Here is a 288,358-nt window from a genome sequence, read left to right as displayed (position 1 = left end):
TTGAGTGATATTGAGCATGTTTTCATGTGCTTCTTTGGCCATTTATTTATCTTTTTTTGGAAAAATGTCTTGAGACCCTTTGCCCAGTTTTTAATTGTCTTTTTATTATTTATCATAAAAGTTATTTACATATACCAGTTATGTCTCTTATTAGTTAAATGATTTGCAAATATTTTCTCCTGTTCTGTGAGTTGATTTTTCATTTTCTTGATGATGCCTTTTGAAGCACAAAAGATTTAAATTTTATCCAATTAAGCTATTATTTACTTGGTTTCCTGTGCTTTGGCATATTTACGAAATCATTGCTTATTCCAAGGTTATAAGGATTACTCCTATGTTTTCTTCTAAGAGTTATTTTACTTTTATTCATTTTGTTTGGGAGTTGGGAGCACCTGTTCTGAATTAAAAAGGACGAGGTCTGAGCCTTGACTTCTCATTGACTGATTGTCTGATCACATACAAATTGTAGTATAACTTTTCTGAACCTGTTTCTTCTTCTCTGAAGTGGAGTGAGTAAAAACACCTACATTATAGTAATGTTGTAATGCTCCAATGAGTTAGTGTTTGTCAAAGCTCTTAACTGACATCTGGCATGTGTAAATGCCCTATAAATGTTAGCTCCTACAAAGAACTAAGTCTAGTTTCCCAATATTTCTGTATTTCTAGCTTCAATATTTGTTTTCAACTTTCACTTCTATGTCAAAGCAGGAGTATACTTAACTTTGTTATTTATTACAAATAATATGTAATTACAATTGCATTGTTTAATGTACATTCTATTATCTAAAACTGTGAAGAATATTTTCTAAGCCATAACTTCAGGTATGCTCCTGTATTTGTGTTAAGCAGGATGTTACCTTATATTATTTAAGTATTACCATACTAAACACTAAGCTGTGTTTTTCATGCAATGTAATTATGGCAGTTTTACATTGCAATATATAAATCAGAATATATTACAACTATTAATTTGGATAATAGCGACAGCCTATTTATATAAAATAGATGAAAAAGGGAAAACTCACCAAAACATTGTGTTTATATGTAATTATATAGTCTATTTATTTTTAGAATAAATGACCAGCCAACAGTAAATCTACACTAAAGCTATGATAATTCTTTAGGAACAGGGTTGGGAGTTATCCAAAGCTTCTTGGGAGATATTCTGAATAATTTCTCCACTTTCTTCTGATAAATCAATACTGTGAACTGTCACCAAGGGGGTTTCTAAAATCTGGCTGATAACGTTTCTCTTCCATTCTTCTCCTGACTTCTGGGTCTGGGATTCTTGAACATTAGTTGCATCTAAATCATTCAGAGGGCTTGTTTCATCACAATGTTGAACTTTACCCCCAGAATTTCTACATCAGTAGTCTTAGGGTGGATACCTAGGAATTTAAGTTCAAGTTCTCAGACAAGGTTGTTGTGACTGATTGGTGTGCACAATTTAAGTGTTGGTGAGGATATGGGGGAAAAGGTACACTCATACATTGTGGGTGGGAATGCAAATTGGTGTAACCATTATGGAAAGCAGTATGGCGCTTCCTCAGAAAACTTGGAATGGAACCACAATTTCACCCAGTTATCCCAGTTCTTGGTTTATACCCAAAGGATTTAAAATCAACATACTCCAGTGACACAGCCTCATCAATATTTATAGCAGCTCAATTCATAATAGCTAAACTGTGGAACCAACCTAGGTGCCCTTCAACAGGTGAATGGATAAAAAAAAATGTGAAGAAAATAGTCTTCTTTAAAGAAGAATGAAATTCTGGCATTTGCTGGTAAATAGATGGAGTTGGAGAATATCATGCTAAGAGAAATAAGCCAAACCCAAAAAACCAAAGGCCAAATGTTTTCTCTGATATGCAGAAACTAATTCACAATAAGGATGGGGAGATAGGGAAGAATGAAGTTACTTTATATTAGGTAGAGAGGAGTAAAGGGGAGGGAAAGGGTATGGGGAAAGGAATGATAGTAGAGCAAAACAGACATTATTACCTCATGTACATGTATGACTACATGACCAATGTGGTCCTGCAATATGTATAATCAGAAAAATAAGACATTATACTCTATTTATGTATGATGTATCAAAATGTATAAATGCATTCTACTGTCATATACAACAAATTAAAATTTAAAAAAAAAATAACCACTGGTGTAGTGCATAGTTAATAAACATTAAGGACATCAGGTCTGCATTTTTAAGTTGACCAGCATCCAGGATATTCCACAGGTCTTCTAGACACCATCAGATATACTGAAGTTCCCTAGAGAAACTGTGGAACTCCCAAAGTCTCATGAGTTCTTTGAACTTTTAGATAAAGATGAGAATATCTGAAAAATTTGGGGGCTTGTACTTAAACTTCTGGGAAAGCTTAAGTTTTCTAGAGACTCTACTGACTCTTGAATACAGGCCATATGTTCTCCTGCAATCTAATTGCATACTCAGTCCAGTAGATTTTGTTTTGCCTTTCTGTCTCCAACAGAGCAGACCCTGTATCTGGTGTCTAGCACCCTTTTAGAAATTGATTCCCTTGTAATAGCAGGTTCGTTTTATGTACTCCTACATATACAGTCATTTTAATGAGTTTTGTGATAATTATAATTTGCTTTCTGGTCCCTCTCAGAATATTTTTGTCTGACTAGCAAGTTTTCCTTCCTTTCCTCTTCTGCAATTTTTGGTTTTATTTTTCCTGCCAACGAGGGTAGGCACATGACTAAGACTTGGCAGTTTCCTTCATCTTACTTTGGAGCTGGAGTACAATCCACCCCAAGTCAAAATCTGTAGGGCAAGTTCCTCTTTAAATGGGTTCACAATGCTAGAAAGATATAACTCTGAGGCCACCGTAAGCCATTATCTCTACTAGAAAGACTATCTTTTTATTATGATGTCAATATACCTAGAGCTAAGAAAAGAGAAGTTGCTGACATTGTTTGAACCTAGATTAAATCATGTCTGATAACAACAATACCCTGTTGTCCTGAATTACTTGAGCCAATAAATTCCTGCTTTACGTAAGCTGGTTCAATTTGGGTCACTGCCATGCATTATAGTTTGCAAACTTAATAGGCTACAGAATAGCATAGACCTAACATTCTTGTACACTGAGAAACCAAAAAAACTTGTGTGACTTGTTTTATTGCCATATTCACTTTATTATGGTCATCTGGAACCAAATGTGGCATCTCCCAGGTATACCTGTACTTGGTTTGTCAGTCTTTTTAACTTAACCATTCTAATAGTGTATAGTGATATATCATGGTAGCTTTAATTTGCACTTCCTTGTTGACTAATTAGGTTAAGCATCTTTTCATATGCTTATTGTTTGTTCTCTTTCTTTCTTTCTTTTTCTCTTTCTTTCTTTCTTTTTCTTTTTTTTTTTTCTAGTACTGAGGATTGAAGTCACTAGACTTCATTCTCAGCTTTTTTAATGTTTTATTTTGAGATAGAGTCTTCCTAAATTGCCCAGGCTGACCTCCAACTTGCCATCCTTCTAGTGGCTGGGATAATAGGTGTGCTATACCATGCCAGGCAGAAAAGATAATTTAAATACTATATACAGAAAATCCCAATTTGTGATGACTCAACTGACAATTTTCGACTTTATGATGGTGTGAAAGTGATACGCTTTCAGTAGAAAACTACTTGGAATTTTAAAATTGGATCTTTCCCAGGAGGGCTAGCAATATGCCCTCTGATCCTTTCTTGAAATGCTGGGCACTGGCGGTGAGCTGCAGCTCCCAGTCAGCTGGTGGATCATGAGGGTGACAACTGACACTCTGCAGTGTGCTGTGTTGCTGAGCTATGATATTTGGTGGGTTAGGCATACTAAATGTATTTCCAGGTTAGGATATCTTCAAATCATGTCAGCTTTATCTGGATGTAGCCTCACAGTTATCAAGGCAGAGCTGTAGATTCCATATCACATCACTCACTTAAAATACACCAACATTTTCTTCAGTAGTCAGAAATTTTACATTTTTTCTTTTTCTCTTTGAGCTCATATTTTCATTCTATTTCCACCATAGAATCGCCTATGGGAAATGTATTGTCATTGAAATAACTATTGGCATTTCATTGCCCAAAAGGATTTAATTGTAGGGGCTGAGGTTGTAGCCCAGTGGTAGAGTGCTTGCCCCGCATGCGTGGGGCACTGGATTTGATCCTTAACACTTAAATAAAGGTATTGAGTCTATCTACAACTATAAAAAAAAAAAATTAGCAGATAGAGACTGGGACTGGGTGAATCTCAAACAGCTACCCAGAAAATCGGGTGTAAAGCATTATGAAGATCTCACAAAATGACTCTTCAGTCAGGGATCCCACTGTAGGCTTCCAGGTTTGTTTGTTTAACATTTTCTTTTCTTTTCTTTTTTGTACCAGGGATTGAACCCATGGTCACTTAACAACTGAGCCATATTCCCAACCGCTGACCTTTTTAAAAATTTTTTATTTTGAGAAAGGGTCTTGCTAAGTTGCTTACAGCCTCACTAAGTTACTGATGATGGCTTTGAAATTGTGATCCTCCTGCCTCAGCCTCCTGAGTTGCTGGGATTACAGGTATGTACCACTGCACCTGGCTTGTTTAACATTTTTATTGCAATAAAATATACATAATACAACATTTGACACATTAACCATGTTAAGTGTACAGTTCAGTGGCCTTGATTTTATTTACACTGTGGTGTAGATGTCACCCCTATTCATTTCCAGAACTTTATCATCTTCAACTTCCCTCTATTCATTCAACAAAAACTTCCCATTCCCTTTTCCCCTACTCCTGGTAATCTTTATTCTACCTCCTTTTTCTGAATTTTGCCTGTTCTAGGTACTTCATACATGTGGAGTATTACAGTGTCTGTGCTTTTGTATCTGGTGTGATTCACTTAACACCATGCCCTCATGGTTCATCATGTTGTAGTATATGTCAGAACCTCATATCTTTTAAAGGTTGAATAGTTAAAAAAAAAAAAGAATCTAATAGTATAAATTTACAGAGATTATTTAAGTTTTCACTGGTTAATATTGCTGTTTCTTTCCACCCAGATTTCTGAGTGCCCCTTTGCATTGGGCATTGTGGGAGTGACTGTGGGCATTTTTTTTTTTTTTTTGGAACCAGCTAAAGGGTAGTTGAGTGGAGAACAAGTCTAGTGTGTCCTTAGAGTTATATATTTATGAGGTTGACATTCACTTCTGCAGTTATCTATTAGCAGCTGGCCATCTTGTAGGGATGACACCTACACCACTCTGTCCACTCAGCTGGAGTCTTGAGACTTAAATGTGGCACCAGAAGTTGAAGGATGATATGAATGCAGTCATTGGTGCCACAAGCTTGGAGGTGGCAGAGAAGATGCTGAGCTGAAGTTAATGGAGACGGAAGCTGGTATGGAAAACTGTCAGAAAAAAAGGTTTGGTTTTTATAAACACCTGGTCAAAATAGAAGTTCTCACCTATAAGGAATATTATTGATAGTGCAGCATGCAAAATTATAACTGCACCATAAAGTTTTTCTGCCTCTTTGAATGAAGTATACAAAATAGAATTTCTTTGCTAGTCATAAATCTTGAGCAATATTATAAGCAGTTTTTTATGTCTGAATCATGTCACATTTTATGCATCCAAACTATCATAATCCTATTGTTTTAGTCAGATTTTCTACTGCTGTGACTAAAAGACCTGATAAGAACAATTTTAGAGGAGAAAAAGCTTATTTTGGGGACTCACAGTTTCAGAGGTCTCAGTTTATGGAAGGTTGGTTCCATATCTTGGGGTCTGGGGCCATTCCAGGTTTTTCTGAGGAATCTTCACACTACTTTCCATAGTGGTTGCACCAATTTGCAGTTCCACTAGCAATGAATGAGTGTACATTTCTCCCCTCATCCTCACCAACATTTATTGTTGTTTATATTCTTGATAATTGCCATTCTGATTGGAGTGAGATGAAGTCTTAGTTTTGATTTGCATTTCTTTAATTGCTAAAGATGTTAAACTTTTTTTATATATTTGTTGATTGATTGTCTTCTTTTTCTGTGAAGTGTCTGTTCAGTTCCTTAGCCCATTTGTTGATTGGGTTATTTGTGTTTTTTTTTTTTTTTTTGGGTGGGGGTTAAGTTTTTGGAGTTCTTTATATATCCTGGAGATTAATGCTCTATCTTAGGTGCATATGGTAAAGATTTTTGCCCTGTAGGCTCTCTCTTCACATTATTGATTATTTCCTTTGCTGAGAAGAAGCTTTTTAGTTTGAATCTGTCCCACTTATTGATTCTTGATTTTAGTTCTTGTGCTTTAGGGATCTTGTTAAGGAAGTCAGATCCTAAGCCGACATGGTGAAGATTTGGGCCTACTTTTTTTTTTTCTATTAGGTACAGGGCCTCTGGTCTAGTACCTAAGTCTTTGATCCACTTTGAGTTGAGTTTCGTGCAGGGTGAGAGATAGGGAACCAACCTAGATGCCTTTCAACAGATGAATGAATAAAAAAGATGTGGTATATATATATGCATATACATATATATGTATGATGGAATATTACTCAACCTTGAAGAAGAATGAAATAATGGCATTTGCTGGTAAATGGATGGAGATGGAGAATATTAGGCTAAGTGAAATAAGTCAATCTCAAAAAACAAAAGCTGAATGTTTTCTCTAATATGCAGATGCTAATTCACAATGGGTGGGGGAGGGCTAGGGAAGAATAGAATTACTTTAAATTAGGTAGAGGTGAGTGAAGGGAGGAGAGGGGGAAGGGGGGATGGAAAGGATAGCAGAATGAATCAGACATTATTACCCTATGTACATATATAACTATACAACTGGTGGTATTGTACATCATGTATAGCCAGAAAAATGAGAAATTATACTCGATTACATATAATGTATCAAGTGCATTCTACTTGTATAACTAATTAAAACAAATAAAACATGTATAACTAATTAAAACAAATAAAAAAATTAAAAAAATACTAAAATTATATGACAAGGCTATGAAGGTATGCAGGCAAAATGGGTTAAAAAGGATAGTAGAGTTATATCAGGCACAATTAAAATGATACTCCTGGACTTAGGAAATTTGTGCTAGCATCATAAAATTTGTAAGTTTTTATAATTTCTTTTTTAAATTTTGAATAAGTATTCATGTTCATATTTAGACTTTCTTCTTTCTTCTAGAGCCCTCCTGCAAGCCCCGTGGAACCTGTGCACACTTTCTTTGCTTTGAATCTGTGGGCCTCTGCCTCCGTGGTGTAAAGGAGGCTCCTGTCCCATCAAAGCACAGCAAAACAGACTGTTTTCATGCTAGAATTTTTTTACTAAAGGATATTTGATTAAATCAAGGAATAAAGAATCCCAGAGCCTTGATGGGGGATGTTTCCAGATATCATGAGTTTTCCCTCCCAGTTTCTAATCTTGACAAATTTGAAATGTCTGGGGAAGTTAAAGTATAGCACGAAGAAGTGCCTATTTATCTCTGTCTGGATTTACCAACTGTCAACAGTTTTATTTTATTACATTTGCCTTTTCTTTTTTGTAAATAATATAATAATGATCATGATAGTAAGTGTATAGTAGTATTACTGCTGAAGCACTTGGGAGTAAGTTGTTGATCCTTTATCCCCACGTACTTCAGGATCTATTCCCTAAGAACAAGACTTCTCTTATGTGACCAGATCCCTCTTCAAGGAAGGGCTCGTAATACAGCTGTGGAGTGTACTCAGCTCCCAGTTGTGAGCTCATTTAGTTCGGCCAACCTTGGTCTCAGGGAGCTCCCCTTCAATCTTCCCTCAGGTAACTGGACCAGGTGACGGCAAAATTACGCCATTATGTGATGCGATTTGGGATAACTAATGAACAGTAGTCACTTCCATCCCGATTTCAAGTCTATCCTTTTCTAAATCTTCAGACTAGTGTTTTGTTTTCCCTTCTTTCCTTCCTCCCTTCCTTCCTTCCTTCTTTTTTTGTACTGGGGATTGAACCCAAGAATGCGCTACCACTGAGCTACATCCTCAAAGTCCTTTTTTAAATACTTTTAAAAAAATTTATTTTATTTATTATTTTTATGTGGTTATGAGGGTATAACCCAGAGCCTCACACGTGCTAGGCAAGGGCTCTGCCACTGAGCCATGACCCCAGCCCCCTCAGTCCTTTTTTATTTTTTATTTTACACAAAGGCTTGCTAAATTCCTGAGGCTGGTCTTGAACTTCCAATCCTCCTGCCTCAGCCTTCTGAGTTGTTATGATTACAGGCATGTGCCACTATGTCTGGCCAAACTATTTTTTTTTTAAGGAGACATGTGAAGCCCAATTCAAGGTATTTAAAAAATTAGGTATATATGTCCACATGCAAAAAAAAAAATGAATCTAGACATAGGCCTTTATAACTTTCAGATAAATTAACTCAAAATAGATTATACGCCTAAATGAAAAATGCAAAACTGTAAAACTCCTAGAAAATTATATGAGACAACCTAGGTGAACATGGGTATGGCAATGACCTTTTAGAAACAGTGAGGCATGACATATGAAAGAGATAATAGACTACATTAAAACTAGAAATTTTCTGTGAAAGACACTGTCAAGGAGATGAGAAGATAAGCTACAGATTGGGAAAAAATATTTGCAAAAGACCTGACCGCTATAGGAAGAAACTATATAGATGATAAATAATCAAATGAAAAGATGCTTAACATCACATGCCATTAAGGAATTGCAAATTAAAATATAAAAGGAGATACTACACCACTATACTTCTTAGGATGATCAAAATCCAAAACACTGACACCACCAAATGCTCGTGAGGATTGTGGAGCCAAGGAGTGCTTGTTCATTGGTAGTGGGAATGCAAAATGTTCAACCATGTTGGAAGACAGTTCCTTACAAAACTAAAAACCTTTACTGTATGATCCAATAATCCCCCTTGATATTTACCTAAGTGAATTATGATCACATAAAATCCCGTGCATGAGGGCTGGGGTTGTGGTTCAGCAGTAGAGGACTTGCTTAGCATGTGTGAGGCACTGGGTTTGAGCCTCAGCACCACATTAAAATAAATAAATAATAGAAAGGTATTGTGTCCATCTACAACTAAAAAAAAAAAATTTAGAAAAAATCCTGTGCTTGAATGTTTATAGCAGCTTTATTCATAATTGCCCCAATTCAGAAACAACCAAGGTATCCCTCAATAGTGGAATGGATAAACTGTGGTACATTCTGACAACGAAATATTATTCAGTACTAAAAATGAATGAGTTATCAAGCCATGAACAGACATGAAGGAGTCTTAAAAACATATTATTAAGTGAAAGAAGTCAATCTGAAAAGGCAAACTATGATTCCAACTACCTGACATTCTGGAAAAGACAAAACCATGGGAACAATAAAAGAAATCAGCAATTGCCAGGGACTGGGGAGAGGGAGGAATGAAGAGGTAGAGCAAAAAGGATTTTTAGGGCAGTGAAAAATCCATTCCACATGATACCATAATGGTGGATACTGTAATGCTATCATTATGTAGTTGTCAATAATACCTATAGAAGGTACAATGCCAAGAACAACTTCTAATATAAACTGCGGGCTTTAGGTGATGGTGTGACATTGTAGGTCCATCAATTCTATCAAATATACCTCTCTGGCAGGGATTCTGATAGTGGGGAGGCTGTGCGTGTGTGGGGGCAGGAGCTGTATGGGATACATCCAGACATTCTGCTCAATTTTGCTATGAACCTAAATTGCTCAAAAAATAAAGTCCATTTGGAACTAAGCACAGTCTTAAACTAATAAAAACAAAATTACTTAGAAACTTTTGTAACTTATCATTAGCTTTATGACCCTTATTTTTATTATTTAGTCAAGTTGTTTCAAATTCATAAGAATAGCCTGGTTTCCATGGCTCCATCAAGATGTGTCTGAGTTGTAAGCCAGGTGCCAGGAGCAGGCAGTTTCTTTCCTTCCTCTTTATGTCTTCTGGTTTATAAAAAGCTGACTTATAATTATGAGTTGTTGAGAATGGCAGTAAGTGTTGTTAGCTCTCTCAGGTAGTCCTGGACATTTGGGTCAAACTCGGATTCAGAAATGATGGAGCATTTCTCATCATAATTACTTTTACCATTTTCTCATTACCAGAAAGTCAATTCCAATTTGGGAAATAATCACAGTATAGTTCCCAATATACCTCTTAGGGATGCTTTTGTCTCTGAAACATGTATCTTTATGTTTTAGTAGTAGCCTTTGAATATGGTTTTAAAATAATGTTCCCCTAAATATATTGTTTATCCTCTGTACCTGGGGGAAAATTCCCAACATGTTAGAAAAGAATCACCTGTGGGGCTGAAACCATAAAACCACAACTTGGTTTTTCTAGAACCAAGTGAAAAATCTTATCTTTAACATTAAAATTAAAATATTCTAGACCTGAAGTCAAAATATTGAATGCATTTCAGAGATCTACCACTCAAACAACACCTTAAAATAACAGACGTGCTTTCCTGGCTATGCCATGTCATGAGGAAATGTTATGTCATTTCCTTCCAGAAGTCATCGTTCTTGAATGAGAAAAGCAGAACCTTGAGTTTGCTGCCCATTTCTTTGCCAAGCATGCTGAGAAGAGGCTAAACTTTAATCACATTCACAATTTTCATAGTGTACTGTAACTCCGAATTAAAATATGGAAATACATTTTCCCCTTCCAGATATTCTTTATGGAGAGAGCAGGCTGGAGATCAGTACTGGAGCAAAACTCCCATTTAGTAACGTACCAGTATCCTCTCTTGTTGCACATCTTAAGGTGCTATCAGTACGGATCCCATCAAACACTTTATTGTTCACATCATGGTTCAGAAAGAAATTGTCAACTAAATACACAAACAAAATATCTTCTCCAAGAGCATTAAATAATTCTGCTTTGCAATAACCATTTTACCTTCTCTCATCTGGAAAAAGATGAACTTGACAAACACACCAGGAAAAGATAGAAGAATAAGACTTGGAACATTCCCTACCAAGAGATCATTTATGTCAGTTATAATAGGATGCAATAAATGTATGTATTCTTCAGGCTTTATATCTTTTCTACGAGAAAATTTGTAAACCAATTTGCTCTGTTATATTTCTATTAAAAATGTAAGGAACCTATATCTCAGTGCCCCAGGCGTGAAGGTAAAAGTTGTGATTGGTTATCATCATTGTCAGTCAAGTCAGGTATAAAAGAGGAAGTAAGGTCACTAAATCCAGGGGAAGAAGACCTTAATGAGTCTGTGAGACCCTGACTCAGACAATTTTCTCTCCCTTCCTTCCTTGCTTCTTTCCTTCCTTCCTCCCACTCTCCCTCCCCTCCCCTTCCCCTTCCTTCCTTCCTTCCTCTTTCTGTCTTCTCCTCCTAAGAGAGGACAATTCTACTGACAGGGGCACTAACAATTCATCCAAAGAGACTTTGATAAATTAACAACTATATTTGGTCTTTTCCCCTGCCATCAACTCCTAAAATTCTTGGAATTTCCCGAGTGGTAGGAGTCTTTTGGTGTACATTGAAACCCTTTTGATCACAGCAGAGTTTATGTTAATGGAATAATTTAGGGAGTTGTCCCTTGATAGCCTCAGGATGGGGTTGGTCCCCACAAAGACCAAGTGATCAGAAGGTTGGATCTTTTATCCCCACCCCCCAATCTTTGATAAATGGAGAGGTGAGGGCTCTGTGAAAGATTACGCTCTATTCAAGTCTTGAACTATGAGATTTGGAATTTCTGGACTGGGGAATGTACCCACCTGCTGGCAGATGAGCATACCTCAACTTGAAGAGGACAGAAGTTCCCTGCTGGGGACCCTTGCCGACCTTGCCCTCTTACCTCTCCATCTGGCTAGTCATTTGTGTCTTTTATAATAAACTCATAAACATGAGGAACTTGGCTTCCCGAATTTTTTGTGTGAGTCATTCTAACAAATCATTGAATGTGAGGAGGCAACTGGTGAATCCCCAATTTATATAGCCAATCATCAGGAAGAATGGCATGGAGAGTGCTGTGGGTGATCTCCTCCTTGCTGCTGACCTCTGGGGTGGAGGCAGTGTGGTGGGACTGAGATCCTCAGCCTGTGGCGTCTGACACTAACCGATGGGATAATCTGGGTCAGAACTGAATCGAGTTGTTGGACACCCAGTTGGTGTGGTCATACACCAAGAGAATTCCTTGGTATAGAAAAAACAAACACATTTGGTGCCAGAAGCATTGTGCGAATACAGAAACAGAGTTTTCCTTTAGACACCATAACAGACAGTTGAGGAACCAGGGTGGATGTTATCTGATAATTTGGTGAAATTATATTGAGTGGGAACCAAAGAGCACTTTGAAAAACCCTTCTGACAAGGTCTGTTAAGCTCTGAACCTTACATTTAGCCATTTATTTATTAGGACTGGCAAGGAGAAGACTGACTAGACTAACCTTGGGTCAGAAGGTCTCCTAGAGAGAATACTAAGACTTTCAATGATCAACAACAAGAAAACATCATAAAGCACTTTTTCTTCATACGTACATCAGACACCTGCCAAGAAATGATTCACACTGTACAGTTTCAAAGCAAAGTATCTGCTAGTAGGCAGGTTGACACACATTTGTAGTCCAATATCATTGGCTTACAGTCAACTTCTGTTACAACTGGCTACAGTCCATGCTTGATCAGTTGTTATGTATTTTGAATACATTTGGGATATAGAACTGGTCACTTGACCAATTCACCAAAGGTCAGTGAAAGTTCTTCATCATGTAAGCTATTTGTTTCAGCCAATATCCAGTGGCATTCTTGGTTAAAGGATGTTTGTCAAAGCTTGTTTTGTTTTGTGGGCAAGTAAAATACATACTCTAATTTTTTTGTGGTTGGTTTCACTAGCTTCTTAGCAACAGTGTTACTTTTGCCTGTTTTTGCTTGAAGTATGAAATGTTGAAGGATGTCTCTATTGTTTGAGTTTAAGCGGCTCATTTATACTGAAAAAGAATACGTTAGCTTGTTCTAGAAAAACTACCTGGTTTACTCCAAGGAAATTATTTTCCATGAAAATGGAGCAAAAGCATAAATTTCATTCACTACTTGATTAAGTTTCACTATTTGGCAGAGGATTGGGTGAATGGACCCCCAAGTAAAATGCAAGTTCAGATATTTCTAATGGAATTCCTTGTATAAAACCTCTCCACTATAGATTTTACTGGAGGGCTATGTTATTTTTCTTTCTTTATTAAATTATTGTGTTGTAGTGTTTGTTGCCATCTTACTTTTACACAAGGGGCTGAGAGTGTAGCTCAGTGGTAGAGTGTGTGCTTAGCATTCTTGAAGCTCCGTGTTCAATCTTCAGCACAAAAACAAAACAAAACAAAGCTACCCCACAACATAAAACAAAGAAAAAACCAAAAAATCACTGATCCATGTTGGGCGTGGTGGTGCACACCTGTACTACCACACTCAGTCCCAGCGACTTGGGAGGCTGAGGCAGGAGGATCCCAAGTTGGCGGCTAGTCTCAGCAACTTAATGAGGACCACGCAACTTAGTAAGACCCTGTCTCAAAAAATAAAAAGACTGAGGATGTAGCTCAGTGGTAGAAAGCCCCTGGGTTCAATTCCTGGTGCCAAAATAAAAAATAAAAATCTCATTGATGGTTTCCAATTTCACCCATGGGTCTTAATTCCCAAATATCTATCTCAGCCATTCCTTTGATTCCAGGCAAACTATATTTTTATACATCTTTTCTTTTGGATGTTGTTAGTCAAAAATCTCGATATACTGTAAAGATGCTCACTCAGTTTGTGAAAACTATTCAGAAAGGTTGTGAATCATTAAAAATTCTTGTTTTTTTCATGTTTCATTTTCAATTAACCATCAACCTTGTCAATTGTATCTTCTAAATATATCCCCGTCCAACTGCAAGCTTGTGTAACTCCCTGTCTGTTTCACTGCAAGCCCTTTTGTAGTGCTCTGTCCTTTTTCAATTTATATTCCATTTTGATTTCAAAGTGATCTTTTAAAACTGCAAATTTTTGATGTCTTAGCTAAAATGTTATCCGCCCTATTTTTTGGGGTAGAATCTGAAGACTTTAGTATCACATGCAAGTTTCTTCGTGATCTGATTTTGACCCACTTCTGTTGCTTCCTCAGAACTAACATACGGAACTTTTGACATCTATGTAACTACATCTTGGTATTCTGTGCTGTTTTTTGCACATAGTGTTCATTCCCTCCACCACTCTCTGTGTTTCTCCCAAGTCAGCTCAGCTTTGACTGAATCTATTCTACAAGACACAAGCGACTTGGGAGGCTGAAGCAGGAGGCAGACACAAGAAGACACCTACAAATAGCCTTCCCAAAGGACCAGTATTCCCACCATTTTCGAGGTAGATGTTCTCCTTACAACTCAGTAACTCTCTACATTACTCCATCACTATCTGCTGTAGTAGCTAAGCACTCCCTACTCAATCTTGCTTTCTTTTATTTCTTGATTTTGTTTCTCCAATTAATTATGTTTAAAGTTTATAAGAGAAATAAGTTGATTCGTATTTTTTCTGTCTTAGGTATTTTGGTATTCAATAACTTCTCTGAAAAAAGGTTGAATAAGAGAACTTAAAATATTTTCTTCTAAACCCAGGAATCATATACCTAGGGTTTTTGTCTTTGTTAAAATATTTAAAGATTTTGATTTCTTTTTCTTTCTTTTTTTGCAGGGGAGAGGACTGGGGATTGAACCCAGGGGTGCTTAACCATTGAGTCATATCCCCAGCCCTTTTGAAAGATATATATTTTTAAAGACAGGGTCTCTCTGAGTTACTTAAGGTCTCACTATGTTGCTGAGCCTGGCTTTGAACTTGAGATCCTCCTGCCTCAGCCTCCTGAACTGCACCCAGATAAGATTTTGATTTCTTAAAAGGTAATTAAACACAAATTGTATTTGCCAAATTGTTCTTTGTTGCCCTAAATTACTTATCCTGAAATGCAATCAGTCTTTGAAATCTAAATTTTAAACATTCTGATATATAGTTTTAAGGTAGAAAATAATGAAAAATAAATTGCTCTTGTTATGAATTGAGGTTTCTCAAAAAGAGGGACAGTTTAATTTTGGGTGTTAGAAAGAATCATCAGATGAACCTGCAGCATATGTTTAACTTCTCTGTGTTTTTTTGAACATGGTTTGTCCTTTCCAAAGCTGATGAACTGCCAATGGGACTCTGCCAGCAAGAAGGCTATTACTAGGGGCTACCCCTTGACCTTGGATCAGAGACCAGAATCATGAGCCAGCTAACCTCCCCCCACCCCACCCTGGCCCCAGTAGAAACTGAATTCAGAGTAGATTTACCACTGAGGTTTTATATCCCTAGTCCTTTTCATTTTCAGACAGGGTCTTGCTAAATTGCTAAAATTGTCCTTGTGCTTGTGATCCTATCACCTCAGCCAACAGAATCACTGGGATTACTGGTGTGTCCCGCCATAGTTGCCTTTTTCTTTAAAAAAAAAAAAAATCAGACTACTCAGACTTTAACATCCTTATATAAATTGTAAATTTCATCGACTATAGCTTTCAGTATTCCCAAAATTTATTTAATTGCCAAACACTTAGGGAAATGTTATATATATTTGAATTGAATTCTTTTTAAAAAAGTTGTTTGGTATCTGGTTTAGTCAGTTTTTTTGTTGCTAAGACCAAAAGACCAAAAAAGAAAGTTTTAAGAGAAGGAAAATTTTATTTTGCCTCATGGCTTCAAGAAGTTCATTCCATGGTCAGCTGACTCCCCAGCTCTGGGCCTGAGATAAGGCAGAACATCATGACAGAAGGGTGTGGCAGAGGAAGGAAGCTCAGGACATGGCAACAAGGAAGCAGGTTGAGAGAGAACTCTGCTCACCAGGGCGAAATGTAAACCCCAAAGGCAAATGCCCAATGACCTACTTCCTCCTGCCACACCTTACCTGCTGATAGTTACTGTCAGGTTAATCCATCAGTGAATTAATTCTATGATGAGGTTACAACTCTCACAATCTAATCATTTCACTTCTGAGAATTCTTGCATTTTCTCACATATGAGATTTTTGGGGACACCTCATATCTGAACCATAATAGTACCACTCGTGTGTTCAGGCCGTATGTTAGATCTTGAAGCTTCTGGTGACTAAAATAGGCGTGGTCCTTGTTCTTATGGAGCAAATACATACTTTAAAAAATAGAATCTATTTCTTAAAAAAAAATTAGAGAATCGTTATTCAAAGCATTGACAGATTCATTGCCATAGAAATTAAAACACTTAAATACTTGTATAAAATGAATATAATAAAACAGTGGGGAAACACTGTATCAGATATAAGTACCAATATGTTAATAAAATATATAAAAAATTAATTTGAATTTTCTAGATGAGTAGCAAGCTCTGGGAGCAAATGAATAAAGGCTTCAAACAGTTAAGTCACATAAGCAAAATGTAGTAACAAAAATGTCATAAAAAATCTGTTGTCCTTAGTGAATTAATATTTTAGTACCATTTAACATCTATGAATTTACCATTATTAAAGAACATCCAACCCCAAAAATTAAATACAATATGGATAAAATTGTGATCAAATAAACTTTTTGGAAATCATTAAAGTAATACCTATCAATAGCCAAAACTAAGTCCATTGCTCACAGAGCAACATTACCACTGGGAATTTTTTCTAAGGAAATAATCTAATGGAACAATAGAAGTGCATTCTGGAACAAATGCAAGTTCAATGTAATTTCTTTTATAATAAAAAAATTGGAAATCAAGTTAATTATCACCATAGGCGATGATAAATTGTTTTGCTAATTTGTTGTTAGTCATGCAACTAACTTAGCCAGCTTAGAGTTTCTGAAAATAATGATAAAAATGAAGTTAATTAGGTGTGCTACAGTATATTTACAAAATCCCACGTTTATTAATACTTGATGCTTATGTGGAAAACACTGTTATTAGGTGATTAATTTGAATGGGCCATGTCCGGCCTCAGGGTTATTGGCCAGGTGAATTAACTGCCCTCATAATGTAACCTAAATATAATTTTAATAAATAAACATGGAAGGGTAGTGAGTGTAACTCAGTGGTACGATGATTGCCTAGCACATGTGAGGCCCTGGTTTTAATGCCTGGCATCACAAAGAAATAAATATAAGTAAAAAATAAATAAGCATGGAAACAATGTTTTCCTGTGCTGGAGTAGATATCTAAAGCAATTTATATGCATTTACATATATCTACAAAACCTACATGTAACCTAATATATAACTGTTAGTATGGCTATCAAATACTGTTCAAGGAGGAAGATGATGAATAAAATATGTACTCATAAAGGGTGTTATAACTGAAGGTAGTTAGCTGGATTCCATGTGGTTTGTGCAGATTTTCTTCAGTCTAAATCACACAACAAAAATTGAAAACAAAATTTGCAAAAAGTTGAAATTTGGAATATACTCAAAGGACATGTTTTAGAAGGTGTAAATGGCATGGAAGCTAAACACATGCTTTTGAGTTTCCCCCATTTTATGTGGTAAATGGTACTGGACAGGAAAAGGGTCACAGATCCTACATTTTATTTCCAAATTTAGACCAATTACCCATATCTGTCTTAGTTTGGAATCTTTACCCAAAGAATTTGGCTTTGCTGGAGGTAATATTCTTCACTCTTTAGGTGGAAAAGTGACTTTGCAAACCCATTCATTTGTAGAAATAATACAAAGATGAGGAACTAAAATATAAAAGACATTATGTGGACCAGATTTTAAATCACAGTGATAATTTATATTTCTTATAGTCATGTTTGAAATGCTCAAGAGATGACATGTTAGAGAATGTCTGACATGTATTTAATTATTTGTTTTGTATTATTAATTAGAAATGCTTGATTGATACTTGTGATTTAAAGCTGACATACATCAGGGAATATAATTAATTAAGTTTATAAACAGTTTTTGAATGCTTACTAAATTTATAAATTCAAATTGTTATATTTTAAAAAACTGATAAGAACTTACAAGAAGTGCTTTAGTTTGTAAGTTGGGCTTGTCAGGAATATGATGTGTTTAAGAAAATAAAATATAAACATGTATGTCAGTTAAAATGTTTAAGGGAATTTAGTGATGTAAATTTTTGAATAATTTTTAGCTCACCTAATGTATTAGACATATTAAAATTAATTAAAATATAAGTAAAAGTGGTTTAACCTATTTTTAATAAATTTTTTTGTTCATAATTAAATTAGCAAGAACTATAATTTGAATTCAGAGGTTTAGGAAAAATCGTCTTTTAATTAATTACAGTAACAAATTACATATTGAGAAAGCTCTGAGTGGTTCATTTTGCATGTGAAAACCCTCCCTTGGACATTAAAAATTCACTGACATGATAAGCTCAATGATATTATCAATAAACATGAGAGCATGACAAATTTATGACACTCTGAAAAACCTAGTTTATTTTACCGTTTGCATTTAAATAAGGACATTTCTTGTATTTTAAATAACTTTAATAAAGGTATCATATTTAGTATATAAAATTTGTAAGATTAATATAAGAAACAAACATTATCAGTAATGTGCCAAAGATAACCCCTGTAAACGGGGCACAGTGGCAGACACCTGTACTCCCAGCAGCTCTGGAGGCTGTGGCAGGAGGACCCCGAGTTCAAAGTCAGCCTCAGCAACTTAGCGATGCTCTAAGCAACTCAGCAAGACCCTGTCTCTAGATAAAAATATATTAAAAATAAAAAAAGAACTGGGGATGTGGCTCAGTGGGTAAGGACCCCTGGGTTCAGTCTTCGGTACCAAAAAAACAAACAAAACATTGCTAATTAGTTCTTAGTCTTTTAGTATATATTGAAAGCACTAAATGAATCAGTATCCTATATATATATATATGGCTTTAACAGTTTTAAATTTTTTACTTTTTTTTTTCTCATGGTAAAGAGTACAGATTTTACACGTTGAACACTAAAGTAATTCCAGCAACTCAGGAGGCTGAGGCAGGAGGATTTTAAGTTTGAGGCCAGGTTAGGCATTTAGTGAGACCCTACTGTATCCCCAAAAAATTAAAAAAAAAAAAAAAAAAGAATTGGGGATGTAGCTCAGTGTACAGTGCTTACATAGCACTTACAGGCCCTAGGATCAATCCCCAACACCATTGAAAAAAAAGGCATAAAATTACCTGCAGTTTACCTGTATAATATATATGTGAGAAAAATAAATTTCTTTTTATGTATATGGAAATATTCCCAAATCAAGCATTTTGAATAAGGAATAGTTAATCTGTACTATGATTTTCATGCTAAGAATCCTAGAGGATGGTTTCTGTAATATCTTTGGTTAAATCTGTCATCTGAGATAACTGTGAAGCTAAGGAAGCTCAGAGACCTGAACTCTGTTCTCCCAATTCCACCTACAACTAGCTGGAACTCTTAAGAATAGCAGCAGAGTTGGGAATGTACCTTAATGGCAACACCAGGAGTGTCCAGGTCATATTGCAGTAAGAAGTTAAAAACATCAAGAAAGGAGTCAAAGAAAAAACACTCAATCAGGGAAACAATGCATGAATTTACATAAAAGTATTTATTTAATCATTCTTATGCATAGTCAGAGATAATACTTATAATCACGAAACAGGTTCTCTAGGTCCTTAGTACCCTGAAGGTCATAATCATGAAGGAGAAATACAAACAGGGTGGCGTTTCATTTCAATGGCATTTCATTTCATTTCCAGGCTGTATTTGTGTGAGTCCCATTGATGTTGATAATAAAATTTTGTCAAATTGGAGAACTGTAAGTCAGATTTAGAAAATCAGTTATGCAAACCTAAACAGTGATCCATATCCCACTGTGGTTGGAAACAACCTTTTCCATGAACGCTTCTTCTCAGAAGAAAAGCATTTACTGTATGCATGGGACATCCTGTTGTTTTAAAAGAAAAATGAATCTCATAAAAGACCTCCTAGAAATGATCAGGAGAGCCTGTTTATTTTCTGCATAAACATTCTGATTTCCAAGTACTCACAGCCACCACCTTTGCTTAGAAACACCCCTGCACTTTTCCCCAGACTGCACTCAACGGCCAAACTTCCCTGACACGCTTTCTGCTCTTACTTATCATTGTGCTGATGTCCAGTGTCAGAACGTTGTAGATTGTGCCAGAAACACCGTGTAATTACAGGGGCCTTGTGTGTTCAAAGTTACCTCACCTATTTCATCACTATGCTCTTCTAACTGGGAAAAAGAAACCCAAGATATAAGACATCAGTGGGAAATTGGCACCATGGACGCTGGAGAGCCAATGACACGATATTAAACTTCAAGATGAAAGAAGGATCGTGATGGCAGAATTCACTCGCTTCCACTTTCAAAGGTCAAATAGGTAACGCTCCAGAAACTAGAGTGATTTTTCAAGTGGTCTGTACACACTTCAGGTGTTTAGAAATGAATGTTGTAACTTAATCATTTTGGTGACCATAAATTCTCAGTCATCATTGCTCTCTGTCTTCTCCCTTTTACCTGAGGACCTGCTCAACACGGAGGTTACAATAGGTTTATAGCGAAAGCATCTTCTCAAAGTGTGGCTTCTCTATTTTTATCTTAATAAATATTGTAACACAATTTCTCATGAATGCAAATTAAAATGTTTTAATGTAAATATATTCCTCTTTTCATTTGAACACAATATCTTTACAAATTCCAATAAGTTGGATTTTCCCCATATTTTTATTGGTGCATTATAATTACACATAATAGTGGGCTTTGTTGTTACATATTCATTCATATTCACAAAATGATATAATTTCTATCAATCACTGTTTTATTGGTAGGAGAATCAAGTGTTGAAAGAAAAAAACAATTGGGAGTGGCATTAAACATTTGAGCCATCTATTTTGTATCGAGTAAAATTGTTGAAATCTAATGTCTGTACTTTCGAAATTTCTAAAATCAATGTCTTCTTTCCCATGTTGACATGCAGATTCATTATAAAAATTAGGGAAAAGGAAAAACACTGATAACTATACAGATGTGAAAATCATACAATTTTAGTCTTTTAAGCAGATGATAATACTTATACTTTTAAAACACTGCATAATTACTAATAGATAAAAATAGACTTTTTCCTTAGTCAAAAATCTTTTTGAAATCAAGAACTTTGTTTTCTCAAATCAGTAAAAATAATTTGTATTTAATTATTTAAAGATACAGACTTTATTACTATGTGGCTCCATCACAGGTAGCTTACCTAAGGTCCTCTCTCAGGTCATCAATTTTGGTGCACGAGACTCCAGGAAATTAGGAATTCTAGTTTTTAAGAGGTCTTAATAGACTGGGCTGGTCCACTTAATAATTTTTTCCAATAATAATATTTTATCAAAATGTTCATTTTTAAATAGGCTCCCATTTCTGTTTGTCTGAGTTTCAATTTTGAGGAATCAGGTTTGCCCTGAAAGGATGAACACCTGAAAAGTTAAGCACACACAAAGTGTGTTGGAGAGATGATTGTTAGGTCAAGGTCAATTGACCTAATTGGTGAGAGAGGAGATATAGACGAGGGTAAGGGTTGAATCTGTGCAAGAGCCAACCACCTCTTCCTAGAGAAAATCTCTGTTGACAGTCACACTACATGCAGGTGTATCCTGGGGCCAGCATCCTAGTCTATGCTATGAGCTACTGGAAACAAGAGTGATGGTTTTGTAGATTCTACTGGAAATGGTGCAAACCAACCCAAGTCTGGCCCCAAAGTTTTGGGGTCATTATGGTCATTTTTGAAAGTACAAAACTGCATACTCTTTCATTTATAGTTCTAAATCTGTACCTACTGAAGCTATGACTTCAGGATGAACTACCTCTAGAAAGAAGTGTAGCCTCCAAGGAAGGCAAATAGTTTTTCCTCTGGACACAAAGCAATATTTTGGCTGCATGGCTTATTGAAGGAATGAAATGAAGAGCAGTGACAGAAATAGCAACAGGATGTGTGAGGCGAAGGAAGGAGTATAGTCATTAGGACAAAGCAGTTTAGATCAGGGTTCTGCTGATTGCCTGTTTTTACAAATCAAGTTTTAAAAATCACAGTTCAATATACAACACATAAAATTTGCCAATTTAACAATTTTATGCATATAATTCAGTGACATTAAGTACATTCACAGTACTGGTGTTATTTATTTCCAAATTCTCTCATCAGTCCAAACTCTAAACCTATTAAACAATAATTCTCCATGTCTGCCAATCATCATTCCACTTCCCAATTGTATGAATTTACAGATTCTAGATGCCTCATATAAATGGAATTATAACATTTGTCCTTTTGTGTCCAGCTTATTTAACTTAGCCTAATGTTGCAAGATTCATCTATGTTGAAGCATGGGTAAATAAAGTTTTATTGGAACAGAACTAGGCTCATTCATTTACAAATTACTAATAGCTACTTTTCATTACTAGGGTAGAGTTGAGTGGTTGTGATAGACTTTCAGGCTGGCAAAGTCTAGCATATATATTGTCTGACCCTTTATAGAAAAAGTCTAAATGCCTGGTTCAGATTAAAGAAGCATAAAACATCTCCTTGTTGTTTTAAAAAAGCTCCTTTAAATTTTTACATGTCTATGGCAATTTTGCTTATTTAATGGCCAGGTCAATAGGATTAATAAACTGTTTATCTCATGGTTGTCATTAATAAATAGTCCAAAATACCAAATTGAAAATTCTTTCTTCAGGCCTGTTTATAGTGAAAGAGGGCTCGTTTTCACATTTTACTGATACACACTTTACACAGTGAGTATGTGTGAAATCTGATGAGGAAACCTTGGTGCAGAAAGTTCTGTAGCATAATGGACAGTTGCAGATTCTGAAATATCTGATTTTTCCTTGTCTTTGTTATCTCTGTTGTGAATGTATGTGAAAGAGCACAAAGCTTATACAATATGTAATGATAAAAGCATATTTTTTAAGTCTAAAAAAACATAGTCTGGGGCTGGGGTTGTGCCTCGCACATGTGAGGCACTGGCTTCGATCCTCAGCACCACATATAAATAAATAAATAAATAAACAAATAAATAAATAAATAAAATGAAGATATTAAAAAAAACATAGTCTACTTAAACAATTTTGGTATAGTTCATTATTTTATTTTATTGTATTAAAGATGTTTAGGACTGTCCTAATTAGTGCCACTAAATTATATGTTGAGAAGTACAGCCTAGTCCGAGAACAATTTTTTCTCTGTTATCAAGCAACCAGGAAGGAAATTTATATTGTAGTTGTAAAGTGCAGATGGAATGTTGATAATGCTATTTCCCATGACATCAAGTTTCCATGATTTGGTTTGTGAATAAAATATCTTGTACTTGGGCAAACATTCCAGATAAGACAGCACCCAGTTTTATCATAGAGAATGAAAAAGAAAAGGTCTGAGGAACACTTTAAGGAAATTCTCAAAGTAATGATGACGAAACCATAACAGCAAACATTTATGTGGCTTAGACTTTGTGCCATGCACTGTTCCAAGGACATTGCCTACTTCAGCCCACTTGATACTTATGTCAAATTCATTAACTAGAAAGTATTATTATTATCCCTGTTTTACAGGTGAGATGTTTGAGGTATGGACATGGATATTCCTGATTTCATCGTTAGGTTGGGAGTGGGGATGGAAATTGACCAGCTTTGCTCTTCTTTCTGTTTCAGCATTACTTTCTCCATCTCAAGCCCACAGGACACAGTTCATCTAGAAAGGAGCACATAAAGGCAAAAGGCCCTGACTACAGAGGAATCAGTGACCCTCTCTCATGATCAGTGCCCCGATCCTGTGTGTTTGTCTTGGAGTGTCTTCAGGGGGATCTCTTTTCCCATCTTGCCTCAACTCTTGCCATGCATCCTCCTCCCCCACTCATCTGCACATATACTTAAATGCAGTCATATTAAACATCTTGGAGTGAAATGTATCCTTCCTAAGTAATTTCAAGTCCACCTTTTCCCAGTTGTGTGTGCATTCTTGAGCAAATTATTCAACTTTTTTCTTTTTTAAATCTTAAAACTATACTTAAAAGCACATAGCACAGAACCTGCGATGAGTAACATTTAGTACATTCACAATGTTGTGTACCCATAATCTCTATGTGGTTCCAGAACATTTAAAATCAATGTATCCATTAAGGAAACCTCATACTTATTAAACAGTCACTTTTTATTACCCTTCCTGCCAGTCCCTGGCAACCACTAATCTGCTTTTTGTCTCTATAAAATTTGTCAGTTCTGAATATTTCTTATGTATGGTTTATTAGTCAGTTTTCCATTACTATAATAAATACCTAAGCTAATCAACATAAAAAGAGGAAAGGTTAATTTTGGCTCACAGTTTTAGAGGCTTCTGACCACGGTCAGCTGGCCCTCATTGCTTTTGGGTTTATGATGAAGTGATGCATCATGGTGGGAGTGCCTGGAAGAGAAAGCTGCTTCCCTCATGGCCACCAGGAAGCAGAGAGAGAGAGAGCGGGGGGAAGAGGTAGGGCCAGGCTCCTAATATCTTTCAAGGGCACACTCCCAATAATCTAACTTCCTTCCACTAGACCTTGCTTCCTAAGAGGTTCTATACCACCAAATAGCACTATAGGCTGGGAACCAAGTCTTTCCTACATGGGTCTTAGGGGGATAGTTAAAATCCAAATTATAGTATATGGTGTCATATAACAGATAGTCTTCTGTATGTGGCTTCTTTCACTTAGAAAAATGTTCTCAAGATTCCTTCACGTTATATATAGCATGTATGAGCAATTCTTATGATAACATTCAATGTATGGACAGGCCATATTTTGTTTAGACATTCATTAGTTGATGGACATTTGGTATATTTCTACATTTTGGCTTTTGTAAATAGTGATGTTATTAATACTCTCTGCAAGTTTGATTTGAATGCCTGTTTTGAATTCTTTTGGGTGTACACCCAAGAGTGGAATTGATGAGTCATGTAGCAATTCTATGCTTAACTTATTGAGGAACTGCCAAACTCTTTTTTACAGTGCCTGCAGCATTTAACGTCCCTCCAACAATGTAAGAGGGTTCCAATTTCTCCATATCCTTCCCCAAACTTATCATTTTACATTAAAAAAAAATTACATCCATCCTAGAGCACGTGAAGTAGTGGCTTACTGTGTTTACTGAAACATTTTAAACCTTTGAATCTATACTTGTAAAGATTAGGCAAAAAATGACACTGAATTTATAGGACTATATCAGAATTAGTGAAATTGTGCATGCCAGGGATTTGCCAGAATGCTCAGTACATACAAGGTTTACTCTTCTTCCTCCCATTGACCCTGGCCTATGTTATCTCTGCTGGAAAAGACAATATTCAGGGATAAGATGCTTGGGCTTGGAATCTGACTCTGCATTTACCAGCTGTGTGACTTCAGGCAAAGTTATTTAATCTCTGTGTGTCCCAGTTTCCTTATCTATAGTAGGTTTTTAATAGTACCTACATCACAGGTCATTTTGAAGACATGCACAAGTCACTGTGTGTGAAGAGTAGTACCTGGTCCACAGGAGGCACCGCAGTGTTAACTACTATTACCTCCTCCTTCCACTTCCCAGGATACCAATCTTTGGATTTCAGCTTTGCTCTTTTCCCTCTAGGAATGTGCCCTTATTCAGCACCCTAACTCCCAGTCCTGATACAAGGTTGTGTTAGATGCCCTTCTATTTATTTCCTGAATTTATCACCTGTGGCACTTAACAGATTGCTGCCAGTGTCCTGACTTTTTGTACTTTTATTTACTTAATATCAAGCTGAGTGACAGGCCTATAGGACTCTCAATTATTATTCATTAAATAAATAGAAGGGTGAACATTAATAAATTAACTATGATGTTATATGGTGGATTTATTCATCCATGAGAAAAAACTACTCTCAGGTATAATGTTAGAATTAAACACGCATTCAGAATGGCTAGATAATATGCTTTGTTTTTGTAGTACTAGGGATTGAACCCAGACCTTGGGCATGTGAGGCAAACACTCTACCACTGAGCTACATTCTGAGCATGATACTGTGAGTGAAATACTGGTTGCAAGGTCCATTTGTGTGAAAAATGTTAGGAAAAAATTGTTAACAAATTGAACAGCAGAGGTAGATGGTGTATGTCTACAAAGAAGCTCATAAAATACTTATTTTAAAAGGACCCTTGAGATATTAACTCTAAAACTTCTGAGAATAGGAAAAATACAGAGATAATTCTCACATTATAATCATTATCATCTGCCAAGGGACAAAGTACAATAGAGGAAGGGAAAAGGAAGATTTTTGTTATGGGAAAAAATGCATACATAACATTATCTTTGCTTAGGTAGGTAAGGATATGTATGTCAGGATGTGAAGTATGGAAACTTTGCCATGATATGGGTGAGTATTCCTTATCCAAAATGCTTGGGAACAGAAGTGTTTCAGATTTTGTATTGTTCTGATTTGGAATATGTAATATACCTAATTAGGTATTTTGGGGATGGCATCCAAGTCAGAGCACAAGATTTATTTATGTCTCATATATACCTTATACACATAGCCTGAAGATAATTTTATCCACTACTTTTAATAATTTTGTATATGAAATAAATTATCATGGTGTGGAAGTTTCCACTTGTGCTATCATGTTAATGCTCAAAAAATTTGGGTTTGTGGAGCACTTGGATTTTCAAATTAGAGGCACATAACTTGTACTGACAAGTTAACAGCAGCTAGTGAAAATGAAGTTATAGATAGTACATTTGAAAAATTTAAGCCAGGCCTCGTGGCACATACCTGTAATCTTGGGAGGCTGAGGCAGGAGGATCTCGAGTTCAAAGCCATCCTCTGCAAGGCTCTAAGCAAGTCAAGGAGACCTTACTCTAAATAAAATACAAAAAATGTTTGGGGATGTGACTCAATGCCTAGTACCACAAAAAAAAAAAAAAAAAAAAAAAGTGTAAACTGAATCTAGATATTTAAGTTTATAGGTTTTAATGCTCTTGAAATTATATAGTTGAGTTGCCAAACATTTAGTGAGTAATTTATATTGAAATAACAACAGAGTTACTGTCTTTATTTTACTTAATATTTGTTATGCTTATTGCAGGCACATAAAATGTATATTTCATGAACTCTTTGGTGCTTATGTAGTTTTGGTCAGATATGACCTTAGTTTTCTAAGACTTAGTAATGGTACTTTTCAACTATTGTGACTACTGCTTGGGAAACCAACTAGGAAATTATTGAGTAAATATTAAGTGTCTGTTTGGCATGATCCTACAAGTGAACACACATTTTTGTTATCAGAGCAACATAACTATAACTTTAGTGACATGAGAATACTAGAAACTAAATATTACCAGGGTACCACTTCTGGTCCTCAAATCCTCAGGCAATCTTTATTTTTCTTTTCTTTAAAATAAATTTCATGGTCAGGCACGGGACACTGGCCTAATCTCAACTATTCAGGAGTCTAAGACAGGAGAATAGTAAGTTCAAGGCCAGCCTCAGCAACATAGTGAGTTCCTAAACAACTTAGTGAGACTGTGTCTTAAAATGAAGAGTAAAAAAGTCTGAGAATGTAGCTCAGGGGTGGAAAATTCCTAAGTTCCATACCGGTACCATGATTAGATAAATAAATAAATTCTATGGTATGAAGAGAGGCTTCTGGTTTGTGTAGAATCTGCTAGTCTTCAAATTACAAAAGTACCTAATGATGCTATGAATAGTTCAGAGCAAATTAAAATAAAATTAAAGAATAGTTTTTAAGTATCTTTGCTTATTGTTCTGAGTATTGTTGAGGACATAAAGATGATTGCTTCCCTGAAGAAGTCTTCGAACTAGTTGGGATAGAAAACTTATACATAAGAAGAGACCCACTCCACAACAGTAGAGTACATGCAGGTGTTTTGTGGATTTTACAGATTGTATATAATAGTAAGAGAAGGAGGGAGGAGGAAAGAATGTTTAAGATTGTTTAATCAAGGCCTGTTATTGGAATAAATCACCCTGATTAAGGGGTTGTTGGAAGAAGACATTTCCCCTGGAAGGTATATACAGAATGCTGCCCAGTCAGGGAACCAAATAGTGCCCAATGATCAGATTTAACATCACTGAATTTTCTAGGAAAGACTCTGGGCAAAACCAAAGTGTGTGTGGATTTAAAAGTACAGTTTGTGAATTTTTCATTGGGATAATTGGGAACATCTTCATGCTGATATTAATGAGGCAAATATTTCTCCCTTCAAGTCACACAGCATTAAAGGGACTTCTGTTTGCTAGAGGTAGGAGTCAAGCAGAGAATGGGGTAGTTTGAGAGCCTATATAGAGAAAGTCAAGGTGGTATAGGAGGACATGCATTATGAACTGCAGAGATCATGGGCGCCAGAACATTGAGTGTGAGTGATGGTTAAGGAGGACAGGATGTGGCCAAAAGTGTGTTCATCTGTCACCAGAGGCCAGATCAGAAAAGGAGAAAATCTAGGTCATAGTCTTTCAAAAGCAATTAATCCAGGCAGGCAGAAAGCTTCAAGGGGAGAGCCAGTATATTCTAAAACAAAACCATTTTGACTTGGATTATAGAATGGGTCTAGGCCCCTGAGAGGAATTTCCAAGGGTGCTCAAGTTTGAGGGTTGACAGAGTCAATAGTGGACCAGAGGAAGACAAAAAGAAGCACACTGTAGAGGAGTGAGAGGTGTGTGAAGCTGTAACAAAAAATCCAGGAAAGGAAATGTCCCCAAATCAGGCAAATGAGATTCATGTTCAGACATTATCCGAGTACAAGGTATATGTCTTCATGTAGCTAGATCCCAGCACGGGAGAATCTGTGGTATGTTGAGAAGCCCTAGGTCAAGGCTGGCAGAGAAACCAAGGGCAGCCTGAAAAGGAAAAGCTTGCATTCCATGGGATATTGTAATGGTAGGAGGTAGCCTGTTTGGCAATACCTATTTGTCAATTTTATTGGTTTGTAAATCAATTACCCTTTATAAACATTTCAGTGTGCTCATATCAGGGTGATTCTTAAACTCAGGACTCCATAGGAATCTGGAGACTGTGTCTAAACATTTCCTTCACATTCCATCTAGCTCTGTGCAGTGTAACTAAGATATCTAAAATTGTTTTGTGATGTTGGGTTGGGCACTGTGTTGGGAACTCCTGTAACCTGATGCAGAAAGCACAGGTTTTAGTATCTATAGATGAGTTTGAAGCCAGCACTACAAATTACTATCTGTGATGCCCTGGATTCATTTTGATCTTCATCAAGCAACGATTTCCTCTTCTATAAAATGAGAGTAGTAATTTAGCAATTCTTATATTATGCAATACAAAATATGCAACTGAAGTTATGTAACTGAAGTTACGTAACTTCAGTTAGTGGTATGTATCAATGATAATTTACACGAGTCCTCTAGGGTAGTGCCTGACACCTATTTCGTATTCAATAAGAGGTTCTGTTTTCAGAAGTCTTTTTTTTTATTTTTTCCCTGTGATACCAGGGATGAACCCAGAGGTACTTTATTGCTGAGCCACATCCTGAGCCCTTTTTATTTTTTTATTTTGAGACAGGGTCTCCCTTGACAGGGCCTTGAATTATGATCTTCTTGCCTCAGCTTCCTGAGTGGCTGGAATTATGGGTGTGTGCTATTGCATCTGTCCTATTTTCAGAAGCCTTTAAAAAGTCTTCTGTCTTAGTCTGTTTTCTGTTGCTGTAACAAAATACCTAAGACTAGGTGATTTATAAGGAAGGAAGTTTCTTCTAGCTCATGGTTCTAGAGTCTGGGAAGTCCAAAAGCATGGTGCCAGCATCAGATCAGGTCCTGATGAGAGCCTCCTGCTTCTTTGACTTGTGGCAGAAAGTAGAAGGGCAAGTGTGTGAAGCAAAAGAGACAAAGCACAAAGGGAGCAGCCCATTTAATAACGACTCACTCTCATGGTAACTAATCCAGTCCCTGAGAATAAGAGCTCACTCATGACTGTAAGAATTAAACCTGGTCTCCCAAAGAGGGCATTAACCCTTCTTCATGACCTAATCATCTCTCTGTTTCCCTCTCTCTCTCTCTCTCTCTCTCTCTCTCTCTCTCTCTCTCTCTCTCTCTCGGTAGTATTGGGGATTTAGCCCAGGGGGGCTTTACTACACACATTCCAGCACCTTTTTCTGTTTCTGAGACAGGGTCTCTCTAAGTTGCTTAGGACCTCAATAAATTGCTGAGCCTGGCCCGAATTTGTCGATCCTCTTGCTCTCAGCCTCGCGTGTTGCTGAGATTACAGGCATTTGCCACTACACCCAGCTCTCATCACCTCTTAAAGGTCCACTTCCAACACTGCCACAATGGTGATCAGATTCCAACAAGAATTTTGGAGGAGACAAACCACAATCAAATCATAGCTATTTCCATTCCTACAAAGTTCATTACCAGAGTCTGAATGTGCTCCTCTCTCTTCTTCTAGAAAACAATGGAGAAAAAATTCTGTCATTCTTTACATTTGTCACTCCCCTGGGTAATAGCTGTATTTGTCAAGATAGTTCGTCATGGACCTATTTTGCTGATTTCATAGTAACTCAATCTTTATCCTTACCACAGTGGCACTGAGGAAGTCTGAATTTTCTCATTTTTGATTACAGGAATGGTTGGGCTATTTCTACCAGGCTGGTACGAGCAAATATTTCTTATTCCACCTCACTAAGAACAACAGACAAGAAGCATTGCTCCACCAAGGAGCGGCTAAACCACTTCCTTTAGGTTCATCTTGAATATAAAGTATAGAGGTAGTAACAAAAAGTATCTAAAAATGACAACTTAAAATTTCTCTTTTTCTATTCAAGGAGACTTTCTGAGTATAAGAAATCTCATCCCAGCGATTCAGGAGGCTGAGGAAGAAGGATCATGAATTTGAGGTCGACCTAGGTAACTTAGCAAGACCCTACCTTAAGAGACCAAAGCGAGGGGGCAGAAAAGAAAAGAAGAAGAAAAAAATCTCAGCTATCTAATTCTATTACAACATTTCAGTCTACTGGTGAAAATAATCTAGGTCAAATGACCTTCATTTACTGTCTCTTCGTGATCAAAATTTCACTTCCTATATTGTGACTTATAGCAGAATTTATGATTATGTGACTCTCTCTTTTTTTTTAGCTTCAAGAAAAGGACTGCCTTTTACCCTGGTCATATTTTCTTGTCCTCTTCTTTGGTGATTGAACGACGGTGAGTGTTAGAGACGGTGGTTATTTTGAGCACCTCATGCAGATTGTAATAATTCACTTCCAAGTGTTAGAAAAGGCAGTCAATAAATCATAAAATTCTCTTCCCCCCCTGGGATTAGCTCCTGAAACTCATGAGGGAACAGAGAAGATTACTTTCTGAATATCTTTTGGAATTATGTGGCATCCTAAGGTGCTGCTCCCGAGGGGAGGAAAACAAACAAGCTCACCCTCTTTGGTGAGGAAAAGAGCAGACCTCAATCTAGGGAAGAAAGCTCCTTGATTTACAACAGCATGCACATCTATATATTTCTAATTTCATAACACACATACCCCGTTGCCTGACACTGAAGGAGTTTCCCTTGGAGTCAAATTTATGGTCCTTCACGGTCCCAATAACTTCACTTTGCTTCGAAGCCTTCCCACAGAAGTGCACAAAATGGATTTGACACTGATTAACCCAGATATTTTAGCCTTCTGGAAGAGCTGCTGAAGTGTTTCCACGTTGAGGCTGAGGCTTTTGTAATGGTGGTTAATGACTGTAAGCGGTAACTAAATGTGGCCAGGGGTTACTGCCTCTGAGATCAAGAAGGAAACCTAATTCATCTGATATGGTCTTGTGCTGAAGAGCACATTAGCATTGACAAATGGCAAAGAGTGCAGAATCCAGAGTAAGTTGCATGAAAATAGAGTGATCCACTTCCTCTGACACTTGAGTCCTCCTGCAATGTTGAACGTAGAGCTTGGCAAACACTGAAAATGAAGATCTGCTGATTAATTTCTTTTCCAAATGGAGAAATGTCCCTGTGCAAACCCCATAAAGTCAGTTTGTTTTTGCTAACTGCACGTGAGCATGGTCAATTTGATCACCTGCATTCAAATTCTAGGTACAATGACACTTTGTTCTAATGCTTTCTAATTCGTTCATGAACGTGGGTATGCACACAATTACCATGTATAAAATCCCCCGGGGCAATTTGCAGGGTGTATATATAAATCAGATACAGGGTCTGACCTCAGGGGTTGGGGAGAGATTTAAGTAAAAGTTTAAAAAATCTAGATACCCAAACTGTAATATAAAAGAACATGTGATAAGAGCTTCTGAGGTTGTCAGGTTGGAGAGCTTGCTCCTGGCCAGGGTGCTGGCAGGAAAGCTTAGAGAAGAAGCTGTGGCAGAGGTAGAGACTTTACAGAAAGCATATGACTCTGAGAATCAGAGATAATTTTGTTAGAGAAAGCAACATGAATACGCATATGGAGGTGGGCTCCTATAAAGCATTTGGGGGACAGGCAAGTCACCAGCTTGACCAGAATATGTAAAATCTGTATAAACTGAAAAGTTAGGTTGACCCAGAATGAGAGGGTCTCAACTGATAGAAGTTTGTTATTTTTTCAGACAATGGAGAGATGTTATATTTTAAACTAGAAATTGACATGATTAAAGAAATGCATTAGGAAGATTAACTTGGAAGGGTGAATTACATTTCTTTCTTTCTAAAATGAACATGTTTAAGGAGATCCTGAGAAATTGCTTGCTATTGCTTTTATTTTCCAATGCTTTTTTCTTTTTTCTTTTCTTTCTTTCTTTCTTTCTTTCTTTTTTTTTTTTTTTTGAAATGGCTTTGTTATGTTGCCTCAGGCTGTCTCGACGCATGGGCTCAAGTGATCCTCCTGCCTCAGTCTCTGGTGTAGCTGGGACCATAGGTATGCAGCACCATGCCTAGCTGCCTTAGTAGTCTTTTTTTTTTTTTTTTTTTTTTTTGCACTGTAATAAATTAGAGTTGACTACACTATTTGTAAATAGTAATTCACATATACATTCATATTTTCCATTCCTTAATGATTAACAAGGTTTTTCAAGGTTTTCTTTCATTTGTAGACTCTGCCCTCCTTTCTTATTCTTAAATATCAGTGAGTCTCCAAATCTTTCAAGTTGAGTACCAAATATACTATTGGTTGACTTTTTAGACTGCCTCCCAGGACTCAAAGGAGTACCAGAAATTAAATATCAAGTTATTTTCAAACTTCTGCAAGAGCCTCTGGAGACCTGGTGATACTGGTTATCATTGTTCTCCTTCTACCCCTAAAGGATAGTGAGTGAAGTGACTTTCCTGTCAAAGCTCAGTGACAAAGGTCAGTGACTATACTGAGATCAGAAGACCTGGTCCACCTTGTACTGGGTCACCTGTCTTCACCACTGCATGGACTATAACTTCTACTGTGACTGGGTGTATGTATGATAAGAACATCTATCTTCTCCGGAAGGTCAGTTTCTAAGAGTTGACATGTATCACAACTCCTAGAGATTGCCTAATCCAACACCTTTACACAACCCTTTCCATCTGATCTCCTGTACTAAAAAGACTAAAAAACTAAAAATCGTATTTTCCATATTCCATTGCTAGGTTCCTATTGTGATCTAGATTCTGTCAAGGAGAAACTTGAAAGTGACAAAGAGCAACATGAGCATAGAGCCACATATAGGGAACAGCCCTCCTGGCGGGCCTGATGGCAGAGGCTTTGGTTCTCCTGGGATAATTGCAGTGAAGAGTCTCCCCTCCAGTTCCTAGCCTCACAGATGCTAAGCATCTTGTGTTTTGCTAGACCAGACTGGTTAAATGATTAGATCATTTCTTCCGGAATCTCTTGCATTGTCACTGGCTCTAAGTATGGCATCCATACTTAATTTTCTTCTTACAAGTTTTGCTCATGACCTAATGGCCCGTAATGGATCCTTTTCTGCTTATAATAGCTAGAGTGCATCCTGTTGTCTGCAACTAAGAATGCTGATTGATACAGCATGAACTCCACCTGACCACAGAGCTTTTCCATGGGAGCAGAATGACCCAGCAAACTAGGGAATGGGTTGATGCCGTGTGGTATGCTTGCTGTTTTCCAAAAGTTAATTTGCTTTCCTTCTGCCTCATAGGTGAGAAGGAATGCATGCAGAATGGCCATTTTCTGAGACTCAGGATTACAAGAAACACCTATGGAAATTATCCTGGTAACCAAAACAGGAGGGGGAGGATATGGTAAGCATACGCATGTGACAATGGTACCTAGGATGTGAGGGGAACCCAAGAACAGGAAATGGAGCAAAGGACCTCGGAAGATTGGCACACTCTCCCCAGCACAGCCTAGCAGAAGGGTTGAAGAGTTTCACCCTGGAGCTCTGCTGTTAATGTGACCTAGGTACTCTCAGGTGTCAGCTTCCTGTCCTTTTCCTGTTGACTTGCATACTCATCCTCGATTGCTCATAATTTCTGCTTCCTCATAACTTGGGCATCTCATAATCATGCACGGCCATGACCCTACCTGAGGAAGTGTACTCCTGCTTTAGCACCTCTGCTATGTGCTAGGTTCTCTCGGAGGTTTTCAAATAAAATTCTTAGAATGAGAGTCTAAGTAACCAAACTCATTCTTTTATGCCAAGAATGAGGTCATTGCTTAGACTGTCACTTCAGCCAATGTTGAGAGGGATGTACAACAGAGATGGCAAACTCCCCAGTAAAACCCCTGTTCCCTTTCCATTCAAGAATTGCTACTGATAAGCCCCTGTATCTGTTCTTCCCTAGTAAGGCCATAGCACCAGTTTTGCTGATGGAATGTGAGCACAAATTTGTGTCACTTCTAAGTCAAGGCAATTAAAAGTGGGTATGTCTTTTAAACTCTGTGTCCCTTATGTAGACAATAAAAAGACACAGGTCATAAAGCCTGGGCTACTGAATCCCAATGTGAAGGACAGTTTACCAATATGCCTGGAATACCTACAATAGATTATCAATTCCAGATCTCAAATTTCTATTAGCCAGCTACTGGAAAATCTGGGCTTTCTTTGTTATAGCACCTACCATTATTTTGACCTCATGCAGTTTTTGGAAAGGTTATTGCATTTGTTCACAGGGTTGCTTTAACAAAGTACCAAAACTGGGTGACTTAAAACAAAGAAAGTTGTTCTTCACAGCTCTAGAGACCAGAGTGCCAAAATCAGGGTGTCCACAGGCCACACTCCATCTGAGGCTCTAGAGAAACCCTTTCTCACCTCTTCTACCCTTCAGGCGATGCAGGAGGTCCTCCGTGTTCCTTGGTTTTGAGGCTGTGTCATCCCATCTCTGCTGCTATTACCATGTGACCTTCTACCTTCATAGTCTCTTCTTTCTTTCTGTCTAAACATCGCTCTACTTTTTCTCCTGTAAAGACATCAGTCACTGGATCTGGGACCACTGTCTAGTATGACTTCATTTAACTGATCACATCAGCAAAAAACCTTATTTCTATAAGGTCACATTCTGAGGTTTGGGTGGATATGAATTTATGTGGGGGCACCAGTTTTCCATTCACTAGAGTCACCTAACATGTAGACTCTGTAGAGGGTCCTGTTAGCAGAGAGGCATGTTAAGTACCATGAGGAACACATTGAGCAAAATTGCAAAATAAAATGTTATTAATTTAATACATTACAGAAAAAAGGAATAAGCCAGGAGTTAGGTTTCAGGAAGTAATACATAATATTGCGGGTACTATATCTGTCCATGTTTCCTGGACAGGCACAGTGCACTTGTAAGTTACACTTGAAAGATCCTTGCTTTGAACTCACATAAACACAGCACTAATCTCATTCATTTATCCAAAGATATAAGCAGATGTGATTTCTCCCTTTACCTCAAACTTACAGTTTAGCAGGGAAGTCTAATACAAAGCATTGATTATCCAAATAACAAAGTAAGTTGGCCTATGCTAGATACTTGAAAGGAGAACACAGATGCAAGACAAGTGGAGGCCTAACCAGGCTCTCCAGGGGAAATAACACCTAAACCAAAACCTCAAGAGAGGTTTGCCATGTATGGCTGTGCGGGTTGGGCACTACACAACCCCAGGGGCATGTTTTACATTGTAATCCATGTGACTGTGCTCCCAGGACTTTTGCAGAGTACAATCTATAAAAGCTGAACATAAATCTAGAAAACCGCCACATAATGGGTAGTAATTAGATGAAGAACATTAAGCAGATGTGTAGGGGTGGTGGTAATAACATTGAGAAGAAGAGAGGCATTCCAGGTAGAGCGAACAGGGTATTACGAGACCCCGAGGTGGGATGCTGCTCTGCCCTCCTTGCTACCTGACACATGGGAAGTGATCTAAATGTTCAGAATCCCAGTGGTTTGCTGGCAAAACTGAGGATAACGCTTAATTGCAAAGTACAGTGAAGGCCTGAGACTATGAGAGAGAGGAAGGAAGCCCCAGGCCAGCACACAGTGGCTGTCCGTCTCTGTGTTCCCTTCTTCTTTGATTTCCAAGAAGCAAGGTGAAGTTGGAGGTCACTGTGTGACATTTAATAAAGGACAACTACTTAATTCACACCTCCACCACCAACGCTCGAGGTCCTAGCTCAACAACGGCAACACAGGGTTTGCTCTCCAGCAGCCCATGTGAGAAAGGGGCTCTGTCAAAACCAATCAAAGTTCCTTTGGGCTTGCCATGACCAAAACCAGAACTGAAGTGATAGCCCTGTCCTTCCTCCCCGGTCTCGGCCTGCTCCCCTCACCCTCCCCCGCTCATCTCACCTCCTGCCCCAGGACGCTTGACTCTTTCAAAAGGGAAGGCATGCTGTTCTTTCCCTCTGAGCTCACTCTGTTTTTTTGGAACATTTTGATTTTATGTCATTGTGGTAAAATGTATATAACATGAAGTTTACCACTCAAACCATTTTAAGTGTGCGATTCAGGGACCACTAATTACATCCACAATGCTGTGAAACCATGACTACTGTTCATTTCCAGAATGTTTTTTATCATCCCCAATGGAAACTCTGTATCCATTAAAAAATAATCCCCCGTTCCCCTTTCCTCTGCACCCATTAACCTCTATTCTACTTACCATGGCTATAAATTTCCCTGCACTAGGTACCCTCTAAGTGGGAGCTATAGACTTACATCCTCAGGATCCATCCATGCTGTGACATGTGCTAGAGTTTTTCTTCTTTTTTTATGGCTGGGTATATTCCCTTCATAGGTACGTATCACATTTTGTTTGTCTCTTCTGTGCAATTGTCTGATTGTATAGTTATTGTTTACCCCTCCCTGCTGGACCAGGCACACTGTGATGACAGATATTATAGGCAGCATTTCTAAAATGACCCGCACGAAAGTTCCACCCCAGGCCCTGGGATGTTGAGAATGTGATGATACCCTCCATTCTGAGAGTATGTACTGTTACACGGGGAGTTGACCTGGACTAGCCAGAAGGGCCTGCTAGGAGCACACAAACCCTTACAAACAGTTTTCTCTGGGGCCAGGAGAGGCATGAGGGGGATTTGCACACTGATGGAGGGGGCCATAGGAGGAAGAATGTGGGTAGCCTTCAGGAGGTAAGAGGGGCCTAGAAAACAGGTAGCACAGAGATGAGGCCTCAGTCCTGTAACTGCAAGGAACTGAATTCCATGACAACCTGTATGAGCCTGGGAATGGATTTGTGTTGAGTGTGGTGACGGAGAGTGAGAGAGCAGTTACTGAGATCAGGGGTCTCTGATGCCCTCATGGCTGTGGCATGCCTGGTGCCTGGGAATGTTTTCTGTGCAAGGGACACAGGATGCCTGACTGCTGTAGCAATGCCCTGCGTGAGGAGGCTCTGTGCAAGAGCCTATCAGTTTTTTTTTTTTTTTTGGGTGCTGGGGATTGAACCCAGGGCCTTGTACTTACAAGGGCAAGCCTCTGCCGACTGAGCTATCTCCCCAGCCCCTCAGCACATCAGTTATTTTTCAAAAATTATTTATTTTTTTATTTTTTACAGACTGCATTTTGATTCATTGTACATATATGGGGTACATCATTTCATTTCTATGGTTGTACATGATGTAGATTCATATCATTCATGTAATTAAACATGTACATAGATTTTTCATACTCTCCCCTCATTTCCTTCTACATAATCTGAAGTTCCTCCATTCTTCTCTTGCTCCCCACCCCTCCCCCACAGTTATCCCACTCCTTGGTTTATACCCAAAGGACTAAAATGAGCATACTACCTTAAACCAGCCGCATCAATGTTTATAGCAGCTCAGTTCACAATAACTACTTTGTGGAACCAACCTAGATGCCCTTCAACAGATGAATGGATAAAGAAACTGTGGTATATGTATACAATGAAATATTATTTAGCCACAAAGAAGAATAAATATTTGACATTTTCAAATAAATGGATGGAATTGGAGAATATCATGCTGAGTGAAATAAACCCAAAAAACCAAAGGTCGAATGTTTTCCCTGATAAGTGGATAATGAACACTATCAGTTCTAACCTTGACCTCAGGCACACAGCTCTTGGGAAGGAAGGAATTCTTATTCTAGACAACCACAATATTTCACCAGCTCTGTTCTCCAGTTCCTGCCCACCTTACAGTAACTTTTAACAATGGGCTTTCTTGAGAGCTACACAAAGCTCCTAACATTGCACTTTGCAACTGTGGATTGCAACTGTGGAAAAGTTATGTAGGATGTCCTAGTTTCTGTAACTTTCCTGAATCCAAAGAATTCATAGTCTTTAACCTGATAATAGGACATATATAAATAAAGATTGCTGGCATAATTCTTTAGACCTGCATCTCCATCAGAGAGCAGGCTCCACTTGATCCCAGCTTAATTTTCAAGATTTGTGTCTGTGAATCTTTATTTTCCAAACCCCATTCACCCCTCACCAGACTGGAGAGATTCATCAAGTTGGTAGAGACAGATTTGTTCTCAAAGCCTACATCTAAGTTCCCAGCCTAGCTGACACCTGGATTTGGACCACGTGAGATCCTGAGCTGAACTCCTGGCTTCGTTTGGCCAACTCCACCAGGCAGAATTGGGAGCTAATTAGTGGGCATTGGATGGTTAAATTTGTGGTGATTTGCTACTCAGCAGAGAACTTATGTTTCCATATTTCATCCCATGTGTTAAACCCAGCGTTTGAAACCCACAGCTCCCCAGTAAATACTAATTAAATAATTGATTGAAGGAGGAGGTGGGAAGAAAGGACAATGGAAGGCAGAGAAGAGATGAAAAAAAGAATGGAAAATACTGAAAGTCAAAGGAAAAAGCAAACCCAGGAGTAGGGAAGTCTTCCCTGAAAGGGCATGAGAGAACTCTATCCAGAAAATATCAGAATTATCCTTTACCTTCTTCAGAAATGCAACCCATCTGTGCGCTTTAAATGTTTTCTTGATGTTCTGAGTATTTGTGTAAATCAGTTATTGATTCAGTGTCCCATCAGCATGCCTTATGACTAGAAGAAATAGAAGTCATACAGGTGGCTTTATCTTGAGAACAGCTAAGATTGAAGCTTGCAGTTCATCTTCAGATCTCTAATGCACCCAGAGAGTAAGGAATGGCCGGCTGATGATGTCCCCCAGTGAAGAGAGTCAGGGGAACTGGGACAGAATGGGATGTGGATTTTGAAAAAAACTTGACAGAAGAAACTGTAAATTTAAAAAAAAATATATGCCTTGTTTCTCAAGCAAAAAACAAAGAGTTGACCCCTTGTATGTTCATATATCTGGATTTTGAATCATGTAAGAGATGTACAATAAAAAAAAGCAACAACAATTAAAAAGAGGGAGAGAGAGAGAGATGTCCAAGCTTCTGTTACCTAAATGCCACTTTCATAGCTCCTTGTGTAAATCGCAGGACGATTTCCTTGACTGGAAATATCTTCCTCAATCACACGCTACTATCCTTATAATTTCTCCACTGGAAATTCATTTCCTTAGATTATACTTTGACCTTAACCCTTATGAAATGCAACTATATTGTAAGAAGTAATAAAATGTTAAGTTAATTAACCTTTGAATATTAATAAAATATGTCAGCTGATTTCTCTCCTTTGTACAAGAGTGTTGAGAATTCATTGCTGGGGGAATCAGGAAAGAAGGTGGCTTCAAAGTCAGCTCTACTGTCTTAGAGATTCCCTGGAGCACATGCCTTGAGTGGAAGCTCATAGTTGGGTTCCAATTTGGATCCCTCAACCCAATCTCTTGGGTACTCAAAGCCACGTCCACATGTCCAGGGGAGGAAAGTTGTTGGGTTTAGTTGCTTTTTTTATTCGGTTAGGTATCTAGAGGGGTCATGTTCATTAATATGCTTATTTTTTAAAGTGACAGGATGACAACTTTAACCAAACAAATAGAAATAGGAATATTTTCAAGTCCATTACTGAAGAGTTTAGAAAATTTGCTGACTTCAAACAAAGACAATCAAATGCTGTTTTGAGAAGCCGTGGCCTCTCTTTCCACCTCTTGGTTTCTAATTTTCTGTCACCTTTCTCCCCAGTCTCCTTTCTCTGCATCTTAGTTCTACTTTTCTTTGGATTGACTTTTTTCTCTGGAAATTTCTTTCCTTTGGTGAGCCAGACGGAACCAGGCAGTGCCCCAGGGATACATTCTGCATTCTGTGAGAGGACACAGTGTTAAGTCCTGAGAGTGACCTTGCTTGGCCAAGGCTGCGTGACTTTCCATCCCTGAAGTGATCATTCTGGGAAGAGACCTTGCTTCCCTGTTATTCTTGTCTATGAATTATGAATCACTGTCCTTCAAATTATTAAAAAAATTCTTTTCAAAACTAGAAACACTCCTAATTTTGATGAAATTGGAGATCCAAATTCCAATCTGACTACTGCATCCTCAGATTTAGAAGAGAGTTACTTCTGGCCAAGGATTAAATACTGGAATGAGAATTTTAAAAAATAGAATATTAAGAATTTGAGGCCTGAATTCACCCCTTTAAGAGATCTTTGTTTCTCAATCTTCTTTTAAAAGAATGAATATATATATATATACATATATATGTATATATATGTATATAATACTATTAGTAGGTACTCATTAGTGAATAGTGATGATCAAAGGCTTCTACAGAAATAAGACCAACATCATAAACTTTTTAATGCAGAAAACAAATGGACCCAAGTCATCTTCTGCCATTTACAGGTGTTTCTTGTGGACTTGTTGAGTAATGAGTTTGGTACACTCTTGGTGTTGGCACAGGAGGGGAGAGGGCAGGCATTCCCAGGAAAGGTGAAGTAAAGTCAGACCTACCAGGGACACAGCCCAGCCTTTCTCGCTGCTTCCTTAGCTGTTCATATTTATTTATTTTATTATTAATTATTATTTTGCCATGCAGGGACTCAAACATAGAGCCTCACACATACTAGGTCAGTGCTCTAGCTTTGAGTTACATTCCCAGCCCCAATTGTTTTTATTTTTAAAAGAAGCCTCAATTAAATGTTTGAAAACCTTACAAGCAAAACTATTCCCCAAAACAGTTTCTTAATGTTTAGTTTCATGCACTTTGAGAAGTACTAAAAAAGAGTTCTCCCATCTCACTTTTAAAAATATGCTTATTTTGCAAGCAGTTTAAGCTCCCCGTATTTGCAAAGGCAATATGGATTGCTCACACACCTTTCACCCAGCCTCCCCTCATGTTAACCATGCCCAATACTCAACTAAGAAATTAACACAGGGGTAAGATCAGACTTGATTAGGGTTCCCCCAGGCTTTCATCCATCATGTCCTTTTCTGTCCCAGAATGCAACCTAGGATCTCATAGTGTCTTCTGGACTCACCTCTCCTTTCTCCTCCAGTCTGACAGTTCTTATGACCTGCCCACCTTTGAAGGCGGCTAGTCCTTGAGGTGTAGAATGTCCTTTGCTTTTGGCTTATGGGATCTTTTCTTATGATTAGGTGGGGGTTGGGAAAGTAGAAACAGAAGGCTGCCTTCTAGCACAGCCTAACTGGGAATGCAGGATGAAGACATGCTGTCTTCTCTGATGATCTTGTCCTTTGCTTCTTGGTGAAGGCAGTGTCTGTTGGGCTTCTTCACTTTGAAGTCAATATTTCCCCCTTATTACTTATATTTATACTTAGAGGAGATATTTTTAAAACTGAAGACATCCTGCTTCTCCTCAATTCTGCTCATTAATTTTGGCTTACATTGGTGGATCTTGTCTAGAACAATGATTACCTATTGTTAATTGGAATGCTTCTGTAAGCTGCACCTTTACTGTCCCAGCTATTTCTGGACCTGGGGGACAAACAAATACTATCACAAAAGATGCTCCGATGGCTATTATGACTATTTTTTTGTTGTTTGTTTTGATTTTTGTATTGAGGATAGAATCCATGGTTGCCCTATCACCGAGACAATACTCCTAACTCTTTTTATTTTTTATTTGAGACAGTCTCCCTAAGTCACCAAGGCTGTCTCGAACTTGCCATCCTCCTGCCCCAGTCTCCTGAGTAGCTGGGATTACAGGTGTGCACCACTGTGCTCAGCATACTATCTTATCGTTTAGGAAATTATGAGGATTTAAGGAAACTCTGGCTTGGAACCAGAGATGAAGACCAAAAATGTCTACCTTACTCTATCTCAGTATCACAGATGCTGTTCCATGCTGACCCTTTCTTTATTTCTTATGAGCAGGAGTGAAAGAACAGGAAGCCATATGTGTTTTGAACAGTAGGCCACATGATAAGCCCTGTGCATGAGTTTCTGATGTAACTCTCCCAACAGCCTTGCGAGGTAAGCGTCGGTATCTCTAGTCTACATGGATTGCAGATCTCAGGCCACAAAGCAAATTTGAGTACAAATGGAATTTGGATCTGGGTTTGTTTGGCTTCACAGAATCTTTCTGATACCCTCCCTGCCCCACATGTTTCTGGTAAATGGAAGCTTGGTATGCATGTTTCTGTATCTTTCCCCTCATTTTTGGATTCCTGTCCTTTATCTAAGTTTTTTTTTTTTTTTTTTAACTTTTTTTATTTTATTGTAAAAAAATGGGGTACAACTTGTTTCTCTGGTTTGTACATGAAATAGAGGCAAACCATATGTGTACATAGGGTTAATGTACATAGGGTAATGTACATACATGTACATAGGATAAGTTTTTTTTTTTTTTTTTTAATTTCTTTCTCCAAAAAGATTAGCGTCATAAAATCACTACCTCAAAGTGTCCTAGGAGATCTCAGGAAATTCTGTTCTGTATTCCTATCACACAAGTGAAAACAGGAGGTTCTACATGGGAGGGGAGGGTGGTATGTGGCTAGGCTTTGTGCTGAGGCCCTGGACCCCAGGACCCTGACTTCTAACCAGTGTACTCTCCCTTACATTATCAGAGTCCAGCTCTGTATAGGGAAGAGTTCATCTTCCTCTAAGTTTGGAGAAGGGCAGTCTGGAAGCTGAAGGTTTTCTAGAGCATATCAGAACTACAGAGAGGCTGTTCCTGCACTGGCAAAAAATAAGGACAGTACCACTCACTGAGTAACATCTAGGTCCCTGGGTACTAGGGCAGCAGCTTTACATGTATATTAAATGTGATCCACATGCCCAAAGTGCCTGACCATTGTCATTATATTCATTTTGCTGAAGAGGAAACTGAGGTTAGAGAGACGGAGTAATGTGGCTAAGGTCACACAGTAAGAGCAAGCACCATGTGGAGTGATTCAAGCCACACTCAGCATGGGAGGGGGTGGTTCCCGGAAAGGGTTGTGTAGTCTCAGCCAGGCAGGAAGACCTTGCTGGTTGGGGAGAAAGGAGGTAGTGTTCTGCCATATTTGGGGCTGCTGGTGTCATCAGGAAAGTCTGCTTCAGTTTGCATCAAGTCTTCTAAAAAGAGTGACAAGGGCAGGAAGCCATAGCATAGTAGATCAGGTAACTTGCGTGAGCCACATCTGGGCTAGATATGAGGATGACAGTTCTCGGAGTCCTTGTGCAAAGTAGCCAGCCCCTTTTGGAGGTGACCTTTCTTTTCTACCAAATTGGAATAATTGCCATATCTTTCTGATAGGATTGTGAAAATTAAGTGAGGCATTATATGGAAGTCCTGTAGCAGTGCACGTTTTGGATGCAATGCACTTGGCAATTGTCTCCCTGGCCTTGACCCTTCCAGCTGCAGACTACTACACAGCTGGTGCAGACCATCTCACCAAGCTGGCAGTAAAGAAACTTACATAGTTTGAATTTTGGGTTGGAAATTTTACCCACCAGTCCTTGAAACATTGCAAATCTTTAGTAAATGTCCAATAGGAATGATAGTAATAATAAAAGGAAAAAGAGGGGGAAAAGCAAATTTATCAGAGGTCCAGGCCCAAGTTGCTAATATGGACCTGCATTTAGGGGAAAGACCTTGACTATTTCTTGAAAACCGGAAGGATTTTAATTCAGGGAACCAGAGGAGCCCAGCAATCACTACTGAGATTCTGAGGCTGCTTAAGCCCTCTTTGCCTGCTGTCAATAATGACACAGGAAATGCAGTCGCTGACCCCTCAGGAAGGGAAGTCAGTGTAGCTGAGGGAGTTGAAAATAGCCCTTAGAGAAATGAGATGAAGATTGATAAGTCCACCAGTGCCAAAGACATTTTAAACCAGAGATATGTTAACAGGGTTAACACTACCCCATAGGTCACAGCATAAAACCCTCCTGGCATGTATTTTTGAAGCTCCTTGGCATTTGCCCAAATAGAATTGATACTCGTTTGTACATAATCTGCCTATAAAATTTATTTAACAGGTGAAATTTTAAAAGTTAAAAAAAGAATTTTCTTTTGTAGGGCTAAATTACAATAATTGATTTTAAGCCAAATAGAAATGCACAGATTATCCATTAAGCAATGGGATTGATAAAATTGCACACTCAGTTATTGTTTTTTAAGTTTTTTCATTCTTCCTGATACTCCATATTTACTTCTATCAATTCAGTGATTAGAAAAACAAAGTTGTGGTGAATGATGAAAATGTTATACCAACAAGAACTGTGGAGTAAACTGAATTGTGCCAAATAATGATGCTCTGTTCCTTTCAATAGCGTTTTTCAGCAAGTGCACATAGCAATTTTCATTATTAGCTTTTACTAGAAATAAATACGGACCCAAATTTAGGGAAAAGCCATCGCTTATTTCCTCTTCCCGGGAACCCCATTTGGCTGCATCTTCTGACTATGACTTCCACATTCTGTTGATACGGTTAGAGCCAGAAACCTACAGAGCAATTAGTTTAGGTTTTGTCTACACAGCACCAACATAAGCAACTGGAAAATGAAAAATTCAGCCAAATCATTGGGCTTTGTGTGTGGAGGTTCCTACATGACTTTAATAGCCAGTTAGCTCTTTTTTGTTCAGTAAAAGGAAAATGCATTTGGACTAATTGGTTCTTTCATCACATGTAGACCACATTATCAGTAATTGGCTCAGGAGAGTGAAGTAGGTTGGAGTGCTTCTTTGTGATGAAATGGGGAAGAAAGGAGAGAGAGAACCTTGGAGAAGGAAGGAAGGCCAGCTTAAGGGTGAGAATGAAAGGACAGAGGTGCCACTGAGGTGACTTGAGTTCTACTATGTGTTGGCAGCATTATCCTTGCAAGTACCTCTTTTCTGCACTGTGCCAACTCCATGGCGCAGGGATTCTCCAACTTCAGTGTGCATCACAGCACCTTAGGAGGCTGGGTAAAACGGTTCTCTGGATCTACCCTGAGAGGTTCTGATCCTGTGGGTCAGGTTAGGGCTTGTGAGTTTGCATTTCTATTAGGTTTCCAGGTACTGCTGGTTCTGCTGTTCTCGGACTGTACTTTGAGAACCAGTGATCTAGAGGAAGCATTTTAAAGAAAAGGCATTGGAGAACAAGAGGTTAACTCCAAGGCTGCATGTGTACAAAGTAGGGAACTAAGATGGAAACTCATCTCTCTGATTCCATATTCTATTACTTCCTCCCCAGAGACAAAGGTTAATAGGATAGGGATTCAAGCACCAAAACCAGTAGACATTTTTCAATCTTTGTCTTAATGTATGCCATTGATATTGTTAACTCTGTTCTTAAAAATATTACTTCTCTGGTATTCTCTAAGTCCATTCTCTCCCTTCTCCATTTCTTCTCCACCAGAACTTTAAATGTTCATGTTTCCCAGGGATCCATCTTTGGCCTGTTCTCTTATTTTGGAAGGATACTATTTTGGTATGTGAACAGATGCATTTTTTTCTGGTACAGTTGTCCCTTAGTATCCGTGGGGGATTGGTTCCAGGACCCCCTGTGGATATCAGAATCTGTAGATGCTCAAGTGTTTTACCTAAAATGCCATAGTATTTGCACACAATATGCACACATCATCTTATTCATCATAAACCATCTCTATATTACTTAAAATACCCAATACAATGTAAATGCTATGGAAGTAGTTGTTTATTGTACTGTTTAGGGACTAATGCAAGAGAAATGTTTGCAAATGTACAGTGTAGATGTAACTTTTTTCTTTCAGATTTTTCCAGTGAAGGTTGATTGGATCTGTGGATGTGCAACCCATGGATAACGGTGGATTGTATTTTATGAGTGATTTCCTGCTGTGAGCTATACTTGAGGTATACCTATTGCTTTACTGTGCATGGGCATGGAGGAATCAAAGAAAAAGTAACCACGTTCTTTGTTATTTAATTTCCAAAGCCAAAGATAAAGCATAAAATACTAATTTAAAAATTGGTTTGAAAGCCTTCTTGACAAGAAGACTGCTTATTTCTTGGTTCCTTGGAGATGGTATAAGATTGTCAGATGGCAAGAGTAGGGAGGAAAGAGGAGTGTGAGAGTGAACATACTTTTAGGAAGAGCCAGGATTTGAAAGGATCACGCGCACTGGGTGGAGTCAACACCCAGAGACTATCCTTTCAAAACATCCTGTGTTCCTGCACTGCAGACCCAGGGGAGCCACCACCAGGGAAACAAAGGGAGTGAATTGGTGACCCAGATCACCTGGCATCTCTTTAAGTGACAGGTCTGAGGAACTTCCTTGGATGACCTCCCTACTGGTTACCAGAAAAAGTGACTTCCATTGACAAGAGCAGCTTGTCTCCTACTGACCTCCCTTGAAAGATGCCATCTGGGTCTCATAGGTGGTTTGGTCCCTGTTTGGCTACTGGATGAGATCACATCTTTCAATGACCCGGTACACTTCTTCTTTTTTTTTTTTTGCCATATGGGGGACTGAACCCCATGGCACTCTGCCTCTGAGCTATGTCTTAGCCCTTTTAAAATTTTTATTTTGATACAGAGTTGTCCAAGCTGGCCTTCAACTTGTGATCCTCCTGTCTCAATTTCCCAAATCACTGGGATCACAGGTATGTGCCTTTGTGTCTGGCCCAGGATATTATTAATAGGGTGTAGTGTTTTGGGCACCTTTTCTGCTAGTCAGAAAATCCTCTGGCCTCTGGCCTCCAGAGCTCATGCCTGAAGACAGGAAGTGTGAATATGAATGGAACGGGTCATGCTCTCTTTCTAAGTAGAAACCTAATCCCTGGTCACCAACACATTATCCTCACACTCTCTCCAAGTGAATAAATTATGGTTTCACTGACTATAGATCTAACTCTGGCTTTAACTTCTCTCATGACCTCCAACATCTCCCACTGGTCACTGGCCACCTTGGATTTCTTGGATGTACCTCAGTTCCCTTCCTTCTGCTTAAATTTCCCTCTAAATTTATCATTTTTCCTGTTATCTCTAACATCATTCGCTCATTTATCCAAAGTCTCATCCTTGACACGGTCACTGGTGTGTATCTCCTCTCAAGGAGCCTTGTAATTTTACCTCTGAAACATTTGTGAAGTCTACTCTTTCTCTTTAGGTTTCTTTTGCTTCCATTTAGAATCTCACTATTTCTTACTTAGACCAAAACCTTTACATCCATCTTAGGCAGTTGGTTTTTTTACTGACCTCCTATCGCAACTGGAAGGGTCTTTCTAAAGCACATGCTTTATCAAGAAGCCCTCCTGGTATAACCATTGAAACCTAAATTTCACTAAAGCATGAAGTTCAAACCTCATGACACCCACCAGTCCTATCTCCATATGGTTTCTTGTTTATTTTGCTTGGATTTGCTGAGCTCCTTTGACCTGTTAGTATTTTATATCAAAATTATTTCTTGAAATTTTTTCTTTCTCCTCTCTCTATGGGATTCTATTTACTCATATGTTGCATCATTTGCTGTCATCTCAAAATGCTAAGATTATGTTCATTTTTTCTTCAGTCTTTTTTCTGTCTTCTTCAAATTAGAGAATTTTTATTAGCTTCAAGTACATGCATACTTTTTTCCACTTTTAATCTACCATTGATCCTAAGAATATTTTTTCATCTGTTATAATTCTTAGCTGTAGAAATTTATTTTTTTCCTTATAAGATTTCTGTTTATTCATTGGTACCACATTTTTCTTTAATTATCTGATAATATTTCTTGCTTGCTTTCTCTCTCCCTATTTTTGAAGTATTCAACTGCTTATTCAACATGTAGGCCCACTTGAAATCCTTCTGTTAATTTTTTTTCTCCCCTTTCTCCTCCTCCTCCTTTTGTTTCTAAAGGTCTCATTGCTATTTGCTTGCAAGAGTAGTAATTTTTCTGATTGAAAACTGGACATTGTAGATGAAATTCTCTTATACTCTCCTGAAAATTGTTGATTGTTTTTCCTAGTAAGCAGTTGATTTGCCTGGGCACAAATTGCAAACTTTGTCATCCCACAGGTTATAGCAAACTATATCTGTGTCCTTGCTATAGTTTGGATGTAAGTTATTTCCTCAAAACTCCTGTGTTAATTCAGGAATGTTCAGAGATAAAATGATCATGAGAGTTATAATCAAATCAGTCCATCCTAGTTTGAATGGACTACCTGGGTGGTAATTATAAGTAGCTGGGGCATTACTGGAGGAGATGGGTCACAGGGGACATGTCCTGGAAGGGTGCATCTTCCCTATGACCCCTTCCCCTTGCTCTCTCTTCGCTTCCTTGCTACCACGAGGGTAGCAGCTTTCCTATGCCATGATGTGCTGTCTCACCTAGGATCCAGAGCAATGGAATAGGCTGTCTATGGACTGAGACTCCTGAAACCTTCTGTCTCAAATAAACTTGCTCTCCTCTAAGTTGTTCTCATTGGGTATTTGGATCACAGCAATGCAAAAGGTGATTAAATCTGCCTTGTTCACTTGATTTTCTGATACTGCTTTCTCAGTGTGGTTTCATATAAGCCTTTCTGGAGCCACCTAGGGCACTCCCTTGTATGCACAATTAAGATGCCAGTTAGAGATTTTTGTAGAATTCATGCTCAGAATTTGGGTTTTCATCCTTTTGAGGTTCTTTCATTGCTAGTAGCTCTCCTGTGAAGTTTTACTTGCTTTTCTTTCTTTTTTTTTTTTAATTTAAAATTTATTATTAACTTTTTTTTCTCATTACTTTCTTAAGTCTGGATAATGAACAAAGCAACAAATCAAGCCCTGATTTGTAGAGTTTGCTGATTTCCTTAGTACAAATATGCCCACCACGTCTGAATTGAAACTACTAAGACATAACCACTAAATGCAGAGTTGGCAAGAGGTGTTCAACTGCACAGAATCATATAGTATTTATACCTTACAAGGTACCATAGGTTAATTAACCTCAAAGTTGAGATTATAGTAAAATAGGAAGGGATGCTTTTTGACCTTTGATCTCTGACACCTTGAGCTTGTAAATCTGTAATTTCTACTGTGACTGTTTTCTACAACCATATCTTTGGGGTTTGGCAAGTGACCATAAGCCAAAAAGTCACAAAATCAGAATTGTTATCCTTTCCGATTACATATTTCCAAGAATAAGCAATCCAATGGCTTCCATTTCCTTTGGATGATTTCAGCACCTCAATTTAAAAAAATTCAGGGCTGGGAGTGTAGCTCAATGATAAGACACTTGCTTAGCATGCACAAGGCCTTGGGTTTGATCCCCAACTCTGGGAAAAAAAAAACCTCAAATTGCAAGGTAGAACTTATCATGATAGTTTACTGTTTTCTATGTTCTGTACTATTCCTACCAAAGATTATAAGTTTTAGATCATCAGGATTTAGAATATAAAGTGAGTTTTTTCGTCATGGGGAGTACCTTTCCCTTTTAAGAGTAGGGTTCTTTATAAGAGTGTAAGGTATACTATTCTTTTGGGAATTATTGATTTCTTGAGATTGTGTTTTCTATTACCTATTGCATAGAAATATGCTGAGCCTTAGAAAACAACCTTGAATGGACTGATAGGACTATTCATTCATGGCTGAATGCTATGAATGAATCAGCAGGAAGTCAGATTATAACAGTTTTGAGAGCTAGTGCTTCCATAATAGAAGATTCTTCTGCATTATTTGGATATTATTTCCCAACATGTCAATCTACAGGGATATTAAGCTACAGAATTCCAACATTGTTATAGCTTTAGAGATCTCTTTTTAACTTGCAGAATTTAAAACTAGCATTGGACAGAACTATTTCATTTTCGACTTACCTGTCTAACCATTTGAGTATTGTCTATTTGACGATCCTTTGAAACTACTGGAAAAATGCTAACTCTTTGCCCATTCTATCCTGAGATAATGAAGTCAGTTTGAAATCTGCTGTCAGTGGATGTAACATGAGATTTATTTAAAGCCAAGTCAGTGAGATGGATTTAATAATGACGATGCAGTTGCTCATTGTAGTGGACAGCTCTTGGATTGTTCTAAAAATTGAAACCTCAAGTGTCCTCAAGTTCTCCAGACTCCAGAGGTCACATCTTCCCTTTATTACTTAAAAACAATAATTCAGGTCCTATTTTGTAGGTTATCATGAAGTCCCAACATCTCTCCTAATGTTTGTAGGTTCTTGGGATAGGCACGGAAACAACTCATCATCCCAGTTCTGGAACAGCTGCACCACTGATGCCTTAGAAATGATTCCAGCAAAGTTAAGATGTGACCATCCTAGGGAGAAAGTCACCACTGTAGGTTAGCTCTCAAGCTTTGTCAGCTGAGATTCTTAGGTTCATCTCTCATTTACAAAGATACAGAGAAATGGTAGTAAATAAAAGATATCTCCTTCATGAGATGATTACCAAAAAAAAAAAAAAAAAAAAAAAAGCAGGGTGAGGAATAGTTGTTCTATTGTTCTATTTGTTCTATTATGGTAGAAAATTGACTTTTATTTGAGATTCAGTCTATTTTAATGAACACTTTAGAGACTCTCCTATACACCTCTGGGTAGAGATGTGACTTAAGAACACTGAGGTGAATTAGAAGTCATGATCTTCCCTACCAAAGAGTTAAACAAGTATTTCTATGAAAACATGAAATATTAAGTGCCACATGAAATATCATAGCCTTGGTAGGATAATCCACTTTGATTTAGGACCAGGATGTATGAGGAAAGCAACACAGGGCAAAGCACCCATTTTGCAGCAGAGGTAATATGACTCACTGCATCTGCGGTGGCTCCTAATTCTAATTCAGCAGTTTCCTGAGTGTTGTAGGAGCAGTGGTCCCTTGTGGTATGAGGTTCCTCATATCATTCCTGGCACCCCAGTCTATTGTATCTTTCTAGAGCTCCTCTAAGGACTTTACAGGCTACCATATTCCATAGCAAATCCCTTTGTTAAACTAAAAGAGATAGGATGCTGTTGTCTACAACTGAGAACCTAGTTCCTTACACTGCCCATTTCTTAGTATGTCAGCTGACCCTAATCTGTTATTTATTTATAACTTTGACAATTATCACTGGAAATCACATAACCAAGCTTGTTAGGGTAAAAAACTCAATGCACTTCTCAGTCATCAGATTTAGTGTAGTGTTTATTTCAGAGTAAAGTGCATAGTTTTGGACGCTATTTTTGCACTTTACTCTGAAACAGATCATTAAGTTTCTAGTTCTGAGAGCTGATGGGTAAAGATGTCTAGAAAAGCAGAAAGTACAATAATAAAAATTGGACATAGAATAAACAAATATATAAGCTAAACCTTTTAACTCTAAAAGAGAAGGGAATACTTACATGAGAAGAAAAATTCAAAACATTCAAACATGTTTGGTCCCCAAATTTTCTACTTTAAGTTTTAAAATCTTTCATCACAAAAGTACTTCTTCTTCTCCTCCTCCTCCTCCTTCTCCTTCTCCTTCTTCTTTTTTGGTGCAATATTGGGTATTGAAACCAGGGGTGCCTTACCACTGAGCTACATCACCAGCCTTTTAAATTTATTTTGGGACAGGATCCCACTGAGTTGCCCAGACTGGCCTTGAAGTTTTAATTCTCCTGCTGTAGCCTCCTGAGTAGCTGGGAATTCACCATGCTTGCTCTTGCCCAGCTAAATATATTCTCTTTTATTTATACCGTTTATTAGAAACTTTATTCCATGGTATTACAGGAAAGTTATACATAGGTGGCATGTACACCAAGGTGTCAAAATTAATTACTAGTCTGAAGATAGCAAATCCCAAATACACTGACATTAGTAGCTCATCATAAAATTATTGCTGTTTAGGTTTCTAATTTTTGAATGAATTTGAAAGGAACAGTAAACATAGAAAACCAAATATATGGCAAATATTTAATTTATAAAGTTAATTAAGTTTGGCTATAAATATTGGTATTAAAACTTGAAGGAAACAGATAAAGCATAGATATTTTTTGTTTTTTTAAAGGGATGCATGATTAATAATGGTAATATGGAAAGCATAGAGACAGCTGTGAGTAATTCTATCATGTGTTTAATTCTAACACTTGTTTTATAGTATTTATTGTTTATTTTTACATAGGTATAAGTACCTGAGAATTCCACGAGTTGTTTCTTTCACTTATTTTTAAAGCATGTTGCTTTTTATTTTTACATATTCTACCTAATTTTATGAATATATAATATTTCTAACTAGCATACAATGATTTAAGTTTTTTCCCTATTAGCAGTAACCAAAACTTTGGATTGTTTTCAGTTTATGGTAATATAAATAATTATATAACAAACATCTTAGTGTGGGGAATTATTTTTTTCATATTTAGGATTCTTGGCTTAGGAGAGATATGCAGAAAAGTGATTAGTGGAACTTCTTGAAGAAAATTAGCTACAAGCTTTCTAAAATGAATATTCCAAATCATACTCCACTTGAAATGTCAGCTCTTTTGAGGGAAAACACTGTGAATAAATGAAACCCCTGGGGGTGAAAAGGAGTGAATAGGTAATGGTGTATGGTAATTAAATTTGAAATTGGTAATTGCTTGTGAAATTGAACATTTTGCCATATATTTGTTAACGAATCAACACTTCTGTTTCACAAATTATGACTCATGGGAGTCTTGGTAGTCATTTCATTTAATTTTTTGTAAGCAACTTTTATGGGATAAAATTTCAATATGTGGCCTTAAACAAGGTCACAGGTAGTTGAGGGAGAGGTAGGTCCCAGAGCACTTGTAACAACAATATCAGAGTACCAGCAGAAATCAGAGTAGCAAGAGATCAAAGAAATAAATATTTAAGGAATGAAAACCAATTTCAAAATCCAGCTTCTTGGTATTCTTCTGGCCTCATAAGAGTCAGTTAAACTAATTCATATTTTTGTGTATCTGACCCTGAAGTGTTGATATACTATAGTGTAAAGAGTGTGGAATTTGAAATACCAAGTTCCAGCTATGCCTTCAGTTAAGTGTCTCTCTATATATGGTAGAAAACACAAATGACCACAGATCTTTTTTTCCGTTTCACTATGCACACCCCTTTGCAATGTGCTTTACAGCTCCTCCCCTTAGAAGTGGAGCTTATTTTTCTAGCACTTAAATTTGTGCTAGGTGATGTGACTTGTTTTGTTCAAACTCAGCAAACATGATGCAAGTAGAGGTTTGGAAAACCATTGTGTATTGGGGCTTGCTGTCTTGCTGCACTTGGAACAATAAAACCACCACAGGAATGAGCCTGAACTATTCTGCTGCAGAATGAAGGACATAGAAGAAAGCCAAGATGCTCAACCAATAATCAGTCAACCCCAGCCAGCAGCCTGCTAACTGCTAATCATGTGAATAAGGCTGCCCATATCAGCCAGCTGCCTACTGATCATCTAACAGGCCACAAATGATGGAGCTCAGTAGATGTCAGATGAACTGAACTAGACAGAAGAAGAACCCAACTCAGATGAGCATCTCTTCAGGGCTTACCTGGGCCTCTAAGGTTTTAGCAACATTAAGTTAATCAAATAATTGTTGTTTTAAACCACTAAGTTTTGGAGTGTTTTGTTACACAGCAAAAACTGACACACACTCCCTCTCTTGGTTTGCTTTTTTGTCATCTGAAAATGGAGAGGATAAAAATCCAGAATTTTCCATAGAGACAATTCAGATCATTCCTCCAAAAATCCTTTTATAATGTGAAATGTACCCATGCTTAATAATTTATATTCTTAAAGCTTAATTTTTCTCACTTAAGTTTTCATAGCTTCCTCACATTTTTAAAGGACCATGAGAGTTCTTTGAGGATTATAGTGAAGTAAATATTTCAAGTAATACTTTTTTGGTATCTTTTCCTTTTCCCCTTCCTTTTCTCCTCATCACACTACCAATCTCCTTTTGAAGGTCATTGTGGTGTAAGTTTTTTCCTCTATATCATCCAATATTATTTCCTATTTTTGTCTTTTGTCTTTTTTCTATTAGCTTTTTATCCTTCCCACATAATATAAATCCACTACTGTTGCTCTTTCAGTCTTCTTTGAATGGTGGTCATCTATAAAGGGGTAAATACCAAGTTAAGGAGGGAACTTCTAGCTTTTGCTTTTTTCCTCCAGACCAAAACTGGAATAAAGAAAGAATATGGAAGTTTGAAAATGTTAAACACAGAGTAAATAACAGCTGTATTGTAATTGGCTCTCGTTGTTGCATCTCACTTTCTGTGTAAGTCTGTCCAGATCCTCATCTGCATTACTTATTTAATAATTTATTAATGTTGGTTGAGGGTCTACTAGGTACCAGACAGAATGGTAGACACTGAAAATGCCATGAGAGGTAAATCAGGAAGAGTGTTGGCCTCAAGGAGCTTTAGCAACAGTCTAGTCAAAGCATCTTGAAGAGAAGGAAATATATGTAATAAGGGTACAAAACAGAGAGAATTTACAGGAGGTCTGGGAAGTCTTCCCTGGGGAAGTGATATTTGAAGAATGCATGTTAGTTAACTAAAGGGAAGACTCATGGAATGGAGTGTGTGGGAAATTACATTTTTCAAAAGGCCTGCAGCATTATTTCTGGTCTTCATATTCTTCAAGAGCCATTCTTGCCCTGTCCCTCAGCTTGAATCTGTGTGGGTCTCTGTGACTATATCAGCTAACAAAGTATGGTGGAAAGGGAGGGTGGTTTATAAAAGGTGGTGTGGTTTTGGTCTTTTTCTCTCTCTCAGGATATGTGACTTGGAGCCATAATCTACAATGTAAACATTCTAGCTTCCCAGAAGTTGCTTGATGGAGAGACCACGCAGAGGTAGGGAAAGATGCTCAAGGAACAGCCCTAGCACTTCCAGTCTGTCCAGACCACATGACAAACATGAGTGAATGACTTTCTAGAGATATAACACCAAGTAACCTTTAAATCTACCTAATGGGTACCACAGGCTTTGAGGTAATGAACTTAGTTTCTAAGTTTCAAAGTTACTTTATGTGTTTTATACCACTAATACAGCTAAGAAAATGTTACTGGTTCAAATATTCAGGGTCTCAAAGAGATCAAGATGGAACTGGTAAAATTTATTTCATGGACCTTATGAATAGCAGCTCAAAAATTTTTAAGTTTTTTTCTTTCTTTCTTTCTTTCTTTTTTTTAACTTCCTTGAGATGTGTGTTTCCTGAAATATAAAACTAAGTAAAATATTTGGGGTATATGGTATAACAATAAATGGGCCATGGTGCATGGGAGAAGGTATATTATGAATCTGCACAGAGGTTTTGAAAATTTTATTTAAACAGATTTGCAAGCCAAGTTTTTTAAAAAATAAATTAGTTAACACCCTTTCAGTCTAAAACAGAAAACCTTCTGCTTTTTATCTCTGAAGTGAAACTGGGGACCCATGTTGGCTGTGTATGCAGTCTGAGCAGGTTTGCTGCTGACTCATGGGTTTCTGTGAGCCTTCATGCTCTCTGAATGGCACTCCGTGGTGGAGGCTGATGGCTGACTGGTTGAAGGGAATTCTTCTCTCTGTACTGTAGAGATAATGATCTGGCCAGGATCACACCTGTGACTTCCTTCCCAGTGGAACTAACTAGACTTAAGAAGTACTGCTTCCCTCGCTTACACAAGTAGAACAGCTTTCAGGTGCCACTTGGTGTGAGCACCTCTGATTCATTAGATTCAAGGAGCAATGACTGGGCGACTATTAATTTCCAGGAGTGTTGCTACATTGTGGGAGGAGGTTGAGTGGGGAGGATATCTTAAATAGAAAACTGAATAAGAAATGAGTTTTGGCATTAAGAAATTAGCAATATAGAGATAGAAATTTGACAAATAGTCCAGCACAGGTGGAGTGACAAAGTGGCGAGGTCTCCTAGCAGGTCAGGCCCCTGCCCTGGGGTATGGAAACCAGCCAAACCATTCGCCTACAGGGAAGTACCAGACTCTTTCCAGCTACAGGGGTGACTCTTCTACCCCCAGTGGTTGGCAGAGTTCCTTATGCACCTCCCTTCTGTTCCCCAATTCTTCCAAAAGGGTTGTGTCAATCTCCAGTTCACAGGCCTTTACAACAAACCCAGTGCAGACCTCTCTACTGAAAGAGGAGAGGGAGAAGTAATTTCTTCTTAACAGCTTATTTCTGTACAAACAAGCAATGTTTTAAGAAAATATGAAAGGAAATGTGGTTAATTCTTTTACGGTGGGTCACCTATGAAGAGCACGAGTAGACACCTCAGCATGGTGGTTTTATGCTGTATTTAAAAAATCATCAGCTGTGTGACAGAAGCTTATACTCTTCAGAGAGAGGAATGGGGAGATGAGGCAGAACATTTGCTTTATGATCACATTTTACAGATTCTGAATTTCATTCCAAGTTGATTGGGCTTTACTTAGTGAAAATAAAATTAAATTACAATGTGCTCACTTTGGCAGCAAATGAAGTAAAAAAAAATGAGAATAATAATGTCTACTACATTTGAAAGTCTACTATAACATACACTTTATATGTCATGGGTAATCAAATCCCTAACACTGTCACATAAACAAACACTATTATTCCCATTCTACAGACAAGAAATATAAGACTTAGAGAGGTTATAAAACACACACAAGATTATTCAATAAGTTGTTTGTCTTCAATAATTCTGCTTGATTTCTTATGGTATGTTGAGAATATATGTTCCAGTATGGGCACTGGGAATTTTTGTAAGACTTTGAGAGAAAGAGAGAAATTTGAAATGTGATTTTTAAGGCACCCATGATGATGGTGTAAAGGAGGTATTATAAAGGGGAAAGAATGGAGGCAGGGAGACCCATCAGGAGACTGTGGATGTTTAAGTAAAGTAAGGAGATATCTGCAAGATGGTAGCATTGATGGGGAGAGATACAGAGAGATACTGAGAGGAGAGATACAGCATTATTAAGCAGGTAGGATGAATGGAGACTAGAAAGTAATTGCACATGTGGGGTTGCAAAGAGACCTGAGTTGCTACAGTTTCTAAATGATGGAATTGGGAGGGAAGCACTGCAGGACTGAGGTGCTAGCAGGTCATCCATACGGAGGTGATCAAGAGGTATTTAGAATGGCATCATGGACATAAAACCTCAAGTCACAATGTTCCCATTTCTCAGTTGACTTGCCTGACTTTACAAAGTGCCCACTTCATGGGTCCATTCTAGGACTCAATGTTTAAAGGACATTTTGTGAGCAAGCTTGTATTTCAATAGTGTAGTGTTTTGTGGTTCTGATACATGCAATTTATTTTCCTCATTAGCATGTAACAGTAATCAACATCATAGTTCCTTTTTTAACAGTTCTGTGGTACAAAAGAATAAGTAAATCTGTAGCTATGTGTGAACCCTTTTCTTCTTACTTTTTTATTTGTTGAGTACTATGAAAAAGAAAAAGATAGTACTCCTTAGCAAATAAACATACAGAACACCAGTTTAATTTGAATTTTAGATAAAAAATAAATAACAGTTCTGTTTAAGTAGGTCCTCTACAATATTTGGGATATACATATGTTTAAAAATGTATTTTTCTTTTGATAAACCTGAAATCCAGATTTCACCATGCATCTTATGTTTTATGTCACAGTACTATCTGAGATGTCTTTTGTGGAACATGTCTCTCTAAAATGTTGATGAATATTAAATGGGAAAAATTATATATTGCACTAAAAAAGTAGGGAAATTCTAGAAAAAGAAAAGTTAGAAATCCTTTCCTTCAGGACATCTCAGTATCTTTAGTCAGCTTTCACACATTGGACATTTCCTAAAGGAAAGATTCCCACATTTTATCTGCCTAGGTGTTCCCTTGATGCTTTGTATATATTGTGTGGAAGATGGCAGCTGATCTTTTTCTTTTCCCCCTTGTAAATGTAGGTGGTATGATGTTATCAACAAAGCATAAGACGTAGATTCAGGAATCTAGATTCAAGCCCCAGGCCTATCAGTCTCTGGGTATTTGAAACTAAGTAGGTTTCCAAACTTCATCAAGTTCCATTTTCTCCTTGAGGGATGTTATAACACCTAACTTGTGACATTCTTGTGAGGCTTAAGAGAGACAATTCATGGGACAGCAATTTGTACTTATAAAGCACACCATAGACCTTAGTTTTCTTTATGTAGACTACATTCTTGTTTCTTGTTTAGCCTCTCAAATCTTAACTGACCTCTGGATTCATTCTTAGCTGGTATGATAAATCTACTTATAGTCCTCTCTGCCTTGTGGGCTCAGGTTAGTGTGGCATGTATATGTGTGCGGGAGAACAATTCACAAGGACTGTGACATTCATGTTTGTGATGCCACAAAGTTGTGCAGCTTATATCCTGTATGGCTACATTGACTGTAAAATCATTATGAAAAATGAAGGCTTAGACCCAAGGAGGTGGTGACCACACACCTTTCTCTGAGGTGTCTTGGCCATAAGTTTTGAATTCTCGACCTGATTCCCTGCATTTTACTCTGACCACAGCGTCTCATCCGTGTCTGGTATTGCTGGGTATTGACTGTAGTCTTAGGAGAGCTTCCATCTCATAACTGTGGCTGGAAGCTGCTATCTGGTACAGATTTCATGCAGTTCTGACTTTGAACACATAGTTGAATCCTATGAGGGTTGACAAGAACATGAAGGGAGCAGTCCACCATATTCTCGGAAAGTCAATTTAGCTAATTTACTCCTTTCCATTAATTATTACGTTTCAGCTGACTGCTTTTCATTGTCATATCAACTGTAGTTGTTTCTGTGCAAAGCTCATGATAGCATTTTGAGTGACATTTAGTTTGTCCTTCCCCAGCTTCTTGTTGCAGTTGAAAATGAGGGAAAGTAAGAAAGGGGACAGGGCAGAGAGAAGAGAAGAGGAACAGGGGAGACAGGCTTGAAGAGTAAGAGGGATCCTTATGAAACTCTTTTTCACTAATAGATTATTATTTGTAGAGATTCTTCAAGCCTAATAATGGCAAATCTGTTATTTGTTAATAACTTTTGAGGAATTGATCTGGAACCAAACAGAAATAATTTTTAAAATAGTCAGGGTTGGTGTTTTCTTTTGTTGGAAAGTTATGGAACCTCCTATTCTAGTTTTGTTATAGCTTGTTGTAGTGGGGGTCACCCAGGAAGATTCTGGACCCTGAGATGGGATAAGTTATAGCAATTCACATAAGAATATGTATATTCTTAACCTTATACATCATTAATCAACACAAAATCAGAAAAGTGACAGGAAAACATGGATTCTAAGAACATTCCTACATAGCAAAGTGAGACTTTCATGTTTCTTTAGATTGTTAAGGTTAATAACTATTTATTTTTTCGAACTTCTCATGTTGTTTTGCTTTCCCATCATTTAGTTTTGACTCCCAGATTGTTTTTTGAGTCCCTGACTTCATCATCTGTGAAATGGTCCCTAATGGTGATAGTCACAGGGACTCTCTTCCCTGAATCTATTAGTGACCTGTGAGAGAAGGGCGTGATTTAACTTGCCAGTGAAATGCACAACCGTAGCTGTGTAGAACAACTGAAGACAGCATACACTACAAGCTGGTATGCATGTGACTTTTAACATCCCTGTGATAGATGTTGGCTGCAGATGTAACTGAACTATAACCAAGAGAAAAGAATTTGTCTTGTCTCTTCAAAGTATCATATTCTTAAAGACATGATCTCACCCAATTTGTTAACGATAAGAGCTCCTAACAGTAAGAACTTGCAAAAGGACGACAGAATGAAGGAGTCTTAATGTATTTTGCCAAAGGGAAATTTACCATCTGCCTGTCTTCATGAATCACATATGCTGAGAATAATATTTTAGAAGCTACTGACAACAAGATGCAGTAATTTGTAAATGAAAATTACTGATGCTGCCCTTTTTAAAGCAATCTGTGGAATAAATCAGTACAGCAATCTATAGGATTACAAGTCAAAGACTTGAAATAGGAGAATAATAAACTATATTATCGGTTTTTTTGTAACTGTAATAAAGATACCAAATCTTTAAAATGTAATTACTTTGATTCAAACTCCACTGTTCCCATTTGCACCCTTTCAATGTGCCCCAAGAAAGGATAGGAAAACATATCATTAAAGCCAAGACTACAATAGGGTCTTATCTGCAACCCTTGTCAGACATGCGTTTAAAGATCTCAGAATTACATCCTTGACAAGTATGATTTCTCAGATGGCTTTCCCCATAGCACAAATCATGAAGTAGTCATCAGTGGAAGATCTCAAATTTTAATATAATTGTGCTGGGGATTGAACCTAGGGCTTTGCACATACTAAACAAGTACTCTACCACTGAATTACACCACAACACCAAGGTCTAACGTGTCGCACAGTTTCAGAGGTTTCAGTTCATAATCAGTTGATCCCTTTGTTTTGGGCCAATGTTGAGGATGCACATCATGGTGGACACTCTCTGCAGAGCAAATTGCTCACCTCATGGTTGGGAAGTGGAAAAGGGGGAGATCAAGGGCTGGGGGCTCTATGGATTCAGGCCTCTGAAATTGTGAGCCCTCAAATATTTCCTCCTCTATAATTGTTCTGGTTTGGTCCTTTTAGTCATGGCAGTGAAAAACTTGACTAAACAACATCTGAATGTAGAACTGAATCAGTATGAATTCCAAGCTGTTGGAAATTCCAAAAGGTGTCAAAGTGTCTATGAAGAGTTTTTCCTTTTTTTCTCTTGGGATTTAAGAAGTAATAGATGAATTTGAAAGCTTCTAGAAAAAAAATTGTGGGAAAGCATTGCTGGCAGAGAAGAATTCAACTCTCAAATTATTGTCTGAAATTATAACTTAAAAATTATATCAAATTAATAAGACAACTTAATATAGAATTGATAGTATAAAATTTATAAAAATGAAATGCAAATGATTAATTACTCTTTATTGCCAATAAGAATACATGAGATGCAAATTATTATACCCCTAAGTTACTATTTTTCTCCTACTACATTGGAAAAATTTTTATCTTTTTAAATGAAATGATACCTAGTCTTTGTGAGGGTGAAGAGAAAAAGTCTATTTCTTGCCGGGTGCATTGGCACACGCCTGTAATCCCAGAGACTCAGGAGGCTGAGGCAGGAGAATCTGGAGTTCAAAGCGTCTCAGCAACAGTGAGGTGCTAAGCAACTCAGTGAGACCCTGTCTCTAAATAAAATATAAAATAGGGCTGTGGATGTGCCTCCTCAATGATTGAGTGCCCCTGAGTTCAATTCCTGGTAACTGTTCCTCTCCCCACAAAAAAGAGTCTACTTCTTATTATGTGGTAGTGATGTTAATTGGTAAATAGGTCTCTAGAGAACAATATGGCAATAAATAATAAATGTATATCATATCAAGTTATTTGACCAGACAATTCCATTTCTAGTAATTCAGATGAAGAAAACGAGCATAGATACATATGCTGATTTGTGTGCAATGATGTTCTGTGAATTTCTTGCTTGACTTTGCTTGATAGGGCCAGTGTTGGCTAGGATAGTACTATGGTTTGGCTCGTTTGTGTTCTCTAGTTCTGCTGAGGGTTTGGTACCCAAGGTGTCACTACTGGAAGGAAGTAGAGCCATTGGGAGGTGGGGCCTGGTGGGTGGTCCTTAGGTCACAGGGGAGGCATGCCCTTGGGAGGGATTGCAGATCCTAATCTCTCTTGTGACTTTCTGTTTAGTGATATCAGGTCTTCCACGCTCATGTGCTTCATGCTCTAAAGACAGTATATCTGGAAGGCTTTTGCTCAAACTGAGCCCATGCAGGTGTCATGCCCTGGAATTTCCTGAACTACAAGCTGTATAAATCTTTCTCTAACTTTCATGATATTATTGTCACATATATTTTATGTTTACATGTTATAAACAAAACAATTTGGTCTTAGAGATGTTATTTTCTGTAATCTTCTGGTTTAAAAACATTAAGAGAGTTAGATGCACCGTTGCAGACCTGTAATCCCAGTGACTCTGGAGGTTGAGGCAGGAGGATCATGAGTTCAAAGCCAGCCTCAGCAACTTAGTGAGGTCCTATGGAACTCAGTGAGATCTTGACTCTAAAAAAAAATAAAACAAGGGCTGGGGATGTGGCTCAGTGGTTAAGCACCCCTGAGTTCAATCCCTAGTACCAAAATCAAACAAACAAAAAATATTAAGAGATGAAAAAAGAAGATGTACGTATACAATTTTTAACCAAGTCTACCCATGTATTTATTATTTCCTGTCTCCTTTGAATTTTGTTTAATTCCAAAGGTCTTCCTCTAGTATTTCTTATAGGGAAGTTAAATTATCAATGAATTTAGTTTATCTGAGGGTGTGCATTTCACCTTCACACTTTCACTTAACATGGACTTCTTAGTGTTATTCTTGTGTTATTCAGCATTTTGAACACGCTAATCAATGTCTTTTGACTTTCATCATTTCTGATGAGGAACAACTCTTAATTGTGTTGTTTTTAGTATGTGATGTATTGATTTTACCTTGGTGCCATCAAAATTTTCTCTTAGTCTTTCAGCAGTTTGACTATGATATGTCTGTGTTTAGATCTCTTTGTGTTCATCCTTCTTGAGGTTCATTAGTCTTCTGGAATCTGTAGGATAAAGTTTTTCATCAAACTGGGGAGTTGTCAGTTATTTCTTCAAATACATTTTCAGACCCTTTTCTCTCTCTTCTTTCTTGGACTTTTATTATACATATGTTGGAAAGTTGATATTGTCCCAAAGATCTCTGACACTCTATTTTTCTTGATTCTTCAGACTGGATGATTTCTTTCGGTTCACCTATTCTCTTTTGCCCTCCCAAATCTGCTATCAATTTTTGGGAAGAGGACATTTTAGATGATAGTTCAGGGCTATTCTGTTTCATCTTCCTTGGGGGGTGGTTGTTGGTTATTTTTAGTAGTGTGCCTGGTATTAAATTGCAGAATGTCTTTCTCCTATTTTTCATGCTTTATGTGTTTTTAGTGTTTCTTTTCTCTTATTTATCCTGGTTTCCTGAAAGATACTATTGTGTTCACATAATTCAGTGGTTAGTCACTGATTTGGTGGAGTAGTGCTCAAACACCTGAAGCCAGCGGAGCTTCCATTCTAGGCTGAAGTGAACTTTTTTGGACTGGGGGTAACTTATAAATTTGCAGTCAGTTCTCAATTACCCCTTTGCTTGACTTTTTACCAAACTGTCTCATTTCCTTCCATGCATGCATAGTATCCCAGTTGTCTAATAATAATAATCCAATCATTCTTTCCTACTATCTTTTAGTTTTTGCACCTGATATTTGGTAATAGAATTTTATTCTTATGTCCATTTTGTACATACTTTCCTAAAATCCTCAGTTCCTCAGAATGACCTTATTTGGAAATAGGTTGCAAATAACATAGGTTCAGATGAAGTCATACTAAGTAGGCTTGGTTATGAATCTCATATGATTAATGTCCTTATAAAAAAATGATCAATGTGAAGAAACAGAGATGAACAGTCAGATGCTCCATTGGAAGATGCATCTGAAACCCAAGGAAAACCTGGGGTTACCCAGAGCTAGGAAGAGGCAAAGAAGGAAACCCCTGCAGGTTTCAAAGAGAGCATGGCCCTGCTGATACCTTGGTTTTGGACATCTAACCTCCAGAACTGTGAGACAACAAATTTCTGTTATCTGAGTCTAAGTACTAAAGGCACTTCATCATGGCAACCTAGAAAACTAATACAGTGACTTTGGTCAGTTTGCTCACTGTGCCAGGTTTTTCATTTTTAAAATAGGAATAACAAGGTTGGGAGTGTGGCTCAATGGTAGAGCACCGGCTTAGCATGCATGAGGCCCTTGGTTTGAACCTGAGCACTGCAAAACAATGACAACAAGCTACTATTAGGGTTGAGGAATTATATGACCGAACCAATGTAAACAATGAACGTATGAGCAAATTTTCTAAAACTGGGTGTTTAGTGATTGTTGGCTTACAAAAATTTGACAGGAAGGTCAGAATATACTTCTGAGTACAAGTCCAGTGCTCATAGGTATTAAAAACTGTCAAAAACAATATTGGTGGGCTGGGATTGTGGATCAGTGGTAGAGCACTTGCCTAGTATGTGTGAGGCACTGGGTTTGATCCTCAGCACCACATAAAAATCAATGAATAGTATAAAGGTCTATCAACATCTAAAAAAATTAAAAAAGAATAAAAAACAACATTGATAATAATAATCCAGCAAAATCTTGTGACCATGTGAATCAGGATATTATACAATTGGTGACTGGCCTTCATTCTCTGGTCAACTTGCATTCTCAAATCAGTGTGAATAAATAGGCAACTGGGTTTTGGAAAATGACAGGAAAAAGGAATGTCTTTTATCTCCAGCATTTTTCATCAATCTCTGCAATCATACAAATGAATAGGGGATTAGCCAAGGGGAGGATCCTTGGAATGCTATTTGAGTCCTGAAAGCCCCAGGAAGCCAGAATTCTTCCTATGGATATTTAAGCCAGGTCAGAATCACCACCAGGCTAGTGGCACCACATCTCAGCTGGGACAAGGACAAAATTGATTCATGTGGCTGGACCCTGTTCCAGCTCTGGACTGGCTATGGAGATAGACTTGCCCAGTTATTTTCTCAGAAGAATGCAACCCTGAATTTTATGAAATTTGAACTTTTGGACTCCTCTTTTGTTGTGTTTAGCAAAATCTATCAGTTTATTAAAAGCCTTGACTATATCACCTTATCAAATGAACATTTGGAAATATCTTGTATGACTCTTTTAGTAGATACCTTTCTATTTTGAAACAGAAACCAATTATGCAGCTCAAGGATGTGAATACCTGTATAGCGTGCAGTTCTTTTCTTTAAATATCAACAGATATATGCATATTATACTCCAAATTGGAAAGATTGACATAGGACTCCTTTCCCCCATCCCCACACCAAGGAGAATGAAATGCAAATAAATGGCACATTAGCATGCTGGTTAGTACTGCTGATCCATGCAATGTTTCCACTTGCTTGGGTATTGTGATTACTGAGATGAAATATCCAGATATTTAATCAACTTCTTCCTTTCCCCCAATTTGTCTGGATATTTGTACATATAACATAGATCCAGGCTTCAAGGGAAATGTTTGACTTGAAACTTAATTCTTAAGGAGCAAATTAACCAGATTATATGTTGCTAAAATAAGACAAATTAAGAGTGACTTGAATTTCCACCCAAGTGGCAGAAATAGGGAGGAATAAATAAGTGACCAGACTATTCTAATCTCAAGAAGCAGAAACCATAACTGATTAGAGGGAGACAACCTAATCAGTAGGGAGGCCTTTGTACCTTCCTCCTGATGCTTTACCAAGATTCCTTTTATTTTTCCAGGCTCATAGAGATCACAGTTCTACTTTTAGCATGTGATTAGTATTAGAATCCTGAATACTTGGAGTCTATACTTATGTGGTTGACAAATTGAAAGAATAGGCTAAAAAAATTACTAGGAATCCAAAACATCTAAGTGAAGGCCTGGAATCATTGGCAGCATTCCTCATAGAAGGATCTGTTTGTTGAATTTCACACTGTTGCGTTCTACTAACATATAAAGTAGTATGCAAATAGCATTTCACAATAATACCGAGGGCTTGGTCTTTCCCTTCAATATGCTGTGAGTAAAAGCATATTCTGTAAAGCTCAATGAGACTCAAGTGAGAGAGTGCAAGACAGCGCTAGTAGGGTGGCTGCTTCTGGCCTGCTATATGATCGGCCAGAATGTTTAGAAAGGTATTTGAAAAGAAGCACAGAGAATCATTTTGTAGCTTGCTCACCACTTGACTTTTTACTTATCCTCACATTACCGCCATTAGTTGTTGAAGTAGCAGAGCAAGACAATGGCACATCCTTTAAACAGAAGCACGTCTCCACATGAGTTATTTCCAGTGCACAAATGGCTCTTCACCAAACCCATAGGCTAAAATATTCCAATTGACATTATGGTCTTTCCACAAAAGGACACCTGGTCATCTATTCACTATGTGAGAAACCTCTTAGCTTAAATATTTAAAATTTTCATGATTTGAAAAAGCAATGTGAAGCTTAAACTTGCTATTACCAGTGATGTTTGACCTAAAAAAGGGCAATATATGTGGTTCAACCTAGTACTGTTCTGAGGTTGGGAGTGGAAAGACAGCAGAGTTTATTTACCGATTCTTTTTTTTTTTTTTTTTTTCCCCTAAGAATAACATGTTCAGGAACACTTAAAAAAAAATTCTAAATATCAAGTTGTTTAATGTCCCTATGTCAAAGTACTTAATGGACTTTATTCTGTTTCAGATATACTTCAGATTCCTACCTAAATAACAAACCCCAAACTTTATTTATTCTACTTGCCTCTTCAATCTTAAGTCATCTTTACCTCTTAGAGATTCTAAACTAAACAAATGTCTGCATATTAAATGACTTAAATCATCATGAGTTAAAAAGGAAAGAGAAAAGTCAGATAACTTCTCTTCTTTCCCCTCTGTAGCCCCTCTCCCACTACAGAATGTAGGAATTTGTGACTTTCTTACTCTCTGAACCTAGCAAATGCCTGGTGGCTTGGGTCAGCTATGAGAAAGGAGGCAAGCTTCCTTCAGTATCATTTTGCCAAAGAACTAGCAGAGCTCTTCTGGGAGGTGACATGCTTTGGGTTTCTTTAACACTCACATTAATAATGAAAAGTGGCATCTGCTATTTAAAGGACTCCTGTTAAGAGTACAGTTCTGGATTAAAAATTAAATTTCATCTAATCTTTTAGTTAGCTCCATATCCCCCCAGAGACTGTCTCCAATAAAAAGCATTTGATTTGCTAAAGCTATACAGCATTTTCTTGCTGACAGCTAAAATTAGGACTTTCTGAGGGAGAAAGGGAAGGGAAGCAAGCAGGAGATGAAATATCAAATGCCCTTTGGGAAATGGTTCAAATTTTTTGTACTGTCAATTTTTTTTATTCTTCTCCAACTTTTTCAAAAATCTTTTTGAGTCAACTGGGGACAGCATTTTTAATTTTTATATTATTGTTTTGAACCAAACTAATTTTCATTTGTCTCTTTTGGTCAAAATGGAAAATTTGTTTGTAGGAATACATACTAATGTGGGTATTTTCAGTTGGAGCATTAAGAAATAATCTGAATTTTTCAATTGATCTGAGGCCTTTACCTCTCCCATATTTAAATATAAATAAATATAAATATATGTAATTTATTATTTTATTGTCTTCTTCCTGGGTTTTTCTTTTCAGTTGGTACCCTGTTGAGAGTCTTTTACAGCATGGAATGCTATAGGTATGATTAGCCATGTGAAAGAGAATAGATAGTTGCTATAGTAATCATTACTTTTTCTACTTATGTGATAAAATTAATTCAAGAATCATAAAGCCTCTTAAAGTACTGTGTCTATTTCAATGACAGAAAATCATAGGAGTTAAGCACCTTGTTCAGGGTATCAAATAGAACCATTGGTAGTTACAGAAAAGGAATTTGGGAGGTAAACAATTTTAAAAGACTATAGGTGCTTAAATATAGTCATACAATAATATGACTCAGAGGCTCTTAAATATTGGGTGGTAAAAGCTCAGATTGACTCAACATTTAAATTTTTTCTCCAACATCTGAGCCTAGTATTTGTTTTTTCTCTCCTAATAAATTTGCCAATAGCTTATTCCAGATAGTGAATTTCAAAAACAGATCAAAGTGTTGCAGTCACATATACGGATTAATTGCACAAGTGATGTGAAAGCTAGCTTGCTGCTCCACATTGAGAGCAGGAAGAGATGTCTCATACTGAAGGTGGACTCCCTTAAATTGTTTTTTCATTTTATGGTAAAATACATATAACAAAATTTATTATTTTAGCCATTTTTTTCCTGGTGCTGGGGATTGAACCCAGGGCCTTGTGCTTGACAGGTAAGCATTCTACCATCTGAGCTATATCCCCAGCCCTATTTTACTCATTTTTATGTATATAGTTTGGTGATATTAAGTACATTCACATTGTGGTGCGACCACCACCACCATCCATCTCGGAAGTCTTTTATTGAACACTGTATTCATCAAACACTATTTCCGTGTCCTCCTTACCCCTCTCCCCTGGCAACCATTACTCTTGTTTGTGTCTCTAAATTTGACTTAACCTAAGTGCCTCATTTACCTGAAATCCTGCCATATTTTGTGACTGGCTCCTTTCACTTAGAATGTTTTGAAGGTTCCATTATGTTGTTGCAAAAGCCAGAATCTGATTCCTTGTTCAAAAGGAATGATATTCCATGGTGTGTATATACCATGCTCTGCTTATCTATCTGTCAGTGGACACTTGCATTGCTTCTACCTTTCAGGTATTGTAAATAATGCCAAAATGAACTTAGAGGTACAAATATCTCTATGAGATCTTGCTTTCAACTTCTTGGGTATATAGTCAGTAGTGAAACTGCTGGATTATATGATAATTCTGTTTAATATTTTAGGGAACTAAAATATTGGCATACCATTTTACATCTCACCATTGAAGCACAAGGGCTCCAATTTCTTCACATCCTTAACAATACCTGTTAATTCTTGTTTTTTGAAATAACAACCCTCCTAATGGGTGTGCAGTGGTGTCTCAATTGTTAGTTAGGATTTGTTTTGTTTGGATGGGTAGACCTGTGTAGTGTTTCATCGAAATTTGATTTAGTTGGCAACAGTGAACCCAAAGAGCATTTCGGCCTTCTCATGAAAAAAATCACATGATCTAGAAGGCACTGGGTTCAAAGTTTTGCAAGGATGTCATTTGGGTAGAGATGAATGACTGCTGCCCCCTCTGATATTGTAGGAGGTGCATGCTCAAGTTTTCCACAGACTCTGCCCCTCCTTATTGCACCTTCTCTTACACTCCTGATGCTAAACTTAGTTAACTCCCTAAACCCACAGGCATTTGGATTTGCAACCAGTTTCTAAGATTAAAAGTCTCAAAGATGATGGTAATGTAAAACATGAAATATAGAATATTGATTAGGAGGCACTCCCCTGCCCCCCAGTATACTCTACTCAGGGGCAAAGAACAGAATCTATTTGAAGGGATAATTGAAGACCACAGCAATCAATGAAGACATATATGATATGCTTGACATTCAATCCACAAAAGATATTGAGCCCTGACTATGTATCTGGTATTGTTCTAAGTACTTGAAAGATATCACTGAAAATAAGCATAAACTCCTGCCCTGCCTTTGTAATACTTAATTCTAATTAGAGCTAAGATATAGAAAATAACAAAAGTATAACTAAATAAGTCAATTATATCATTTAACAAGTTTAAAAAGCAGGATACAAAGTTATTCATTATATTTAATTGTGCCATGTAAGAATCACATCTTTTTTTTAATTATTTTTATTTAGCTTTTAATTTTTTACAGACTGCATTTTGATTCATTGTACACAAATGGGATACATCATTTCGTTTCTATGATTGTACACAATGCAGATTCATACCATTTGTGTAATCATACATGTACATAGGGCAATGATGTCTATGTAGAAGAAAATGAGAGGGAGGGGGTATGAAAAATGGTGGAATGAGACAGATATCACATCTATTTTTAAAAAAGAAAAGGCAAAGATTTTAATAATTATATATGGTTTTAAGATTTTTATCTTTTGTATTCCAAAATTTGACTGTCATTTTTATTTGTCAATTTGATAATAAATCCAACTTCTTGAGAAAAATAAAGTTGTCCATTCAATTGTCGGACACCAATTTTTTTAATGAGAGACTAAAAATAAATAAGTTGTTTTTTGCCATCTGGTGCCCTATATTCAGAGGTAGAGACTTTGCTTCTGGGTTAAAATTTGTGGATGTATTTTTTTAAATACTTAAAACAACACAAAAATTGATATCCCATTTGAGCTTCAGGAAGACACGGACTCCATAGACAGGGATGCTGATCTTTCTGAAATACATTTTTATTGGTCCATATGTGTATAGTATTTATAGTATATGATAAATATGGTGAATATTTTTTTTCAATCTGAACACATCTGTGACACCAGCACCAGATAAAGAAACAAAACATTCTGTCCCTGAAAAAACCCCTTTGTCCCCCTTTCCAATCACTAAGCTGCCAAGGTTAACCACTCAATATTTTTAACAGCACACATTAGTTTTTCTTGTTTTCTTTCTTACATAAATGGAAGCATAGAATGTCTCCACTTGATGATGTGATTTAAGTAGAACTATACTTGGAAATCTCAAAATTACAAAGTGACTTATATTCAGCTTCAAATACATTTACTATTTGATGGAAGTATAACTCATCTCAGGATTTCTGCCACTTGCCTGCGGATAGAAATGAATAGAGGCACAATTAAAATATAGATTCCCAGGTTCCTTCCCTGAAAATCCAAATCTAGCTGGTAGGGTTGGGTCTGGAAATCTGATATGGTAAGCATTCAGGGGATTCTTGGGGAATTCTGGAAATCCCACGCCAGTGGTCTACCAGGAGGCTGGGAAGTAGGTACCAGGTAGCAGCAGGTAGGGATTGTTGGTCCAACAGCACTAACTCAGTGAAATCACTCTTGTTTGATAAATATCAAGTAGAGCAGTTATTAAAGAGAATAATTTCCAGGGTTTCTTCCAACTCTATGGAGCTGAGGCTGGTCCCAGGAATCTGTATGTAAAAAAAAAGCACTGGCTTTGGGGAACATTTCATCACTTAATTAAAACTTACCTATGTTGAAACTCTGATAGGCTGTTTGGCTTCTTTGGTCATAAAAACATTGGCTGGAATTTGGGGTGCTTTTTAGCATTCCATGTCTCTAGTGACTTTTTTGCTAACTCTGCTTGTCAGTTGTAGTGTTTCTGCTTAGCAGAACTCAAGAACCAAAGCGGACTGGTACTCAATTACGGTGATCTCATTTACATCCTAGCATTTAGGTTTTTTTTTTAAATTTTCATTAATTTTTAAATTAACAATAATTATCTACATTCATGGGATATAATGTTCATCTATGTGTTCATTATAGACAGATTAAATCAAAGTAATTAATATATTCATCACCTCACCAACTTGTTTTTTGTGGTAAGCATACTATATACAATACCTTATTTTTTAAGTTTTATTTTGTTCTAACTTGTTGTACATGACAGTAGAATGCATTTATACATTTTGATAGATCATACATAAATGGAATATTTAGTTTTTGAGTGAGCATCTTTTTGTAGGTGAGTGGTTGAAATGCTGATGGAACACTGTGGTAAAATAAATAATTCTATTTATTTTAATATCTGGGATGAATATTGAGACTAATATAAGTAAGTCTGTCTTCATGAATGGAAGGGTTCAGCAGTGGCCTGGCTCTACCCATTTGCTCTGTCTGAAAAAAAGAGAAACTGGATAGATATGCTTTACTTCTAAGGTGCTAAGACAAAAGAGGGGGACTTTTCCTCCCAACTCTTCCTTACTTTAAAAGCTAACAAAGGCAACTACATAAAAAGGAATGCTAAATGTTGCTATAGACCTTTGCACATTGGGCATTGAGTTCTTTAATGTGACCAAACTAACAGTCACATCAACTTCATGTTCATCGTTGTGTGCCAGTCACTTGATCACTGGAACAATCGTGATACTATACCTTTTCTTTCTCTGGTTAGCAAATAAAAGGCACAGCATTCTACAGGCATGGGGGTCAAGTTCAGTCTATAAGTCTGAAACTTGCACATAGTAAAATTCCTTTAAAATTCCTATAGAAAGGCATCCTGATGGAGGCTAGATGACACCCTAGTCTCATTGCTGTTCCTCCAACAAACTCTGCCCATTCCCTCCTGTTGGCCTTTACTCACCCTCTGCCTTTTTATCTTTGCCACCCACACTACTGTTCTTCTTCTGCCCTTGGTACCTAGGATAATGTCACATTCTCAGAGATACCTCCTCTAAACACTCAATCCAAAGAGAAGTCATTCCCACCACAGTAGTTTTCAAAGGATCGTCGGGATGCCAGGGTTCTCTCACATTTTTGCAGGAGCTCAGTCAGAGCCAAAATGTTTTCATAATAATGCTGTCATGGGTTGGATGTGAGGTGTCCCCCAAAAGCTCACATGTGAGACAACACAGGAAGGTTCAGAGGAGAAATGATTGGGTTGTAAGAGTCTTAAATCAATCAGTGAATTAATCCCTAATGGGATTAATTGAAGTGGTAAATGAAGTGGTAGAATGTGGCTGGGGAAGGTGGGAATTGGGGCGCGGCTATGGGGTATATATTTTGTTTCTGGAGAGTAGAGTGTCTCTCTCTCTCTCTCTCTGTCTCTCTCCCTCCACCCCCTCCTTCCTCATGATGCGAGCTGCTTTCCCCTGCCACACGTTTCTACTATGATGTTCTGCCTTGCCTTAAGCCCTGAGGAATGGAGCTGACTTTCTATGGACTAAGACCAAGACCTCTGAAACTATGAGCCTTCAAATAAACCTTTCTTCCTTTACAATTATGCTGGTCAGGTCATTTAGTCACAGCAGTGAAAGAGCTGACTAAAACAAATGCTAAACCATTCTTGGTTTTTTGTTCTCATTCTGCCCTAAGTGTACAGTGGAGTTTTCCAGAGGCTACCCAAGGCGTGGTCACATCTCTCATAGCTAATGGAATGTGCACTTCAGTGTCTCTGTATTTTGAACAGTTTTCAGTTCTCATCATTGGGGTCCTCAGTAATTTTTAAGAATATATAGTATTTTTAAGACCAAAAAGGAATCCCTTATTGCTCTATCACTTTACCCCTTTTAATTAAGTAACCTGCAATGCTCTTTTACCGTCATATGTTTTTCTTAAACTTTTAAAATTATAATTTAACCAAGGCTACCAGAAACTCCTTTTAATCATTATAAAAGTAACACATGTTTGTTTCAGCAAGTTTGGAATATACAAAAAATTATTTTTTAAGTCAGGTATAATATTTTGGTGTATTTCCTACCAGTGCAATTAATCCATTGGCTATAATGCTTTATTCCTAGGTTGTTAATAACCATGAGGGCAAAGAACTTGCCTATCTTACCTATTACTATATTTTCAGGGTGTCAAATAGTGCCCAACATGTAATAGTTGTTTTAATAAACATTTATTAAATGAAAAAGCAAGTGAAAGGATAAGGGCAGGTAAAGAAAAAAAAATTAAGGTCAAAATAATTGCAAAGGACTGTAACAATGTTAACTATTGTTTGTACCAAGAAATAAAAATTAAAGTGAAATTATTACTAAAGATTTAAAATGCAAATGTCATAGTACTGTAGAGGTTACGATGAGACAGGATTCCTACTCCCTGCTGAAGTGAATATCTATTGTTGTTATTTTTGGAAAGTAATAAAGGTCTTCAAAATATACCTACCCTCTTTTGAAAATTCTGATGATATTTTTAAAGGAAATAATTTGAAAAACCAAATGTATTCTTTATATTAGTAAAAAAAATGAGAAAAAAACTAAATATTCAAAAATGCTTGCATGCTTACCTCAATTATAATATATTCATGTAATGAAATGTTTTGCAGTCATTGAAAATTTATAAGTCATACTTAATAGCATGGAGAAAGGGTTATATTTATAATTTAAGAGAAAGCATGATTAAAATGTATAAACACTGATTTCAACTATAAAAAATGTAATGAAAAATATTGGCATGAATTACATCAAAATTGTAACAGTGGTTATCTCCAGGTGGTAGGATTATGGATGATTTTTATTTTCTCTATATTTTTCAAGTTTCTCACAGTAAGCTTTTTAGTGATATAATAAGAAATAATATATTATAAAACATGGTACATATGCTTATAATTTAATAGACAAATAAAATGTTTAAAATTATATCTCAGTTGTTAAACTGTCTCAGACAAAAAATATAAAGACAAAATGGCATAATATTCAGATCTGGTACATCATGAATCAATCTGAGTTTGACTTCTGAAGTGTGTAGTTTACTAGCAAATCACTGAGATTTGAAATCTCAGTGTATTCATTTATAAGGTGAGACAATAATACCTACTCAGAAGGTGCAGTCAGGCTTAAATTTGATATAGAAATCTTAGCCCAGTACTTGACCTCTGTTAACACTGAATAAACATGAACTATTATTATTATTATATCTAACTACTTTTTGAATATAGGCATCTTTCAGAAAAGAAATCAAAGACCTCCAGATTTCAGAATTGCTCAGTCAATCAATGTACATGGAACAAGATCCCAGTGGTCTGTTTCTCAAGGTTTTGGAATCTCCCTATACTGTGAAAAAATATACCCAAGAAAATAAAAGGAATACACAGAACACACACCTGAATGAGAATTGGGAAATACTGGTAAATAAATATCAATGAAGAGAGTCTAAACTTTAAATTTTAAGGCTTAAAGGTGGCAATAAAAGCCAGGGTCGCTAACAGAAAGCTCCGCCTGTCAGACTCAAGCTAGGGTTGGTACTTTCTCACTGCCCTGTCTGGGACACAGTCTCTCTGTTTTCTGTAGCTCCTGTCTCCTCTCTCCTCAAGCACCAAGGTCTAGGCACATCTAAGCCAGCAATGTGGACACCTTCCTTGACACATTCCTCTCCTTTCTTCAACAGAGTTGAACTTATCTCCATCCTGCTTTTTTGACCCTCAGATATCTTTAATCTTCTCACTCCTTTCTGTCCTCACTGGCACTGTCCTGAACCTACAATCTCCTCAAATGTCTGCCTCTGTCTTGCCCTTCTCAATTTATTCTCCCTATAAAAACCAGGGTCTCTTAAGAATTATCCCAACAGATTCCTTTGGTGCTGAAAGCATTTCAGTGATTTTCCATTGCTATTGCTCTTTGAATAAATTGTGAAACCCTGCTTATCTTGAAATCCTTCTAGTATCTAGAAGTATCTAGTATCTAATTATGGAATTCTAGTATCTAGTATCTAATTATGGAATTATGTTCAGATCCTTGAAAACAATAGGATCTCAGTTGTACCCTGTCTTCCTGAAGACTTTCCCTGCTCAAACCCTGTCTCTCCTTTCTTCTTCTACCTACATGTTATGCAGTAAATGTTTGTGTCCCTTTAAAATTTATGTGTCTAGCCAGGTGCAGTGGCGCATAACTGTAATCTCAGAAGCTCAAGGAGGCTGAGACGGGAGGATTGCAAGTTCAAAGTCAGCCTTACTTAGCGAGGCTTTAAGCAACCTAGCGAGACCCTGTCTCGAAATAATAATAATTAAAAAAAAAGAACTGGAGATGTGGTTCAGTAGTTAAGCACCCTTGGGTGCAATCCCTGGCGGGGGGGGAATGTTTATATGTCTAAAATTTCAATCCCATTTTTGTGACTCCACTTGGAGATGGGACCTCTATGAAAGTAATTAATAGTAAAGAGGTAATTAACAGTAAATGGGTTCATAAGGGTGGGGTCCTGATTGGACAGTGTTAATGTCCTTGTAAGCAGAGACACTAGAGAACCCGTCCCCCCATGGTAAGAATTCTGTCATCTGAATTCCAGTAAGAGAGCTCTCACCAGTTTTGACTGCTGGTGTCTTACTTAATCCTGACTTTTTAGCCTCCAAAACTGTGAGAAGCTAACTTCTATTGTTTAATCCATCCCATTACAGTATCTTGAGCTGACTAATCCACCATAATTTGAACATGTCCACTTCTTTTCTCATCTTATATATCAAAAGACTTCAGCCAATGCCACTTTTTCAGTAGGTATGGTACAATATGAAAAATCACTCTAAATTACACATCTGGATATGGTACTCTCGCCCGTTCTCGGAGCACCTCGAGCTACTACTGTAGTATCCCTCATCATAACATTATCATTTGCTATGACTTGAATGAGTCCCCTGTGAATAAGGTATTGAAACCTCATAGCAAACTCAATAGGACTAAAGGATGTAGCCTTCATAAGGTGATCAGGTCATGAGGGCTCCGCCTTGTGAATGGGCTTGAAGCCTTGTGGTCTTCCTGCAGTGTTGAACTAGTTTACCCTTCTTCCTTCTATCATGTGAGGACAGTGTCTTGCCCCTCCAGAGGATGCCATAGCAAGCTGCCATCTTGGAAGCAGAGAATCTGGAACCTCAGCAGCCAACGTTGATCTTGGGCTTCCTGGCCTCCAGAACTGTGAGAAAATTAAATTCCTTGTCTTTATAAATTACCTGGTTTTTGTTGTAGCTGCATGAATGGACTAAGACAACACTTTATGTTTAATATTTGGATCCCCCTTAGGATGTAGGCACCATGATGCTAACAAGCCTAACTCTGTGTCCCCAGGATCTGGCACTGTGTTTAATATAGTGATGTCTCTGAATATGGTATTGAATCAACTTGACTATTTGAAAGGGCAAGCTATCTTCACTCATTCTTTTTCTTAGCTATGACAAATATTTACTAAAATTTTTGAAACATATATTGACAAAAATATCAAGAAGTAACCTTAAGGGCAGTGCATTGACATATTATAGAGTATAAGAGATTGGTCTTTTATAGAATTCATCAATATCTATGAGCCTAAAACCAAATGAAGGAAGAAATTATAAAAGGCTAAGTCTTTTATAAGGACTTTGTAATTCCCCTGCAAGTCATATTGCATTTTGGCTAAAGACCAGGACTTGGAGTCACACTCTCTCCAATGGGACTCTTACTCACCGTTTAACAGGTGTGTGACCTTAAGATATGTACTAAAATTCTTTGTTACTCAGTTTCTTCAGCTGTTCATTGGGGGTGATAATTAGTACCTGCCTCTTAGAATTGTTGGGAAAATTAAATGAATAAATACAGATGAAAGTTCCTTAGACTAATATCTAGAACACAGTAAGTACTTAAGAGATGGTAGCTCTTATAATTTTTTAAATTAATAAAACAGGTTGAGAAGAAGACAAACTGTTAGTGTTGTTGCCCAACAGGTCATGGATTATGGGCTGGAACTGTACTGTTTTAGATGCTGTGAAGAATTATTGATTTCCTTGGGTTCTCTTTCTGAAGTTGCCTTGTCCAAAACATAATATTTTACTTTATTTATACCCCACTGTGCTCCAAAAAGGATTTCGGGGAGCTTACAGGTGAACATAAAATACAACAAAGTAACATGAGTTAAAGTGAAATTTTTTTCTTTTGAAAAAAGAGAGAAAAATGAGTGAGGACAAAGTTGGACTAGGAATAAATAATATATTACTAAAAATTATGAGTATGGTAAGGTTTAAGATGAAATACTAAATCAAAAGATAGGAAAAGAAGGTTATTTTAATTTTCCCTCCACCTCCTTTCCCTTTCTTTTTCTTTCACTAGATGATTTAAATACTATTTTAATTTTCAAAATTCCTATTTTTACTTTCAGCATTAAACAATTCTATACCTGTGAATGAAAACTGAATTTTCCTTGTTTTGGTTCATTAAGCTATATTTAAGACTGGTTAATACATGGACATATTAATGACAGGGATGAAGGAGTTCAGTATGTATTAAGTATCTATGCCTTGCTAGAAACCAGTCCAAACTGGTACCCTAAGTTGTGTTTTTTTTTTAATGTATATTTTTTGGTTGTAGGTGGACAATTTTATGTGGTGCTGAGGATCAAACCCAGGGACTCACATGTGCTAGGTAAGCGCTATACCACTGAGCCACAACCGTAGCACTCTAAGTTGTGTTTTGATACCACAGTTTTATGAAGTAATTAAATTTTTCATTTCACAAATGATGTTCAGAGAAGTCAATGTACCATAGTTACAAGTAGTTAGAACTCAAATCATGATAGTCTCTAATGCCTGCACAGTGACTGTCATCTCTGAAGCAGTTGTGTGAAGAGTGAATACATGCATTTGCCCAAAGACATCAGAATAGTTGCAAAGGGTCCTTTAAAAGCCCAGCTACCCCACTCCTCGGTTTATACCCAAAAGACTTAAAATCAGCATACTACTGTAACCCAGCCACATCAATGTTTATAGCAGCTCAATTCACAATAGCTAGATTGTGGAACCAACCGAAATGCCCTTCAATTGATGAATGAATAAAGAAACTATGGTATATATACACAATGGAATATTACTCAGTCATAAAGAAGAATAAAATTATGACATTTGCTGGTAAAGGGATGAAGTTGGAAAATATCATGTTAAGTGAAATAGTCTAAGGCCAAAAAACCAAAGGCCAAGTATTTTCTCTGATAAGTGGATGATGATATATAACGAGGGGGGTTGAGGGAAGAGAAGAATGAAGGAACTTTGGATGGTGTAGAGATGGGGTGGAAGTGGGTGGGACAGGGTGGGGGATGGAAAGGTAGTAGAATGAAACAGTATTACCCTATGTATATATATATGATCACATGAATGGTGTGAATCTACATTGTGTACGACCATAGAAATGAAAAGTTGTACCCCATTTGTGTAAAAAAATAAATAAAATTTGAAAAAAAAAAGTTCAGCTTTTTGGTTTCATCTTCCTATTGTCAGATTTGGTAAAAGATCTGCATCATTAGTGGCTGTGTTTATGTGATTTGCCAGATCATTAGCAAAAGAGACATTTAGGTGACGAGAATCAGCATGAACAAGGCAGGGCTCTAGGAATCACTCAGAAGGTTCTAGAATCTGGCTCTTGTGTAACCAACAGCAGTAGCAACAACAACAACAATCTAAAGAACAGGTATCAGATAAGCTAACAAATGTTAAGACTTAGGAGTGTGTATTGGAGTTAAAAGCCTATGCTAGAATCAGAGATCATCGCAAATGTAGTTGGTGCCCAGGGTGAGTTGAGGACATTAAGGGCACTATGCTCCTTTTATTCCCGGTGGAACACTAGGAAATGACTCCAGCTGGAATCATCAATCCTTCTTCCTCCTATGGTAACTCAGATGCAAGAAGCACAATATAGGAAAAAGTGAAAATTGAAATATGTCTAACTGTCCCTTCCCGTTATCTCACCAGTAGGGTAAGATCACCATAAATTTATTATTGTATAGGACCACCTTGATTTTGCTTGTAAAACACTGGATCTAACCATATTGATCATGTGCACTGCTCTGAATATACTGGGAGTTTTTATGACTAACTTTGTACGTGACTTACAATCTGTCTTGATTGAGCTATTCCTTCCTTGACCTCCTACCCTGTTTTACTCATCCTTTAGGTCTTTGTGAAAATAGATGAAATTGGATGTGTGTTAGAATAATAAAATTTATTCTAAATTTCTGGGGTTTGGGTAAGGCAGAGGTTGACAGACTATGATCAAACACAGCTGCCTGTCTGCTTCTGTAAAGAAAAACCTGGGGGAACACAACCACACTCTTTCACGAGGCTTTGTCTGGGGCCACTTGTGTGCTAATTGGCAGAGTTGAGTAGTTATGACAGGGACCATCTGGGTTGGCAGAGACTCAAATATTTACATTTCACCCTTGACAGGAAAAGTTTACCAACACTGGTGGTAAAGGTGAAGAGACTTTCATTTCTTATTTTCATTTGTTAAAGGAGAAAACAAAACAAATGTGCAGTAGGGGTGATATTTTCTCTTTTGTGTGCTTTTCTGTATATGAATTTTCTCTTAAGGATGCAACTCAGATGCTATTCCATCAATGAAGCCTTCTGCTATGGTCTGCCTCCTATATATTTCTATGGAAGTGTTAGAATTTCTATATTGGTAGTTATCATCCCGCATGGCAATTATATATTCCCATGTGTGTCTCTTAGACAAGCTCACGAACCTCATAATGAAAGAGACTGGGTTCAGTCTCTTTTTAGTGGCAAACCAAGTTAACCCAGAGGTGATGATTCTATGGTATAATGAGTTCAAATACTTCTTTACCTCGATTCTTTACAAAATATTTCCATAATTATGTAATTAACTTCTAGTTTTTGCTCAACCATCACCTAGAAGATTCTCTCTGAACACCCTTTATAAAAGAGCAACTTCTCATATTCTAACCTCTTTATTCTACTTTATTTTTGAAATAAATTTGATTTTGTATATTTAGAGTATATAGTATGAGATTATGGGATACAAATGGATAGTAAAATGACTACTATAATGAAGCAAATTAACATATCTTCCATTTCACAGTTACACATTTTATGGGTGTGCACGCGACAAGAGGAGTTAAAATCTACTTATTTGGCAACCACTATTTTATTCTCCAGCTCTATGTATTTTAATTTATTTACTTAATTTTGGATTTCTCATATAAATGAGATTATGCCATATTTTCTATTTGTATCTGGCTTATTTCAGCATAATGTCATCCAGGTTGATCCATGTATGACACACAGCAGGATCTCCTATTTTTAAAGACTGAATAATATTCATGTTGTGTGTGTGTGTGTGTGTGTGCACGTGTGTGTGTGTAAACATACCCAGTTTCTTTATCCCTTTGTCCATTGATGGATAGATACTGAGATTGCTTCCACATCTTGGCTATTGGGAATAATGCTGCTGCTATGAACACAAGGGTGCAGATATCTTTACAAGGTGGGATTGTTGGATCATGTGGTACTTCTATGTTTAATTTATTTAGGGTCCTCCATATCATTTTCCATAAGGCTGCACCAATCTGCATTCCCACCAATGGCGTGCCACCGTACACTGGGTGCAAGTTCCTTTTCTCCACACCCTTGCCAGAACATGTTGTCTCTTGACTTTTTGACAATAGGTATCCTAAGAAACGTGAGGGGATAGCACTTAGCGGTTTTGATTTATGTTTCTCTGATGATCAATGATGTTGAGTACCTTTTGTTTACTTATTGGCCATTTTTATATCTTCTTTGGAGAAATGTTTATTCAGGTCCTTTGCCCATTTTTAAATCAATTTGTTTTTCTGCTGTTGCATTGCATGAGTTCCTTATGGTTTTTGAATATTAACCCCTTAGTTGATATATGGTTTGGATGTGAGGTGTCTCCCAAAAGCTCACGTGGAGACAAAGCAACAAGGTTCAGAGAAGAAATGATTGTGTTAGGAGAGCCTTAACCCAATCTGTGAATTAATCCCCTGATGGAATTAACTGAGTGGTAATTGAAGGTAGGTGGGGTGTTGCTGGAGGAGGTGGGGCACTGGGGGTGTGGCTTTGGGGTATATATTTTTATCTGGACAGTGGAGTCTCCCTCTCTGCTTCCTGATCGCCATGTGTGCTGCTTCCCTCTGCCACACTCTTCAACCATGATAGAGCTGGCTGTTTATGGACCAAGACCTTGGAAACCATGAGCCCTTAAATAAACTTTCCTCCTGTCCAATTGTTCTGGTCAGGTCTTTAAGTCACAGCAGAAAAAGGGCTGACTAAAACATGGTTAGTGAGTATTTTTTCATTGCTGTTTGCTTTTGTTGGTTGTTTCCTTTGATATGCAGAAATATTTAGTCTGACCTCATCCCATTTTTTTCACCTCTGTGTTTGTTGCCTATGCTTTTATTGTGATATCAAAAAAATCATTGTCAACGCCAGTATTCAGGAGTGGTTTAAGTCTTTAATAGGCTTTGAGTTGATTATAGCATATGGTACAAAGAAAGGTCCAATTTCATTCTTTTGATGTGGATATTCTCCTTTATTATTTTTGTAGCATAAATATTTACTATTTTATGTCCTCTCTTCCCACTGCATTAAAATATTATCTTCCTGTGGGTAAATATTTAGCCTGTACAGTTCACTGCTATATTCTCAGTGCCTGGACCATTGCCTGGAACATAAGAGGGGGAGGGCTATTCTTATCCTTATTTTGTAGATAGTACATAGAACAAAGTAGAAGTTTAAGTTGCTTACATACACATTGATTGTAATTGTTAGATCAAAGCTTAATAATTGGGAAAAGGGCATAATAATTGGGGATAAGAATAGACAAGAAATACGGACATGGAGAAGACAAAAGAAATACATGAATGTTTTAAGAAACACATTGATATTTTTTGAGGACCAAGATGTCAGGAGGAGCAAATAGTAAAAGAGATGGGATATTAAAGCCACTACATCCCAACAGTGGGAGTAATGGTGATAGTACACTGTCCCACAGTCATTGAGTCATTGAGTATCAGGTGCTGCTTTACTTTCTGTACCATTAAAAAATAATAAAAAAATTCCAATCAAATCATAAAATGCCACTAAGTAGTAGATGTATCCTAATTTCAGAGTTGCTAAAGTGGAAAAAAAAAACACATTTTGTTTGAATCAGTGTAATAAAGTTAAACACCACCTCCGTCCCTTCAACAACCATTTGTCAGTTGCCTCCTGGTTTTCACAACTGCCCTAGGAGATTGCAATCCTTGTTACAACCTCTGCTTTACAGAAGGGGAAATGAGGTTAGCAGCATCTCAAAAAGCTTCTCAAGATCCCACAGCACTCATGTGGGATTAGAGCCCATGCCCACCATGTCCATGTGATGGGAGTCTAGCAAAGGGAGACATCTTAGCACTGTGAACTTGCCAGTAATTTCTCTAAAACAATTGCTCATAAGTGTTTAGTGATCATCTTCATATAAAGAACATAACTATAATAGTACTATAGAAAAAATTGACAATAATTTCTGTATATGTCATGATATTCAGATTTCAAATCTTAATTTTAAAAAAATTTAACTGAGATAAAACTCAGATGCCTTAAAATTCATTCTTTTGAAGTGTACAGTCCAATGAATTTTAAAAATGTATTCACAAAAATTTGCAACTATCTCCACCATCTAATGTTAGAACATTTTTATCACCCCTGGAAGAACATCCCATATCCATGAGTAGTCCCTTCTCGTTTGCCAAGAAATTTCTAGCCCTAGGCAATCACAAATATCTTTTATTTGTTTCTATGGATTTGCCTATTCTGTACATTCTATAAGTGGAGTCATGTGATACCTACCCTTGTATCTGGGTTTTTTCGTTTAGTATGTTTTCAGGTTTCTTCTATGCTATACAAGGATCAGTACTCCAATTTTGTGGCTGAATATTACTCCATTGTATAGATACACCACATTGTATTTATCCATTTATCAGCTGATAGACATTATAACACTGCTATGAAAATTTGTATGCAAATTTAGCTTGGCTGTGTGTTCTTGATTCTCTTGGGTGTATACATGCAAGTGGAATTGCTGTGACTCTGTGTTTATTTTTTGAGGAACTGCCAGATGCCCAGTGGCCGAATCGTTTTATAGTCTCAACAGCAGCATACGAGGGTTCCGATTTCTCCACATCCTCACCAACACTTGTTAGTGTTTGTTTGTGGAGTAGTTTTATAGTGGTTCCATTAATTTTTAAAGTGTCAATTTCTAAGTCTGCAAAATATCTCTAATTGATCTTCATGACTATAAAGTCAGAAGATTTGGCAAACTGTCTTTATAGCCCCATGTGTACTCGTCTACTTCCATTAATTCCCCAGGGCTCAATCTGATGGATTTTAACACCACTCCTGTGGAGTAAGTTGATAGGAAAATCATCATCTCCAAGAGCCGCAAGCTGAGAGAGGCTGCCAGCCAGGAGTAAATCATCCTATTCACACTTCAGCACTTTATTACCAGGTCGCTTTGCCCATAGATAAGGAATGGGAGAAATAAGAGACAGGCCAGACTCCTGCATCATACACTCTATTAGAATATCTAGATCTGAGGCAGAACTTGCACCTACAATATGTCTTTTTATGATTTGTCCTATTCACTTTTAAAGCCAGGAGGGTGACAATAAAAAGACTCTGTATCATGTAAAATGACACGTTTTATTTTTCATATTTGTTCCCCAAAGAAGTAGCATTGCAAAGAAATAGCATCTTTCTGAAAGCCAAAGCACTTCCATCATTTATGAGCTCTCCCTGGCTCTGGCAGAAAAGCAGATATTTCAGTTCTCAAAAATCAAGACACAATTTAACTTTTATCAGAGCCTTGTTATAAATCGTGTATGTACATGTGTATACAGATCTGTTTTATATTAGATACTGCAGCCATAAGAAATGGTTACATGCTGCTGTTTGTCAATCCAGTAAGACTGCAATGTTTACCAAGGGAGTTCCTTTTGGATATAACAGCTGAAAGAGGCAAAAGAGTGACAAAACACCCTTACCCCCAAATTCCTCCACACTCTCTGCCTTCAAATATTTATTACATGATTTATCTGTTTGTTACCCAGTCTCAGAAAAGAGAAAGGAAACAAAAGGACACCATTTAAGTTAAGTTAGAACCTTTAAATGTGCATTTTATTTTATCAGGAAGATGTTACTAAATATTTTTTTTCCAAATCAGTCCATTGTCATGTCCATATTTTGATTGATCTTTTAGAATGAATTGATTATTTATATCTTCTTTGAATGCTCCTTGTATTTATAAACTCTCTGCATATATACGTGTGTGTGTGCGTGTGTGCATATATATACATGTATACATACTTTTATATATATATGTACACGTATATGAGTGTGTGTGTGTGTATGTATATATATATATAGAGAGAGAGAGAGAGAGCGTGAGCGAGAGAGCGAGAGAGAGCGCATCTTCTATCTGTAAGACACCAGGCAAGACCTTTGTTTTCATGTTGGTCTAGCTGTTGTTAGCAATGAGAACTTCCTTGCTATCTGGAATGATCTGTCCTCAGTAACTGCATCATTCAGTCCCTCACCAACTTCAAATGTTTGTTTAAAAGCCACTTCATAGTTGAGAAACTTCCAAAATTGAAAACCTTCCTCTTCCAACCCCAGCTCTGAGAACAACACAGCCCAGGTGTCAAAGCCAGCTGACCACATGGAGCTCTGGCTCCTGGGGCTTGTTTTTTTTTTTTTTTTTTTTTTTCCAGCCACCTTAGAGGTGATTAGTGACCTGTTCCCCACCCCATGTCCACTGCACACATTTATCTTTTATCTGGTCATGGGATCAGTCATGTGACAAGGTAGCTTTCCACCACACAAATTCTGTGCAGAGCTCTGACCATCTCCTTCTGCCTTGTTTGTCTTCACAATGCTTATCACCATCTCATCTCTTATCTAAGTTACTTATTTTACTGATGTTTCCCCCACTGTACTGTAAAACCTAAGCAAGCCAGGAGTTCTGTTTTCTCCCTTCTCTCCTGCTGTGTTTTATCTGGGTTCTGACTGGCTCATGCTTTTTTTTTTTTTTTTTTTTTTTTAAGTAAACATTAGCTTCTTCTTAAACTTTGGTTTTGGAGAAAACCCCATCCTTTGTTCTTTCTCTTTTCTCATTCTCCATGCATTCCATGTTATCTAATCTTCTTTTTATGCTGAGGTGGGTGCAGGCTCTCTCCTCACACCACTGCCTGTAGGTCACCTTCATATGGAGCTCATCCGATGAAATATGTCCAAACAGAAATCCTCACCTCCACAAACCTGCTGTGAACTCAGAATCTTCAACTTGGTTAATTTCGACACTAACACCTGGACTCCCTGGCTGGTGATGCCAGAGTCCTTGATTTCTCTCTCTGATGATCTTAAGAATTCTACCTCCCAAGTGCCCCAACTTGAGCTTCTCCACAGTCACAGTGTCCTTACCCCTGCCTCTAGGCCACCACACCTATGCCTCTGCTATGGGAAGAAGGTTTAGATAGCTGTGGGATAGGTTACGATGGCCTGTGACGAATTTGTGGGGTGGAAGCTCTCTGGCTACGTGACTGATCCCATGATCAGATAAAAGATAAACAGAGTCACGTGTGCAGGGGACATGGGGTGGGGAACAGGTCACCAATCACCTCTGAGGTGGCATGATGGCAGCCCCGGCTCTGTGTGGTCACCTGCTGACCTGGCGTTCACAGCTGGGCTGTGTCCTCAGGCCTCCCAGCATTCTAACATCAGATAGGGCGACTCTGACCATGCAGAGGTGACACCAAGTAAACCAGCAAGATAAACTTGACAGTCTCATGCAAGCGCAGATGGAATCAAGGTCACCCTGTAAACCACAAGTGCCTACTCTCTCCTCTCCCAGCTGACATGAGTGACAGCTGCTTCCTTACCACGGCAGTGTTGGTCTCAATCCAGTCTTCTTTTATTCCAATTAGGCGTTAAGATCCCTCATCACAGAATTACCCCCCCACTTTCAGAAACATCTAGTTCAGAGCAAAGCCATGCTTCCTTGAAATTTCCCCATATCACCCAACCCTCGCTCAAACTCCTTAAAAGGTCCTTTCCAACACTTACATTGACATGCCCCATAATTCCCCATGATGTACATTCTACCTTCAGGAGGAACAATAAACCCAGTGTGTCCAACTCCAGGTTTGTTCCTAACAGTTTTTGTCTGGAGGGCATTGACCCTGAGATGGGAATTCGGCACCATATTTGGTTGAGTCAATCAAGGCATTTCCTTTTGGCAGTGTTAGATGCTAAGCAGGCAAAGATCAGGTGGGTGACTCAAACCCAGATACTCAAAGATACCTGAATTTTGCAACGTTGAGAATGCTAGCTCCAGAGTGAACATGTGAATAAAGAAAAGATATCAGTTGCTATCTCAGATTCCCATGGGTTGTTGAAATAAACCCTCGAAGTTTCAGACAACCTAGGCCTATAGAGGGTGTATTCTAAAGTTGAAAAGAGGATGCAATCACTGGCTGCCTTGGATATTTAGACTGATATTCTGGATTTTTTCATTCATTTCATGAATATTTTCAGAGTCTGCATTGTATTCCAAGCATTTTCCTAGATATTGCTGATAAAGTAGTAAACCAAATAAGCAAGTTCCCTGATTTATATTATTAGTGGATGTGAAAGACAATGAAACTGTGTAAATTTGAAAAAATGGAAAATATCAGAAATTAAGAAATATGAAGACTGCTTAGTTAGGGAATGTTAAAGACTGTCTTGATAGTTCCTCTACATTGTTTGATATAAGCAAAGACCTATCTTAGGAGGTGAATTTAAGCAGCCATCTGAATAATGAGAAAGAAGCAGCAATGCTTAGATCAGAGAGCGAGAGAGAGCATTGTAGGCAGAGCAAAGACTCTAAGGAACTATAAGGATTTTTTTTCCAGTTTACTTTGTATAGAAATTTTCATCCTAGGTAAGGAGTGAGTCAAGGCATTGGTCCATTGGAGGTATGTAGTACCTGCCATTAAATAAATCAAACCAAGACTTAGTTGAAAAAATGATTTTATACTATATTGCAGTGTTTCACCTCTAGATTGTTTACCTCCAGATCATGGACCTTTGATATTAGGTTCCTCTTGTGTTTCTTGAGACCGTACCAAGGGCTTCAGTAACTATTTCACTCCTCTTCCTCATGGTGGTCTGTATTCTTACATGCAGTGGCTTGGGACTTCTTCTCACTTGTCAATCCTGCCAGTCATGATTCCTTTAGGAAGTCATTCTTGACATTAATGGATATGAGGAAGTATAGTTTCTTCTTTAATTTTTATTTTTTTTGCGGTTCTGGGAATTGAACCCAGGGCCTCATGCATGCTAGGCAAGCACTCTACCACTCAGCTACATCTTCAATCCTTTTTTATTTTTTATGTTGGGGCTGGTTGCTCTCTAAGTTGTCCAAGCTGGCATTGAACTTGTGCTCCTCCTGCCTCAACCTTTCAAGTTGCTGGGATTACAGGTGTGTGACACTGTACCTGGCTTGTTTCTTTCTTCTAAGAATAAATATTAGCATTAAACAGTTTATCATGTCTATAGACAAAAAAAGAAGAAAAAATTATCTATCTGTGTATATGTCTGACAGTTGTGTCTTGACATCCCCAATTAGGATGAAAAGGTCAGGAATCAGGAATTGGCATGATTTAGAATTATTTAACACATACTCATAAGTGAGAGTTTAGTAAATGATTTCAAAGTACCTACCAAATAATCGTATGTACCATTACTTATTAAGACATCACTATATCTTCTGGGCTGTTCTAAGCACTTTATGTAACATTTAATCCTCCCAGCTATTTTTTGAGGTAAGTACTATTTTTATCATTTTATTTATAGATATGGAAACTGAGGCGCAGAGTTAAAGCAATCTGTCCAAAATCATGTTGCTGGCAAGCGGTGAGAGCAGCATTCAAATTTGGGCTTTCTGCCTCAGTCCCATGCATGGAGCCACTTATGTGAAGCTTTGTGTCTCCCAGTGTGACCCAACCAAGCTTTCCATGAGAATGGAATGTTCTGTATTTCCACTCCTGAGCCTGGGTGCACACTGCTACCTGTTTCTGAGGAAATTCAGGTTTCTGTTTGCAAGGATGAGTGAAGCTGTGGGGGAAAAGTGCTGTTTGCCCCCTTCACCTCCCCCTCCCTCTTCAAGTCTCGACGTGCCCATCTGCACCAAAATGGGTAAAAAATAATGATAGCTCTTTATGGAGTTGTGGGTGCTCAAGCTTTTATACTCATAAATCTCTGGGCATAGTGTCCAGCGCATAACAACATACTTCATACATTTCAAAATGATGTCATCATCAGAAGGAGGAAAACTGAAGGATGTTTCCAGATTTTATGTTTTCCTGAAGCACTGAAATATAGAAAAAAAGATTAATAAAGTCCTTGGAGAAGTCTAGAAATAGCCAAGAATTTCTGTCTAGATTTATATGTCCCTTGTTGAAAATGTAAATGAAAGGTTCTTTTTGAAGACAAGTTATGAGTTCTGTGTTCTGCAGGCAGCCCAAGTTCATTTCTGGTTCTATGTTCCTCTTCCCTTTGCTGCTGGGATGATGACTCTGTTCTCTTTTTCCAAATGTTACCCTTTTCAACTCCTCAGATACCCACCCCCCTTAATCTTCCTACAACCAATATGGTTCATTGGAATCCTCTACTTTCATGTTATTTGAAATGTTTAAGTGTAGTGACAAAGGAACTTAAAAATACAGCAGTTGAAATAGAATTCTTTTTTTTTTTTTTTTTTAAGGTAAGGAGACTTCACTATCTTCAACACATGGCTTTTCATTGGGTCCAAAGTGCCTGCCCTAAGACTCATCATCATCCAGCAAGTGGAAAGAGGGACAAAGACAAGAGGAGCAGACAACCAGACTTTAAGGGTAGGCAGTAGCTAGAACTCACAAGACTCATTTGTGTCCCACAGTCATTCACATCCCATTGCTTACATGGTGGCCTAGTTGCCAAGGTGGGTGGGAAGTGAGAACTTTAGCTGGACCACTACTGGACACCAGCGAGTAGAAAACAGAAGCCTGAGTGTGTGCTGCATCCCCTCTAGAGGTGTGACAGCTGACCATGTGGGGTTAATTTTCAATACTGTTGTAATGTTCCAATGAGAGTAAAAAATGTTTCATTTTTTATTGGGGTAGGTAGACAGGACGGTGGTGAAATAGACAGTTCAGCTGCATTCCCAATATACACACATTATTTTCTAATGCCAGTGTGCATACACATGATCTTCTCATGTATATGTGCATATTTAACCTGTGACCTAATGGGGCTGAAGTTTGTGAGTCACAGGGATCAAGTCACAGATGCTTTTCTACACCTATTAAAGCACCCAGCAGAGTACCAGCCTAGAGCTGCATCAATACCATGGAGGAGGGGGTATGCACCCTTTGGTCATGCCTCCTTATTAACACTGCCTGAAGGGAGGAAGAGGGACTGACCTCTGGCTTTTTTTCCTTAGAGGGAAGCCTTAGTTTGTGAAGAGTGTTGAGAATCAACAGCTACTTCTGATGCTCTCATTTGTAGCTGGTCAGGCTGGTTCTCAGATTTGGCCCTCTCTTTCAGGGAAGGAGCATAGCAACTCTTAGAACTAGCCATGTCCTCAAAACCAATCCAGTTTTTTTGCTCTGCATTGAGGGCAAGCAGTCATTTGCTGGATGTTAATTCTCAAATCATGTTTCTTATCTTTCGTGAAACATTTTGATCAAGTGTTCTGCTCCCTGGAGGGCCTGTGGTCATCTGTGGACATTCCAGCCTGACCACCTAGGGAGCATGTGGAGACTTTCTAAGGAGATTGTCTTCATAATGTGGGCACCATTGTGAAGGTGTTTGAAGTCATGTAGGAACAGGGAAGACACACACTGTTTAGAAACATACAATGGCAGTGGCTACATCCACATGACATCATTTGCCAGCTGTGGAGCAACGCCACATCTTTAGGCTCACCTTCAAGAGGCAGAGCACAGCTACCTGGCAATTTCTCAAAGGAAAAATTACTTGAGTGGAGAATATTATAGCTATAGTTAGAGAAATACTTAGAGTAGTGTTCCTAAGTCTGGTTGAATATCAAATTCTCTAAAGAGTTCTAGAATAAAGAAGTTTTAAAATTTTTATTTATTTTTCGTGTACTGGTGTTGACTGAATCACCACTGAGCCACATCCCCAGCCCTTTTTATTTTATTTTATTTTTATTTTGAGACAGGATATTGCCAACTTGCCTCGAGCTTGTGATTCTTCTACCTCAGCCTCCTGAGTAGCTGGGATTACAGGTGTGCACCAATGTGCCTGGCTAATAAAATATTTTAACAAAGACAATATGGCAGAAAAAAACAATGAACCCCCAAAGACCTCCATGTCCTACTTCCTGTATGTTACCTAATCCCAGATGTGAGTACGGATTTTGACACAGGAAGATGATCCTTGACTATCTGATGGATCCCATGTAATCACAAGGCCCTTACAAGAGCAAGGCAGGAATGTCGGAGTCACGGAAAAGATGTAGGCAGAGGTCCTGTGTGTGGATCAAGAGCTGGTGACTGTGGACAGCTTCTAGAAAGGGAAAAGGCAAGGCAAGGAATTTTCCCCTAAATTTCTCAGAGGGAGCTCAACCCTGCCTACAGTGGTGAAAAATGTTATTGTGTATATTTAACACTGACATGATGTTACAGGATACAAATAGATTATAAAGAGGTTACTAGAGTGAAACAAAGTAACACATCTCTAGCTCACATAGTTACTTTTCTTGCGACAAAAGCGGCTCAAATCTATGTGTAAAACCTGCCTTATCCTTTTACACTTCTGACCTGCATAGTCTTAAGAGAATAAATTTTGGGTTTTTTTAAGCTACAAAGTATGCAGTGATTGATTATAGTGGCGATGGAAAATGAATACATACATTTTTTATTAGATTCCTTTTCATAAATCAGAAAAGTAACACGTAGCCCTCGATGAGTTAAAACAAAGATATAAATAAGAATCCCACACCCTCATTCTGTTTCTCCTGAACCCGAACTCCAGGGAGAACTGAGGCCTGGTGTTTACCCTTTCACATCTCTCTCGTATATCAACAGTTTTATACACAAATAAACAAAGACTTACAGAGGGTTCTAGGGAATTTTTGTTGTTTCTCTTTACAAAATGGTCTAATGGTTACATGTTCCTTTTGTCACATAACATGGTCATAGCCTTTCCAGACCAATTTATACAGATTGATTTATTCCTTTCAGTAGCTGCTTAATACGCTATAGAATGTGTGTGTTTTAAACGATTTTACTATTAGTGGAATTCATGTTGTTTCCACTTTTTCATTACTACAAACAATGCTGCTGTCAACATCTTAGAATCCTGAAATAGACCACTACTGGGTCACTTCTATAGAAGCCATTTAAATGGAGGGACTTCCAGATCCAGAGGAATGTGTGTTTTTAAGTAAACATTGCTGTATTTCTTTCTAAAAAGACTGTGGTAATAATGCACATTCCCTCCCAGGAGTATCTGAATGTGCTCATTTCCTGGTATCCTGACCATCTGTGGCTGCTTTACTTTTTAAAATCTTTGCTCAGTCTGTTGGATATGAAATGTTCTTTTCGTTTTTGTATTAGTTTATATGATCTTGACTACTAAGGAGATAACCATCTTTTTTATATTCGTTGACCATTTGGAATTTCTCTTTTAAAAATACGTGTTCCCAGAGCCCTTCTCCAGAAATCTAATTCAGTGGGTCTGGTTTGGGGTCCCAGGGACTGATATGGAAGCTGTCTTGATGGTTCTGATGTCTCTTTCCCCTAGTGGAGCACACTTGGGAATTTAAGGCCCAGGTTTGGAAGTGAAGCAAAAAGAGTCTAAAATTAGCTACATATGTTGACAAGTTCTTCTATAAAACTTGCCTAAAAATCCTAAGGAGGAAGCAATGCTGGCATCTTCTCGCCAACTCCTACTCCCACTTCCTGGGCATACTCTACTGGGAAATCTTGATTTTTTTTCACTGAGCAGCTTATTTACAGTCACATACATTTTCTGTGAATCTGAATCTTGGGATGCATATGTGTACAGGTAGAAAAGATCTGTGAGTGCCTGTCCTTAGCAAGCTGGATATTTGGAAACAAGAAATGAACAAACAAAAACAAATAAAAATGAAGGAATTTCCTTAGCATTTAAAGATATTCCAAAATAATTTCTATTGTGGTGATTTCAATTATTGCCACTTATCCTAGATGATCAACCTTTCTAGTTTGCCTAAGACTGTCCCCAGTCCTATGAAAAACTGCCATGCCCCAGGAAACCCTCAGTCCTGGGCAAATTGGGATAGTTGGTCCCCTGCCTAGTACTGCTAATGTCATTTCTCTGCTCCATCATTGGCCATTTGTGCAATCTGCCATTCTGAGTGAGAGAACTTGTTAGTAAGATTATATGAATGGCCACAGACCATCCTCTCTCTATCCATGCCACTTTGGAATGTGATTTGCTGCCCTTACCATCAAGGGGTTAAGTCTACTCCCACACTAATTCTGAGCTTGGCCGGGTGACTTGCTTTGGCCAGTGGAACAATAGCAAGTAGAACTCAAGCAGAGGCTTTTGGGAATTCTTCTGCTACTATGTGAAGTTGGGCCAGTTAGGCCAACCCAGACAGGAAGAAATGCCCAGCAAGCCCACAGAAGCATGGCAAACAACAGTCTGTAGCTTCAAACTACTAAGTTTTGAGATGATGTGTTATAAAGCAAAAAGTAACTGATCTATTAATCAAAGTCTTGGATACCTACTCAGGTGCCAAAGAAATTGAAATTTTCTGACTGGGTCTGATTTTCTGAAGTATACACAGAATAATATATAACCACAATCCATACAAAGCCAGGCATCCCATGGTCCAATTTAATTAAGGAGTCATATTCAAAGATGTAATATAAAACAAGCCAATGGATAAAAAGATAAAATTAGAAGCACCTAAAATCTTCTCTGAAATTTCTCAAGAAAATGTCCAAGGAGAATTAAAAAACTATGCACTGCAGAACTCCTTAAAATCTCTGTCTTTCTTTTTTCCTCATATGATCTCTTACATATGCCAGTTGCTCCCAAATCTTTCTCTTCTTCTCTTAGTATCTCCAAAGTATTTTTCTTTCCACACCATATCCATGTCCCCAACTGTTTGAATTCATTTTGCCCCCTTTATTCTACTTCTTGCCTTTTGCAATGTAAGTTAGCAAGCAGGCTGGAGCACATTTGTATTTTCCAGCTTGTTCATTCCCCTGCAGTTGCATATCAACTGGCATCAGAAAGCACAGTTGGAAGAATGGAACAATTCTTTTAGAAGTAGGGTATGAGGTAGGTAGGGTAGGAGCCATGCACAAGTCTGAGAATAGTCACAAAATAACCTTTTGTGTGAGTAATACTGCCTGCTAGGGGAGTGTTCTACCACTGAGCTACACCCCAGTCCCAAGGACATTTCTGCTTCTATCTCACAGGAATCAGCTGGCAATAAAGACACCAGTAACATTTATAGTTAAGTTTAAACAATATGGCTGGCAAATTGATGTAGAAACTTTCTGAGTTGGGTGCAATGGTGCATGCCTGGCTGAGGCAGGATTGCAAGTTTAAGGCCAAGCTCAGCAAACTAGCAAGAACCCATCTCAATTTTTTTTTTTTTTTTTTTTTAAGTCTGGAGATGTGGCTCAGTGGTAGAGCATTTCTGGGTTCAATCTCTACTACAAAACCAATCAACCAACTGACCTTAAAAACCTTTCTGAAAAAATAATAATATAGAATTGACCTTTCAGATGATTTCAGTTGAACATGTGGATTGTTGGTGATTATGGGGTCAGAGGGTAAGACGAGGCTCTCTTGGGGAAGAAGGTATAAAGAAATTTTTGAGAACTGGGGATGTATTTCAGTAGGAGAGTTCTTTCCTTACATGAGCAAAGCCCTGGGTTCAAGCCCCAGGACAGGAAGGAAGGAAGGAAGGAAGGAAGGAGGAAAGAAAGAAGGTTAGTTTTGATTTTAAGGATAAAGATATTTACATTCTACCATTAAAAAAATTTCAGGAAAAAATTGTGTACTGAAGGAACACAATATAATGAATATAATTTCTAATTCACTAGAGAGGGAATAAAAGTAAAATCAATCAATCCAGTAAAAGAACATATTTCCACTGTAATATCTGTAACCTTTCAGTTGGGATAAATTGACATCTTCATACTATTCAGGTTTTTATGCAGGCAAACCTGAAATCTGAGAAAAAAGATTTGCATTTTCTCTTTCTTTCATTTGGGGTGTTGTGCACTGTTATAATTATGAACACATTAACCTTGGATTTTTATATTTTTAACATTGTTATATTTATTCTAGTGTCCCTGAATTCAATCCCCAGTACCAAAAAAAGAAAAAAAAAAAGGGGGGGGGGAGTGGTTGATTTTGCATATTTATCAACTGCATTTCTAGTTGCTCCAGAAATGTATCCCCACTTCCCTGCAGTCAGAAAAACTTGAATGAGTATAAGACTTTTCCATGGACTTTCGAAGTATATATTTTTATTGACCAAAAATAACAATAGCTCCTCTCCCCTTTTAATATTTATGCTGCCTATTTGTATTTCATATCTGATGCATTGGACAGAAAATTAACATTTGTGATGGGATATCCTTTTCTTCTCCTGTTCTTCCTTCTTCTTATTTTTATTTATTTATTTATTTTTCTCATGCTGGGGATTGAACCCAGCGCCTTGTGCTTGTGAGGTAAGCACTCTACCAACTGAGCTATATCCCCAGGCCCCTTCTTCTTATCTTAATGGGAATGCCTCTGGTGTTTCTTCATCACTCACAATGTTGCCTCTTGTTGAAGAGAAATATTCTTCTTTTAAATTAAAGAATTATCCCTTTGGGGTCAAAAATTTAAAGAATTAAAAAAATCAGAATCAAGTGTTAAATTTTAAGCTATTCTTTAAAACAACTAAAATAGCTTTGAAGTGATATTTTCAACATAACTTGAACATGCCAAATTAGATTAAACCCTTTTATAACTAGCGCACTGTTTAATTTCTCCACAACATGTAGAAATTTATAATAAAGAGCAGTGTGTAAGTACAACAGGAAGTTAGCATTCCTGCTCTTTTTCCTCTTCATTTAAGCTTAAGTAATAACTCAAATTCATGCTTGTTAATATTATGCTTATTCAATTATTTTTGAGTTTCTGTCACAAATATTTTTTTCCCTGTAGGTTACAATACATCAAATTTGATTAATGCAGAAAGCTCTGACAGATATTTTAGTGGGTTGATTTGTACCTCTTAATGTTTAAAATTTATATAGTTAGCTGACAGCCTGGGTAAGGCAATAAAATACTGAGAAGTAAAAATACAACTTGTTCTTAGTTAACATATGCTTTCTGTATCAGCACCATAAAATTCTGCATTTGCAAATTTTGTTCATATGATGTTTTATTGGAAGTAACAACTTGTTAGAATGATTTCCCTGACATAAAAAGTAACAACCTAAAGACCTACTTTTCTGTGAGCAATACACAAATTTGGCCAAATTTAACTTTGATATGTCAAAACAACAAAGCTTAGGAGAAAACAGGGTAATAGGCACCAAGATGTAGTCCCTCCTCCCTCCAGTCTCAACCTAGAGGTATTGTCCTCCAAGAAGCCTCCCATGATGCTAGAACTGGATCGGTGCTCTCCAACATATTTCTATACTTTCTCCTTTCTCCGTCACCTGTGTGGTGGTGCAGGGCTGGTTGTCTCCTTATGGTGTCAGCTCCTGAGTGAAGTGGCTGCTGTGTGCCTATTCTTCATTGTGTATTACTCAGTCAACATCTGCACAGAGAACGGATATGGGGATAAAAGCAGGGGTTTTGGAATGGTATCTGATGAATAAGTGTTGAAATATTAATGGCTCAAAATTTGTGTTCCCATTGTCCCAATTTCCTGTAACATATACATTTTACAATATTTAAAGTATTTCTTGTGTGAAGAGGATTGTGCAAAAGATGAGAGCCAGAATGACAGAAAATCTTGAAAAGAGACTTTTTTTCCCTTTCTTTCTAAAATGCAAATATCATCCCTGCAGCACCAGCAATGAACAGAGGGTATGGAATACTTCCGGCTTTCTGTTCTGGTAGAACTGCACTGCTTGGCCCTCTTGTGGTGGGGTAGGATAAGGCCATGTTACCTGTTAAGAGAATTCAAAGGTAACCCACATCATGGAAAACTATTGCTGCGGGGAGTCCCTCCAGAGCTCCTGCTCCCTCATCCATGGTGACCATTGTATTCCAGCTGGTGGTTGTTCTGCATCCAGGTCTCAGTGTGAGGACCTCACGAGGCAGAGTTCCCTGCCGATAGGGGATGGGCATGTTATGTGAGTGAGCAATTAACCTTTGTAATGTGAAGTCACTGAGATTTGAGGACAACTTGCTATTAAATTATAATTTAGCTTATTCCAATTGATACTCTGTGGAATAAAATTTGCTTCATTTTGCCTTAAAAAGAGGAAGTCAGTTAGCTCTAGAAACTTGTAAACTAAACCGGGGTGGTGGCATATGCCTGCAATCCTAGCCACTTTGGGGACTGAGGCAGGAGGGTCACAACTTCAAGTCTAGTCTGGGCAACTTAGTGAGAAATTGTCTCAAAATAAGAAGTAAAAAGGGTTGAAGATGTAGTTCAGTGGTGGTGTACTTGCCTAGCTTGTAGGTGAGGCCTGGGTGAATCCTCAGTACATGGAAATAAACAAAAAAAAAAAAAAAAAGGAAGAAAAAGAATGTTGTAAACCAAGTACAGAAAAGTTAAAAGACACAAAGAATCTCTCTCAAAAGATACAATAAATTTAAATGTTGAATGATCAGACAAGGCAGGAAGCACTTCCACTTTGCAACCTAAGGACCAATTTGGAGAACTCTATAGGAATATCTTCCATGGTTTTTATTTGACTTTCACTCACTATTTTTATTAATAGATTAATAATTGGATGCAGTTCTTGACTCTGACATTTGGAGCCTTTTAAACATTTTCAATTTAAGTCCAAGGGTTAAAATACTGACAAAAAAAGAGAGTGTGGCCAATCATATTACTTCAGATTTTTTTTTTTTTTTTTTTTTTTTTTAGCCCTAAGCACCAGTAGCTGAATTGATACTTATCACTTTCTGAAGTGCAGGCAGTAAAAACAGGAGTTATAAATGTCAGTTTTGATGTGTGTTTTAGTGCCTTTGACCATCCCCAGTGGAGCAAGCAAGCAGGCCATTAACATGGGACTCCCTTCCACTGCCCAGGGCTCTATTAGGATTTGCATTTGATGTAATTTTTTGAAAATCTGTGGGGTGAGCAGCTCTAGGATCATTGAAAAATACCACGCCTGGAGTCAAAAGACCTGGTGCTGGGTATCAGCCTTGTCACTCTGTGAGGGCATATCTCTTCACCTATTCCTCAACTGCCATATGTATTAAATAGCAGATAACAAAGATGCTTTGAAAAAAGTGCATGAGATAATGCATGTAAGAGTTCAGAACTATTTAATTCATAAGGATAAACTTCACTCCACTGATCATGTACATGATGGGACAATATAGTTATAGATGCATCCAGGGAGATCCCATTGCTAAACTGTGACCAATAAAATTCCAAAGGAGGAGTATCAAACAAAGGTCATATTTAGTATTGATTCAAGGATCTCTCAAGAATAAATGGCAGAGCTGATGAAATAGCTTATATTGGAGAGTGCTTGCCTAGCATGCACAAGGGCCGAGGTTCGAATCCCTGGACCCTCAGACGAGGGTCGGGGGTGGAGGTGAAAAAAGACTCTATGGGCTGGGGATATAGCTCAATTGGTAGAGTGCTTGCCTTGCAAGCACAAGGCCCTGGGTTCAATCCCCAGCACGGCAAAAAAAAAAAAAAAAAAAAAAAAAAAGAATAAATGGCAGCTATCACCTTTATGGATTACCCATTGGTACTCATCCTCATGCCTTAGACCCTGTGCTTAGCTATGTTCCGATACTCAGTACAGCGAATTCTCATCAGTGCCTTTGATCATTGAGAAGAGGTGGCTCACAGTCTTCCTGGTTTGGGCACTTGCCCATAACAAGGAGCCTGGCTCTCCAGAGAGGTATGTCCATATCAAAAATACTTAGAAGTGTAGCACTGATGTTTTAACTAAAATCTCTGGCTCTACCTGACAAGTCTGTGTTTAGGAACTTATCAGTCGACTCTCGTAAATTCTGACATTCACAGAATTGCGTCAATAAACTGGGGAGGCTGATGTTTGGAGCAGAAGTCATTCAAAGTATGAATTTGGAATTAGCATCTTGGTATGGGCTCTAACTATACAATTTTAAGCATAGGGATGCAGTGAGTACTCTATGTAGTTCATGTTTGCAAAATTTATTATTTATGGAGATACTCCAAAAGAGTATCAAAGAAAAAGAAGAATGATAGGAAAGGACTTTATAGTTTGCTTTACCCTGCCCCAAACCTTTTCTATCGAGCCTTTATCAAATTGGGTGGCAAAAAAAAAAAAAAAAAAAAAAAAAAAATCACTTTAATACATTTTTGTTTAATCTTCTTTTTAAATTTGCTCAACCTAAAAATTCCTATTCAAATGTATACAAGAAAGGGATTTATTTTCAGGTTTCTTTTCATATGTGTTGTGCAAGATGAGGAAAATATAACCTGGAATTCTTTAAGTCCTTAAACATTGAAGTCTAGCACCTCTGGATTCCATCCCCAGAACTGGAAAAAAAAAAAAAAAAAAAAAATCCACTATTTTCTCTGTCTGTGATTTTGAGGTCATAAGTCAAGTAAAAGGCACTTTCCTTCCACGTTTATTGAGAACTTACTCTTTGTCAGGTATTTTGCATATTGTATTTAAGCCTTCCAAACAGTTCTGTGAGGTAGATATTTTATCCTCATTTTGCTGATAAGAAAATACATGCTCTGGAGAAGTTAAGTCATACCCACAGTCATTCCACTGACACAGAACAGAGACCAGGCTTGGACTCTGGGCATGCCACTTCTGAATTGGAGCTACTGCATTTTAGTGGTAGTGATAGATAGGTTCAGATGTCCTCAAGTGCAGAACTAAGTAATGTTTCAGGAGTGAGGGGTTGGGAAATGGGTTGTTTGAAGAAAGTTGCAGAAAAAGAAAAGTTGAGAATGGTTTGAAATGTATCTGTTCCTGTCATAGGACAAAAGCAACTAGTTTTTATACTGGAATTGTCCTTTCTAAGAACTGTGCTTTCCAGAAACATGGAGCCACCCACCAATGGGAAATGGTTAAATGAAGGTTGGAACATCACTACATCAGAACCCTATATGATCCTTAAAAATTCAAAAGATTAAGATGTGGGGTCCATATGTTATCTGAATAAGCCTCTTTTCTAAAAATGGGGTAAATAATATCTTATAGGGATTTTGTGAGAATTAATGCAGTAACTCATGGAAAATGCTAGAAAGATGCCAGCACAAGGTGAGTTCTCAGTAGATGTTAGCTTTTATTATCTACAAGTACTGACATGAAAAAAATGTCCATGATATCTTTTACAACCTGTGAATAAAGGAGTGTGAAAGCCGTAGAAATCAAGAGCAACTGTGAATCCTCTGTTGCCAATGTGTTTGCATAGCCAAAATCTGGGAGCACATCATTGTAATGTTAATAACCATGTCAGTTGCAATGCTTGTCACAGTATTTTCTTATATCATTTTTTTAATAAAATTATTTCTTAAAAAAATGAAAGAAAAATAAACAATCCCAAGGAAAATGCACCCATCCTGTGACTTAACTTCTTCCTTGTCTTGTGATTTCCAAGACCAGTTAAGACAGGAAAATGAGAAGGTGTAAGTCTCAGTTCTGTTATCTTGAACGGATCATACTTAGATCTTTTGCCTTGCATAATTATTATAAGAAACCTAACAAGCAAGTTTCTGAAAGCATGTAAGCTCTCATAAGGAATTATTGTCACTCACATCTTTTTTGCAAGTTGTAAGACTCTTATTCCCAGTGCTCAGTATTGTGACAACCAGAGTTTTGTAATAATAATAGTAACAACAAAACCAAAATATTGTTCAAACCTTAATGTCTCTTTCTTATGTTAAATAAACTATGCATGCAAAGACCTCAGCGTTCTTTTAATCCTCTTTTAAATGGATAACACTATCTCTGTCTCAGCAGAGGACATTTAGTACATCCATAGAATCTGCATAAGGTAGCAAGCCATGGATTCTCCAGACCCCCAACCACGTTCCAAAATTTTCTCTGTATGTTTTGTACAACATATAATATTAGTGCAAATTCATTACTAAACCCAAACTAGACTTATTTTGGAAGTAATAAGAATATAGACAAAGAGTTTAGCAAGAAAATTGTCCCTTGTCTCTCTCAGCTGGGACTTTTCCCAGTCTCTATTGATCGAAAATATTACTGCCTCAAAGCATCTCAAATTAAAATGAATCTTACTTTATAATAAAACATAAATATCACAATAAAGAACTGATTGTAAGGGCATACTGAAGGGCAAAAGTTGTCATTATCAGTTCTTTGGAGATTTTTAATGAAAATGATTGAAAACTTAGGCATCTCAATCTCAATTAATGATTATTTTGATCAACTCCTAGATGCAAAAAATAATGGAATTTAAATAGGTGTTTTATTTAAAATTCAACCATATCAATAAATTTATCTATTTCAAACATGTTAGGCTAAAAGCTGACTGCCCTCTGGTGGGCTGTTTCTAAAATATTTAGCACTTCTGCTGAGCTGCTTTATAAAATGCTGAATGGTGCCCTGGGATTATTTTACAATTCATGTAAATAACAAAATTACTTGTGAAAAGGGGAAAACTTAAAAAAAAGTTTTAATTTTTTTATTTTAATTTTTTAATTTAATTTTAATTTTTTTAATTTTTTAATTTTAATTTTTATTGTTAAAGCAAATTATAACAAGTCTAGTTAATTTCTAGCTTTTAAAATAAATCTTTCATTTACGTGTAAATTTATTTTATTTTCAAGTTTCAATTAAAGTGGTGGAAACCAAGAAAACAATTTTGTGGAACTTTCTTTTCATTTTCAAAATGTGGATATTTTTAATAATTTTTAGTTGTTTATAGCAGTGAAAAAATGGTGCTTATTACACTTAAGTCCTACTCCTTGTCACTATTTAAGTATAATTTTATTGTTTGGAAAAAGAAATAGAATTAAGATCATTACATTTCTGAATTTAAAAGATTATATTGATTCAGAAAAAAAAGTTTAAAAATATCATGGCAAAGTATAAGAGCTAAGATGAGTACAGTATAGGAAAGAATCTTTAGGAAGTATTGATAAAACACAAAAATCTTACAAATTCACCGTCAACCCTGGGATACAACAGGATCTCATTTTCCTCTGTTTGCAATTCCCCTTTAACACAGAGGTTCCAGTGAGTTGAAACCTCCGCATGCCAACTAACTAATGTTTTTTGGTTTTCAATGAACTTTTTGAATTGAATATGTTAACAAGCGCTGAGCCATCACTAATTCCATATTGACAGACCATTAGCTTTAGGTGTGAATTCCAACTCATGTTTTAAATTATTTCCTTAGCTCACATCTCATCCTTATACAAACAAATCTTGTAAATAGATTTTGAATACACATTAACAAAGTTCTTCCAAATAGATAAAGGTAACATATATGAATTTTAAAAACCCTGGCAAACTGCTTTAAAAATATTAGGGTCTCTGTAAGAAAAATGAAAAAGAGTACTGAGCAATTTATCTAGTTAATTTCAGCAATACCAGCAACAAATTTGAAAACCCTCCTCATTTTCTCTTTGGTAACACTGTTTATTTACAATGGCATAAACATTTCTCTCTCTCCCTCTCAAATTCATTTAGAGCTTGCAAGTGGAAAATTACAAAGGAAGAAAAGTCTCCCTTTGAAACAATGGAAGTGAGATTGCAAAGAAATCATGATATTAGGTTAATTCTACTGCTACAAATACTCAGGTTTAAGCAATGGAGCAGCTAGTGGATTACTCAAATCCATGCAGATCCCAAAATGCAATCTCTCAGGCAGAAACATTTGAAACAAGCAGCAACAGCCAAAGTGTATTTCTCCAAAATAGTCGAGAAAGTTACACATTTAAAAATGTCAAATGCAAATATTTTGGTGTGAGGTGGCAGAGTTTTTTCATGTTTGTTATTAAACTAATTAATATATGAAGTAGCCACTTCTGTGAGATTTGATCTTCTTCAACACTCAACAAAAAGTAGATAAAAACAGAAAAAGTGAACACATTAGTGAATACCTGCTTTCATTTACTGCTTATTATTATTATTTTTTTTGGAAGGTTTATTGGAACTTAAAAAAAGTGATAATGCAAGCCAGGTCATCCATTTTCCTTCACCCTGCAGAGATAACACGGATGCTAAAGCTGCTCTCTGCAGATTTGCTTTCTGTTTATGTTCACCCTTGAGTCTAAGGGACTTAAGAAATCTGTTGTATTGAGTGTTACAGTTTTTCATTTTAAAGATTATATAAATTTATAGATCCTGTGCATTTATCATGATGATGGCAAGTTTTCTGTTTATTCAGAAACATACGAACGGAAATGCATGCGTTATAGGTGAATCAGTATCTGCACAGAGTAAAAAGAAGTCATCTTACCTAGCATTTCCAGGTAGGTAGAAACTGAATAACTAGAGTGTGTGGTGTACATATCTGAATACATATATTCCTGTGGATATCCCAGAACTTGCAGTAATTTGGACTCTCTCAAGTTCATTGAATCAATATGTTTATAGTTTAAAATGAAAATTTTGGATCACAAACGTGTACCAGTTAATTGCAGCGTTGCGACCGCTGGTCCGGAGCCTGTGGAGTATCCGCCGTTGCGTATTACTTTTTCCATCGACAGAGGGCACTCTGTAGTTTGCCAAGGAACTCTGCTACATTAGGGGGCACCGGGCTGGGAGCGAAGCAGCCGACGACAGCCCGGGTTTGCAGAGTTTGCTCCAATAACAGGCAGAAGCTTTTCCAACTGGTCAGTGTATAATTTATTGGAAATGCTACTGATCATTGAAACAACATACGTGAATGAAAGAGAACCCCATGATTTACAGAAGTCGGATGCAAGTGACTTTTAAGTCAGTGGTGTGTTATTATTTGAGTATCACCCAAACGGTTAGTGTTGGAAATCATCATATGCATAAAATGAAGATTCGTGCTCAAATACAAGCTCACCTTGTGGAGAACATGACAGCTTTATTTATGTTGCCTGTCCTAGCATCCCATGTGGGAGTCTTTAGTGTGCCTGCTTTGCTACTACGTAAATATATTATAGCTGTTTTATATTTGATCCAAGAAAAATTAAGTAATTCCTCCTATGGTAATCTGTCTGGGTCATAATTGACACATTAAGAAGGTTCTAGGAAGCTTTTTCTCTGCTACAGGTTATAGAGAAGATTTCAGGTACTGGCGCTATTAATTTTTCACCAGTCAAAGGTACTAAATTTAAACTGAAAACTTGAAAGAATGAAAAAAGATGCACTTCAAGAAAATTAGATTTTCTTGAGGTATTTGTCCAAGATCTACATTTACTGATGTGTAATTTATTAGATGCTTCAACACAACGAAGTAATCATAACCAGGTGCTGCAAGAATTGCACTTACTCTCTGTGGCAGGAAAGTTTCACAAATATCTTAAAGCCATTGTGAAAGCAACAGTGAGAAATCCTAATAGACACCGGAATCAACATATTTGACAGAAGTGTGTGCATTATGATGGCCCATTATTTTAAATGAGAGTGTTCTATCTCAAGAACTCGAATGATACCACAAATAATAGAATAAATGGGAATGTAAAAGTCAAACAGCATGACAGCAACTGCTCAGACCCAGAAAAAAAAGAGCATTTTAAAATACAGATGTGTTCAAAAAATCCTCTTATGAGAAAATGTGCTCCATTATCACAGAAGGAAAGAAATGCAAGGTCTTCCTATGTTAAATGTATGTTTGGGTAATATTAAGGATGATGAAGCAAATATTTAACAGCTAGGATACTGCATTCCAGCTAACAGTAATTCCTTTATCATTTACCCGACTGGAAGATAAGAGCCGTTTTCTTTCTTTTGCAAATATATTTGCCAGCAGCTGTTTCAACATTTATAAAGACCATTTCCACTGATTGCCAAATAACCATAAATTCATTTACCCATATTTTTGAGTTGGAGGCATAAAAATAATTACATGTCTGATTAAATCCACTTATGCCTTCATGTCTTACTAAATCTATAATAGATATGAATAGTTACGATGTATTACATCTAAGTGCATAAATAATACAATGCAGACGTAGAGTCCAGCTTTCCTACAACAGAATGTATGGCAATCATTTACATGAATCCAGTTGGGATAGATTATGAAAAATAATTTTTTTTAGAAAATGTTATGGATCCTCTGACACATAGGACTTTAACTTAAAATCTGAAGGAACTGTTCTTATTTATCAGTGAATCACTATCTTGAAATACATATTAAACATTATTCTAATAAGCTTGCCATTAGAGAAGAATAATTACACTGAAAGCTCCATTTTTTAATATGCAAACTATGGAAGAATCATATATCCACTTCCAGGTTGGCTATATTCTTGAGATAGGCTCGTTACTCTCTCCACCAACCTATCCACTTCCCACCCTCTCCCATCATTCCATCCACCCGCAACCAGCTCCTCCGCCACTTTGAACCAGGGTAATTTAAATGATTATAGTATTTTGAGAAAGACTTTAAGGGACTGTTCAAAGTTAAGAATCACAACCCTTAGAAACAATAGTTTGATTCCACTCTTCACTCCCTGCAATAGAGATGGAATTTTGCTTTCTCTTGATTGAGACTCAGCTTATAATAACTTTAATCACATAATATTTAACCATATTTGTTATACCACAACACTTGGTAACACTTCATTTTGAGTGTTCTAGCATTATTAATTCATTTGGTATTCATTGTAATAACACAGATCATAATGAACTCATTTGGTATTCATGTGGATGTCATAAGTACTTCCATAGGAATTCTACTGCATTTCAGCATTAATTAAACACACTCTCTAATTTTCTTAGGAAAACAGGAATATACTGTATTTCCTAAGTACTGTGTCTTTGAATAGCACACACACAGAACTGATTATTAAATCATATATTGAATTATCTGTATACATCTTTGTGAACGTATTTTAACTGTGAAGCAGCTAACAAACCAAGATGTAGATGTGTGTGGATCACAAAATATGTTCCTAATATCAACATTTCAGGAATGCAGAGAGCAATATTTACAATCACAATTCTCATGCAAAGAAGAATGCAACCCTATGTTAACTTGCAGACTCTCAAAGAAAGATAATGACTTTCTTTAAAAACAGATAAATAGCCAACACCCAGAAAATGCAAGCTGTCCAGCCAGAGGGAGCTTTGCATGATGGCATTCTTTCCCTGACCATTGATGCCCATGCCTCTGTATTTGCCATTGTGTATGCAACTTGTGTGATGTCATTTGCTCAGCCAGGAAAAATACCAGCCCCCATTAGCATACTGAGCTGGCAAGACGAAGTGACTTACCAAAGAATAGTATGAAACCATTTTAAAGAGAGATCTCCTAAAATTTACTAACCTTCAATCACATCAAGGTTTCCGAAGTTATTATACAGGCTTATAATGCGATTCTTAAAAGTGGCTGATCCCGTTCTCTTTTCTGTCAGCAGAGACCACATTTCTCAGCCCTATCTTACTCATCCCTTATATTAAAGAGAAATGACACCAGACTTGACAGTATGTGAGATCCTGTCATGAATTTCAGCTTTAAGCACCAGGGGTTCCTATGTTAATGTGAGTTTTTTGTTGTGTATTTGCTTGATTTGGGGGGGGGCAGTTGCTTACCACTTATCTGAACGTAGAAATCAGGCAAGAGCTTTAGGAAGTAAACCTTTGTAGGGGACTACATAACCCCCTCACCACCGCAACTTGATTCTGCAATTTTAAGGGGATGGGGAATTATTTAACTCTTAAAGTGCCTGAGTGTGTCTTAAAATGGGAATCTCTAAATAACATTTACACCTCACCATTATTTGTTATTTCTTATTTATAATATGAATAGAAAACCATCCATTCAAGAACTACATCTTTGCAGAGAAACTCTCAATCCTCTGCTAGACTTGTAGCAGTTCTATTAGTTTCTATAAGAATCATAAATTTACAAGTATTTTAAACTAACACTTCATTGCATGATCCCCAAACAAAAGATGAAAAGAAACATACAGTTAATGAAGATGTTTATTTTTCCAGTATGGTTAGAGACTTGTGGTTATTTTCTCTCAAACCCCAGGCAGCAAAAATAGAAAATTCAGTTCACAATTGTAATGTAGTAGAGGAGACAGATGTGGTTTCTTTCTCTCATGGTTTGTAAGTCCTGTTACATTTAATAGGAACTGTACATCAAGGCATGGGGAGAGAAAGCGGATTCCTGTTCTGTAGCTTGCAGAATTATGGACTATGCAGGATCTCCTTGACACCTGGATATGGTGGGGCAGGTTAAAAATGTTGCCTTCTGTGAATTCTAGGCTTTTACTGATTTCAACATTCAAGGCAGACCTCTCATATACAAAAAGTACTTCAACGGTATGCAATGCATTTATTGTTTGTTTAGTTTTGCAGTTCTTTCTTAGAGAATGGTTCTTATTAATCTTTGCACTGAAATATGTTTAGTATGCCAATGCTGGTTACCTTGATGTTGCCTGTTTAATAGTGGCAGATTTTGTTTTGCCACTAGCGGCAAACAATTTAATTAGGAACACAAAATAACTGCCTGCTTTATTTCCCCCCGCAAGTGGCTGCTCCTTGTCTAAGAATAAGAAACTACCACTATAAAAATCTCTTTCTTTGAGCTGTCTCTAATGAAACTTCCCGATTCCACTTGTTTCACCGAGCTTCCTCTGCAACAATTTATTCTTTCTTTCTAAACAGACCTTTAGGTATGCGAGGCCGTTTGTAAATTATATGGTGCCGGCAATATCATGAAATATCATGACTGCAGTTTATGGGCAGATGAAGGGGGATGAGTTGTAACAAGAATAAATTACACAAGATACATTGGGGAAAGAATGGGGGAACACTGGTGCCAGCAAAATTATTAAACTTTAGAGTGGTACTTAATAAAGACACTAAATTATGTGACCTTATGAATGGATGGACAGCAAATGAGAGTCTCAGGGAATTACCTTCCATTATCTAACAAAGAAATAAGGGGATACAAACAGAGATTGGAAAAGTACAGGTGAGCTGAAAATTAGCAAACAAAAAAAAACAATGATCCCTTTAGAATCATCCTGAATGCGGTGCATAGAGTCACATGCTGCTAAAATTAATATAATTTATGGTTTGGGATGATACATTTCATACCTAATTTTGCCTTTTTACAAATGTATCTGGCCTAATATGTAAAAGCTTGCATTGTTTCTATAGTTAATACAAGGTTATGAAGAACACTGAGAACTAGAAAACTCATCACGTGCTACAGATTTCTCTCTTTGCCTTACTCAATCTGTCTCTGAAATGGGATGATGAATTCTGATTGATCTTTAGAAATGAAATGAGGAATTATGAATACATGGTTGGATATTTATTAGAAAAGGTAGACACATGCACATTTATATGTATTTTGATTCCAGATGACTTTTTATTGAGGTAGAATTAATGTACCCTAAAAGGCCCAAATTTTGCATGTACAACTCAATGAATTTTTGCAAAGGTCTGGTGACCAAGTAACCAGATTAATATTTTCTTTTTTATTTATTTATTTTTTTGATTCATTGTACACAAATTGGGTACAACTGTTGTTTCTCTGGTTGTACATGAAGTAGAGTCGCACCATTTGTGTAATCATACATGTATATAGGGTAATAATGTTTGTCTCATTCTGTTATTTTTCCTTCCTCCCACCCCTCCCACCCCTCTTTTTCCTCTATACAATCCATCCTTCCTCCATTCTTGCCTCCCTCCCACCCCCCGGTATGTATCATCATCCACTTATCAGAGAGATCGTTCTGCCTTTGGTTTTTTGGGATTGGCTTATCTCACTGAGCATGCAGATCAATATTTTCATTGCCCCAGAAAGTTCCTTCTGCTCCCATCCAGTCTGTTCTTCCCCAGAGTTAATCACTCTTCTAACTTCTGTTGCTATAGATTAGATTTGAATATTCTTGAATTTCATATATACATGAAGTACTGAGTGTGTACTTCTGCGTTTGGCACCTTTCAAACATAATTTTTTACTCTGTCACCATCCTCCATTATTAGAGATTGAGAGAGTTGGGAACATAGGATGATCAGCAGTCCAGATATCTAGCAGCCTCCCCTCCTATTTTTTTCTCTTCTGCTGTGTTCTGCACAGATCATAGCTCAGTGGTTAAGTGCACAGGCTCTGTCATCCCTGGGCTGGGCATTCACGTTTAGTCCATCACCACCACTTTTGGTGACTTGGGTAATTTGCTTAAAATCTGAGCCCTAGTTTTCTAATTAGTAAAACGAGATTAATAATTACTTCATATATTTGTTGGGAGAATTAAATAAGATAATGCATATCAAGTGCTTGTTATAGATTCTGATTCCTAAGTGATAATGTTAAGACCAGCCTGGAATGCATGAAGCCAAAAAAGGAGAGCTCTCTGTTGGATGCTCACAAGGGAAACAAGCAGAAGTATTATGATTTCCAGATTCTGAAAACTATAAAAAAAAAAAAAATAAGAATCAACCCCAAACTACATCCCAGTAAAGCAAAGAAGGTTGCTGGTGATTGATGTTTCCTAGGTGCACCTTTGTTATTTTTTAGTCATTTTTGGTAAGAAAACATTATAAACTATATACTTCTATGGATCACACAATTAGCACTGCATATTAGTTTATTTTGAAACAATTGCCATAGGATCTGATAGATTTTAGATCCAGAAGGGATTTTACAAATTAGTTTATCCTTATTTTATAGAAAAGGAAACTGAGGCAAGCCATATTATTTGTTTAAGATCAATGAAAAAGCCAAGATTCCTATTTCATAGTCTAGGGCAGCTGGTTCTTCAAGTGTGATTCCAAAGCCAATAGAAAGAGCATCTCCTAATGAAATGAAAAATTTCAGGCCATACCCAAGACCTACCAAACCAGAAACCCTGGGGTTGCAGGTCTTTAACATTTCCTCCAGGTAATTCTTACCTGCTCATGTTGGAACCCTGTCTTCAGCCTTACTATTGAAAGTATAGTCTATGCACCTAAGGGGTCCCCTCTCACCTGGAAGCTTGCTATCCAGGTAGAATTCCAGGCCTCAGATCTACTCAGTCCTGCACTTTAATAAGATCTAATGATCTACATGAAGTTAAAGTCAAGGAAACACAAAATGGACCAGTCATGGTCAGAACCATCAAAGGTTAAATAGTCTACTGGGATCTTTGCCGTTTCCTGCCATCAGATTCACAGATTCTTTTTCCAATTCCTTCCTGAGGCTTACTCCTTCCCCAGTGATCTGCCAACAATCTTAACTGAAACAATACCAAAAATGAGTGAGCTCCTCGTATGTGCCAGATCCTGTGTTAAGTAATCTCAACAGAGTCATTTAATATCACAATATAGAATATTTCAAAATCCTCTAATACAGAAATATTTCCATTTTTCCTATAGGAAAATCATCTCAAAGTGTTATTTCCTACATTAAGTAATGCTGTTAGTAGGTGGAAGATTTGGGGTAAAATCTTGACTGTTTGAACCTAATTCCATGATGCCATGAGACACCAGGTCCCTATTCTCACTGGGCTAAGTACCCTACCAATTATTTAAACCAGGACCTGCTTCTCTGCTCTTAAGCCAATTTTAGTTTACAACAATCAAAAAGTCTAAGAGTGTCTATAGATATCTTAATATCCACAGTATCCTGAGGATCAACATCAATGGTTTTTGAGAGGAGAGATGAACCCAATAATTTCCAAGTTTTCAATACCATGATTATTTCAAAAAATTTCATACAGGTGCATTAAAATAGGTCAGAAATCATAATAATAGAACTGATATATGTTATGATATTATAAATTTATTCTTATGATATTATTGCCTTGTGTGCTATATAATAATATCATATATTTACATTCAATTTTTATAGTTGTTATACATCTGCAATAATGGGACAAAATGGGTTAATGACAGCAGCAGGATAACAAATCAGACCAGTGTTTCTGAAGGATTATTTTTCTGTCCTAATCTATTATATGCCAAAACTTTTGCAAAATACAATAAAGTGAATTAATATTATAATTAATTAAAAAGGCAAAACCACATACAATTTTAGAAAAAGATTTAATAGATATAAAATTACGCTGCCAGATTGCTATAAAAATTTTAAATGCTTATTGTTAATTTCTGAACTTATATTGTCACAGACTAGCAATAAACAATTATAGACTGATAACTGTTCTTGTAAGCATACTATATTTTTTTTCTATTTCATGGTACTGGGACTGAACCCAGGGCCTCATGGCACATTAGGCTAATGCTCCACCACTGAGCTACATCCCAGTCCTTTGAATAGCAAGAAATTAGACAATCCACTAATTAATATTAGGTATTGTCTGGGCTGGTTTTAAACTTCCAAGAAAAATAGGTCAATGGGTTCTAGGACTCCATGCATCCACCCATGGAAAGGTAGGAAGGCTACTGACATTTTCTCCAGAGTCAGTCCTAGAATTAGTGATATTTCATGACTTGATGTGCTGATTCATTAAACCAACCAACATCTAATGATAATAAATTATGTACCAAATTTTTGGGATACAAAACAGATGAAGACAAGATTTTTCCCTATTTTGGGGCACTCAAATGGTAGTAGAGAATGATAAGTTCCTTTCTATACATTTTTTATCTCTGTATCTATTCTTCCCTCTATACTCCTATATCCTTCCCCTTAAAGCAGCTTTCTTTGTGGTATAATAAGGTAAGGCAAAACCAACAGAAATTTTACATTTTATAGTATTTTATTAGCATTTCATTCTAATTTTAACTGGTCACATTATCTTGGGAAGTAATTAGGACAGGCATCTGAACACAAGCTCGGGGGGTTGCCTCGTGTGCCTGAGATCATATAGTATGTGTAAAGAAGAGTAAGAAATCAAATTTAGGCATGTTCCCTGCAGGACTGATATTCCCTTTGCAGCTGTGGTTGTTTTCCTTCTGCAATTCTTTACCCACTGTCGTCTGGGTTTCTGTCAGATGCCTGTCTATCTCCAAGCACTGTGCCCTCATGACTCTCCTGAAGGAGTCAAGGTCTCACCTGTGCCTCTGCCTGCAGTTCATTAGAGCTAAAGTTCTCTCTCTCTCTCTCTTTTTTTTTTTTTTTTTTTTTTTTTTTTTTTTTTTTGCAGTGCTGGGGATTTAACTCAGGGCCTTGTGCTTGTAAGGCAAGCACTCTACCAACTGAGACATATCCCCAGCCCAGAGCTAAAGCTCTTTTTGCTTCTTTTTTTCAAACTCAGAAGTAACTGACCCAAATCCTATTCACTCTTTTTAAAAATTTTTAAAATTTGTTTTAATTAGTTATACATGACAGTAGAATGCACTTTGATACATCATATATAATGGACGGTAATTTCTCATTCTTTGTTTATACATGATGTAGAATACCACCAGTTGTATAGTTACATGTGTACATAGGGTAATAATGTCTGGTTCATCCTACTATCCTTCCTACTTCTGTACTCCTTCCCCTCCTTTCACTTTCCTCTGCCTAAAGTCACTCTATTCTTCCTTAGCCCCCCACCCATTATGAATTAGCATTCACATATCAGAGAATACATTCAGCTTTTGTTTTTTTGGGATTGACTTATTTTGCTTAGTAGGATATTCTCCAGCTATGTTGATCTTACCCTGTGCTGAATGTCAACATGTCTAAAAAAATTTGCATGTATATCTCTAGTTAATGAAAACCGATGGCCGATTCATGTCTTCTCTATCTGTGGGAAGACTTAGTCAAGGTGGAGATGGGGGAAGTTTGTTTTCATTACTTCCACCCTCTCGGTGCTATGTCTTCATCTCCGAATCAATGACTAGAACATGAATACTCTTTTTTCTCCATTACTTTAATAACATAGTGTTTCAGAGTGTTCATTTGTGTACAGGGGTAATGGCAGCTGGCACCACAAAGCTGCTTAGAAGTGTTTTGCATTCTGTTTCTTCACTAGTGAATTGCCATAGCCCAGCAGCATGGCCCTCACATGGTAAGTGTTCAGGGAGTATTTACTGAATGAAGTTTAAATGAATTTGCAACATGATAGAAAGAAACCATTTTTTTCCATTAAAGGAAGGAACATAAACTAATCCATGAACTTCTGTCATCTCTCTGGTTCAAAACGCAGTGCTCCTGTGCTTTTCGTTTAATGCATGCCTGACTCCTTCATTGGGTTGCCCCTGGTCTCCTTTAAGTCTCTCCTCTGCATCCATGTCTGATGGCTCTAAGATGCATATCTGATTGTGCTACTTTGTTACCTTAAGAATGTCTTCTCTGTATTTTAATGACCTTCAGGTTATAACCCACAAACCTCATCAGGTGATGCTCAAGGTGGCAGCAACGGAAGCAGGAAGAAGCAGTCAAACAGAGGGTTATTTAGAAGGTACAACTGATGGGAACTGGGGTCCAGGTGGATGAGGAGATTGAGAGGCCAGAGGCGTTCATTGATGGTGAAGTTATGGGCAGGGCTGCTGAGGATTATACTGTCCTGAGGCACACTGTGAAAATGCTTGCCTCTTTCTCTGGTCCTATTATCCTCCTTTCTTTCTTTTCTCAAAGTGCACAAAGTCCAGAGAAAGTCCCTGGTGAGAAATACAGGGATTAGGAAACACAATTATAAGATGAGTGTGTGTGTGTGTGTGTGTGTGTGTGAGTGTGTGTGTGCGTGCGTGCGCGTTTTAAAAGATGCTACCTTCCTGTTTATTAGTCTTAGGTGTCTGGTTTTCCCACTGCAATGGTAATGAAAATCTTAATACTATACACTCTACATACTTTTTTGGGTGGATAAGAAGAGGAAAGAATGAAGAGAAAAGATCATTTAGATTGCGTTTTACTTTTCTGCGAAAGTTGGCTGGCAACAAAACCCCAGAATAGAATGAATGATGTAGCTATCAAGAGAAAGTCAAGGGCCCTGGGGAGTTGAATGTAACATGAAAACTGGCATTAGAACTACCTAGGAATCTATTACTTTTTTTTTTATGGGTGATCTTGGGTAAATTACTTACCTTCCTTAAGTTACAGTTTTACATATGTAAATGAGAATAGCACTTACAGGGACCTATGATGAGGGTTATTTTTTCTCTACAGAATGGTTAGCCCCAGCAACTGCCCAATCAACATTAACTATTATTGTAGTAGTTATAAGACTTAACCATAGAAAATCTACAGTGGGTAGGGTGTGGTGGCACATGCCTGTAATTTTGGTGACTCAGGACGTTCAGGCAGGAGGATTACAAGTTCCATGCCAGCTTGGGCAATTTAACAAGCCACCCAGTCTCAGAAAAAAAAGTGGGGGGGTGGTGCTGGAAGATATAGCTCAGTGGTAGAGTGCCCCTTGGGTTCAATCCCTAGTGCTGTAAAGACAACAAAACAAAACAAAAAACGTGGACTTGTCTATGGCCTATGAACAGGGCCCATAATCTTCCACAGTCTTGTGATCTCTAAGATAGCTCTCTTTCAAGATTTCCATGTGAACTTCACATTCTTTATGTTTCTTGCCTATACTGATACAATCAATGTTAGGCATAGCATCATTTTCAAATGCAGAGAATGGAAAGTCTTTTATCACTATTGGAATAATCAATAAAGAGAACACATTTCTGGGACAATGCAAAAACAAAAATGCTTATGAACTGTGTTTTTTAAAAAGGTAGTCTAGAGAATGGGAAGGACTTATCTGCTTGGTCCCTCCTGCCCTGGTTAGAAGGCCAAAGTTAAGCCACTGGGTCATGGAGAGTTTATAGCTGCTGGGAGGGCTTCTGAGAGCCTTTCTGATTCTGATGGATGCTTTGGAAGCTCTGAGGCACCTGCATCACTCTGTAGAACAGTGGGGTCCAAATTCAAATCTCCACCAGAATCCCAGGAAAACTAGTAAAATGCAGATGTCTGGGCTTCAATCCACAGTCTGATTCATAGGTCTGGGGTGCAATCAGTATTTTGCATTTTTGACAGGTTTTTAAAAGTGATGCCAGTAAGGCTAGACTGGGACCACAGTTTAGGAACCATGGCTCTAGCATGATGTTTCCCCGCCGAGAAGTCAGTCCTCAACTGAAAACAGTCTCAACAGACCTTCTTCTTTTAAAAATATTTTTTCGTTGTTAATGGAGCTTTTATTATTTATTTATTTATTTATTTATTTATTTATTTATTTATTTATTTATACGTGGTGCTGAGGATTGAACCCAAGGCCCCACACATGCCAGGCAAGTGCTCTACCACAGAGCCTCAATCCCAGCCCCTCTTCTTGAGACACTATTAGCATTATTTAAAAAACAAACAAGTTCTTTTCTTGGAACACCCTCTATATATGGGTTCTGACATTTTGACCCTATTAACCTATATTATCAACATTTCTTTTACCCTTTCTCTTCTTGGCACTTCAACTTTCTTGAACTTTCCCTTTCAAAAATTGTTACCAATGTATTTTTGGACAGTGTGTTGGTAAGACCTCACTCTTGTCTGTACTGTTAGCGTTGTTTTCTGTATAACTGCAATACTATTCCTTTTGCTCTCCCCTCCGGCCAGAGTCCCACCCAAAGTCCTTGCCTTTCCCCCCTGTATATAGAACATAAGTATACCTAAGAGAGCTAACTGTAACAGTACCCTTTGTCAGATATGCTCACTGCCTGGCACACAGTATTTTTGGGCAAAAGCAAAACTGAAATTAAAGGACCAGACTTACAATTTATACTTCAGATTTAGAAAGAATTGACTTTCTTATCAATCTCATTACAGATGTTCTTGAGTTTGCTTTTAATTGAGGATGATTATGTTGGAATCCCCCTGAAACTTCAGTTCACTTTAAAAAAATTTCTTTTAGTTTATTTTGTTTTGATTTTATTGTAACCCTTAGAGTTTGTTTATGGCTAAATAGAATATTTCAATGTCTATTTGCAATACTATCTCAGCAGGATCTCTCACAGTGCCCTTCTTTCTATTGTGGTTTTTGGAATGGCCAAACTTACTCTTTAGATTATTGCTCAAAAATAAATGTACAGGCAAGTATAAGAATCCTAGTGAAGTTTTAGCTTTAACTTTGTTCTCTCTTTCCAGTTGAGAAGATGAAATGGATACTTGCATTTTATTTACTACAATTTTATAGCTGTGAAAAAATGAACAGCTTGCCATATCCATCAAAGAAAAACCACTGTGTGTATGTGTGTGTGTGTGTGTGCGTTGTGCATTCATTTAAAAAAAAAAAAAACCGCTGCATCTGGGCTACATTGTACTTAACCACAATGACAGTGACTAGCATATAATAAAAGATTACATTAATTTGTGCTCCGCTTCAGAAAAGTGAGCATTTAAGTCAGCTCTTCAGATGTGGGGGATAGGTTTCTTTCCTAAAAAAGCAGAAAAGGAAATAAATAAAAACTCAACTACAAGGGAGAATGAACATAAAGGATAATTTGGTAAGCCAGTTAAAAGAAAAACATCAATGTTTCCTCACTTATTAGTTGAGCTGGCTCTTCAATTCCAAAAACTTTACATTTTTTCCATTGACCATACTTTAATAACTATACATAAGAATAAAGAAAACGTAAAATTTTTTATGAAAAGAAAAAGAGATGGAAGATCAATAAGTAAAGATGAATCAGGGTGGAGAGGATTTGACTGCAAAAACACAAGAGCAACACCAACAATAACCACAAACAGGAAGGGGCAAGGCATCAAATCCTCCTTTCCTCTTTTTTGCCCCTCATATATAAATTCTTTTTTTTTTTTTCTTAGCCACATTCCCAGTCCTGTTTTGTGTTTTATTTAGAGACAGGGTCTCATGGAGTTGCTTAGTGCCTCGCTTTTGCTGAGGCTGTCTTTGAACTTGAGATCCTCCTGCCTTAGCCTCCTGAGTCCCTGGGATTACGGGTGTGCGCCAACATGCTGGTCACATGTAGAAGGTCTTAACATAAAATTCAAAAATTCCTTTTTTGATGAGCAATAAACCATTTCAGATGATTTGGGTCATCAAATTTATCCCAAATGTTTTAAATAAGAACGTTTTCATGTTAAAAAACTAAATGGTATCTTGAGAAACCAATAAGAGCTTTCATTGTATATTAATGGTGACACTTAAATTTTAATTTAGCAGAGATCAATTTTGGCAGCATACTCTGGTGAGAACATGAGATTTCAGGCATGCTTATGTTAGAAGTATACAGTAATGTAATCTCTGTGGAGAGGATTGTGCAGAATCTATTAAGATAAAAATACACATAACTTTTACTGAGTAATTCCTCTTCTATGAATAGAAGCTACATATTTAATTTCATAAATATGAAAAACATGTATTTCAATGAGATTCATTGAAATTTCACTTGCAATATTCTGCAGTATTATTTGTTTAACAATATGTGACTGATGGTAAGTTTTGCTTTACCATCTGATAGAATACCATGCAGCTATTAAAACAGCTTAATATGCATCAGTATGGACATTGATCTCAGAGAAATTAAGACAAAATGTCTAAATGTACTTTACAAGCAAAACCTCTGAAATGTTACAAAAGAATTTGGCAAAAGTAGTCATACCAATGAAGGTGAGCAGGGAGCTAGGAGCTGGGAGCTCAAAGTGGGAGGACAATTTTTGCCACATTCTCTTTGGGACCTTTTGAATTATATATTTTGAGCACTATTTCCTATTTAAATTAAATTAAAAATTTAGAAGTCCATGGAACTTCAAGTCAGGAACAAACATGAAATAAACTATTCTACTTTAGAATTGAAAGTGTAAAACATTTCCTTCTGAATTTAATTACACTTATCACCGGTTGAGGATCCCTTATTGAAAATGTTTGGGACCAGAAGTGCTTTGGATTTCAGATTTTGAAGTATGTTGTATATATACAAATGAGGTATCTTGGGTATAGAACCGAAGTCTAAACATGAAATTCATTTGTTTCATATGTAACTTATATACATAGCCTGAAGGTAATTTTGCATAATGTTTTTAGTGTACCTATGTTTTGACTGCCACCTATCATGAGATTCCGTGTGGAATTTTCCTCTTGGGGCATCATGTTGGCCCTCAAAAATGTTTGAATTTTGGAGTGCTTTGGATTTGAATGTTTGGATTAAGAATGGTCAGGTTGTATGTACAAAATGTGAAAGTCTTATCTAGGCCATGCAAACACATGGCCAGGAAAGTATTTCTTTCTAACATATTTCACAAATAGAGATTATAAAATTAAAATGTACCATTCTTTACTTTCCCCAACATGCTTAGTAAGTTTAAAGCATGTCTCTGTAAGGTTAGATAAAGGAAGCTTTGTAGCCATCATTAAATGTCTTCACTGTAAGATTTATTGCCATAATTGTGACAGAGCAAATGATTTTTCTTCCTGGCAGCAAAAATAGTTTTAAAAAGAAACTAGGTATTGTTTTTTTCTTTTCCAAGCAAAGTATAGATACCCCAAAATTACATGGTGTCACAGAGCATGCCATGGTTAGAAAAAATGATGCTTTGCCTTTCCAGTCTTATTAAGAAAATTACACAGTTAACTCTTTGTACCTTTGGCGGGTGACTCTGTCTGATGAACTTTGTTATTAGAACCACATTCAGCTGGAAATTGTGTATTAAAACTAACTCATTTTGGAGTTAACCAAGTAGATTCTAAAAGAATACAGAAATGTCATGGCAATAGATACAATTGTGCAACTGTGGTGGAACATTCCAAGATGTTTACCAAGCTATTGATGGAGGGAACAAGAAAGAATGTGAAGGATCTACTCTAGGTGATTGCCAGGTGGGTTATTAATGATCTAAGGGTAGAAATCATGCCATTTTCTGCAGTAACAATGCACACACTTAGACCAAGAGGTTCATACTACTTGCTTATTCATTTTTCTTTTTTGTTCCATCAGTCACCAATTCCTGGTCTCATTGTTGGGTGTTTGGGACACAGGAGTAAATGATGTGTGGTTTCTGTCCTTCAAGAGCTTGTAAGAGGAAGGCTAGAGAAAGGTGAGTGTAGAAACAGAAAAATGCCATGCCACATACTAAGTGGAATAAGAGAGAAAATCTCTTGGGAGTCTAGAGGGAAATAGTCTAATTCAGTTTGGAGACACTGGTTTGTGTGTCTGGAGAAGGTGAGGTGGAAGGAAGGTCAGGAAAGATTTGTAGATCTGTGATACTGGAAGGGAGTTTCTGTGATTTGTGGAAGTCAGTTCGGGTCCTGTATGGGTTCAGTGGGGTTGGAGGTGTGCAAGCACAAGCAAAATCCCAGGCGGAGAACATAAGACTGAAAACATATGTGGGTGAGAGAGATCCAGGTGAGGGGTGGGGATGGAGGCCAGCCTCTGGCAGCTGTGCTGCTGAAACATATGGTGAGAAGCAGGAGGAAGAAAAGATGAATGGAATGGAGAAGTAGGATTCAAGTAGGAGGTTCCCAGCGAACCAAATATGTAAACCAGGAAGGACTGTGAGAAAAATGCAGTGAGAATCATGGTCATTAGTCACCCATAAAGTTTACTTACATCAGTAATGCACACTATGCAACTTCATTAGGTGCTTAGCTACATAATTCAGTTTGCAGAAGACAACCAGCACAATGAATGAAAACCATGGTAATAATTAGGTTGTTTTCTGATTACTTAGAAATTTTAAAAAGGACATTTCCACTGTAGAAAATATTGCTTATTTGGACCTGGCTGCCACTCCACAGATTGCACTGGATCAGTCCCATTCATAGAAACTTCATTAGACTTCAGGGACCTGGTGTTTGAAATCTGAGGTTATGCACTAGATTATGCTTTTTATTTGGAAATACTGAAAAAAATGGACTTTAAAAAGTTAAAAATTGAATAAGCTATTAGAAGAAAAGTAAATTATTAATGCCTAACAAAATAATTTTGTAACAAAAGTAACTGTAAAAGAAGTAACCATGTAAAAATAAAAGTAACTGTGATGGGGCAGGATAAAGTGCCCTAAAGTAATTTTTTGAACAAATATTTGTTCTTTCAATATATATTACATTGACACTATTGTACAGCCATTACCAACATCAATTTCCAGAACTTTCTCATCTTCCCCAAATGAAATTCCATATTCATTAAGCAAATAAGTCTTCATGTTCCCCTCTCTCCACGTCTGGCAACCACCTTTCCACTAGTTGTCTCCATGAACTTGATTCTTCCAGGTTCTTCCTATTGTACATTCTTATTAGCTTAAATGTAAATTTATTAGATTTCCTCATTTCTCTGCTCCACTGAGAAGGTAGAGATATGTTCATGGACAGGTTTGGCCTTAGGAGATGTGACCTGCAAGCTTGTTTGCTTTTCAAGGTTTAAATTTGGGCCACAGAGTGTGGAAGCAGGTGGATAAATTTCACACTCAGAGTTAAACGTGGCACACACTTCTTTCTTTGGTGGAGCTGATTATGCCCATGCAGTTGTTTAATGTGGGGAGTCCTTTCCTTGCTGGCGGCATGAATTACCAGCAGCCATTCCAGATAGCCAGGCAGACCCTTGCCTCCTCTTGTACCTTTTTTCTCCAGCAAGAAAAATTGACAACCATATGAAAATATGTCACATCTTACTTTACAAATCTCTGTGCAAGTGAAGTGTGCACCATAATTGATGCTACACAGAGAAACAATTTCAGAGCCATTACCTTTCAAATAGAAAATAAACTGAGAATCTTTAAAAAATAAGCGGAAACCTTAACTGCTTCCAACTAAATAACAACATTTGGTATGTTTGCATTGCGTTGTTGTTCTGAACAGCCAAATATGCTCAATTACTGGGGGAATAGGATATTTCAGTCCTTTGATTGCTTATGATTTTAATCCTTCTGATTAGATTTTTAAAAAATTTAAGAGTGGCTTATCTACTTGTGTTATCAAATTCAGTTCAGTTAAGCCCAGAGAATATCTAGAATTGTTACTGTTAGTCTAATTCACTTTTAACATCTGTAGCATTGAAAAAAATGTTTTAAATTTATTTCTGTGGTTGAAAATAATGTATGCAAATTATTTAAAATGTGGATTGTTAAAGAAGGAAATTTAAACATCAGTCATAAAATGCTACCACCAAGGGATAATGGCTTTCAACTTTGTTGGATTTTCTTATATATACATAAGCTTGAATTCAAATATGTATATGATATACTGCTCTTACACTAAAATTAATCAACATTTTTCTGAGTCATCAATTGTTTTTGAAATTTAAAAGAATGGCTGCTATAATATTCCCTAATATGGTTGTGTAGTAATACATTTAACTATTTTTCTGTTTCTCTTATTGCTGGGAGTTTAGTGGGAGAGGCTATTTGAACTGAGGGTTCAGACATGGATTTGAGTGTCCTTCCTGACTCTTGTAAGATCCAGTCTACTCTTCTATGAAACAGGAAAATAGAAATCACTTCAAAGAATCATTGTGAGGATCAATTATGAGGACATGAACCCTCGGTATTATATCTTGTGTAAAAGGAATAAATGACAACTATGAATATGAATATTTGCTTGCCATAAAATTGTAACAATTTTTATTTTGACTGGTCATATTTTGACATTAAATCTTTACTAATTTAATAGGAGGCAAAGCTATCTGTCTCCATTATCTATTGCTTTAAAACAAAGCACCAAAGGATAGTGGCTTAAATCAACACATCCTGTTCCTTCTCATACCTCAGTGGGTTGGTAGGACCCACCATGGACAGTTCTGCTCACAGGCGTCAGCTGTGGTCACTCACACAGGTGCATACAGCCGGTGGCTGCGCTAAACCAGAAGACCCAAGAAGGCTTTTCTCTGATATGCTCTTGACCAGGGCATCTCTCTTCTCTCTTTTAGTGTATCTCCCCAGATGTTGTCTCCTTCTGGTCCTCTCCATGTGGCTTCTGTTCCCAGCAACATGGCCTTCCTTCTAGCAAGGTGCTTCTTCAGTACAATGCTCAAAATAATTTGCTGCCTGGTTTTTTAATTTGCTTTTTTAGTGGACAAAAATCATATACATCTATTGTATAGAACTTGTTGTTTCAAAAGATGGATACATGTTAAATAGCTAAATTGAGCTAATAAACATATGTATTATCTCATATAATTTTTATATTTGTGTGTGTGTGTGTGTGTGTGTGTGTGTGTGCATGTGTATGGTGAGAACACTTAAAATATACCCTTAGCAATCTTCAGGCATATAATACATTATTATTAACTGTATTCACCATGTTGTACAATAGATTCCTTGAACTTATTCTTCCTGCTTAATAGAAGTTTTGTATCCTTTGACCAATATCTGCTCCTTTTCATTGTTTAAAAGCAAGTCATAAGGGGAGCCTGCTGACAGAGAGGTTGTGGGAATAGAATCTATCCCTTGCAGGGTGTCAAAAAATCTGTGGTCATACTTAATCCACTATGGTATTTATATTTAAAATTTTGTATTTATATACTAAAAACAGAACAAACAAAAAACTACTTTCTGTATTATGATCAACTGTAAGGACCGTATGCTGTTCTTGGTTTCTCTAACCAATTTGTGCTTCCATGGGACTGAGGATGGAAGGATATAAGGAGGGAGTAACTTATGTTTAATTTTATTTTCATAATCTTGTTTAATCTTCCTGTTTGAGTGTATGTTTTCTGTCTTCTACTATTTATACAATAATTCCTCTTCTGCTGTATTTCACAGTTATTGGGAGTGCAAAAATCCTGACTCCATTGCCTTCTAGGTATATTAAATTAATCTTGAAGTCTATATTTTGTTAATCCAGTTTTTATTCAATAAATATGAATTACATGAATAAAAATATTTAATTCTTTGAGGTCATAAAAATAAATTCTCATTCTATTTTCCCACATATGACCAATAATTTACTATTCCCTAAGTATTCCATGTTCCTTCTGAACTCCCAAGTTTTTGCTATTTAATTTAGAATTATGGATCAATCTTATTTTTATGCCTCACTTTTTATCACTTGAACTCTTTTAGAACAACAGTGTTAGAATTTATCATTGAATTCTGTAATCATATTTATGATAATTATATTTTTTCTTAATTTTATATTAGTTTCAATGGTTGCTAACCTTTTTATGTGTGGCACTGTGTTATGGTGCTATTTTTCCATTTTTCTCTTGGCCTGATGGATACTTCTTAGGAGGAATGCACATTGGTAAGTCCTTTGAATTCTTGCTTAACTAAGAGTTTTGGCACAGGCATACCATCCAGATTTTATATGGAATTCTTGCTTCTCAAGCTTTTTAATACCTTAAAATTCCATAATTATCACATTTTTTTCTTTCAATAAATATAAAGAGAAACTAGAGCAATTCAATTGTTGTTTCTTTCTGCATAGCAATTATAAAAATTTCCCCCTTGTTCTTGATTTAAAATCCTAAATCCATGGCTATTTAGAGACATTTAAAAAAATTTAAAAACCTAATTTTCCTCGAATTCTCATGAGTCAATTGGAGTTCTGATTTTTCTTCAGGAAAGTTTTCTTCTTCTATTATATCTTTGTTTATTTCTTCATTCATGATTTGGTTTCTACGTTTGGAAATTTTAATTTAAGTGTGATCTCAAATATGTACTCACATTTTTTTCTCATTTTTTTCTTTTTTCCTTTGCATTTTTAACTGTACTTCTGGGAAAGTCTCTTGAGTGCATCCCCTACAATACAGACATAAGTTTGTGAGTTGTTTATGCTGTTTACATCTAACCTCAAAGCAAATTTGCATTTTTCCATCACATTTTCCTTTTTATTATTTTCTTATTTTAACTGTATTTGCATCTCTGTGCTTATCTCAGTTTGATTTTTCCTATGACTATCTGCTCTTTTGTCAAGGGGACTCTCTTTGAATCCTTTTGAGGAACCAATCATAAATCCTCTGTTCTTTTCAACAGCATATTATAAGTCACGCTCTTCCTTTGAGACTTTAGGGCCATCTCCTAACTTTTGCTTAAGCGGCAATATTGATGCATTTACTTCTTTTCCACAAAAGTGGTTTGCTAGATTACTTAAAATATAGAAAAAGAAAATCAACTAGAAGCAGAAAGAGGAAAAATGAGGAGAAAGACCTTAAATAGATCTAGGGATAAAATAAATATAAAATGCCTATACTGAAGTCTCACTCTTTCTGGCATTAACAGATACCTGTTAGTAAGCAGTCAATAGTAATATACCTGGCACAGTCTCTAAGTCGAAAATGAACAGTTGTTCTGGAGAAGTTTTATTCTTCCATATGCTAAGGTCAGGAAGAAATTGCCCTTTACGTCCTTCCTCCACAGGATTCTTTGCATCATTATGATCTCAACATCTGGAGGAGAGGACACAGTCAGTGTCTTGTTGCCAATGACACGTGTTAATGACTTTATGTCAAAGAAAACTCAAGCCTGGAGATATTTAGAGTGTATGGAGGGGTACATGAATTTCAGTCACATTCATTCAGTGATCTTAGTAAACTTGCTTTCCTCAGCTTTTGCTGAATATTGGGAAGCTGTGATTTTGAGATTTTTTTTTCTTTTGCAATTATGCAGAATGTTAGAAAATTGTTCCCAATTAAATTTGGATCTACATCTTAACTGCAAGTTAAGCCAGAAGTAGGATTTCTACTCTTGTGAAATTATTGGAGCTTAACAAAAACTATATGAATAAAAAAAAAGGAGGGAGGGGAGAGAGACACACATCAATTCTACCTTTAACTAAAGAATTACCTAGGATTTGAAACGTTACTCAAGCAAAATGAAGCTTCTTAGAAATCAATTTATATCTACTTTAATGTACACTCAAATGCTAAGTGAAGCCCCAAAGTTCTATTTGTAGGTTTTGGGTGCAACAATGTTAGCAAGAGAATCTTTTAAGGTGGGTGTACTCCACAGTGGCTGTAATGCCATCTCACTAAAGTATTCAGAATGCTTTGCTTTGAGCAATGTGTTTCCTGGTATGCATGCCAAAAACCTGTTGTCTGAACAAATACGAAGCAAATTAATGGGTTGATCATTAAATAGAACGAACTTAAAACTTGGATAGTATTATAAAATTTTTTTGGCTTCAAATTATTTGAGAGGTTTTTGGAGAAATAATTGGATGGGAGAGCCAGATGTCCATTACAGACTCAATTTGATTATGACAATGAGATTATGTCTTTTTTATTTTTAAATTCTTTGTTGTTATAGATTCTTTCATATCATACAACAGTAGAAAGGATCTCTCCTAAACCTTTGAAAGTGCTTTTGATTTTTTTTCCCTCTTTGAACTTGGGGTCTTCCTATGTGATGGAGTAGTGAGCTGACAATAAATAAAAACTCAGAATGATTACAGAACTCTATTGGTTGGATCATTAACCTCTAAGTATTTGTAAACTTTCTAGTTTTGTGCTCTGGGGTACATTCCCTGAGACTGGGAAGATTTCAAGATCATTTGTGAAAAACCTTTCCCACCGCCCCAAAACTGCCTGGAAATGTCTATTTGTCAATAGACAGAACTGCCTCTTCCTGACTTTTGAGACCAGCATAATTTTGTTTGGAACAGGTCATCAGGAAAACCAACCCATGTGCTTTCCCATGACCAAGAAGTACTTAGAGGATAACTAGACAGATGGGTAGGTAATACAGAGAAAAAACAAAAGAGGTTTCACTGTGAGGTTTGAAGGTAAAAAGAAATCTTAAAGGACACTGCATCCGAAGAAACCAGTGGTAATGGGGTTAGGCTGGAGAAGATGGAATGAATACAAGACTCTCCTGCTGGTGGCTTCTGTGAGTCTCTACAGTCAGCAGCAGAGAGGAGGTTCCCCCTAGTGAGGAGCCTAATTTACCAACAGTGCCCTCAGTTTGTATCTGCGGGAAATCCTCACCCTTGTATTATCACGATGCCACTGCAGCTATGCTCATATAAACAAGAAAACTATTTGTTCCACCACCCTCCCAACCAGCATGATGTGTGTTAAAGAATACTACAGTCAGAAAAATTCTCAGGCCTTTTCAAGTGTCAGTGCGAAATATGGTAAAAGGCATCCAAATGCAATCCAATTATCCCTCTGCCTTTCCAAAGGGAAAATTGTTCTGGTGTGAACCTGACCCTTGTGACAAGTCAGAATGAAGTGATGCACTTCAAGGAGAATGTTCTCGGCTGGGAACACATAAGCCTGCAAGTGCTTGGAGGGGCTGATGAAGGCTACAGTCCAGACACTGTCTCCATAGCCATAGATGCTGCTTCATAAGGGTGTATTTCAACATTGGAAATGTCATTTCTATTATGTGACAAGATGACAAATACTCTCCAATGAACCACAACACATAAAAGGAGAAAAATAACATTCCCTTACCTTGGGAGGGCTCGGAAGGTCCATCTAGTTGCAGAAGCTGGCTTATATTATTCTGCAGAGAAAGTTTCAACCTAGAGATGGGTTCAAAGCAACAGCATTTGAACAAAAGAGGAGGGTGAGAAAAAACAGAGATGTAGCAAGAAGCCAGCCTGGGGCACACCAGATGGGCTTTGATGGAATATTCTAAATCTAATTTCAATTTAATTCTAAGCTAAAGAGGGCTCTTCTGACCCCCTTTTAAATATCTGCATTGAATGAGGTGAAAGTTTTTAATTATCAAAGCAGAATCTCTCAAAATACAAGGAAGTGAAGATGTAATAAACATTGATCTCTAAACACCTGACTTTTGTTCCTAAGAGTAGCGGTTATCACTTACAAACAGATAATTTAAGAAAAAAATGTTACTGTAGGCTGCAACTAGATAAAATCCAATCTTCTGTATGATTGATAATCCTTTTGTAAATCAGCTCCACTTACTAATACAGGCCTGCACAGTGGACCTGCTGCCAATCACACAGGCTTGACTGAGTGATGTCGCTTTTCAACGTCTGATCAAACAAATATGATCTAGAATCGCTGTTTTCTCTCACTTTGGGTTGTTTAAGTTCAACAAGTGTCAGGGGAATTTAATGGACCATGTGGCAGGAAAAACATCTAAGTGAGAGATTGTTTCTTTGATGTTCCTGCTCATTTAAGAACAGGGAATAATATTGAATGTTTATGGACCTCAGAACAAATTTTGGGGGAAAGGGCTGATGAAATTGTGTTCTGGTAAAAACTGGGTACTATTTAGGAATGGTGAGTTTTAAATGCACTGCTTAAGTTCTTAGGCACCATTCACCTCCAAAGATTAGTTTCAGCAGAACCACATTTGTATTTGTGGAATGATTAGATCTTGGCTGCTTAGAAGATGACACTGAGCTCTGGGGGCCCTATTTTGTGATTTCATGGATAAAGTTCATATGAGGGATGAAAAACAATGATTTGCATTCTGGAGCATCAGGTTTTTCCTATTTAACTATAGAAGTCATCTTCTTCAGAGCTTCCTCAATATGTAGGTCTTACACTGTTGGCTCTGTGTTACCTCTTTGCGATAAATTATTAAACTTTACAAAATACTTTGGGATTTTAAGGTTAAAAATCAAAGACCCAGAGAAGTACTAATTAAATGCATAAGCTCTGGTTCATGCTGTCAGGTTCCTTTCCTGTATTTACCTATTACCTGTTAGCTATTTGAATTTGGACAAGTTACTTAACCTCTCTGAACCTCATGTTTGCAACACTAAAAAGGGGTTAACAGCTATGTCTCAGAGGGTGGGTGAGAGTTGAACTAACTCGTGTATAGCTCTCAGCACAGTGCTGGCCACATCGTGATTACTCAGTGAAGTGAACCACCATCTTGGCATGTCACGTGAGTAATCTTGGGGAATGCGATGCCTGAGAAGGGGTTGGGGTTGCTTCTTTCATGTGAACTGAGTAAACCAGCCTGAGAAGGATCTGATTATTCAATTTTCATGTTTCCTCTTGCTTGCCTTTCCTTTAATTTCCTGTCCACCATTGCCTCATTTTCAACACAGTCTTGCATGGGATGATTCTGCTGGGGTACAGGTTTAGAGTGATAAAATGGTGGGCTCCCCATATTTAGATTAGCGTAGTGCACACATAAAAAGAAACAGCACCAGGCTCACTGTAGACCACGTAGGGGTCTAGTTAGGTGAACAACTGAAATACATATTTATATTGAGACATCCATTATCATGATTTTCTTGTCTGTATTAATATGGTCCATGAAGGGGTGAAACTAATCTTCTGGTCACCTTTTCAAGCAGGCAGGTGTGGTCTAACCCTCCAGACATGCACATATACACTACACATAAGATTTCCTTCTGACATTAGTCCCCTCACTTTTACAATAAATTCTGCCCTCAATTCTGCATGACATTGCTGGCAGAAGGACACAGTTGCGAGATAAGTGTTTGAGGCACTGACAGCAGCCCCTGGACTCAAATGTTGATTTGCTGGTGTTCTGCCATCTTCTATAAAGTAAAGAGCATGTCCTTGGCATTCATGATAGAGAAATCTTCAGAGAAGGGGTTGGTTAAAAATGAGCATTTTAGTAAAAAACGCTTGCTATTCCTCTGTCACTGCCCAAGATAGGAAGATGTGGAGTCAATTTAGTGGGCTTCAATTGTAGCTGACTTTGGAAGGAATAATATACTCATGTCTTTTTAGATGCATATTGAATAGAGAGCTATCTGGAGGGCTGAGATTTTGCACATTGCAACCTGATCAGACTTACAAACAAAGATTGTTACCTTCAATCTGGGAGAGGTAAATTCCTGTATCTTGGAGGATACCTGTGTTTTAAGGTATTGGAAATTGACCCCAGAGCCTTTCACACACAGGGCAAATGCTCTGCCACTGAGCTACATGCCCAACCCTGTTGGCTGTATTAGTAAATGAGCTTAGCAAACGCCCTTGTGGTAGAGGGAGATTTCAGAGGCAAGAGGAAGGCCTCTTGTCCCTTACATCACTACCTCCTGCCTAAACCTGCATTCAAAAGTCATTTTCTTTGATGTCACAATTTTGGAAGGGAAGAATTCCAGTCCTTGAGATGAGGAATGACTGGGGAAGGTACAGGTTACAGGAATGTCTCCCTTCACAGTTTGGTGCAGAGGAGGAGGTACTAACAACCCAGAACTTTCAAGGAAAACACTGAGTGTGTCCAATTAACATGAGTTAAATTGAAAAGGTGAAATAAGAGTGAAATAAAGTTAGTTGGCTCTGTATCATGGGAGAACTTTGGAGAAATATCCCACAGGTGACCTGAGACCCTAGTTATGTAATGAGCCCCTAACTATATATGATGTAATGATTTTTTTCTTCCCAGAGAAAGTAAATACAATAAATAAACCATGGGTATCTCAAGCGAGGTATCCCAAGTCTTCTTCCATGAGATAATTTGTCTATGTGCAATAAAAGAGACGTTTAGGGGGAGGAATGGAATTTAAAAGCGGGGACAGAGAACGTGCAACGTCCTCAAAGAGCCTGGGAAAAGCCATGAAGTCACACATTTTTTTTTATTTTTGTATAAAAATATTAGGCAGACACTTGTTCAGCCAGGTTCCAAGTGAAGCATAAGGACATTGTGTTCGGCTGTCATCCCAGCCTTTATTTCTACCTTGAGTCAAACAAATAGGGAGGTGAGTACCTTGTCCCCTCCTTTGAAATGATTATCCAAGGGTGGCAACAGGGGCTTGCTGATAGGTTTTGACAAAATCCTTTGGATCTCAGAACACAATCAAGAGTACTAGATTAGCTCTGATGCTGATGACTGTTCAGACAGGTGAAGAATCCCACTTACTGGAAGAGGATAAAAAAAAATTTCAGGAAAACTTGGCTCTGTAATCAATAAGGGGTGAAGAGAGAATGGAGGTACTAAGCTGCTTTCAGTTTCTTGACCTCATTATGTCTGTTACAGTACTTCACATGAAGTTTTACTAAGTGACATGGCTGAGTCCAGACTGTCTATGCTAGGTGAGTTTGGAAAGTTACCATCTTGGGAAGCTTGGACATAATATCAGAATATAAAAATGCATATAAACCGTCTTACCACGAGCATACTTTAGCTCCTACTTTATGGAGTAAAACAAATGTCGGTCACCATGCACATGAAGAAGATATTGCGGAAACTTCCATGATGAAAGTTGGATACATCAATGAGAACAGTTAGTAATACACCCACAAAGGAAGGATACTGCTCATGGTGAAGTACTGGTTTGTGACTGGACACTGATTTTCGTTGCTTTCCATGTCTTCCTTCCACCTGTGTCTAGGTGAGAGCACAGCCCATGTCTCCTGCACTTGAAGGAGAAGTTTCTCAAGAACTGAGAAATTTGAAGGACTTTTTTTTCTTGCTGTGTTGGGGATCAAACCCAGGGCCTCACAAGTGCTAGGCAGGCGCTCAACTACTGAGCTACAACCCCAGCCCTCAAATAATTTTTAAAGTTGCTGTTTCAAATTCATTCATCCATATATTAATTCAGTAAGTATTTATTTAGAGCCCATTATTCTGTGCCAGACACAGTCCAAGTGCAAGAAATTCAGTGATAAGGAAAAAACCCTCCAACTGTATCTCTGTCCTTAAATGACTATATCATAGAGACTACAATAGGCAATAATAATAAAACCCTACAAACAAATGTAAAATTTCATCTTTGGCTAGTGCTAGGAAGGAGAGAAATATTGTAATGGTTTAGGTGTGGGTGGTTAACATTGGATGGAAAAGAATAGTGACCCTGAGAAAACACACACCTAGCTGAAACCACAAGTATGAGTTGGAATTCATGTAACTGAAGATCTGGAGAGGAAGAGGCAGAGGGAGCAGCATAGTAGTCTCCTTATTGTCAGGGGATATAGTTCAAGAACCTGGTAGATCCAAGAAAATACAGATAGTACCGAACACTAATGTACTAGGTTTTTCCTTTATGTGCATATCTATGTGATAAAGTTTAATTTATAAACTTGGCAAAATAAATGGTTATCAAATAGAACAATCAAATAGAATCAAATAGAAAAATTATAACGATATACTATAATAAAATTATGTGAATATGGTCTCTCTCAAAATATCTTATTATACTGGACTTATCTCTCTTCTTATATGATGTGAGATAACACAATGCCAGTGTGATGAGATGAAGTGGTCTGAATAACACGAGAATTTTAATTTGGCATTAGGCTCCTACAAAAGGGTTTCTTGAAACAACACTGCAATATCATGAAAGTTGATCTGATATTAGAGATATCTACTAAGTGAGTAGCAGGTGGGTAACATATGCAAGGTGAGTACACAGGAGAAGGGGATGATTCATGTCCCAGGATGGTTGAAGTAGAATGGTGTTTAATTTAAGGCTTATAAAGTATTACTTCTGGAAATTTCTATGTAATGTTTTCAGACGGTAGTTGGCTGTGGGTAACTGAAAGCATGCAAAGGAATACCTGGGATAAGAGGAGACCACTGGGTATGCCCATGCCTTGTGGAGAGAAGGATCGTGGCACATCTGAGGGACTGAACAAGGTCTGTGAATGAATATAGTGGAGAATGTGCTTGGCAAAGTGTGTCTGGATAATGCAGGACCTCAAAGACCATCTTAATTTTATTGTTTACCCTAAGATTAACACAAAGCCTAGAAATATTTTTGGTTTTAAAAAAATGGTAGTGCCATTAAACAGACCGGATATTTTCTCACATCTTTTCATGCTCAAGACTTCATACAGTACTGATTCCAGCAAGTAGGGTAGACTCAGAGTTGTTCCACGTGGCTCCTCAGGTTTTGTGCTGGGTATTCACATCACACTTGTGGTGACCCAATGGGCAACAGGGAGGCTGTGGGGTGGGGCAGACATTCTCTGATCTGCAGACAGGCTTGCTTTCTCTAAATGCAGAATCAAAGGACACACTTGAAATTGAAAGTGTGTGGAAGGAATCTAAATTGGTTAAATGTCAGATACATCCATGATTTATGTCTCCTTTACATCTCATTGCTGATAAAGCTAACACTCCTCTATTAGTTGAATGTGTGTGGGGGTGGGTGGGTGTTTGTGCACATGTAGTGGGTATGTGAGGGTGTGTGTAGGAAAAAGACTCCAATGAGATCCTGGAGGTCCATCACCTTATTCTCCTCTGCATGATAAGGTCAGGGAAATATCTGACCTAGAAATATGCAAATTTCATACCACACATTAGGCAACTCCCTATGATTTTTTTTTTGTTCTTTCTATTAAGCAAGAAATTCATACTTATTGTAGAATAAAGCAGAAAATTTGTACAACCAAAACCAAGAACATTGGAAATTCATAATTGTGTTAACATTTTGGTGTACATACTGTTAGTTTTTTTATTTTTTCTTTTTCCTGAGCATGTATGTGTGTGGGTGTGGGGAGGTGTGTGGTTGTGCTTGTTGTACCTTAGAAATTTCTAATATAACAATATCACTGAATGATCGATGGATTCATTTTTAGTAGAAAACCAGTTCCTGGTTACAATGGAAATGAATCTAGAGGCAAGTGGAGATAGAAAAGCTACAGCCTCCATCATGAAATGAATGTTTTCCTGCAAACTCTAAATTCCACAACAAACAATTCCAACTTCCAATTTTCAACATAATTACTTCCTTTCAAGCTGTCAGTTATTTTAGGTGACAATGTGGAAAAGTTAAAAGAGTAAATACATTATGAGGAAAAGTAAATCAATGTCCTTAGACTTTTGATAAACAAAAAGAGTTCTCTCAATATGAAGTGTGTGTTTCTCACCCTATCACTGGAAGCATGGGAAATCTGGCCAATATTGATCCTTCTTATGCCAGAAAAACACCTGAGGTGTAGTTATTTTACACATTTGCATACACAGTTTGCATTGGTTTTCTAGAGCTGCCACAATAAAGGACCACAAACAGAACAGCTCAAAACTGTAGAACTGTATTCTCTTGCAATCTATGAGGTTAGAAGTCAAATATCAAGATGCATGTAGCATGCTTTTCTCTTATTTCTGATGGTTACCAGTAATTACTGGCTCTGGTCCTTGGCTTATAGCTACGTCACTCCAATTTCTGCCTCCATTGTTGTATGATCTTCCTGTGTGTGTCCTGTGTCTCTGTATCTAAATCTCCCACCTTTTTCTCTTTTAAAGACACCAGTCATTGGGTTTAGATTTTTCCCTAATCCATTATGACCTTTCTTTGACTTGCTCACATCTGTCTGTAAAGACCCTATTCATAAACAAGGTCACATTCACAGGTAAGAGAGATTAAAACTTAAACTTATCTTTTTTGGGGGGAACGCATTTCTACCCTTCTCATCACCTACTACATAATACAGTATATGATAATTTATCTTATCCATTATTATGATCTTTTTTGGGAAAATTAAACAAAATTGCAAAGCGGTTTTGTTTCCATCAAGGTTATAAGAATTCTGCTTGCAATTTCCCAGTCCACACCAAAAATATTGACTAAGACCAAGAACAAAAATAATTTCCTTTAGCACACGGTAGAAAGACCCTAGATCAACATCAAATTAAATCCGGACAATAGAAGGGGCAGAGAGCAGTTCATGAGTCCTTAGAAGATGTCTTCGTGTGTTAATTTAAGGATGTTTTAATCTATTAACATGAGGATGAAAAATGTAGATGAGAGTATCTTATGGTGAGCGAGCCTTTTCATTCTTAGTGTAAGAAACACTGTTGTGCATATAAAAATACAGGAAACATAGCATGGGAGTCATTCTTTAATTTTAATAGAATTGCTGTGAGTCCATTTACAAAATAGAATGTGTAAAAGTTCATTTTTTTAGGTAGAATGTTTTAACATAAAGTCTTTTTTTTTCATGAGACTCTGAGACAGTTTAATTGCTGTGAGCACAAATCCAAGAAATTATAGTAAAACTTGTCTCAATCTTTACCGCATTTCTATATCTGATTAATTTTTTGTAAAATAGTTTTAGAAATTAACTTATTTCCTAGAAAGGATAATTCTGTAAAGTGAATTACATTTGTCTGTAGATCTACATTTTTGACAAGAACTGCTGCATTTTGATAACTGTCATTATGAAGGGGGTGACATAGGCAAGGTGTATGTTTCTCGCGTCAGCTCCTCAAGGTTTTTCTTCTCCAGCCTCCATCCTGTACTTCATCACAAAGCCTGTGCTCCTGTTCACCCAGACTAGACCCATGGGCATTGGAGACTTAAATCTCTCTGCTGTATCATTTCTGCAAAAACCTAACTAGCAGTTAGAATGGAGAGGTTTGGTACACGAAAAAAAAAGGGGAATGGCACACGTATGACCCTAGAAATCCAATGTTTCTGTGCATCTGGGACTTCCATGTTTACCTGAGGGTCTGCGAGGGACCCTGGCCAGCATCTCCCCACTGAGGTGCTGTGACTCAGTAGAGGCTTCGTTCTCTGCAACACAGAGTTGTACAAAGATTCACCTGTGCTTCATAGGATCTCCTCTCTAATTCAGCTGATTTTAAAATGGCCAAAAAAGGGACAATCTATATGCAGTGATTTTGATCATTATAAAACATTTCATTTGGGGTAGTACTAGGTACAATAACTGAAGAACACTAGCTGGCAAATTCCATCACCAATATGAGACAGGAGAATAACCATTCCTTACTGTACTGTCATAAACTGCCTATGAAAATGAACCTCAATAGAAAAGTGGCATTTGTGATTCTGGCTTAAGAGTCTCTGCTTTTTGCTAATTAAGTGTGGCCTGTGGTATAGACTTGAAGTGTATTTGGGGGACTTACTGTTGTTTCTCCTTATAACAGTGACACATGTGAAGGAGAATGAGGGCATAGAACTGTTTAACTATAGATGCTTTGTGCTCCTTTTCTTTCACTCATCGGAAACAGAGAGAAATTACTTTCTGTTGCTAGCAGTTGAGATTTCATGGTTTCTCCCCCCCACAACCCATTAATAATTTTTGTTAGATTGCATAATTTATAGTATCAGTTTTGAATACATAATGTAATACCATATACTGAAGGGTAGTTAGTCTTTCCTCAAACAGGCTACCGAAAATGAAATAAATACCTAGATTAAATTTCCATACTAGGGAAAGAAAAATGAAATAATTTGCTGACTTGCAAAAGTATGTAATAGACATTGTGGAGACGATCTCAATTCTAAACAATTACCTCAGTGTTCTAGTCATCTCAGAGGATTGTCATGTAAAAGCATTTCCAAAGAAAAAATTTGTTGTAATAAGTCGAAAAAAAGTAATTAGTTTTAAATATAAGAGTTGATAATCTACCCAAGTAATTAAAAAAAGAGGCAAAAAATTTAGTAATGTACAATGTAATATTAAAAAATAACCAATTTGTTTTAGTGTCCTGGCTTTGTGAATGAAGGGGTTTTAGAACACTTTAAATATGACTTCATGAGTAAAAGAAAAATTTTGCTTTATCTTTATATTTGACCCTATATTTTATTTTTTAAAAATTACTAGAGAAAATAATTACTAGAGACTTACTCATATTTATAGAAATTCATTTATTTTCTTAGAGGTTTGTAGTTTTCCTGTAGTTTTAAAAATTATAATTCATGCTCCATATTGATGCATCTTTTAAAACAACTGTGATACTTTTCCACGCCACCATCTGCTCCATGCCAGTGTCTACCATAAATCAGTAATATTATTTAGTCCTTTCTATTTTGCTATTATTATTGTATTTTTCATGGATTCAAACCCTTTATTTTACTAAGCTTTTGTCTTCCTGAGAAGCTATCAGACTTCATCTGTGGGACTGATCCAAGACCCTGTGGGAATCCCAAATAGAATTCTAATTTTCTCTGGGCATTGGCCCCATTTGTTGTTTGTTCCTCTGAAATGGTATTATTTTCATGATGATGATAGGATTACGTTCATCAGGACATGTGTTGCCTTCCTTAGTGCGACCTTGCTTTTTTCCCTTTGGAAAGGAAGGAACCCAGGATTAAGGGGGACATGGAACAATGATAACTTATGCACAGACAATGGTGAAATTAAAAGATGGGAACCAATGACTTTTAGATATTTAAAAATAAGCATACTGCATATCAAAATCATTAGGGGAATCCAGTTGGTGAAAGTACCAAGTTATGATGTATAAAAATGAATTACTCATAAATTTCTTCTGTTTTGAGTCATCTATAGTCTTTTGTGTTTGTTTTCACCAAATATACTTTTTCATTTTTAAAATGTCTTTTTCCACATAAAAAATGTCTTAGTACTTCCATTTTAGTCCATCGTTGCTCTCAAACAAACAGCAATTTTGCCTAGATTGTTCATTTAATGTGACTTTTTAAAACTGTCTATTACTAATTTTTTGGAGGTTTAGCATTTTCTCCTATTCTGAAGTACTGCATAAATAACACCATTATCATTATCATAACTAATACTCCTTAAGATGGAATTCGAAAGTATTGAATTCCTCTTTTTCACTCCCTTCCTAAATAACAAGTTGATTTACAAAAGCTTAGTAATTTGTTGATGTTTGTCCATATCTTAAAATTCACTCTCCTTCTAAATTTAAAAATTCTTTACTGAAATGATTATACTCGTTTCTAATTTCCTCCCTAAATCTTGTTCAGTTTTGCTCTAGATAAAGGAACTTAACAACTCAAGCTAGAGAAATCATACATAGTCTTGATAAGCTTCGTAATGCTAATGCTGTTTTGATAGAGAAAACCACAAGTAATACAAATAGCAGCCTCTACTCTCCAGTACAGGTGTGTAATAAGCACATGTAATTAAACCAAAGATACATAATGGTTTGTTGTTGGATACGCATTTACAACAGCTGACTACGCTCTTAATGTGTGGTTCATGAGTTAGGTAATTTTCTTATGTCTCCACTCCTTGAACAGAGTATTCCTCATGGACTCATATACAAAATGATTCTGTGCCTTTTACACAGTAGATTCCCACTGCTGCCTGTAATTTAGCGTCTTTGCCATATCAGCATTACCTAAAGATGATTAAAAAGAGCATGTAAATTCACAAACAAGTCATTTTATTCTTCAACTTAAATAATTTAGAAATGCCCCCCAAAAGGAAACTTATCAAAATGTAAGGATTTCGACATGGTTTCCATCTTAGTGAAATATATCAACTGTGCATTTAATCACTGCTATGCATAAAATATGGTTTATAGCTCTGCTCTGTATATCAAATAAACTTCTTTGTATATTATGAACCTGAGTCTTTTAAGGGGCATAAAGCACATATGAAAAACTGGCACTGATTTTTAAAAGTCAGTATAAAAGCAGCCAGCAATGCAAAAACTATTTTCAGTTATTTTTAATTCTGTATTTCCATTGTTTATTTTAAAACAATTACACACACACACACAAATCTTTGGATTTGGAATTAGGCAAACCAACGATAAGAATGAAGAACCTGTACAAATAGTGTGTAAATTTCTTTATTTTAAACTCTTTTAATCATTTCCCTCCTTCCATCACAAGGACATAAAACATCATGAAGACATATTATCATATATGCATAACTGGGATGATGCTTCTTATGAGGAATGGTTAGAGGAGTCTGTCTACTAAGGTTGATACTGTGAAGAAAAATAGATAATGTAAATTTGTTTTTTATTTTTAAAAAAATGTACCCTTCTTACACACATATTGAACTATAGCGTGTGGTAAAAATGGTCATGATAATGTCTGAGCTCGATGGAATTTTTCCATAAATTACTGTGTAGGTACCATTAATCATTGTATTCAAGTGCTATGCATCACCTGTTTAATTCAGCTGGTTCTGATTTACACATCATTTCAAAGAATGCCAAGGGAAGAGAATTGAAAAGTTTTACTTTCCACATTAGCTAAACAGCTCATTCCTATCTAGTCATATTTCGGAACAGGACCCAAATAATGAACTTCATTCATTTTGTTAACTTTTAAAGCTTTGTTTGTGATTAATTTTAGGTAAACACTTTGAGCGTCTAGCATGAACTTTAAGGATTGAAATTAATTCACTCTCAATGTACTCATAGCTACGCCTGTTGTCACTTTATTTTTTCAATAAATAATAATTTCTCCTTCTATCACCTGCACTGGAGAAAGAGTGGGGGCAGAGACAGAGAGAACACTGAGACTTGGGCTAAGTTTCCTTTTTCAGAAGATAAACTCACCAAAAGGAAATACTGGCAACTTCCCACTACCATGTAAAAGCCTACCTCTATCGGTCTCCCCCCACCCCCCACTTTCTCCTTTCTCTCTCTTCCTTTCAAAGGCCAATGGTTCAGATACACCTTGGTGCTCCTGACCCCCACTCCCCATTTTTAGGAACCTAACACCACTGGGAATCTCAGAGTCTCAGTCACACTCTCCCCTATATTTGTTTTCAAACTTCTTACTAAAGGTTCTTCCAATCAAACATACTCCTATCTTTTTTAAATTATAAAAACTGACCCAGACCCTAAAGTTGTCTCCAGATCTTTCCCTGTATTTTTCCTTTCCTTCTAATGTTTTCTTCACACAGATATTCTAATACTAATTATTTGTTGGCTAACTCTGTTTTAACTTCAGCTCCCACCACACCCTGAAGTTGTTTTTTCTAAAGATCCTATCTCTAACTCTTACAGATCATTTTTAATCCTCCTGATAAATTCCCCCCCCCACCTTTGGAGTTCTTCCTTATCTTCCTGAATGTTAAGTATTAGAGAAACTCAGGATTCTGTTTTGACTCATGTCCTCTCTCCTCTTACTCTTCACTCTCAAACACTAGGTGAGTTTATGTTCTTTTACATTTTCTAATAGGATCTATATATATGCAAGATGTCCCAATTTTTACCTCTAGCTAAGTATTCTCTGAGCTTAAGATCTGTATGTTAAATTTTGTACTTGACAAGTCTTTGTGGTTTTTCCACAAGCATCTCAACACACCATATCAAATCACAGCTCACAATTTCTTTTTAAACTTGCACCTCTTCTAGCCCTCCTCCACTTCATAAAGAACATATAGTCATTGTAGATAAACTACCAGGTACAGAACAAAGAAAGAATATTGAAAGCTTCAAGAGAGAAGTCACTTATGAAAGTAAACCTATCAGAACAACAGAAGATTTCTTTTTAAGAACTCTAAAGACCAGAAGGGCATAGGATGATGTATTTCAAGCAGTGGAATAAAATAATTGCCAACCTAGATTACTATATTCAGCAAGATTAATCTTTAAAATTAAAGAGAAATAAAGACCTTCCAAGATAAAAATAAATCAAAGGAATCCAGGATCTCTAAACCAGCATTACAGAAGACACTTAAAGAAATCCTATGCCCAGAACAGGGAGCAAGATGAACACAATTGCAAGAGGATGGAGAAGAATAAATTGCATGAGAAAAGTATATAAGTAAATAAGAACCAAACATTATTAATTCAGTAAATCATCAAGCCTCTAAAATGAATATGGGAGAAAGAAGTTAACCTAGATTATTCAAAACAACCAGAAGGAAAAATATAAAAGGAATTACTATGTAACTTTCAATAATGACCCTGAAGGCAAATGCCCTCAATTCTCCAATTAAAAATGCAAATTGGCTGACTGTATAGAAAAACAAGACTCAACAGTTTGCTGCCTGCAAGAAACACATATGCAGACTGAATATGAAAGAATGGAAAGTGATATTCAAATCAAACAGAATCTGAGAGCAAGCAGAAATAGCTAAATTCATATTTAAAAACAAAAAGTAACAGATTTCAAGCCAAAATCAATCAGAAAACACAAAAAAATTCTCTAAATATTGATAAAAGGAACAATTCATCATGAAGATATAATAATTGTGAATGTATATAGACCAAATGCCAGAGCACTAAATTTTATAAAACAAACCCTACAGGTCATAAAGGGAGAGATAGCCCCCAGTGCAACAATGGTGTTCGACTTCAATACCTTGCTCTCACCAGTAGATCATCCAGACAAAAAAAAAAAACAAAAAAAAAAAAAAAAAAAACAACAAAGAAAAATCAGAGTTAAATCATGCTATACATCAAATGAACTTAACAGATATATACAAAATATTTCATCCAACACCTACAAGAATACACATTTATCATCAGCACATGGAGAATTTTCCAAACTAGAACATATTTCTGACCATAAAACAAGTCACAATAAATATTAAAAAACTGATAATTTCTTGACCTTATTGGATCATAATGGAATAAAACTAGAAATTAACTGCAAGATAAACTATGGAAATTATATAGCGTGTGGAGATTTAACAATGCACTTTTCAACAAAAAGCGGGTCATTAAAGAAATAAGGGGAAATTTAAAAATTCCTAGAATCAAATGAAAATGGAGACACAATACACCAGAACTTATGGAGTATAGCAAATGCAGCACTATGAAGGAAGTTTATAGCTATAGCTATGAGTGCCTACATTAAGAGAGAGAAAGAGAAAGAGAGAGAGAGAGAGAAAGAGAGAGAGAGATCCCAAATAAATGACCTAACAATGCATATCAAGGTACAAGAAAAACAAGAATAAACCAATCCCAAATCAGTAGAAGGAAAAAAAGTTAGAAAGTATCAAAACAAATAATGAAATAAAGACTAAAAGAACGATACAAAGGATTGGTGAAACAAAGATTTGGTTCTTTGAAAAGATAAACAAAATTGACAAACCTTAGCCAAATTAACCAAAAGAGAAAGAAGATACAAATAAAATTAAGGATGGAAAAGGGGCTATTACAACAGATACCACTGAAATCCATAGGATCATTAGATGACACATAGAAAAACTATACACCAATACATTAGAATATCTAGAAGAAACAGACTAATTTCCAGACACATATGATTTAACAAAATTGAACCAAGAAGATATTAAAAACCTAAATAGATCAGTGCCAAGCAGTGAGACTGAAGCAGTAATAAATGGTTTCCCAACAAAGAAAATTCAGGATCAGAGAAATCCACTGTTGAATTTTATCAGAATTTTAAAGAGTTAATGCCAGTGCTCTTGAAACTATTCTAGAAAATAGAAGGGGAAGAAACCCTTCCAAATTTATTCTATGAAACCACTATTAGCCTGCTACCAAAATTTGATAAGGACGCACATGTATATACACACACACAACCACAGACCAATATATTTTTGATGAACATAGAATCAAAAGTCTTCAATAAAACACTTATAATGCAAAATCAATAACACATTAAAAGCATTGTATGCCACGTTCAAGTTGGTTTCTTTCCAGGGATACAATTATTTTTCAACATATGTAAATCAATAAACAATATAATACAATACATAAATAGAACCAAGAATAAAAACTGCATAATAATCTCACTAGATACAGAAAAGCCCTTGGTGAATTCAACATCATTTCATGTTAAAAGCCCTGAAAAAGCTAGGATAGAATGATCCTTCATATCTCAACAAAATAAAGGGGATAAACAACAAATTCACAGAAAACATCACACTGAATGGGGAAATACTGACAATGTAGCATTTCTTTTAAATTCAGGAACAAAATAAGGGTGTCTACTCTCACCATTCTTATACATATGGTACTTGAAATTTTAGCCAGAACAATCAGACAAGAAGAATAAAAGTGGGGTTGGGGTGGTTAGGATACAAATAGAAAGGAGGAAGTCAAATTACCCCAGTTTGAAGGTGGTATGATTCTAAACTTAAAAAACCCTAAAAATTCCACCAAAAGACTCTTAGAACTGGATAACCAAATTTAGCAAAGTAGTAGTCTTACAAAATCAACATGTAAACATCAGTAGCTTTTCTGTACATCAATAATGAACTTGCTGAAGAAGGAATTGACGGAAAAAAGGAAAAGAAAAGAAAGGAAAAATATGAAATGGGAAAAAAAAAATCCTAGGGAAAACCCAGTCAAGAAGGTGAAAGAACACTACAATGAAAATTGTAAAATATTGAAGAAAGAAATTGAGGATGATACTAGGAAGATGAAAAGACCTCTCCTGTTCATAGATGGGGAGAACCAATATTGTTAAAATAGACATACTGCTGAGAGTAATGTACAGTTTCAATATCAATGCCATTCTTCATACAATTAGGGGAAAAAATCCTGAAATTTATATAGAAGCATGAAAGACTCTGCATAGCCAAAATACTCATGGACAAAAAGAACAATGCTATAGGTGTCACAGTACCTGATTTCAAATTATACCCTGGAGGCAGAGTAACAAGAAAAGCATGTTATTAGCATAAAAACAGACACATAGTCCAACAGGTCTACAACCATCTGATTTTTTACAAAGGTGCCAAAAACACATGGGAGAAAAGACAGCTTCTTCAACATGGTGCTGAAAAACTGTATATTCACATGTAGAAGATTAAAATAAGACTGCTATCTCTCACTTTCCACAAAAAATCAATTCAAAATGGATCAAAAACCTTAATATAAGACCTGCAACTTTGAAACTACTAGAGAAAAACCTAGGGGAAATACTTCAAAACATTGGCATAGGCAACAATATCCTGAATAGGCTCCAATAGCTCAGGATGAAAAGAATTGACAGGTGGAATTCCATCAAATTAAAAAGTTTTTGCACAGCAAAGGAAACAATCCAACAGAGTGAAGGAATAACGTACAGAATGGAACAAAATCTTTGTCATCTGTTCATCTGATAGAATTCAGAAAATATAAATAAAATAGAAACTTTAACAACCTAAGAGCAAATGATCCAATCAATAAATGAGCAGGAGTTGAGCAGACACTTCTCAAAAGAGGTACAAATGGTCAATAAACACATGAAAAACTGCTCGATATCTTTAGTCATCAGGAAAATGCACATAAAACTTCATTGAAATTCCATCTCATGCCAATCAGAATGACTATTATTATATAAAGAAAAAGTAACAAGTGCTGGCAAGGATATGGGGAAAAAGGAACCCTTATACTTTGTTGTTGGAAATGTAAATTAGTACAGTCATTCTAGAAAACAGTATGGAGAGACCTCAAAAACTAAAAATATGATAACTACTATATGACCCAGTTATATCATTCCTGGGTATATACCTGAAGGAAATGAAGTCAGCACAGAAAAAGAGATACCTGCATATGTTTACTGTAGTACGATTCACAGTAGTCAAGTTAGGGAATCAACCTAGCTGTCCCTCAACAGATGAATAAAGAAAACATTGTATATGTACACAATGGAGTAACAATGGAATATTATTCAGCCATATAGAAGAATGAAATACCATCACTTGTAGGAAAATGAATGGAATTGGAGGATATCATGTTAAGTGAAATTAACAAAAGAACTAGAATATAGTTTATTTTCCTCACTTATCTCTCCTCATATAACCAGCATAGTCATTTGTCATCTTTCATTCCACGTAAATAAGTTTCCTTCTAATTCTCTGAACTCTATTTTGTGTGTAATTTTCTCCACCAACGTGGAAAAATCTCAAGAATAATTGAGTAAAATCTAAGACTGGAATGTTTAAACTCCAAGTTTATTCTGCAAAATCTGGATTAAGAAATAATCACAGAAAATTAGAGAATTTTGTGTAAATGTCACTCAAGCAACAAAAAGTTCACAAACAGGAGGTTTCCTCCCTGATAGAGACCTATTTTGTAACCCTGTTAAGGATAGGGTGGGGGCTTTCTGAGAGGTTCAAACGAAAAGCCTGGAATACAAATTTAATTTGGGGTTAAAAATCAACAAGCATTACTACAGATATAAAATGAATATTACTGCCAAAACCTCTCAATTAAAAAAATGATTTTTTCTACTAAATGGTTATATTAAAAATGAGAAAATACAGACAATAAAAAATAAAGAATAATAGTAAAAAATTAGCTTGGTTAGTGGAAGTGATCTTCAACCACTCATACATAACTATGATTATCTATGTCTAAAATTGACAATTATAGTTATAAACTTTAGTTATGTACAATGCAAATATTAAAAATTTTGAAAAACTATTATATGTTGCACCTAATATTTTATAACTTGCTTGTCAAGTGTATTTTTAGTGTTTGCAATATTCCTCATGCTAAGAAACATTTGATTTTTCTTTTCAATAACTTTTATTATAAAATTTTTCATGTGTGTCTGTGTATGTGCATACACACACACACACACACACACACACACACACACACACATATCTACTAGAGCAAATACAAAAGTTTCCATTACCCAGGTTTAAAAACTACTGCCATTTTTATTTTGCTTCAGAGTAAACTGGAACAGATACAGTTGAAGGCATGCTTTTAAATCTCCCTGCTTCTTTTCACTTCCCTTCCTACACTGAACTTGTTGGGTAGATTTTTCCTTCCATATTTTTATTCTCTTGCTGCATATATTCCTAACAATATATAGAATTGTTTTGTGTGTTTTTAAAAATTCTTTATTTGTTCTAATTTGTTGTACATGACAGCAGAATGCATTTATACATTTTGATAGATCATACATAAATGGAGTGTAATCTCTCATTTTTCTGATTATACATATTGTAGGATCACATCGGTCCTGCAGTCATACATGCACATGAGGTAATAATGTCTGTTTCACTCTACTATCATTCCTTCCCCCATATTCCTTCCCCTCCCTTCACTCCCCTCTACCTAATATAAAGTAACTCTATTCTTCCCTGCCCTGGCCCTTATTATGAATTAGCATCTGCGTATCAGAGAAAACATTCAATCTTTGATTTTTTGGGGCTTGGCTTATTTCACTTAGCATGATATTCTCTAACTCCATCAATTTACCAGCAAATGCCATAATTTCATTCTTATTTAAAGCTGAGTAATATCCCATTGTGTATATATACTACATTTTCTTTATCCATTTATCTGTTGAAGGGCATCTTCCTTCCATAGTTCCATAGTTTAGCTATGGTGAATTGAGCTGCTATAAACACTGATGTGGCTGCATCACTGTAATATGCTGATTTTAAGTCCTTTGGGTTTTGTGTATTTTCAATATCTGTAAGTGGTTTCACATTGTATGTATCTTTCTGCACTTAATGTCTCTTGTTAATCAGCATGAATTTGATAGCTGTCTGCATTAATATATATAGATTTCATTCATTTTCTTACCTCTTTCATTACTTTCCTAGGATAAATTCCTAAAATGGTTATTGCCAAATAAAAAAGTTTGTATATTTAAAAATTATTTCTGTATAGGTACTCCTACATCAATATGTAAAGATGCATTTTCTAATTTGACTTGTGAAATTGTGTTATTATTTTAATTTTTATTCATTTATTTATTTTTTTAATTGTTAATTGTTATTGGTTACTGCTTTTTTTTATTTATTTATTTTTTTTTTACGTTTACATAGGGTAATGATGTTTATTATATTTTTTCCCCTCCCCCCCCACCCCTCCCACCCCTCCCACCCCTCCCACCCCTCTTTTCCCTCTACACAGTCCTTCTTTCCTTCATTCTTACTGCTCTCCATAGCCTAACTCTAAACCTAACCCTAAACCTAATGCTAGCCCGTCCCACCCCCCATTATATGTCCTCATCCGCTTATCAGCGAGATCATTCGTCCTTTAGTTTTTTGAGATTGGCTTATCTCACTTAGCATGATATTCTCCAATTTCGACCATTTGCCTACAAATGCCATAATTTTATCATTCTTCATTGTGGAGTAATATTCCATTGTATAAATATGCCACAGTTTCTTTATCCATTCATCAACTGAAGGGCATCTAGGTTGGTTCCACAATCTGGCTATGGTGAATTGAGCAGCAATGAACATTGATGTGGCTGTATCTCTGTAGTATGCTGATTTTAAGTCCTTTGGGTATAGGCCAAGGAGTGGGATAGCTGGGTCAAATGGTGTTTCCATTCCAAGCTTTCTGAGGAATCTCCACACTGCTTTCCAGAGTGGTTGCACTAATTTGCAACCCCACCAGCAATGTATGAGTGTTCCTTTTTCACCACATCCTCGCCAACACCTATTGTTGCTTGTATTCTTGATAATCGCCATTCTAATTGGGGTGAGATGAAATCTTAGGGTAGTTTTGATTTGCATTTCCCTTATTACTAGGGATGTTGAACATTTTTTCATATATCTGGTGATTACTTCTACATCTTCTTCTGTGAAGTGTCTGTTCATTTCCTTAGCCCATTTGTTGATTGGATTCTTTGTATTCTTCGTGTAGAGTTTTTTGAGTTCTTTATAGATTCTGGAAATTAGCGCTCTATCTGAGATATGGTTGGCAAAGATATTCTCCCACTCTGTAGGCTCTCTCTTCACATTTCTGATAGTTTCCTTTGCTGAGAGAAAGCTTTTTAGTTTGAATCTATCCCAGTTGTTTATTCTTGCTTTTATTTCTTGTGCTATGGGAGTCCTGTTAAGGAAATCTGATCCTGAGCCAACAAGTTGAAGATTTGGACCTACTTTTTCTTCTATAAGATGCAGGGTCTCTGGTCTGATTCCGAGGTCCTTGATCCATTTTGAGTTGAGTTTTGTGTAGGGTGAGAGATAGGGGTTTAGTTTCATTCTATTGCATATAGTTTTCCAGTTTTCCCAGCACCATTTGTTGAAGAGGCTATCTTTTCTCCATTGCATATTGTTGGAACCTTTGTCTAGTATGAGAAAATTGTATTTATTTGGGTTTGTGTCCATGTCCTCTATTCTGTACCATTGATCTACCTGTCTATTTTGGTACCAATACCATGCCGTTTTTGTTACTATTGCTTTGTAGTAGAGTTGAAGATCTGGTATTGCAATACCCCCTGCTTCGCTCTTGCTACTGAGGATTGCTTTAGCTATTCTAGGTTTTTTATTCTTCCAGATGAATTTCATAATTGCTTGCTCTATTTCTGCGAGGTACATCATTGGGATTTTAATTGGAATTGCATTGAATCTGTATAGAACTTTAGGTAGTATAGCCATTTTGACAATATTAATTCTGCCTATCCAGGAACATGGGAGATCTTTCCATCTTCTAAGGTTTTCTTGAATTTCTTTCTTTAGTGTTCTGTAGTTCTCATTGTAGAGGTCTTTCACCTCTTTTGTGAGATTGATTCCCAAGTATTTTATTTTTTTCGATGCTATTGTGAATGGGGTAGTTTTCCTAATTTCTCTTTCTGAAGATTCATCACTTATGTATAAAAATGCATTGGATTTATGAGCATTGATCTTGTAACCTGCTACTTTACTGAATTCACTTATGAGTTCTAAAAGTTTTCTGGTGGAATTTCCAGGTTCCTCTAAATATATAATCATGTCATCAGCGAACAGGGATAGTTTGAGTTCTTCTTTTCCTATTCGTATCCCTTTAATTTCTTTGGTTTGTCTGATTGCTCTGGCTAGAGTCTCAAGGACGATGTTGAATAGAAGCGGTGAAAGAGGGCATCCCTGCCTTGTTCCAGTTTTTAGGGGGAACGCTTTCAGTTTTTCACCATTTAGAATGATATTAGCCATGGGCTTAGCGTAGATGGCCTTTATAATGTTTAGGAATGTTCCCATTACCCCAATTTTTTCTAGTGTTTTGAGCATGAAGGGATGCTGTATTTTATCAAATGCTTTTTCTGCATCTATTGAAATAATCATGTGATTCTTAACTTTAAGTCTGTTGATATGGTGAATGACATTTATTGATTTCCGAATGTTGAACCAACCTTGCATCCCTGGGATAAAACCCACTTGATCGTGGTGCACTATCTTTTTAATATATATTTGTATGCGATTTGCTAAAATTTTGTTGAGAATTTTTGCATCAATGTTCATTAAGGATATTGGTCTGAAATTTTCTTTCCTTGATGTGTCTCTGTCTGGTTTAGGTATCAGGGTGATATTGGCTTCATAGAACGAGTTTGGTAGGGTTCCCTCCTCTTCTATTTCATGGAATAGTTTGAGGAGTATTGGAATGAGCTCTTCTTTAAAGGTTTTGTAGAACTCGGCTGAGAACCCATCTGGTCCTGGACTTTTCTTTGTTGGTAGGCTTTTGATGACCTCTTCTATTTCATTGCTTGAAATTGGTTTATTTAAGTTGTGTATGTCCTCCTCGTTCAGTTTAGGTAGTTCATATGTCTCTAGAAATTTGTTGATGTCTTCAAGGTTTTCTGTTTTGTTGGAGTATAGATTTTCGAAATAGCTTCTAATTATGTTTTGTATTTCACTCGTGTCTGTTGTGATGTTTCCTTGTTCATTCCGAATTTTAGTAATTTGAGTTTTCTCCCTCTTTCTCTTTGTTAGTGTGGCTAAGGGTTTATCAATTTTATTTATTTTTTCAAAGAACCAACTATTTATTTTATTAATTTTTCCGATTGTTTCTTTTGTTTCGATTTCGTTGATTTCGGCTCTGATTTTAACTATTTCCTGTCTTCTACTACTTTTGGTATTGGTCTGCTCTTCTTTTTCTAGTGCTTTGAGCTGTAGTGTTAACTCGTTTATTTGTTGATTTCTACTTCTTTTTTTGAATGCACCCCATGAAATAAATCTTCCTCTAAGTACTGCTTTCATAGTGTCCCAGAGATTTTGATATGATGTGTCTTTGTTCTCGTTTACTTCTAAGAATTTTTTTATTTCCCTCCTGATGTCTTCTGTTATCCATTCATCATATAATAGTGTATTATTTAGTCTCCAGGTATTGGAGAAGTTTCTGTTTTTTATTCTGTCATTTATTTCTAGTTTCAATCCATTATGATCTGATAGAGTACAAGGTAGTATCTCTATCTTCTTGTATTTACTAACAGTAGCTTTGTGGCATAAAATATGGTCTATTTTAGAGAAGGATCCATGTGCTGCTGAGAAGAAAGTGTATTCATTCTTTGTTGGGTGGTATATTCTATATATGTCCGTTAAGTCTAAATTGCTGATTGTGTTGTTGAGATCTATAGTTTCTTTATTCAATTTTTGTTTGGACGATCTATCCAGTGGTGAGAGAGGTGTGTTAAAATCGCCTAGTATTATTGTGTTGTGGTCTATTTGATTTCTGGAATTGAGAAGGATTTGTTTGACGTACGTGGATGAGCCAATGTTCGGGGCATAGATATTTATGATTGTTATGTCTTGCTGATTTATGCTTCCCTTAAGCAGCATGTAATGTCCTTCTTTATCCCTTCTGACTAGTTTTGGTTTGAAGTCCACATTATCTGAGATGAGGATGGATACTCCAGCTTTTTTGCTGTGTCCGTGTGCATGGTATGTTTGTCCCCATCCTTTCACCTTTAGTCTATGGGTGTCTCTTTCTATGAGATGAGTCTCTTGCAGGCAGCATATTGTTGGATTTTTCTTTTTAATCCAATCTGCCAGTCTGTGTCTTTTGATTGATGAATTCAGGCCATTAACATTCAGGGTTATTATTGTGATATGATTTGTATTCCCAGTCAATTGACTCATATTTGTTTTTGACATGATTTGGTTTCTCCTTTATTTGGCTATTCCTTTAGGCTAGCGCCTCCTGTTGCTGATTTGCATCGTTGTTTTTCATCTCTTCCTCATGGAATATTTTGCTGAGAATGTTCTGTAATGCTGGCTTTCTTTTTGTAAATTCCTTTAGCTTTTGTTTATCATGGAAGGATCTTATTTCATCGTCAAATTTGAAGGTAAGTTTTGCTGGGTATAAGATTCTTGGTTGGCATCCATTTTCTTTCAGGGCTTGGTATATGTTGTTCCAGGCCCTTCTAGCTTTTAGGGTCTGGATTGAAAAATCTGCTGATATTCTTATTGGTTTCCCTCTGAATGTAATTTGATTCTTTTCTCTCGCGGCCTTTAAAAGTCTGTCTTTATTTTGTATGTTAGGTATTTTCATAATAATGTGCCTTGGTGTGGGTCTGTTGTAATTTTGTATGTTTGGAGTTCTATAAGCCTCTTGTACTTGGTTTTCCATTTCGTTCTTCAGATTTGGAAAATTTTCTGTTATTATTTCATTGAATAGATTGTTCATTCCTTTGGTTTGTTTCTCTAAGCCTTCCTCAATCCCAATAATTCTCAAATTTGGCCTTTTCATGATATCCCATAGTTCTTGGAGATTCTGTTCATGATTTCTTACCATCTTCTCTGTTTGTTCAACTTTGTTTTCAAGGTTAAATATTTTGTCTTCAATGTCTGAGGTTCTGTCTTCCAGGTGTTCTATCCTATTGGTTATGCTTTCTATGGAGTTTTTAACTTGGTTTATTGTTTCCTTCATTTCAAGGATTTCAGTTTGGTTTTTTTTTCAGTATCTCTAACTCTTTATTGAAATGATCTCTTGCTTCCCGTATTTGGTCTTTTAACTGTTGATTGGTGCGATCATTTAATGCCTGCATTTGCTCTTTCATCTCCTCCTTCAATGCCTGCATTTGCTCTTTCATCTCCTCATTAGCTTCCCTGATCGTTTTAATTACGTACATTCTGAACTCCCTTTCTGACATTTCTTCTGCTGTGCTGTCATTGGGTTTTATTGATGTAGTATCTAGGTTTGTTTGGGACATTTTCTTCCCTTGTTTTCTCATAATGGTCAGTTGTCAGTGGGACCCTGAGATATTGCAGTTTTCCACTATTGGCTTATAGTGTCCCAGTAGATTTCCAGTGTATCACCTCCCAGCCTTCAGTAGCCTGATGTCTTGGAGGAATCTGATAAAGCAGCTCATTCGAAGAATACTGCCCCTAGCCCCCTACTGGTTCCACGTTTTGGAACTGGCTCTGTGCGGAAATGCTCTCACTGTGGGCCTGCACCGTGCAGCTGGCCGTGTGGGAAGAGCCCACTGCCGGAGTGTGGAAGACTACCTTGGGAAGACTCAAGCTGCCCTGCCCGGCTCTGCTAAGCCACCTCTATCTGGGCCTGCCACCCGGGCTGAGCTTTACCCAGTGGGCAGACTCACCCGTGGCTCCACTTCAGTCCGAGTCTCTCAGTGCCTCCCCTTCTTAACTCCTGGGTTGTAGAGCGACTGGAAGTGCAGTCTCCCTCTAGGCCGCCATCTTGGATCACCCCGTGGAGAGAGCCCGCAGCCGGAGTGGGCAGAGCCGCCTGAAGAGGTCTCCGGCTGCCCTGCCCTTATCCCTGAGGCTGATTGCAGATCGAGGCACTCCGCTGGTTCTTTGCAGGAGTACACTGCACTGCAGCGGCTCTGGGACTCGGAGCCTGCTCTGTTCAGACAGGCTCTCACTAGCGGGCCAGTTCCGTTCCGAGAACCTGGAGAAGCTGGCTGTGTGGGCGGGGCCCACCGCCGGAGTGCGCAGGACTGCCTGTGGATGACTCTAGCTGCCCTGCCCGGCTCCGATAAGCCACCTCTATCTGGGCCTGCCACCCGGGCCGAGCTTTACCCAGTGGGCAGACTCACCCGTGGCTCCACTTCAGTCCGAGTCTCTCAATGCCTCCCCTTCTTAACTCCTGGGTTGTGGAGCGACTGGAAGTGCAGTCTCCCTCTAGGCCGCCATCTTGGATCGCCCTGTGAAGAGAGCCCTATTCATTTAAATATTTATTAATAATGTAGTGTGGTTATACTGGTATACACTTTAATTATTAGTTACTTGTATTTCATTTGTGACTTGCTTGCGCATATCCTTTGTCCATGCTTTCTCCTGTTTTTTAAACCAGTTTTTACCCTCCCATATTAGTCACACTTGTAATCCAACCTTTGACTATTTAACTATTTTCCAAAGCAATTTAGAAATTTCAGGGTGGGGGGCTTTTACCTGGAATTGAACCCAGGGACACTTAACCATGGTGCCACATCCCCAACCCTTTAAAAATATTATTTGAAAAAGGTCTTGCTAAGTTGGTTAGGACCTCACTAAGTTGCTGAGGCAGGCTTTGAACTTTGAATCCTCCTGCCTCAGCCTCCCAAACCAGTGGGATTACAGGTGTGTGCCACCACACCAACCTAGAAATTTTATGCAGAAAGATCTATCAATTTTTTCTTTATGGTTTCTTTCTTTGATATCCTATATTCGAAGTGTTTTATTCACACCTTTAAATCTTCAATTTTTACCAAAATGTTCATCTTATTATAATGTTAACATATAATGACCTTTAATTAATTACAGCACAGACCAGATTGTGGGATTTAAATAACCATTTCAATCATGCAGTATTTTGACATGGGTCTTTTCCCCTGTCTTCCTGTGAGATGAATTAAGACATAAAGAAATGCTCTACTTCCCTTTCAGCCCAATCTTGTATCATAATTTCTCAGATTCATTTGTCCATGTCTGTACATGTACCTGTCTGTTACTGAGGATTTGTAGCATGTTTAAAAACAGAAGAAAAGTTTTAAGAAGGGAGAAGTTTCCTCCTGAACATCATGCTATTTGAAAAAAAAAATAGAAAATGAAGGATTATGCTTACATTAATTGATTCTTAGAACATACATGTCTTAAAAGAGAACTATTAAGAAATTTTATGTGAAATTATAAGCAAAGTTTTTGTTTCTATTATTTTTCTCTAGGTTTAGTGTTCTATGTGAAAGAAAATGGAAAGTTACATAAAGCACACATATACCAATACATGTGTGCATGAGTTCTGAGATAATATATTTTAAAGCAAAAGTAGATAAAAATTATATTTATGAATAGAGGTAATGGTTGCCCCTATGTAAAGTTGAAGGGTTAGAAAGCAAATAAATGGTTTAAGGATATTTGAAATATTACGTGTATATGTGCAACAGTACTCCCACTTCCCCCATAAGCTTTTAAATTGCTATGTTGCTATGTATGTCTTATTGTGTATCTATTGTTAGAAATAGTTAAGTGTGACCACAATGTTACATCTAAGAAAACTGAGTTCAGAAAACAAGAGTCAGAATGTCTTCAAGTGCTAAAGAACCTTCTGTGTCTCTTGATTTACTTCTCAACTTCTAGATATATGAATCCTTGCATCCCTCCAGGGAGTCATTCTTCTTGTTCTTGTAGACCTCTAGAGGTGGAGGGCTCAAGGACTCCCTTGGTGGACTAATACAGTGCTTCTTGCAGTTTTTATATGCTGGGGTTTGGGAAGAGGGATTCTTGGTGAAACAACGGTGCTCTCATATACAGTTCACTCCCATGGCAAGTGAATCTGAAATAGTTATCCTATTCTCCAAAGGCAACTCTTCACAATTAAAAACCAAGAACTGTCTAAATTCAGACTGGGTGTGGTGGTGCACACTGTAATTCCAGTGACTTGGGAAGCCGAGGCAGGAGAATCACAAGTTCAAGGTCATCCTCAGCAACTTAGTGAGACCTTGTCTCAAACTAAAATAAAAGGAACTGGGGATATAGCTCAGTGGTAGGGTGACCCTGGGTTCGGTCCCCAATACCAAATGAAATAAATAAATATATATAAATAAAATAAAATAGTCTGTCTAAAAATCTAGTGGATTCTCCATCTCTGGAATTTTTTCAAGCAAAGATTTGAATGATCTTCCACTGGGGGTGCTGTGAGGGTAGCTCACTGGTTCAATGATTGGGTGGGTCAGCACTTAAAGTGCCTTGCACTCTAAGGTTTTATGAGTTAATGGCTCCATTATCTTAACCTTTCCTGATGAGAGCTATCTTCTATCTTTAATAATCTTCATTGTCATTAATGAATTTTTTTCAAATTATTTATTTATATAATATATATTTTAAACATATACATGACCCAAATAGATAAAATTATTTATTTCTATTACATACAATATATATTTTAAGTCAAACACATAAATTACTCATAATATTTTAGCAGAAACCTGAGAAAACTCCAGTGCTTGTGAAGAGGTGTTCTGTAGGTTTGTGCTTATAATAAAGGCAATTGTACATTCTCCTAGGAACAGTGTTTTCTATATCAAACTGTTTGTGAATTTCAAATGAGTCAAGCAAGAAGCAATTATACTGACCTTGCTTTTTCACTGTGTATACAATCTCTATCAGAGAAAAAAAGTAAGCTGTGAATTGCTTTTTAAAAAACCTTATTGGACAGTCCCAATTCTGTGTCCCTTTCTAAGTTGGTTTAAAATGTTAGTCTTTTCTGATCTCAAAAGACTTCCTCAGAATGATTTGTTAGTGGCAGAGGTGTCTTCAACAATAGAAACTTCCAAATCCCAGGCTACAACTTACCGAAAAAGAGCAACAAGTTGATTTCTCTCAGGTATTTTGTCATAGTGACAGAAAGCTAATACAATACCTAAGTTATAAGGTAAATATAAGTTCTAAATTAATTAATACTTGTGAAATGATTAAAACAGTGTTTGGTACACAGTTAATACCCAAGTTATTCTTTTCTTATTAAGTACTTGGAAATAGTCTTTGGCAGTAGAGAGGGCTAAACGTCTCGTCTTAAAACATTTTTAAGAAGACACAGAGACAACCCCACATAAATATAGTTATCTCATACTAGACAAAGGTGTCCAAACATACCACGTAGAAAAAATAGCCTCTTCAATAAATGGTGCTGGGAAAACTAGAAATCCGTATGCAGCAAAATGAAATTAAACCCCTATCTCTCACCCTGCACAAACTCAACTCAAAATGGATCTTGCTGATAAGTGAATGATGACACATAATGGGGGAGGAGGGGGCAAGAATGGAGGAAGGAGGGACTATATAGAGGGAAAAGAGGGTGGGAGGGGTTGGGGGGAAGGGAAAAATAACAGAATGAATCAAACAACATTACCCTATGTAAATGTATGATTACACAAATGGTATGCCTTTACTCCATGTACAAACAGAGAATCAACATGTATCCCATTTGTTTACAATAAAAATAAATTTAAAAAATGGATCAAGGACCTAGGAATTTGACCGGAGACCCTGCACCAAATACAAGAAAAAGTAGGTCCAAATCTTCATCATGTCAGCTTAGGACCAGATTTCCTTAACAAGACTCCCAGAGACAAGATATAAAAACAAGAATCAATAAATGGGGTGGATTCAAACTAAAAAACTTCTTCTCAGCAAAGAAAATAATCAATAACATGAAGAAAGAGCCTACAGAGTGGAAAAAAATCTTTACCACACACACTTCAGATAGAGCACTAATCTCCAGAATTTAAAAATAATTCAGAAAACTTTACACGAAAAATACAAACCCAATCAATAAATGGGCTAAGGAAATGAGCAGACACTTCACAGAAGACATACAAGCGCTCAACAGGTATATGAAAAAATGTTCAACATCTCTAGTAATTAGAGAAATGCAAATCAAAACTACAGTAAGATTTCACCTCACTCAATTAGAATGTCTATTATCAAGAATACAAGCCACAATAGGTGTTGACGAGGATGTGGGGGGAAAAGGTACACTCATTTATTGCTGGTGAGACTGCAAATTGGTGCAGCCACTCTGGAAAGCAGTATGGAGATTCCTTCAAAAACTTGGAATGGATTGATCCAGCTATCCCACTCCTCGGTTTATACCCAAAGAACTTAAAATCTTCATACTACAGTGATGCAGCCACATCAATATTCTTAGCAGCACAATTCACAATAGCTAGATTGTGGGACCAAACTAGATGCCCTTCAGTGAATGAATGGATAAAGAAACTGTGGGTATACATACACAATGGAATATTATTCAGCCATAAGGATAAAATTATGGCATTTGCAGGTAAATGGTTGGAGTTGGAGAATATCATGCTAAGTGAAATAAGTCAATCCCAAAAAACCAAAGGTCGAATGTTTTATCTGATAAGTGGAAACTGATACATAACAGTGTGGGGGAGTGGGTAAGAGAAGAATAGAGGAACATTGGATTGTGTAGAGGCAAATGGGGGGGCAGGAGAAAGGAAAGAATGGAATGAGACAAACATTGTTACCCTATGTACATGTATGATTCCACGAATGGTGTGAATCTACATCATGTACAACCAGAGAAATGAAAACTTGTACCCCATTTGTGTACAATGAATCAAAATGCATTCTGCTGTCATGTATAACTAAATACAACAAACAATAAAAATTAATAATAATGAGGAGGAATAGTAAGAATAGAACTTTAAGCAGCTTAGAATAGATACTAACAGAGCTTTGACTACACCTGTCTACTGATAATTTCCAGTCTGTCTTTTTGGTCTTTACTCTAAGCTGCAGATTCATCTTTCACCACCTCTATATGACATCTCTACTTGTGTGCTGTATAGGCAGATGAAATCCAAAATCAGAAGGGAAAAGTCAGACTCACCCCTGTCAAAAATCTAAATTCGACCTCCTTTCTCCTTCCTTTCTGCTATAATTTAAAACCCTCTCTTCACTACACACACAAGTACATACAGACACGTATACAGACATGCACATACATATATGGATATACATTATTTATTTATTTGGGTTCTGGTGATTGAATTCAGGGACACTTGACCACTGAACCACATCTCCAGTCCTATTTTGTATTTTATTTAGACACAGGTTCTGTCTGAGTTCTTAGGCCTCACTTTTGCTGAGGTTGGCTTTGAAGTCATGATCCTCCTGCCTCAGCCTCCTGAGCTGCTGGGATTACCGTGCCACCGTGGCCAGTGGGTATACATATATTTATAATGTGAATTTACAGGTATTTGTGTATATGTTTGTATATATACACTTATATATATATATATATATATATATATATACTTATATATGTGTATATATGTATATATACTTATATATACATATTCACATGTTTTATACATTTATGCATGTGTATATGTATTGTGTGCACATATACTATCATTAGATGAAAGAAACACTTATGATCATAGCAAGAATAAAATGTTTTAAAAACAGGAAAAAACCTTGATAATTGTAAACATAACAAAAAATTTTAACTTTAATTAGAAGATCACATGAAAAACAAAACCTAAAAACTCTCTGAAATTAGATCAAATGAAAAAAGGAATGGAAATTTTATAGGAAAGCAGAAGAACAATCCAGGAAATTCAACTCAACATTTAAATAATTCTTGATCTAGAAAAACAGAATGGAGAAAAATAGGGGAGAGGAAATAGTAAAAGAAATAATAGAAGAAAATTCTCAACTGACAGAATGTTTTCTTTAGATTAAAAGGGTACCGTGAGTGAAGTGCTCATGACAAAAAAATTATATATATAATATATTATGTAATGTATATTAGATAAATGAAATTTCATATATCATAAATATATGTGCACATATTCTATATATTCATATATAGCTTATATATGTATACATGTGTGTATATATATATACAGTATATACATATATACATATATGTGTATATATACATACACACATATATGAATATGTATATAGGTATGTATGTGTATATATATATATTTCTTTAAATTTCAGAGTACCAGGAACAAGGGAAAGATTCTAAAAGTTTCAAGAGAGGAAAAATAGGTTATATAAGCAGAATCTGAATTCAGAATGATAGACTTCTGAGTAATAACAGAATCCTGGGAAAAAATAACAGTACCCTCAAATTTCTGAGTTTAACCAATTTTAACTTTGTGTTCTCTACTCGACCATGGTATTGATAAGGGATGAGAATAGTATTTGCAAAAATGAGAGGAACCAGACTATATATACTTCTCAATCCCACTTTCTTAAGAAACTACTAGAGTGTGTGCTTTGGCAAAATAAGGAGTAAATCGAACGAGAGAGATGTAGGGTAAAGAAACATGGGTTGGATAAAGAAGAACAATGAAAAGACCTTCCCATCAATGACTTAGAGAGAAACTGGTCTAGACTGGGGCTGAGGACGGAGGGTTTCAGCAGGTAGAACAGGTTCTTCCTAAAGTCATGTTATGGAGAATCCCCATGCCAGGGAACAGCACAGGTCCTCTAGGAGCTGAGAAGGAACTGCCAGCAGCTACTCCCAGTTGGCAGCCAAAGGGGGCACTATGTCCTACAACTGCAAGGAACTGAGTGCTCCCAACACCTGAATGAGCTCAGAGGAAGAAACTCAAGCTTCAGATAAGATTGTAGCACCAGCTGACTCCTTGAGTTCAGCCTAGTGAGGTCCTGAGCAAAGGACACAGCAAATCCAGATTCCGACCCACAGAAACTGAGAAAATAAGCTGGTGGTGTTACAAATGGCTGAGTTTCCAGTAATTTGCCAAGCGGAAATAGAAGAAAAATACAGCCACTCCCAGCCTCACCTGGAAATATTCCCCATACCATCAAGACTCAGTTCAAATGTCTATATCCTTCATGTTTGTCCTAATTTCTCCCTTCAAAAGTGATCTCTCATTTCATAAATCTCTGTGTGACTCCATCTCTGGCTTAGGGCACTCCTTACTTTTAGCATAGCTATTAGAAGTTCATTGCTCCTTCTGAATTTGCAGGTTCTTTGAAAGCAGATATGACTGCGTGTGAACACACACATGCATTTTCTAGAACCATTGAGCCACGTGTGTACTTCTGTCATCAAGCAGATCCTTCTCAGCATCAAAGAGTTGAAGCTTTGGCATTACCCCGATTTTTCTCATGCTTGTGAGTAGCATCCCATAATAGCACAGTCATAGAATTTTGTGAACTGAGTTTCCCTAAACTACCACCCAAAGACAATTCCCTTTGTCAAAGAGTAAACACCATTCATGCTCATCATATTTAAAACCTACTTTGAAAGTCATTAAAAACAGATTTATGAGTTTGACAATTTGCAGACAAGCCAGGTAGCATCTCAAATGACCCAGGACACTGTGATTTTCGCTGTCCAGATGTGAGGTTTGTTTGTACCTGCAACCATCAAAATCGTCACAAGGAACCCAGGCTCAGAAAAGAGCTTCTCCCAGCAGTGGAAACATTATGGCCAGACTTGGTTAATTGAAATCATGCATCGAACCAAGTTGCCACTCTGATGTGATCTGACAAAAATGATCATAGGATAAAATTGCCTCTTGCTGATCCCCACCTATCTTACATTTCAGCTTGCAGAAAGATTGAAGCAAACTGCTCCAATTTACTGCTCCCGACCTGCTGATAATGGACACTTTGCCGTGCACTCTCCCTTCATTACTGCTCAGGTCAGGGCTGTTAACAGGGACTCTTGCCACTTTTGACAGATAGTCACTACCAAGATGAATGGCGGTAGCCACATGACCACTTAGGACCAGGCCTTCCCTCTCCAGCACCTTCAAAATGCCTTTTTAAAAAAATAAAATAAAATAAAATAAAATAAAAGACCATGGTTCACCGTTTAACTCTTTATTAACTAGGAGAATCGATAGTCACCAGGCATCCATGACCTGGTGAGTCTTTTACTGCAGTACTGCAACTATTTCAAAGCTACTACTTAACAGCATTTTAAAAAGAAACTTTCTGGTGAAGCTGGTTTTGTACATTTTGTTCTATTGGGGGTAGAAATTGGGTTGTGAATTGAGTTCTTTGAAGGAGGGAGGTTATTAGTCACAAGTCTCAACTGTGTTAAACCCTATGAAGAAGTGGCTACTTGTGTGAGTTAAATGGGCTTATTTAAGAATCAAGATTATTTATTAGGGAAAATAGGCTATTTTAAATGCTACACAGATGAATGGAAACTAAGAACCTCATTCTTCACCTATTCAATTGTTCATAAACAGCCTTTCATGAGGAACTTTTTAACACCAATATTTCCAAATTATTCCACTTATTTTTAGAAAGAAAAAAAAATGAGGGAAGAGGAGAATGCACAGATTAGTCCATGCTATTTTCTTAGTGCTTAATGAATAAGTTCTAAGAACCAGCTTAACATATGTTTTATGTTCCTTAAGGCTTGTAACATAATTCTGTATATAAACTAAACATAATTTATAAAATGCTTTAACTTATATCTAATTCCTGATATACCCATTCTTTTTTGCATTTGACAAACAGTTGAATGAGCTTTCACAGCTCTTATTAGATTTACATTGCATTGTCTAATTCAATTTGGCTCATGAAATTAGATGAACTATTAAATACCGTAATCTGTTATCCACCATTAAAATTAATTGATTTTTTGTGTCACTTTAGGACTAATGAATTGTCTAGAGATAGTCTCATAAACTACATAGCATAGTGGGAAAGCTATTTTATTTTCCATCATTTCTAGTAAGGTTGAACAGGGCTATGATTTTGCTGGGGTTTTTTCTTAGCAGAAATCTCAAAAACATAATTATTCTAACACTGTTATTTTTATTGCTTTACAATCATGCTTGCAAATAATGCAACTATATTCAATAATTATACTCCATGGTTAAAAGCCACATTTGTGAAAGATGTGGAGGACACTTTCCATGGCCCTGGGAGAGGTTACTCTATCATGTAAGGATTTTTCCAGGTACATTACGGTGCTGCCATCAGGATAATATAATTGGAAGGAACATACCATTAAGAAGGAATAAAACATTACCAAATACTAATTGTTATAAAGGTAAATACATGGATAGCATTTTATTGTTACCTGAAAAAAAATCATTTTGACATTTTGATTCAAAACCCACAGAGCTGTGGGATAATAATAATAGCTCATGATTAGTGAAAGATTTTTTTGTGTGCTAGGAACTGCCATTTTCAACAAGCATTGTTTTTTATTTAATACTTAAAATGCTTCCATGAAATGGGATTTCATTTTATACTTTTCTTACAGATAGGGAAACTAAGGCATACAAAGACTAAGTAACTGGTCCAAGTTCACATAATTAATAATAAAGGAGTTGGGATGTAAACCAAGGCAGTTGTATTCTAAAGTCAAATTCCCAACTATGATAACCTACTGTCTCTTTGCTCTGCCGAAGAATCACTATCACTTGACCTGGATAGATGGGAGGGGTAATTAATTTTGCTCCATTTTTATCCTTTTAGTGTTTATTAAAAAATGATCCTGCCAGGTGTGGTGGCACGTGCCTATAATCCCAGCAACTCAGCAAGTTGAGGCAGGAGAATCGCAAGTTCAAGTTCAACCTCAGCAACACAAACACAGCAAGGTCCTAAGCAACTTAGTGAGATCCTGTCTAAAAATAAAAAATACAAAGGGTTGGGGATATGATTCCATGGTTAAGCACTCCTGGGTTCAATCCCTGGTATGAAAAAAAAAGAAAAAAAGAAATCCTGACACTGAGATGTAGCTCAATGGTACAGCACATGTTTTACATGTCTTGGGTTCAATCCCTATCATCATCATCATAAAAATAATTGTTTTATTCAAGGAACACTATCACTGATTTTTATTAAAACTATCTTCTAATATCAATAAAATTGTTCCATGTAAATTTTAACAAATGGTAAAGCTCTGGATTTGATAGCATGCCTAGTTAAGACTTTAAAAGTGGGCAGGAGGCAAACCATATATCCATATATACTGATGAAATCTTGAAAGATGAGTGGGCCAATAGTATGTTGGACTGAATCAGGGGATGACATATCCTGGTTTTTCATGGCCAGACCTGGATTTTACCAGTGGTCCTAACCTAGTTACTTAAAGAACATCCTTTTATTCTCCATATTGTCTCAGATTTGATACATTGTACATTATTTAGTTATCTTAATTTTAAGGGAGAGGTTATTCTGTTAATTAGTAACCACAGCTGTAAATCACCTCTACCTTCCAAGTTCAACAAGTCTACCACTTAAGTGAGCTATAAATTTTTCAATATGTTGAACCTGTCAGAAGAGTAGATGGACCTTCCATGCTTCACTGGTTTCATGTCCTTCTAGCACTTCCTGTGTGTTTGGAACCATGATGGTCTATTTGATGTGTCAATTTGACTGAGCTACAGTCTCCAGATTTTCAAGCACTCATCTAGGTGTAGTTATGGAGACATTTTGCAGATGTAATTCAAGTCCATAATCAGTTGACTTTAAGTAAGGGAGAGTATCCTGATTTAATCAGTTGAAAAACTTTACAGAGCCAATGTTTCCCTAAAGAAGAAGAGATTCCATCTGTGCACATCAGTTTCCCCTGTACCCATGAGTTCCAGCTTGCCTTTCCTAATCCTGCCCTATGGATTTCAGACTTGCCTAGTCAACTTCCCAAATCACTTAAACCTTGCAATCAATCTCTTAGTATATATCTTCCACTGGTTCCATTTCTTTGGTTGAATCCTGCCTGACCTAGGCTTTAATGCCTTTTGAAGTCTTGCTTCAAATAACTCACATGCTCCCCCAGATCCTTTTAACTTAATACCTAGGTAATACCTATGACTCCCCTCTCTCCTTCACAAACTGCCATCACAACCAGATTAATGCTTCCAGAAAACCAATCTCATAATTTTGCATCAATCCTTACTGAAGGTTAATATGCCCTATGAACTTTGCTAGACATGAGAATACAAAGATAAACAAAAACCAGGCATTTTCCATGATCTCATCACCTGCCATTCCTCAGCACAAAACTCCTGCATTGCCTTAAGGATGTGGAAAGTCACTCAGTCCTGTGAGGCTAACTCCACAGATTTTAATGTCTCATGGGGTACATTCACAAATGCTAATATGTAAGCCTGGCTGTTCCCTTCCTGGTCTCCAACATGAAGGGTATTTCCTGTGTGTCCATTTATCAGCCAAAGGGAACAAAACCTGGCTATTTAAAAAAGAATGGGTAGGGCTGGGGTGTTGTCAGTGGTAGGGCATGTGTTTAACCAGTGTGAGACCTTAGGTTGGATCCCCAGCACCAATAAATAAACAAATAAAAAAAGAATGGGGGCCAGGTGTGGTGGTGCACACCTGAAATTCCAGTGATTTGGGAAGCTGAGGCAGGAGGATTGCCAAATTTGAGGCCAGCTTCAGCAAATTAGTGAGGTCCTAAGCAATTTAGTGAGACCCTGTCTCAAAACAAAAAATAAAAAGGGCTGGGGATATAGCTCAGTGATAAAGTGCCTCTGGGTTCCATCCCCAATACCAAATAATAATAATAATAATAATAATAATAATAATAATAATAAATGGGTAAAGAAAATTGGTTACTTAGAGTTAGTCTCATAACAACAGAGCATAGTGGGAAAGCTATTTTATTCCCTATTATTTCTAGTAAGGTTGAACAGTACTATGACTTTATGGTTTTTTTCTTAGCAGAAATCTCAAAAACAATTATTCCAACACCATTATTTTTATTGCTTTATAATTATGCTCACAATGATGTAGTTATATTCAATAATTATACTCCTCCTTGGTGAAAAGCCACATTTGTAAAAAAAGGTTTTGAAGATGTGGAGGACACTTACCCTGGCCCTGGGAGAGGTTTCTCTGTCATGTAAGGATTTTTGCAGGCACATTAAGGTGCTGCCATCATGGAGTCACTGCAAGGGCTAGAGAGGTGGCTCTTATCTGGGCTTGCAGAATTGACGCATTGTGAAAACTCTTTGCATTGTCATAATCAGAAATATTTGGAATCCACCAGATTGCCTAGAACTTTGGTCCTGTGTTTGGAAATCTTTTGCTTGTCACTGCTACCACATCTACCTCTCAACTCCATGAAATTAGTGCCCAGTCACTGAGAAACTGCTAGAAGAAGCCAACATCTCCATGATGACACTTCTAGCAGAAAACTGGCAAGGCAGCAGGTACATGTCCTCCTCTTCCCTCTGTCTCGCAAGCCTGTGGTGAATGTATCCCATTGGCATTCAGAATTCTAGCTGCAAGGGATTCTGGGAAACAGGGCATTTAGCTTCCCAGCTGCCTCTGTACAAGAAGGATTATCAGGAGGAGGTTGACATGGATGCTGTCATCCCACATTTTCTATCACAGTTGATTTCCTTTAGCCAGAAAAGCTCAGATGTCTAACTTACTCAAATAAGGATTATTTATTGGTAATCAAAAGCTTAGTGTTGTTAGTTCTTAGTGTAATTATGAGTGCATATAGGTGTTTTACACATATAGTTAACCCAACCCACTGTATCCATGGATTCAACCAATCATGCATCAAATATATATTTTTTAAAATTGAATCTGTACAAAACATGTGGATTTTTTTCCTAGTCGCTATTCCCTAAAAACTACAGCATTTCATTTCTATAGATTTAAGTAATCTAGAGATGATTTTAAAGTATTGTTGCCGCCTGCAGCAACAATCCCGTGGGAAAGAATCGGAGGCGGACTGGGAATGAACTACTTCTATTATCTTTCTTTAGTGGGCTGCTTTCTTGCTTGCTTGCTTGTTCGCTAGTTTATAGAGGAAGAGAGGCTTGCTTGCTTTTAGAGGAAGAGAGGCTTACTTGCTTTTACTACGCTTTCAGAGAGGCTATGCTTATCAGAGAGGCTACGCTTTCAGAAGTGCTACTTCTTAGAGTTCTGCTGCTTCTTCTTAGAGGTGCATCCTGCATCCTGCGTCCTAGAGGTACGTGCTAGAGATGTGTCCTAGAGGTGCATGCTAGAGGCGTGTGCTGTCAGAGGTGCTTCTTAGTGGTGGTCCCGCATACGGCATCCTTCATTCTGCAATCTAGAGGTGTGTTCTCCTCCGACGTGAAGAGAATGTCTTATATGCACTAAAGCAGCCAATCAGCTTAGGATTAAGTAGCACAATTGGAGCATGCACCTCAGTACCAATCAAGAAAGAATGAGGAACATCTGTTGACCACTAGCGCAGAAGAGACATCAACCAATCAGGCAAAGGTAGACCACACCATGTTAACATTAATTATGCGTCACCTCTTGGCCCAATGCCAGCCGCCATCTTAGCGCTCTCAACAAAGTATATGAGAGTATGTGCATAGGTTACATGAAAATATATTCCATTTTATATAAGGGATTTAAGCATCTGCAAATTTTGGTATCTACAGGAGTAGAAGGGGGGTGGTCCTGGAACCAATCTCCTGTGGATACCAAGGGACAACTATAGATGTTGAAGGAGTAGATGAAACACAATTATAATTTATTCATTTATTCTGACAACAATAAATTGGTTTAGTTGCCATAAGTAAAAATTTGTCCAACTAATTATAGAAATTACATCCCATATAGCGTCAGTACGATACTTGAAAGTGGAAGGTACTCAATAAGTATTTATTGGACAGAAGAATACACCATTCTTAGAGAATAGAGTTTGTTCTTCATACCTCAAGTAGACCTGCATAACCCAAATTAATGATTCTGTTGGGCACTAACCATTGGATTAGAAGGTGATTTTTTTTTTTTAATTTTTAAGTGTTTGCAAGTTTCATAAAAGACTTGTATCCAGAATATATAAAGAATCCTTACAACTGACTAATAAATAAGAAAACAAATAATTCAATTGAAAGGGAAAAAGACTTGATTAGGCATTTCTATGAAGATGTACAAATATCTAATTAGCACAAGAAAAGGTGCTCAACATCATTAGTTATTAAGTAAATTGAACATCACAATGTAAATTAAAATAACAATGAGATACCACTGTACACATAATAGAAAGGCTACAATCAAAAGCAGACAATAACAAGTAGATGAAGATAGGGAAAAACTAGGACCGTCATACATTGTTCTTGTGAACATAAAATATTAGTCACTTTGGAAAACAGTGGAAGTATTTTTAATTTGTTCTAATTAGTTACATATGACAATAGAATGCATATTGATACACTGTACACAAATAGACCATAACTTGTTCCTCTGGCTGAACATGGTGCAAAGTCATACCAGAGGTGTAATCATACATGTATATAGGATAATAATGTTTGTCTCATTCCACTGTCCTTCCCATCCCCATGCCCCCTGTCCCCTGATTCCTCTCTATACACTCCAAAGTTCCTTCATTCTTCTCCACCCTCTCCCCCATATAGATCAGCATGTGCTTATTAGAAGAAACATTTGAACTCTGGTTTCTTGGCTTTGGCTTATTTTGCTTAGCATGATATTCTCCAGCTCCATCCATTTACCTGCAAATGCCATAATTTTATTCTTTTTTATGGCTGAGTAATATTCCATTTTGTATATGTACCACATTTTATTTATCCATTCCTCTGTTGAAGGGCATCTATGTTGGTTCCATTGTTTAGCTATTGTGAATAGAGTTGCTATAAACATTGATGTGGCTGCATCACTGTAATATGCTGATTTTAAGTCCTTTGGTTATAAACCAAGGAGCAGGATAACTGGGTCAAATGGTGGTTTGATTCCAAGTTTTCTAAGGAATCTGCATACTGCCTTCCATAGTGGTTGCACCAATCTCTAGTTCCACCAGGAATGTATGAGTGTACCTTTTTCCCCACATCATTACCAACACTTATTGTTGCTTGTATTCTGGATAATTGCCATTCTGACTGTAGTTTTGATTTGCATTTCTCTAATTGCTAGATGTAATGAACATTTTTTCATATGTTTATTGATTGACTGTATTTCTTCCTCTGTGAAGTATCTGTTCAGCTCCTTAACCCATTTATTGATTATGTTATTGGGTTTTTTTTTAAGTATTAAGTTTTTTGAGTTCTTTATATATCCTGGAGATTAGTGCTCTATCTGAGGTGCATGTGGTAAAGATTTTCTCCCATTCTGTAGGATCTCTCTTCATGTTATTGATTGTTTCCTTTAATGAGAAGAACCTTTTTAGTTTGAATCCATTCCATTTATTGATTCTTAATTTTACTTCTTGAACTCCAGGAAGTCTTGTTAAGGAAGTCAGGTCCTAAGACAACATGATGAAAATTTAGGCCTAATTTTTCATCTATTAGGTGAAGGGTCTCTGTCCTAGTGCTTAGGTCTTTGATCCACTTTGAGTTTATGTTTGTGCAGGGTGAGAGATAGAGGTTTAGTTTCATTTTGCTACCTATGAAATTCCAGTTCTCCCAGCACCCTTTGCTGCATAGGCTGTCTTTTCTCCAATGTATGTTTTTGGTGCCTTTGTCTAGTATGAGATAACTGTATTTATGTAGGTTTTTCTCTGTGTCTTCTATTTTGTGCCATTTGTCTACCAGTCTGTTTTGGTGCCAATACCATGCCATTTTTGTTATTACAGCTCTGTAGTATAGTTTAAGATCAGTATTGTGATGCCTCCTGCTTCACTCTTCTTGCTAAGGATTGCTTTGGCTATTCTGGGTCTGTTTATTTTTCTGAATGAATTTTGTGATTGCTTTGTCTAGTTCTATGAAGAACATCAATTGGGATTTTAATAGAAATTGCATTGAATCTGTATAGTGCTTTTGGTAATATGGCCATTTTGACAATATAAATGCTGCCTATTGAAGAGCATGGGAGATCTTTTCATCTTCTAAGGTCTTCTTCAATTTTTTTCTTTAGGATTCTGAAGTTTTCATGTAGAGATCTTTCACCTCTTTTGTTAGATTGATTCCCAAGTTTTTTTTTTTTTTCATCCCTTATGTATAGAAATGCATTTGATTTATGGGTATTGATTTTATATCCTGCTGCTCAGCTGAATTCATTTATTCTAGAAGTTTTCTGTTGGAATTTTTTGATCCTCTAAATATAGAATCATGCTGTTGGCAAATAGTGATAGTTTGAGTTCTTTTTTTTCCTGTTTGTATACCTTTAATTTCTTTCATCTGTCTAATTGCTCTGGCTAGAGTTTCAAGGACTATGTTGAATAGGAGTGGTGAAAGAGGGCATCCCTGTCTTGTTCCAGTTTTTAAAGGGAATGATTTCAATTTTTCTCCATTTAGAATCATCTCGCCCTCAGGCTTAGCATAGATAGCTTTTACGATGTTGAGGTATGTTCCTACTATCCCTAGTTTATCTAGTGTTTTGAACATGAAGAGGTGCTGTATTTTGTCAAATGCTTTTTCTGCATCTATTGAGATGATTGTATGATTCTTGTCTTTAAGTCTATTGATGTGATGAATTCCTTACATCCCCAGGATGAACCCTACTTGATCCTGGCACACTATGTTTTTAATATGTTTTGTATGTGATTTGCCAGAATTTTATTGAGAATTTTTTCATCTATGTTCATCAGGATATTGGTCTGAAGTTTTCTTTCCTTGATGTGTCTTTGTCTGGTTTTGGTATCAGGGTGATATTAGCCTCATAGAGTTTGGAAGGGTTCTCTCCTTTTCTATTTCATGGAATAATTTGAGGAGTATTGGTGTTAATTCTTCTTTCTAGGTCTTGTGGAACTCAGCTGAGACTCTGTTTAGCCCTGGGCTTTTCTTTGTTGGTAGGTTTTTGATAATGTCTTCTGTTTCATTGCTTGAAATGATTCTGTTTAAATTTTCTATGTCCTCCTGATTCAGTTTGGGTAGGTCATATGCCTCTAGAAATTTGTCAATGTCTTCTAGATTTTCTATTTTATTGAAGTATAAATTTTCAAAATAGTTTATAATTATCTTTTGTATTTCAGTAGTGTCTGTTGTGATATTTCCTTTTTAATCACAAATTTTAGTAATTTGAGTTTTCTCTCTTTCTCTTCATTAGTGTAGTGAAGGATTTATCAATTTGATTTATTTTTTCAAAGAACCAATTTTTTGTTTTGTCAATTTTTTGAATTGTTTCTTTTGTTTCAATTTCATTGATTTCAGCTCTGATTTTAATTATTTCCAGTCTTCTACTACTTTGGGCATTGATTTGTTCTTTTTCTAGGGCTTTGAGATATAATGTTAAGTCAATTTATTTGATAACTTTTTATTCTTTTAATGAATAAACTCAATGCAATGAACTTTCCTTTTAGTACTGCCTTCATAGTGTCCCAAAGATTTTGATATGTTGTGTCAGTGTTCTCATTTACCTCTAAGAATTTTATTTCCTCTCTGATTTCTTCTGCTATCCATTCATCATTCAATAGCATGTTATTTAGTCTCCAGGTGTTGGAGTATCTTCTATTTTTTTACTTTATTGTTGATTTCTAGTTTCATTCCATTATGATCTGATAGAATGAAGGATAGTATTTCTATTTTTTGAATTTGCTAAGAGTTGCTTTGTGGCATAACATATGGTCTGTTTTAGAGAAGAATCCATGTGCTGCTGAGAAAAAAGTGAATTCCCTCCATGAGGGATGAAGTATTCTATATATGCCTGTTAAGTCTAAATTATTGATTATATTATTTAATTCTATAGTTTCTTTGTTTAGTTTTTGTTTGCAAGATCTATCCAGTGGTGAGAGGGGTGTATAAAAGTCATCCATGGTTTATTTGATTCGTGCAATTGAGAATGATTTGTTTGGTATATGTAGATGCTCCATTGTTTGGGGTATATATATTTATGATTGTTATGTCTTGATGATGTATGATTCCCTTAAGCAGTATGAAATGTGCTTCTTTATCCTTTCTGACTAACTTTGGTTTGAAGTTCACTTTATCTGATATTAGGATAGAAACCCCTGCTTGTTTACACTGTCCATGTGAATGATATGTTTTTTTCCCAACCTTTGTCTTCAGTCTGTGGATATCTTTTCCTAGGTGAGTCTCTTGAAGATGGAATATTTTGGGGCCTTGTTTTTTAATCCAATCTGCCAGTCTGTGTCTTTTGATTGATGAGTTTAGGCCATTAACATTCACAGTTATTACTGAGCTATGATTTGTATTCTTGGTCATTTTGGTTTATTTTTGGGTTTTAACTTAGTTTATCCTTTGATTGACTTTCCTCTGGTATAATTCCTTCCTTTGCTGGTTTTCATATTTTTTTTCATTTCTTCCTCGTGGAATATTTTGCTAGAATGTTCTGTAGTGCAGTCTTTCTAGTTGTGAATTCTTTTAACTTTTGTTTATCATGGAAGGCTTTTATTTCATCTTCAAATCTGAAGCTTAGTTTTACTGGATGTAAAATTCTTGGTTGGCATCCATTTTCTTTCAGAGCTTGATATATGTTATTCCAGGACCTCTTGGCATTGAGGGTCTGGGTTGACAAATCAGCAGAGATCTGAATTGGTTTTCCCCTATATGTAATTTGATGTTTTTTCTCTCACAGCCTTTAAAATTCTATCCTTATTTTGTATGTTAGTCTTTCTCATTATAATGCGTCTTGGTGTGGGGTCTGCTGTAATTTTGTAAATTTGGAGTTCTGTAAGCCTCTTATGTAGTTGATTTTCCATTTCTTTCTTTAGATTTGGGAAAATGCTGATATCATGTCTTTGAAAAGATTGTGCATTCCTTTGGTTTTTATCTCCACCCCTTTGTCTATTCCAGTAAAACTTAAATGTAGTCTTTTCACATTATCCCATATTTCTTGGAAGTTCTGTTCATGGTTTCTTACCATCTTCTCTGCATGGTCAACTTTATTTTCAAGAGTATATATTTTGTCTTCATTGCCTGAGGTTCTGTTCTTCCAAGTGTCTAGTCTGTTGGTGATACTTTCCATTGAATTTTTAATTTGGTTTATTGTTTCCTTCATTTTGAGGATTTCTGTTTGATTCCTTTGTATAATCTCTGCCTCTTTATTGAAGTGATCTTTTACTTCCTGTATTTTCTCTCTGATACCATCCTTTATTTCGAAGATCAGTCTCACTATGTACCTTCTAAACCCCTTCTCTGACATTTCTTCTGCTGTGTTGTCTATGGATTCTATTTTTTGGAACATCTTGGTTTGTTTGAGATGCTTTGTTCCCTTGTTTTATCATGTTGTTTGTGTGTCTTCCCATCTAGTGGTATGGAACTAAGGCAGGACAGTTTCTACCCTGTAGTCTTTTGGTGTCCTTCAAGGCTTCCAGTACCTCACCTTTAAGAGGGAGACCAATATTAACAGCACCCAAGGCAAACAATATACCAACTTAAACTGAATGACTCCTATTAAGGTGTCTACCATTGTGTCACAATAAACAGAAATTATGTGTTCAATTATTGTCTACAATATAAAAGTAAATTTGCTAAAAGGGTTTACCATATCAGATAATGGAGGAAGAGGAAACAGAAGTAGTGTAGGATGTGATGTTATGAGGGAGGAAAGAAAGCAGAGGTAAAAATTTATAGAAGAGCAAAGTAGTAATTAATAGAGGTTGGTGTTAGCATGAGAGAAGTGGGAAAGAGAATTCAGGGAGACAGAGAAGTGAGAGAAAAAATTTATACAGATTTTTTTTAAAAGTAAGAATATAAGAATATATAACAAAGCTGTAATATGTACTATTCAGACATCTCACCCCTCAAAAAACTGACCCATGAAAAATATTTGGATTCAAAGATGGTAGAGGTTTGAGGAAGAGGGGGAAAAAAAGGAAAGTCTCAATGGAAAATTGAATAATTGTTTCCTTTGGCTTTCAAAATTGTCCTCAACTTCCCTTCTCTTCCTATAGGTTGGGTTTTCTGAAGTTTAATGGTAGTTACAGTCTGGTGGGTGCTGGATGGTTGGATAGGCAAGTTGATAGCAAGATGCCTCACACCTTCTTCTAGTCTTCCCACCCACTGAAGTTGGCCCCTCCCATTCCACGCACTTCAGGACTCACAGAGCTGGACAGAGTCTGGTTTTCTCCAGTGTCTCCAACCTGTGTTCCCCCTGGGGAACTGTCCCTAGTCTCCAGCTTTCTACAGGATTTCCAGATCCAGACGCACGCAGACCTAACTGCAATCTGATGGACCTGGGCATCAGGTTCCCCAGATTCTGCATTGTTGCAGTCCCAAGATCTCAATGCTGTTCCAACTTGCAGAGGAACCACCAGAGATGCACTCACACAAAGGAGTGACCCTGCAAAAAGGCAGGTAGATGGCAGTAACTACCACAACCAGCAGGAAGACCTCAGGTGCAACCAGGGCTGCAGGTACCCCAATACATCTCTAGGTCCTGCTCAGTGTCCCCAGACTGAGGCAGTCATGCCTCAAGATGGCAGAAGCTTACCAGCAGGCCTCTCAGCCCTGGACTTCCAGGCCCTGGCCAGTGTCCCAAGATGGCGGTAGCCACATGTAACCAAACCTGCGGGTACCCTGACAATGGACTTCCAGGCAGCAACAGGCAGTGGACACTACACGGGCAGTCTGTGGGTGCTCAGTGGGTGGATGTTGGGTGGCAGGAGATGGGTAGGCTAATGAAGTGCAAACGAGGAATTTGCGGGTGGTTGGTGGTGGTAAGTGAGATATCGACATGCAAAAGGCGGGTAATATACTGGCAAAGGTCTAGTAATCTCGGTGGACAAACACAGGGCAAGCAGCAGGGGATCGATGGGCAGCGAGGGCTATTTTGCAGAGAAACAGTATTTCCTCTGTTTGAATCCCAAGAAACAGAGCAACAAGAAATGCAGCCTCCCTCTAGTTTGCCATCTTGGATCTGATATTTACTTTTTCATATTACAGAAACCCATGATATAACTATTGCCTCTTTGTGTATTTGTTCTCCTAGGAATCATTTTTATTGGGCACCTCTTCCTGAAATTGCAGCCTAGTGACACCAAATAAATACTATACAAGAGTGATTTTATTTTCTGAACAACTAGTACCTTTCATGTAAGAAGATTAAAGATAAAGGAGATTTATTCAAGATCCTGTTCCTGATCATTTGTGTTGTGTCTGGAAAAGGAGATAAAATCTGATGAGAGAAGTTGGAACATCATATGATGTGATCACAGCAAATAAAAACAAACAAACAAACAAAAAACCACTGCCAGAAAGCATGGAAAGATGGCCTTTGAATAGATGGAATAAAGTTCCATGAGAGAGTCATAGTTAGAATGCACTTCATCCCTCCATAATCTGTCCCCACACAAGTGACATGCTTTCATGCATATTCTTAAGCAACTTTCAATAAATGGAAAGAAAAGAATGCCATGAAATTGGATAATTTGACACCTGTGTTGAGGGCACTGCAATGTGAAGTTGTACAATCTGCTGCCCACAGGAGAGTAAGCAGGACTTCATACATACTGTACTTAAAAATACCACATTGTCCATCTGTGGGCTGGTGAGTTGTCGCTGGAGAGGCTGGTTTCTCTGCTATTCTTTTTTCTTTGGTGGTGGTGGGAGGGTTGGGGGTACCAGGGATGGAACTCAGGTGCACTTGACCACTGAGCCACATCCCTAGCCCTATTTTGAATTTTATTTGGAGACAGAGTCTCACTGAGTCTCACTGATCACCTCGCTTTTGCTGAGGCTGACTTTGAACTTGTGATTCTCCTGTCTCAGCTTTTGGAGCTTTTGGAGCTTTTGGGGATTACAGGCATGCTATTCTTCTTATGTTGAGGATAACTACACTTTCAAGAATTTCTCCAACCTTTCCTTGGGAATCCTCATTTATTAAAATTAATTTAAACTTAAGTTTTTAAAAAGAATAGATTTCTGTTAACCTGAAACTGCTATAACAATATCTACATTTTCCAAAAGAGGTCCTAGATGAGAAATTCTTTCAATAACTCACTGTTTGACATTTTCATAACAATATGAAATGCTGCTGGCAGTAAGAAATACAGTATGAACTTCTAACACTCTTAGGGTGTCTCAACCTTGGTACCAAAAGCATTTTGTACTGGGTAATTCTTTATTGTGGGGAGCTGTCCTGTGCATTGCTGGATGTTTAGCATTATTGCTGGCTTCTTCCTACTGATTGCCCAGTAATGATGCCCTAATTCCCCACTGTAATTTGTGATAATCAAAACCATCTCTTGGGTTGGTGGTGTATCTCTGTGGTAGAGCACTTGCCTAGTATGTTTGAGGCCCTGAGTTCTTTCCCCAGCACAGAAAAACAAAACATAACAAAAACAAACAAACAAAAACTCTAGATGTTGCCAAATGTGGCTTGGTGGGAAAACTGCCACTGGTTGAGAATCATTGCTCTAACTCATGATCAAACTTTTAGTGGCCAACTAGCTATTGCCAAAAAGTAGAACAATCAAGGACATATCTCAGAAGGATTAGAGAAGATCATCACTTCCTTCTCTTCTGTGTGTGATGTAAGACCCAGAATACTTATTTAACTCAGTTTAAAGGAACCCAAAACATTAATTTTTCCATTATTTGAGAAAGATAACTCTGGGATGACTGACACCCACTCAATCCCTGTTTTTCTGCAGTAGATTACTATAAAGCTCTATAGATCATAACATTTGGAGTTTATATTTCCATATTTTACTAAAGTTTTAACGAACTTTTATTTTGGTTCGAAACTGAGCTGATACAGGGGCAGGAGTGTGAGTTGATCTTTTAGGCCTAGTTGAGAAGGGAGTCAGCATGACGCTTGCTGGAGGCTTGATATTTTGTGATAGAAGAGATGCATTCACGTTATATTTTTGGCACACTTTCTTCTCTATCTCTCTGGGTCATTACAGCTTTAGCAAATGTTCAGTGTGGCTGGTCACTCAACAGACCCCTGCGTGGCTGGGGCTATTCCAGTGAGCTTTCTTCGAATGGCACAGATGGCACTGTCCCTAATCGCATGTGAGAAACTCAACATGGCTGCTAGCTTCGTGAGTGTATTTTTGGTGGCTTCAACCTGCCATCCTCCACCTTTGACCTAATCCCAGTCTTTGTGCTTCAGTGTTTAGACACAAAAAAGACCTCACATACTGAGTCTTTGTATCTTCCTTTTACAACAAGTGGTCAGTGGGCTATGACACGTTTTGCTAATTAAAGGAAAGAAAACATTAGAAACTTCTGGTTTATTCTGTCCTTATACATCCATCTGCCACTTCTTGCTGTGTACCTTTAGGTTCTTAACTGAAACTGATTCAGAAAGAATTTCCCGTTAATATATTGCTACATTCATATAGTAAGAAGCAACTTGGTTTAAATACATCTTTGCAAAACCAAGAGATCTTTAATTCTCAAATTTCTTTGCCCCCCCCTCAAAAAAAACCAAACGAAAACAACAACAAAAAAATTTATATTCAGATTAGTGATAGTGCATTGGAAACAAGAAAAATCTTAATTATTTATAACTTTCTATGCCAAAGGGATGAAGCAAGCCTCAGAATAGGGTAATCATAAGAAACAATGCTTGTAGGCTAATTAGAATTTTTTTTTTTGTATCAGGCATTGAACTCAGGGGCACTCAATCACTGAACTACATCCCTGGCTCTAATTTGTGTTTTATTTAGAGACAGGATCTCACTAAGTTGCTTAGTGCCTTGTTTTTGCTGAGGCTGGCTTTGAACTCACAATCCTCCTGCCTCAGCCTCCTGAGCCACTGGGATCACAGACGTGTGTCACTGTGTCAGGCATGAATTAAAATTTAAGAAGTAGGAGACGTATTGGGGTGGAGGGCACTATGTTTTCAGTAAGGACAACATATAAGAGAAGTATGTTTGGGAATCATCTGTGTTGTTTTGGGGGTGAGCTTGGGAGTTGTTGCCCTAGGAGCAATACTGGGATTGAACACCTCCCGGGTGCTCTCAACTAAATCTGCCATGACTAGGGCCCGAAACAGGAACCAGATGCTCATGGAGGCTCATGGTTTTCTTGAGCTTTCTATGGAAGAAGTTCTCCTTCTGATTCCATTAAGGAATAAGCTCTTTGGTTAGCCTGCTGAGGAAGCAAGTATTTATATGACGCCTGCTAATCCTAGTTGTTGGAGATACAGCAGTGAACAAAACTAACCAACCCTGTATCCCTGGTGGAGCTTACATTCCAGTAAGGGGCTAATAAAAATCAAATGTTTTGAGCTCTTACTATGGGTTGGATATGGTTTCAAGCCTTTTGTTTGCATTATTCTAATCTTCCCCACAACTCTGTAGTTCACTACTATTGCTCCAATTTTACATGTGCTGAAACTGAGGCTTGGCAAGTTGCCTAAGTTACCCAGGCTCTGGAGCCAGCAGCAACAACCACTCTGTCATTTTTCAGACAAGAGGACAGACTTACTAGCAGGAGGAATCATGGTTGCAGGGTTAAGTTAGTACTGCATTTGGGGACTTTGGTGCCCATGTCGTAATGCCTAACTGCAGTCCTGTAACAGGCAAAATGAGCTTCTCACGTGCATGATGCCTTGTGTCCAAGGGCCAGGGTGTAAAACAAGCTCCCTTGTTCTGCCCTGATCTGTGTGGAGCTGTACTCACTGTGCTTATATAAATTTGTTCCTGTGAAACTCTTTACCAGGGAACTTAATCTGTTCATTCCGTGCCTGGGGAGTTCAGCTTTTGTTCCTGGAGCTCAGTCTGTCTCAAGACTCCCTCCTCCAAAGAACCTGTTTATCAGGAAGTAGCACGGCAGCACAAAAAATTTTATGTGATGCAGTTCACAGTGGAAAGAGTCCAGGAGGGAACATTCTGGGTCCAAAACGAAGAAGCTGTGGGGACAGGATGATAAAATAAGAACCACATCTGCAAAAACTAAGCTACCCAAATATATACACACACTTGCCCATTTCATACCCAATAATAACAATGAAAACAACAAAACGTCCACACACTGCCAGATGTATAAGTTTGCAGTGAGAACAAAGGCAGCTATAAATATTCCAAGGAACCAATAAAAAGAAGAAGATGAAGAGGAAGAAAAGAAAAAAGAAAAAAGAAAAAAACAGGAGTGGTTAGCTCTCCAGTGTAATGGGCTCCATAAAAGCTTTTATTGTTAAGGGAGTTACTTTACTAAGAGCTATATGAAGAAAGCTGAATGAATGTGAAAAATTGCATGCAATAACCTGAGCCGAAAGATGATTATCAACCTCTGAATCCTGTATTTTGGAGCGAGTCAGTGCTGCTATTAGAAGATTGCCATTGTAGTTAAAGAAAAGCTTGTTTGGTACTTTCCTCCCCCTTCTAGGTAAACAGAAAGTCAATATAGGCTTCTCCTCTGTGCTAGCCCATTTATGTGAACAATTATTTTAAAGATGTAATCCAATCTCACAGTGTTTCCAAAAGTATAACTCCTATGAACTTTTCCAGCACAGTTCTACACATCCAACTTGCCAAACCAAGAACTGAGTTATTTCCAGCGTGTACGGCTTCCTTCCCCATCTTCCTTCCACCCCCACCTCCCCATTCCCACTCTTAAGTCATCTTTTTAATTTGTCCTTGGATATTGACAGGGTTGTGGGTGACATGGAAGGGAGTGACCCATTTGCATTTTACCCATTCAAAAGTTAGCCAACTAGCAGTGCAAACACTGGAAAACTGGATTTATTATTTATTTATTTTTTGGACATTATTCTCTTAGGTTCTTAATGTGGTTTTCCCATATTCTGCTGCAAGGGGCTGCTCTATCCTTTTCTGAACGGATGGAGGCAGTACAATCTTCTAGAATGCTTGCGTGCATCAGGGGAGGAGAGAGTAATAATTTAAGACAGGAGGGTATTGAGCAGATGTTAATGATTGATGTTTCTGAAGTTCTGTTTGATGCCATTAATACATTCTGCCATAGTCATTCCTCTATTATTGCTTTGAGTTTACTTTGATCAGGATTTGGCTACGTACCAGTGACACAGGTAGGACATATAACTATGTGATGTAGACTCTGGAAGGTCCAAATAAAATGGGGAATAAACTCCTTTGGTCAGGGAGATGGCTTGAGTGCCTTTGAAAACTTCTGCTAAATATTTCAAAAATATTAATATAGAATTGGTGACTTTTTCTTCATAGGTTATATAATCAGCAAATTCAATTTTGATACGCAGGACCTTCCCTTAAGATGACAGCCTGGTGTTCGCGCCCCACGTGGAACACTCTGGGATCTCACCTTCCCCAGCACTCATGTGAGCAGGGACCAGGGGTGGGGGGCAGTCCTGAAGCTTCAAGTTCATTAGCTTCATGGGAAATCCACATTTGACTTGTGCCCTTATGAAACATGAACTTAGGGTTATGATAAAAATAAGGAGTTCATTGTTGTTAGGGATAGGAAGGGGGTGACCCATGGGTACTCAGTGACAGGAACAAGAAGTCCCAGTGTGCTCTTGCACAGTAGGCTGACTATAGGGAACAATTAGGAACTGTAGATTTCAAAAGCCTAGAAGAAAGGATTTTGAATGTTTTCCTCATAAAGAAATGATAAATGTTTGAGTAGATATATATGTTTAATCTGACTTAAATATTACACAATGTATACAAGTATAGAAAAATCATATAATACCCTTTAATATGTATATTTTTTATGCTTTTATTTACCAGTTCAAAACAAATATAATAATAAGGCTTTGAACAATAAAAAAGAATCCTATGCACCCTCCCCTGTGGTTGGAAGTCTGTGAGAAGGAAAGGTACTGATGAAGTCCGTGCCTCGACAGTCCGTGCTGGTGATGTCCTTGAGAAACCAGGACATAAGAGAGCACGTGACTGGGGTCTGTGAAGTCAATCCACTGGAACAGAGGCCAAGAGGGGAGGGAAGCAGCCAGCAATTCTAACTAATGAGTGAGAACTATTGGGAAACGCAGCTTCCTTCTTCTCATGAACTTCAGGAGATGCTGGGAACAGAAGCCTAGGTCCATGCATCCTGAGGGGTACTTTGAGTGGGCACTGGGAGGGCCTCAGATATTAAACGAATGTATAAATATAAACATATCTCTCTATATTTTCATATGTATATTTTTGGAACTGGGGATTGAACCATGGCCTTCTACATGCTAGGTAATCCATCTCAGGTATATATAAACATATTAGGGATTGAATGAAGGGGTGCTTTACCACTGAGTCACATCCTCATTCCTTTTTATATTTTATTTTGATACAGGGTCCCACTAGGCTGACCAGGCTGGCCTCGAACTTGCAATCTTCCTACCTCAGCCTTCCCTAGTTGCTAGCATTACAGGCATGTGCCTGAACCTGTCTTCAGATATATTTGGAGGGTAAAACTAATAGGATTTGATAATGGATTGAATATGTGGTATAAAAAAACAAGAATCAAAAGATGAATCATTTTTGAGCTGAGCAGTAGAAAGAAGATTTGCTATTTACTGATAGGAGAAAGCTGGACATGACTGGAGGCGAGTGGGCAAGAATTAAGTTAGATCTCCAAAAGGGAGTTATCAAGTAGACATGTGGATGCACACATCTGGGGAAAGGTCAAGAAAGAATGGTTTGCTAGTTAACAACAGGCTCTCTGGAGGTAGAAGCAAAAGAGACTCAATATATATATAGTGTTTTCCCATTTCTTTGGTGTGAATACTTCACCATGACTGATTTTTAGTTGCCAATGTAAAGTCACTGACATTCAGTACAGAGTTGGGAAGAAATGTAGACAATCTGTTCTTGTGAGCCCAGTGAGCTGGCTCAGGAATATCAGTGGGAATGAACAGGTACATTTGGGAGACCTCATTGTGTAAATATTTCTCAAAGCCCTATGCCTGGGGGATGGCACTTAGGGAGAGAGGGTAGATAAAGAGAAGAAATTCTAAAACAAGCCCTGGATGCTTCAATGTTGCAAGATTTGGGAAGACGATGAGAAATCAAAAAGAGGAGAACAAGAAAAACGCTAGGAAAGGGTTTTAGGGAGGAGGGAGTGATCACCTGTCCAAAACTACTGGTGGCCAAGTAAGACAAGGACATAAATAGGCCACTGGATTTGGCAACATGGGAGCCTTGGGGACCTGACAGGAGCAGCTCTAGTATCATGGAAGGAATAAAACCCTAAGATGCTGAGAGCCACTCTAACGTCCTCCTCAAAATAGCAACACCTGCAGGCAGGGTGGCTTTGGCAACTGAACCCTCTATTAGAATTTTTAAAATGTACTTCGGCCCTTTGAAATGGAATAGATTTCAGCATCACTTAATGTCAGGACCAGAAAAGAATCTGAGAGATCTCTTGGCTCAAAGCCCTAGGAGGAACAGATAAGAGAGGACCAGTGTCTGTTCAATAATTGGAAAAGGTATTTAAAAATCTATACAAATCTCTAGTCCTGTGATTGCTATTATTTTATGTGGCTCTGTGAATAAAGATCGGGGCTTTAATCTGAATCACTGACCAACACTTCATATCTTATTCTACAACATGTACAATCAGAAAAATGAGAAATGATACCCCGTTTATGTACGGAATATCCAAGTGTACAAATTCATTCTACTGTCATGTATCACTAATTAGGACAAATACATTTTTTAAAAAAGAATTGCTCGGCACAGTAAAAAAAAAAAAAAAATGGGAGAATGTTTTCTTCTTAGAATCTGAACCTGTGTTTTGTTATTTTCTTTGTACTCATTCTTCTGCACCTTTTTTTTTTTTTTTTTTTTTAAGCATAAAAGCAATGAGAGGTCTTTGGGAATTCTTATAGGTGAATACTATCAGTACTTCTTTACTCTTTTTTAGGCCTTCAGTTTCCAGGTAAATCAGTTATTTATGCAGTCTTGCTCTAAGGGTAGATAGAACTAGTCTTCCTCTGCATAGCTCTTTGTTGGGCCCTCACTTGATCATGAGTTTGTTCACTCATTCAGCAAAAAACTGACAAAGAGGTTGTAGGGAGGAGGGCAGAGAGGGGAAATTTTTCCAGAGGCAAGATCAGCAAGTGCGCATACAGGGAGACAGCAGAGAACGTAGTAAGTTCTAGAAAGTAACTAGTTAGGTAAGACTTACAGGTATGTGGTTGATGAGTAATGAAGATAAATTTTAAGACCCTTAGAAGCAACATGGAAAGGGTAGATTTTATCCTGATGGCAGAAAGTGTTTTTAAACTCAAAGAAGGATCCTGATCTGATTTGTGCTAAGACTTGTGAGAGGTCAAGTTAGAAGAAGCAATAAACAATGATCTTAAAACAACAGTAGTGCCTCTTGTTAGTTAGATGTAAAGGGGGGCAGTTTTGGTTCGTGGATAACTCTCAGAAAAGACGCTCCGCAGATACAGGTCTCACACGAGGAACTTTTATTCAAGCGGACAAAACGTGTCCGCTCTGGGGAAAGGGGAAAGGGAAAGAGAGGGAGCAGAAGATGGCGCATGGTTCTTTGTATTGGAATTTCGGGCTGGGAGGAACCAATCACGGAGGAGAATTATTACAGACTGACTGAAGGACCAATGACATATTGGAACGTAATGTGGGAGGCAGGAATGTTACGGCGACGTAAGCCGGAAATTCCTGTAACGGGAAAGGCGGGCTTAACGGCAGATTGACAGGTGGGTTGGGAGGGAAAAAGGTGGCTTTATACCTAACACCTCTGGTAGGTAGGGACAGGGTAGATTAAAGAAAACTTAGAGGAGAATTGACTAGGCCTGGTGCACAACTAGTTGTGGTCTATAAGAGATGGAATGAGACAGGGACTGGGAGTTGGTGGTAATTACTACTAGAAATCTTAGACTTGGACCTCTGATACAACTGGGGGTTCTATGGGTCAAGGTCGGCCCAGCTCCCTCAGTCAGGGAGCCTCAGAGATCCCTGGGATTGAGCCTTCTCTGATTCCTATTCTGCTATATCATGGAATGAAAATTTTGCCCTGGTTCTTCAGAGCACAGGCCCTGTCCAATTAGAAACAGATAAAATTTGTAGTTACAGACTTTGCTGCTAGGGACCTCAGGACAACCCCAAATGAGTATCAGGATGGAGTTAATATATGAATAAGAGGAAAGAGAAGAGCCTCTGACTTTGATAGGAACTTAGAATTCATTTTTTAAAATAAGCCTGATCAGGATATAGCAGTCCCAAATTTTTCTTTCTTTCTTTCTTAAATCAGGGAGAATGTCAAGCGTTGGAAATGTTGTAGGGCCCAGAAGCTGAGGCTGGTAGGTTGGCAAAATAGACATGCAGGAAGGTCCTTCCTTCTGCCTGTCACCTTGAGCACTAGAGGACACTACTTTTGGGTCAGATGGGCTTTCTGGGTGTCTCTGCTCTGTAGTCCCCAGGGCTGCCGATCTCTGCTTCTCGAACACTGTGCACCGTATATGATGTGGAAAAGGCCGAAAGGTCCAGCAAAGTACCCCCTTTCTCTTCCTTCTCTGCCTGACCCTGGGCAGGCTCAGGTGCTGAAAAGATGATAATGTGTCCATCTTTTGGAAGAGATTTTAACACTTAAATAATGATGTTGTGGATGGATCTGAAGACTACCATGCTAAGTAAAATAAACCAATCCCAAAAAACCAAAGGCAGAGTGTTCTTTCTGATATATGGATGCTAACACACAACAAGGGGTGGGGTGGGAGGGGAGAATAGAAGCTTAGTAGCTTAGACAAAGGAATGGAGGGAGCGGGGATGGGACTAGGAAAGAAATGAATGGGACATAACTTTCTTATATTCATGTATGAATACACCATCAGTGAAACTCCACATTATGTACAACCACAAGAATGGGATCCTAATTATGTTATACTCCATGTATATATATATATATATATGTCAAAATATGCCCTACTGTCATGTAAAGCTAAAAAGAACAAATAAAAAGGAGATCAAAATTCTGATAAAAAAGTTTTAAATTGGAATAATTTTTATGATGATGTTATTTTAGGATAAATGCTCCTTTCTTTAGAGAATGGGACCCCCAGGACAGTAGCTTTCTGGTTTACACTGCTTACAAAGCACTTGGAAAGTGCTATAAAGGCAGCTTCCGGAATCTGACCCCAGAGGTTTTTAAGTTGGTGGGTCATTTTGCCACCTCCTGTCTGAATCTTCCATCCAGATGCTTCTCAAATTGAATTTTGAACTGCCTTGTCACAGGGAGGAGAGCCAGCAAGTTCCTTTCTCTTTGATTTGATGAGCGCCAGCCCCTAGGTTTCATAAGCAGGTTTGATGATAGTTTAGTGTGTGTGTGTATTTGGGGAGAGAGGAGAAAAGGAAAAAGAGAATCTGAATCTAGAATCAACGTAAAGTGAGGACAGGAAAAGAAATGCTGCCCAGTGGGACGCTGGGACTTAGGAGACTCCACGTCCACCAGCCCTGAGACAGGGTTTAAGAGTGAAGCCACTTCCCGGAGGGTTATGCTGATTGATATGCTTCATTGTGTTCTAAAGATTAGAGAAATAAGAGAAATACTGCTTGATAATTAGTGAACAGTCAGGAAACCATGAAAACATATGACAAGTAAGTAGATTTATTAAAAGCCGTTGTGACATGACCATTTTTCAGAGTTCGGTGTTTCAACAGCTGAATATAAAATAAAGAAAAGAAATCCAAGATTTATTTTCACATTTCGCACGCTTAGCTTAAATAGGAATACTGCATAACCAAGCAGCTTTGTACCTGCTTGGTGGCAGAAAAGCATCTCCTGAAATAGCTTTGGGATACCAGACACATTTCATTTCCACTCGCCAGCCCACCCCCCTGCCCCTGGCCTCCCAGTCTGGTATTCCCAGACTTAGAGCCAATGCAAAAAGACACAGCAATGTGCTTTGAGGCAAGGGGTTCAAATGAGCCACGGTCCCAGGTAAAACGTGAAAACACAAGTGATCCATTTTGTAATGTTAGTTTTTTCTTTGAATTTTCTCCTCCAATCCTGCTTTCTTCTGCTGTGGATTTGGGGAGAGGGGGAAGAAAGAGATGCACTTATACTCGGGTGTAAATGACAGTTAACATTCTCTGCATTACATTTCCCATAGGACTTGACCCTTGGAGTTGAGGACTAGTCAAATGGAAAAAGATGCTCAGCACCAAATGCAAAAGTCAGTGATCTGCCTAGTAGAGGGTGGGGGTACCGTTTCAGCTCTGTTCCCAGTCTCTCCTTCAACTCATTTACAAGACATGACTTCACCCTCCAGCTAGGGTTACTCAGTTCCACAGCAGGTGGTTTTCTTTTCCATACTTGTCCATAGGAACATGAGAGCCCCCAAACTGAAGCAAAGACACCAGTGAGAAAATAATGATGACCCAGAAACTAAAACTTGAATGGGGTTGTTAAATAATACTGAAAGGAACAACTTTATGTATGCCTGAGGTCATTGCTGGGGTGGACTCCATCAGGTCACCTGTGGAGCCTGACTAGAATGATTCGTTCATCATGAGTTCAGCCTTGTTGGGTTTGGTTTCTGTAAGCTTTTCAGCTTCTAATTATGGTATTTAGAAGACAATGGAGACAGCTTAAAATAATAAGAATGCAGCTAAAGTGAGTGAGGTTGCTGCGGTGTTACAGAGAGAAACGTTGGCTCTGCGTATAGTGCACAGCTTACAGGTAAAATGTAAAGGGATGCATTGAGGAGCCATCACATGAATGATGAGGTTGTTAGTCTTGCTTTCAAAATGAGCTGCTTAAGTTATAATACTAGCTTAATATAAATTAGAGTTTGTCCTTTTGAAACCACTTGCAATTTGCTTCTGTTGGGCCGCAGGTCATTATGATGCAAAGTTAAAGGTTCCCGGAACCTAATGTGATTCAGGCTGGCATTCCTGTTGCCATGTCCAATTCAGCTGAAAATGAGAATTACAGTGAGCGCCTCGCCAGGCCTTTGACCCTGTGTGTGAGCTTCTTAAAAGCTGGGTTTATGCAGAACACTAACCTCCTTTGCAGACATTCAGTGCCAATTAATAGTAGCTGTGATGAAACTCTGAAACAAATTGCAAATTGTTTATAAAGCAAAACAAAACCACATTTCAAGTTTAAAACAGTGGACACTTACCTTCCAGTTTTCTTCCTTAACATACAGAAAGACTTGCTTATAAGGTGGATGATATTTACATGTTAAATAGGATCTCTTTTTGCTTCTTGCCACAAATGTAGCCAGGCAAAACAAAGTACAGTTATTTTTAAATCTTGTTGTAACTGACTGAGGAGAGATAATAAAAATATTAGGAAAATAATATCCAAGAGGTAAGTACATTTAATGTGCCAAACTCTGCTGTAAAAGCTTCAACATCCATTTCCCTGCTTAATATTCATGATTATCCTATTATCAAGACCATCACTTTACAGAGGAAGCAGAGAGGTTACCTGCCTATGGTCACACAGCTAGTTACTGTCAGAGGGGAAATCTGAACTCAAGAACCTGGCTACTGAGCCACACTTTTAATCCCTGCCTCTCAGGAGAGATGATCTGAGAGAAGCAGACCTATACTCTTGGGAGTTGGTTTGGTACATAAAAGATGCTTTTAAGACAAATCTCATGACTCTCAGAAGTTTAGAAAAACTTGCATTAAGCTTTTAATTAAATGCTAAGGCTTTTTGGTACTGGGGACTGAACCCAGGGATGCTCTGCCACTGAGCTACATCCCTAGTCCATTTTATTTATTTATTTATTTTTTGGGTGCTGGGGATCGAACCCAGGGCCTTGTGCTTGCAAGGCAAGCACTCTACCGACTGAGCTATCTCCCCAGCCTCTCCATTTTATTTTTTTGAGGTATGGTCTCATTAAGTTGAGGTATGGTCTCACTAAGTTGCTGAGGCTGTCTTTGAACTTGGGCTCTTCCTGTCCTAGTTGCTGGGATTACAGGCTACTGTGCCCCAGAGGTCTAGGATTTTTTTTTTTTTTTTTTTTTTTTTTGGTCACTTAAAATCAAGCTCAGAGTACAAGAGATTTTATTTAAACAGACATTTGCACTGTAAACTGGGTTAGAGTAGGACTTTCTCTTTCCTTTGGTACCCAGGATTGAACCCAGGGGCCCTAACCACTGAGCAATATCCCTAGCCCCTTTTTATATTTTATTTAGAGTTGCTTAGGGATTTGCTAAGTTGCTAAGGCTGGCTTTGAACTCATGATCTTCCTGCCTCAGCCTCTGAGCTGCTAGGATTACAGGCTTATGCCACTGAGTCCAGAGAGTAGGACATTTTTTACAAGCTCAAAATATTATGTAGGGGCTGGGAGAAGGCAAAGCAGCAGTATGTGAGTGCCATGTTTTGTATGAAGGTGAAAAACAAGTGAGCCTCAGAGTCACTGAATTTGTCACCTTTTTCTACACTTCTCCAACCACAGTGCACACTCAGACCTGACTTTTGCAGGGGATACATGGATTGAAGTCTTCATAAAACAGATGGATATGGCCAGGCGTGGTGGCACATGCCTGTAATCCCAGTGGTTCAGGAGATTGAGGCAGGAGGATCGTGAATTCAAAGCCAGCCTCAGCAAAAGCGAGCACTAAGCAACTCAGTGAGATCCTGTCTCTAAATAAAATACAAAAAAGGGCTGGGGATGTGGCTCAATGACTGAGTGCCCCTATATTCAATCCATGGTACCAAAACCAAACCAAAACAAAATAAAACAAACAACAACAACAACAACAAAAAAAGATGGATATGAACTTCTCAACTATGTTAGAAAATATTGTCAAAACAAAGTATAGAAAAGAGCAAAATCAAGTATTACAAACAAGTCATAGGACTGGGGATAAACAAATCATAGGGCTGGGGATATAACTCAGTTGGTAGAGTGCTTGCCTGTCAAGCACAAGGCCCTGGGTTCAATCCCCAGCACGGCAAAAAAAAAAAAAAAAGTCACAGTACCTATGGACCTTTGGTTCCCAAAAGACCTATCCTGGGGCTATGCAAAGAAGCTAATTGGTATGAGCTGCCTTGCCAGTCAGTCAGAGAGGATTTACAGGATGAGGTGGAAATTCCCTGGGGCCTTGGAAGCTCCAGAACATCTAGGCACTGAATAGATTCCCAGAGGCATTTCACTCTTGTGTATAAAGAAGTACTTTTTCTGCTCTGGCCAGTCTGGGCTGAACGACAGGACATGAGGAGGGCCCAGGGGACTCCAGAGTATATTGTGAATCTGGTGAAAAAACTCAAGGACTTTCTAGTTGTCTCTTGGAATTGTTGGATGTCCCAGTCACCCCTATGCTTGTAGGATTATTTGCCTGAGAAAAACTTGTCCTCTGCAAACAAGATTGGAGCTTCAGCTCTGATGAAATTCTGCTGTGTGTGAGCAAGAAGAAAGTGTGCCAGGATCTATGAAGCATCCCTCAGTCACCATTTCCTTTTGGGATGCTCTACAGAGGAAACAAAACAAAACAAACAAACAAAAAACTGAGGGTAAGGAGGTTTCGCCAAACTTTTGATGTCTAGGGGATGAGGGGAACCTGTGTATTTCCTGTTCCTTCTTCTTGCACTGTTGTATTGAAGGCATTGCAAAGGGGAGGTAGAAGGGCTGGGGAAGGCAAGCTTTGGGAGAGTGAAAAGGTCAAGAACCCAGGAAATACAAGCAAATGGTGGAAGGTGAAACAAGGAAGAAATAATCTCGAGGGAACATTTTTAGAAATAGTTAGGACTCCCACTTATTGCACTTATGAAAGCCTTGGATGAGGATTCAGATTGTGTGCCAGGTGAAGAACTTCCTCATGGGTGATGCTGAGAAAGCACCCTCACTTTCCTGAGCCTGTTCTGCTGTGGGACCATAAGCAGTAGCATGTAGCACCATTGTAAAACAAATGACCTAGTTTGCAACTAAAAGTCAGGCTCTAGGAAACAGACTTTGAGATCAAAGTTTGCAAGCAGGAATTTTATTAGACAGTCTTTTGGGCAGGATTGTGCCAAGGGAGAAACTGAAGTGAATACAGAAGCAGGAAAAGCCTCAGCTGCCCCATCGGGAGCTCCGGAGCTGGCATCCCTTCCTATAGCTGAGTGACAGAGCCCAAGCCTCATGCAAGGTGCCTGGGGAGGCAAGATGTTGAGTCAAACCCTAAGCCCTTGGACTCCTCCCCATCAGCTTCCAACCTCTCTTCCTTCCCGGCTAAAATTTGAGTTCAAACTTGGTTCCTCCTCTTCCCCTGCACTTCCCCTCCCTTGACCCATCTTTTAGATACCAACTGGGTTTCCTCACCACTCCTACATGCCTAGGGGGTTAAGGGATAAAAGAGAGAAACAGGAGTCACAGTCCCTTGTCATTCCAAAAGAGCCACCTCCAAGTAAGTGTGCAGCAGTTTTCATGTCCCCGAATCCAGTAGACTTTGGATGTGGAAGGGGTTAACCTTAACAGAGATCATTCTCTTTAGCCCAGAACAAAACTTCCTAGAGCGAGATTTAGCTGAGAGTCCTCTTGAGACAGGTGTGAGCTCTGGACTGGGACTACAGGACTACAGTGTCTCCTACAGGAAGGCATCATTACCATTACCACTGCCAGTGAACATTGTATATCAGGAGAATGAAGCATTAGAAACGCCTAGAACCCCTCAGAGGGAACAAACTCTCAGATCTCAGATCTTGCACATGATTGTCTGTTAGTCCAGAGGCAGTCAAATACTAGTTCCCTTCTTCCTATCATTCTAAATCTGATTTCCCAGGAGTTATGGGACCCCCTAGCAGAAGTCTTGCTGGATATGTTCCTCTGAAGATTCTTAAAAACAGTCGGCTTCCCACGCCATATCTAAGAAAACTATTTACAAAGAAATATCCATTACGAACTAATAAGAATTGGTTTGTTTTTCCATTTTAGGCCAAATACTTCTGATATTTGCCCTTGAAACGTGGGAGACAAATGACAGTTGAAAGAAATATGGAAGATTATTCAAAGGTAGTGTGATTGTAAGAGGCAGGGTGAGAGCTTCAGAATTTGGAAATTTTGATGTTGCTTTTGTCAGTCATTTCATTTAAGGACAAAACAAAACAAAAAACAACAACAACAAACCCCTTCAAGTTCCAGTGATCTTGAAGAACTGCGTTTTTCCACTTCTAATATTTAAAAAAGCACTAGAAATTAAAACACAGCATGACTCTTCTCATTTTCATTTCTTCAAATCTGTAGCAATCCTCAAACCTGTGGAGTTCCTGAAGACCTTCTCCTGAACTTTTAGGCAAAATGATGGTACAGAACTTCCCATCATCTTAGGGAAGGGATCTCTGAAAATGCTGGTCATAGCACTTCAATAGCATCGCGCTTATTGTCTTAAAAATGAACTTGGGCTACTGATCAAAGCATCCATCTTTCAAGTTTCCAAGCAGAAACTGATTGACAGTGAACAGTGGGAGGAAATTAAGTAGGAGGGTAAAGCAGAGGACAGAGGGTGGGGTACTAGGAAACAGGATCTGCAGGAATGTCCTTTGTGGGATGGAGAAAGAGGGATGGGCACAGGTCAGAAGACACCATAGTTTGGGGTGACCTTAAAGCAGGGAACTGAACAATGCGAAATCCTTTTCTAAGCAACTCTTCTCTTCTGCACCTCTTCTTAGACTTACAAAGATACTTCCATCATAGGCAAGTGCAGATGTTGCCCACCTCCATTCCTCTGCAAAGCACACGCAAGTTGGGGCTATGCCATCAGCAATTCCCCTCTGATAACTAGCCCTGTCCCTACTGGATTGTGCAAAAAGAAAATGAGAAATATGGAATAAGATCTAAGAGAAAAAACAAACAAAAAGAACTGGTGACATATAGGGACCCTATGCATCAGAATACAGTCCTTCATTACTGCTCTGATCCTTCAGTCACTGCAACTGGCTCTTGCTATCCACGGCAATGGACATTTAAAAATTGTCTGATGCCTGCTTGACGATATTTTCATTCCTGATAGGGCCTGGTAATCTGTGAGAAATGAACTTCAATTGCTTTTTCTACAAGTGCTAAAAAAGTTGCTCTTACATTTTGAAGGGCCCTGGCAAAGCACATGTCAAGGACCTGTAGGTCAGTGGGACTGAAATAGCAGCTCTGAAATGAACACTTGATACTGTATATAAATTGAATGATCAGCTGGGTGATTTTAGAACTACCTGGGTGGAATTTATGTGTCTTCTGGATGAGATGATGGTTCTAGGCCAGTGGGAGTACCTCTGCCACAGCATAGCAGTCAGTGCAGGATGGGAGGAGAGCTGGGCGGGAGGAGGTGGGCGAGCAGCTTGACCTCAACCTTGTTCTTCTCACCCCTCTCCTTCTGAAATGCTGCAACTCACAGAGCAGTTACCTTCTGGCTGTGTGCAAGTCGGAGACGGCTCAGCATTCGCTATGTGTGTGGGATGGTCAAGTGCTCCTTGACCTCCAGGTCCCTGGCAGATTGTGAGATTCTAAGAGCCAACTTGTCAATTCGCAGCTTTAACTTGGAAGAGCACCTCATTACAGATTGATGATTTAAAGAAAAAAAAAAAAAAAAACTGCTGATGTTCACATACTCAGATTGGATCTTTTAATTTACATCCTGGACTTTTAGAGAGAGAGAGAACAGGTAAAGACAAAGAGCTAACTGACATGGAACTATACAATGGAAGGGACAGAATGAGATGGAGACATTCAGAAAGAGAGAGTTGGGGAGAGGAGACAGAAAGAAACTGTCACAGGCAGGGTGAGAGGAAGGAGAAGAGGGAGGAATGGAAAGATACATGGAGGGATGAAGGGAGATGGGAGAGCTGAGCGTAGGAGGAAAGAAGGGGCACAAGACAAAGGGGATTAGCTGAGGGATAACTCACAATGTTCAGGTTGTTAATGTTCACATCAAAATACTCACAACTATCTTCCTTCCTTAGGTATCCTTTCTTACTCTTTTCTAATCAGTGATACTTTGTCTCTTGGAGTGGATAACATAATTCTCTTCTTGGCTTCTATAACATAATATAATACAATTTTATATATAACTACTCATGATAAACACAACTGGAATTCCACAAAGATTATTAAAAAAAAAAAAAAAAAAAGGTAGCACTGGAAAAAATGGAGTGAAAAGAAGGAAAGATGGAGGACAGGATTATCTCAGTTACAGACAGCCCAGTACTCAGTAAGTCCAGATCCCTAGATTCCTATTCATAGCTGTGAGATGGCCTGGGTAATCCCAATTCTCCCAGGAAGTTTAGAAGTTAATAAACAATCTTAACATTTAAACAGCTTCAGCTGCAACAGCCTATTGAATCACAAGTACATATGGGGGAAAAGATGAATTGTGGGGGAGGGTGTTATTTCCAGAGCACAGGCTAGGTGAGAAATTTTGTGGAGCTTCTATTTTCTGAGTTGGTCCTGTGTGATTTCTACACATGATATCACCTTAATACCCACATTAACTATATATGCCTAGTGTCTCACTTTACAAATGGCATCTTATTTTAGCTTACTGAAAAAGGTTAAGACACATAGGTCTGTTGATTTTCTTGGTCCCCATCAGCATGAACTTCATGCTCACTTACCAAGTAATTTAACAAGTACAATATATGAACAAAGCATGGTTAATCTTTAGTTAAGCCTCCGTTAATTCCATGTGTCAGAGCACAAATTATTGAAGCATATTAATAAATTGTTAATTCACCAGTACAGGTAAGAGTTATAAAGACAAGTTCACTAGCGCTCTACTCTATTTTGGTAGGTGGTAAAGCTCAGGTATATTTCATCAGATTAATTAGAAATGTATTGCAAAGACTAAGTTTCAAATAAACCTCAGATTTGCAGGGAACGCATGCAGTACCTCAAATGTGCATGTGCAAAATGGGACTCTTGCTCATATTTATTCAATTTGCATGACTATTTCATTGTACTGTCCTACCAGACAGGCAAAAGTTGTAGATTTTGGGAATCAGACTTGAACTCTGAGCTTAGAGTTGCACTTTTCAATTTTACACAACTAATCTATCTTCAAATCTTCTTGATGACATATTTATATACACTCCCTAGGTTGAAAGTATGCCTTACTCCCCAAATACACACACACATACACACAAACACACAATTGATAATGTGCTGCATGGGCAGTCTGCTATGATTCAATTAGAATCTGTATTAGAAAATTCATTCACTTATTATTCATATCTGTCACTTAACACTTCCTTATCGTAGCATCAAAAACAAAAACAGCAATAGGAGTCTTGGGTTGATTTTTTTCCTGTACCAATTATTCAATTAAGGTGTCTAATCCAATTCCATAATTGTGAAAAAGAAGAAGTTTTTAACAAAGTGCTGTGGTGGTAAACAAATATTGAACAGTCAAAAGAGTCAAAGTATGAGGAGATTTAAACTCAAAATGCTTCCTTTGTCAATGCAAAATTAGGAGAATCCAACCCTAAGACAGTCCTTCCAGTGGCCACAGAAACAAAGTTGCTGAGTATGTTAAGAAACAAGTATACACAGTTTTAAATATATCAAATTAGGGAATTCACTTAAAACTTTTTCTTTTTAGCATAACACCGTTTTTAGACCCAACTCAACCAACTATCAAATAATCAATTGCCCCTTGTCTTCTTGTCCTGTTTGCCCACTGAAAAGGACAAAACTCATCCACTGATTTCTGCTCAGAAACCTGCCCAGGGGATGCCACTTGGTCCCTGTGCGTGCACTGCAAGACAGTAGTGCCTCAGTGGCAAAAAGGAGTTAAAAAATCACTGACCACAAAAACAAAGTTAAGATCGTTAATCCCTGCAAATGCAGGTCAGAGGAACCTTGCCCAGCCCACATCCCAGAAGAGGCTGCATCTGATGATTTTCTCTGATAAGCTATGCAGAGCTGATGGCAGTCAGCCGGGCTTTTCACCCCCTGTAAGTAATGAACAACCAACACGGACGGATCTCAGCGCTGTACATACCTTTCTTCCAGCAATTTTAACTTTTCCCATGTCCATTAGGCCTTACAGCCTAATCTTGCTCTGCCAATTGCTCCCATGGTGAGATCATTAAGTAAATTATTTTAAGATCAAACACCCTGCAGTGACAATGGCGTCCCATGTAAGGTAAATGCTTCAAAGGCCCCCCTTTCAAATTACAGCTCTCCGGAGTTATTCATCACCCCTCCGTAGGGCTGCCCCACCATTACTTGGCTTTTTGCCGCAGGCCAAGGTAGCGCTGCTAATTGGCCTCTGTAACAAAACTGACCTGTGGACAGGATAAAACTTGTTTGGAGCTTAGAGACAAAAATTATTCAAGGTTAAAAACACATGAATGCCCCAGCTACGTCACCAAAAAAGAGGAGTGAATGAATGTCTTCCCCTGCGGTTCCTAATGTGAAAGAATGCGCTCCCGGCGCGCCCGGGCCAAACAAAGGCTCCTTCAGGTAGCCGAGCCCGGCCTGGCTTCGGGGCTCTTTTCTCCTGCGGGTTTTAACCCCCCTCTCCGCTCTCCTCTTCGTCATCCTCTTCTTAAACTCCAAGACCAGCAGCTCCATCCTCGGCTTTGGTTCCTGGGCCCCCCTCCCCGGGAGGGCCTTTGATCTGCCGGGATAATGGCAGATGGAACAATTTAACTGCTTCGTACAGGTGCAGAGTTTACTTGACAGGTCGGGGCTTTTATTTCTAGCACATTAGCCGGGCGCATACAAATGGGTTTTTGACAGATTCAAGCAGGTAAAATAGCACCGAGGTTCCGCAAAAGTGCGGTCACACCTGCCGGGATGGCACAATTGGAAAATGCTGCATAAATTAAAGACAGGTAAAACCTTGGGGTTCCCTGCTGTAGGCGAGTTCACCCCGCCCCCTACCCCCCCCCCCCTTTTTTTTTACAACTTGCGAAGGTGGTGTGTTGGGGGAGATTCTCAAATGAGTAAACACCAAATGAACTCCTTGATCTCCTTGTGCTCAAAAGAAGCCGGGCTCAGTCAGGGTGATTCCCACTCAGTCCTCCTGCGGTGGAGGCTTGTAACACTTCACTGATATTCACCGACAACTAGAGGAAAAATGCGAAATAAAAAAGGCCCTTTTGGCTTACCCTAAGATTTACCACCAGTCCTCCCCCCATCCCCGACCCCCCACTTGTCTAGTCTCCCTCCATTCTTCCTCTCCAGTGAAAGATAGTGATCTACAAATTGTGCTTAGGGAATGAAATAGCTTACCCATTGAGAAAATGCTGGTAAATACTACATTTTAAGTACAGTCAATATGGTTAAGAAAGTTACTGGGCATGTTTTAAGTTTTTTGTTTTTTGTTTTTTTTTTTAAATTGGTAACCCCTTGTTAAGTTAGTCCTGCTTTTCTAGAAAAATATGCCATGTAGGATTTTTCTTTCTCTTCCAATTTGAGTGCATAAACAATTCTCTTACAACGAAAGTATTCCAAAACATTTCTTTTGTGAAATGGCATGTCAAGGAAATTTAAAAGTTGCACCAAAAAGATGTTATTTGGGGATAGTTGTTCCTTTTATTTTATTTTATATCTGTGTTTGTAATAATATTCTTTAGATCCTAAAATTGGTTTGTACACCAATACTTTAAACTTGTTCCTTTGGTCATTTTTATTTTTAATAGTTTCAAGGACTTTGTAAGTACTGACTTTCCTCACTCTCAATGATCTTAACAAGCAAAGTAGTCAAGAATTTACAGTTCCTTGGGAAAGGAATAATCCTTTTTCTAATTGGACAGAAAAAAATATTTATTAGAAATATTACACAGTCACACATTTTATCCTTTAATGTTAGCATGTCATGTTCTTTCTGCTTCCAGACCAAAGAAAATTAAATCTCACCTTTTCTCTTTTTCTTTACCTAGCTGCTCACTAATGAAATGGAAATGATGGTGTTTAGAGACAGTATTTACAAAACAGAATAGAAGTTCTAGTCCAACCTGTATAAAAGGTGAGCTCCTAACAAAGGTGCTATGTTTGGCAATCACAGCGTTAAATCCTGCTTCACTGAACACACTGTCTGCCTCGGCTTGCCAGTCCCTCCTCCAGTCACCCCACAACCCTGGCTCAGTATTGCAAAGAATCATTAAGATTTCAAAAAACACTTATGTCATCTCCAGGTTTTATAGAAGAACAACAAATAAGAAAAATTGGGGCTGGAGACACAAAGTGAGCTTTTTCTATGGATTTATTCTCATTTGTTTGCACATTCAATAAATTCCTCCAACATTGGTGCCACTACATGGAAGGAATTAGGGGTGAGCGAAGTGATCGGAATGAGGACAAATAAGCCTGGTCTAGTAGGGGTGTGGGCACACACCTGTACAATTAGCATATGGCATATTAAGCACTAAAATTCTGCAGCCCACAGAGTGCTATGGGAGCCTGGAGGGATGAGCAACCAGCCCTAATGGGAGGGAATTATGATGACTTCTCAGAGAAAGAGTTGTTGAACAAAAGTTTTAATGCAAGTTTGGATTTATCTGGACAAGAAAGGGGTTGTGTTTATTTGAGGTGAAGACCAAAGACAAGAAAGAATTCAAACTGATTGCAAAAATAATGTAAAAATGTTTACATTAGAGGAAGTTATAAGAATGAACCTAGGGATGAAGGTTCCCCTGGTTCTTGGTGACCATAATGTGTTGCAGGTGAGGTCAAGTTCAGCATCCACACTGTGACTGCCAGATACCATCTTCTGGGTGGATGGAGGCAACAATCCAAAGATGATAGAGGAAGCCTGGGTTCAAAACTCTGCAACTGCCAGACCAATCTGGAATACCAATTCTGAAACAGATTCATAAAGGAGAAGATCAACTTCTGTATTATTTATGTCCCTGCATTTTGGGTCACAGTCATTGTAACTTCAACCTACAACTTCACTAATAAATGGTGGTGGATTGAAAAGAATGTTTGCTTGTTCAGATGACTATTCCTGCTATCATAAATGCAACCAAAAGAATTTATTCTCATGATAGTAGGTTGGTGGTTCTTTGGAGGGGAGCAAACTATTGAAACTGCCTGTGCTCACCTACCAGGCAGGGACTCTCAGACACTGCCATTAGCCTTTTATTTAAATTGAGCTTTCTTTACTCTGGCATTTCTAAGTAAATCTGCAATCCCATAGTTTTAAAAAAAAAATCAATGCAACTATCAGGTGCCTAGGTTTGTGATTTTAGAAATCCTATGAATTTAGCAATTATGTTACTTCAGAAATTTTGAAAACTGTAAAATGCTGCATTTTATACACTATGATTTTAGGCTTATAAATTGTGATCATCCTAGATGCCCTACAATCTAGATATTCTAAGCTCCAAAGAAGTTGAAACTCAGAGAATCAAACAGCATTGACCAAACTTAGAGATTTTAAACAACTTGTCTAAGACGGTATATATGGCGAGTGGTCAGGCTGAAATTCAGAGCCACGGAAGGCTGGGTGGGACCTGTTCCTATGATACCATCTTTTCTTGGTAAATACTTTTATCAGGTAAAGAGCTAATTGATAACAGAGTTGGGACTTTTTGACCCAGTGGCAATAGAAATGAAACTGGGTCAAATGAGTGTGAATACACAGATGAAACTTTATGGGATGGGGAATGTTCCTGATCTAGCCAAAAGGAGACACAGCAAGACTGAGAGTGTCAGGCCAACTCAGCAGAGGCAGGGGCATACAGCTTTTGCAGCATCTATCGGGAGCGAGGGGGTCAGCCTCTTGATGTCATCGCTGATAGAGGGTGGTGGGGGAGTTTAGTTACACCGGTGTTCTTCTTCATCATGCTTCTTCACTCATGAAGATGCTTCTCATCATCTTAAGTCTCCACCAAGGGGTGTGTATTTTTCTATGCTAATAGGTAAAGTTAATGGGTTACATCAGTGTCTGCCCCTCATCATCTGGAACTTGCCCCTTTTCATCTGAGAAAGTTTCTGAAGTGGGACAGGCTATTGTCCTGTCTCAGTGGCCTTGTCTTGGTGATTTTGCTCTGTCTGGCTCCTGCTTCTTGGCATTTCTGCTGACATATAATCTCAAAAGCTGAGCTGACTAAACCTTCCATCTCCTGGAGTGTTGTCTTATTCCTGTAGTCTCAGGAACTGGTTCACTTTTAACTCCTGACTTTCTGGTATGGCTGTTAACCCTGTCAGAATGGGAGTGAGCGTGGCTGTCATATGTCCCCTGAGAGATTTTATCCCTTAATACTAAGGGGCCCTGTTTTCCCTGGGAGTCCTTGACTGTCTCATAATCACACGTTTGGGAAGCTTGTTCAACCCATTCACACTCCTGTCACTTGATTTTATTTTCCTATGAGTTGATGTGTCATTTGTTTCTGTTTCTTGTCTGTCTAGTTCTGGAATATAGACCACATCGGCTGTACCCCCAGTGGACAGAACATGGTCTGGCACACAGTACCCAATCTATTACCATTTGCTGAATAAAGGAATGGCCAGATGAACCCAAGAAAGTAAAATCACCACAAGGAATGACTTAGAGCTGTTGTGGTGTTTGCCATCTCTTCTTATCTCTCTGTCACAGGGAGGCCCATAGCATAGAGAGGCTGTGAGGAAGCCCATTTCTCAGAGTATGCTGTGCATTTTTTTTTAAACTAGTTTAACTTTAACACCATTTACTTCCCACTGATCCTTTTGCAAACAACCCCAAGGCACCATTATGTTGTGCCAATCCAACAAATTGCATTCAACAAAATCACCAGGTAATGGCATTAACCCCTAAACCTCAATAATGTGTCTTGTTGACTTAAAGGAAGTACCTATGTGGCACCAGAGGGTTGATACAGGTGTGTTCCTAAATTCTGCCCTGTGGTGGTGACCCCTAGTGAGCATGTCCACTCCCCTGGTATGAGAGGAGTCCAAGAGATCATGGTCAAGAAGTTTCAAATGAAGAAGGGCCATTTGGCTTACGGCTCTCTAAGCAATTAACTCAGTCCCATACATCTGATTTAGCTCGAGGGTCTATCACAATTGGGGGCTGGGAAATTGTGTTCCACCAAGGGAAATTAAAGCAATCTGTTGAGAAATTACAAGGAAATTATTCTTTTCAGTATAATCCCTTAGAAATGTAATAAAATGGTTAAGATTTCTACAGTGAGTGAGGATCACCAAATCAAATTCTATAAGCCTTCACTTCCCTGTTCGTGTTCTCAAATTCCCTTAAACTTTTAAAATCATTTTGCTATGTGATTTCACCCCTTTTAACTGAAGTTGAGTCTGACTATATCATATTGAAATTCCTCAGAATCTATCCCTTTTCAACACTTACTTTTCATTCTTGGACAATTTTATTTACCTATAGCGTCCCAACTACAATCTCTGCGTTGGTGATCCCAGGAATAGTTTGGATCTGGAATGTCCCAAAAGATCCATGTATTGAAGACTTGGTGACCAGCCTGTGGTGCTATTTGGAGAAGATGGAACCTTTAGGACCTAGGGCCTTCAGGAGGTAGAAGGAAGTTAGGTCTTTGGTGATGTGACCCTGAAGGGGCAACCCCAGTCCCTTCTTCTCTCTTTGCTTTCCAGCTGCCATGAGGTGAACAGGTTTCCTGTGCCATATACTTCTGCCATGATGTACTGCCTCACCACAGGCCCAAAAGCAACAGGGTTGAGCAACCACAGACTGAAATGCCTGCAACTGTGAGCCTAAATCAACCTTTTTCCTTTCAAGTGGTTAATCTCAAGTATTTTGTTACAGTGACCAAAACAAAAGTTTTTATCACTAACACATTCCCTTAATTTCCCACTCAAACCACTTTCATAATTACCATCCCAATACATTAATTATCTAACTGATGTATCTACTTAAATGCCTCACAGGCACTACAACCTCCAAGCTTCTAAATTGGAAACTTAGAACCTCTCTTCACCCCAAAATCTTCCCTTCAATGTTTCCTAGTTCACAGATGGCCCTTTAAACAACTTAAGATTGAAGCCTTGAACCCTGGAAGTCATTCTTGACTTCTCCCTTACCCTCATGAGTCATATCAAACAATGTCCAAATCCTGTCATTCTTGTCTTCCAGATGCCTCCTTAATCTATAGCTTGGTTTCTACCTACAGCTAACTCTGCTTTAATAATGCCATCTTTCAGTTGAACCTGGTCTTTTCAGGTGGACTCCTCCAAAAATGTGGTTGTTCTTCCAGCAAACTTTCTTGGAAGTTTGTTCTCCACACTAACTCCAAGTTCTTTTTAAAATGGAGATGAGTTTAAAGTCACTTCCTTATTTAAATACTATCTTGCTTTCCACCCCTCTTCACTTAAAACACAAATGCTTTAGGTGTCCTGAACATCTAGTAGCACTAGTTCCTATGGTGCACAAGCCCCCTTAGGGCTACGTTCCTGGCCACTCCTGGACTGGCCACACTCAGAGTCCTTCCCTGGGGTTCCATTCTCCATTCTCCCTCCTCCTCTTTACCTGGTTACATCCTGTGCAACTTCCAAGCCTCTGCTTCTGTGCCAATCTTCTCAGGGAATCCTTGACCTGACTGGCGCTAAGTTGGATCCCCTTGTGTTTCTTGTTCCTAGTGCCCATCCATCATTGCTGTACATCTTTACACCATCAAATCTCTACCAGTTCAGTATAGGGTCTCAGCGACGTCTGGTGAAGGAAAGAAGTGACAGTGCTAATTATCACAAGCTGAGCCTGAAGTAAGCCATAGAACATTCTTAATGAGGATAAGCCAAAGTAACAAATTAGAGGGATATGTTTATGCAAGAGGTCGGTGCATGTTCTCTTATGTAGCATGACAGTATTCAACCACATAGGACTGGAAAAAATTGGTAGGGTGCATAACCACTTAGAAAATACAAATGGGTTAAGAAAAATCCCCTGACAAACATATACATACACACTCATGTGAGGCAAAGCAAACAAAAAATATGTAAAAATAAATATGGCAGGAAATATGCAGGGTTGCTGAAAAAGAAAACCCTGCAGGATTAGAAAAATAAAGGATGTTTGAATAAATGGAGAGACATACCAAATTCCTGGATAGATGTCAGTCTTGTAAAATTTTTAATCCTCCTTAAATCAATCAATGTATCTCTGTATCTATCTACATCTATATCTATATATTACAAAATAACAATCAAATTTCAATTGGATTTTTGAAATTGACAATGTTCCCTGAAATTTACCTGGAAAAAAATAATCTGAAAAGAGTAACCAATAGAATAGTTAAAAACAAAAAGATGATAGAAAGACTTGCACAGTCAGATACTAAAATATGGTCTAGTACCAAACAATTTACTTAGTGAGATATTATTATGAGCACAGATAAGACCAAGGGACATAATAGAAAATCCTGAAACTGATCTGTGTGTATATGAGATGGTATTGCATGCTAAAGATAGCATTTCAAATTAGTCAGGAAAATATTATTCTTCTAAATAAATGATAGCATATAATTAATAATTATTTATATCAAGATAGGTTCCCTCTTTTACATCATTTATTAATTTTGAGTTAAATGAAGCATGATACTAAAATCAGAAATTGTTAAAGAAAAAATGGACAAGTATGACTATTCAAAAGTTTGAATCTTCTACCAAAACTCATCAAAAACAAATTTCAAAATCAATAATACACCAGAAGAATACCTTAAACACATCTTATAGCAGTGGGAGCAAAGGTGTAATTGGATGATTATGAAAGCAGAAATACAATAATTAATAAATAATATGTCCAACATCACTAGTGATAAAATCAAGACAAATTAAAATAAAATACCATTTATAAAGATGAAATGATAATATTTATAGCATCATCATGCACTTTAAGAATGTTTGTAATTCCTGACACTAATGGAGAGGAAACTATGCGTTGCTTCCTCTTTACAGTTATCTGTCATGTCTGCCATAAGCTGGCATATATATAGTAGTTGTTCAATAAATATTCTTAAAAAGGAAGATACTTTTCAATGTTTTTGTGAATTTAAGATACAGGTACTTTAAAAAACAATTGATATAATTGCTATGGTGTTTTTGCATAGCATTTAGGTAACAACCAAATGTCTTCATTTTCAATAGTGCAATCATACATGACCCAATTGAAATAGATAAGTCAGGTTTACACACCTGCTATTTTGGTGTAACCAATAATAATACCTCTTTCACTCTCAGAACTCTCCTGGTTTAGATGATAAAGCATGTGATGCTTATATACAAAAATAGATATGTAATTATGGAGGTGTGCTACAAAAATCCTTTTAAACCTAATCTTTAAAGTTGCATGTAATTATAAAAAATAGAAAATGACCTAAGAAAAGATAATTTAGGTCAGTGTTTGCTATCATTCACAAACTATAAAATCACTTGGGAAACTTAAAAACAAAACAAAACAAAACAAAAAAACCCAAAAACCTGATACCCAAATCCCTTCCTAGACCAATTGAATCAGACTTTCGTGAAGTAAAACCTGGTTATCTATATTTTATAAGCTTTCCAAGTGAATATAACGTGCAGCTAGATTGAGAATCCCTGACTTAAATAATCTAAAATACATCTAAAGTACATAAACACAAAGTGGAATATTCGATTCCACTTTTAACAGCACTTCAGCTGTTAAAAATGATGCTGTTGAGGGGCTGGGGTTGTGGCTCAGTGGTAGAGTGCTTGCCTAGCATGTGTGAAGCACTAGGTTCGATCCTCAGCACCACATAAAAATAAATAAATAAAATAACTCCAACTACAAAAAAATCCACAACCAAAAAAAAAAATCTTAAAATATTATGCTGTTGGGCTAAGGATGTAGCTCAGTGGTCTCAATGGAAGAGGGCTTGACTAGCATGCAAGAGACCATGAATTCCATTCCAGCACTGCAAGGAAATAAAAAAAAAAAAAAGGTGCCAGGCCTGGTATCACACACCTGTAATCCCCACACTCAGGAGGCTAAGACAGAAGGATCACAAGTTCAAAGCCAGCCTCAGCAACTTAGTGAAGCCCTAAGCAACTTAGCAAGACCCTGTCTCAAAATAAAAAATAAAAAGGGTTGGGGATGTGACTCAATGATTAAGTACCCCTGGGTTCAATCCCTGGTACCAAAAAAAAAAAAAAAAAAAAAAAAAAGGTACTCTTGAATTGTGTTGATTGGAGAGATGGTAGTAATAGATCAACTTAAAAAAACAAGTAATGAAATAGCATGGCCTTTAGAATCTCATTTTATTTAAAAGATGTGTATTTTTTAGATTGTGTTAAAGCATACCTCAAATTTACCATTGTAACCATTTTAAAATATACAGTTCAGAGGTATTACTTACATTTACATTATTGTGCAACTACCACTACTATCCAAGATCATGCAGTTGCATTAAGGTTAGTATAACTTCATAATATATTCCTCCCTCTTTATTTTTCAGTTATATATAATTATATTAGTATAAATCTCAAAAGATGAGTACCAAAGGTTAAATGTGATTATCTTCACATTTCTTTCTTCTCTTTCTTTTTGATGTGCTATAGATTAAACCCAGGTGCTCACACGTGCTAAGCAAGTCCTTCAGCACTGAACCACATTCTTAGCCCCATATTTTCTATTTTTATTTGTTTGAATGTTCCCACTTTTTAGAATAGGTGATATATTACTTTCGTATTAGAAACAGATTATTTTAAAAATTAGAATATAATATTTTGTTTGACATACTTTAACATACATACTCCAGCCTTGATTACATAGAATTTAACTTAATATGGGACCCTTTTGGGCTCAATCCACCCGTTTCATTTCTGAGGAGAATAAAAACTCAGACATACTTTAACATAGAGATTTTCACATAGTCCCCTGGAAGGACTCAGGACAGTTTGACCAAACATGCAGAGTTGGGACCATCATTTGGAAATTAATTAAGATAGGGGTAAAAAGAAAGAAAGAAAGAAGGAGAGAGGTGGTGGGGGGAGGCAGGCAGGCAAGCTGTTTTAGTAAAATGCCCCTGTTTGGTACAAAACAGGAACTAAGCTGATTTGGCCAACTCTTTTAAATCTATATGGTTGGACTGCAATTTGGGTAGAAACCTTCTCCCTAAGAATTGCAGGTTGGCTTCTCACACAGGTCCTGATCCTGTAAAACACAGCCAGATACTATATTATCCCTCCAGATATTCAATGCAGAGTGTTAACTGTATGTCTGTTAAATACTTCGCCAAGTTTGGAGGCAGGGATTGTTTAAGACCACGTTAAAGTTTCTATTCGTTTAGACGTGCACGCTGAAGAATGAAATATGCCTCATCTAGCCGTATTTCTGTTAAAGCTACTACAGGTTTATGGGAGTGCTAAAATGGTGCAGCAAACATGGAAATTAGTGTCTCCGTCTTATAAAACTCTTTATATATGGCTCTTATTTTAGGGAAACATATGATGGTTATTTGGCGCTTTCAGATAAGTAGGTTTGTTTTTCAAAATTTGAGTTCCTGTCAAATCTGCAGCCAATCCATCAGTCTGCTTTCCACAGCCCCTTTCATAGACAAACACGGTTAAGCACTTCAGAAATATCAGATTAACATTAATACCCGATGGATTAGACACCAGACAAAAGTGGGCTTAGGAAAACACTGCCAGCGGAGTCTGAAGGTAGGTGCCCATCATATCAGTTCCCTGCAGGCTCTGCTCTCAGAAATTTGAGGGGCCTGAGGCCCACTTAAAAAATATTTGCCATTTTGATGAACCTTGGGGCCCTGAAAAGCATCAGAGGAGAAATCAAATAGCTCTCCCAGGACAGCCCAGGAGCTCTCTACCGAGAGGGACGCTGTCCCGCCTTCCAAGTGGAGGGTTTCCTTTTGGCTTTGTCCTCAGCCCACTTCCCTTTTTCTCTCCCGCCTTCTCCCCGTTAATGCCTGACTATGGATACAGCTGCCGATCCATTCATTACCCAATGGAAACATCGTGCGGCTAGCACTCCAAAATACTAAAATCATTATGCTCTGACAGGACAATGACTTCGGCTTATAGGTGTGAGGGAAAAAGCCCATCACATCAGCTGCTTAACACACAAATGGATGCGAGGTGAAAAGGCAGCCTCGCGCACACTTGTCTCTCGTGTCATTTGGTGTGTGAGTTTATGACTCCCAACAACGCTGGAGTGCATGCAGATAATAAAACTGTAAGCACGAAGATGGCTGCATACTATTTACTCATGTCTGAAAATCCCTGGGAACAGCGCACCTCTGCCTTTCCAGAAAGTTCTCTGGCTTGCCCCCTCTGAGGCACCAGGGACTCAGTTCTGAGCATCTGTGCTACACACCTTGCTATAGACTCTAAATTTGCCCAAAACACATCACATTTTCTCAGGCACCTTTTATATATTGGGCCATGCTTTTCTTTCTTTCTTTCTTTCTTTTTTTTTTTTTAAAGCTCTCAGGGGCTCTTACTGGAGTTTAGATAATTAAAAATCCCTCAGATCATTTTTCCTATATTCTAAAAGACTACTCAAATCAATGGCACATTATTTTCATTTCCAATAGTTTAGAGTCTGTGGTTTTTTAGAGATGGAAAGTTAATCATTCATAATTCTGAGTAGAAATTAATGATATAGATATTTATTACCCTAAAACTCTTATGTGAGCTATTGTTAGATTTTAGATAAGATAAATCCCTAATCTATCATTATGGAGGTATTACATTACCTGTAATTATCCATAGCTATAAAAATATTCATGAGAAATATTGTGCTAACTGGTTACTCTTTTTTCTTTTCCTCCTTGCCATAAAGAATGAAAAAGAAAATTCTTGACTGTAATATGCCATTTGTCTTTGTAAGGTATGATGTTGTGTTTTCTTCTTTCCTCGATACCACACTGCCTTGGTTTCTTCTATTATTCTGGTGACCTCTTCGGTGATGGATGTATTCTGAGAAAATCAAGAAGAGGGAAGGCAGAATGTGGAATCACAGCTGGGCATCCTGGCCAAATGGGGTGAAGCCTTTCATTGATTTGGATATCAGTGCCTGTTCAGAGGCTGCCAGTCTAGTCATATCATACTCTTTCAACCTCAATTATTCAACTCAATTTTTCAGCCAACTCTGTTCTCCAGATATGACCAAGAATGAGATGCTCACTCATTTACCCTGAATCCAAAATCTTTTCCAAAATCCCTGCACTAAAGTGTAGTTGTTTTACTAATAAATAATTTCTCCTTCAAATGTATTTTTTTCTTTTTGAAAATGCTATGCTAACAAGCTGAGTGTCTGCTTTTCTGCCTAGAGTAGGTTTAAAGCCACATAATAGGTGCTCAATAAATAATTGTTAATTAAATAAACTGAATTGAAGAGAGAGGAAGGGAGAAGGCTACTGGAGTTGTAATAGCAATAGTAACAACAAATGTAAGAGAAGAGAGACTGTTAAAGATGACATAAGAAATAAAAAAGTACAGCCACTTTGAAACTCAATACAGGGAAGGAGCATTCGCCACTTTCACAGTCCTTAAAGAGTGAATGTTTCATAGACTACATAATGATCCAACATAATAATGAGTTCTCTATGCCTTTATTATAAAGACTGACTTCAATGAGAGTTAACCTAAAAGGATATGTAGTTCTTAGTTACTTCAGAAATTAAGTTAATGACAATCATTATTTGAAAAGGTACTTGTGAGACTTCAAATCTCCCATGTAAAGTATTGTTATGGTTTAGATGTGGTATCCCCCAAAAGTTCACATGTGGGACAATGCAAGAAGGTTTGGAGAAGGAATGATGGGTTATAGCCTTAACCTACTCAGTGAATCAATCCCTGATGGGATTAACTGAGTGGTAACTGGAGGCAGGTGGGTGTGGCTGGAGGAAGTGCTTCACTGGGGGCGTGGCTATGGGTACATATTTTGTATCTGGAGATGCTTCCTGATGATGCGAGCTGCTTCTCTCTGCCAGTCTTCCACCATAATGTTCTGCCTCACCTTGAGCCCTGAGGAATGGAGTTGGCCTTCTATGGACTAAGACCTCTGAAACCGTGAGCCCTCAAATAAAGTCTTCTCCCCTACAATTGTTCTGGTCAGATCTTTTAATCACAGCAGTGAAAAAGCTGACTAAAATAAGTATATATCAAATTCTGAAATCTAAGCATAAATAAAGGAGTACTTGGGTGGAATCAGTTATGCTTTTCCTCCTTGGACCCTGCCCTTTTGATTTGTTCAGTTTATTCATCTGTTCAAGCATGCCAGTGTAGCACAGATTACAGAAATACCCTCTAGGCAGCACTAGGTACTGTTTAGTATGGAGTTGGAGGAAACGCTCTGCCTCAGATGTAGGCCAGTAGAGATGAGACATGTGCACACGCTGCTTAAGGTGCAAAGCCCTCAATGAGCCGGGCAGGGAGAGTAGGCCAGACCCAAGGTCCTACACGTTCTGAGCAAGGGTGGATTATCTCTGAGGCTGAGGAGATCAGAGAAGACTGCTTGGTGGAGGCAGCCCTTAAATTTGTCCCCCAAAAGATGTGTAGAATTTCTACACACTGAGGTTGAGGGGAGGGGCGGGGCTCAACACATTTAAATCAACATTCCTTTAGCACCCAAACTACAAGCACATTTTGAAAGACACAGAGATTAAAAAAAACATGACATCTGACCCGGCAGGTTGATGACAGAAGTATCAGTGGAATCAACTAACCAAACAGGAAGGCAGAACAACATAAGAGCTAGGGCAAAGGAAGAAGCAAATGAGATTCTGAGCAGAACAGTGGGAATCAAAGATTGCAGGTGAGAAAGCCAAAGGAGGCTGGAGCCATGAGTGGGTTCCTGGTGCCCAGCTGCTAACTCCTCTGAACTCGCAGAAAGCAGAGTGCTCATAGATCCCTGTCATGGGTCAGGTAGACCTTGCACACCTGAGAATTAAGAATAGGGGGAAGCAGGGTCTGGAAAGTGAGGACCTTTGGGGTGGGGAAGGGAAGAAGAGGGAATTAAGAGGGAATTAGTAAAAGTAGGACTATGGTCTACAGCCCCTTCGGAAGAGTCTCAATGCTGGGGCCCTGAGAGGGCAATGTAATAGCCTATTTACGCATCTATCTTCTTTAACAGCTGGTCCTCGACCTTCTGGCCTATTAACTCCTCACCCCCATCACCCTGCTCTGGACACAGCATGTGGATAAGCTGAACATTTTCTGATTGAATAGGATAATAAATGAATGATGTGGAGCCACCTCTGATCCTTAGCACATGTTAGACTCTGATAGAATTTAGGCAATCCAGGAAGATTTTTTTGCTTCCCTCAAATATCTGCAAGTTGGGCAGTACATTTTGTTTTACTTCCCCAGACAACTGTGTAGTGAATTTGTGTTCATAAGTATTCTCTTTTAAGAAGCAAATCTTTCTAGAAAGAATTCCCATTTTGTAACCTACTTTTTAGTGATTTGACATCTGTCTTATCCCTCTGGGGAGATCAGGGACCACTGATAAAACTGGCTTTTGGTTTTGGTAGGCATTATTACTGCCTCCCATGGCATCTAGAAATGGATTTAGATATCACAAGGTAAAAGTTATAGAATTAGGAGGTCATCTTTAACAAAACAATGCAAACAGTTTTTACTTATGAAATAGCACATTTTCTAACCCTGGGTGCACATTGTAGAATCCTCACTTCCCCAGGTCCTCAGAAAGGGTTAGAATGAATCAGGGACTTACAGCTACTTCTTTAGTGAACTTTCTAGTAAGGCACCCTCTGTGGATCACCTTCCTCTATGAGCCGTTTATGACCTTGTCCTTTTAATTAAGTCCACTGCAGAGTTTCTACACAATTCCTTTCTGGATTTGCTTGAGAAAATGTTGAATCTTGAGAAAAATTATTTGAGGTTTTAGAATGGACTATAACACTTCCTTCAAGAACTAAAGAATAATAGTCACCATATATAACTGGGTTGAAGGAATCTGTTGGCTTCAAGTCAAAAACTAAAACAGAAAACACAGTGAGAAGGAATAGAAGATTCAGATGGATGTCTGTGGAAACTGGGATGAGAACAATAGGAAGAAACTGCTTGATCTAATCATTCAACTTTTTTTTCCCTTACATCCTGTGACAGTGGCTCTGTCTGATGCTAAGTATTAGTACATTTATCAAATCCTGTGATTTAACAAATTCAAGAATTAAAAGGTTTGAAAGCAAACTAAGGTCTTACACTGACAATCTCAACATATGGTTCTATGAGATGATGTCAACTTCACCAGGAGATCAGAATATTAATGTTACACACATCCTGTCTATGAATAGTCATGATATTTGCCAGTATTCAATGTTTTCTGTAGGCTACACTTCTTTGCAAATCCTTTTTACAAAACTTTTATACTTTGATAGTTATAAATTTATTAAATAACCTTTTAAAGATGTCTAAACTCTTAGTTGCTATAATAGAGTACCTGAGACTGGTTAACTTATAAAGAAGTTAAGTTTATCTGATAGTTCTGGAGACTGGAAATTCAATATTGGGTGGCTACATCCTGTGAAAGCCTTATCCTGCATCATAACATGGCAGAAAAAGCAGAAGAGCCATCAGGTTTGTGCAGAAGAGAGAAAATAGGAGGGGTGGCCTTGACTTCATAACAACCCACCCTGTTTTCTTCTCTGTCCACATTTCTTATTGGTGCATTATAGTTGCACATAATGATGGGATTTGTTGTTACATATTCATACATGCAGGAAATATAAAAATAAATTTGTCCAGTATCACTCCCCAACACTCCCCCTCTCCACTTTCTATCCTTTGGCTTCTTTCCTCTACTAATCTCCCTTTGATTTTCATGAGACCACCCCCCACCTTCTTTTCCTTTTTCCTCTCTAGCTTCCACATATGAGAGAAAACATGTGGCCCTTGACCTTCTGACTTTGGTTTATTTCACTTAACCCAATGGAAACAGTACTCCATTCTTATCTTGTATTATACATTGTCCATTTTTCTGCAAATGATGTAATTTCATTTTTTCTATGTAACTGAATAAAACTCCATTGTGTGTATATATACCACATTTTCTTTTTTCATCCACTCATTGATGGACACTTAGACTGGTGCTATACTTTGGCTACTGTTAACTGTGCTTCTTTAAACATGGATATGCCTGTATCACTATAGCATGTTGGCTTAGGATAAATACCAGTGAGTGGTATAACTGGGTCTTATGGTGGTTCCATTCCCAGTCTTTTAAGGAACCTCCATACTGATTTCCATCATGATAAGCACCCACTCTTCAGAGAATTAATAACATTCCACAAGAGTGAGATTAATGTATTCTATGAGGGTAAAGTTTCCACAACCTAATCACCTTGTAAAAGTCTTATCTACCACCTCTCAATATAGTTACACTGGGAATTAAATTCCAACATCGATCAACCAATCAATCAAATTTGAGATCAAAACCATAGCAATACCTGTAATAGTGAGTAAGGAGTATAACCAATGCTGTAATATTTTAGAATAACTTATGCTTTGTAGAATTCTCAACAATTACTTTGAGTTTTTGTATCTTCAAACTTAGGTATCTGTGTGAAATTTGGAAACAGTACTCCATTCTTATCTTGTATTATACATTGCACAAAGTTGATTTAAAAAAAAAATGTTCTACCTAGTTTTAAATTATTGCCATACTTGACAGAGAGGCCTGGAGCAAGGAATAAATAAATGAGAGCAAAAGACACATGAGCGAAAGAAGACAAATTCAGCAATGTGGTTTCTGGAGCAACACACAGACCAGTTACCAGAGAAAATGTATTCTTACTTCTGACCCAAATCTAACTTCACCATTGGTTTATATTCATCTGTCCATAAGATCAGAAGTACCTGGAGTTTACCATGTGTCAATACTGTTTTAACGTCTATATGTGTCAACTACCTACCTCCCCACAACAACCAATAAGGTTCCCCATCCTCCAGAAAAGATTTGAGGTGGGAAAAGTGCTCTGAAACTTATAGGAAGGTTTTGGATTTGGCATATACCATCTTCCAAACAGAGAGAAAGTAGAATAATGTACTATTTTTCTTTTTACCTAAGTTTGAATTCTGAATATATGATCTAAATTTAGTATTAGGCGGTGTATCAAGTTAAGAGTAGACTCTTAGTATCATAAAATCCTCACTCTTTCTCTAACCTTGGCAGATTATTTAACTCTGTGTGAGCCACTTATTTTCTGGTGCATGTCCATCCTAACCTCAGAGGCCAACTGAGGTCTTAGAAGAGTAAATCTACAATAAAACCTGTCCGAGAAAACTCTGATCTTCAACACTGCTATAGTTTGGATCTTGAATGTTCTCCAAAGACCTATATGTTATGGTCCTCAGAGTGGTTCTATTGGGAGGTGATGGAACTTTTAAGAGGAGAGGCCTACTGGGAGGTATTTAGGTCATTGAGAGTTTTGACCTTGAAGGGGAATGTGGGATCGTGGCCTCCTTCTCACTCTCTTTTGCTTCCTGGTCATTGAAGCTCTTTGCTCTGCCCTGCACTTTCAGTATGATGAGCTACCTCATCACAGGCCAGCAGTAGAGGAGCGAATTGATCCTAGACTGGAATCTTCAAAACTGTGAGCCCAGTTACACTGTTTTGCTTTTCAGTTGATTATCTCAGGCATTTTGTTATAGGACTAACACATACACACTGAACTCTTGTTTTTAGTTCCTTCTGCACCTAAAGCTGGTAGAGATATTCTAGGGAAGAGGAAATAAACATGAAGATTCTTTCTTTGAAGTTAAGTAGAGATAACTTTGGTGATTCAAGGCTGGATTGTGTTCAAAATTTTAACTTTACGATGTGGAATCATGTTTACTTCTAGAACTTTTTATGTTTCTCTTCTCAAGAGGGTTTGATCCTTCTCTGTTATCAAAATTACTCTCTCAAATATTTTTAAAAATCAACATTCCTTAAATCTGCAGTTTTTCTGTTGCCAATGTCTTTTTCTCTTTCCTTTCTGCCAAATTTCCATATTTGTTCTCAACTTTTTTCTCCCAATGAGCTTCTTAATCTTAACGCCATCTTAACAAGCTGCTAACATTTAGATGCTTTCTGCTTAAATGGAGGGCATTAATGAGGTCAGTCAAGGCTTTGTCTCTGTCTCAGAGCTTCTTGCATGATTTTCTGCCCTTCAGCTTCACTTGTCTTTTGAAAACTGGTCCCTCCCTTGGTTTACAGAACCTTACACTCTTCTGTTTCTCTTGCACTGTGAGCATTCTAATTCTTTTTCATTTCTCAGTCTTTTCTGCATCTTATGTCCCCCTTAGTAATAGGCACCTTTGTCCAAAATTCATTTTGGGGGCTTTCTGCTATACTTATTTTTGCCTTCTCTCAAATAATTTATTTACCATCTTAATGCAGAGGATCCTTGAATTTATATTTCCACATCATTCTTTTAATCTCTAAAAGAATCTTTAATCATCTTTTAAGTACAGCAACATTGCTATATTTAATCTATTCCAAGAGTCTTTCAGTATCAGTATTTTGCAATCAGCCTATATTTAAGATTCTAAAAACCAAACAAGCTCTTTTTTCCCAACATATGGATTTTGTCATAAAGAACCTTTCTTACTTCATCATGTTCAAAATTCACAAGTCATTTTTATAATTCTTTTCCCTTCTTAGTTATAAAACACTGTCAAATCATCCTTTGAAACCTCTTCCATGTCTCTGCATACCCTCACTGCCATCATGCTAGCCTTGGCCCTCATCAGCTCGTTCCTGGATTACAGAAGCAGCCACCTAACTGGCCCCCGACCCAAGCTTTCCCCTCTCCAAGCTCACCTTTCTGCCACTGCCAGACTAATCTTCTTTAAATGCCACTTTCATCTTGTCACTGTCTGCTCAATAGCCCTTTAATCACACCACTGCGAGTGGATGGAGACCTTGGAGTTCATCTCACCCAACCCCTTGGTCTTACAGACGAGGAAACTGAGGTTCAGTCAGTGTTTAACTCAAGGTCAGTGTCGATAAGCCACGGAAGTGGGTCTCAAAGCCAGGCCTTCATTTTAAGGGCCAGTGCTCGCTCTGTCTCCCAACATCCGTCCTTCAGTAGTTTTGTCAGATCCCTGTGCTACTTGTATCACTTTTTATTTCATACATTGTTAATTGTTCTGCTCCTTCAAATAAAATACATTTTTAAAGTATCACAGTCATAAAAAGAACACCAATATCACTTAATGGAATTGGTATATAACTTGAAAATTTATGTACTGAAAATGTTACTAATCTATTGGTGGATTACTTTGCCAGCAAAAGTTTCTCTTTCTGCTTTTTATTTTTTACAAAGGGAAATAACAAGGAATAAAGAAATGGTGAAGTCTTGCTAATATAATTAAAAGAATTGGAAGGGGAATAACTTTCTCATAAAACAATTCAGTGTTCCTTAATGTGGTATCCACGTAGCCTACAATTACCTTCTGATCAGCCTCTCCTGCTTAGAGGAGCAGCAATTCCTAACATTTCCTCTTGTTACCACATAACACCTAAGCTATGTCTTTTTCTGCAACTCTGATCTCTGATTTCACCTAGCCTAAGACATAGTCCCTGTCTGCATGTGCATCCTCATATTGACCTGCTTGCTTAGAGAGCTCACTGATCCCTTCTCATCTGGCCAGACTTCAGTCGGTGTTTAGAGCCAGTCCACATTCCAATCACAGACTCCACAATCATCTCAGAGTAATACAATCTGCATTGACTTCAGCCTTTTTAAAATACCAGCATACTCTTTAAACTTTGGAGTCCAGTTATTTACTCTTAAGTATGTGTGTGTTAATTTCAGTCCCCTAACAACATTGCAAGCTACTTGACACCAAATATCCTTTTTTATCTGATTCCCACATCCCAATGGACCTTGCTAGGTGCACACAAATACAATCAGGTACTTGACCAGTGAGTCCTTTAGAATTTTCAGAGTGTGGTGAGTTCTCTTCATTGAACTCACCAACAATTTGCATATTAAAACATTATCAGGGGTTTTAGGTTTTTCCAGTGAGAGGGAGCCTACATTTTATATTTTCTGCAATAGACAAGAAATTTCATTAAAATAATCATACTTGCCTCTGTAAAGCTTTGTAAAGGAGAAATTATTGTACTGAACTAATCAGTAGTTCAAAAAATACAGAAAAAAATAAGCATTATGGTAAAATATAACAGTAAAAAAAGGATGACATTAAAACAACTCTCGAATCATTTGGCTTAAAGTTGGATTTTTTTTTGGTTGTAACAAAATACACATAACATTTATCATCTTAACCATTTTAAAGTATTGAGCACATTTTGAGTAGTAGTATTAAGTACATTCACTTGTTGTGCAACCATCTTTACCATTCATTTCTAGAACTCTCTTCTCCTTACAAAACTGAAACTCTGGATCCATTAAACAATAATTCCCTGTTACCTTTTCCGCAAGCCCTGGCAACCACTGTTCTATTTTCTGTTAGAGTCTGATATGTAGAGCTGGAAGAGATCTTTGAGATGACAGATGATCTCATTTTGCAGGTGAAGAGAAAACATAAAACTAGTATGAGGTGTTGCTAGGAATTTTAAAGCAATTTAGAGGCAGAGTTTTTGGTCAGTCTGCCTAACTCCACAGTGATCCTGGGTCCCAGTTTGCATGGAATAGTCCTGGATTCTGCCCTTTTGATCCACTCTCTCCTCTTACAAGTGTTCTAGTTTGGATGATCTCTATTCAGACATAAACATGTACACCTACTCAATGACTCAATCCAATATTCTTTTTCCTGCATTATAGAATGTTTATTTCTTTTTGCATTTTTGTATTAAATATTCCTCTTAAAGATTTTTGATTTTGCTTTTAAAGCCCAACTGACTGGTCAATGTCAGGGAAATTAATGCTCCTTTAAATTTGGTTTGAGACAAAATTCTGCAGATTTTCCCACTTATAAAGAGATTTTTCTGTGTGCATAGGTCTTAGCAGCTAAATTTACATGAGCAATGGATGAATTTTCGACAACCCCATTTGGTTACTTTAATAGAAATAGAGGTCTAGTGTGTTATTACTGTTACTATAGAAGGTGAGTGACTTATTACAATTAACAAGAAAACTGCTCACTAGAATTTATGGATTTTGTTCTTTTTAACCTAATGAGCACTGCAGCGTATTATCACTTATATCACTCTAGATTGCCCAATCACCCTGCATAATATTACTTCAATCCATTTTGAAATAGGTCCAAATTGTCATTTTTTTTGTTGGAGTAATGATCAAGTATTGATGTTCCTTGAGTTCATACAAATGGCTACAACCTCCTTGTACGCAGCCTAGTCAATAGAGTCTGATGTTCACATTAGGGATTTGGAAATCAATGTAGTTTTCCTGTTATTCTTTTATGATTAAATCAATTGAAGTTATTTACTCATAGCAGAAAATATGGGTGATTGCCAACCCTATGGCTTAGTGAATTGCTTTCTCACTACTGCTGCCCTGTAATGAGAAGGTGCATGTTCGCTTCAGGGGTTGACTAAAACCTGTTCATGTATAGCAGCAATTTGAGATGCAGAAAGTGTTTATTATTAAAGGCTAAGAGTGTGGAATGCCAAAGGGCATCTTTATCATTTGGCATTGCATTAACATTGACAAAGGAGGGAAACACGCCCAGAAAACCCCTCGGCATTGGTCAAATGGTGCTCAATTATAGCAGCAAAGCCAGGCAGCAGCCAATGGATGCTCTTGCCACATCCTCCCTTGTGTATGCTGCTATGCAGAGACCCCAGTTAAAGACAATGGAAATGTCAATTGAGCTGAATGGACAGGGACTATTTGTTGATGGGTTTTCTCTCTTTAACATGTGGTGGGTGACCTACAGTGTTTTGATGCGAGAATAAATAATGGCTTGTATAACATGGGCTGCATTTAATGTGCTTGAATGCAAAATGGTATAAGGGTAAAAGCAATTCAAGACAGCAGTAGGGATGGCTGCGGAGGCGGGAAGAGGCTATGCGGGAAGCTGCACGGAAGCAAAATCACTTACAGCGGAGAAGAACGTCATTTGCTCTTGTATTCTCTATCTGAAGTGACTAATGAAGGAACAATAGAAGAGCCATTTCATTTGAGACCAGTTCTGTGCAGCCAGCTGCACTGGACCATGGTGCTGCCAAGTCCTTTACAGATACTTGACCTTTTTACTCTGTTCGATGAGAGAGTGCAAAAGTGGGAATATGGGTAGCTTTGGACAACTTTTATTTAAAAAAAGGAAGAAGAAGAATAAAAAGAAAGAAAAAAATTGCTGCTCATAGAACAACATCTTATCAGAAATGTAAAGATTTGGCTTCTACTCTTTTTGAAATGTGAAATAAACCATATTTTTCTGAGAGAGGGCCTTGACTGGAGTGGAGATTCAGATCTGCCTCACTCGGGAGGCAGATGAGTGTCCTCCCCCACCTCTGTGCTCCCACTATTTTATCAAGAGAAAAGGGGCTTCTCTGAGAAGTCCTCAGGCCCAGTCCGTGTTGATGCTCAGCATGCAGGCATTCTTCTGGCACGGAGCAGGTGGATGTTGGGAGGGGAATCAGAAGCCCGCTTCAAGAGAGCATTCCGAGGTGCTCGGAAAGAATTCCCAGGAGAAGGGGACGGGTATGGTGGCTGGCACCCAGCGTCTGGTCAGGGAAAGCATAGTTCTGTAAGGGAGCGAGATGGTTTTCACCAAAACTTTTCCTGATCCAGTCAACCAGCACGTATGCATGCCAGGCAGGATAGCGTGTTGTCAAGGACACACATTCCACAGCCGGGTTCCCAGTACAGCTTTCCTCCTGGCTAGTTCTGTAACCTTCAGCTCTTCTTCACTATTCGATGCCTCTTAAAAGTGGGAATGGTAGTAGCAAAAGTTACCTCCTAAGGTCTTTGTGAAGATGAAATGAGCGAAGGCAGGTAGCTTGGAACAGCACAGGAAGCTCTCGATAGACGTTAGCAACTTTTTTTATGAGTCTGCATTTTAACTCTTACAGGTTGTAGGCAAATGGGAAGAAACCCACTTACTGTCCCTAACATTGTGGGTGCTGAAATTTCTTCTGTGGCCTCCTCCTAGCAGAGCATAATACAGAAAGGGGAACGAGTGACCTTCCCCTTCTGAATAGTGCTATTGAGGCAAGGCTGCCTGTAGCACTCAGCCCTTGGGAATGAAGCAAGAATGGCAGTGGCCCTGATGGCTGCTGTCTCTCACCTCCTCCTCTGAATACTGTATACTGGGGTCCTAGCTAGGCCACAGATAGGTCACAGCTCACTATGTCACTACCACGGCTATCAGAAGCCTACTCAGGATGTCCCTGCTGCCATCAGGGCCAATAGTTGTATGTTAAGATTCTTCTTGAAATGTCCAAAAAAACTTGCAGTGGATAGGAGGGAACTCGGAGGGTGGGGTGCATGAATGGTTGAAAATAACACAAGTGGGGACTAAAGATCTAGTTGAATCTAGGATTCAATGACAACAGAAAACATTGGAACCACCCTGTGTGAGACCAAGGGTTGTCAGAGCTACATGTTGAGAGCTTCTCTGGGGTCATGTGAATTCTGGATCATGCCCTTCTGCACCAGGGATTAACCACAGCCCCAGGGATCGAAGCAATTGATGCGTTTGTTAAAACCTCTCTTCAGGCACAGAGAATGCTTGTCAGAATGTCCAAGAGAGAAGAAAAAGTGAGCATAGCCTTCTAGAGCTTGCAGAGAATGTTAATTTTTCTTCTATCCCTAGAAAGATACAAGGAAAGGGGAGGGTCCCTTCAAAGTAATTCTTAATTTTCCTACCTTGAGTACAGAATTTCTAGAAGAGTGGCTTTTTTTCCTGGAAAAAAAATCAGGTGACTCTTGGCAGATATGGCCCAAATCCTGTCCATACTTATAGCACCTCTCTAGCCTAAACTTAGTGTGACCCTAATCCCTAGTGTCCACCCCTGGAGCAAGACAGTGAGGAAGATCATTCAGCAAATAAAAGAAGAGGGAAGCAGTGTTAGCTGGCTGTCCTAGGACACAGGGTTAGCATGTCAAGCCTGGCAGGAGAAGGTATAGGAGGCCAGCCTGGTACTGGTGCAGGTGTATCAGTAGATGCAAGAAGGGACAGGTTAGACAGGTATTCAGAAGTTTGGCCAGCCATGTAGGTGTAGCCCTAGGACTTAGCAGCAGGCAGGGGAGCAAGCATCCCCACATGTGGTAGAAAACCCTGTTCAGAAGGACCTTGTGACCAGATGTCATGCAGATTGTGCTAACCTTGAGTAAGTCCCACTTGATGTATCTTTAGGAAAAAGTTTCTTTTTGCCCCATACTTAGGAATGAACCCAGGGGTGCTTTACTACTGAACCACATCCCCAGCCCTTTCTAAAAATTTTATTTAGAGACAGGGTCTTGCTGAGTTGCTTAGGGCCTCACTAAGTTGCTGAAGCTGGCTTTGAACTCTCAATCCTCCTGCCTCAGCCTCTCGAGCTGCTGGGATTACAGGTATTAGACACTGTGCCTGGTAGTAAAATGTTTTGTATACAGGAGAGGGAGGCCACTTTTGCTGCTTTAAGAGGCAACTACCGGCCGTCTGAAAGGTTCTCCAAAGTCTCTACCAGTCCTTCACTGGTTAGAGAAACTAGCCACTCCATTCCTCAGAGCATGGTCCTGTGTGACTAGAGGCCACTATAATTAGAGCAAGCACCTCCCAGTCCTCAAAGGCAAAATGCTGAGACTTGGTTGCTGCCATCATTGTAATTGTTGTATCAGAGAGAATAGTTTCCTAGTAGAAGGTCATATGACCAAAAAACAATAGGACTGCAAATGGAATTGAGACCTGTGATACCCTCCCTTTTTTATGGCTTAGGTAGCTGAAAAAAGCAATTTTTTTCCTAAAGGAGAGATTGAAAAGTCCAGGATGTTCATCAAACAAAAGGAGGGAAGAAAGTAGGACCAGCTACACCAGGCAAATGCCATAACTTGTCACCCAAACTAAACCTGATTTGAATCTTTCCATCAATATCCAGGTTCCCACAGTAAGGTGGTGGGAGGATGAGCCAAATAAGGATAGAGATCACCACCTATGGGTGTGTAAATTCCAGAGACCCAGCCATGAAGGCCAATGAAAGATGAAGATGTAGATAGAGTTAAGGACTATGGAATCAGCTGGCTCCTCTTGCCAAAATTTCAATCTATGGGCTTTGACCTTGGCAAAACAAGTTGCCAGCCACAGGTTACCCAGAATTAAGAAGGAACTTCCCTAAAACCAGCAGAAACTTTGCTTAATGCAATAGTCACCTCAGAGGATCAAACAGACCAGGAAGGAGCTGAAATACAGGAAACTTGAGTCATCTATCCTTCAGAGGGATCAAATTCCCAAGAAGGGGTCCCTTGTTCAAAGGAGCATTGGCTCAGTCTGATTTCCAAACACATGCAAGATTGCCCCAGAGATTCCTGTGTGGGGTCATTACCTTGAAAGACCAAGGGTTGAAGTCCTGCAGTTACCAGCTAGGAGATAACAAGTTTGAAATTCTGACTTTCAGATTTAATTATATTAAGTAACAATTACTCATAGGAGAAGTTAAAGAGGGGGCCATGGCAATATGAAAGCAGGCAAACCAGACTTATGGTCTACCAGCTTTGTCTATCAAGGTCAGTCCTCCATAAGTGGAAAGATGCTTCTAAACCCATGTGTGGGAGCATGAGGGGCCACCATGCATCAGGATGATTAGTGGAACCAAAACTCAGACTTGTTCAGACTTGCTTCTCCTTCCTGGTAATCTCCTCCGTTGCTCCTGGCGACAAATCTTGGTGACCTATGAAGTCAACCACAGAAAATCCAGGAGTCCTGGCTCCTGCAGCCAAATGTGAAATTCACTTCCTATTTTACCTGATGTTTTCCATGGGAATGTATAAAGCAAACGAAAAGGGCCAACCTACTCCACCCCTCTTCCCTCTGTCTCTTGCAATAAATGCTTATTGTGCAGTGACCAGCTTCCTACTCTAGATGCTTACAGTCCGGGAGTAGAGATTAGACACTTGGATAAGCACCATTATAAGACCCAAAGGAATAAGAGTCATTCATACTGTCCAAAGGGGGCCAGGGATTTTTCAAGTATAGTGCCCCCATATTCAAGTCAATCTTTAGATCTTTTTCAGCTACATAGGGATCCACTTAGAATAAAGCCAAGTAAACATAATCTAATGGTCCCATTATGTTCTGAATGTTGTGGAGTCTAATTTGATCACTTGTAGAATTTAAAGACATACAAAAAAGCTATAAAAGTGGCGAATCTCCTTGTTGAATGTGTAGTGTTTTCTATTTGGGGTGGAGTGGTGGTGCTGTCCTTGCTTGGTTATTTATTTACCTGCACACACTCTGTTGTCTGGGTCTTTACCACTGTGGGTGTTCAGGACGCAGGATTCAAGGATGAACATCCAGGATAATTATTCATCCCTGCAGAGGCTCTGGCACTCCTCAGGGGAGCATCAGCTCTTGCCCCTGTAACTCCTTGCTGCAGCTGGAGTACAAGGGTTCAGGCTGTTTAGGAATATAATTTACTGAGCCCCATTTGGTGTTATTGCCAATGCTATATGCAACATTGAGAAAGCAGTGTTGGGGGCCAAAGACAAGTTAAGGTCATTTGGAGACTCATCAATTTTATGACCTGGTCACAATCTAAGTGAACACCTAGTCCATTACTGCTTAACAGTACTTGATAAAGAAAGTGATGACCTAGGCCCTCGTGTTCTGTCAGAGCTGGGGTTGCCTTGCCTCTCTCTCTTCCTCTTAGCAGGTGAACAGAAGGCAGAATTTTCTCTTGGCTGAAAGACAGAGTTACAGCTATTGGGCTTCTGAGTCTAATAGGCAACTGCTGGGAGAGCAGAGTTGAATAAATGTGCTCAGCTGTCCATGTATCACCAGAAACAGTTAACCTAAAAGGCATATGGGAGCTAACACCATCATTTTACATAGTGCAAAGACCTACTGATTACCTTAAAAAAATGCTTTCAAAATCCTCCTACCCTATTAAAGAGTCTGCATTCAGCAGTATTTCACCCAGAACGGTCATGCAACATGGTGTACAAACCAGCATCTACTACTTTGGGGTGAAGATCTCTGGTACATAATAGAACTAAATTACACAATTTCTGGACCAGGGCAATTACAGTATGTTTACCAGTAATGATAATGGAACATTTAAGAAATTAATCCCAGAGAAATAAAAACAGTTCAAAGATTTCTAACAAATAGCATTCCCAAAACATTTCCTTTTATAGCTCTGAAAGACATTCATCACTCCTAAAAGTTTAGAACTAATAGACACATCTGTGCTCTTCTTCCTTGTCTTTTTAATTTCTGAAAGTATATGTATTTGTTTCCTATCGCTCCTGTCACAAATTATCACAAATTTAGCAACACAAGTTTATTGTCTTAGAGTGTTGGAAGCTGTCTCTGGAGGCTCTCGGGTAGAGTTGGTTTCCTGAACTTTTCCACCTGCTAGAAGCTGTTGAATTCCTTACCTGATAACCACACATCACTCATGTTACTGCTTCCGTTGTCTCTTTTCCTTTTCTGGTTCTGACCTTCCTGCCTCAGTCTTGTGAGGGCCCCGTAATTACACTGGGTCCATCGGATAATTCAAGATTATCTCTCCATCTCAAGATCCTTATTGCAAATTCCTGTTAGGAACAGAATACAAAATAGAGACAGTTCTGGGCATGAATAGCATTAGGCTTTTATTCAATATACCCCAGAATTCTATCCTGAGTAATATTTCTCATTATACATACGTTTTTTAACATTCAGACTTTGTTATGATATAGTTTACCCAATCTAGAAATTCAACCACCAAAGTGACATGTTCATATTCTCTCTCTACCTCCATCCCACTGAAAACAAAACTAAGAAAAAAATTGTAAAAGCATTAGACATAATTTTCTTAAAATGTGTTTTAATTATTCTTTAGGCTATTTATATACAATTACATGAATATATATAATTTATAGCATTTAATGTAATCATTGTTGCTAATTCTTGAAAATAAAGCATCAGGTTTATAAATCAATCATGTGTTATGAAATTTCTTATGCCCTATAGCCCAGTTTTCTTCAATTTTACCATATCCATATTTTTAATTTAGAAAAAGCAATAGATGACCATTTTGAGATGGAGAAGTAGCATCTCTGTTTCCCTGAACATAAAAGTATTATGAGTAAACTAGCATTTGGGAAGCATAATATAATTTTATACATTTTTTTCTTTAGTGAAAAATGGTGATTAGGTTCTGGATTCTGGCATGCCAAGTTTCAGTCAAGAGTACATTTTACGGTTGCGTGTGAGTTCTTTTAAAACTAGGGTGTGTAATGGAAATTGTGACAGGTACTTAATTATAATGATGCTACTCTGTGTGGATATAATAAATGTGTGGAGCTAGTTCATAAAACACCCTAATGCAGCCCGGAAGCCTGTGAGTAACATGAACAATCACCAAATAGCCATGTCTTTCGAATTGGCTTTAAAAGCAAGTGGAAGGGAGAATGCCAAGATGCTCCATGACTTGAGCACCATGACAGGGAACTTCATCTTCAAACTGGAAAGCAGGAAGACATCCTCTTTCAGCAGTATGAAGTCTTAACTCTATGTTCCATGGATCCCAAATCAATACTAGTCTGAAATGAAACCCAATAGCATTGCAATAGGTGATACTGTCTGATTAGGATCAAGGGGCAACTTGAATAGAGGCAAACCTGTTGCTAGAAATTTGCAAAAAGCCAGTGACAGGGGAATTGCTGTCCTTCAGTGAGCAGGTGATGAAGGTATGAGAAAGCATCAAAATACCTGAAGGTATGTGATGAGAAATGACCTCCACTACATGTCTTTGAGGAATCAAGGGATAGGATAGCCTTATTCCATTAGAGATCTGTGTGTCACATCATGGGTGAAAGAGACAACAGTTAGTCAAGTTCAAACTCCAGGGCTGGGAAAATCAGTAGAGGTCAGATTTATTTGATGGAAATGACTCAACTCCCTCAGTTCATAAGAAAGCATGAGATATTGGGTGGCAAATAAATAATCCTGGACGAACTCTGCAGAAAGAGCTCTGCTGGACAAGTCAGTGTGCTGAGAGAGCAGGAAAGAAAATTGATAGAATCACAGAACACCAGAGTTGGAAGGGAGACAGCATTTAGATGTGTGCTACTCAAACTTCAGTGTGTACGTGAATCACTGGAGAATCTTGTTAAAATTCAGATTCTGATTTCATAGGTCTGAGGTGGAATCTGGGCTCTTGCCTTTCTATCAAGCTCCCTGGTGATACTGATGCTGTTGGTTTGCAGAGCGGCACACTTTGAGGAATAAGGATTTTTTGAGAACTCCTAGTAGGGGATTCCTGGTCTATTCCTTCGACATATTTGAATGCAAAAACGGAAGCAAGTGAAACCGATTTCAATATTTCAAAAAAGCTTAAATAATAGTGAATATTTTTTATCTTATCTAGAGCAAGATATCACAAGTAAATTCAAATGTGGCATGACTTTATACCTGGTTGCTCTTTCCTGGGATTCTGGGCTTGAATTGCCAAAACTCTGCTGCATTCCAACCATATATCCTAAAGTAAATTTCAGAACTCTTTTCTGCCTCAGTTCCATCATCTGTAAAACAGGACTGATAAATAAACCAATCTTAGAGATTTTGAGAGACTTAAATGAATTAATGCCTGCAATGTGCTGACAATGGTATTGTTCTGGCTCAGGGCAAGTCTTCGATCAGCATGAGCCATGATTTGTAGGTTAGTGGTTCTGTGCCTTTGAATTTAAGAAAATCAAGGTGATTATTTTTAGATACATTTAGGACAGTAAACCACATCTTTAATCCTATGATGCAACTTTCATATTAAGAAGTTGGGAATCTTTTAAGTAGAGGAATGGAAACCCATTTAGTTTAGTTTCTTGACCCATGAACAAATCTACTTTAAGAAAACAAAACTAGAATCCAGGTTTCAACTCCTGATTGAAAATCTTTTCTTACTTCTTCTTCTTCTTTTTTTTTTTGTTATTGTTTTTGTTTTTAGGGTACTGGGGATGGAACTCAGGGGCACTCAACCACTGAGACACATCCTCACCCCTATTTTGTATTTTATTTAGAGACAGGGTCTCACTGAGTTGTTTAGCACCTCACTGTTGCTGAGGCTGACTTTGAACTTGCCATCGTCCTGCCTCAACCTCCTGAGCTGCTGGTATTACAGATGGGCAGCATAGCACCTGGTTACTTACTTCTTAACTCTAAAAAATATTTTCAATATTTCTAATAACTTAATCACAAAACTAAGTAAAATAAGTGAAAACTTTTTAAGCAAACAATCCATTTCTATTTTCTCACCGTTCACTTTCTTCCTAAATTCTTGCAATCTGAACAGTGTCTTTTGTGTTAGGTCTCATGCACCCTTTTTGCACACACTGGCTGCACCATGGCCAAGCTCAGTGGTCTAGTACCAATTGTCATTCTTCTTGGTCCAATTAAGCATTTATGCCATCATCTACATCTTGCAGAAGTTCTGCTTTCATGACTTTGATGATTCAATATTTCCTTGACCCTCTTCCTACATCTCTGATGGCTACTTCTGTCTGCCTTCTTTGCCATCTCTGTGCTTATTCTACCTCTTAACTGTAGACCTTCCTTAACTCTACCTTCTGTTATTTATGCCTGGTCTTTCCCTCATTTTCTCTTTCTTGATAATCCCAAGAGAGTATTCATTCCCGTGTCTTCAATCAAAGACCTTAAACTTAGAGACCTTAAACTTTGGAATTGGAATTGTATTTAATAATATCTCATCTAGGTATTTACCAGTAAATAAAATGAGTCTCAGGAAGGACACTTCCTAAAGGTCACACAGCAGTTTACTTCAGAACCAGAACAAGAATTGGTATCTTCTAAGACATATGGTATGGAATAGTCTGGAAGGAGTCAGGTTATTGTGAATGTTTTCTGGTCCCTTCTGCCTGTGAACCCTGGGCAAACTGGTCTTTCTGTGCCTCAATTTCCACCTCTCTACATCTCCACCTCTAACCCTCAGTGCTCTGAAATTAAGGTCTAGGGATTTTTTTCCCCAGGCTAGTGGGGCCCTTCAATAATACTCTTCCTTCTTTCCTCTTTCCCCTTTTCATCTCAAGCCCATTTTCTACTTCTCAGGAGATGACTCAGGTCTTGATCTTTTGTTATATACCAATGCCTGATGGGTATTTTCTCTTCTGTAAGTCACCATCTTCTCAGATTCAACAGTCTTGAGTTGAATTTATCACCTTCTCTACCCAATAAGTTATTGATCTTGGCACTTGAGATCCAAGCCTCCCAAGCCCCCTTTTGCTCTGGCTGCTCCATTCCCACCCTGCCAGCAATAATGGGACTCTGTTTTTCACGCCACTTCCACCATCATCATTTAGCTCCCACACTCTCAGTCCTTGTGCACAACATGTGGTCACACAGGGCTTCTGCCTTCACTGTTGGACTTCCCAGGCCAGTCTGCACACCACTACTTGTCCACACTTGGTTAAGCACAGTTCTGACAGTGTCCTTCCCTGCTCAACAACCTTCAGGGATGACTTGTTATCAAGGGTCCTTAGTACTCCCTGAAGACTTTCTGTGATCCAATCTGCACTATTCGTTCTAGGTTTGTCTTCAACTACACCCTTATGTAAACTTAGGCTTTGTCCAAATCCATCTGTTTGTTTTTCTCTGAATTATATACTTTTATGTTTGAACTTTGAAAAAATTGTGGTGAATTACACATAAAATTGGTCATCTAAATGATTTTAAGATGTATAATTTAGTGGCATTAAGTACCCACACATTGTCATGCGATCATCACTATCATTTCCAGAACTTTTTTCATTTGCAAAACTGACATTAAAGGGTATCTCCCCATTTTCTCTTGTTCCCAGCCCCTGGCAACCAGTATGCATGAATTTGACTACTTTAGACTTAGTTCAAGTAAGTAGAATCACATAGCACTTGTCTTTTTATGACTTGCTTACTTCACTTAATGGTGTGTCCTCCAGGTTTATCTATGTTGTAGCATATGGCAGAATTTCCTTACTTTTTGAAGATGTTTACAGTGTTGGTGGGATTGTAAGGCTTGTAAATTAGTACAGCCATTATGAAGATCAGTATGGAGTTTCCTCAAAAGACTAGGACTGGAACTACCATGTGACTAAGCTATACCATTTCTTAGTATTTATCCTAAAGAGTTAAAGCCCACATAGTATACTGATACATGAATGCTGTGTATAGCAGTACAATTCATAATAGCCAAACTATGAAACCAGTCCATGCATCCATTAATAGATGAATGGATAAAAGAAACTGTGGTATATATCCACAATGGAGTTGTATTCAGCCTTAAAGAAGAATGAAATTATGTGATTTGCAGGGAAATGGATGGAACTTGAGAACATTATCTGAAGTGAAATAAGTTAAACTTATTCAAGAGTCATATATTTTCTGTCATATGTGGAAGCTAAAGAGAAAAAAGGAAAAGAAATTGAAGGGTGATCAGTAGAGTAGATGAAAAGGACCAGGGCAGAGAAGAATGGATGCCAAAGGGAAATACTAAAGAATGACATTGGTCAAATTATAGAGTTATATTGTATGCATGTATAAATATGTAACAATGAATCTCACCATTATGCATAATTATCACCCACCAATAAAAATAGGGAAAGTAAAAGAAATTTTCTTCCTTTTTAAGGCTGAATAACCTCCCACCATAGGTTTACACCATATTTTGTTCATCCATCCATCCATCCATCCATGGATGCCTGGGTTGTTTCAGCTATTGTGAATAATGCTAGTATAAACATTTACCTCTGAACTTTACCAATGCCATCTTCCCAGTTGAAGAACTAACCCTTTCTCTTTCTCTCCACTGATTAGAATTCTACCAAAACTCCAAGCTCCAGCTTGAAATAGACCTTTGCCTGTGTGTCCCTGAGCACTACCAGTACTTTTTTTTTAATTAAAATATTTTTTTATTTTTACAGACACATTTTGATTCATTGTACACAAATGGGGTACAACTTTTCATTTCTGTTTGTACACAATGTAGATTCACACCATCTGTGTAACATATATATAGGGTAATGCAGTCTGTTCCATTCTACTGTTTTTCCATTCCCACCCCCTCACACCCCTTTTTCCTCTACACCATCCAAAATTCCTTCATTCTTCTCTTCCCCCCGCCATCCCTCATCGTTATATATTGCCATGCACTTATCAGAGAAAACATTTGGCCTTTGGTTTTGGGGGCTTGGCCTATTTCACTTAGCATGATATTTTCTAACTTCATCCATTTACTAGCAAATGCCATAATTTTATTCTTCTTTATGACTGAGTAATATTCCATTGTGTATATATATATACCACAGTTTCTTTATCCATTCATCATTTGAAGGACATCTAGGTTGGTTCCACAATCTGGCTATTGTGAATTGAGCTGCTATGAACATTGATGTGGCTGCATCACTGTAGTATGCTGATTTTAAGTCCTTTGGGTATAAACCGAGGAGTGGGATAGCTGGGTCAAATGGTGGGTCCATTCCAAGTTTTCTGAAGAATCTCCATACTGCTTTCCAGAGTGGTTGCACCAATTTGCACCCCCACCAGCAATGTATGAGTGTGCCTTTTTCCCCACATCCACGCCAACACTTATTATCCCTTGTGTTCTTGATAATAGCCATTCTAATTGGAGTTAGATGAAATCTCAGGGTGGTTTTAATTTGCATTTCTCTAATTACTAGGGATGATGAGAACTTTTTCATATATTTGTTGATCACCTGTATATCTTCTTCTGTGAAGTGCCTGCCTATTTCCTTAGCCCATTTATTGATTGGGTTCTTTGTATTTTGGGTGTAAAGTTTTTTAAGTTCTTTATAAACTTTGGAGATGAGTGTTCTGTCTGAAGTGTGTGTGGAAAAGATTTTCTCCCACTCTATAGGCTCTCTTTTCACATTATTGATTGTTTCCTGTGCTGAGGAAAAAAAAAAAAAAAAAACTTTTTAGTTTGAATCTATCCCATTTATTGATTCTTACTTTTATTTCTTGTGCGATGGGGGTCTTATTAAGGAAGTCTGGTCCTAAGCCAACATGATGGAGATTCTGGCCTACTTTTTCTTCTATTTGATGAAGAGTCTCAGGTCTAATTCCTAGATCCTTGATCCATTTTGTGTTGAGTTTTGTACAGGGTGAGAGATAGGGGTTTAGTTTCATTTTACTGCATATGGATTTCCAGTTTTCCCAGCACCATTTGTTGAAGAGGCTATCTTTTCTCCATTGTAAGTTTTTGGCACCCTTGTCTAGTATGAGGTTACTGTACTTATATGGGTATGTCTCCATGTCTTCTATCCTGTACCATTGAGCTACCTGTCTATTTTGGCCAGTATCATGCCATTTTTGTTACTATTGCTCTATAGTAGAGTTTAAGGTCTGGTATTGTGATACCTCCTGCATCATTCTTCCTGCCCAGGATTGCTTTGGCTATTCTGGGTCTTTTGTTCTTCCAGATGAATTTCATGATTTCTTTTTCTGTTTCTATGAGAAATGTCATAGGGATTTTAATTAGAATTACATTAAATCTATATAGCGCCTTTGGAATTATGACCATTTTGCTAATATTAATTCTACCTATCCAAGAACATGGGAGATCTTTCCTTCTTCTAAGGTCTTCCTCAATTTCTTTCTTCAATGTTTCATAGTTTTCATTGTAGAGATATTTTGCCTCTTTGGTTAGATTGATTCCAAAGTATTTTATTTTTTTTTGATGCTATTGCGAATGGAGCACTACCAGTATTATTGGGAATGTTCACTTGGCATTTGTCAGGCAGATCCTTGTATTCAGTTTGTTTCTTGTGAAAGTGTTTTGTAAGTCTTTTGAGAGTAGATATCATGAGGGTTTCCCCCCATTTTTTGTTTAGCTGGTTAATGTGTTACCACAGAACCTGGTTAAATGATTTTCCTAGAGTAGGTGAGTAATTAACTAATTTTAGAGATGGTCATGAGAAGAAAGGGATAGAGAAAAAGTAGAGAATTGGCAGAGACTATTTTTCTATAGATTGTAAGTGAGTATCTTGTTCAAGAGTCGAAAGCTACAAAATTACTCTCTTTTAATCTTTCTTAACTTTCAGGTCTTTTAAATGTTAATCATCACAGAACTAAAAATTACACAAAATTCCTATATATAGAATAAATGTTATTGACTCAGAAATAGTTTTGTGATTTACTCGAAGTCATACAACTAGTAAATACTTCACTCACTACTAGAACCCAGGTTCCTGTCCATTCTTGCCTATAGAACTCAGTGTTGTCAGGGGCTGACTTCAGAACCTAGAGACGTCACATTCGCTTTTGTTTTGTATTTTCTTTTTTCACACATATTATCCTTGCCTTAGCCTCTCTCGGGCAGAGAAAACACAAATCTAGCCTGAGAATTTAAAATGGTTTTGACAGGCTCATAATGTGGCTTAGAGTAAGCCAAATGAAAATTCAATATGGATGATCATAGCTCAGCAAATTGCAGAAATAAGCTCTAGAGAATGGTAGAGTATTATGCACAGCAGGAAAACATTTAGAAGCTAGTTGACCATGGGCTGAACATGGACCAGCAATGTAGGAACTTGAAGCAACATGATGAATGGATTTTGATAGGGTATCATAAAAGAAATATAACACGACTGGCCTCTGTAGTAATTCCTTTCCCTCGAAGAAAAATGAGCCATTATCAGCGAGTGTTTTTTTTTTTCCTGATATTAGAGAATTTTTATGATTTGTGAATGTACCTTGAAGACTATAGTGATAAATTTATCCATCCATTACTTAAGTATGTATTAAATACCTATTAAACCTAGATTATGGCAGGATTAGAGAAAAATACAGTTCCCATCTTGAAAGAGCTAAAGTACCGTTTTAGAAACAGACTAATAAAAGACATTAAAAATTTGATAAAGATATATGTACAAGGTCCTCAAGTATTAGAGATGCCTAAACCCAGTTCAACTTTAGGACTTGAGCAGGCAAGCCGGTCTGAGTTGAGAGTTAACAGGAAGAAAGGGTGACGGAGTGGTCCTTTCTTGGAGAGAAAGCCACTTGAGCCATACCATGAAAGCAAGAGAAAATATGGCGGACTCTAGGTGGCAAGGAGTACCTATGGCTGCCCTAGAGCCAGTGTGGGCTGGAGAGTGGTGGGAAAGGTGAGGAGGGTATGCCTCTGGTCACAGGCAGAGAGCTGGAATTTCAATCTGTAATTTATCCTGGTGTCCCAGAACAGTACTTGATCCATCTATAGGTACTGTGTAATTACTATTCGGACAAATAAATGAAGACTTCACAAGAATAATGTGACACACGTAGAAACCAAGACATTTGAGCTTGAAAGCACACAGCCTCTAAATATAATTTTATGAGCAATGTTATATGATGTATTGTCTATTTTCCCTCATAACAGCTCCAAGTAGAATAAGGGGCAACTAATATAGAAAAGGATTTAAGTCCTGTACAAGAAAGAACCTGCTGTCAGTTGTCAAGTAACTTGGCAAATAGCTTGACTATGCCAACTCTGGGAAGTCATTGACTGTTCCTTGAAGAGCTCTTGAAATATGGCCATGACCCACTCTGGATTAGCTCTAGGTGCAGTCTTGCCTAACCATCAACTGCTTACAGCCTTGGCTCTGGTCTGTGGAGTAACCTTACGCCTCCAGGATGCCAGCAACAACTCTGGATGCAAGTTCAGGGTTAACATAACTTATTTCTCCTTACTGCATCCTGACTGATGTGATTACAGTTGTATTATTTTGACTGCTTTCAGGGTAACCTTTTCTGCCCTTTATGTGTATTCAAGATAGTTGGCGAGTAGTTCCCATATTGCTTTGTAGTCACCTGTGGGGATAGGGGAGAGCAGGGGAGGGAAAGAGGACATTTAAAGAAAGAGCAACATGCTGTGCTCCCTCAAGAGACTCTCCTGCCAGCACCCCTCATTACCTTTATCAGTATTCTGCCTCTCGACTGTAGCTAATGGCAGCATGGGACTGGCAGTAACACTCCCAGTCTACCTTGCAAGCCCCTGGGACCCCCTCGGAGGATCCCACAGTGTTCCCTGTGTATAAAACCTCAGCGGAGCTCAGGGAAATCTCCCAGTATGCAAAAGGCTTTGCACAGTTAGAGCCAGTACCAAAAAACATACAATCTGATTTTCATGATAAAAAGCCATTTTGTATATGAGAAACATGCTTGAAACCCTTGCTGAGGCTGATAGATCTCCTGTGCCATTTTTGCTGGCCTGGTGGCAGCCTCCTTGGGCTTAGTGGCAGCAGCAGGAGTCAGGAAACGTCTGCGTTAGGGCAACCGCAGCCAGGATTTGCTAATAGAGACAATACCTTGCCCCGAAGGCAGTTTCCAGCTGCAGCCCCGAAGCACACACGTTGAGAATGTATCACACAGAACTGTCAGTCAGTACTGGAGCCAGAAAATTGTTGTTTCAAATGTTACAGTACAGGAAAATCGCCTCTCTGCACTTGCTGCCAAAAAAATGACAGCTTAATTTATGCCACACTGAAGCTACATTACAGAGCTATTCAGCTTGGCAGTTAAGTACGCTCCATGCTCACATCTCTCCCCCGTGCTAGTGTGCTGGGGAGAAATACACAGGGGCTATAATAAGGACAATTGGCCGCAGGGTTTGCCATGTCAGTGGAACTAAATACAGGTGAAACAGTATCAGCAATAAAATACATCACCCCCACCTCATTTGCAAAACCCACTTCTTCCTGTGCCCCTGTGCCTGTACTGTTGCAAATATTCAGGAAGCCTCTGTGGCTATATTGTTATGCACAGGATAGATTAGGGAGCGATGTGCTGGTGTCAACCCCCTGGGTTTTATGTTGAGGGGAGGTGCTGTGGTATTACCCGTGACTTTGAAAATTATGTCAGTATCCTTGATGCAGACCTTCAAAACTTGGCGGTGTTTACCCTTTCTGAAATTAAAAATCTGACAGTATTATACTGAAGCCAAGAATCCATATTTTTTTCTCCAGATGTACATTAGGGTATTAAAGATACATTTAATAGTCAAGTTTTTTTAAAAAAAAAATCAAATAATTATCAAGGTTACATTTTACACCCATTGCTGTATTTTGTGTACACAAAATCTATTTGAATACAAATAATATGACTTTTTCTGGCAGCAATTTGAATACAAATAATATGACTTTTTCTGGCAGCAATAACAAAAAAGTTAGAGATTAGCCAGAGAAGTTCTTCTCTTCACATTCTCTGCTGCGAATCCTCTCTACTGTCACCAAATTCTAGTAAACAAATGGTGTAATTTAAGCTGACATTGCAGATGAGAAATCAAAGCCTCCTTGATAGAATCATTCCAAGGTACACAGGGACCATTTAATGTAAAGGATGCCACAGGTCAGAGTCCTTTTCTTGGATCCCCTCTCTCCCAGAATGGCCACATAGAATTGGAACATTAATTGGGCTTCAGAATATTTTGCCAAGAGGAGATTTATAAGTAATTTACAAAATATTTATAAGGCAACCCTTGTAAAATATCACAGCCCTGAGAAAGCAGGTTGGCTGCAATTGGCTTCTCCCTGCTCAGTAAGCCATTCATAATAAAATGAGCAGCCCTCAAAAGAGAGCAAATGCATTTGCAATGGCTGTTGATGTGCTATAAATCATTCTCAATAAAACGACTTGCAGAGATAAATGATACATATCTATTTAATAATCCATTATCCAAAATAAATATTCTACCTTAAAATAAAGCAAATGCACTTGCACTGGTTGTTGATGTGTTAGAGCTGCTCGGGCTAATGGTAAAATGATTTGTAAAGTGCAGCTTTGGTGCTGGGCATTGTGTCCTGTGTGCTCAGGAGAGATTAATATCTCTTCATAACTCATCAATAGGAATGCCTTCAAGTAAAAACAGCAACCCACATCTTCCCCCAGATCTGTAACCATGCTCATCCTAGCTTCTTCCCTGGGTGGCTTTGATGTCAACATACGGATTTTTTAGTGCAGATCTGTATGGGGGTGTTGTCTGCTAGGCTATGGCAAAGAAGGCTAATGAGACAGATTTTTAATCTCCAGGAGTTTATCAGGTAACAGAGGCTATTGTGCAGTCTGCCAGAATCAATGCTATGCAATAAGAAGAACACACATTTTAAACAAACTGGGGAGGATGAGGGATTGTTGTAAAAAGTTGAAGTTTCCCGAATTTTGAAATCTTACTGAGTTCAACTTACATGGCTAAAATGCCTTATTACTTGGGGGTCCCTTTTCCAGCATTCTTTTCCATGTAGCCCTTGACCCAGCTCTAGACCTCAAGGTCGTGAAACCAGATGACCTTGGACAAGTCAGCTCTCCTTGCTGCTTAATTGCTGGCCAGTCTCCAACAAGAGGTTGCCATTCTAGAACCTTTTCCAGCTTGAAAACACCTGTAATTCTGAACATTTTGCTTTATTTTAATGTTTGCATTAATTATTTCACCCCTTTTTCTTTTTTGGTTCCTGTCCTAGATTTTTTAAATCTAAGAACTAGGGAGTCTTCCAAGTGAAGCCTAACACTGTTTTCCCAGATGGTTAGAACCTTCAAAGGGTGACTGTGGCTGTAATTATGGGAATGTGTTCAATTCGTTGAATTTATCATTCAAATATTTGTTATTCAAGCACAACTGTTCTCCTCCCCACTTCCTACCACCCTCAGTCCAACACAGGAGAATCAATTTGTTCAGTGGCCCTTGGTCAAGTGATACCTTCTATTTTTGGTTTGTCTACCATTCAAAATCTTGTCTGAACTGTGGCCTACCTGTCACAGAACTCTTGCCTAAAGTTGAGTGACAGGTACAGTCTGCTTCTGATTAACTGACAGTTCCACAATCCCTTTACACACCCTCATGTCATGTAGACATGCCCAGTTCATGTGCCCAGGTTTTTAATACTCCCTAATTGAGTATTTCTGTTGCTGTCGGTTATATCTTAACACTTCCACTGAGTCACAGGGAAGTTTTTTACAGTAACTTTTCCCCCTATAGTTTCATCAGTCCACAACAGTAATTTATTAAATAGCTGCCGTGGGTTGTGCATTATGGTAAGCATTAGAACAGCTATTATCTTCTGCCTCAAAGAATGTATATTCTTATATTTTCAAAGATTGTATATTGGTATATTTTCTCTTTCTGATTGAGTTTGTGCCCTTGACAGCCCTTGATTCTCCAGAGAAAGAGCCCCAGACGGTAGAAAATCATGGCTGTAACTGGGCCAAAGTTCCAATTCCAGGTTTCTCATTGAATTATCCTAATATGAATGCAGGCTCCCATCTCTTTAAGATTGACTGTTCCTGAAACTATGGCAACAACAGGTGTAATTCCTATCAATTAGCATGGCGAGGCATGCAGTTTACCTGCCGACTGGGCCACCTGCCTGACTGCCTGATGCTTTGCCTCCCACTGGCCTCTGCATGACTTCCCAATTTTCTTCTGAAAAAGCACCTTTCTTCTTCCCTATCTAAACTATTTTTCCTTTTTCACTTGGGAAGTTAACTTTTCTTTTTAACTTCTGAGGAGGAAAGTAATCTTTTAAAGATGTCCTTCCTAAGACTTAGAGTACCCCGTGAAACAAGGGAGTTTAAGTAGATACTGAGAAAACCCAAAGAGAAATGTCTCTTGACACATCTACTTAAGGAGTTAGCCCAAATGGCTGGCTTGTTAGAGATTGCAATGAAGGTCAATAGAGAGCCTTTCCCCTGGGTTGGAACTGTGTTCACCATTCACTGGTCGGGTGCTTGCGGGCTTCCTGCAGAGTGATTAAACCACATGTGCCGCACCATGGATTCTACGCTTAGAACTTGGTTATATTTTGAAATCTTTATAAGTCCTTTGTAAGAAAATTCACCAGCAGCTGGAACAATATGCAGATGCATGAAAACTTGTCCCAGCAAGACGTGGCATTCTGATGTGGCCTGTCTGACTTCTGACCCTCTAAACCAACCCAGCACGCCAGCACCAGGAGAGAGCACCCAGTGACATGAAGCTCACCACAACTGAATTCTGACTTCTTTTAATCAAGCAAAGATAAGGAAGGGGGATTTGTAACTGGGTAATTTCTGGGTGGGTCTTGCAAGCCAGGAATTGATTGGGATTGGAAACAGTTTATGCCACTATAGCTTGGTATTGATGGCCATAGCCATGAGAGGATCTTGGAGTTTTGATTAGTGTATTACTTTGCTTATATCACAATCTTATCTTCCAAAAGCAAGTGTGTCCTAAAGTAAGTAGTTAACATTTTAGGGTCTAGTCCCAATACTATGGGATTAATCATCTTCCACTTGCCTAAACAGTGTCAGAGAGAAGCACCACAGATGTTCTCAAATATGCACGCTTAGATTAACATACTTTTATAACTCCTCTTCTGCCCTGCTTCCTTTCTTAGTAGTTGACTCTGGGCTTCAGAACTTTTTTACAATGTCACCCACCTGAACCCCCATCATTTCCACTGTCATATCAGAATAGGAAGGAAGCTCCATGTCATCTTTGTTCCCTGGGCAGGACATCCTTCCTTAGAACCAGACTTAACATTGGCTGGTTTTGAGTATTAACAATTATATGACAAAACTGTTTAAGGAGGATTTCTCTCTTCCTGCCATCACTTTTTGACCACCTTTCGACACTGACCTTTTGTAGGAAACGTTCAGTAGCTTTTCTCCCACCTTGCTTCACTCCTCTTGGTCCATTTCTCCACTTACTCAGCTCCTCATCTCTACCTTATCATTGTTGGATACTTGGAACTGACAGTATATTTGTGTTGGCTTTACATTGGTCATAGTTTTTCACTCATACTCTGGCTGTAAGTTCTAGTAGGGTTGAGCTATTACTCTGTGGCTCCTTGGTTCCCCAAGAGGAGGTGACTCCCTCCCCAATTCTGACCTACCTCTCCATGGCACAATATGTGAGAATAAAACAGGTGTTTCCCAGCAAGCTGCCCAAACTGCTAATTTGTGTTCCATTCTTTCAGGAGTTACTTCTAAAATTTAAAATATCTAGTATGCAGAGATAGAGCAACAACTGTAAAACTTTTTTATTGTAATATTCCAATTTCTGTTTAAAAAAGGAAAGTTCCTGGGATCGGATATAGTTAGCAACACAATAAGAAAGTTGACCTGTGGTTCAAAAATGAATTCAGGATGTTGAAGCAAAAACAAAGATGGCTGTGGAAATTTGCTATAGGCACTGAGCATAAAATGAATCTGGGAGTGAATGGTTTTGGCTATTATTGCACTATCTTAGTGCCAGTTCCAGCCTCACCTTTTGTTTCCTGTGACTCTTTTTTTTTTTTTTCTTTTTTTTTTTTATTGTAAACAAATGGGATACATGTTGTTTCTCTGTACATGGAGTCAAGGCATACCATTTGTGTAATCATACATTTACGTAGGGTAATGTTGTTTGATTCATTCTGTTATTTTTCCCCTTCCCCCCCACCCTTCCCACCCCTCTTTTCCCTCTATACAGTCCTTCCTTCCTCCATTCTTACCACTCTCCTTATCCCTAACCCTAAACCTAACCCTAACCCTAATGCTAACCCCTCCCACCCCCCATTATAAGACTCTTGACAAATGGTTATTCCACATTGCACCAGCCTTGCTGAAAGCTAAAGAATGTTTTTCTTCCCCAGAGAGCTTCCTCTCTGGTCTGTGGTTTGGCTCCTAAGTTTGTGCCAACATTTCCAACATATGTCAGAGAAGAGCATGCCACTTTCTACTTATAAAAATAAATTTGGTTTTGTAACTATTCAAGTCACTTAGCTTTATATGATTATTCATATAACTGCCAAGAGTCATGAAAAATATATTATTTGAAGGACTACAAGCAACTGTTGTATGAAGAAGCTGTTGGTGCTTCTGTACTGAGGCAAGGACTGGTCTCACATGGTTATATCTGACTTGGTGTTTGCCATGTGTTTGGACTTTGAGGTGCATATTTCTTGTGCTGAATTCTAATATCATCTATCTTAGGTAAATTTAGCACTTCATTTGCTTGCTTTTCTTTTCCCCTTATTTAATAAACAAATAACACTAAGTCAGTTCCTACGTCTATGAGTTGTTCATCCATATAAGGACCTGGGAGGTAGGCAGCTCTGTGGTCTTTGGTTTGCAAATGAGGAAACTGAGGGAGGTTGAGTCTGTTGCCCATGGTCATTCAACTTGTCACTAATGAGCTGGAACTGGAATCCTGAAAATTTGCTGCAGAGTGTCTATCAATCCCCATGCAGTATCATCTCAACAAGGAAAAAGAAGCCATTTAAAACGTCATGTTTTAATGCTTTTCGTCATGGCCCAGAATTCAGGTCAAGACTAGGTCGAGCCCGCTCTGGGGAGCTGGTGGTTCCCAGAAGTTCTCACTCTAGTCCCTCCCACAGGCTCCTTCTCCATCCCTGGGTACCTAGCCTAGCACAATGCCTGGCCTCAAGGAGAGGTTATCAATGCCGTGGTGGGGAGTTGGTGCTATAAAGTTAGGGACTGACCTGTGAGCTCTGGAGGGCCTTGGCTCTCAGCCCACCACAGGGCTTCAGAGCATGTGTCTGTAGTTAGACTCTTAGAATGAAATTCTGATTGTGGACCATCGTGTGCTCGTGTGCTGGTGGATAACTTGGGTGGTGGTGGGGGCTATGGTCCTGTAATCTCTAGCCATTGCCATCCCAATTAAGCCTCTTATTTTCAATGGAAATCAAATGCCTGCCTGAAAGTGCAGCTTTAAGATGACTTTCATGGCTCCCACCAAATCCTCAACATCCTTCCCCAGTAAATTGCTTCTGCCTAGCCCTCCCATGTAATCATGTGGCAACTCATTCACCACCAACAGTGGGCAAGTTGTCTGGCCTTCCTCACCCTCCATTTCTAATCAGAAAAGTGGTAATTATGGCAAGGATGAAATAAAATCATTCTATAAATCACTTAGAATAGTAACTAACCTATGGTGAACACTTAGCAGACAGTACTCAATCTGGTTTCCCCCCATAGGATCCACAAACTCTCTTCAATATTTCAAATTCAATGGATATTACGGATTTATTCTCAAGAAGGTTGTGTAGGCTGAAACATTAAGTTTATTTGCTTTGTAGGTGTTCTAATACAGTGACATTTGTTATGTGTCCCTAAATTAAAAAATGGAAAAACAATTACTTTCAACTATAGTTTTGATTTGTAAAAATTGCATACACATTTTCATTTATACAGGATTAAATGTTAAATCTTATTGACCACAGTAATAAAATTATAGTCTTAGAATTTTATCTATAACTTTTCATTATTAACCTCAAAGAGCATTTAGCAAACACCTACTTATTTGAGAATTTAATAAGCACCAGGCACTGTACAAAAATGTTTGGATTTAAAATTCTAGTTTGCTGGCTCCTTAAGGGCTGAAATCATCTCTATGAGGGCAAACTTATTTATTGCGATATTGATTGTGTTTGCTGTGAATGTATTTTTACACTCCTCTCCCTTCAAGCAGTTTTGGTGTCCTCTGTTCTGGAGGATGGAGAAGGGATCTTCGTTGCTTTAGGCAGAGAAGACTGAAGTCACTTGGGGTCAACCGCATTTCTATTCTTCTGTACAAATCTAAAGTCATCAGAACTCCACTTATTTGTCTTAGAGGTCAAGAAAAGAACATGTCTCTTGAATTACAAAAGGGGAGAAGGGAGGAGACACTTTCTCCAAACTGGGAAGACCAGGAGATCTGAAGTTTGCAGGAAGAGAATTGACTGCTCCCAAAGGCTACACATATTGCTCAGTTTATTCTTGTTGGGAAAGTGGCAGATTCTCAGAGGAAGTGGCTGTGTGTGTACTTCAGAAGACCAGATGCAAACCTCAGACTGGGACTCCTGATCTCTCTGAAGATTTCTGTGCTCATAAAAAAACATGGGAACAGACGGCTTGAATTTGGAGATGGCTCTTAGCTTGATGGCCCAGACGTTTCTGCTGTTTTAGGCACTATGTAAGCCATTTGGATCTCTGAGATCTAAAGAAAGATGGAAACAGGACCCTTTTATGGTTTAGACGTATGGTGTCTCCCTAAAAGCTCATGTGTGAGACAGTGCAAGAAAATTTTAAGGTGAAATGATTGGGTTATAAGAGTCTTAACCTAATCAGTGGATTAATCCTCTGATAGGGATTAACTGGGTGGTTAACTATAGGCAGGTAGGGTGTTGCTGGAAGAGTTGGGTGGATGGGGGTGTGCCTTTGGAGTTTATATTTTGTCCATGTTGAGGGAAGCTCTCTCTCTGCTTCCTGATGCCATGTCATGATCCTATTTCCTCTGCCTCACTCTTTTGCCATAATCTCTGACCTCACCTCGGGCCCTGAGGTATGAAATTGGCCTTCTGTGTACTGAGAACTCTGAAATCGTGAGCCCCCAAATAAGCTTTTCATCCTCTAATTTTTCTTGTCAGGTTTTTGGTCACGGCAGTGAGAAAGTGGACTAAAACAGACGCTAACGCTGTTTTGTTGACTAGGGAGTTCAGAGTCAAATTGGAATTCATTTAGGTACTATAAAGAAAGGGACTTGCCTTTCAGATCATAGAATTTGTAGACAGATGTCCTGCTATACTACCTGCTATAGCAGGTACTTTGCACATGTTAGGTGCTTAGTAAATATTTTCTGACTTGGTGTGAAACTGCACCTGGAAATTTATGGTAGCAATGCTAATTGGGGTTTACACAATCAGGTAGATACTCCCTCGGCGGAGATTAGAAACCATCTAGAAAGCCATTACTTCAGTGATTAACAATGATGTTGCCACAGGCAAGAGTGTGTTACAGAATATATAGAAAAGGGTAAACAAAATAGTGTCAGTTCAGTGTGAGAATCTTTGTGCCACTTGCTAGCTGAAAGGATGAGTTATGCCCTTGTTTAATTTGTCAGCGTTTCAATTAGACCATCATTGGTGACCCTTCCTCCTGACAGAGGCCATTCCATTCTTGCAGCACACTTGGCCATTGGCCACATTTCCCATTATTGATGAGGCAAATTTATGTATTGCAGATATAAATGATTTAATTGCAGATATAAATGATTTAATTGCAGATTAGATAAATATGATGTAGACATTCCCAATCACATAATTATTCAAAAGATGATAATAATTTGGTCCCGTTTGTCAAATAATGTTATTGCATTTTTAATTTACATTTTAGGGAGATTTAATTAACCAAGTTCTAGGAAATCAGACAGGAACAAGCAGCCTTAAATCCTTCCTGGAATGAGGCAGGATATAAATAAATAAATAAACAGACAACAGCAGATTGTCCCTTTTCACATATGATTTCTTTCCTCCAAAGACCTTTCTCTCTCTCTTTTTTTTTTCTCCTTCCAGAGAATGTGGTGTAATTGTGGTTGATCCGTCAAAATTAGAACTAATAATTGGAGAAAAACATAGGTGTATCCTGATTTAGGACTAACATTTTAAGCCCCACTTCTCTGTTCTTCAACATTAATTCAACTAACTAAAATTGGTATCCCGGAAGTCCTTAAACATGGTTGAGAAAAGAATTACATCTTTATTTTCATGCTGCCCTAGTCATATTTAGCTTTCTTCAATTATAAATGTGGACATCACATCACAGCAATATTTTCAGTACCTGTGATATCATGTGCTGATACAGTGGTTTGGAAAAGAGGCATAGATCTTTTATATTTTAATTTTATATACATTTAATATTGTTTTATTTTGTAGTCCTATCTATTTGACTTTATGCATTTAAAAACATTCTGAGGAGGAGTCCACAGGTGACACCAAACTGTCAGAAGAGTCCATGGCAGAGAAAAATTTAAACACCTTGGCAATTTATGAGGTTTTGGGAAGGAATCCTGGGTTCAAGGACTTATCAGGGAGTGGCAGTGTCTTGATTACCTTCCTGGTCCCACAATTAAAATAAGCCTTGCTTACGGTAAGTGCTTAAATAATATTTGCTGCATATTTAGTAACCATACATATGTACCTCAGTATATGATATGATAGTAAATATTATAGACCTTCTATTCTTTTCTCAGATCAGAAAATTATTAAGGGGATATGAACATGATCTCATTTTTTAAAAGCATTGTGTATAATACAATTTTTTTTGGCCTGGTAATTAATTCTTTAAATTCTATTTTTAATATCACCAATGCACACACTGTATGTTTCAATATTTTCAACAAATTGTGTGATTTATGAAGCTTACACTTCAAGGAGTGAGAATGATATGAGGAGGGGAAGGAGGACAGTGGAGAAGACTCACAACCAAGGGACCAGTGATGAGTAAGAGAGAACGATTCTTGTGCAATATAGTTTGGAACTTAAGTGAGTGTCTAGCCAGCCCTCATTGGACAAAGAGGCATTACTATCATGGAAAGAGTCACTTAGTCCCATGTTACCAGTAGAGTTTCCCAAAAAGAATTATGCAAAAGAGATTAGAGAATTTTGGCTACAATCTCTTTTGGTTTCAGGGTAGAAAGTCAATTTTCAAAGGTTTATGAGAAGTATTTGGTATATATTTCTATATAAATTTGGATTTAGTCAACTGCTCTGTTTACCAGTGTGTACTTGTAGAGCAAAATAGGAACTTTAGCAGTTTAAGAGCTGACAGACTGTGGTTTTGCATGCTGATACACAGCAGCTGTACATACTGACATTTAACCATAGAAGCTTGCAGTGGCACAGGTACCTTACAGATAACTGCAGTAGCAGAAGCAGGAAACAAAGCAAAACAGGGACAGAATAATCCCCATTTAAACTTAGTGCAGTAGAAGCTGTATGAGCTGAGTCCCTAACTGTTGACAAACTTGTACCCACATAAGGAATGTAATATGTACCCTTCAGCAGAGTTGCATCAACTTCCTTGCCTTGATGTACCCAAAATTTGCTTATGTATAGAAGTCAAAGCACTGCTATGCTCGGGGCTCAGACTTTGGGAATTATCTGTCTGGGCCATGGCACTACTAATGAAGTGTCACTTCCAGATCTCGGACTCCTGACCCTCATTTCCTGCTAAATACTTAAGGGATACTAGTTCCTGAACTAAAGACTTCTCTTTCTCTGTGAGGACTATGAGGAAGTCCAACCAAAAATCTGGCCACACACTGTGGAGCTTGTTATGTTTCTTCTATGCCAACACTAGTTCCATATCCCTGGTTAGATATTAACAGGTAATTCTTTCTGAAAGCTTCCACTTTGTGAAAGAAATCACTTTGAACCAATGCATCATTTCTACCTAGACTGATCAAATATAATCTTATTATTTCAGTTGGAAAGAAAATTTTACATAGATAATCAAATGAATGCCTAAGATTTTACTTTGGAATGAAATCTCCACCTTTATAATTTCAGTTTCATTGGCATCTGAGGAATGTTCTCTCTACTTAATTGAACAAATCCCAAAAGCAAATCTAAAAAATAAATTATCTATTGGATAATCAGTGGGTTATGTGTTGGTCCCTTGAATCTAGTGATATAAAATTTTGCCTAGAAGCAAATAACAGAATGCACTTGATTCTTTCAAAATGCTATGATAAGAAAGCTGCAATATTGACCATTGGGTTAAAATTACACTGTGAGTAACTGTCATTGGTTTGTGTATTCATTGTTGGCAAAAGTCCTCTGTTTACAGTAGAGAGATGACAATACACTCCATCAGTGTCTAGAATACTCTGTCTTGAAAATACCATTGGGTCTGATGCTTTGGCAGGATGAAACGTACACCAAGAACAAGCAACAGCAGGGAAAGGGCTACTGAGGATAGATTTAATTTTGTAGGAGTAATTGATCCTTACAAATTGATAAGTTTATTTCTGGTCATAACAGTCTTCCTTCTGATGACAACAAAATGTAATAGTACAACTTTAAAAACAATGAACTTTAGATTACATAGAGAGAAATGAGAAGGAGGACGTATGAAAAATGGTGGAATGAGACAGACATCATTACCATATGTACATGTATAATTACATGAATGGTATGAATCTACATCATGTGCGACCACAGAAACAAAATGATGTACCCCATTTGTGTACAATGACTCAAAATGCAGTCTGTAAAAAATTTAAAAAACAATGACACGTGATGGTTTTAAACTTCCAAGTGGTACCCCCAGCTTAAAAGGAGACCCAAGAGACAACTTAACACTTTTCTCCCAAAGTTTCATAAAAAAAGAGGCATTTCTAGTTGAGAAGAGACCTGTTTTTAATAATGTGCACCCCTACTAAACAAAAACCTGGAAGATTTTAATTTCTAATTATTTGATACAATTATGATGTAACAACCCTTTTTATTTTAACAATATGTCTTTACTAGTCTACTTCAACTCCTAATGCATGTTATTCAAATAAATAAGCAAATATATTTGAGTCATGGCAGTCCTGAGTCTCAAAAGAGAAAAAAAGAGAGACAACTTAAAAAATATATCACTCAAGTACAATAGAATTGTTTGTAACTTCTATGATACATGTCCATCAAAACAAAATCTAAAACTAAAAAGGAAATTCCAAGCAACATATGACAATAGAGCACACTTTAAATTCACTGATTTTGCATCACCATGTAAGACAATGTGGCTTAAGGCTAGTTATAGAACACCCAAAGTCAAGCCTTTAAAGACTCAAGTAGGCGATCCAAGATGGCGGACTAGAGGGTGACTGCATCTCCAGTCACTCCAGAACCCAGGATTCAAGAAGGGGAGGCATTGAGAGACTCGGACTAAAGTAGAGCCACGGGGTGAGTCTCCCCCACTGGGTGAAGCTCGGCCTGGGTGGCAGGCCCGGATAGGGGCGGCTTATCAGAGCAGGGCAGGGCAGAGTCTTCCCCAGGTAGTCCTGCTCACTCCGGCGGTGGGCTCCTCCCACATGGACAGCTTCTCAGAGCAGGACCCCCAGTGAGAGCCTTTCTGCACAGAACCAGCTCCGAGTCCCGGAGCCAGCGTGGCGAGCTCCAGCCTGCAGGCAGCTTCAGGGACCAGGACAGGGCAGCCAGGGACTTCCCCAAGCAGCCTGGCTCCCTCCGGTGGGAAGCGTCTTTCAAGGCTAGCTTCTTGGAGCAGAATGCCCAGTGAGAACCTTTCTACACAGAGCCAGCCACAAGTCCCGGAGCCACTGGAGAGCTCCGATACACAGGCAGCCTCTGGGACCAGGGCAGGGCATCCAGAGACTTCTATAGGTGGCCCTGCCCCCTCCTGCCACAGGCTCTTTCCACAGGGTGATCCAAGATGGTGGACTAGAGGGTGACTGCATCTCCATTCACTCCAGAACCCAAGATTCAAGAAGGGGAAGCATTGAGAGACTCGGACTAAAATAGAGCCACGGGATGAGTCTCCCCCACCAGGTGAAGCTCAGCCTGGGCGGCAGGCACGGATAGGGGTGGCTTATCAGAGCAGGGCAGGGCAGCTAGAGTCTTCCCCAGGTAGCCCTGCTCACTCCGGCGGTGGGCTCCTCCCACATGGCCAGCTTCTCGGAGCAGGCACCCCAGTGAGAGCCTTTCTGTACAGCCAGCTCCAAGCCCTGGAACCAGTAGTGGGCTAGGGGCAGCTTTCTTCGGAAGCACTGCATTATCAAGTTCCTCCAAGACTTCAGGCTACTGAAGGATGGGAGATGATACACTGGAAATCTACAGGGACAATATAAGCCAATAGAGGAAATATGCAATATCTCAGAGTCCCACTGACATCTGACCAATATGAGAAAACAAGGGAAGAAAATGTCCCAAACAAACTTAGATACTATATCAACAAAACCCAATGACAGCACAGCAGAAGAAATGTCAGAAAGGGAGTTCAGAATGTACATAATTAAAACAATCAGGAAAGCAAACGAGGAGATGAAAGAGCAAATGTAGGCATTGAAGGAGGAGATGAAAGAGCAAATGCAGGCATTAAATGATCGCACCAATCAACAGTAAAAAGAGCAAATACGGGAAGCAAGAGATCATTTCAATAAAGAGTTGGAGATACTGAAAAAAAAACAAATAAACAGAAATCCTTGAAATGAAGGAAACAATAAACCAAGTTAAAAACTCCATAGAAAGCATAACCAATAGGATAGAACACCTGGAAGACAGAACCTCAGATATTGAAGACAAAATATTTAACCTTGAAAACAAAGTTGAACAAACAGAGAAGATGGTAAGAAATCATGAACAGAATCTCCAAGAACTATGGGATATCATGAAAAGGCCAAATTTAAGAATTATTGGGATTAAGGGAGGCTTAGAGAAACAAACCAAAGGAATGAACAATCTATTCAATGAAATAATATCAGAAATATTCCCAAATCTGAAGAATGAAATGAAAAACCAAGTACAAGAGGCTTATAGGACTCCAAATATACAAAATTACAACAGACCCACACCAAGGCACATTATTATGAAAATACCTAACATACAAAATAAAGACAGACTTTTAAAGGCCGCGAGAGAAAGAATCAAATTACATTCAGGGGGAAACCAATAAGAATATCAGCAGATTTTTCAATCCAGACCCTAAAATCTAGAAGGACCTGGAACAACATTTACCGAGCCCTGAAAGAAAATGGATGCCAACCAAGAATCTTATACCCAGCAAAACTTGCTCTCAGATTTGATGACGAAATAAGATCCTTCCATGATAAACAAAAGCTAAAGGAATTTACAAAAAGAAAGCCAGCATTACAGAACATTCTCAATAAAATATTCCATGAGGAAGAGATGAAAAACAATGATGCAAATCAGCAACGGGAGGAACTAGCCTAAAGGAATAGCCAAATAAAGGAGAAACCAAATCATGTCAAAAAACAAAAATGAGTCAAATGACTGCAAATACAAATCATATCACAATAATAACCCTGAATGTTAATGGCCTGAACTCATCAATCAAAAGACATAGATTGGCAGATTGGATTAAAAAGAAAAATCTAACAATATGCTGCCTGCAAGAGACTCATCTCATAGAAAGAGATAACATAGACTAAAGGTGAAAGGATGGGAAAAAACATACCATGCACACGGACACAGCAAAAAAACTGGAGTATCCATCCTCATTTCAGATAATGTGGACTTCAAGCCAAAACTAGTCAGAAGGGATAAAGAAGGACATTACATACTGCTTAAGAGAAGCATAAATCAGCAAGACATAACAATCATAAATATCTATGCCCCAAACATTGGCTCATCCATGTACGTCAAACAAATCCTTCTCAATTCCAGAAATCAAATAGACCACAACACAATAATATTAGGCGATTTTAACACACCTCTCTCACCAGTGGATGGATTTTCCAAACAAAAATTGAATAAAGAAACCATAGATCTCAATAACACAATCAACAATTTAGACTTAACGGACATAGAATATACCATCCAACAAAGAACGAATACACTTTCTTCTCAGCAGCACATGGATCCTTCTCTAAAATAGACCATATTTTATGCCACAAAGCTACTGTTAGCAAATACAAGAAGATAGAGATACTACCTTGTACTCTATCAGATCATAATGGATTGAAATTAGAAATAAATGACAGAATAAAAAACAGAAACTTCTTCAATACCTGGAGATTAAATAATACACTATTATATGATGAATGGATAGCAGAAGACATCAGGAGGGAAATAAAAAAATTCTTAGAAGTAAACGAGAACAAAGACACATCATATCAAAATCTCTGGGACACTATGAAAGCAGTACTTAGAGGAAGATTTATTTCATGGGACGCATTCAACAAAAGAAGTAGAAATCAACAAATAAATGACTTAACACTACAGCTCAAAGCCCTAGAAAAAGAAGAGCAGACCAACACCAAAAGTAGTAGAAGACAGGAAATAGTTAAAATCAGAGCCGAAATCAACAAAATTGAAACAAAAGAAACAATCAGAAAATTAACAAAATAAATAGTTGGTTCTTTGAAAAAATAAATAAAATTGATAAACCCTTAGCCACACTAACAAAGAGAAAGAGGGAGAAAACTCAAATTACTAAAATTCAGAATGAACAAGGAAATATCACAACAGACACGAGTGAAATACAAAACATAATTAGAAACTATTTTGAAAATATATACTCCAACAAAACAGAAAACCTCGAAGACATCAACAAGTTTCTAGAGACATATGAATTACCTAAACTGAACGAGGAGGACATACACAACTTAAATAAATCAATTTCAAGCAATGAAATAGAAGAGGTCATCAAAAGCCTACCAACAAAGAAAAGTCCGGGACCAGATGGGTTCTCAGCCGAGTTCTACAAAACCTTTAAAGAAGAGCTCATTCCAATACTCCTCAAAGTATTCCATGAAATAGAAGAGGAGGGAACCCTCCCAAACTCATTCTATGAAGCCAATATCACCCTGATACCTAAACCAGACAGAGACACATTGAGGAAAGAAAATTTCAGGCCAATATCCTTAATGAACATTGACGCAAAAATTCTCAACAAAATTTTAGCAAATTGCATACAAAAATATATTGAAAAGATAGTGCACCACGATCCAGTGGGTTTCATCCCAGGGATGCACGGTTGGTTCAACATCCAGAAATCAATAAATGTAATTCACCATATCAACAGACTTAAAGTTAAGAATCACATGATTATTTCAATAGATGCAGAAAAAGCATTCGATAAAATACAGCATCCCTTCATGCTCAAAACACTAGAAAAAATTGGGTTAGTGGGAACATTCCTTAACATTGTAAAGACCATCTACGCTAAGACCATGGCCAATATCATTCTAAATGGTGAAAAACTGAAAGCATTCCCCCTAAAAACTGGAACAAGGCAGGGATGCCCTCTTTCACCGCTTCTATTCAACATCATCCTTGAAACTCTAGCCAGAGCAATTAGACAAACCAAAGAAATTAAAGGGATACAAATTGGAAAAGAAGAACTCAAACTATCCCTGTTTGCTGATGACATGATTATATATTTAGAGGAACCTGGAAATTCCACCAGAAAACTTTTAGAACTCATAAGTGAATTCAGTAAAGTAGCAGTTTACAAGATCAATGCTCATAAATCCAATGCATTTTTATACATAAGTGATGAATCTTCAGAAAGAGAAATTAGGAAAACTACCCCATTCACAATAGCATCGAAAAAAATAAAATACTTGGGAATCAATCTCACAAAAGAGGTGAAAGACCTCTACAATGAGAACTACAGAACACTAAAGAAAGAAATTAAAGAAAACCTTAGAAGATGGAAAGATCTCCCATGTTCTTGGATAGGCAGAATTAATATTGTCAAAATGGCCATACTACCTAAAGTGCTATACAGATTCAATGCAATTCCAATTAAAATCCCAATGATGTATCTTACAGAAATAGAGCAAGCAATTATGAAATTCATCTGGAAGAATAAAAAACCCAGAATAGCTAAAGCAGTCCTCAGTAGAAAGAGCGAAGCAGGGGGTATCACAATACCAGAATTTCAACTCTATTACAAAGTAATAGTAACAAAAATGGCATGGTATTGGTAGCAAAATAGACAAGTAGATCAATGGTACAGAATAGAGGACACAGACACAAACCCAAATAAATACAATTTTCTCATACTAGACAATATGCAATGGAGAAAAGATAGCCTCTTCAACAAATGATGCTGGGAAAACTGGAAAACCATATGCAACAGAATGAAATTAAACCCCTATCTCTCACCCTGCACAAAACTCAACTCAAAATGGATCAAGGACCTCGGAATCAGACCAGAGACCCTGCATCTTACAGAAGAAGAAGTAGGTCCAAATCTTCAACATGTCAACTTAGGATCAGACTTCCTTAACAGGACTCCCATAGCACAAGAAATAAAAGCAAGAATCAACAACTGGGATAGATTCAAACTAAAAAGCTTTCTCTCAGCAAAGGAAACTATCAGCAATGCGAAGAAAGAGCCTACAGAGTGGGAGAAAATCTTTGCCACTCATACTTCAGATAGAGCGCTAATTTCCAGAATCTATAAAGAACTCAAAAAACTCTACACCAAGAATGCAAATAATCCAATCAACAAATGGGCTAAGGAAATGAACAGACACTTCACAGAAGAAGATGTACAAGCAATCAATAGATATATGAAAAAATATTCAACATCTCTAGTAATAAGAGAAATGCAAATCAAAACTACCCTAAGATTTCATCTCACCCCAATTAGAATGGCGATTATCAGGAACACAAGCAACAATAGGTGTTGGAGAGGATGTGGGGAAAAAGGTACACTCATACATTGCTGGTGGGGTTGCAAATTAGTGCAGCCACTCTGGAAAGCAGTATGAAGATTCCTCAGAAAGCTTGGAATGGAACCACCATTTGACCCAGCTGTCTCTCTCCTTGGCCTATACCCAAAGGACTTAAAATCAGCATACTACAGAGACACAGCCACATCAATATTCATTGGTGCTCCATTCACCATAGCCAGATTGTGGAACCAACATAGATGCCCTTCAGTTGATGAATGGATAAAGAAACTGTGGTATATATATACAATGGAATATTACTCAGCCATGAAGAATGATAAAATTATGGCATTTGCAGGCAAATGGATGAAATTGGAGAATATCATGCTAAGTGAGATAAGCCAATCTCAAAAAACTAAAGGACGAATGATCTCGCTGATAAGTGGATGAGGACATATAATGGGGGGTGGGAGGGGTTAGCGTTAGGGTTAGGGTTAGGTTTAGGGTTAGGGATAAGGAGGGTGGTAAGAATGGAGGAAGGAAGGACTTTATAGAGGGAAAAGAGGGGTGGGAGGGGTGGAGGGGTGGGGGGGAGGGAAAAAATAACAGAATGAATCAAACAACATTACCCTATGTAAATGTATGATTACACAAATGGTATGCCTTTACTCCATGTACAAACAGAGAAACAACATGTATCCCATTTGTTAACAAAAAAAGAAAAAAGACTCAAGTGATGTTTTGTAGAGGAAATCAAACACCTAACCAGAAGGTATCATAAATAAATTTGATCATTCTTTACGGTATCTATCTGGATTGATAGTTAGAAAGCCTTTCTTTACTTCAACCCAATCTAAGAGGAAACTAATTAAACCTGCATCCAGAAAAGATGATTAGACAGAAAGAAGAGCCTGGGACCTGAATGCTGTTTCAGCCTCCCATGGGAAGGAGGCTGTGGGACGTTCTTCTGTGGGACATAGAATGGTTCAAGGGTAGAACTGAGCCCAGCCATTGAGGCTTCATGTCATCCTTTATAACAGCAGGTAAGAAGGTGCAGGCAATGATTAGGGTCACTCTTTTTCTGTATTGTACTCATTTTATTTGGAAAGCTAAAAATTTAGGGGCAGTTTGGAGCCCTGCAATGCTCCTCAAAATGATCCACGGAGCAGGTCAGTTTTTGACCTGGCTTTTGTCTTCCAACCTGTTGTGGATTGATGTTTTCGTACAATTCAATACAAACATATACTAAAATGTGAGCTAAAACGGCAAAGGTGGAATTTATAAGCCTGGTTTTTACTATTATATTTGAAGGGTATACAATCATTCTATCAAGTTACTCTGAAAGAATCTAAAACACTCCCAATTCCTGGATTTTTCCCTTGCAGGCTAGTGTTCCTAATGTTGTGCATTGAGTTTGGTTTCAGACAGAAATATTTAGATCCCATTTGTCATTTACCTTTGTAACCTGAGAAAATTACTTGCTTAGTGATGTATAAGAAAATAAAACAAAATTGAGGGCCTATTTCTTAATCTTACTAGTGTCATGTCCAAGATTCATTTTGTAAATGTGAAAAATGGAGACATCTCTGATTTCCTTTATTTGTTGCTGCTCCTGAAATCATCATCAGAAGACAGACTCTAGTTGTCTCCATTTCTGTTGAGACTTCCTTTTAGTGTTTCACAGATGTGAGTCCAAGCCTTACTAACGATTCACCCAGGAAAGGTCAAAGCTGGTTTCTGGTTGGCAGATTGGAAACAGCACAAAGGTAACTCCAGTGGAGAGCTATAGTGAGCAGTTCAAGTTCCCACATGATGTCTCAGGGCACAGTATAAGTAGTGAAGAACTCAATACATATCTATCTAATGAATATGGGGAAGAGTAACTTCCTAAGTCAACATCAGACTTGTCCCCTGGATAAACAGGTGGTATGTGTCTTCTGGGTAAAGCTATTGTTATTTTACTGTTCAGATGTACTCGCTCTACCACACACTGTTCTATTTCCTAGGTGAGCAGTTTACTAAGTACTTTTGACCATGAAACCTTCACTTCAAAGACATCCTTAAATGGAAGCCCACTAAATAAAGCAGAAGTCAGCACAGTTGTGCTGGTTGAAGCAGAAAGGGAAGCCTTAGAACTTTGTCTGGGTGGTTTTCCTGACTCATAATGCCCAGGACTCAACAGAGCACAAAATGGAACCCTTGCACTAAAACACTACTGAATTCCAGAAAATGCAAAGGAAGATGAATAGTTGAATTGGTGAAAATGGTCAAGAGTAGTTTCATCTGTAATTGGCATATGTTTTTAACTCTGGATTCTTCCATGGAAGCATCTCCAAGATTTTGCCATGCATTGATCCTATTTTGCTGCGGTCCAGGACCAGTTTACCTGTGCAAGACTATCTCCTCTGTCTCCTCAGTGCCATTTCTGATCTCTGTGAATTCTATCTTCATATCTTCTGCCAAAAACCAGCACACTCTCTTCCTTGCTTATTTATTTATACTAGGGATTGAACCTTCCGTCATTCTACCACTGAGCTATATATCCTTAGACCTTCATATATATATATATATATATATATATATATATATATATGTATATATTTTTTTTTTTTTCAGTTTGAGACAGGCCTTGCTAAGTTGCTGAGACTGATCTCCAAAGATCTTCCTCCCTCAGCTTCCTAATAGCTGGGATTACAAGGTTTCATAACCATGCCTGGTTTCTTTCTTATTTCATTTATTTTTATTTATTTATTTTGGAATCAGGGATTGAACCCAGAGGTAGTTTTACTATTGAGCCACCTCGTCAACCATTTTAAAATATTTTTTATTTAGGGACAGAATCTTGCTGAGTTGCTTAGGCTCTCGCTAAGTTGCTGAGGCTGGCTTTGAACTCATGAACCTCCTGTCTCAGCCTCCTGAGATGCTGGGATTACAGGCATGTGCTACTGCACCTGGCTTCTTTCTTATTTTGAAAACCCCCTGGCAAACTCAACTCAAGGACTCTGCTGTTTAATTGGAGGCTTCGGGACATAACAGATAAAGCTCTAAGACTTCTACCTCTTCCTGCTTCAACTGCACATGCCATCATAACGTAAGCTTAGACAAGTTGTCCTTCCTGTCTCTTTTCTGTCTTGTTCTTTGGCCCTGTCTGGCTACAGCGTCCAGTGTGCTAATCCTCTTGCCAAAGGTAGCACCTGAGAGTATCAAGGTACCACACATAACAATGACAACAGGACTTGTACCTGTTTTGGGAGGATAAACTCTATATCCTTCTGTGTCGATAGTTCCTTAGGGGTTTCTACCACTACAGGTTCATTTTTGAGCAGAGACAAAGTTTATAGAAACCATGCATGTTTAGATTTGATTAAATTATTCCTTTTCATATTTGTTTTCCTTCTGAGCTTTTGGCTTTTAGAATGTGATCATAATAGATCTTGTTATGCAATTACTTCACTAATTCAAGGTTAATGAAATCAAATATATTCCAGAATATTCCAGAAGCACCCAGATGACGGTCATGGTGTGCATTAAGGATGAACTGTGTCTTGAAATGAAAAATGTTAATGTAGTTCTTCTATCAGTCCGATTAGTCATGTCCTGCAGCTTTATAAGACAGTAGGTCCTAACTTCATCTCATACTCATGATTTTAATTCCAAATGTTTAAACTTGCCTAATTACAGTGGCATACTTCAGAAACATAGCAAACAAGACTCACTTTCCTTCTTAGACATTATCCTTACTAATTTCTGAAATTGCTGATAAATAGTATTATGGTCAATCTTATAATAACTCTCTTATAGGGAAGTTATTTATACTGGGCTGGATTATAGAAATCAAATAATAAAATATATTTGAAAATATATTACTTTTCTTTCATTTGGGACAAATTCTAACCTCAGAGATTTCTTACTATTACTATGTATCAAAACCCTTAATGTTTTCCAAGGAATTTTAACATGTCACATCAACTCTCAAATCTTCTCTTGATAATTAGCTAATTATTTCCAAAGAACATTCGGTTCCAAACAAATTTAAAATATGACTAAATGTCGGATTGTAAAAGAAGAGGATTTTCTGGGACTGTTTTTTGAATAAACCTGCTCATAAACCCATGCATTAGTTGTGGGACATGAGAGAAGAACCTGACGCTAAACCACAAACACCCATAGTATCAAGCAAGGCCAAGGACTGTTTTGCAGCATGTAGGTGCTGAATGGAAGAAGCTAATGAGAAAAAGAGTGATTGTGACAAGCAATTATGTCACCTATGTGAACAGCTTAATTTTCTAAATTAGCCACTTTGATAATTATGACATCTCATTTGTCTTTTAATTCCATGAGCCCTGAAGTTTACCTTTGATTTTTTTTCAATCAGATAAGAGGCTTTGATAAGCCAAGGGTCTATTATGTGTCTGAAAAATTCAGATTTCAGACTGATTGGCCTTGCTGTCTGCTTGCACTGGAGCAAATGACTCTCCCTATAAGAGCTCTCCAAACCTTGCTTTTCTGCTTCTGTTTGCAATAGTGATGGGAAAAAAGTGGGGCTGGGGTGGGGGGAGAAGGTTGCAAAGCAAATTAATAGTGTCAACAGGACTGAAAAGAAAACTATTCAGCCTGCTTCAAGGGAAAGGCAAACTGTTTTTCAAGTACATTAAAAATCACTTTAGCAGCATCCACTTTGCATGCCTGCCCCCAAATTACCAAGCTAATTACGAATTACATTGATGTACCCACTGAAGCACTTTCAGGATTTTCAGAAGGCTATGTGTTATTTTTGTTGTTGTTTTTGTAGTATTGATTTTGGAAGTTTTAAGAAGTTGAGGCCTGTCTAGCTAGGTACATTAGAAAGGTTTCTTAAAGGGATTCTCAATGACCATTGCCAATTGGATTTCTGAAGTTGTTATATTTGCTATGAAGAGAAGCCTGACTTGATCAATCTGCAAGACCTTTTGTATTCACTTGAATGTATGTTACTGGCAGAAAGATGCCAATGTGGCATCCTCGTGACCACCATTTTTCTAAATTACAGAGACATGTGCAAATGGCCTTTCAGAAATAAGGCCTGAGATGGGCATTCAGAACACAGTGTGTTTCCTCAAAAGCTTATGAAAATCAGGAAACTTGGCTTAGCTCATCACATAAGGGAGGGACATACAGAGCTGTCTATGTATCAAAAGGTAGTTCAGAGTCTTAAGGAGGTGCCCTCAGGGATTAAGAGATGGCTTGGTGCTTGACTGTTCACACACACACACATACACACACACACGCCATAAACATGCTCATATATCCTCATATCCCACCATGACCTGACACCATCAATGAGTAGATGACACTTCCTCTCCTATTTTTGATACACTCTGAGCTTGGAGTGTAAGCATGTCTTCCATTCCTGTTCAGGGCTGTCCTTAAAGTTTATGCTTTTTCATGCATATCCTGGGCATCCCATGTTTTAGGATTAGTGTTAAATTAATTGATTAGAACCAGTGGTTTCCAAACCTGAGTGATCAGATTAACCTTGAATTGGGAATCTTGAACATCCCAACAGTAGACCAGGATCCTTCCTAGTCTTTGGGACTGTGACTAGATATTCCTGGACTTATGAAGAACTCTGTCTCTGTGACTCAGAGTATAGGAAAGATCTAGGTGGTTAAATACTCAACAAACTGTGATAGACAAACTGTGATAGACAAGGTGTCATTACCACCAGTAACATCAGAATGAGTAACTCTGCCTGCAAAAGACCAGGTACCAAGTCCTGAGTCAGGATTTTTTTGTTTAAAAGTTAATTATTCTTTTCTTATTTTTTTTAAGATATTGAAAATATATAAGTTTTTAAGTAAATATACCTATCTAACTTATTAGTTAAATTCATTGTTTCATTTTTTTAATGGAATGGATTCTTCATACATTTTTATTCAGGTGTAATTTATGTATAGAAAAATTCACCTTTTTGTGTATATTTTTGCAGTAGTTAACAAACATAATTGTATAACCTTGATTACAATTAAGAATAGTCCTATTGTCTCAAAAATCCCTTCATACACCTTTTTGACAGTCCTGACTCCTGACCCCTGACAAATTCTAGTCTTGCTTCCTACCCTTAGAGTTTTAATTGTTCCAGAATGCATTATAAGAGAAGTCATATAATTTATAACCTTTTATACATAATGAATTTGAGATTTATCCATATTGTTGTACATACCAATAATTCATTCCTTTTGATTGATGAGTATTTTTCTGTTATATAATGAAGCATGGTTTATCCTATGCATCAAAGAACATTTGAGTTGTTTGCAGTTTTTGGAGGTTACAAATAAAGCACTATACATATTGATGAATTTGAATCAAGATTAATCAGAGATTGTCTCCAGATTCCAATTCTAGTATGGTGTTCTTTCCATAGAATGAATTGTCCCCATACCTAACCTTGACATTCCTTGTACACTGGCTCTTCCAGGCCTCCTAGGCAGATGTCTTTTACTTAAAAGTTTTACTTAAAAACTTTACTTGAAAACTTTTTTTACTTAAAAACTTTCACATAAAACTTCTTAAAATTAACATTAGAGAAGTCTTGATATCTTTTTTTTCCTACTACTTAAGTTTCTATGCACTAATTAGTAAACAGGAGCACATCTGTAATGTTTACTCATTGCTTTAGCAATATTTTTAAGGAAAATTTTCCCTAACTTGTTGAGGATTCCTATACCTAGAGAATGTCTTTCTTCCTTTTCATATTTGGTATAGTATGGAATATGTTCTTGACATTTAAATGGATGGCCCCAGAGAGAGACATTTAGTTCTTCTTTAGGTTTAGTATATTTCCAATTTTCAGGTAGGATGGAAATTTTGTTATTTCTGAAAATAACATAAGTGACAGCTAAGTGAGAGTAAATGTCTGCAGAGAGTGCTCCTGGATGACCTGAGAGCTTTTGAAGTCATGAAATATATCTTGCCTATATTTAGAAGAGACTCCAATTTCAAGGAAAGACAGCATGAGACAATCCCACTCAAAGCTCACACACACATCAGGCCCTGGTCACCTCCAGAATCATTCAGAAAACATTCCCCACAAGCTTGCATTTGGAAAGTAAACCCTCTTAGTGAATTTTAAACTTCCCCCTTTCAGCAGCATATCTGTGGCATTAAAACAGATAAAGCATTTTTTTATGCTAGTTTTATTTTATTGGAGAGCAATGATTATTTGCCCTGTATGCATTTGGGGATCAGGAGCTTTGAGGGGATAGTGGAAGATGGTGAAGCCTGTTAATTTTTTCATGAGATCATTTTTCCCTTGACATGCAATTTGATGCTTAACAATTTTTCTGAAAGTCAAAAGGAATTTTATATTCTCTAATTTTCACAGTGCTATAAATAGCCCCACACAAAGCATAATTGTATAAAAGAGATGACACTTCTTTATGAAAGAATTTCCACTGGAAAGATAAAAGGAGGTCAGAACTCTTATGTGAGACATGTATTTTCAAGTATTCATAAAAATAGAAGCCATCAGCAGTGGGAAAATTCTTCATGATAGACAGCCTCATAGAAGATATTGGAGCCAAAGCCATTTTTACAGGCGCCAACTGTAGTTTAAATGGAACTCAGCCAAGAAATGGCTGCTGGGCATTTAACTCAAGTGCCAATAAAAGGGAGGAACACACACACACACACACACACACACACACACACACACACCAGCTTACGGAGGTATGTGCCAGAAACATTTTCAGTCTCCTTCCATCTGGGTCCTACAGCTAACCATCAGGTCTGGTAGTGACTCCAGTTGCTGACTCCTGCTTGCAGAGTTGGAATAATGTGGAAAGTCAGGGAAGCACCTACGATAACTGAAATCAGTCAGAGAGCCCTTAGATTGGAAGAAGAGCCCGAACTTGTAATGACTTTCCAACTATGACAACTTCAGGGTGACTGTTTGGAGGTGATCAGACATGTATTGGTATTGTTTTGTCACTTATAAATCACCAGAGTCATATAGACCAATTTACAGAACATTTCAAGACTGGAAGTCTATCTCACTGGGTTTATTGGTTTGCAAATAGTAATAATAATAATAATAATAATAATAATAAATCATGAGAAACATGAATTATTTTAAAAATCATTTATAGTCATGATATTGAGCTAACATGTATTGAGTCCCGCCTAGGTGCCAGGCATTGAGTTAAACCTTTATATAAACTCCTGATTTTAGACATTGCAACACCCCATAAAGTAAGCTTGGTAGCCTCATTTTGCAAATGAGTAAACAGACCTTAGGGGAGGTAAGTGACTTGCTCAATATCCCCCACTTGTATGAAGCAGTGGCAGAATTTTCTCCCCTACCTCTTTGTGGGAGGATGCTAAGTCAGTCCCCCATAGCCTAAAAAAGAGTTCCTATTACTTGCCAATATTTTGAATTTACAGTAAGGTGTCCTTAGACCTTTGACCTGCATACAGTAGTAATTCTGATGTTTCCTCTGCAAACCAGTCTCTTTAAGACACCCATTTCTGCAAGAGATGTTACGTAGCCCTCTATAGAGTGCACAGAGTCAGAGGCCTCCTCAGGGTAATGATGATCACATTGCTCCAGCATCCTTTATCTATAGGGTCACATTATTGGGTCCTCGGATTACTCAGTTCTTGGGGGAAGAGTGAATCATAGTAGTTGACTTCTTTTTTCATCCTCTTGAGGATGAGTGTTACGGCTGGAATGAAAGCTGCAAGTTAAAATGACTTCCTGAAAACAAATGCTGCCTTCTCTTTGCTTCAAGGGGTCTGTGTCTCTCTGTTGATTACTTCCTGCCACACTCTCACTTATTACATGTGACAAAATGGCATGCAGGGAAGGGGCTAGGTAGGGTTGGGTTCTCCTTCACCTCATCACTTGGCTCATTTCTACCATGCACAGAACATCCTTTGTCATCAGGGAGAAAGGGAATCTAGAAAAACCTGAGTTTAATTCATAGCCATAGGTAACCAGATCATTTTCTACCAAAATGATACTTCCTCAAAATCTCATCGTTCATACCACAAGTATTTCTTATGGCGAAATATTCCTGAGCTTGGGAAAACACTGTGTGCAGTTGAACTTGCTTAATCTGTGATCATTTTGCCTCTCTGAAGATTGGAGGAAAGGGTATTATGCCATTATAGTGTTAAAACGCATCAGTGACTCGATCATTATAAATGCTTTAATAAAAATGAATTCTGATTATCCTGTACCAGACTTTATAGGCTTTTAAGACATTTTCTAGTTGTCAGATATTTTTCTGTGAGACATTTAAATATTTAGATTCCATTCTTTCTGGGTATTCCAAATATGAGAAACAGATATCTTAATAGTGGAAATATTAACAGAATTATTCTGTGGCCTATCTTCTTTAATGACTCTTGAAGATCAAATCACATTTCTTGGTGATTTATCAAACCTTTTTTGCTTGAAATGAAGAAGTGGACAGAGAACCAGGATTTAGTCCTGTTGGAATTAGGTATTCGTTAAAGAAATACATTAGTATGGGCAATGAAAGAGAACAGAATGTGGCTTACCAGACTCACCCAAGGACTTCCCCAATAGGAGTACCTATCAATAAAAGCTATTCTGTACGACATTAAAGTCTGCATTTATCTGTGTGTTTACCATGCATTTCCTGATCTCTTTAGCAAATCCTTTCATTTGCGTAAATGAATGTGCCTGCTACACAAGCGCGCACACACACACACACACACACACACACACACACCAGCTTATTGTGGGCAAGTATAGGATTCCTGCAGGTGGAAAGAATAATTTTACCTACTAAGCAATTATGCTTTTCATTACAAATATTTCCTTTTTACCTGAGGATTTTTGTCCCATTTTAGCAAGATTATGAAGGGTACATTTCCTCAAGGGAAGAGTCTTACTACAGTAAAGTACATAAAAGGCATTCAATGCACAGAAAGCAGACTCCAAGTACAAGTTGTAGGAAGTCCTCCTGCAACCCCATGCCCAACTCCAAGAGCATACAAAAAGTCGTGGATAGAGGAAATGTAGAGAAATTAATAAGGGTGTTGGTCCCAGTGGAACTGTGTAGAAAGAAACAGAATCAGTACAGAGAATGCCCCACACCCTGCTCGCTGGTGTCCCCTCAAGACAGAGGGCTCCAAGGGCTTGTGACCAGTGTAGTCACTCAGGTTCCCATGTGTAGAGTAGCCCTACATTTTGAATTTAATGCTCTGTTATGGTCTTAAAATTATTTTGGTCTTTGATTTTGTGTTTTGTCAGCGAGTCCTGATGGGATGAGTGTGTGCTAGCGACTTGGACCTTTAGCTGGGCCTGCCTGGTCCTATTTTCTGCTGCCTCTCACTTTTCCTGATTTGGCTTTTAGACATACACTCTGTTACTTCCTGCTGCTCCGTTCTATCTTCTCCTCTTCCAAAAATGTCTACTACCCTCCTCCCCGATAAAGGGCCTGGTTGTGGGCTTAGGGAGGATCAAGGATCAGATTGTCCACCACTTGGGGTGTGTAGATATGGCATGGGGTGGCTGTCCCAGCTTGAAGCTGGCACTCCAATGGGTGTTTGGCAGACACGTTGATTAGGTGAGCCTCTCACCTACCCCCAAGCAAGTATTCACTCCATCCTGTCATGGAGGTTGCAGCCCCTGCGGTATTGCCTTCACCATGGGTTGAAGCTGCAAGCCCTTTGGAGAGTCCAACTTCCTCATCTCTATTGCTGTGAAACCAATTAACACAACATACATTTATTATCTAATCATTTCTTTGGGTTACAAGTCTGGGTACAGTGTAACTGTGCCCTTTGCTCAGGGTTCTGCCCAGCTGCTATCAATGAGTTTTAAGGTATGTTTTCACCTGGAGGTTGGACTAGAGAAAGATCTGTTTCAAAGATCCCTCCAGCAGCCAGGAGAATTCACCCCTATGACTAAAGGACTGAATCTAATTTGAGCTTGTTGACCATTGGCTAGGGATTGCTCTCAGCAACCAGAGGCAAACTGAACTCTTCTGCTGTGGAGCAGTTTACAACATAGCCCTTTGCTTGTTCAAAGCCTCAAGAGTAATCACTCTTCTCCATCCCATCAGCTTTGCCATACTCTGTTGACTAGAAGCAAGTCAAGATCCCATAAGCAAAAGAAGGGCATACTGGCACACTGCAGGGGAACAGAGATCAGGAGGCCAGCTTGGAATTCAGCTCACCACACCCTGTTCCTTTTTCCAAAGAGCTTATATTCTAGCTGGAGAAACACAATGACCATTCTGCAAAATTGAGACATGACACTAAACATTCCCATGGCTTCCAGGAAGGCTTCCTCCTGCTCCTCTTCATAACAATCCAGGTAACAATTCCTCAGGAATGATGGTAAAACACTGGGCCCATACTACAGCCATGTGTGAGTAAATAACCTACTCGTGTGTGCCACCAGGATGGCTTTCTCTCTATTACCTCCTCTAATGCCAGCGATTATTCCATTTTTATATTTCCTCCCTCCCTTTTCTTATGCCCAGACCAATGAACCCTTCCAAAGAAGGATGAACGAGACTTAGCTTCTCTGAGACTGGGACTGGAGTTTTGCCTCTCTGTCACTGTTATTTAAAGTGCATTTTTGGAAAGAAGAATAAAAAGTCCACCTGCTCATTGATGCCCTAGAAGGCCTGAGAGTCACTACACTACACTATAGAGATTTCATCCAGAGTTTGGTGGAGGCAGGTTTGGGAGAGAGTCACTCAAGGCCAAAGCATCCCCAAGATGTAATATAAAGGGCTCAGAAAACGAAGGCAATTCCTTTGTGTAAAGATAGGTCACCTGCCACATAGTTAAGAGAATGTGGGACATACAAGGAATGAGAATTTCATATTAGCGGTCTTAAATTTTGCATCCCAATATAATCCTGAGCTCTGCAAAGACTAGATTGATTCTCAGCAGCAGCTACATGCTTGTGGTAGGGTAAGTCCACCACCTTGAGTGAAGAGGACTTTTATAAGGGCAAAGTCTGTGGTATACAAGCTATTCAACCTAATTGTTGCACTGGAATAATGAAAATATATTTTTAATGGCAGAATACATGCTGATTAATTCAGTAGAGGGGTTTGAATGTTCTTCAGGTCAGCATTGTTCAAGCAAATATTGGAATACCACTTATTTTCCAGAGTCCCTTCCATTTCTATTATTTGTCAAGTGACTTGCCCAAGATTCTCTCAATGGTGGCTAATTTGTAGACAGGATCTTCAAATATTTTAGTGGAATTTTACTTTAAAATGCATGATTAAGTTGAATTTATTTCCCTCCCTGGGGAAGACTGGTAAACAGTCTCTGAAGTAACAACCAATGGAAAAGATGCTAGGCATCTTTTAGTGCAATGTTGCAGTATAAGACACGTTGAGGAAGACTTTTTCAATCTTGTTTTACCCATAGAAAAGTCAGCATGGTAACACTAACTCACATTGCACCCTCTGGCATTCTTAACCTTATACCATGCATATTTTGAGCTAGATTTTCATCCAGTAGCTCTTTGGGAAACTTTCTCCTACAACGAATTAGACCTTATTCCTTGCTTTTGTTCTTTTGATACTTATTTAATAAGTACTATCTATGGACAAAACACTGTGCTAATAAAATGGGAAAAGCTATATAGGGCTGACCCTACCTTCTTGCAACTTATATTCTAGAGAAGTTCAGGATTTTTTTGGTTGGAAGTCACTGTTCTCTGGAATTTTCTGTGATGGGAAGTTTAAACTAAGATTTCTGCTCATATTTCAGTCATAAACACACACATGTTTTCATTCAGAAGTTTGTGTAATGATTTTTCCTAAGGTCAATCAATTACTACATCTAAAAACTTAATGATCTTGTTTTAAACCATTTTATTTTCCTTATCAGTCCTCTATTCTTCTTGGGGAGACTGAATCAAGCATGTTATTCTTTTTATCTGTATTTTCATTTCATTGTTATCTTCTTAATACAAACCTCTTTGATTGCTATCAACTGTAAAAAAGTGTTTTTGGCTAAATACAATAGATGTATTTCTGAAACACTGCATGCAAATTGAATTTTTATAAAATAAATTACATTTATACTTAGACTATAATTTCAGAAGTGGAGTACAAAAGAATATACCTTGCTTCAAGAAACGGTCAAATAATTTCTGATGTCTACTTGCAATTATTAAATGGATATGCCAGCATCTTTTCACTCTGTTTAGAACATACAGGGTAAGATCAATAAAGGAGACTTAGAAAAAAAATCCACTGTCTAATAGAGGTAACATTTTACCTGAGCATTGAACACATATTTTTCTGGAAACCCTACCTGCATTTCAAACTTAGAATGCTGAGAGTTAGTGCTTTCTCTGACTTTCAATTATTTCACTCATAGGGAACAGGATTGAAGCCTGCAATTTAAATTTTGCCACTAGTTTATTTTGACAGTTTGAGATTATCATTTAAAACATTTAATCCACTTCTGACCTTTTCTGACACCTTGCAAGTGTCAAACGGGACAGATCTTAACCTCCCTAAACTTTGTTCTTTCCATCCACAAAATAGGGCTTCTTCCAGATTCATTATGAAGATAAAAATAACATATACACACTAACATGTAATGGATGCTGAATAAATTACTGCAATGGTTATAAACTGAGCCCAAGCCCAGGTACAAATTCACAGCGTATACCCCAGCCATTTAGAATAGTGATTTATCCAAGGGAATAATCACTCACACAACGGTGTTCTTAGAAAAAAGCTCTTGAAAAACTTGGGCAGCTCTTTTTTCTTCTAGCTTTTCCCAACATTAGTCAGCAAAGATATCAGCAATCAAAGCACCCCAAATGAGTTGAATCCTCACCCTGTTTCTAAGAGCTGCATGACCTTGGCTGAGTCACCTCATCAGTGAGCTCCAGTTCCCTTACCTTAACATGGCAAAACCAGCAGAGATGACTTCTAAAGTGCCTTTGGCTCTACAAGAGTCTGTGATTCTCATTTGACCAGGAGCTGGAAGACATATACCTAGTCTGCCTTACATGATTCTTTAATAAGTCTGTCAGGTGGAAACTACTTAGAGAAGCTAATGGTCAGTTATCATTTAAAAGCCTATTTCCTCATTCTCTGTATCAGGAATCTTGTCACTGAAGCACACGTAGAAGCTTGGCCAGAAAAGACCCTACAATAGAGCTGCTTTCAGCCAAGATGGGTTGAAATGCACCAAAGAGGTTGATGATGAGAGATAACTGCTCGTCTGCATGGATCGTAGACCATGTGCCTCTCCGTGTCAAATTAAACATTGAAAAGTCTCTTTGAACAGCAAGAGTAGCTTTTTTGTGGCTTCAGTATCTGCCATCAGGAAACAAAATTAACCATCGGAGGGTCATTCAATAAAGGACTCACCCTCTGTTGCATTTTGTCAGGTGGCAAGGGATAAAAGGGTAGATCAGCATCAGCAAGTGTCTAAAGCAGGAGACCTAGTGTTCTCTTCAAAGGGACACTACAGTGCCCGCCGACTAAAGCTGAAGGCTAGCAGCTTTACTTATTAAAATTTATCTTGGCTTCTGATTAATTCTCTTGGCTTATATGTTTTCAATCTAAAAATGTAAACATATTTTTAAAACTATGATTCAAAAATTCAAGTCAATAAGTATGAATCAATTATCACCAATTTGCCAGGGCCTAAGTTATGCATTCTGGGGACAGAGCAAAGAAAAAATGAATGATACATGATGTCCTCCATAAAGCAGTAAATGGTTCTACGATTTCCCTAATGTGAAAGTATTTTGGGCCCTAATAGTTAAAAATGAAAACTTAGCTAAGAAATTTTTTAAAGCATCAGAATATTTTTTTTTCCTAGAGTTGGAGAAAGCTAGGCCATTGGGAGGGGGGTTGAGAGGAGTGAGGGAGGAAAGTCAGTCCCTCCTCATTCTCTATCCCCTTCTGTCAAGTTGGTTGGTTCTTCCCAAGTTTCTTTGGGTCCTGTGATTCCAACCAGAGCATGGAGTAAGGCATGGAGTAAGGCGAGAGTTGGACAAAGTTGGAAATTAGGAATGTTGTCTTTTGCAATACCTTTGGACCCATCCTGATTTATATAGATAAGAATGAATAAAAGATTAGCAAAATCTTGTTCAACCACCCAAGTAGTTCACAATACAGCTTTTGATGTAATCAAGAGATGAATAGACTGGTGTGGTGGCACATGCCTGTAATCTCAGCAACTCAGGAGGCTGAGGCAGGAGGATCATGAGTTCAAAGCCAGTCTCAGCAAAAGCAAGGCCCTAAGCAATGTAGCGAGACCCTGTCTCTAAATAAAATAAAAGACCTAGGAATGTGGCTCAGTGGTTAAGCACTCCTGGGTTCAATCCCCTGTACAAAAAAAATAAAGGAAAGAAAGAAAAGATGAGTAAAAGGGAGAGGCAATTTCACAAAGTGGCAAATCATTTCTCTCTCCTCAGTTACCCTCTCAGTCACGAGGTGAGAATTAGGCTATGGCATTTTATGACTTGATTTGATGACTGAAATTTAATTTAAAGACTGGTATCTGAACGTTGAGATTTGTGGTGTTGAAGATTCTCCAAGTATGTTATCTTACTGATTCATACAGTTTATAATCAGAAACCCTGATTAAATTTTAGATATGTTTTCTTTATACATTATTATTGATATACTTATGCACAAATCATACACAAGATGCATATTTTATTTATCTACATTACATGCAATGGAGAGAATGGATGCTGGATTATACTAAATATATAACTCATAAGCTTTTAATATTACTCTTCAAAAGGTTCAAAAAAAATCAAATCTTGTCATGCTCTGCATTTTGGACTTGCTGAAGACAACATTGTAATATTTTCCCATGAAATGTGGGGAAGAAATATGAAATTTTCAATGAGTTTCCACAGGGAAAGCACCTGAGAGTGTCCATCTTGCTACATCCCGCTTTCTCTCCCCACTACTACCTTACTGATTTAAGAACCTATGGCCTCTCCAATCACTTCCTGTCTTCCCCCTTCTAATCTCTCCCTCCTACACCTGCCAGATTAATAGTCATAAAAGTCCACATTCTTCATAACGTTCACCTGGGCAGGCTTCAGTGTCTCCCCAGGACTTGCAAGACACAATTTAAACTCCTGAATTTTTGTAGTTGAAATTCAACTGACTGGCTCTACTCTAACCAGCTCCGCCTTCCCTTTGGACCAGGAAAGCTGGGAATTCCCCACCGAGCTGTTGCTGCTGCTCTTCTTTCCCACCTAGAAAGCTCCTCCTCTTCTTTACTCTTCTTTACTCCCTAACCATTCTTGAAGCTCTTCCCACAACTCCTGCCTTGATCATTCCAGTCAACAAGTCCCATCATGGGAAAAGTTGATCTCTTCACCTCCTCATGTCTCTTATATATTTATTCAACTGAATCTGAATTAAGCCCTGCTTCTGATGCTGTTTGGAGTTGGGGAACATAAGTTGTACTTCTTTCTCTTCTTCACAGCATTGACTAAAATAGGGTCTTTTCAATTTGTAGTTTATGATTTTATTTTTAACTTAATAAACTTTTTACCAGGATGAGTTCATCCTTTATTATGAGAAAAAAAAACTATAAGGGTGTAGAGGTCAAGTGAAGGAGTAATAGTAATGGTCCTCAGAGAAAAGTGTGTTGTTTTTCAGAATGATGGTGATGGACTGGATACCCTTGGTTGGTTGTTTAGCTCAGGAATTGGCACTGGCAAGGGTTGCACATGACTTGACTTTGGGGCATGTCAGAGTGGTGATGGTAATGGTTCTTTGTGTTACCACTTCTATTGATGATAACAATTGCCAGCGGAGTCTCCAAAGGCGTCTCCTTCCCTGTGGAAGGGAATTGGAAAAATTCAGTCTGATAATCCACATGGGTTACGTGTGAAAGGAGTCTGCAGAGTCCCTAGCAAACTAACACTTTGCGAGCTGGCAAAGGATGGGGAAAATTGCCAAGTAGGGAGGTGCATTAAACTCCTAGGTTCTAAAACTCAGATTCTCCATTCCCTTGGGAAATCTTTTCAATTAGCTGTTGCTTCAGTCAAGAGAATAGCCTCAGAAACACTTGTCCCTCCTTAGAGCTCCAGCTTGGGCATACATGAGCCAGTCTTCCCTCAGCCAGCATGCCTGGGTCTTGGTCATGTTGAGGGATGAGTCTCCATATGGGCAGCAACCACTAATCCATGCCCATAAATTCTTGAATTCTTTTCTGGTTTTGCTTTCTTTGGGTGGTCATTTCTGGTACCACCACATACAAAGCAATATGCTAACTTCCTTAAGCCAGATGTCCAGAAATGCAGAGAAGTACCCAAAAACCAACACCTCTGGAAGGACAGTCATGTGGCTCCTTCTGGCATCTGGGAAGTTGCTGCCTCACTTTTTGGTTAGAGTTGACTTTAACATGCTCAGAACACTCACATCACATCAACAAAAATATGTGTTGATGTGTTGTCACACAACACACAAGGGAGAAGAGAGTAAACTTTTCCTCATTTTTCTTGATAGTCATCTTAAAACTTCAGAATAAATTTCCCCTAATGAAACTGGTTATGAAATTCCAACTGGAAGGAGAAAGCAATTGGATTTTCCTAAAAGGAAAATTTCTCATACTCTCTTAGGGACAAAACATGTTTGAGGAAGTTATAATACAGCTATAAAAGGAGGAGTATCAATCCTAAAAAAAAAAGTTTTCAAAAATAGAAGCATATATACACCTGGACACAGTTCACACATTAAGATTTTCTTTATAAGAGATACTGATATTTAATAAAATGTTATCAAGCACCAGTGCCTGTGACTTTACTTAGCAATATATTAAGTGCTAAATAATTATATGTTAAATGAAGGCATAAGCTGGACAACAGTGACGTAGAGCCAACATCATCACAGCATCATAATGGTTAGTATTTTTGGACTTAGTACATGTCATTGACTCAGTTATCTGTAGTCTTCACAAGACTGAGATGACAAGTTTATTACTCGTACTTTTGCAGGTGAGAAATCTGAGGTTTAGCGAGACTAAGTACCTTGTTTGCAGTTACACAGCTTGTTAGTGGTGGTGAAGTTGGTATTTGATTTTAGGTTCTTTTTGAAAATAGTTGTCCTTATTCCCCTCTCATATTAACATTATAGGTATAGATAATAACACTTCCAGTAGGAAGATGAAAGTCCTTTTCTAGAACAAATTTCTGTCACCAATTCACTCCCCACTGTGTGCACCCTTACCCTATTCATTTTCATGATACATTTGCTGCCAGAGTACCCCAAGAGTGTCTCAGAGTTTCATTCACTTAGGACTTTGGACAACTTTTAAGAAGCTTCTAGATTTAAAAGGGCTCATGACCAAAAGTACAAAAGTCTTTGGAGATCAGGGTCAAAGTTACTCAAGTTAGGTAGAGTCTTGGGAGTATAGATCTCAGAACTTTGTTAGGATGCTTTTGGTTGCAAGTAACAGAAAACAATATGGACATTTGTCACACAAAATAGGAAATTCAAAAGTTTAGTGGTTCCAGGCACAAGATAGTCAGTGGCACGGTGATGCCATCAAGGACATAATTGTTTTTGTCTGTTTTACAATTCTCAGAATTGGTAATAAACTGATTTCTCTCATAGATGATGGCCAGGGGTAACTGGGACTGGAAGTTTCCTTAGCCTCATGCAGAAGATGAGACAGAGAGGGAGAAACTGGGAATCTAACGGGATAGAATTTCTTGCCTTCAGCCTAATTAGCCAGCTTAATTTTGACTGCTTGGGGAAGAGCCACAAAGTATTTTGGGGGCAAATATCTGAGAAAATGGAGAGGGACTCTGTTAGAAAGGTAAAGGATGCACTCAGCGTGGGCAACATAAAAATACTACTGTTGAGAAAAGTGTCTCAAATGATGAAGGTTAGGTAGATGCTAATGGCCCCATGATTTGCACTATAGACTGAGAGCTCGGAACTCCTTGTCCTACACATAACTGCAGTTGGGGAAATGTATCTAATGTGCAGATTTTTAGGTGTTTTATTGACAAAACTGATAAATGGACTGTTGCTAGAGATTTACATAGGAAAAGTAGCTTTTATGCAAATAAAACTACACATTCAGAGCAATAATGCTATTCACTTGGAGTAGTTTAGCTAACTTGCATAAAATGATCATTTTTATGTTTTCATTTTGTGTAAATCTCTGACAACATCCTGTTTAACATCTCTATACATCCTCATTGGGGGACAACACAGTGTGTACTTGGGACCTAGAAAAGCTGCCGAATTCCCCACTCTGACACTCAACAGTTGGAGAAGCAGCAAGCTGTCCCCATCTAGGTTTCCTCATCTGCATGTAAAATGGCAATGATAAAAAGAGCAATGGTGGGGTTTCTCTGAGAATTACGAAGCAATAAGTAGAAAATGCTTAGAACAATGGCTGACCCCTAAAGGCTATGTGTATGGCAGATAAAAGAAATACCTCAGTGTTTATGAAGAAATAGTCTATCCTGGATTACTCGTGCACTGTGCGGTTATCCTTCTCGCTTCACACAACATTCCTGGCCCTTGAGTGCTTTTTTCCACTTGGCATTCAAGGGGGCCTTCTGAAGACCCTGTCGTTGCTCTCTATATCCCCTGCTTGAATTCATGGTCCAAAATCTGCTAGCATCTGACTTGATAGGTCAGCTTTCTTATTTCATAAAAAACAAAATGGAACCTCGGAATTGCCAGCTGTCTGGTGTTTAATGGGGACTTTCCCCCCTCCCTCCCACCATTTTTTTTTTTTTTTTTTATAGTTCACCTATCGTACTCATGTGCAATTGAATGCCTCTCCCGTACACTATACTTGCCAACTCTATCTCCAGTAATTATTCTGTTTTAGTCCACTGCAAGGTACCTGCCAACAATCTGAAATGTGCAGGTGGTGGCTGCGCAGCGCTGTCTGCCGCGCGCTCCCCATTTGCATGCACCCTGTGGTGGCAACCTAATGTGATGGCTCTGACATCGCGCACAATGGAGACAATGACGGGGGCCAGAGCGGCACAAGTGCCTCTTCTGTTTACCATCCCGGTGATTTTCTTTGCTTTTCTTTTCTAGTCCCCGTTGCCTTCTTTTCCTCCAGGGACGACAAGCTAAGAGCCGGCACGATGCCTTAGCTGGTGTGAAACACTTGTAAAATAGAAGAAAATAAACTGCCCTCGGCCTCAGGAGGAACCCATCCCCTCCCCTCTCCCGGCCTCTTCCTCAGTCACTGCTCATCCACCCTGAGCAATTAAACACAGCAATTCGCTGGTGACTCCTATGACTCAAGAGAGTATGCTTTATTATTTTTTTTCCCTTGACTTTTGTCAACAGAGATACCTCTTAAAAATATATTCTATATTCCTTTAAGGAATGTGACAGATAATAGCTAAAAATGATGATTTTTTTACTCTAACACGCCATTTTTGCTCATCGATTCCTTTCTCTTTATCTAAAAAAAAAAAAAAAAAAAAAAAACCCTTTGGGGCTGGAATTTTCAAAGATTGGACTGAACTTAACCATCATCTAAAAAAAAATTCATTATTTCAAAATTGTTGGGCTACATTCTTTCAATTATTTTTAAATTATGGAAAAAATACAGTTTTCCCACTCTGACAATAGACTCTGACCATTTACTGGTATAACTCAAAAATAGCGATCAGCTCCAATCTGACCACACTAGCATTTGGTGGAGAGTGAAAAGGAATCCAAATTTGAAGTAGCGTGTTTGGAGCTCTTCACATCATGGATTTCTGAAATTACAAGACCGAGTATGCAATTATTACATTTTTGTCTCAATCTTTTTTAAAGTGCTTCTGTTAAGACTCTCATTTCGAAGCCGCTCCAATAAAGTATTAGTGACAAAAAGGCAAGAAGCCTCAGATGTTCTCTGTGTTTACTCTCTGAGTGAAGTGTGCACTGAAAGCCTGCGAACACTGTCCATTTGCAGAGCTTGCCTTTGACCACATTCTGTTCTTGAGACGCACATGACTCACACTACTCTTCTGTCCAGTTGGTGCTGATACTTCTTTTTTCCCGGTCTTTTCCATCTTCCTCCACATGTGAGGTGTCTGATTTTTCTTTCCCCCATTATTATTATTTTCGAGGACATAATAAAATACAAGGATACACGGGTAGTATGGGTCTATCCTGGGAATCCTCAGGGCTGTGACCCTGGTTTTCTTTCCCTCCTGCTCCAGGTGCTCACTCACCTTTGGATTCAAGGTACTGTTCTGTTAGGGAACTCAGCACTCAAAATGGAGGCCACAAAGTCACAGGGATTCTGATTTTAACTGCTGTAAGGATTCCTTATTTTATGGTCTGAAAGGTCTTAGGTATCTTGTATGTAAGAATCGAAATAGAGACTGAAGGAAATTTGGGAACTGCTGAGTTCATTCCCCTGTTTTACAAATAAAACTTAGGCTAAGATGTAATAAAATGATAACTGGTTTTGTTCATATTTTATTCAATATGTTTTTATTGAGCACCATGTGCCAGCAATTGCATTGGACTCTTGGGATAAACACTAGAGTTAAAAGCACATTCAGGAGAAGCTGACTTGTGGGGGGAGGGGAGGATCATAAACAAATCATTGTAACCCACCTGGCAAACAGTGAGAGCAAAGAGGGTTGGAAGAGGGACTTTGAAGTTAGGTTTCACCATTGGAGTGTGGGACCATGGAAGGGAAAGGAGCTGTGTGACTTGGCAAGGGCACTATTGAGAAGAGACACATCTAGAATCCAGGTCTCCAAACCCCATGTTCTAATTGATTGACACTCTTCCTTCCAAGTCAGTTAAAAAAAAAGAAAAAAAGGGGGGGGGGGAAGGCAATAGCATGACAATGACATGGTTTACCCCTTCTTTCTATGTTTTCAATGTTTTCTTTGGTCACCACTTAAACATGGGAGTCAAATGCCAAATTCATCCTAGACTAAACTGGAGAGGCATAATGCGTGCTCATAAGCTAATGCTAAACACTACACTTAGTAGGGGGACACTAACAGGTCTATGTTCCATCTTGGTTTGGAGATGATTGCTTTTAACTAGAGTAATTAAAACAAAAAAAAGAAAGAAAAGAAAAGAAACAAGAGTACAATTGTCTTTCTCAACATCTGTTGTTTCTAAGTAACACGTTAAATATGTTTGAAAATATGTCTATTTTTTGGTTTATTCGTGTGTGTTCAGATGCATTTCTAAAAGATGTGAAGTGAAACACAGAAATCCACATGAGACAGTTAGATTAAATAGATAATGCAGTCATTACAAGGTGGAAAATGAGATTAAAAGATTCAAGAGTGCATATTTAAAGATAGATGAACTGGAAATACATTGCCCATACAGCAGCCAAGGCAAAGTAAAAGGAGTTTAAGTCTGTCCTTTTCAGGTAGAGTCCAGCAGGTACAATCAGAGTAGCAATCCCACCTGAGAGGCCAGCAGCTATGACTGGCCTGCTTTGGTCTCAGACTGTCCATTAACACACTGCTTCTGAAATGACACATGGATTTCCTTCCACTGGTTTGTTTTAGTTTGCTTTCTGCTTTCAAAAAATAAAAATTTTCTTCCACACTCAATTATTTTTTATTTTTAGAAAACTACTTTTTCAAAGCAATAGGAAAGGCTGTTTTTAAGAACACGTTTGCTACATATATATTAAAATGGTCATATTCAATTCATATCTTAAATTTCCCCAGATACTATGAAGTTGATCCTTATAGGAATCCCATTGCTTTGACAATTACACAGCTATAAAACAGAGGGTTTTGCCCTTCATCATTTACCTGTCTTGGCTAGCTTATTTGCTAGTTGGCAGCAGCAGAATGAAATATGCATGGCCAACTTCACAACATTGGCTGTGACTAAAATTTGAACACAGGAGCACCTGACTTTCAATTCTGATTATAAAATTATCTCAACATGTATTCATTCATTCATTCTTTGATTCTTTCAGTAAACTTCCGTGAGGTGCATATTCTGTGTTAGATATGGTACAGGGTACTAGAAATCTATAGAGGGAAAAAAGGACATTATATTTTTCCTGGTTGGTGGTAGACACCTGTGTTCGAATTTGTACATCGGGATACTATCTCACATAGCATTATCAAAGGATTAAAAGAAAGCAGAGCTGTGGGAGAATAATATTACAGTAATCCAGGTTAAGGATGAAGAATGCAATGACATTTGATATGGAGGGGCAAGAATCCATGAGAATGAGAGCCAAGGAAGTAGAATCCATGAAATTTAAGAGTTGATTCAATAAGGTGACTAAGAGAGGCGATGAAGGAGAATAAGAAGTATAGGGTGACTCCCAGGTTTGCAAACTTAATGACTGAATGAACCATCATGCCATGTTCTGAGTTAAGGAATAAGAGGATTCTTGATGATAGTAGAGCTTACAGTGGGTACTTTCTGGTAGGCAGCTGGACACAAATATTAAGAGCAAGAGATAAGCACTTGCGGACCATCGAGGTAAGAAAGTATGTAAATGGATTTGCTGACTAGGATGTGTGTCTTTGATAGATTCACTTTTTTGATGGCAAGAGGAGGTGAGGTGAGACAACAAGGAGTAGAAGTTGTCAGGATGGTAGGAGGAGACCTGGGGGCAGCTGACTTGCAGAAGTAGTGAATGACTCTATAGATTGCTATTATGAAGGTAAATAAGTCATGAACTAAAATTACACTGGAATCAGTTATTGGGAGACCACTGATGAGCTGAATGGGAATAATTACATGGGAATCACAGCTACCAAATGTCTCTAAGACAAGAAGAGATGAAATAGAATCAGGGTATAAATCATAGCTCCCAATTGTTCAAACTCCCAAGTAAGATGACCTCTCTGCCTCTTTTTACTTACCCAGAATACCGACTGCTCCTCCATCCTTCTGCTCATCAACTCCTGGAAATTCTGCCTCCTTTATAAGTTTCGATGAATCTTCTGTATCCTCACAGCCACTGTCTTAGCACCAGCCCTCATCTTCTTATCCCATGTCCTACAAAACCCAATTTTTAATTTTTTCCAAAATGGAAATAGCCTTATTTTTAATCTGATTACAAACTTTCATGTTTATTATTTAAAACGTAGTCAGCAATATAAAACAGAATAAAAGAAAAACTAAAAAATCACCTATGACCAGTACCCTTAGAATTGAATACTTAAAACATTTTGGTGCATATCATTCCAAACTATAAAAGAGCTACCTTGTAAACTACCCTGTTTATTTAAGATGTTGTTAACAGCTTTTCATATTGTGAAATAAGGAAATTTCACAAATCAGTGTATTAATTACAGCTATCAATAGCATTCCATATATATACACATATGTATGTGTGTGTGTGTATATATGTAAGAGAGAGAGAGAGAACTATGGTTTATTTAAACACTCTCATTGTATTAAAATTACCTTAATTACTGTTTACAGGTCTTGACCTCTATTCTCACCTGTATATACCCTTTACCACCTTTATTGCCCAGAAGTTGGGACTTGAGGAGATATTAATAAGACCTGGAAGGAGCTCAGGAAAACTATGAGTGAAGGTTGAAAAATCAGTGAGGAAACTATTGGCAACTGGAGCACTTTTGGACTTTTGTTGGAAAATCCTGCAACTCTATCACCTATTGTTGCATTGAAAATAGAAAGAATACTCACCATGTTCACGTACCTGGTTGGAAGACTTCCAAGTAGGATGTAAGTAGTTCCAATTGACTTCCTTTAACTCTACAATAAAACGTTAGATGATAAAAACAATCTATCGAAGGATTTATTACATTTTTAAGAAGAAATTAGAGAAAATATGGTGGGCTCAGCAAAAGATTCTCCAAGAAAGAAGTGTCCTCAGGAGAGAATTGAATCATGGTTAATCAAATGTGATTTTAGGGTAAAGTTGAAGGCAAGAGTTGTGACTGGAGTTTTAGGCCAGAGTCCTGTCTCTGGGGTTCTTGACAGACCAGATGTGACCGCATGCCCCAAAAGAAAACCATGTGCAAAAATCGATGGTGAAGCAAGAAAGTAATTTATTATCAAGGTAGCTGCACTGGGAAGACAGACCTCAGAGATGTCTGGGGGAGGGAGATGGTGAGCAGTTGCCTTGAAGTCACATAGGGAAAGAACAAAGGCAAGAGTTGAGGGGGTTAGCATAGCTAGAGGTCTTGGTCAGGTCATATAATCTGGTTGATCATTGCCCTGGTCACACAGACTCTTATGGGCACCACGGAAATTGCTACTGCCTGTGGGGGGGTCAGGTTCAGTTTCTTTCACAGGATGTTTATCTATCAGACCTGTGATCCTAGAACTCTGAAGCAGGATGTTTATCTTTTAGACCTGTGATCCTGAAATTTAAGATAAACTGAGGAAAAGAACAACTCAGAGAAGACCAGGTTGGGGAGAGAAAAAATGGAGTCAGTTAGGTTAATAATTGAATCTTCCTTCAGGATGACATTATAGAACTCTTTGTAGGGATCTCAGAAATATGATAATTATAGACACTTTGAACTAGACAAAAGACCTTTCAAGGATCTTAAGGATGTTCCTTCAAGACTCTTTCCATCAAATAATGGGCTTCTAAGAAACTTAGAGTCATTGTCCCACAGTATCTTCTTACTGAGCCCAACATAGAGAAGGACCTCTCTTGCAGGGTTTTGTGGAGTGGAATATCATTTAATGTACGAGTAACTCACAAAGTTTTTAAAGGAGCTATGCCAGTTTGAAATGGTTAAAGTGAGAAGAGTACACCATGGATGATGTCTGTGCACCCTGCTGGCAAAGTCATGCAGAAATGACCTAAAATTATATGGAGACAGACAGGATCCTGGCTAAGTACGATCTTCCAGCCACCCCGGCCAAGACACCAAACATGTAAGTGAAGTCTTTTTGTGCCCTCCACACTGGACTAGTCACCAACTCAATACCATCAAGTGATCCCAGTTGTACCACATGGGGCAGTAGACTTTCACACCTGAACTCTGATTTCTAACAAATAGATTGTACGTTTAACAAAATGAATAGTAATTCTAAATTACTAGTTTCTCATTTTGCAATAGATAACTGGTAAAAAAAATTTATTCTCACCAAAATGACCTTAACAACAACAGTAACAGTACAATAACCATGTTTGTCTATGCTTTAAATCTTACAATGCTTCCTCTTCTAATAAATAGAATTCAATGGAGTGTCATACTGTGCATGGCAGTTTGGCCAAGGAAAACCTGGACTCCATTCATATTTTTATAATTTTTATTTTACATTCAACTATACTTTAGATCAAATACATTGCATACTTTTCCCTGGTTGATTATCCAAATATTCCACACACAATTCATCCTCAGGGAAGTTGTGAAAGGATCATAATAAATACAAATCTCATCTTGCCAATCCATGCTTAAAACCTCTGGGTGATCATCCTTGGAATAGAGTCCACATTCTGAGATGCCTATCCCTGCAGTCTTTCCTTTGCCATCCTTCCACTCTCTGTAGCTTCAGGTCTCCTAGGAAGCTGTGCTAAACTCACTGCTAGGCTCTGGAGCACGCCTTTGATGGACATCCTTTCTCCAAGTTCTCTTGGCTAAGTCCTTCTTGTCACTTGAATCTTTGTTCTTTGCTTCTTTGAGGAGATTTTTTTTGAGCTTTTGCTCTATGTTCCTACCTCTTGTAGGAGCTTAATTCTTATCACCCTCATTTGGACTAAATCCTATTCCAAAAAGTGTCATGACTTTGGATAAACTGATTCTAATGACCTCATGTTTGTATACATCAAAAAATTGATTGATGAAATGCATTTTTTTTTTTTGCATTTAATGTGCTTTTCAGTACAACAAAACAAAACAAAGAGGAAAGAGACAAACCGCCCACACATTGCTACAATACTGACTCAGTGACACCATAATGTTGTTATTGATGTCCTCATGAAATTCCACAGAATGGAATTAGAGATACCCACAGGTATTTCTTAAAAGATTAAAAGTCTCATTCTTCTTTCCTGTAACAAGTAAGTTGAAAGTCCTGTGTCTATTCTATAGGTTTAAAATGCTTTCCAAACTTAGTTTGTAACTGAAAGGCTACTTTTTTTTTTTAATAATAGCTTTTGAAGTAAAAGATTTTATAATAATGGGTTAAAAAAATGACCCCTATATTTTCTTCAATTACAATTATGTGGTAAACTTAATGAAATAACTTTGAAAGTACCAGGTTACACTCCCTACCAGAGAGAGCAACTGTTGACTTGAAGTTCCTCCATTCCTGAGGCAGTAGAACAATGGGTCTAGCCAGACCTTTGAGGTTTGGGGATGGGTCTTCCAGCATGCTTCATGGTGGATTGCAAGTGCAACAAAATCATTTCCCTCTTTTCCCATGAATGGTACTTATCTGCTATGTCCAATGTTTAAAAGAGAAGTTAATGCAGGACCTCCATTGAATGTCTTAGAGAACTGCTCTAAGACATTTCGAATATCCTTTATGTAAAGTCATGGGACATTGTGGTAGTTAACGTCCTGCCTTGTAGTTACGATTTCATGCTAATGATTTGAACTATTTCCAATTTAAAAATTCATCTCAGAACAAGCACCAGCCTACAAGGGAGTTCACCAATATAGGTGCTATTTAAATGCTTTAAAACAAAAATTTGCCTCACCATAGAGCAGCTTCCCTTTAATTTAAACCCTATAAAGCTAAATCATGAGAAAACAATGGAGCTTTGTTAAAGAGTACAGAAAACCCTCCGTCTCCTTTTGTGGTAGATGGGAGGAGTGTCCAGATGATTTCTTCTCTTCATTTAAGTTATAATTGTTTAGAAAAGGATCGTGGTTTGATTTTAAATGTGATTTCCCATGAGCGCTGAACATGTGGTTAGTTTTCCTCTCATGCAGAGCTCCACATCTAAGTTCCTAGCCACGGACAGTCCAGCTTGCTCTCAGGAGGTCATTTCCCAGTAGACCAACCCATCTTCACCAGAGACAGTGAGGACCCTTGTCCCGCTTCAGGGAAATCAGGTGTTTTCCAAATGGAGCGGAAACAGCTAGGTTACCTTTCTCCCAACCACAGAAGGCAGTTCTGGAGGACACAGTTCAGCTTGTGCCAAAGACATGTCTTCTGAGGCCACCCTGAGACAGTCCCTGATGCCAGCTGCTCTACTTTGTCTCTGCTCATGGCCAAGGCTGTGATGCCACAAAAGCCTGCTTCATCACCACAGACATTATTGTGTGTCTCCCTCCACTGGATATGCATTTAAAAAAATTTTTTTTTAGTTGTCAATGGAACTTTATTTAATTAATTTACTTATTTGTATGTGGTGCTGAGAATCAAACACAGTGCCTCACACATGATAAGCAAGTGCTTTACCACTGAGCTGTGACCCCAACCCATTAATACAGTTTTGTTAAAGAGAAACGACCTTATTAAAAGGAAACCTTTCTCAGGTGGCTGTCCACTAGGATCACTATGGTTGGACGTCAGTCATTACAATGTTCATGATAAACCTTTTCCCGAGGGTTATGTGTCTTAATTTGATCATAATTTTTTTTTCCCTTAGCCCAACTGATACCTCTGAGATTGGGAACATTTCATATCTGAGTAAAAGAAAAAATCCTTTAGGTCTTTGGTTTATACCCAAAGGACTGAAAATCAGCATATTACAGTGTCACAGTCACATCAATATTTATAGCAGTTCAATTTGCAAAAGCTAAACTAAGGAACCAACCTAAATGCCCCTTAACAGATGAATAGATAAATAAAATGTGGTATATATACACAATGAAATATTACTTAGCCTTAAAGAAGAATGAAATGATGGCATTTGCTGGTAAACAGATGGAGCTGGAGAATATCATGCTAAGTGAAAATAAGCCAATCCCAAAAAAACAAAGACCACATGTTTTCTCTGATATGTGGATGCTAACTCAATAAAGGGGAGCACACCTAGGGAAAAATAACTCTGCTTTAGATTAGGAAGAGGAGAGTAAAGGGAGGGGAGGGACATGAGGGTAGAAAAGATAGTAGAATGAATCAGACATTATTACCCTATGTATGTTTGTGACTACCGAACCAGCGTGATTCTATAACATGTACAACCAGAAGAATGAGAAATTATGCTCCACTTATGTATGATGTATCAAAGTACATTCTACTGTCAAGTATAACTAATTAGAACAAATTTTAGAAGTATTTCATATATGAATTTAAAAAAAGAAGCTGACAAAAAAAAAAGAGAGAGAGAGAAAGAATCCACTTGGGTATTTTTCCACTTACTCATTTATAAATTCTTATTAATTTAGAATTTCTAAATAAATCTTTGCCTTTGTACCATTCTCCCCAGTTTCCCTGGCTGTTTTTGGGCCAGAAGTAACCAATTTTCCATGTTTCAGAACCCAGTAACTAAAAGTTGTTTACTTTGCATTCTCATATTCTGAAGTGAAAATCTTCAGATCACATAGAGGCATATTTAGATCCACAGGGGAAAATATTCCAATCACTTCCATACTTTGCAGCACTCTGAGGTAATTCCATTCCAAGACTCCAGTGACTTTTTTCAGACCTTTATGATACCCTGTCTTGCACATCCTAGATGCTTAGCCACCATTTGTGGACATGGAACTATGATTGGGAAGTTGGCCTTAAATGAAAAAATACATATCCTTTCTTTCCTTAATTGGTGTCCTCTACTAATGTCTTTGAGAGACCCAGCCTGACAGAATGATCTCATCACAGGGCGAGGGGGAATGGAGACCTTGATTTGACCGGCAAGAGGACTGATTTTCCCAACTGTTCTTTTGCTGCCCACTTTTCTGATGATACAGTGAGCTGGATACAGAATTTTCTTTTATTCCACTGTTCTTCACCTCAGTGCCAGTGCAGTTAAAATGGGAGAGATAAAACCCACACAGTTAAGTTTATATAGTTTGTACTTGTTTGAAAAGGACACGGTTGTAAATTGGAAACTGCCCACCAAATCCTATGAGATTAATGAATTGGACAAAGTGACACTGCTCTCTTGAGAGGTTGTCATGGCCTCAATTTTAAAGGAAGGAATTCAATCTATGGGGGATGGCATGCAAATGCACTCTTTTGCTCTCCAAATCATTGTTCAGATTCCTAAAGATTTTAACACCTTGATTTAAGAGGGTATTACTGCTTTATATCGGTAAGCCAAGCTTCCTTTGTTATAAGGATAGGAATATTAGAGAAATTCCAAAATATTTAGATTTATGCCAATGACTAAATTGCGATGTGTTTTTAAATTTATTCTCCAATTGGAAATGATGGATTACTAGACAAAGGACTATGGAAATTTAGCTAAGTGAAAAAAAATTAATTAAAAATATTTTCTCTCGGAATGCTAAAATTCTACGTATTATTTATGGTACTCTATACCTTTTGTGGGTTTGAGATTGTCATTTTTGAGAATTTTCTATTTTAAAAGATACTGCTAAAAAGACAGGCAGTAAATTGGAGAAGTATATATATAGAAAATATTACACAAAAAAAGTTAAGAGCTCATATCAATTGATAAAAAGAGTAAGTTCTGGACAGATAGTCTAGTAAAGCTCATGGTGGACAAAAGAAAGAAAGTCAGTGACATGTTCAACCTTATCCTTATTAGTGTGAATAAATGCAAATTAAAATATGATATAATTTTCACCTTTTAAATAATATGCCATACTGAAGAAGATAGGTTAAATCTGTGACTTTTGTTCTTCATCATTTGGCCCCACCGCTGAAATTGATCGAATATGCTAACTCCCATCACCCGAGGCCATTTCTTGCCTTTAGATTTGTAATTCTGATGTTCATTATCAGGAAGAGTAGTCAGGTTAGGCCAAATATTTTAAGGAATACTTTTAAGTAATTTCATTAAGTAACCATGCACTTCTTGACTGACAAAGAAATAGTACTACTGAAATAATAGTCTAGAGAAACAAAATCATCATGTTCAGGTAAGATCTTACTATTTCAACTATTCAGTTGCTAATTATACTTTATTCATTTAACAACTATTATTGAGCAACTACTATGTATCCAGCATTTTCTTTAGGTCTTGGAGAATGGGAGATGGTGAAGTCAAACTGTTCTTGCTCTCATGAATCTTACGTGATATACAATTATATTATAACTTCCTTATTTAGAAAAAGTATCTCCAGTTCTCTATTCATTTTACATAACAATAATATATAAGAAGTTGCTACTATTTGCTTCTTAATTATTAATTTTTTTTAAATTTAGCCTTAACAAGAAAATGTACATCAATCTTGAAATTGCCAATTCTTTATACTTCTTAGGCTTTCTTCTGTAGGCTTAGAAAAGAAAATCAAACAAAACTCCCACTAGATGTCTTTCCCCAATGGCTTACTGTGTTGATTCATAACATTTTCTTATTAGTCAGCTCTAATTAGTGGAGTCACTAAGGTTCTGGTCAGGTGATCAGATTTAGGTTCTCTTCCAAGTCTCCCAGTAGCCCCACTCTTGAAGGTGGAGGAAGAGACAGGTACCAGGGGAGTCTGGGGATGAGCAACAGGATCTAGTGGTCACGAAGAACTTGAACTTTGGATTAGAAAGGCTGGGTGGGTCCTCCACCACCAGCTATCCAGGCACCAGCAAGAGAATTAACTTCTCTGTGCCTCAGTTGCCTCCTTCTCAAAATGGCAACAGGGCTTCCCACATCAGAAAATTCCCAGTGACATACCACCTCGCGTAGCCCTCAGCTAAAAATTGCTGCCATATTCGTTCCCTTGGAACAGCTTGGCAGGATCAGAATTTTCTAGAAAACTCATATTTTGCTCATATAGAAAAATATGTCTCATATCTCAACCAATTCTTTAATTCTTTTAGTAAATTGACGTTTAGGAAGAGTCCCATGTCCCTTATTGCCTTTACTTTCTCTTTTACTACTCCAGTTTATGGAAGAAGACTGTTTTCTTGCCTCTTCCTTCATGTCTCCTTTTCCCCATTCCCTGGTCTCCCCCTACTCCACCCGTATGGTATAAGGTGTTACTTATGCAGCACTATCATTGTAGCCTTTTGCAGACAGCTTCATAGCCTACCAGTCTATTTTTTATGGTGTACTTCTTCAAGGGTCAATTCTTTTTCTTTTGAACACCAGTGACTCTATGTAGATGTTGAATAGGCTCTGCCAGGAAGCCACGCTCTGGATAATAGCGCTATCCTAGCTGGCAGAACGAGAAATTTATTATCACATTCATGAGACTTCCATAACAGAGACACTATTCGTTCAATTTGCATATTGTAGAAAAAGAAAACATCAGTCTTCCAACTCCTACCCTTCAAGAGAACATGGATCTTTTGTTTCAATCATCCATTTATTCTTTTTATCCAATGAAATATTATTGAGAACCTACTATATCTAAATGTCATTGCTTTGCTATTCTTTGAGTCTTTTGCTTGGTATAAAGATTCTTTCTTAATGTGTGAGATAACATGTGTACAATAGGTTACTCCTGTTCAAATAACCCATGCCTTCTAAACTCCCATTTCAGTGTCTCAATTCCCAGCCCTAAATGAAAAACCAAGTGCAACTGGAGAAATGTACAACTTCCTGGCTTGTCACAATTGTTAGGTATGATTCCTATAATTTTGTAATCAAATAACAATTTCCATTACATAGAATTCTGAAGGTCTTTGCTCAAATTATTCTTGATTCTGAAGTCAGAGGTACAAGATAACATGATGGAACAATTTTTAAACTAGAATAGGACAGTAGTTCACACTGTCATTAAAATTTGAGGCCCAAAAGCTGAATTCTGAACTTGCTTAATTAATTACTGGAACCGTTAGTTTTCTTTGTCAAATTGGTTAGGGTATGGTGATCAGTTGCTTGTTCAAATACCAGTCTAGATGTTGCAGTGAACATCAGTTTTAGATAAAATTTGAAATCAGCAGACTTTGAGCGAAGCAGACTCATGTCTATAACATGAGTGAGTATCATCCAATCAACTGAAGGTGTTAAGAAAAAGACTGAATTCCTCCAAAGAGGAGGAAATTTCTGACTTTAGACTGAAACATAGAAATTCTGCCTGATTTTCCATTTCAGGCTCAAGACTCTGATCTCACATCTTTACAGAATTTCTAAAAATCCTGCAGATTTCACATCTGTCTGTTCCCACCATCCCATAAATAATTAAGTAAAATTCCTTAAAATAACCTCATCCACGTGTGCATATGCACGTATGTATACACACACATACCTTACTGGTCCTGTTTCTCAGAGGAATCCTGGAAAATACAGTTACATGCTATCTTTGCTTGGCCACAGTTAGTAACTATGATTGTTTACTTATATTGTCTTTTGGAAAAAAATTTCTTCTGCCACAGAACATAAAAATGCCTCATTGATAAAGAACAGACACTTCTGACTTTTCATAGATAAGAGTTTGAGCAAAGTACTAACAAAGAGTGGCAGTGTTGGGAGCAAAGAGTAGACAAAGATGGATATGGGTCTCTCATCATCTGCAGTTTCACTTTTTGGGGCTTTGGTTATCCACAGTCAGCTACAGTCCAAAATACCAAATGGAAAATTCCAGAAATAAACAATTGCAAGTTTTAAATTGTGTGCCATTCTGAGTAGAGTGATGATTTCTCACTCTGTCTTGCCCAGTACATGAATCACCCTTTTGTCCTGCGTACCCACGCCAATGTGACTTCCACCCATTAGTCACTTAGCAATCAGTAGAGAGAGATCGCATTCACATAACTTTTATTACAGTATATTTGTCATAATTGTTCTATTTTATTTTTAATTATTATGTCAATCTCTTATTGTGTTTAATGTATAAATTGAACTTTATCATAGGTACATCTGCTTGGGAAAAAATAGAGTACATAGTATTCAGCATTATCTGTGTTTTTAGGCATCCACTGGGGACCTTAGAACATATCTCATAAGGGGGAACTACTATGATTGCTGATCTGGAAATTCAATCATTAATACAAAACAATGGGTGAAAGTAATATACTGAGCCAGTACATCAGAATGAAAGGGTCAACCAACATGTATTGGCATATAGGAATAGATAAATCATAGCTCTGGAAGCTTCCAGGTTTAAATCTTCTAACTTCAGGCTTTGCTTTTTGCAGGCCATGATCTAATCCCCACCAGCTAATGAGATTGCTAGTTGCAGATCTTTTTCTGAGACTATACCTAGATCTGCAGTGCTTCTCAGAACCCTGAACCAAGTGGATGAAAACCCCCAGACTATTTAAGGTCTTGCTTTAAATCACCAAGAATCCTAACTGCAAGCATGGCCACAGGACTTTGTGCCTGTGACCCACCTACCTACCACCCTAAGACAGAGACACTAATCCAGGGAAAGCTTGAGTTCATGTCTACCCACCCCAACACAGTAACTAGGATTTCTGGGCCTGACTCTAAACTCACTGTCCATCCCAGGATCTGCTTCCTCACCCCCTACTGCTAAGGTCCCAGAGGCCTTTAAACCCCAATGCTCTAAGATCCAAACAAAAGAAATTGTGCAGTGATTTGGAACAATCAGGTCATTGGATGAATGGATTTAGTGTATGCTGGGTTCCAGGGAGGACTTGAACCATTATGGGGACAAAGACATCTTCTATGGCTCACCTCAAGTGTCCCTTACCCTGGAGGTTTTCTCTAGTCACTCTGACTAAACAACCTTATTGCTCCTTGACTTCTCCTGAAGCACATGGTAATAATCATATGGTCACCAAAGAAGTAATATTATAACTCACTCACTCAGGTGAGCCCCAGAAAGACAAGGGCTACAATTATCTTATTTACCACAATATCCCTAATACCTGGCATATAGCATGAGTTTTAATAGATTCATATAATAGATTATAGTTTTAATAGTTTGGATTCACAAAAGAATGAAGTTAGTAACTGGGAATTTGATTACATTAAACATGATCTACATCAAACTTAAAAGTGCAGAAAGACACAGATGTATGGCACATGTCTATAATCCCAGCAACTTGGGAGACTGAGGCAGGAGGAATGCAAGTTCAAGGCCAGTCTCAGCAACTTAGCAAGGCCATAAGCAGCTTAGTGAGATGATGTCTCAAAAACTAAAAAGGACTGGGGGTGTAGTTCTGTAGTAAATCCCCAGTACCCACTTCTCCTTAAAAATATAGATAGTAATTGTATCATCTAATTGAAATATTGATTTATTCTAGAGTACTACTTATTGGCTAGGAATAAAGAGTAGAAAAGAGTCAGCTTTTTGTCACTGTCACCAAAATACTTGACATGAATAACTTGGAGGAGGAAAAGTTTATTTTGACTCATGGTTTCAGAGGTGTCAGTCCATGGCTGACCAGCTCCATTGCTCTGGGTTTTAAGTGAGGGAGAACATAAAGGTGGATGTGTATGGCAGAAGAAAACTGCTCAGTTAATGCAGCCAGGAAGGAGAGAGAGAGAGAGAGGAGGAGGAGGAGGAGGAGGAGGAGGAGGAGGAATAGGAGAGGAGAAGAAAGGGGAAATGAGGGGAGGGGAAGGGAAGGGAAGGGAAGGGAAGGGAAGAGAGGGCTAGTGATAAGATAGAGTTCCAAGGGCATGTTCCTGTGACCTACTGCTTCCATTCATGCTCCACTGCTTAAGTTTCCACAGTGTCCTAGAAACTATCCAACTATCAATGAATTAATCCACTTATGAAGTCAGAGCCTTCATGATCCAATAACTTTCCAAAAGCTTCACCTCTGAACATTACTGCAACAGGGACCAAACCTTGAACACACATCTCCGGAGGGATACTTCATATTCAAACCATAACATAGGCTAACCTGGTGAACGAATTGACATTTGGAAAATTACTATCTCCCAGTACATTTTTTTTTTTTGCCTAGAAAATGGAGATATGAGAATTTACCTTGTGCAATATGAAGGTTAAATGATATATTTAAAAAAATGCTTAGGATGGGTACCCAGCACATCTTAAATGCCTTATAGCCATTATTGGTAACACATATTTATCTGTGCAATATTTAAATTCTTTTCTTCAGAAAACAAAACAAAAACAGTAAAAGGTTTCTTTTTGTCAGTGCTCTTATCTTGGTTCATTCATGGTGCTTCAGTAGAATTCCAAAGACCAGGTGGCTGCTGGGAATGAGGCAGCTTTTTAAAAATGGAAACTTACTCCTCCAAGCTCTGGCAGCCGGGAGGTCCAAGATTAAGGTGGTGGCAGAGTTGGTGTCTGGGAAGGCCTGCTTCCTGCCTGTTTCAATGAGTCCTTATGTCACAGAGGAGACAAGGGAGCTCTCTGGGACCTCTTGTGAGGGAACTAACCCCTTTCATGAAGGCTCTGTCCTCATGATCTAGTCGCCTCCCAAAGGCCCCATATTGGAGGCTAGGATTGTAACCTTTGAGTTTGGGGGACACAGCATTCAGGTCATAGCATCTAATCACCCTTAACACATGCAAATTCTTGTCCTTCTAACATGCAAAATACATTCATTCATCACCACGGCCCCAAAACCTTGTGTCCACTCAAAATTTCAGTGTCAACTGAAAAGTCTAAAGTCCAAAGTTGCTTCCCTAAATTCCCAGGTAAGACAAACATCAAGAAGACTGAAGGCTCAAGAATAATACTGTGCCTTCCAGAACCAGAGCTGTAGTCCCGCCTCCATAGCTCTCACAGGTTGGAATTGTATGCCTGTGACTCTCCCAGGTGGCTATTCTGGTTTAGTTTAGGTTATACAGAGTCTGTTAGAGGCTGTGTGTCACCAACACTTTGTTTACAGTAGCTCTCTGCTTTCTAGGGAAGTTGACTTATGTTTGGTCTAATGCTATCCCTTGAAAATCAGGCCTGCTATGGACATTGCCTTGGGCTTCGTTATGGAATGACCTGTCCCCATGGTTATTCCCAGGTCTGAGCAACGTGGGCATAAATATGGTTAAAAGTTTTATTTTTCCAGAAAATTAGAAAATTTACAGTTACTGTCTGCTAACACAATCATTTCATAAAATCAAGGCAAAAGGAAGGATAAAATCTTAAGATACAGATGAGTCCTTGAAAAAGAATAGATTAGATTTATTAAAACTCTGTCTAGTATTCTCATTCTACAACAGTCAGGGTGGGCAAAAGCCGACCAGAAGTGGAGACACAAAACACTAATAGGAACTGACATTTACTTAGTATCACTTACTTTCTCTTGATTTGAAAAGAATGATGTCAGAATATAGCCCACACAATTTTAAAATATAGAATACAAAAGTTGAAGTATCTTAAGATAAAAAGATCAGATGTGTCACAACTCAAATAGTTCCAATGTGGTGCTGTTGAGAACAGTTCACCTCTTCACCCGGCTGCCCCAGTGTTCCTGTGGGGCACCCCGAGCACTCTTGATAGCATCTTTATAGGGACACTGTGTCCCATCATAAGAACTATTAAAAATTTAAAAGAAAGCATTGGCCAAACTCCCCAGTGGATCCTCTCCCCACCTCGTAGGATAAAATTCCCATCAACCATGTATTTTATAAGAGCATATTCACCAATGTGAAGCAGTCATAATAATAAAGCAGAATTAGCCTGTTCCTGGAGCTCAGCTTGACACATAGAAGCACCCTAAATACTTATGGATTTCTGTCAAATACCAACAGTTCTCATTAAGGAATGGGACAAACTGGAGGGGTTCATTGACCTTTGTCAGATTACCATCTCTGAGTATATTTTCTCATGTGTGAAATTAAAAAAAAAAAAATTCTTTTAATTCTTTAATGTACTCCCATGGATGTTTTCAAAAGTGAACCCAGATGTGTATCCTTCCCTCTCACATTAGAAAGAGATGAGAAAGGAAAAAAGGAACAAAAAGATTAAAAAAAAAAAAAAAACAATGGGTGGTAGTGTTGTTTCTAAGCACTTCCCCAGTGAGGAGTTGGTCCCTTGCCCTCACCACTCCATCGAGCCCATGAAGTATAGCTCAATGAATAACTAACAGATGATTACATTTATGAGGAAAGAGTACTCAAAGCAGACAGCTACTTCCTACAGGTGACAAGCAATCTTCCGCCGGGGCTTCACCTGACGAGTCATTTTGGGATGTGATCACAAGGGTTGGAGACTGATGAAATTATCCTGTCCAACATCAAACACAAAGTGGTTGTAAATCAGCAGAGGCTGTGGCAGAAGGAGAGCAGCTCATTCTTTATGCTTTGCAGACAAGTCTTCAACCCAGGGGCTGCATCAAACCTCCTAACAATATCATTAAGTGACCCTATAAAGAGATTTAATTAAAACAACAACAACAGCACCAGAGTATCTGTTGGCTTGAATCCTTCAGCTGTCTTGAGGAAGTTGATTTGAAAGCAAGTTCTATGATTTAAAAACTTGAATGTGTTGAGGCTAACTCGGCAAAGCAGGGCAACATGTATAAATAAACAGACGGCTGTCTGTTATAACTCTCCCTTTGACCTTGCCAGAGGATTGTGCACTCAACTTACACTATCATTGTGCTTCTGAGGGTCACTTAGGGAAAGGCAAGTCAACATCAGAAAAGCAAGCCATCTCTAGTTTATCCTGGTCAAGGGAGTTCTGCAGAATCAGAAATTGATCTTGCAAATGTATTCTGCAAAAAGAGAGGAGATAAAATATGGGTGATTTATACACAGTATCTGCTGAACAGCCTTTGATTTACACATGGTCTAAAGAAATGTGGAGAAGCCATTTTAAAGTTGCCCTGTGGAAGGAATCATATTTTAAGAGTAAAAAATTGGCAGGTTTCATTGAATAGGGAAGGAGCTTTCTAAGGATCCCATTTCCCCATCACTGCGAAAGGGATTTATATGCATTGTTCTCTTTAGTGGTGTTGGGAAGTTCTGGTGTAAATCCTTTAGGGTTCACTGTAGGAACCAGCTACTCAGAGGTTCCCAATGCTTGATGATTTGCACAAAATTGTGTTGGGAAAAAAAAAAAAACAATCGAAAAACAGTTTTTTAAATGGTTATGCTGCTAGAGTGGTAACTGAGCTTACCCTGGGTCATGTTGCCGTTTCATACAATCTCAACGCCTTTCTGATTTACTTGCAGAACCTGCTATGCAAGGGCAGGTGAGCAGCTCTGCAAGAAAGGCCTGTGCACATTTCAATCGGCTGATTTAATAGGAATTATAGCTGATGTAAAATAATAATAAAAAATTTAGAGATCCCTGCATTTTATTTAGTTCTTAGTTCTTCCTTTGTAATTGAATGAAGTTTCCCTTAAATTTAATGAAATCATATATACTTGATTTCCTAAGATTTCCTACAGGAAATTTTGCCTAGATGATTGAGGAGGATATATTTTATTATTACTATGATTTAAAATATAAAAATACCTCTGATGAACATAGCTACGAGCTGGTGGCACTCCCTAGGAGCACGCTCTCTGGCTCGCTGGTGGCTATTTTTGTGCACGCTCTGCGGTGCTCTCCGCACTTGCACTTTAATTATCCTGCACTTTGTTCAGGAAGGTATGTATTGGCTCCTGGCCAAGGTGGGCTAGGACTCTTCTTGTCACTACAGTGTCTAACAGCATGTACAGAACAATATCCCAATTAGATCTTTAAGTGTTAGAAACATGATACACCAGTGCATTTTTCTCAGAGGCTGATCAGTGGGAAGTTTCAAAAACACACAGAAGGTGAGCTTCGTTCTAGTCCTGTAAACGTCAGCCCAAGAAGACAGCAAAAGAAGCTGAAAATATAACAAGATATGTCAATATCTCTTTGGCTTGTAATTTTGTTGAACTCAAAAACAACTCACAGGTCAGAATCATCAAACAATCATTTCCAGAGAGCTTTCTTTTTTCTGTTTGTTATTGTCACCTGCCCAGAGACAGCTCCATTTCTCTGGTAACAAAAGGAACTTCTTTTCTTTTCTTTCTTCTAGATTCATACTGATTTATTGCTAGCTGAAGACTTCTGGATAAATTAACATAAGGGAGGCTTTAAACAATTATGAAGCTTCTATTTCTTTTTAGTTCAATTTTCCAAACAGATACCGTGAAAACTCTCCCCCACCCCAATGTCAGAAATGGTAAGAAAGAAACATAAGTGGCAAATGAAGAAGACTCCTGTTATTCTTCTACCCTGTTGAGACAATAATTGTGTAAAACGTCTGGACTAAGTTAAAATGCCCACAGACAGCCTTTAATTTACACCCTGCAATGGGTTAAGAGCCCAGTCAGTCTTCTCCTCTGTTTCTATCAGTCACTCTCTTTATGACAATTGAACTAAGTTATTTTAAATGGTAAAGTATTTAAATTCTTCTCATTGGCCTTACAATCAAACATTATATGACTTATCAGCTCCTGGGAATCCTTAACTTGCTTTTCCAACTGAGAGTGTAAATGCTTTGGATATCCCATGGGGCTGATAAGGTTTGTAGAAGAGTAGATGGGAACCAGGGTCCCTGGAGAAGCTAGGGAAAAGTAAAGTTCAGATTTCTCCACCCACGCATGCCCTCTCTCTCTCTCTGTCTCTGTCTCTCACATACACTTGCACACACTGTACATACTCCATATATACAGTTAGATTTTCTCCATAATATCAACACCATGGATGCTTTAAGTATAATTATTTGGTTTGATATTTCGAGTCCTGTTAGCTTAAATTAAAAAAGAGTCTTAAGATAATTCTGTTTTCTATTGTTTATCTTTCCTAATGTTGTACTCCTTTAGAACAGAATCCCACTGATGTCAAAAGTCCAACCACATGCCTTCTTTCAAGATATTGACTCACATTGAAAGGAAAAGCAGTGTTCAAGATTCTATCAAAGAAGTAGTATGTCATGCTAAAGGAAGAGATGGAATAATTCCTGGATGAAAGATCTAAACAAAATGTCAAGTTATTAATATCAGGCTAAAATCTGACTAATGTGACTAGTTAGAGAAATCTGAGATGATTATGTGATGCATATACTATTTTCTTTATGAATTTTCTTTTTCATGGGATTCATTTCAAAATTGGCAATGACTGTGCCTCTGATCCCATTGCCCAGTTTTTGTTCTAGCTGGATCCCCACAGGAATGAACTAGTTAGTTGGAAAAGAATGAGTCATCTAAAAATCACACATTTTAAGAGCTAAAACAAGCACAATGTTTATGAAAGGTATAATAAGATTGATAGATTTTGCGGTCATTTATGGATCCTCGAAACAATATAATCTTGGTAGGTGTGAAAAGGGTTTACTGCCGGTCCTCAGCGTGGATTTCAAGGCTTCTCTGGGTCCAGATTAAGAAATTAAAAACTTGTCTAAGGAATATTATTAGAATAAATAAAATAATAATTTAAATTAACTTTGAATAATTTCAATTTGATGTTCATGTCATTCATTTTAACATAGATATCTGTCATTGACTTCACAAGTTCCAGAAATGTCTCAAAATCTTTGTTTTGTTCCAATGTCCTTCTAAGGATCAGCAACTGACATTACAAAAAGTCAAGTGACTTGTCCCTGATTGTACAGCCCATGAGAAGTAGATCATGGCTGGAACCTGTGAATCAGTTGCCACTGTAAATTCCAGTGTGCTTCTCCCAAGTACAACCTTCCCAGAATTAACAGCACATGACAGATTCCTGCGTCTAGAAGACGTGTAGCTTGCCCAAGTGGAATCACTGCAGTTACAAAGACACTTGCCTTTTTAAAACCTCCGCCCACCCCCCCCCCCCAATTACTTCAGTGGGTTTTTGGTAGTGCCATGCTGAACCACACTGGGGCAAAATAAAAATCAGTAATACCCATCTTAGCTTTATTTAAACTTCTGATATTTTGCTTTTCATGGAGTTTCTGTAGTAATTTTAATTTTTTAAAAATGTCCTTAAAATATTATTTTGATCACTGAGGTTTTAGGTACCCTTCGATCCCTTCAAATTTGGGAGCCTCAGGTAAAAACCTTGCTTTAGTTCAAAC

Source organism: Sciurus carolinensis, chromosome 8 (assembly GCF_902686445.1).
Source record: "Sciurus carolinensis chromosome 8, mSciCar1.2, whole genome shotgun sequence".
NCBI lineage: Eukaryota > Metazoa > Chordata > Mammalia > Rodentia > Sciuridae > Sciurus > Sciurus carolinensis.
This window is presented reverse-complemented; position numbering follows the sequence as displayed.